The sequence below is a fragment of the Pelodiscus sinensis genome, chromosome 26 (genome assembly GCF_049634645.1).
Source record: "Pelodiscus sinensis isolate JC-2024 chromosome 26, ASM4963464v1, whole genome shotgun sequence".
Lineage (NCBI taxonomy): Eukaryota > Metazoa > Chordata > Testudines > Trionychidae > Pelodiscus > Pelodiscus sinensis.
The window spans coordinates 10,823,160-11,111,517 of NC_134736.1; the positions used below are offsets into that span (position 1 = coordinate 10,823,160).

The 288,358-nt window shown below is 47.1% G+C and overlaps 3 protein-coding genes across 7 annotated transcripts; 2 read left to right on the forward strand and 1 right to left on the reverse strand.

The window, feature by feature from the left end:
- The first annotated feature begins 1,190 nt into the window (after window positions 1–1,190).
- On the forward strand, window positions 1,191–129,320 carry FLI1 (Fli-1 proto-oncogene, ETS transcription factor). 4 transcript variants are annotated; one of them, XM_014572257.3, is made up of 10 exons: window positions 1,191–1,459; window positions 3,372–3,481; window positions 67,082–67,293; window positions 81,174–81,328; window positions 86,734–86,937; window positions 95,080–95,148; window positions 121,094–121,159; window positions 122,283–122,345; window positions 124,111–124,158; window positions 126,707–129,320. In XM_014572257.3, exons 2-10 carry the CDS (start codon window positions 3,416–3,418, stop codon window positions 127,234–127,236), a joined length of 1,413 nt encoding a protein of 470 aa, XP_014427743.1. In that variant the 5' UTR covers window positions 1,191–1,459; window positions 3,372–3,415; the 3' UTR covers window positions 127,237–129,320. The 4 variants fall into 4 exon arrangements, with proteins under 4 accessions (XP_014427743.1, XP_014427744.1, XP_014427752.1 ...); XM_014572258.3 differs by having other exon boundaries at window positions 3,372–3,454; XM_014572266.3 differs by lacking the exons at window positions 1,191–1,459; window positions 3,372–3,481 and adding an exon at window positions 13,296–13,473.
- A 15,459-nt stretch (window positions 129,321–144,779) lies between these two features.
- KCNJ1 (potassium inwardly rectifying channel subfamily J member 1) lies at window positions 144,780–180,481 on the reverse strand. Of its 2 annotated transcripts, none has more exons than XM_075909644.1 (2): window positions 180,228–180,481; window positions 144,780–148,589 (listed from the first exon to the last, which is right to left on the reverse strand). In XM_075909644.1, the coding sequence occupies exon 2, from the start codon at window positions 148,566–148,568 to the stop codon at window positions 147,450–147,452; it is 1,119 nt and encodes a 372-aa protein (XP_075765759.1). In that variant the 5' UTR covers window positions 148,569–148,589; window positions 180,228–180,481; the 3' UTR covers window positions 144,780–147,449. The 2 variants fall into 2 exon arrangements, with proteins under 2 accessions (XP_075765759.1, XP_006111228.1); XM_006111166.4 differs by lacking the exon at window positions 180,228–180,481 and adding an exon at window positions 167,910–168,106.
- Window positions 180,482–215,718: 35,237 nt separating this feature from the next.
- Window positions 215,719–256,832, forward strand: KCNJ5 (potassium inwardly rectifying channel subfamily J member 5). Its single transcript, XM_006111167.4, has 3 exons — window positions 215,719–216,355; window positions 228,169–229,115; window positions 256,130–256,832. The coding sequence occupies exons 2-3, from the start codon at window positions 228,176–228,178 to the stop codon at window positions 256,474–256,476; spliced, it is 1,287 nt and encodes a 428-aa protein (XP_006111229.1). The 5' UTR covers window positions 215,719–216,355; window positions 228,169–228,175; the 3' UTR covers window positions 256,477–256,832.
- Window positions 256,833–288,358: the final 31,526 nt, after the last annotated feature.

The following is a 288,358-nucleotide window of genomic DNA, read 5'->3' on the forward strand; positions in this document are numbered from 1 at the left end:
ACAATTAAAACGTGGACACCTTCCCTTTGAAATCAGAGCATCGGCTCTCAGATTGCTCAGGGACAGTTATTCTTCCCCATGTCTGAGGACCGGCTCCTGCGCCTCTCTCCTTTCCCTCCCAGCCTCGTTATCTTTTGTTCTTGCAAGCCGGGACGTTTACCTCGCCTGGGAAACTGGCTCTGAATAATAAACCCGAAGAATTTCTATATTAAAACGTGACTCCTGCTCTGTGCCCCGTCCCCGATACAAGGCTGCGGGGCTGTTTTCCTTCGGAATTGCCAGGAATGCTAAACGCCCCGGCTGCCAGAGTAAATTGTACTCGGAGCTACGGGCGCAGCTCCTTGGGCTGCCCTTTCACCCCTTCGCTTTGTATGGTCTCTTATTAAGGAGAAAAATGTTTCAATATGTTGGAGTTTGGGGTAAAGCTGGGAAAGGGAGAAACGGAGCCGAGTAGGGAAGGGTCCCCCCAATGCCTTTGATCACCCTTAGAAGGGATGCCTAAAAATGCGGGTCTGCTCGCAGATCTTCCTCCCTCCCACCAGAGAAAATCGACTGGCGCGACTCGCCCGAGTTGATGCATAGAGAGCAGAGAAGGTGCCTTGTTCCTGGTTTGGTTTGGTTTGCGAGACAATAAGACCGTGTGGATTGGCAGAGAGAATCAAAGTGTCCCAAGTTTTGTGTGTGTGTGTCTGCATGTTGGGAGAGGTGTACGGGTGTGTGTGTGTGTTGGGAAAGGTGTTGGGGTGTAGGGGTGTGTGTGTGTCTGCATGTTGGGAGAGGTGTAGGGGGGTGTCTTTGGTTTGCCATATTTTCGGACCCGTTTCAGTGGGAAATAGGCGTCCTGTTGGCAAGGTAGGAGCCAGGCGTGTATTTATATCAGCCACGGCACGACTATTTAAAAACGGATATTTGAAACTTCCTCGCTTAAAAGGGGGGCATAAAGTAGTCCTTGAGCTCCACTCAGCGTTCCGTTTTGGCTTGACTCCTCGACAGCCTTTTCTTTTTAAAATATGTGGATTTAAAAAAAAAAGTTCCTTAAAGTTGCTGGCAGGACAGGGGAGGGCTCGGGGAAGGGAGGCTGTGACAGAGGCGAGGATGTCACATTAGGCTGATTAATCAGAGGCAGCAGCTGAAATATTGATAAGGGGAAAACGGAAATCAAATTAAAAGTTGCGGCGGGGAGGGAGGGGGGACAGGAGCGAGAGGAAGAAAAGCTCTGGCTGGAGCGGAGCGCATTTCAGAAACCCCCTGAGGATATGCCTGGGCTGATGCAGACTGGCTGGATGGGCTGGAACACTTTAACTTTAGGGCTCCTCCGGATCCTGCACGTTTAAACTCTCCCCGCAGCACCGCCGCAGCGGGGTTCCAGGACAGCGCTGGTGGGGATTTTATTTCTTGGTCTCACCCTGGATATTTACAAACTGCTCTTCCACGGGTTGAGGGGAAAAGGGTCCAAAAGGTGAGTCCTTGGGGAAGACACGAGCGCAGTTGTGGACACCACCAGACCCTTTTGGACGTGCCTGGGAGAAGCTACGGGGCAACATCCCGAGTTGCCGTCTGAGAGTGACTCCGAATATGTAGCTGTGTTTATTTATGTGAACATGCCTAATTATGCACGGGGAGCAAATGAGGAGGCTGATGCACAGAGAGAGATAAAAGGGGGTGGGGGAAATTGAGTGCGAGATATCCCTGACCCCAGCAAACGTAATGCCCAAGGAATACTAACCTTGTCCTTCAACTCCTAGGAGGGTCGGAGGAGGGGTAGTTCTCCTCCTTGTTGCAAGTCCACAGGCAAACGAAACTGGAATGTGTTCGGGAGAAAGGACAGGGAAATAAATGGTGCTTCTCAGAAACACCTTGTCCACCCGATTCTAGACTCGGTTGCCCTTTTCTGCCAGCTGGACGCGGAACAAATGACTGAAAATCAATAAAAGGGGGGTCACGTGGAGACACAGGACAATTTATTTGCTAGAGTGGGGGTTCTTTTTAAATCAACAGATGTTTTCCAGCAGTCCTACCGCGAAGGCTGTGTGGGCACAAAGGGGGTCGGTGGACCGTGGCTGGAGGGACAATTAGAGGGGCATGCATTGGCATCTAAAATTGCAACTTGACCATATCAGGGAGCAAACCCAGCGGAGTATCATAAGCTCTAGTGCGCGTCTATCTATAGTTGCGCGTGTAAAACACCTACTACAGTAAACTACAGAGCGTTATAACTCTGATCTTTCCTTAACAACCTCACAAAGGGATTTACTGGCCATTTGTAGCAAAACCTACTCGTACACAGGTTGGATATTGCCATGTAACCTTGATCTACATGTTTTTCATCCAAATTCTGAGCAAAAAAATCTGCCTCAGATACATTTTCCTCGGGAAAACGCGAGCCTCATAATAGCAACAAACACAATGTAAGTGGAAGGTAAAAGGGGACATTTGCTTCTTTTAAATGTAGGCTTATCATAGTGGGCATTTTTAGCACTGCTTCCAGGGATCTAAAAGTTTCCTACAATCTAGGAAAAGTGTGTGTGTGTGGATAGATATTTTACTTTGATTACAGATTTCAGTTTATCGCTGAAGTTTGTTGTTCTCCTGAGTGGAAACTCGACTTTTTTCAGCCATCACATTTCACGATTTTTCCATTGTTAATCCCTGAATTGTGCAGTCCTGGCTTTAGAAAAACTGTTCGTGATAATATCATTATGTCACCAACCTGAAACTTCAGAGAAAGACAGATAGTAGAAGCTCTAAAGTACAGCTAAATTTGACAATATTACAGCACCATCACAAAAAGGAAAATTGCAATTAACAACCTTGTGCTTTTCGTTGCCATGTATGACGTTTCCCCTGTTCACTGCTTTTTAAAATTATCATTATTGTTTTGCACTAAAACTTTTTTGCAAACTATTATTTGTGGGGAAGGTTTCTATACATTGGGAGCATTAATGGCCCGCAGTGGTTCTAATGAGTAATGAAATACAACTGCATTTCATTCATTTAACCAAGGGAAACGCTTAAGTTCAAGTCAAAAGGGTTAACTAGTCTCAACATGAAAACATGGGTATGTCTGCTAGCTTTTAATTGCTGATTAAGAAATTCACTTAATCAAATGTCAAACTCCCCCTCTTCCCAGTCAAAACTGGAGAGGGTTCTTTTTTGTAAAGCTTGTAGTTAAAAGGTAGATAGTCAATCTTGGTTATTATTTTAAACTTCATCGTTTGGGGAGAAGTTTTCCTCTTTACCTTCTTTAAAAAGGGGAAAGATTCAAATACGCGATTAAAAATTGTATTTGCTTATTACTGGTTTTAATTTTTCAAAACAAAGCTCTTGTTTGTTTTCTATTTTTCATCTTTATTTTTTCCCCTTAATTTCAGGTCAATTTTAGGACCTTTTAAAAATATCTATTAATCAAATAAGGATGTTTCAGACAGTACCAGACACTTCGTCTTACGTCAAGGTAAGACATGACAGCATCTTTAAACAGGTAATGTCAAAAATTACAATCTTCAAAAATTCAAGAGCATTTATGTCTGTTTTAGAGCCTGATTCAATGCTCATTGAAGTTAATAGGAAAACTCACATTGAGAACTGAGAATTGATTTAAATCCTAAATGATCATGCTTATCCATAGATTCATCTTTTGAGCTCTGTATATTATACAACAACCAATAATATATTATGGTGATCTCTTCTTTTATATCGTAAACAGTATTATGCTGGGATGTCCTGAATTACAGTATAGTAATGGATAGCTTGATGTTAACCAGCGTGATAGTGGTGATCTTCTAGCAGTATCATACCATTAAAGCTTCTTGGATTGGTTTCCAATTTTCTGCTTTCCTGGCTCCATGTAATCTTGAAACAAAACTAAAGTTCATTTTAAAATGCCTTTTCCTCTCTGCTGTGCAAACCACTGAATTCCAATGTACAAACAGTGTCTAGCTGTGGAAAGTGCTAGTTCTCATCAAAATGAGTTTAAAGACAAAACAGAATTAACTAAATAATAAGCATTTATTTAAATGGATTGCTGGACCAGAGAGTGGTGTATAATATTGGAGCTTGCTTCACATTGTTGATGATGGGTTTTACTGTACCGACCTGCCCATATCATTTAGCAGGCACATAGACCTGCCTGTTAACACCAGACAATGGCTAATGCCACATATTACCAAGTCTTGCCTTCCAAATATTTGACTCTGTGTCTGATTATTAAATTAGAGAAAGCAAAGTGTGACTCTTAGCTTGTATTCTGATGGGTCATTGTTGCCTTTTTCTTTTTCCATCAACCTCAAAGTAAATCCCAAGGAAAGGGTGGCAAATTCTTGTCCTTTTATAATGCCACTGAGCACTATATTATATTTGACATCATACAGGTTTTTTTTTTCCACAACAGTTCCCAAGAATGTAAATAAACCAAGCCCGAGACATCTGGGTTACACGTTTAAGGCAAACCCCACATGCCACAGCACTTAAGGAAAATCTAAAACACAAGACTCTTCTCTTCCAGACTTAAGGAACAAAACTTGTTAACTTGAGTTGGGTGAATGATTTGTAATGAAAAATGTATTCTATTAATTTTGCCTCTTTTTCTCTTTGAGACTGGTCCATCAGCATTGTGATTTTTCATGTAAATAACTCTTTATTTTTAATGATTGGCTGGATAATTTCTACAAGTAATCCCTAGCGTGTAGCTTATTTTGCAATACTTTGTTGGGAGTACTCTAAATGCACGTTTTGGGGTGTGACATATGGCATTGTTTCTCTCTCCTAGTGGGTTGAGTGTAAATTCAGGGTCAGGTTTTTAAGCAAAAACTTGCATTGGAAATATTCAGCATTCTATGTTCAATGAATTTTCTACAAAGCACTTAAAACTCAATGTTTCCCAAATGCTCATGATATTCAGTGGGGTCTAGATCAGACCCTAGAACTCTAGAAACATTCCTGAAAGAGACCTTAAAAAAGTAGCAGTTATCAACAGAGCAAAACCGCATATGATTATTACTCCTGGAAATGCATGTGCAGTCTATGCCCAGCATTAGAGTCAACTAACCTAGTCTTTTAGAAGCTTCAGAGGGCAGCCGAGTTAGTCTGTTACAGAAAATACCAACAAATGGTCTGGTAACACTTTATAGACTAACAAAATATGTAGATGGTATCATGAGCTATCGTGGGTACAGTCCACTTCTTCAGATGACCGTTAGTCTATAAAGCGCTGCCAGACCATTTGTTGTTTTCTTAGTCTTTTAGAGCATGGATAGGCAGGAAATAAATCGGGCGCATGTTCTGGTCCCAATGAAAAAGCAAACCCACTTTGTTATCCTATATCAATATATCCTGGCAGGTTTGCCTTTTGTGGTAAGACATGATCAAATAGCTGAAGCCTGCTCAATGAGGATGAAGGCCTAAATTGTTAACATTCATATGGCACGGAACTGGTCAACACAGAACTGCATCAAATTAGCTGTGATGTTAGGTGGGCTGTACTCAGGCCAAGCTCCCATTGTGCTCAGTGGGTGTTTTTCCTGGGGGAGAACTTTCCAACTGGTCCTATGTGCCTCGTCTCAGTTGTACGGAGATAAACAGTTCACGGGGTGTTGAACTCATGCTGCAACACTCCATCATCTGCCATTTATTTTGGGGCAGGGACTCTGTCTCCTGGGATTTGTCTGTAAAGCATCATACACACTGATGTCATTGGGAGAATAGTTTGTTTCCATCCTTAAAACATCCACAGGGTTTTGAGTGAAGTTTCTTAAGAGCCTGATCCAGGGCCAATTGGAGTCAATGAGACAGGGGTGTTGTAATTATGTACGCCCATGTTTAATTGTATTCAGGAGTAGTTCCACTGAGGTCAATGGGGCTGCTCACATGATTAAAGTTAAGAACATGCTGAAGTGTTTGTGAAATCAGGGCCTTAATCATTAAATATAAAACAGATAGGGTGAAATTCTGGCCTTGCTGAAGCCTATGACAAAACTCCCGTTTACTTCTATGATATAGAATAGGTGCCTTGTAGAAAACATTCACCTGCAGGGGAGACAGCTTGGCCTAGTTGCTAGAGCACTGTGTTGGCTTCAGGGGACCGTGTTCTTTTTCTGGCTCGGTCACTGCTCTCCTAGGCTGGCTCAAGCAAGTCACTTTAGCTGTCCGTGGTTTGGTTTTCCCAGCTTGAAAATGGAGACGATGGTATGGGGCACTTTGAGATCTACTGATGACAAGCGCCGGGAGCTGGGTGTTGCTATTGGACAGTGAGCTATTGTTTGCTGCTCTCCCAAAGAGCCTTTTGAGGGCTGGGCTGGGGCTATGAAGAGGTTCTGAGTTCTGATGCCACTGGACATTTTGTGCAATGGTTGGGAGACTCATTTTAATAAATGGGCTGAATCCCAGTTGATCACTGGGGCTACTTGTCTGGAGAAGAAAAGCAGGACTGGATTTTTTATAAAGCTCCTTGACTAACAGCGGGTCCAGCATTAAGTCAAGACTGTATCCCTTAGCTGATGATGTTAAATGTCAAAGCTGGAGCACCTCTGGCATGAATGAGAAGGGGCTGCTGGCAGTGTGGTCTCAGAAAGGACCCTACGGCTCTGGAGTTTGTTCTCCCCACCCCCTTTGGTCCAAATTACCCTAAACCTCACCTTGTCCCTTGAGCATTTGAAATGTGGTTGGGGGGAAGCATGGTAAGGCTGGGGAATTGTTGGATGAGGAAAGACAGCTGAGTTTTTAAGTTGCCTGGCTCACTAAGGAAGGGTTATATTGAATCAAACGGCTGCTTTTCAGATATGTCTATTATGATCCATTTCAAATAGCATCAACAACACCTAGTGCACCTGGCTGGATTTTCCCCCCTAATTCGCATATATCGAGTACATAAACGTAACAATTGCAGATATTTGTGTAATCTGAATTTATGGCTATTTGTATCTGAGCATGTGAATAAACCGTCCTGGTGTGCCTCCACATGACCAAGTGATAAACAAGCACAGTGATTATAAACTAATGATAGGTCCCCGTTGTTTTCTTGGACATAATTCTATGAATGTGCATATACATATCTATCCCTTATGCCATTACTGGTCTTGCTGAACTACAAATCCTGAATAATCGACAGCGTACAGCAGAGCGTGCTAATCTCATCGGAACATAAGCACTCGACTTTAGAGAATGAAACGTGTAACGTCAATTGGAAAATTAAATTTAAAGAGAGAGCACTGGAATGAGAACTGAGGCTTAACTGTTTGGGCATGGAAAGTATTAAGGCTATAAGCAAAGCAATATGACCTCTGAATACTGATCCCCCCCCCCCATTCTTACCACTGCTGTCTGGTTTTGCTGAACGATGGTGGCATTTACTCCCCTTTGGCTCTGTCTGTGCTCATCTTATGGGTTTGCAGAAGCAGTGCACGAATAGCTTTTGATTGCCATATTCTGTAGCCCCTCTCCCCCGCCCTCACTAAAGGATCCAAGCCACCATGTCTCCTCTCCCTCAAAAGCAAAGCCTAAAGTTGATTGGGTCACGCAGAATCACACAGGTGGTCAACACGCCCTGCAAAACTGGAGATAACTGCAGTTGGGAGGCACAGAGACGGGGCCTCGTCCGCAGCTCCCACTCACCAGTGCTGCCTATATAGGCTGGATGCTGGAATCATGGGGCAACGTACTATGTCAGACCAGATGAGCACTATGTTCCCTTTTGGGGACCATTGACGAGAGTTGGGGTGATAGGAACCGTTTCCCCCTTCTCATCTCCCTTCAAATTCTGATGTTTCAAAATTGCTGCAGAAATGTTGCGTCTTCACTCTAGGCCCCCTTTCAACATTTTATAGGGCTTGTGTTTCCACATTTAAATGGTGAGTGCCACATTGTGGAGTATTTTCCTGCTCTTTTCAAGACATAGAGGAAATAGCCACATGCCCAGGATTAATATTAATGCTTATTTCACATCTAGCACTTTTTCTCAGTCGATCTCAAAGCACATAGCAATCTTTTAATATATTTATCCTCACAATATGCATGGGAAGAAGGAAGTACAGTTATCCTCATTTTACTGATAGGAAACGGAGGCACAGGGGAACTAAATGACTTGCCCAAGGTCACACAGGAAATATGTGGCAAAGCAAGGAATTGACCCTCCCCCGTCAGCCTAAGCCAGTGCTCTAACCACATGCACTTTAGATTGTTGTCAGCAAAACTCTTTGGTCTTCTGATATTTGGTAATACTCTTGTGTTTCAACTGGTCACAGCAAACTGCTCTCTGACCTATCACTAATGGCACCTGATGCAGACCCCTAACACTGTCACATTTCTGACCAGTCCATACCTTGCTGTCCAAGAAGTAGCTTCTATAATATCTTTTTGAGCCTTTTGTTACAAAATAGTCAAGTTCCATTTGCAAGCAATAAGCTCTGGTGTTACCTTGGAAAGCATTTTAAGCTCTCCCCAGCTCTGTTCAGGGCACAGTGATGAAATTTGAACAAAGCCACAGTGCATATTCCACTGTGGACATTTGCACACAAAAAGGGGCTCTGATTTTTAAGCAACCCAGAAAAGGGAATTCACTCCAGTCTGCATAAGCTGGGGAGGAAAGAGCCATAGTTTAAGTGCAGGAGTTCCAGCTTTTAAAAAAAGATTTTCATACAGCCATAATGTTTGTGGTGTCATACAAAGAAGCATATTCATAGAAGCAAAATAGTCTGGATGGATGGAAACAATATTTGGTTTGTTCTAGGTTTCACTCTGCCTGGAGGGTTTACAAGAAACCCAAAGAGAGAATTTTTGATGGCCAAAACACTGACATTTTAATTGGAGAGGAAAATATTAAAGCTATTGACAAACACTGACATTGACATGTTATCATTTCCTGCTCCACCATAGTAGCCAAATACTATTGCTGGGGCAGCCTGCAGACAAGTAATCATTTACAAACTTTTGCAAAAGGAAACTTTCTGGGGAAATCATGCCAACCTAACCTAGTAAGGGAAAATATTGTAGTGAGCGAATGCGTTGTTAAAAAAATCTAGGTGTCGTAACTGACAATGGAATGTTTCCTACAGGTGTTCAGTGAGAAGAATGCTGGAAATACAATGACTTAGTTCTAAAGAGTATGCTGAAATTTCTCTAATAGAGACCTTTAGTTGCAGGGAGAGGAAAAATGCAAAGATTTCGGAGACTGAAGTATTTCCATCCATGCAGCACTGTTCCCACTCATCCCGCTTTATTCTTTGTTGCGTGGCTTTTTAAAACGACTGGTTTCCAGCAGAAGTTGTGGGTTTGCCACAACAGCAGAAGTTGTGGGTTTGCGACATCCAGAAGGATCGGAGCAGGTATCCTCTAGAAAAGCTGGACATTGCAAAAGATTTGTAGGCACATGGGTATGTTGGAGCTGCGATTAAATCGTCCCAGTCGAGCGCATGACCATGGGAGCTGGAAAGGAACTTCTGGGTCCTCCACATACTATTCATTAACACAAGTGCCTACCAAATCTTTTTTTTTTAATGCTCCTATCTTGAGACTGCACCGTGGCTAGGTGCTTTACACTTTAACGGGGGCTTGATGCATGTGCTGAAGGATTTAATTCCTGCTTGCGCCTAATTTTTATTTGCGGGCATTACAAAAATACTTCCCTTTGCCCTCTGCGCCATTCCCGCGAATCTTGCCTTGTCCTTCGACCCTGCAAAATGTGAAAGTTGGCGACAAAGAATGTCCATTGTTTCTTCCGCGCTTTCGCTTAAAGCCTTAAAGGTATGAGCTGAATTTAAACAAGGGGAGAATTTGAAACATTGTTTATCCTGGAAGCGTAGTGTATTGAGCCTCCTTTAAAATAAAACAGGCTGTCGGGCTCAGGGGACAAGCTTTTATATTCAAAGACTCCTGCTTTTCCAGACACCGGGATCCAAAGAACCAGCCCCCTTCCCTGTAAGTCACTACCTCGTCTAACCTTTTAAAGGGGGGGGGACCCCTCTTTCTCAATATATATTTTGCTTTCCAGCCCCTTCTGTATCTTTCCACTACTGTGTTTAAAAAAGTGGATGCCAAGAGGGGGAAAATGCTTTAAATCTTGTCTCCAAATCTCCAAATATCTGAAGTCTGAGGAACAAATTCAAAGCAGGCACGGACGCCCGAAGAGAAGTTAGAGAGAAATATTCTGTTCCATTCAAGCGCATCAAGGGTCTCGCTGAAGTCTTGTTTGGCTAAGGTCAGACGAGACTGGGTTCTCCAATAAAAATAAATCTCAAATTAATTATGGCCTCAAGCGAGGGGCCAGGCTTTTGGAGCTGGTGCGCTGCAGTCTGTGTTTTTGGCCTTCGGTATTTGCTTTTGTCGTGCTTAACTTTTCAATAATTGTGGAGAGGTTGGGTTGGCGGGGCTTCCTGGGACAGGGATCTTACATAAAACCATCCAGGACAGTGTAACCTACCTTGCTGCACACTTGTGTTGTAGCTTCAAAGCTACCTGTGTCTTCTCCGCGCAAAACACTGGATGCGAGGGAAGGGTGTATTAGCATCACACACCTTTTGGGGGGGACTTGTGTTTCCAAAACAAAAAAAAGCCTTTCGTACTGAGCAAGAGAGCTGGGTCTTGGGACCCGATCCTGCACCCCAGGCCTCTGTTGCATGGGTGGAAATCTGAAGGAATTCCAAAGTATCGGTTTTGACCCTCCTGGCAGAAAGAGGAATTTTGGCCCGTGGGTTCGATTGGGGCTCGGGCTATAGGCTTGGCTTTCCTTCCTTGCTTTCTAAGAGAGCGTGGATCTTAACAACACCGTCTTTTAATTCTGCAGTGAAGTTTGTGCCACACCGCAACACAGCCCTGAAACTCCCAATGAAGTCGTGGGACTTTTCCCGCTAGCTAGAACTGCATAAGGACAATCTCCCCACCCCCTTTTTTTCCTACACCCCCCCCCCCCCTCCCTCCGCTAATGCAAATCTAGAAATTATTTTCATGAAGGGGAACTTTTGAAAGCAATTTGTGGGAAACGGGACACTTTCTAGTTGCAGGGTCACAGGGGGGCTGGCTGACCTTTCAAAGTCACTCTCTCAAAATTTTGCCTCCTTAACCAGAACACAAGGTGATGCTGTCTGGTCCCAACAAGCAGCAAGGAGATTCATGCACGTTAATGCCCTACATACACACATTCAACTCCCACCGCTCTCCGGCCCCACTATGTCGCGATAGCTGTTCCGCCTTTGAAGAAAAAGTAGATTGAAAAGAAATGTACAAAAGTTTGAAGTGGTGGCCAAAATATTTCTGCTTGAACCAAAGAGAAAAACACGCATTTGCGTGGTTTTCCCCATGAGAAAGACTAACACTGGACTCCAGCGAATAATTAACTCCTTTGTTGCTGGATGTTTTAGGCTAAATATCATGGGCCAAAATTCCCCTCTGGAATACCCCCATTGGTTTCAGAAAGGTTACACCCACCTCCTGAGGCTGAACTCTGTGTGATTCAATTAAAGGATAAAGGGGGAGGGGGAAAATGCCAATGGTTTAACCTGCCTCAATGCCAACATTTGAAATTGATGAACGTAAAAATTATTGTAGGTTCCAAGATCAAATAATGTCCCATTTGTCAATAACTGAATTAAATGGATCATAATTATTTTCTTTCTCTAATGAGGCAGCAAAAAGTCGAGCATCAGACTAAAAGTTGCATAGACCTGCCAGAATTGCTCGCAAGCATTTCATTTTGACATAACTTTTACATTTATCTGAGCCATGTTTGTTAGTCTAGAAAGAGCTACTAGACTATTTGTTGTTTTTTAAGTTTATCCTGTACAGACTAACTCGGCTAACCCCTGAAGCATTAATATATTAAACGTTAAGGATATCGTATCCTTTATTATTTTATGTCTTGTCTGGGATTTCTTGCTCCCTGCACCGCTTCTATGAAACTGTTAAATCTTAGTCAGTGCACACCAAGTAGGGATGATTCAGAGTTTGGCAAACCACATATATGAATGTCCCAGCCTTTTTCAAACGTTAGAGTTAACTGGGGGGAGTAAGAGAAAGACAGGAAGCAAAACTTCTTTTGTTACATTATTTTGGGAAAATAATGGTGTTTTCAACTTGTCTGTTTTAATGTTTTACAAGTTCACTTATTTTGTCTCTTGGGATTTTCACACAACTTTTTTTAGCCCAAACAGAAGGAGGAGAAGGAGTGAATGACAAAACAGTGTCTATAAATTATAGATCCGATCTATCAGGCAGCTTAAATATGCTTCAATTCGACTCATTTTCTTAGTGACAAAGAAAATAGCTATGGTATCATATTTCATTTATTTAGCAGTTAAATACAGAGGTATTGAGAACCGAAAACATCTCTGAAGTGTGTGTGTTACAGAGAGAGAGGTTACTTTTTATAGTCTTATAATTATGGAAAAATTGGGATCCAACGTGATTTTGCGAGCGTCTGCGTTTATTTTCTCTATCTTGCCCTTTTGGAGAGGGTGCTATGATCAGGAACCACTGCTTGTAAATTTCAAGGTAGTTTTGAATACAATTTGTAGATTTCAGATTCTTTTTTAATGCAGTTGTTCAGAATCATTCTGCCTCTCCAGTCGTTAGCCTATCAAAGAGAAGAGTCCATATTCCAATTTAAAGACCCAAACGCCTTTTGCTTGGTCTTTGGGTGACATTGGCTCTTTCTATCGCCCTTCTCTCTCTCTCTTTGGGGTATACATTCTCTGTCTGACCTTACCTCCACCGTTCCTGGTTGGAGGGTGGTATTAATGTTGCCCAGAGAGGAAATAATTTGGGCTTTGGAAGGATGCGTTTCATTCCTCTCTTTAACCTCTTGCTTTTTCTGGAGCTAGCGCCTCCCATGTGGTGGTGCTGAAGGGGAAGTGGGGGGAAAAGAGGTTTTGGTGTTTTACTTGAGGAGGGAGGAGAGAAGAGAATGAAAAGGGGGCTGAGGGAAGCAAGGGGTTAACCGTGATTTCTTTTAATTGAACTCCAGTTCTTGTGGCCCTAGGCACAGGGGGACCTGACCTCGCTAGCAGTATCCAGATGTGCTGCTCTCAGGGGACACTCCTGCAGACCCCTGGATTGTAAAGCAGACGGGGGGGGGGTAGGACGGGAGAGGGAAGGCGGCCGGTCGCTCCCCTCTCTAACCCCCCTCCCCCTCCCGGCTGGAGACTGCCACAGTCGCTGCAAACAGCAAACCAAAAATCTCCAGTCCACAGTCACTGCCTCTGCACTGAAAATTGCAGCTGAATTGATGAGGCTAATGTATGTGTGTGTGAGGGGGGGGGGCGGGGATGGAGGGAGGGGCAAGAGGGGTCTGCAGCTTTCTCCGCTGCCTGCTGTTGCTCTTGGAGAAATAAAAGGGCTAATAAGGAGCCTCTGCTGCTAGGAACACTGGGGTCATTTGATTCTTTCGGGGGGCGCAAATTAATGTGGACAGAGCTGTGATTCTCCCCACCCCCCCGCGATTGGATTATAAATCCGGGGGGAAGAAAAGCCTGGACCCAACTGGATAAGGTAACCGGCTCCAGAAAGGGACTGCGGGGTCGCAGGGGCTCACACGAGTGGCCTCCCTTGAAATGTCTTTCTTGGCTTCCAGCTCCCAGCCCGGCTCCCTTGGCCTTTGGGAGTTTCCGCAGCGATGCAGAAGCGGGGGCTAAAAAGATGCCCCAGATGTTGGCTGATGTGTCGTGTTGCTAACACGGGTCGGGGCGTTTGTTTGGGGAGGAGGTTGGCGGGCGCGTTTCGCCCCCTTCGCTTGGCGAGTTTTGAGCGCTCTTCGGACGCGTTTGGTCTCGTGGGGTTGGCTTGTCTTTTCCGGCGTCTCTTTGGGTGCTCTCCTGCAGAAGAGGAACTCGGTGGCCTTTCCTTTAGGAGCCGTGCTCACTCTCTCTGGCTGGGATGAGAGGCTGGATCTCTTGTCATCGACTTTGCAGTTCGAGGAAGGTCTCCCCCGTCCTCCCTTCCACGAAAGTAGCAGCAAAGTTGTCACCGCCGGGAGGCAGAGGGGGACTTTGATTTCCAATCCAGTCAGTAAACTACTGATCAGTGGCCGGAGATAGCTGTGCAAGCAGATGAAAGCCTTTAGCAATGGCACTGATAGTGGCCCCGGGATTATACGAGGGATCAGACCCCGAGGTTCAATCAGCATGTCGAATATTGATACTGATGGGGAGAAAAGGAGATTAGACAGACAGTCGAATAATCGAATCTCCCTTCTTCTCATGCATCATTTTAAATGTTTGCTTTTCCTTTTTACAAAAAATAAAGCACTGGACGTACTACAATCTTTTATAGGACTTTTTTTATTGAGTGAGAAAGCAACAGGGGAAAAAGTTTTCTAAAAATAATGTTCCTTTGAAAACGACACGGAACTCCTAGTTCTCTCGCTTGGAAAGTCAGCAAAAAATGTAAGAAAGCACTTGACATGCTTACATGTCATGGAGTTGCCTGCCCTGAATTATACGCCCCCCTCTCTTGTGGTAGTAGCTAGCCCCAAATGTAGTATTCCTCCCTTCTCCCAAACTCACTGGGGTGCTTGCCGGAGGAAGGACTGGAGGACGGGGGCAGGAGCCGGTGCTAAATAGACCATTACATCGTTAATCTTTTCCTGTGTGCCCCAGACAGCATTATATTTACGGTCTCCTCCCCCCCCCCCCCTTTAATTTTGCCTGTGACTGGAAAAAGCATTAATAAAAAAATCTGTGGGAAGAGATGGAAATTCAGTGACTCAGGCTGCTTGGCTTCAGCCAAAAACAAAAAAAAAAAACAAAAAAAAACCCACTCTACCAAGTCCATGTTCACATCGACTTTCTGATGACACAGTGCGTGGTAGCGCAGCCTATTGCTGCGACGCGGCTCTCCGCTGGGCTCGCCAAGCGGAGCGAGCCCGAAGAAACCGCTATTGTTCTGCCCCGCTCTTATCTGCGCGGCGCAAATATCCTGGATGTACACGCACCGCTCTGTTTGAACCCAGAAGGCAGGACCCAGCGGAGAGACAGAAGGTTTCCTCCTCAAGTGACTTCACTTCCCAAAATTAGCAGAAAAAAAGTTTCATCCGGTTAACTGTCTCTTTAGCGCTCCGCTGCACCCAGCAAAAGTTAAAAGAGCGAGCGAGAGAGCGCGAAGGAAAAGTAAAATCTTGGGGGGTGGGGTCAGAAAGCGCGAGGATCAGCACTTCAGGGGGCTGCGGGGCCAGGCTAAACCGGGTCAATGTGTGGAATATCGCTGGACTCGGCTGGAGATTATTCTAGATGGACGGAACTATTAAAGTAAGAGGGATCTGGCGGGATCTGGCGGGGGCGGCCGTGGGGAGGAGACAGCCCCCACTCCAGGTGGGGGAGGGCCGCGCTTTGGAGCGGGGTGTGTTTGGGGGAGGGAGGGGGGAAGCTGGATCTTGTCCAAACTCCGATCCCAAGGAGAGTGGCCCGATTCGCCTCCTCCCGCCACCCTCCCCCTGTCACGCTTCCCTTTTCTTCCCCTTCCTGGGGCTGCGGGAGGTGGCGTTCGCCAGGGCTCTGGCCGGCCAGTGCGCAGCGTGCGCGCCGGGGCCAGGCGCGGAGGCAGAGCGGGGTGTGTGTAGGTGGCTGAGGGTGTCTCTGGCGTGCGAGCTGTTCATTTCAAGGCGGGGATATGCGGGCTCCTGGCTGGGGCGGCGGGGGCGGAAGATCCCTCTTCAGGGAAAGCCCGGGGTGCGTGGCTGGCTGGCGATGTGGCTCAGGCCGGCTGTCTCGGGAAGGGGTCCCGATCCCTGCTGGACCTGCCCGGCGTGAAAGGCGAGCGCTCCCGCCCTCCAGAAGCAATGCCAGCTTCTCCTCGCGCGCCTCGCCCGGGTTTTCGCCCCCCTTGCGCTGAACTTTGGATGCAGAGGAGCGCAGCGGGGGCTCATCTTATTTTCAGCGCAAACTAAAAGCGCCTGGGGCTGACGCAGGGGAGCTGCCTCCAGGCTCGCCCCAGAGGTGTGCCCCTCGCAGGGTCAGGGACTCCGATGCCTTCCCCCTTGCCATGTCTGCTTGGAAGGCAGCGCTGCTAAGGTGGCCGGTTGCCCGTTTTCCAGGCGTTATTTCCGAGTGGAGGAGTATAACAGGAGTTGCGCCCCAGCTCCTCCCGCTCGCGGCCATAAGACCACCCCAAAACTCGCCATGTGGTTTCCTATATTCACCCTCCCCAGCGCCCAGGCCTCCTCCCTTGTGAGACAGGGTCGGGCCCGAAAGGATCGGGCCCTCCCAGAGCCGCCGCCATGCGCACAGAGTTTCATCCTCGCCCGCTGCCCAGCTGTGCTGCAAAGGGACTGGGGCAGGTTTGTGACCCGCTCGGGGCGGGTTGATTTAGTTCTTTGGTTCGCTCTGTCGCCTCCGCGCAGCTGCCGCAGCCCCGTCCTGGAGCGAGAGCCGCTGGGGGGGTGTGTGTGGGGCGGGGGGGAGGTTGGAGGATTTCGAAAGATGCCTGTCGCCTGGGTGGGGTGTTGCGCTCTGAGGCCTGAGTTTTTCTTTTTGCTGATCTGGGGGAAAAAGAAGTTGCAAACGGGCAGGAAGTGAAACTTCTCCATGAGGCTGCAGATTGGAGCAAGTGCAAAGTTTGGTGTGGGGGGAGGCGATTTCTTTCTGAGCTTCGCAGCCCCCAATATACTCCAAAACCTCCCCCAGCCACCTGTGCCCCAACTACTGTTTCTCTGCATATGAATGCCAGGGCCAGCCTACAGGGCAGCAACCTGTGCCCCACACCACAAGGGGGCCTTAATGGCTCAGGCTCCTGCCTCAGCCCCAGGTAGCAGGGCTCAGGGCCACTCAGCCCTATAAAGTGGGGCTTCATCTTTCTGCCTTGGGCCCCAGCCAGTCTAATGGCGGCTCTGCTCGGTGGGCCCTCTGAAACTGCCTGGTGGCCTTCCAGTGGGCCCCGGAACCCCTAGCTGAGAACTACTGCCCTAAAAGAAGGAAAGGCTGGAGGTGGCAAAGCAAGGGACAGGGATGAAAGGGAGTAGGGAGGGAAGGAGGAATGCTGGGGGGCAGAGGGAGAGGACAGAGGGGCAGGAGCAGTCCAATTCTTTTCTCCTCACTCTCACAGAGACAACAGCCCCAAGCAATTGCCCCCACCCCCTGGTTACCTGGGCATCTCATCACATCCCCGGTGAGGCGGAAAGGTGTTGTTTTTATTCCCAGTCTGCAGCAGTGATACACACCGCGACTTGCTCAAGTCACACTGGCAACCCACATGTGTTTGTAGGTCTTGGGCTCTGCTCTTACCACTGGTCCATCCTATTCCCTAGTTCAGGGCCTGCTATTATAACCAATGACTTAGTTCCTTCCAGTCTGATACCCTGATTACAGAAGCCCCAGTGTTAGAACTAAGAGACTAGGATTCAAGAGTTCTGCTGTACTCCAGCATCTGGTCCAATGACTTTAATAATGTGTGTAAGGTGTCTGTGTGTGTGGGTAGGGGGGGTGTTTTCTTAAATTTTTGTCTCTTCAAAACCCCAATCCATTATTGGGGGGACAAGCCTAATGTATCCCACATTCTCCTGGGAATCATATTCGTGTCTAACTCTGGAAAGGATTTTGAAGAGGCTGATAGGAAAGATGATATCCAGAATATCACGATGTCTTGTACTGAGCAGGCAGTCAAACATGCCAGGGGATGAAGTCGTGTAAATCTTTTATCTTAATTGACTTCAGTTGTGTTTGCGGTCTGTAAATGGCCATGGTAGAAGATGGCTGGGAGAAAATGAATTGTGTGTACTCTCTCAAACTCATTCCAAACAATTAAACCGATTTTAATTCACACCTTTCGTTATTTCGACACTCATTTAGGTGTGCACAGGCTTATTCTGGATTAAGAGAACCCTAATTAGATTTATCTGAAGGCGATTTTTTTCTCCCCTTACATTAAATAAAAATATGAACATGCCTCTTCTGATATGAGTCCCATACAAACTTCCCCCAAAAGAACTAAAGGTATGGATTAAAACCAAATTCACTTCTAGTTAGTGTGTAGACACGACATAAATGTGTTCTTCTGTCATGCACAGAGGTGTATGTGCAGCTGGCAAAGGCCTGTTGTTACGAAAAAGCACAGTTGGATGACTATCACTCCCTTGTTGCAAAAAGTCAATTTGCCCCAGTGAGGCAGACATAGGAAAGGCACACCATTGAATAGGCGTCCAGGGAAAAGCCCACATCACTCAAACAGGCAACAGCAACTGCTCACCCCTCTCTCTTCCTACAGGCATGTGTGCAGCTCGTGTTGGTGCCTCTGCAGCCACGGGTGTGGTGGGGTTTCTATTGCAATCACTGTTTCTTGCCACTTGTAAACTGGAGGCGTCTGTTCTTACCCTGAAACCTGGCCCACAGGGCTTCAGATCAAGAATGTGTTTCTTTTTGAGCAACTTGGTATAAAAATCTGCCTGGACATTTTGAGACGCTCTGGCATGAACCTTTTCTGGCAAGACGACTTTGACTCCAAAAGAGTCAAGGCGTTAATTTGAAGGGGGGAGGTGGGAAATAGCCGACACACACACCCACCTTCATCACTCAGAGTGTCTTTCTTTGTTATCATTAAAAAACAGCTTGGACTTCAAACACATGACATTTGCAACACATATGTTCTTAGACCCCTGATCCTGCAGCCCTTATTCAGGTGAAACATCTGCTTGAACTGCACTGTAGACTCTCAATGGACAATCAAAAAAAATCTCTGTTCAAAGTTATTACAGAATACTCCCAGTAGCCACTTTCTATCCCGGGATAGCCTAACACTGAGCTTGATTTTACTGGGTCACTTCCCCAAGAGACCTGAACCTGCGTGCATAGCTTGATCAATGGGTTTTTTTGCCTAAGAACTGCAGAATCATGTTTCAAACTGGTGCACTCTCCACTCCAGGGCTGTGTCTAGACTGGCCAGTTTTTCCAGAAAATCAGCCACTTTTCCGGAAAAACTTGCCAGCTGTCTACACTGGCCGCTTGAATTTCCGCAAAAGCACTGACAATCTCATGTAAGATTGTCAGTGTTCTTGCGGAAATACTATGCTGCTCTCGTTGGGGCAAAAGTCCTTTTGCGCAAAACTTTTGCGCAAAAGGGCCAGTGTAGACAGCTCAGATTTGTTTTCCGCAAAAAAGCCCCGATCGCGAAAATGGCGATCGGGTCTTTTTTGCAGAAAAGCGCGTCTAGATTGGCATGGATGCTTTTCCGCAAAAAGTACTTTTGCGGAAAAGCGTCCGTGCCAATCTAGACGCTCTGTTCCGAAAATGCTTTTTTGGAAACTTTTCTGTTAAAAGCATTTCCGGAAAATCATGCCAGTCTAGACGTAACCCAGGTATTTAAACAAGGCTTTTGCTTCTGCTATCATGGAAGCCAAAGGACATTTTTCTCAGTGACTTTAAGTGGAACGGGCCTGGGCCCCAGATAATTTGCACCTAACATGTTCAGATTAGAAAAGTGGCCACTGAGTATGTCCATTAATAAACTTTTGGGAAGGCTGGTGGTGGCCATTGTAGTACGGGTGAGATTCCCATTGTAGTACGGGTGTGTTGGCCTCTCCACCCACCCTGTGCAGTAGGGAGGTGAGACGCTATGACAGTCACGCTACATGGAGGAGGAGGCAGCAAAGAGGCTGACGGGGAGGAGTAGAATCAGCCTTGACAGGAAGCCAATGGTTCCATCCCCTTGCACGAGCAGCTGTAGTAACGGGCCCCTTGCGGCAGCCTGGTTTGCCTGGAATAGCAGGCTGTGCTGCAGGCTTCCTGCTTCCAAGTCCAAAGTGTGCAACCCAACTGCTTTGGCTCGGGGCAGCGGGGTTTCACCCCGAGGTGCTGCACCGCAGTGGAGTACACTCCAAGAGGAAGTGATAACAGGCACATCCTGAGGGTTTCATATTTTATTGATTTCTTTGAAATTTTCTGATACTCTTGGTATGGTGGGGGGGGGGGGGGAGGAAGAGAGAAATGTGCTTCTCACCCTCCTGTGCAACACGTGTGTGTAAGGCACAACCCAGAGGCAAGTCAGCTTAGAAGTGATTTATTATAATGTTAAGGGGACAGAACTCGAAAGGAGCAAGAGGGCGGGTTATGTTTCCTGGGGAGATTTAACATAGCAATGACAAGCTGATGAGATACTGATGTTTGTGGCAATTTGGCAGAAGCCATAATTTAATGCGCTATTATCTCCTCTTGCGAGGCTCAGGAAGGGCCTCCCCTGGATTTAAACTTGATGACCTTCTGAGGTCTCTTCCAGCTCTATGGTTCTATGACATGACTTCTCTGCAGGATCGGTCCCTGAGTGTGTAGAGTTTAATGTGATGCCCAGGAGCATCATGATACAACTTGCCACCGACAATGCGATTGGATACAGTAAAGCGGTTCTATCATTCCGAAAGGGTGACTCGTAGTGTCAAATAAAAGTCTGCCATTTGGCTCCAGCTTACGTGACCACGTAATGAAAGAGCCAATGGTCCCATCTCACACGTGCATGAGCTGGAACGTTAAAGGACTCAAGGGAGACTTAACCTTAGTTTTCCAGACATTTGTGGTGGTGTTAGACACCTAACGTTCCCATGGCATCGTGTTTGTGTGTGAGAGTGTGTGAATGTGAGTCTGTGTATGCCTTTATGAGAAGGGCTTGATTTATACATTTGGATCCACAGCTAGGTCTAAATCCAAAAATGTAGAGGGCTGTTGTGATCCTTTGTTCTGAATCATGGCTGTACATTGTGTCTCTGTGTATATATATATATGGAAAGTGGGAATATGTATGTATAACATTATCACGGATATAGACCTGATTCTGGGTGCACCCACCATGTCCTTCGAAGCCCTGATGTGTGTGCATGGATGCCGTGTGGAGGAGTTTGGTGGTTTCCTCGTGTGCAAATATTGGCTTACCCAAAACTATCAGTGCAAATGTACAAGCTGTTTTATTTTTTATTTTTTATTTTTTTGAGACTATGGCTTAAAATAGCAACATGCAAATGAACCATTTCCAGAACCAACAGAAAGTGTCATTAGATTGTGGGCCTGATTCTCTGTTCCCCTCAGCCTTGTGGCATCGTTGACTTCTGAGCCATGAAAGTGCAAAGCCCATGTACATTTTGGCAAGTGTTTCACAATCATTTGGCACACTAGTACAAACAGCCAGAGAGAGCAATGCAGCGTTTAGCATGCAGTGTTCACAATATCAGTGCTTTTAAAATGATGGTGCAATGACAGCCTATTTTTTCTCTTCCCCTCTTCCCCCATGGCCACATAATTACCGATGTGCATCTGCACAGCTGGTAACAACAGTCAAAAACCTGCCTCTTGCGTGGAAGCAGCAAGGACTTCAAGTTTCAGTGGGGGAGGTCTAGGTTAGATATTAGGAAAAACTATTTCCCTAGGCGGGTGGGGAAGCACTGGAATGGGTTACCTAGGGAGGTGGTGGAATCTCTATCCCTAGAGGTTTTTAAGTCCCAGCTTGACAAAACCCTGGCTGGGATGATTGGTCCTGCTTTCATCCTGCTTTGGTCCTGCTTTGGGCAGGGGGCTGGACTCGATGACCTCCTGAGGTCTCTTCCAGCTCTAGGATTCTATGATTCTAGCCCTACAAGAATTTCCCTTCACCTCAGGCACAAGGACTTCGATTATCCCCATTATTGATTTTTGGAGGAGCATCCCCATTCTCTTCTCATTCTTTAAGTGGCCGATAGCATTGAAATCAGTGGGGATGTTGATGCCGTCATGGGATTAGGCCCATACAATATCCAATTACCTGAGACACTGTACTTGAATATACATAGGTCAACTGGGCCAAAATATTTAAATGCAAAGGTCTAAAATTAGACACCTCAGTGAATTTAATGCATTTAAATAAGCAGCTTAGTTGGTGTTGACTGACTGTCTACAGCTCCCGCTGATCTCAGCAAATGTCCAGCTCTTCTGAAAATCAGGACCTTCCTACGGCGCCTGAATGCAAGTTTACATACCTAACTTCAGGCACACAGCATAGGCATGGTCTGGCTGGGATTTGGAAAGTCAGGGAGGAAAGGGACTTTTCTGCACAACTCCCAGTGATATGAATAGGAGCGACAAGGCTCAATCCACCCTTTTTAAAATCGCTGCCTTTATCTCAGTAACGGTGTAGAACACATTGCAAATCACGTCGCAGAGAAAGGGGGAAGGAGTTTTATTTACAATGCAGTAAGGAAATAGGCCTTTGCCTTCCACATATACCAAGTGTTCTGTCTTTTCCTGCTCCATTTTTCCTGAAATTCAGTTCAGCAATCCAGCAGAACACCCCACGCTGTAGAAAACATCATGCACAACGTTAGGCTGACTGGTTTGCATACACAGGTCTTGATTCTGCAGGGAGATCTACCATCATAGACACATGTAGAGAAGTGGTACCAATCAGAGGGGAGCCCTGGAGGGGGTGGGGGTGGTTTTCGACCTTTCACACTTGCTCAAAGTTCAGTAGACCATGGAGTGGGGGGGAGGGAGTGGAAGAGGGAAAGGGGAGAGGAAGGGGAAGACGGGATATGGCCAAAGCATTTTAAGTAGTATCGTTCTAGCTGCGTGGTCAGAGCATCACTGAAATTTGACTTGGCTGTTCCCCCATCCAGATGGAGGAGTAACTGGGCCAAATGCTGTTGTGCCCTCGCACATGGGATGTTTGCTCCTGAAGAACAGAGCACAGGGGAGAGCATCAAAAAAAATCAACTCTTGAAGGCACCAGGTCTGAGTGGATAAGAGAGAGGGGAGATCCCATGGCAAAGGGAGACCTGTGTCCCTGCAGTGGAGGGGGAGCCAAGACAAGCAGGGCTGGAATGGGGTTCTCTGCCACAGGAGAGGGAATGGAATAAGAGCCCCAAGAAATATCCCGTTTAGTGCTGAGTACGTGGAGTCCAACTCACATCACTATCAGGGCTGGAAAGGAGGGTTAGATCCCCAGTCAAATCTGAAGCTGCATCTCCAGGAATCCGATCTAAATACAGTGCCCCTCGCCCCCAACCTGTCAAACATGCAGATGCAGCAAGAGTAGCGTTAGTCATTTGCTGGTTTCTCACCCAGCAAAAACTGGCCTTCTTTGCCAACACTGGTTTTGATTTGCAATGGGAAGGAGGGGAATTAGCAAAAGTACAGTATTCGAAGCTAACTGATGAGCAAAAATAAGATGCCAAGTGGAGAATGTGGGTCTGGGTGTAAGGTGTGGTGAGAGGTGGAAACGGAATTCATTTGCATTGAAAAGAGGATTGAGTCTTGTTGAAGCCAGCTTGTAGTGAATTGCTTAATATGGGTCTAAAAAGCAAGGCAAGGGTTAACAAAATGTGAACTGGTCAGTTTTTACAGCAAGTAACACAGTCGGGCTCTCTGGTCTCTTCTGAATAGCTCTTCTTGTTGTTCCATACTTGATTGACTTATAACTGCATCTGAACCCACTTCACATCAGTTCCTTTTATCAGCCCAAGTGAGACTTCCTGTGCTCCACAGTCTGGTTTCCTGATGTGTTTCCTTTTTCCTTTTAACAGAACAAAGGAAACTATAACTCCTCAGCTGCTCCTGTTCCAAATCTCCTCGGGATTTCACATAACGCTAACACTGAACATTCATTTTTTTCTCTGCCTGCACTCTGAGCAATCTTGCCGGGCATGCTAGAGCCGTCTTCATATTTAATAGTGTTTTGCAACACAGACAAGAATCACTTTGCTATCGAAATGCAGCCACCTTTGAGGTGGTGGGCAGCAGCGAGGCAGACACACCTCTATGACAACAGGGTGGGAAAGGGATATTTTGACTAAGGGGATTCTGTCCAGGAAAACCTGGTAGGCAATCAACTGTGAAGGTGTCATTTTAAAAAACACACACACAAAGTATGGCATGTAAGTCAGTTTACCAACCTTTGAAGCATGAAGTTTTCTGTTGGTATTTGAACCTGTAGCTAGATATTTTAGCCATAGCACTAATTCCTAGCTGCTGGCAGAAATGCCCCCTGAATGGCCATACGCATGCTATGTAAAACAGCATTATGGTGTGCACATGCTTTGACCGACAATGCCTCTATCCCAGGGGCTGGCAATAATTTTCACAGGGCGATTACTTAATGAATTTTGGTACATGGTCCCAGGCTGGCTCCACCCCAAAAGAGGAGGGGCCTGGAGCAGGAGCAGGGCTGGGGGCTCGTCTCCCCACAGAGTTGTGTGGTTCCTGGTTGTACTGCTACCGTGCTGCCTGGGAGCCAGCCGGGTTGCTGCGGCTATTTAAAAGGCTCGTGGCTCCAGTCCCTGCTGGGGTAGAGCTGCCATTTAAATTTGATCCTGTTGCCTGAGCCACCACCTGGAAATTCGGTGGCATGGGCAGCAGGATATAAATAGAAAGTGGACAGAAGCAGTCTGTGGGCATTCGGAGGGGGTTGAATCTGGTCCCCTGGCTGCATCTTGCCCAGTCCTGCTCTGTCCCTACTTTTCAAACTTGCATTTTTCTCCCTCGCCTCTTATTGTTCAGTCTCCTAAATTGCTGCTATTTGTCTCTTTGGGACTATTCCAATCCTCAAAAGTGTTTAAAGATATAGTGTGTGTGACAGGTCCTTTGCAAAGTCATTTTGTACTAACGGTGATCTGCCCCTCTGTCATCTCTGGGTGAGAATTCCCTTTCTTGTGATGGCACGTCCCCTCTCTGCAGTGTATATTGCTCTACTGGTCTGCACGGGGTATTTTGTGTTTGCCAACCTCGCACATGGGATCTGGCGTGAGAGTCCTTATAATAATTCTCTGCGCATGGCGATTTGAGTCTGATGTGTGGCTATAAAGACACCCCAAATGACAGACTGCTCCTCCGCGGTTCTTACACTGAGATCAATGTGATTTTATGGATGCGCAGAGTCTATCAGGATCAGGCCCTTCACTGTGGAGAGCTGTGAGAGGAAACAGCGCAGGGATGGCAGCTTTCTGTTGCAGTATCAGCCAGCTGTGTGTGCAAGAGAGAAATAGACCCATTCAAGCAGAGAGAGGCCTTTTCAGAAGCAAGCATGGTTGTAGTCCAGGCTGCATTTAATCCAAAACACTAAAGTTCAGCAGGGCTCAGAAAAGGTCCTGGTTTCACCCTCTCTCTCATAGGGTGAACTTGGGGGCAGGAGGGTTGCTTTGGGTCCTTGCAAAAGTAACCAATCCTTTAAAAAGGGGCAGTTCAGATCCGGGGTCCTGTTAGCCAAACCACTATAACATTCAGCGGCCAGGAGAATGTGGAGCTGGATAAAAAGATTCTTGGTCTTGCCTTGTTTCTAATGTGTGGGTTTGTACTGTACGTGGTGCGTGTTTCTACATAGGAGGGTGGGGAGGAGCAATGGTAAAAATAGACTGAAACTAGAGGGAGTCATCTTGCCACACCAGCTAAGAAAGAGAGCAGTGCGGTGATCAGACCAATATAGAGGCAATGTTTTCCCCTCCTCCAAAAAAGTGTCCCAATTTTTAACACTTGTTACCTGGTGACTCAAATGAGGGACCATTGCTCCCTCAGTCAGGGTATGTCTACACTACCCCCCTAGTTCGAACTAGGGGGGTAGTGTAGACATACCCTCAGAGAGGGAGGGGTGAATAGGATTACCAGCTTCCCCACACCCCAGATCAAATCTACTCAGTGCCTGCCCATTGCAAGAACCATATGTGAACCAAACCTTTTACCAGTCTCAGAGTGTTTGGTTGAGTTTATCTCCTATTATGTTTTATTTCACAGAAAATGATAATTTTCTGTCTTTTTTAATATATTTTGGACCTCCCCAAATAATTTCACAGAGGCAGGCTAGCATTTCTATTACATTCTGTGTATTTTTAATATATTCTCTGCAGCGCCGTATTCACTTCTGTGGAACCTATTGGTTGCATTGATCCTTCTACCCACACCAGTAGACTATCACAGGGAAATATCATCTAGTAGGTTTTAAGACAATCCTCCACTGTAGGATTAATGGTAGAAGCCCATGGAGGTTTCCCCAATCCTTCATCACCCTGTAGCACAACAGTGAAAGGACAATTTCCCATTAGGTCAATGAAAAATCACGTGGCCAGAAATGAGCGCAAGACAAGCACAGTGCTGGAAAGCCCCTTGATTTCTGTCTGTAACAGGGTCCTGACAGACTGAGACTCCTCTGGAGTAGTGAAATGGTACAAGTCTCGCATGTGCCTGGCAGGGATGCTAGGAATCTAGCAGGAGCTCCGTGTATTATTGTGCATCAGAGTGCTACAGACTTAGACCGCCGCCGGGAGAAGGGCTAGCATAGGTCAGGCCAGTCGAGGGACCCTGACCTGCTCCCACTGAAGTCACTGAGAAAGTTCATGCATGTCATCCTGTGCTCACTGGTCTCTCTGGGAATGTCTACGCTGCGGGCTGAAGTCGAGTTAAGATACGCAACTGTAGCCATGTTCATCGCGTAGCTGAAGTCAAAGTCCCTTAACTCGGCTTTTGGCGCTGTCCACGCAGCAGGAAGTCGAAGGAGGAGCACTCTTCCTTCCACTTCCCTTACTCCTCGTGAAATGAGGGCTACAGAAGTCGGAGTCAGAATCCCATTATTTTGAAATTATTTCGAAAAAACAGGCTTGCTGTGTAGATGCGTGCTGTTATTTCGAACTAAGTGTGCAGTGTAGACCTAGCCACAAAGTTAAGCAGGTGGTTAAGGGCTTTGCTGGATCAGGGCCAGAGTGCTCGGCTTTTCATAGGAACGTGGCTCAACTACCACCAGACAGGATCCACGAAGGTGCTTACGTCCTGTTTTAGAAACCATCGGGAGTCACAAAATAACCACTTGGCTGCTGCCGAACCTTCTAGGGCCCTAAACTCCCGTGGCACCTATGTTTTTTTATTTTCCTCTGCATATAGTCACTGCAGTCCAAACGCTTGTCTCCTATGTGAGCATGTGCACTGCTGCCTCATGATCAGTGTCTGGCCATCTATCTCCTGCCTACACACCCGAATGATTCACAAACGGAAATGCAGGTGTTTGGCTGCCCAGGTCATGGACAGGGGCCCAGGCCAGCAGGTGTCCTCTGAGCATTAGGCCCCTTAGGCCAGTTCACACAAAGCAGCAAGGGAGAAGCTTCCTTATATGCTTTAGGCTTGTCTACACTTACCCCAAGATTGACGCTCTGGAGAACAATCTGTTCTGTATGTTTTAGCACAGGGATTGTTAAAACCTTGTGGTAACAAGATCATAACTAAGCTCTGAGACATCTATTACAAATGACCTGTGATGGCTTCAGCTCCCAAAAGTCTAACAGGAGATCAAGTCTTTGTGTGTGTGTTCTGATTTTCTATACACTATTTCTCCTGTGCCTTTGTGCTTCCCTCATCATTACACAGAGAGAAACGAGCATAGGAGAAATGGACAGAAATAAACCACATGCTATGAAGATCTGACTGTTAGAAAGGTTGCATCATAATCCAAACATTTTCCGCTGAGTGCTCTCTGTGCAGATTCCTAGAAATGCTGCGTGGCTAATTACCCACATTTGTTCTTTTCATTCCTCTGATATTTTTATTTCTGCTAAACAACATGGTGTAATAAAAAAAAACGCCGCACTGTAGCACATTGAAATCACAAGAGCGCGTGGCTTGTCTTATGTATCAAATATGGGAGGAATGGGAGTCTTTCGGTTGACTTCAGTTGGCTTTGAAACAGGCCATAAATGTGGCAGTTGGAACGGAGGTCTGCATGCAGTGATGCTGCATGTTCATTGCACAATAAGAATCAAATACCACGGGCTACTTTTATTGGAAACAGCTGGCTGCATTACAGGAGTTCCTTCAGAAACAATGTAATTTCTGGGTCATAAAATGGCCAAAATGAAAATGGTGTCATAATGAAAATGAAGTCTTGAAAATGGGTTTTTTGAAACCTGATTTTGTTTGTGTGTGTGTGAAAGAGAGAGCGCATGGTTCATCTCGTTCTATTAGTGACTCAAAGTTGGGGCTGTCTAAGGCCTCGTGGGTGTCTGCTATATTTTATTTATTCTGTTGTTCTTAATAAATAAATAACCACAAACAAAAATAATTTATATATTACTGGATCAGAACCCCATTGTGCTAGATCCTCAGCAAAAGCGCAATAAAGAATTGGTGATCTTGGTTCCCAGGAGCCAGGTGTCTATCTCGTAAAACTACCACCTCAATTGTTACTAGATGCTGTCTCAGCCAAGGAACGTCTATCTCGTCTGTAGGATGGTTTGGGAAAGCTGCCCCATGTCCCAAGCTTGGCGGGGGGGGGGGGGACCCTGCAGCAGCCATCTCAACCATCCAATGGGCCAGCCTGGAGGATTACCTGGGGGTGGGGGGAAAGCCTGGTATGGGGCAACAGTAGGAGTAGGGCTTGTGGGAAAGGGTGAAGCAGAGGCAGGGTGGGGGTGGAGCCTGTGCGGTGTGGGGGAGTTTGCCCTGGGCCTCAAGCACACTGTGAGGGGTTGTCCCAGGCCCCCGTAGGGTCACCAAATGAAATTAATAGGTGGCAGATTTAAAAGAAACAAAAGGAAGGGTTTTTTTTCACACAGTGCACAGTCAACCTGTGGAACTCCTGGCCAGAGGATGTTGTGAAGACCAGGACTTGAACAGGGTTCAAAAAAGAACTAGATAAATTCATGGAGGTTAGGTCCATCAATTGCTATTAGCCAGGATGGGTAGGAATGGTGTCCCTAGCCTGTTTGACAGAGGCTGGAAATGGATGGCAGGAGAGAGATCATTTGATGATTACTGTTCTGTTCACTACCTCTGGGGCACCTGGTATTGGCCACTGTTGGAAGGCCAGATACCAGGCTAGATGGACCTTTAGTCTGACCCAGTATGGCCGTTCCTATGCTCTGATTCTGAAAGTATCACAGGAACTGGACTCTCCTCCACAGAGATGAACTCCTCAAGGCTGCACAGAGTTTCTTTGTATAGCGTTTCTCTCTTGGGACATAAAACATTAACACCAACATAAAAATGGCACCTATCCTCCTCTGCCTGCAATTGCCCTCTGGATTTGATTGGGGGTGAGAGAAAGTTTCTCTAAGCTGTGCATGACTATTAAAGATGAGGCTAGACTCAGCCTACACTGCAGAGCTCTGCAGGATGCACTCAGCCCACATCTGTGCAGAAATGATCTACAGAGATCCACATCCACAGATGCCATATCCACGGATAAAAGGGGATCTCTGCAAATTTGCCGTGCTGTAGTCATGGGAAATCTGTGTGCACATTCCTAGCATTTCTCTAGGAATGGGCCAACCTTGTTCTATTCTCTTACAGATACAGAGTAAACACAGTGAAGTCCATCAGCCTAATCTTGCTCCCACTGAAGCCAATGGAGTTGCTCGGGATTTACACCAGTGTTTCTGAGGGAAGAATGTAGCGCTCATTAATTGAGGTGATGAGAGATTGCAAAGGGTAGTCGACATTTTAAAATCCAGATTGTATATTTTTCCTAAAAAGATATGTGTTGGTATGATTTCAGGGAAATGTTGTTACCTAGGGGTGTATTTCCCTGCTCTTCTGTGTGCTTGTGTGTGTACTTCCAGATGGTGTTTTTGGGATCATTTCTCTGACTCGTCTTACCATCAGTTTGTTAAAATAGACTGGACTGTTTACATCTGCTGCATGTTCCCATTCAGCTAGAAACACATTCTGCTTCCTCCTAGAGCCGGTTTAAATAATTATTGTTGAGAAAACCCAATAGCAAAATATTCTGGAGAGAATCTAATACAATTTAATTAGTTTGGGGCCTACCTGTGCTAGGCACTGTACATGCACAGAGTAAGAAAGCTCCAGCCCTAAATTGCTTACAGTCTAAATAGACAAATGAAGGCCCTATACTGGGACTAGGGAGACCAGTCTCAGTTTGTTGCTCTGTCCCATGTGTTAAGTCATTTATTTCTCTGTGCCGCAGCTCTTGTCTGCAAAGATAACAATGTTCCCTTTGTTCATCTTTTGTCTTCTCTATTGCAACTGGATTCTTAGTGGGACAGGAATTGTCCCTCGTTCTGTGTATGTACAGCATCCAGCACAATGGGTACATGATCTCAGGGAGTACAGCTAGATTTTTCAGAGTCATTTGTGTCCCTCACCTTATGTTGCTTTGTGCATGAGAACTGTTGAGGGAGTGTGTGTGTGCCTGTGGTGCTACTACAATTGCTGTAAGTGCTTCAAATACCAGATGTGTTTTTTACACATTTTTCAGTAGCTGCTCTTCGTTTAAAAAAGTCTCTCTTCTAATCCTTGCACCAATCACCTTCCCTCTCTTCCATTGATTTCTTTCCCTCTCCTCTCTCTTGCTAGTTTAGAGCTTTTCTTTCTTTCTCTCTTCTGAGCTGCACCAGGGCGGGTACTTTCAGAACTAGCAGCTGCAGTCATACAAAAAAAAAAAAAAAAAGAATAAACCCAAACCACAGAAACCCTGTGTTGTGCAACACACTTTGCTCATCAAGCCTTGCTCAGTGCCAGTCTAAGAGTAACTGGCGGGAAGAAGGAGGTTGGCTGACATGCCAAGCAACCATGCCCAGAGATTTGCGACTGGGGTGGGCCGTCCATGGCGGCAAAGCATTGGAACGCATGTGTCGCAGGGATCAGCCCAGTGAGACCCCGAGAGCGTGGGAGGAGACCTGACGGGTGCCCCTCCACCTCTGTCACAGGATGGGTCCTGGGGGGAGCAGTGCATGGTGCCAGCTGAGGTCTTTCCCAGCACCTACTTGCTCTCCAGACCCTTCTCCACCAGTGTGCTACCATCTGCCCAGGAAATGGTTCGATTTATCTTCTGGTTTCACTCGCTGAAGTTAGCCCCCACCTGGCCTCCAGCTCTCCCACCACCTCATTTGCATTTCCACCCTTCTCCCCCATTCACACTCAGGCTAAGGTGTGAATATGACTCCTCTCACCAGAGCAGCTGAGCGCCTTCCAGTCTTCAGAGTATTTGTCCTCCCACCTCCTCTGTGAGGCTGGACAGGATTGTTATCCCCATTTCATAGATGGGGCACTGAGGCCCAGGGAGGCTAAGCGACATGCTCAGTGTCACATGAGAAATCTGTGGCACAGCAGGAAATTCAATCAGGGTCTCCTAAGTCTACACCAGTGTCCTAAGCACTGCACCAGCCTCATTCTATCCTTGGTCCCGCTCCATCCATCTTCCCCTTAACACCCTTCTTTATCCTAGGGATGTTAAATATCGGTTAATTGAATAGTCGATTAACCTCGTGAATTCTTATTGGTTAGTCGACTATTCTATAGTGTCCCGTCCTGGAGGGAAGGGTGAGCACGAGCAGGAACTGAGCTCCCGGACTGGGCACAAGCAGGAACTGAGCCAGGCAGCCTGCTGGCCTGGCTCCTAATACACTTCAGATGCAGAGCCACAGCGGGGGTAGGTCCAGGACCCAGCGCAAACCGGGACTGAGCTGGGCTGCTGGCCAGCCTGCTAAAAAAATTACTGGTGGGAGAGGGGCGATGTGTGTAGTCTATAGCATTCACCTATAAGCTTTTGCTTATCGGTTAAACAGTTAAACGACTATACTATCACTACCCTACTTTACACCATGTGCCAGAAATCCAGCAGATGTCAATCCGCACAGCTGCTCCAAAGGGCCACCTCCTCACTTTACACCAGGGGAGCATCTGGCCCTATCAGCTAATCCAAAAGGCACACACGCTGTAATGAAAGGCCCACTCGGACTCACACCCTGCTCCTTTTGCCCCCAACGGGGCCCCACCAGCCATTCCAACGCCCACCTGGCACCCCCCACGAACACACACATCTCTGCTTCTAAACACGGACGCCTCCAAACCCGGTGCCGCCAGCACCTGACAGCGGCTAGCACAGCCAGCTGCATGCCTCTTCTGTGCCTCTCCCAGAGCCAGCACAGCGCAGACGCACCTAGCTGGGTCAGGCTGACGCCCAGGGCTGTGAATGCAGACACTCAGGTGGCTAGTTTACCCTCATTCCCTCCTCCTGCCAACCATTCCTGAATAGAACCAGCCAGTAGGGAGAGACAGCTGACTGGAACTGACACACCCTTTCTGACAGCAGAACTCTTGTTTGAGGTGTCCTCCACATTGCTGCACTGAGACAATGCAGCACATCACACGGGTGCAAGCCCCATTGACTTGTGATGTGACTTACACACACGCATTTACTCCCTGCAGAACTGGGATGGACTTAACCCAGTGGTTAAATTTCCATACCTGCTTAAGGACATCCTGCATGGTGAACTGGAGACAACATAGCCCTGGCGCCTGAAGGTATATAAAGTACCCAAGGATTTATGCTCTAGTGCATGGCTCCACGCAGCAGTGGAGTGTTTGGAAATAGCTGGGAATGTGCGGAGTACTTGAGACAATACCAGATATAATACCTGGGAGTACATACAGCACTTACCTACATGAAGATCAATGGGTATCCAACTTGTGAATAGATACAAAGCATTTGTGGGTGGACAAAGCTACCATGGATTCAAGAAGCATGGTTCTTCTCTTGCTTATTCAGGGTTAAATCAAAGTTCTCTCTAATTTTTTCCATCCATGTGCAGAATACATTTTGTTATGTGCACCGAGACATGCAGAGCTGGGCACCATCAATAGAAACACATGCTGCCGGCTGTGGGCGCTCTGCTAATCAGCTGGGCGGCACTTGAATATCTCTTGGGTGGCTGCTGAAGTGCACAGCTTATGGGGAACACTGGGTTAAATCGATGGGGCTACCCCAATGCAGGTGACAGGCAGATCAGGCCCATGCAGTACTTTTCATCAAAATGCCTTGTCTGCCTTACACTGTTACTGCACATCTGTCACTCCACTGACTTCACCGGAGCGACTCCTGAGTCACTCAAGTGTCAGAGCAGAATCAGGCTCCTATGATGGCTAGATGGACAATTTCTGTTGATTTCTATAGGGCCACAAGGGCAGGTAGGGATGCAAAAGCCATTTTAGAAGCTGGGTCTTTGTTCCTAGACACTAACGTCTGAGCCCACCTCCCTTAAGAATATCACTGCTATGCCTGGTTATGGTGCTACTTTAGAGAAGATCTCTGGCCTTAGGGTGAAGAGGTCAGACTGGGATGCAGTAGTTAAAGGTCATCTGACTAATCTGATTTTCCTGTATAACACAAACCTCTCAATTTCATCCAGTTACTTCTGTACTGAGCCCAGGAATTTGTGTTTGACTAAAGTGTTTTGGTTTAGAATAAGATTGAGAGATCTGGCTTCAATTCTTGACTCGCTTCCTGAGTGACCTGGGTCAACACCCTTAATTTCCCTATATCTCCATTCCCCACCAAATGGGCTGATAATTCTTCCTTTGACTTGTCTATTTAGACTATAACTTCTCTGCGAGCAGAGTCTGTCCTTCAAAGTGTGTGTGTGTGTAGAGCACCTAGTACAACGGAGACTCTAGGCATGAGTGTAATATGAAAAAGTAAACTAGCTTTTGTCGATGGAAGTTTTGCCTTTGACTTCAATGGGTCCAGGTTTTGGCCCTGAATTCGGAGCTCTATTTTTGGCTGCTATTTTTGTGGCTTGGCCAGTTGCTTGGGCTATCAGACTCAGAGCTGGTAAATATATCCGTATTTCAGAATTTTGGCAGGAAATGGGACAAAATGTTCTGCCACATTTTCAGCAGAAAATATTTTCCATTTGTCTGAGCAGCTCACACCATCAAATGGCATCATTTAAACACAGCGAAGCTATAAAAGGGTGGACGTTTGGAAGCTATCACACCATATATTGATATTGAATCAAGCTCATGTGTCCCTGTATTTTGATTGGTGGAACTCGCTGAAGTTTGGAAGGGAAGGGAATGTGGTCTTGTGGCCAGAAAAGGGAGTCACAGCTCTGTTCCTAGCTCTGTCATTGACTTCCTGCATGACCTGGGGCAAATCAACTCATCACTCTCCTCCTGTCTCACAGGGGGTGTTGTGGGAACTGACAAACATTTGCAAAGAGAGTGGATAAAAACGCTAGCCATGTTTAAGGTGTTCATGTCAGACATCCCTCACAATCACAGAAATCATTAGCTAGATGTAAGAGGAAGAGAATATGAGAGGAAGTGTGCTAAGGAAGGAAATACAGTTGAACCTCTCTAGTCCGGCACAGTCTGGTCCAGCAACATCCATGGTCTGGCATGATTTTAGTTAGGCTGATGTCCACTTATCATGGGTGTGGTCAAGTTTCCCGCGGTCATGAAGTTTGTTTACAGCCACCAGTCCTGGCTTTCACTGTTCCGTGCTAGAAATGTAGCCGTGTTAGTCTGGGGCAGCTGAAACAAAATACAGGACTATGTAGCACTTTAAAGACTAACAAGACGGTTTATTAGGTGATGAGCTTTCGTGGGCCAGACTGTTCCGTGCTGTTTCGTGTTCCGTGCTGTTATTTAGCTCTAACTTTTCCCGGAATGTCTCTAAGAGCGCCTTAAGCAGTGGAAGTGTCGGTAATACTGTCAGAAAATATCGACCTCTTGTGGTGGAACAAATTCTCTGTTTTGGCATCGGTCCGGTCCCGAGGGTGCCAGACAAGAGAGGTTCAACCTGTAGATTTATTCTAACACCCAACATTTGCCCGGCACTTTCAAATGACAGATGATAGAAAAAGATACATTCCCGGCTCTCAGGATATATCATCTAAAACTATTGAATGAACAAAAAATCCCATTGTCTTGAATTAGCGTCATTATTATTTGTTTAGTGCTAACAATGTGCTCCGTGGTGTGAGTTTGGAAGTCGCCATTGTGTGTTCAGTGCTGAAGCCGTGCGTTACAGAGGAGACAGGCCCTGCGTGCTCTGTCCTTGAGATTTGATCTTTCTCTCTTTCTTTTTCTCTCTTTCTTCCCACTCTTGAGAGGTCAGGCCAGCCCAGGAAGAGGGCTGTCGGGAAGAGAACAGCGTTGCAGAACAGTTTGGTTTGGAAGACACCGCCAAACCCCTGCTCTGATGATCTCATGAAAGGAACCTGATGCGTTTTAAATGCAGGAGACGTGCTGTGCTTTGGAGGAGAAGTACCTAGGGCACGCACATCCATTCGGCCTGACTTTCACTGCTTGCTAACTGACTTGCCCTCTGAACACTGTCATTGTGTTGGTGCAGGCTGCCGAGACAGATGCAGCTCTGCTCCTGATCACTTTTGTATATGTGGCAAGTGAATTTTCATTATAGGCTGGAACAACAGGGACAGGCTCTTGTATCTCACTCCTCTATGCAACAGGGAGCCTCTTTGGCATGCACCTGACTGGCTCTGTAAGCGGGGCAGAGAGCCCATTTTGCCAACGACAAGTGGTTTCCAGGGAGGGGGGTTGCGTCACCAGTTTGCCTTGTTGGACTGTCATCGAGCCAGTGCCATTTGCTGCATGCTCATTGTCAGAAAACAAGGAGCGGGAGAAAACACCGTCAAAATGTGGTTTCCTGAGCAACCAGGCCTTGCCTTGATTCACTGAACTCCAAGGGGGTTGTGTCACTCACTGCAGTGTGGATGGTGGAGGGTCTGATCTGACTGGGGAAGACTCACTAAATCGACCGCTGATCTCGCTCCCATCTACTCCGGTACTACACCGGATCAAGAGGAGTTCGACGGGAGAGATTCTCCCATTGACCCCCCGCCCCTGCAATGGAGATGCCGCTGTAACTTCATCTAAGGTATGTTGACTCCAGCTATGCTATTCATGTAGCTGGAGTTGTGTACCTTAGTTTGACATTGCCCCCAAGTGCAGACCTGAGCTAAGATGTTCAGAACACCTAGGAGTAGGTAGGATGGGTAAACTGAGGCACTGAGAGGGGAAGGCCTGCTCTCCAGAAATGTTGAATACCCACAGTTCTTAGCAAAGTCCAGGGCACATGGGTGTTCCTCACTTCTCCAGAATGGGCCCTTAAGAGAGTTGGCCAAGGTCACACAGTAAGTTAGTGCTAGAGCTGATACATGAACCCAGGAATCTTGAACCCCATTCTCCTGCTCTAGCCACCTATACTGGCAGGAAAGAGAGAGGTTCCAGCAGTCGTGGGAGCGATTTGAGATGGGTTTTCAAAAGCAACAAAAAAATCCAAGGATTTCCATAGAGAGTGACTGAACATAAGGGCTAGAGCCTGAGATGGTGTAAACTAACCCGTGCAGCTATGCCTGTGGATCAATCTGGATTTACACCAACAAAGGATCTGGCCCAAGGATTCTTCCTTAGCTAAATAATTCTGTATGAAGGCTGGTTGAACAGCTGAGAGCAATGACCCAGTGTCTGTAACGGGGTATTGGAACAAGCAGAAGTGTATACAGATCTCTGATTTGGGGATGACTGAGCAGCAAACTGGATATTTCCAAGGAAAATATAAGAGTTCAAAGTTCAGAAAACAGCAACAAAAATGATGAGGGGTTTGGAATGGCTGCCATATGAGGAAAGATTAATAAAATTGGGTCTTTTTAGCTTAGAAAAGAGGGACTATGATAGAGGGACTATGATAGACTATGAGGGACTATGATAGAGACTTTTACAGAGGTCTATACAATCATGGCCGGTGTGGAGAAAGTAGGGAAGGAAACATTATTTACTTGCTCCCATAACACAAGGACCATTGAAAGTTGAAGACGTGCTGAAAGGGAAGGCAGCCGTGCTGCCAATTTTTACAATATCTGGTGTTTTTCTGAACCCCTGGATTTAATTCTAACCACTGAAGAACCTCAGAATTCTTTGTAAAAGAGGAAATTCCTAGTCCTCTTGTTTGCTGAGGGAATCTTGAAAATAGGACCCCTCACGGCTAAAAGCCAGAAGTTAAATAAAATGAAATTTTAAATTAAAAGCATGTTAAGTAAAAAGACCTTGAGATTATTATTTGTAAAATACCATGATTATTAAGCTGTTCTCTTGCCATCTGGGGATCGGATTAGTCATCTTTCAGAGCTTTGGGCAGTCAGTCCTGAATTAGTGACTAAAGGGGCATATAAACATGGAAGAAGAGCATATAACTAGGTCTGAGAGGCTAAAAGGAAATGAAGGGTCTCCTGATATTTAGATAGTAGAATAGCCCCCCAAAAGTAGTGGTGCATGCAGCATCAATTTAAAACTAAATCTGACAAAAGCCAAGAAAGATACTTGTAGAAGACAATCCTGCATTGCCTGGGGAGATGTAGTCAAATAGGTCTTTCTTCTATCTCTATGTTTCTATTATTCCTTCCCGCACACAAATGATAATCAGTGGAGGTTGGACTGTGTTATTAATTCATGCTTCAGAACGACAATAGGACACCTGGACTAGCACCTGTCAGAATACGATGCAAATAAGCCCTGCAAATCTAGGCTTGATCAATGCTACCATAATGAAGCCCTAATAGAACAGCTAAGGATTTGAATGGCATTCATACAAATGGGCCATGCTCAGATATTGACTCAATTGCATTAATTAATGCAGCGCATGCACACACAAAAAGAAACATTGCTCCCGTTCACAAACCTTCTAAGGCTTTGTTGTTGCTGTTTTGTTTTTTAAATGGACAAAAAGGGAGCTTATTATATTTGCAAACAAAGAAATGATGAGATGCTCTGATTTATACATAGGAGGGGAATTCAGAGACCATTGCTGAAAGCTTAAGTTACAGCAGGATTTCCTTCTGTGTGCTCCAAGAAAAGGTTAAAATTTGTTAATAACAGTCACAAGCTGTTAGCAACTCTAGTGTCATATGATTGATTTTCTGATTGATAGAAAGTGTGTAGGGTATAAACTGAAATGAAAAACAGTTGAATGGAGAGATATGACTAAAGATAACATACATTGGTCAGATGTAATACCTGGTTCTTTGCTTCCTGACTCACAATAGATTTCTTTTTTAAAAGCTATGTTTATCTTCTCTTCTGTATTGCTGGCTGAATTTGAACTGACCTGCGTAGATGAGGTTTGTCTGCTAAAAATTTGGATTTTTTATGCTACCTGAATATTAACACATTATATTATGTAGCTCATCTCACCTGTGTTTTTTCTATAGAGCTTTTATACCAAGTTGGGAAACATCTGTGTGGATTAGCAAAAGTCTGTTTCACTTTCCCATTCAATGCAGAGATGGCAACCGTAAGCCAGCATTAGGGAGACAGAGTTTTGATTAAACATCTCACCTTGTTAACAGGTTCTGGTGAGGGAGGCTGTGTCTAGACTGGCCAGTTTTCCCAGAAAAACTTGCCAGCTGTCTACACTGGCTGCTTGAATTTCCACAAAAGCACTGACTTCCAACTGTAAGAAATCAGTGCTTTTTGCAGAAATACTATGCTGCTCCCATTTGGGCAAAAGTCCCTTTTGCGCAAAACTTTTGTGCAAAAGGGCCAGTGTAGACAGCTGAGATTTGTTTTGTGCAAAAAAGCCCTGATCGCAAAAATGGCGATCGAGGCTTTTTTGCGCAAAAGCGCGTCTAGATTGGCCACGGATGCTTTTCCGCAAAAAGTGCTTTTGCGGAAAAGCGTCCGTGCCAATCTAGACGCTCTTTTCCGCAAATGCTTTTAAAAACTTTTCCATTAAAAGCATTTCCGGAAAATCATGCCAGTGTAGATGTAGCCAAAGGGTGTTAGTGTCCTGCTGAGTCATTATCTTATGCAGCTACAAGAAAGATGGCACTAGCTCCCTGAGCAGAGAGGATCCAGAAGGTGGGCTGAGTAGGCCAGAGGGAGGCACTCCAGAAGTGGCTATACCTAGACCGGTGTCTGGATTTTTTTGTTGGCAGTGCTAAAATCCAGGAAGGGGGTGAGGCTTGGACTCTGTGTAGCTTGTGGAGTCTGGAGTAGGCAGAGAATGATTTACAGAGACAAATTTGATTTTTTTTTTTAGTAGCTATTTGTAACAGATTTGGTGCAGCCAATGGAGTAACTTCAGACATACAGCGGTAGGGCACAAGGGAAAAAAGACCCATCCCATCTGTCTTGCGGAAGCATAAAATAAGCCCTTTAAAAGAGGGAGGGGAAAGATGCACAGGAATATACAAATCAGAGGGGAGTACCAAGGGTAAAACACATACAGATCTCCAGCTGACACAAGCTGTGTCCTCTCCCATGAAAAAATTCATAATAATCTGTGCAGAACATCACTTCAGGATAAACACAATAATGCTATAAATACTCTTAGCCATTTCCTGTTGTTTTTACTGCAGCTTGCGCAGGGCTTTGAGTCTGGGTAAGGGTGTGACCGTGAGCCACATAATGATACATGGACTAACCATCCACTCTGCTTCTCTTGCTATTTGCAGCATGGGCTGGAATAATAATGGCATTTAAAAAAAAGTGGATTCTCTTCTATTTGAATAGAGGTTTGTTCAACAAAACAGGAAAAAAATCTTTAATGAATGGAGAGATAATTTACTTATTTTTAATGTAAATGTTTAGGGCAGCAATCTTGCGGGGGCTCACACAGGTGAGCAGTTCAACCGATTTCAACGGGATGACTCATGTGAGTGAAGAGATAGCCCTTTTAGTCTGAATCTGCAAAACCAAGGAGTCCTGTGGCACCTCATGTGATTAAAGTAACTCATCACAGATTATTTAGCCTCCACATTTAGTTTGACTTTTGATTTTAATATATAATGAAGATTGAACCAAACTTAATAATAGGAGCTTGTGGGTTTTGCCATTTTTCAAAATACCGTTCCCAGAGAAAAAAGACAGCCCTTTTCCTGAGCTGTCTGCAACTGAAATTCATCAGCCTGGGACATTTTTATTGCAATGATTTCCTTTTAACTAATGCATTTGAGCCAGAAGAAAAAATGACCAGAAACAATAGTGATATTGAGCAATCTAATTTTTGTCATCCAAGTTCGGCTGGAATGCAAAGAAAGCAGATAACTCCGTTGCCAGAAGCACAAGACTATTTTGATAATCCCGTGATCTGTAAGACAATCAGTTGGGAGTTCTTTTTGTTTGCCTTCTGGTTTTTGAAACTTTGTGTGTACTTAGATCGTGTCTCTAAGCTTTTTTCCACACCTATGAGGTCTAGAGATGTCTTTTATTCTAATTTTAAAATGAAAGTTAAACTCCCATTATCATAGTGATTCCAGGAACTGAGGCTTCAAGAGAAACACCAAATGCCACGAGACTCATGATAAAATCGTGAGAGTTAGCAACACTCAGGTTAATCTCAAACTCTTTGATGTTAAAGATATAAGAGGCTGTTAGTAACAAAGGTTACTTCACATACATCTAGGAGAAGAGGTCACTGTTTGCAATTTAAGACTTGATCCTGCAAAGACTTATGCCTGGATTTCAGTATGTTCCTGAAGTTCAACACGTGTTAAATGTTTGCAGGATTGGACCCAAGAAAATGATTGATGATGTGTTTTGTACTCAACAGGAAAGAATAATGACTATTTGCTTACTTGAAGAATGGCATCAGACCTGTATGTGGGTGGGTGCAAAGGGTTTGAAAGCACCCCTCCACGGTCCCCCAATTTAGCATGCTCCAACCAGCCAGGGGAAGGCAGGAGCAGCACGTTGCCTGAGCCTCCCTCCCCCATGCTCTGGCCGTCCAGGGAAAGGCTGGGGCTGATTGCCCCACTTGCTTGGGGGACTATGGGAAGTGCATTCACACACACATGCACACCCTGAAATTCCTGCGAACAGGCCTTGGCATAGACTTGTAGATCCCAGTTCAGCAAAGCCACTGAGTTTTAAAAGCGGAACCAATCCCATCTCTGTTCAGCAAAGCAGTTAAGCGCAATGTTTTCAAGTTCTGCTGAATCAGGGCTATGAAGAACAATTTCTTCAATCTACAATAAAAACTCATCTGTAACAGAACATTGCCAAGATGGCATGAAGTGGCTGTTTTCTGTCCTCTAATTCCTGCCTTATCACTAATCATTATAGCTTCCAAATTGTGTGTGTATAGAAACTGCCCCTCCAATGAAATTAGCCAGCTCCTTTCAGCTGATCCAGTCACTGATGTAATCTGAATATGCATAATGGGAGTATGGCAGTTTCATGTAGGAGATGAAAATAACAGGCACAAGAAGAAAAACTCTGATGATTGAATCAGAAAAGCTCCAGCTAGGAATCTGTGTTCCTGTTCAGTGTTCAAAGGCTTGCAATATTGAAACTAACCAAGTTAATTCAGAAAAGGATTTTCAAAGGCACAAAAGGAAGTTAAGGCAGGAGTTAAGAACATAACATAAGAACGGCCGTACTGGGTCAGACCAAAGGTCCATATAGCTCAGTAGCCTGTCTGCCGACAGTGGTCAGCACCAGTTTCACCAGAGAGGGTGGACCGAAGACAATGATCAAGCAATTTGGCCTCTGTTTGTCAGAGGCTGGAGAAGGATGGCAGGAAACAGAGACACCATTTCTATCCCCTGGCTAATAGCCTTTTATGGACCTAACCTCCATGAAATTATCTAGCTTCTCTTTAAACTCTGTTATAGTGCTAGCCTTCACAGCCTCCTTTGGCAAGGAGTTCCACAGGTTGACTACACGCTGTGTGAAGAAGAACTTTCTTTTATTAGTTTTAAACCTGCTACCTATTAACTTCATTTGGTGTCCTCTAGTTCTTCTATTATGGGAACGAATAAATAACTTTTCTTTATTCACCCTCTCCACACCACTCATGATTTTATAGACCTCTATCATACCTCCCTCCCCCATTCTCCTCTTTTCTAAACTGAAAAGTCCCAGTCGTTTTAACCTCTCTTCACATGGGACCCATTCCAAACCCCTAATCATTTTAGTTGCCCTTTTCTGAACCCTTTCCAAGGCCAAAATATCAAGGAGTTGAGTGCCTAATTCTTATTTATGCCTCTTCCAAATGCAATGCATTTATTGCAATATGGTCCAGTGGTTAAGACTCTCAACTTGGATTCAAGAGACATGGGCTGTAAGCACTGCCTTGCGTAATGATATTAAGTAAGCCATGTGCATATTGTGTACTTCACTTTCCCTATCTATAAGAAGTGAGGTAATGCTCCTGACTGTCTGTGCAAAGGGCTTTGAGAGGTGTAGGTAAATGCTAAGCATAAATATCTGAAATAAAGGAAATGACACGCCTACCTTCAGCAGCATTCACAATTCCTTTTGTTGCATCAGAATCACCTTCTTGGCTATGTATTCAGATGTCCCTGATATAATATGGAGATTTACTTATCTCATAGAGCTGGAAGAGACCTTGAGTCCAGTCCCCTGCCCTCATTGCAGGGCTGAAAACCATCCCTGACAGATTTTCCCCAGATCCCTCAATGTCTCCCTTGAGGATTGAACTCCCAACCCTGATTTAGCAAGCCAATGCTCAAGCCACGCCTCACCTTGGGTTTAGCAGGCTAATGCGCAAACCACTCAGCAAGACCTCCTCCGATACTACACTGTACAGCCCCATTAATGATTTGCATGACAGGAAGGGCTGGGTACCGAGGCTGAAGGTACCCAGCCCACGAGGGGCATGCCTATGGCACAAATGCATAGAGGCTGATTGTGCTCCCATGGAAGTTAATAGGAAATCTGCCCATCTGAGAGGCACAGAGAGGCTGTGTCCAGACTCAGGGTTTTTTTCGGGAAAAGTAGCCTTTTTCCGAAAAAACTTCCCCTGCGTCCAGACTCAAGCCGCGTTCTTTCGAAATTAAATCGAAAGAACGCGGCTTTTCTTTCGATGGCGGTAAACCTCATTTCACGAGGAAGAACGCCTTCTTTCGAAAGTTCCTCTTTCGAAAGAAGGCGTTCTTCAATGTAAATAGGGCTTCTTCAAAAGAGAGCATCCAGACTCACTGGATGCTTTCTTTCGAAAAAGCGGCTTGCTCTTTCGAAAGTTCCGCGTGCAGTCTAGACGCTCTCTTTTGAAAGAGGCTCTTTTGAAAGTATCTTTCGAAAGAGCCTCTTTCGAAAGAGGCTTGCAGTCTAGACATAGCCAGAGAGAGAGAGGCTTCTGGCATGTGGCAGGGGGCAAAGGGCTTGAGGACATATTTATGGGCTTATCCATTAGGATTGCAAGAACCCATGGAACGTGTAGATCAGACTTGGGTTTACTACTGTTTATTTGTGCTCCAGACTGTAGAGTGATTGGTGGGCTCCCCCAGTGGTCAGGTACTTACCACCAGAAGTCAAGGCTTCAAACCCCCACCGCCCAGGGTTGCCCAAAACAAGCATGGTGATGGATAGACCTGGTACCCTTGGGACAAAGGGAGGGACCAGATATAGGGAGGTTGGGGGGCTGGCACAGTGGATAAGGTTCCCACCACAGGACTTGTGCTAGGTGCTGTACAAAAAGAGAGCACTTGGCCCAAAGAGCTGACAATCGAAGCCTGAGGGCAGAGACAAGAGGTCAACACACACAGGGAGGGTGGTGTACAAGGAAACAGCATGATGACTATCTGAGGTATCTCAGAGGGCTAGCCATGTTAGTCTGAATCTGCAAAAATGAGCTCTCTTGTGAGACCTTACTGATTTATTAGGGTTATAAACTTTGGGGTAAAACCGTGTCATCAGATGTATTGGACTGACAGTAACAGAGGCAGGAGTGTGTGCGTATATACTGATGTGGAGAAATTGGAGAAGGTCCAGAGAAGAGCAACAAAAATGATTAAAGGTCTAGAAAACATGATCTGTGAGGGAAGACTGAAAGAACTAGGCTTTTTAATTTGGAAAAGAGAAAACTTGATAGTGGTTTTCAAGTATCTAAAAGGGTGTTACAAGGAGGAGGGTGAAAAATTGTTCTCCTTGGCTTCTGAGGATGGGACAAGAAGCAATGGGCTTAAATTGCAGCAAAGGATGTTTAGGTTGGACATTGGGAAAAACTTCCTAACTATCAGGGTGGTTAAGCACTGGAATAAATTCCCTACAGGGGTTGTGGAATCACCATCACTGGAGATATTTAAAAGCAGGTTAGATGGACGCCTATCAGGGAAGATCCGGATGATGCTTGGTCCTGCTGTGAGGGCAGGGGACTGCACTTGATGATCTCTTGAGGTCCCTTCCAGTTCTAGTGTTCTGTGATTCTCTGTGTATGTGTGTGTGTGTTTAATACATATATACAACAAAAAAAGTTACTTATCAAGTGTAGAACCAGTGTTAATGAGGCTGATCAAGTCAAGGTGGATGTGACTCATTCACAGCAGCTGATGGGGAGATGTGACTATCAAGAGAGGGGAAATGCCCTTTGTAGTATGTTAACCAGTTTAAAACTTTATTCAGGCCTAATTGGATTGTATTGAATTTGCAAAGGAATTGGAGTTCAGTCATTTCCCTTAGTAATCAGGTTTTGAAGGGTTTTTTTAAAAGAAGGGTAGCTCCTTTTAAATCTAAGGAGTGTGGTGCACACATTTTAAACAGCTCTCAAGTTTGGGCCTAGATTATGAGTATTTCATAACATTTATGTAAAGAAGAAAACAGAGGGATCAGCTCCTTTGCATAGTGAGCATTGGAGCAGAAAAGGAGTGATGGTAAAACTGCATGTCTAGACTGGCGGGTTTTCCCGGGATACCGGAGCTATCCCAGAAAAACTCCACCATGTCCAGGGAACGCATTTGCTCTCCCCCTTTTTTTTGTGGAAGAGCAAACATGCTCTTTTGGGGAGCTCTATGTACCTCGTTCTATGAGGAATAAGAGATCTGCTGAAAGAGGAGGCTTTCCCACCTAGACCTGGCCAAATGATGGAAAAGCCTCTTCCGGAAAAGCAATTGGAAAAAGCTATTGAAAATTTGCGTCGCTTTTTCTGATAAAAGAGTGTAGTTTAGACCTTGACTAAATGATGCCCAATAACCTGTGACCATCCAATAGCGATGCCTTCATTTTAGCTTCAAGGAATAAAACCTTGGTATCTTTTCATGAGGAAGATCCATTGGGTTCTGGGATCATTTTTTATCCTGGATTTTGGAGATTTTGAAAACTCCCAGAGCTTTAGGATAGGTAATTTAACACTCCCTGCATCTATGCTTTGAGGCTATCTCTACACAGAAGCATTATTGAGGAGTAACTGACGTTATTCTGAAATAACATAGTCCGCATCTACACACAAGCAGTTCTTTTGACATAATGTTGAAATAATGTTGAGCTGGAGGACTGCTTAATCCAACTCCTGTAACCCTCATTGTACGAGCAGTAAGGGAAGTTGGGAGAAGGGTGCTCTATCTTGAAATAACTGCTGTGGAGACAGCGCCAAAAGTCAAAATAAACTATTTTGACTTAAAATACACAATTGGCATAGCTCAAGTTGCATAGCTTATTTCGAGTTTAACCCTGCTTTGTAGACATGCCCTGACTGTGTTGTTTATGTAGGTTGGGGGCAGGGACTGTCTCGTAGGCCGTATTTTATTCTACAGAATTAAGTCAACCTAGCTTATATCAGCATTCATCCATCACAGAAATGACTTCGCTTGTGTGTGTTAGCACTTTGCTCCTTGTATCAATTTTACTGCCGGGGGAGGACATTGTGAGAAGGCTCCTGAAAGCTAGTAACAGTTGACATAAGGAACACAGTGTCTACGTTGACCGTGCATTGAACTAAAAATGACACCAACCTTGACTCCACATTGCTTATGGAAGTGAAATGATTAAGTCAGCAGAGTGGGGCAATTACGTCAGCAGGAGTGAAATTTTAAGTGCAGGCACTTCCACAGGTAGTTCAGTGTATGCTGCCCTGTGTGGACCTAGCTCCGTATACAGACAGGTCTGACTGTGTTTGTGCAGCACCTGATACAATAAGGCACTGAACTCACTAGAACATCTGGGTGCTGCAGTAATACAGAATCCGCCTTCCCTCTCTTCTTGGACTGGATCTGGCCACAGGGGGAGCTTTTTCCCACTATTTCCTTTGACTCATGGCGACATTCTGGGAACTACCAGGGCTGCTGCTAGAGCACTTGCTGGGAATTCTTTGCTTCCTGTGCTGCCTAGAATGATAGTATTTCCTAGCTCTTATCTAGCCCTTTTCATTCATAGATCTGAAAGCACTTTACAAAGGAGCTCATTATGATTACCCCCATTTTACAGATCGGGAAACCGAGGCACTGAGCGATAAACATAACTCCATCTATCCATATCAAATGATGGGCTCTAAATTAGCTGTTACTACTCAAGAGAAAGAATGAGATCATAGAATCATAAGGCTGAAAGAGACCCTCAGGAGGTCATCAAGTCCAGCCCCCTGCCCAAAGCAGGACCAACCCCAGCTAAATCATCCCAGCCAGGTCTTTGTCAAGCCGAGACTTAAAAACCTCCAAGGATGGAGATTCCACCACCTCCCTAGGTAGCCCATTCTAGTGCTTCTCCACCCTCTTAGGGAAATAGTTTTTCCTAATATCCAACCTAGACCTCCCCCACTGTAACTTGAGACCATTGCTCCTTGTTTTACCATCTGTCACAGCCTCTCTCCATCCTCTTTGGAACCTCCCCTTCAGGAAGTTGAACGCTGCTATCAAATCCCCCCTCACTCTTCTCTTCTGTAGACTAAATAAGCCCAAATCCTTCAGCCTCTCCTCCTCAGTCATGCGCCCCCTAATCATTTTGGTTGCCCTCCGCTGGACCCTCTCTAATGTGTCCACAACCTTTCTGTAGTGGATGGCCCAGAATTGGATGCAATACTCCAGATGTGGCCTCATCAATACTGAAAAAGGAGAATAATCACTTCCCTTGATCTGCTGGCAATGTTCCTCCTAATGCACCCCAGTATGCCATTAACCTTCTTGGCTACAAGGGCCCACTGTTGACTCATATTCAGCTTCTCATCCACTGTTATATCCAGATACTTTTCTGCTGAACTGCTAGTTGGTCCCCAGCCTGTAACAATGCTTGGGATTCTTCTGTGCCAAGTGCAGGACTCTGCACTTGTCCTTCTTGAATCTCAGATTTTGCAGTCATTGTGTATAATTCTCTGAAAAGAACTACTCAATAAGAAGCAGAAATTTAAAAAGCTAACAGGATGTGAGGGCCTAGTAGGAAAGGGATAGATTATAAAACAGAAGTGATTATAACACCACTATATAAATCCATGGCACGCCATGGATTTATATAGTGGTGTTATAATCACTTCTGTTTTATAATCACCTCTTCAATAATATATCAATTTCTGGTCAAAGAGATATATCAGAAATGGAGAAGATACAGAGAAGAGCAACAGAAATAATTAAGGGTACAAAACAGCTTCTATACGAGTCTACATGGATCTTGGAAAAGAGATGACTAAGGGATGGCAGAGATCTATAAAATCATGGCTGGTGCAAGGAAGAGAATGAAGACGTGTTATTTACTTCTTCACATTACAAAAGAACCAAGATCATCCAATGAAATTCATTGGCAGCAGGTTTAAACCAACCAAACAATAGGAAGTATTTCTTCACACAACACACAGGCAACCTGTGGAACTCTTTGCCAAAGGATGTTGTGAAGGCCAAAACTATCATGGGATTAAAAAAAAAACCCTAGATGAATTCATGGAGGATAGGTCCATCAATAGCTATTAGCCAGGATGAACAGGGATGTATCCCCATTCTCTGGGTGGGCCTATAATCTAACGGCCAGAAGCTAACACTGGATTATTTTGCATTCCCTCTGAAGCACGTGGCACTGGCCAAAGGCAGGATATCGGCCTAGCTGGACCATTTCGGTGTGAACAAGTGGGGCCATTCCAATGCGTTTTATGAAGTGACTGACTCAAAGTTACCCAACAGCAGGCTGGGATTAGAACCCCGGTTTCCTGAGCCTCAATCCAGTGCTCTAGCCAGCTCAACATTATCCATAATTATTATTATAACACTCACATCCCTTACTCAGCATCAACAGCATTCTTGGTGCCTTGCAAACCCACAAGGAATTTACAGGTGCAGACAAACCCCTAGAGATACCCTGAGGCTGTTTTGAGCTGATTCCAAAACACTGGGGGGCTGTCTGTGGAAAGGTCCATTTCAGGGGGATTTGGAGGGTGAGGATAGAGTGTAGGGGCTGTTGTTACTCCAGTTGGCAGGTGTACTGGTGGCTAGATGTTCATCACTGGAATCATTCTCCTCTAATTCAGGCCAGTCTGTGGCTGGTGCCCAGTGTGCAGATTGCAGCCAGCTTTCCCCTCTAAAATTTTCTCTTTGCCCTCTTGTGGCACTTGGCCAAATGCCATGAGCAGCCACCGACCTGCTGCTGGATGGAACAGCCAGTCTGCTGACTCTGCCTACTAATGGGGTGGTGTAGCCACTGAGGCAGCCTACCATGGACCAGCTGCCCTCGCTCTGTCGCCTGGAGACTGGCTCTGCTATAATGAGCAGAGCCAACAGCCACCGTGGGCCCTGGGGCAAGGTGTGTGTGGGTGGTGGTTCCATGGGGCATTGAGTGGAAGGGGCAGGGCCCAAGCTGCCAGCCTCAGCAGTGCCCAGAGTATGGCTCACCCCAGCCCTCAGAGCTGCATGGAGCAGTGGAGCGGTGCTCTGGCAGCGTTTCTAAGGGTCCCAAGATGCCCGGCCGCCGCTGCTGCAGTAGGTTCCCTTAGTATTGCTGGGCCCCAGGGGAATTGTCCCCTTTCCTCCCTAGTCCTCCTCTGGCAGGACTGTCTGTAAGCCTTGATTCCTGGCACTGTTATCGGTCTGAGGTAACGCCATTCTCCCGCCCTGGGAAGTGGGCAGGATAAATCCATGAAAACTGCTGAGGCATTGGGACACTATGGTAACAGGACCCTATGGGTACATAAGACAGGTGGATATTCACTAAGGCCTAGTGCAGAGCATGTGGCAGCCAAAAGAAAGACTCCCCTTGACTTTGATGAGGCTGGAATCAGCCATAACTGCAAACTGGTACAAACCCACACTTGGCTGCCATTTTCGTGTTCACACGCAAAACCCGCTATTTCGGCAAAGAATCGGGACATGAGTAAAATGCCGCCGTTTCCACCAGCCACAGGAATCATTATGCTGTGAAATTCCATCATGCAGGGTGGGAATTCAGCCTTTTTTAAAAATGTGTATAGTCCAGAGAGGAATCCAACATTTTCACAGAGCAACACTTCCCGTTGACACAATTCTGTTTTCTATTGATGGCAAAGCCACCTTTTGTTATCCCTCGAAACGCTAGACAAGACACTGTGGTTGGGTTGTGACCTTGAAAATGGTGACTCTTCAGCACTGTGTTTGCTAGAGGTGAAAGACACTCTTATTCTCCCTGGTGTTTTATCGTCTTTGCATGGGTGACGCGTCCCCTTTCTTCAAGGTCCAGCTGTAACAGAAGTTATGGGCTTAATGCAGAAATTATTTGGTGTTATTCGCTGGCCTGTGCTACGGAGATCAGACCAGATCATCACAGTGGTCCCTTTTGGCCTTGGAACCAATTAATGCAAATTGGGCAGGCACTGGGGCTGTGTCTAGACTACATGCCTCTGTCGTCAGAGGCATGTAGATTAGACACATAGGCAAAGTCAAATGAAGCCGCGATTTAAATGATCGCGGCTTCATTTAAATTTACATGGCTGCCGCACTGAGCCGACAAACAGCTGATCAGCTGTTTGTCTGCTCAGCGCGCTAGTCTGGACGCTCCCCTGTCGACATCAAAGCCCTTTGTCGGCAGCCCCGTTATTCCTCGTGGGACGAGGTTTACCGGGGCTGCCGACAAAGGGCTTTGATGTCGACAGGGGAGCGTCCAGACTAGCGCGCTGAGCGAACAAACAGCTGATCAGCTGTTTGTCGGCTCAGCACGGCAGCCATGTAAATTTAAATGAAGCCGCGATCATTTAAATCGCGCTTCATTTGCCTTTGCCAAAACAACAAATCTACATGGCTCCGTCAACGGAGCCATGTAGTTTAGACGTACCCTTACAGTCAACCTGCTGTTGAGTCAGCTGCTGTTGAAGCCAATAGCAAAGTCTGTAGATATTGCCTGCATAGAGAGTGGCTGAGATTTTCTACTGGTGCCTAAGGGATTTAGACACCAAAGTTCAATGGATTTAGGTACTTGATTCTCTTCTGTTGCTTTTAAATCTCAGACAAACCAAAGCACATTCTCTCCAGCATCATAGGTGACTTAATAGTTTGTTTCCAGGGATTGTGACTTAACAGAGGGATGGTGAATATAGCTGCCTCATTTAAAGTGGTGGCCCAGCTGAACCAGAAATAGGAGGGGGCCCATTTTATTGGCCGGTAAAGCTGATTGATTTATTAGAGCAGAAATCTCTTGCTAGCTCCCAACACAGGTTATTCTCCACGTGCAAACTCTATTTCACTTCACACACGCACAAACCTAGCCCAAGTGCCCGTGTTATGAATAGGCCCCTTTGTTAGGCTGCGAATCGACAAGACAGACTGTTTAGTTCATGTCTATGCATTAGCGAAGGAGGACGGGGGTCTGTGAGACAGATGTGGCCTTTAATTGCATGGAAATATTAGAAGATCGTTAAGCTGTTTTTGACAGGTTTCCCTCTTGCTGAGGGAGTGAGGCGCTGTTCCAGCAGAGGTGTGGGGGAACGGTCCCATCCTGCCTGCTCTGCCCATGCTAGACCATCACCCCACGATGAAATAATAAAGGGTTTAGCCAAGAGCTTCCCTTTTCTACCAGAGCCACAGAGCTGATGCTGCATTTGAGAAAGAAACCTCCTCAAAATACATCTGATAAAGAACTTTTCAGCACTGCCTGGGAGGCTAGCCGTGTGCCAGACAAGATGGGGGCATATAAGCTCTGCCCAGAACATGGCCTGTTGCTTTTTCATATTAGCGTGATCTGAGTCTATGAATCTCATCAGCAAATACTTGAGGAGAGGAAAACTTTGAACGGTAACCACCCTCAGAAAATGTCACAAGCTGCTGCCATTGGAGACAGCCCTCCTTTCTATTGGGAGGCCCTCTGAGCAGGACTCCTGGGTTCCGTTTTCAGTTCTTCCACAAACCTATACAGTGATCTTTGACAAGACACGTTGCTAATGTGCTGCAGTGACTCAGGGATAACGGTGCTTAGCAACGTTTGTAAAGTGCTTTGAGAGCCTCATAGAATCCTAGAATCCTAGAACACGAGAACTGGAAGGGACCTCGAGAGGTCATCGAGTCCAGTCCCCTGCCCTCATGGCAGGACCAAGTACCATCTAGATCATCCCTGAAAGATGTCTATCTAACCTGCTCTTAAATATCTTGAGAGATGGAGATTCCACAACCGCCTTAGGCAACTTATTCCAGTGTTTAACCACATTGACAGTTAGGAAGTTTTTCCTAATGTCCAGCCTAAACCTCCCTTGCTGCAGTTTAAGCCCATTGCTTCTTGTCCTGTCCTTAGTGGCCAAGGAGAACAATTTTTCTCTCTCCTCCTTGTGACACCCTTTTAGATACTTGAAAACTGCTATCATGTCCCCTCTTAGTCTTCTCAGATGAAAAACACTATAAAAGAGCGAAGTTTTGTTGACATCTTTCCTTTATTCTCCTGCATCTAAGGGTATGTCTAAACTACATGGCTCCGTCAACGGAGCCATGTAGATTTGTTTGTTTGGCAAAGGGAAATGAAGCCACGATTTAAATAATCGCGGCTTCATTTAAATTTACATGGCTGCCGTGCTGAGCCGACAAACAGCTGATCAGCTGTTTGTCGGCTCAGCGCGCTAGTCTGGACGCTCCCCTGTCGAAATGAAAGCCTTTTATCGACATCCCTGGTAAACCTCATCCTACGAGGCATAATGGGGATGTCGATAAAAGGCTTTCAGGTCGGCGCGGAGTGTCCAGACTAGTGCGCTGAGCCGACAAACAGCTAATCAGCTGTTTGTCGGCTTAGCGCGGCAGCCATGTAAATTTAAATGAAGCCGTGATTATTTAAATCGCGGCTTCATTTCCCTTTGCCGATCTGTCTAATCTACATGCCTCCATCGACGGAGGCATGTAGTCTAGACACACCCTTAGAGACAATCATGAAAACAAGGACCCTTGCTGCTTATCAGGCAACAGCTACTGCTCCTCACCATGCCCCTGGAGTTAAGTTACACATGGGGTCTTCAGCAGTTCGCCGCCTGTATCAATAGGAGCTTTACTACTGACTTCACTGCATGAGCCCACAAGCATCATCATCATTTCGTTGTTTTGTAGCGTTGAAGGGCACAAGGACCCATCTAGCGTGGCCTCCTCTAAATCACAGTCCATCAAACATTACCCAGATACTAATGTATGGACCACAAAGATTTATTTAGACCCAAACATTTCACTCCCCCTTCTCTTCTTCTCCTAATACCAGCCCAGAGACATGGAGGTTAAGAGCCTTACCATAGGCCTTGTGTGCAAAATGCAGATGAAATTGTAACAAGCTATCTCCACTAGCTCACATCTAGCTCACATGGGTAACGACAGCCAAAAAGACATAGCAGCACAGGATAGCAACCCACATATGTACCCAGGGTCCCTGGCAGGCTTATCCTCTGGTTGCTAGCCCAAGCATAAATCTTTACTACTGGGCTCTCACTAGTGCCTTTAATTAGATTCAGCTTGGCAGAGGGATGCCCATCTACATTCACACCTTTGCCTCACTGTCAAGACATACCTCAAGGCCATACATGTGAAACAGAGTCAGCATGGGGAGGCCATTAGAGCTCAGATGCTTTTAGCTCCGAGCCCTTGGTTGTGCTCAACTTTCCTGTGCCTGGCCCATAGTGAAAGGTCTGGAATTTCTTGCCATGAGTTCATTTAAGATCTCTGGTAATCAGACTTGCATTGCTGCGGATGCAGGAGCAAGATAGGGCAGGAGAACCCATTGGCTATTGCTTGTATGGAAAGCTATACATGAGAGCGTTTTGTTTTGTTTTGTTTTGTTTTGTTTCCTTGAGATGTGCAACACAGCAATGAGTTGCCATCTATCTGAGACTCGAATCAGGGCTTTTCTTGGTACAGGGCTGATAAAGCCAACAGCTTCACAGATACCACTGTCAACGGTAGTTGATAAGAGGGTTTCTTGGAAGTCTGTTGTCCAGCACCCAGAGAGAACAGAATTTGGTTTTATGAAGCAGCCTTGCTTGAGGATAATGCTTTGCATTTCTGGAACCTCCGCCTGCCAAAGACTTCACAATTGTTAAGGATCGGAGCACCCTTGGGATGACTGCATAGCACGTACAGGGAAACTGACTCATGGAGACATTTAAATGACTTAGCTGGGGTGACACAGTCAGAAATAGAATGCAGGTCTGCTAGTTCCCAAATCCCCCCTTCTCTGTGCATTGTAACAATTCAACAGTGGGTAATAGAGGATAGCGGGGAAGAAGCAGACATGCATGATATGTCTTGATTTTAGTGAGGCATTTAGTTCAGTCCCACAGAACATTCTGATAACCAAACTAGGGAAATGTGAAGTAGTTGTAATTACTAGGAGGCAGGTGCAAAACTGGTTGAACGATCATACTCGGACAGTAGTTATCAATGGTTCGTTGTCAGACTAGGAGAACATATCTAGTGATGTCCCATAAGGGCAAGGTTTTGGCCTGGTACTACTCAATATTTTACTTTATGACTTAACTAATGGAGTGGAGAGTATACTTAGAAAATTTGCGATAAAGCTAAAATAGGAGGTGCTTACAAACCGTTTAGGGACCAGGATTAGAATTTAAAACCATCTTTGAAATTTGTAGATGTGGTCTGAAATCAAGAAGATGAAATTCAAATAAAGAGAAGTGCAAAGTGCCTGACTTAGGCAGGAAAGATCAAACACACAGCTACAAAATGGGGAGTAACTGACTTGGTAGTCAGACTGCTGAAAAGGATCTGGGAGTTAGTATGAATCACCAGTTGAATATGAGTCAACAATGTGATGCAGTTGAGCTAAACGCTGATGTTATTCTGGGGCGTATGAACAGCACTGTGGCATGTAAGACATAACAGGTAATTGTCCTGTTCCACTTGGCACAGGTAAGGCCTCAGATAGTGTACAGCATCCAGTTCTGGGTGCCTCACTTTACGGAACATGTGGACAAATTGGAGAATGTGCAGAGGAGATGATGAACAGTTTAGCAAACCTGACCTATGAGGAAAGGTTAAAAAACTGGGCGTGTTTAGTCTTGTGAAAATGAGATTGAGGAGGAACTTGATAACAGTCTTTAAATATGTTAAGTGGTGTTAGAAAGAGGATGGTCATCAGTTGTCCTTCCATGTCCACTGAAGGTAGAATAAGAAGTGATGGGCTTTATCTGCATTGAGGGAGATTTAGGTATTAGGAAAATCTTTCTAACTGCAAAGGTAGCTAGGCTCTGGAACAGGCTTTCAGAGGGAGGTTGTGGAATCCCTGTTGCTGAAGGTTTCTAAGAACAGTCTAGGTAGACACTTGTCTGGGATGGTCTAGGTGTTCTTGGTCTAACTTTGGTGCAGGAGGCTGGACTAGGTGACCACAAGCTAAATATGAGTCAACAGTGTGACACTGTTGCAGAAAAAGCAAACATGATTCTGGGATGCACTAACAGGAGTCTTGTGAGCAAGACACGAAAAGTCATTCTTCTGCTGTACTCTGCATTGATTAGGCCTCTGTTGGAGTATTGTGTCCAGTTCTGGGCACCATGTTTCAAGAAAGACGTGGAGAAATTGGAGAAGGTCCAGAGAAGAGCAACAAAAATGATTAAAGATCTAGAAAACATGACCTATGAAGCAAGGCTGAAGGAATTGGGCTTGTTTAGTTCAGAAAAGAGAAGACCGAGAAGGGACATGGTAGCGGTTTTCAAGTATCTAAAAGGATGTCACAGGGAAGAAGGAGAAAAATTGTTCTCCTTGGCCTCTTAGGATAGGACAAGAAGCAATGGGCTTAAATTGCAGCAAAGGGAGATTTAGGTTGGACATTAGGAAAAATTTCTTAACTGTCAGGATGGTTAAATACTGGAATAAGTTACCTAGGGAGGTTATAGAATCTCCATCACTGGAGATATTTAAGCGCAGGTTAGACAGACGTTTATCAGGAATGATCTAGACTGTGCTTGGTCCTGCCATGTCCCTTCCAGTCCTAGTATTCTAGAATTTCAAAATTTCTATGATTTCTATGATTCCTTGTTCCATCCAACCCTAGCACATTCTTCAACTGACATCAGTAGATTTAGATCAGGGGAGGATTTGGCCATCAATTCCCAGTTAGTGAGGACTTGCCTGTTCTATGGCCAGGTCCACACTACACCCAGGAGGTCAGCTTAAAGTACACAACTCCAACTACATAAATAACATAGCTGGAGTCGACATATCTTAAGCTGAGCTTGGTACTATCTTCACAGTGGGGGACCAATGGGAGTAAATGCCCCCATCAGCTTCCCTTACTCCTCATTTGATTTAGTGGGTCTTTACTAGACCTGCTAAATCAAACACCAGAAGATCAATCTCCAGCATAGCAAGTGGAAATACGACCTATGTTTTTGCCAGTATAACCTCTGCTAAAGATGGTGCTTATACTGACAAACGCAGTTTTTCTATCATCCTACTAACACCACTTCTGTGCATGACACTAAGGGCTTGTACACACGGGCACTTACTTGGGTATAACTTAAGTCACTCGGGGTAGGGTGGAAAGGCCAGACGCACTCCTGCCAAGATGGCTACTGTTGCTAGGGGAGGAGGGAGAGCTCTCTCCCATTGGCACAGAGCATCCGCACTAAAAGCACTACATCTGTCACAGACTAGCCCTAAGTCTTCCAACAGGAGCACTCTTCTGTCAGCACAGCTGCAGGGGGAGTTCTGACAACATAGTTTTAGTGGCTAGCACGTGTGGGTTTTTTCACACCGCTTCACGGGGGTAGACCTGGCCACAGCCGAGGGCTCTAACAGCACTTATGCAATGAGCAGACGTTCCTAGACAGCACTGGATGTTAGAAGCTGTTTTATTGACATCGTGTTTGTCAAGATAAGAGGTTCTGTCCTTCTTAGAGGTGCCATGTTACTCTTTAAATTATCACTTCTATCACTACCCTTTCATATTGCAGTGCGAGCTTTGGGTCCTAGCCCAAGTCCTAGTATGGGATTTGAACCTGCAACCTTCTGTCCTGCTGAAACCCTGCAGCCCACTTAGTCATGCTGGTACCTCCCGATTGCTTGCAGATTTGAACAGTAATGGCTCTTTGTAGAAAAATTAGATCCATCAAAAAATCCCTGGGACCTTGCAATGGTTTAAGCCCAGTCTTCCTGTTTGAATCTCTCTATTGTGATTGACAAAGAAAATACCTCGGTATAATCGTGTGGGGCTGTTTAGCTTGGAATGCCCTGAGGAGGCATGTTCCCAAAGTTGCTGCTTTTCCTATAGGCATCTGTGGAGACCAGCGCATCAGTGGAGCTATGTGGGTTGAGGCTGGCTTGAAGGAAAACATAGATGAATGCCATCCCGGTAGGGCAGCCACTTTCAATTGCAGGGGAGACCAGTTGAGAATGAGACCAGGAGCCAGCAGAGACTGGGCATGAAACAAGGAACATCAATGCATGGCTTTCATATACTCCGCTGAGGGGCAGCGGTGACATTAGCCCTGGCATTCCCTGCTGGACAAAGGAGCAGCCAGGAATAATAGGAGAGGACTTTAAAGATGGCGAAAAGCCAGAGGATCCCAAAGTGTGGAAAGCAGACCGTCTTCATTCATAGGCTTATATTTGTATCACAGTCACCCCTAGAAAATGTTCCATTGTCTGCTGCACTGCTGGGGGAAGTGGCCGTTTTGGACACTCTCTTGACTCCATGAACGGAGAGCACGGATTCGAGGAAGGAAGGGTCATTATTCCCATTTTACAGATGGGCAAGTGTGCCACAAATAACTCATCGAAGGTCACACAGGCAGTCTGTGCCAGCACGGGAAAGGGACATTCTTCTGTCAGTACAGCTGCAGGGGGAGTTCTGACGACAACATTTTAGTGGCTAGCATGTGTGGGTTTTTTCACACCGCTTCATGGGGTAGACCTAGCCACAGTTGAGGGTTCTAACAGCACTTGTACAGTGAGCATGCATTCCTAGACAGCACTGGATGTTAGAAACTGTTTTATTGACACGGTGTTTGTCAGGATATGAGGTTCTGTCCTTCTTAGAGGTGCCATGGTCCTTATCTGACCTCACCACCATGGTATCAGAGTACCTCACATAACAGATTTATCCACACAACAGCTTTGGGAGGCAAAATAATGTGATTGATCCATTTTATAGACAGGGAACTGAGGCACAGATAGGCTAAGTACGCAAAATGAAAATGAACAAGAGATGAAGCATGAAAGAGAAGTGAGAGAAAAGAATGAAAGCATGAATAAGAGGCAAAGAATGAGGGAGAGTGAAGGGGAGCAGATTTTAATGAAAGCAGGGAAAGCAGAATTAAGGAGAAATTGAGGAAGAGCAAGTGAGAATCAGAGAAAGCAGGAGCAAAATATTACACTACACAGGAAACAGTTTCCATCTAGATCAATGTGACAGACCGTGGGAGTCAGGTGATATTATCTGGGCCATGTATCTCTCCAGTCACATGCTAGCATATGCATTTTATATTTTTTGCTTGTGGGAGCAGTATCTTAGGTATTTTCTGTGTGTACTTGCATCTAGTGTCATTAAACTGGATTTATTACCCGGTGTAAACTCTGATGTTGACCTCCCTGAATTGGGGATGTAGGTCAAATTTAAGGCTGGAACTAAAGTGTTCAAAGCACCCAATTCCCAACAAACATGAATGGTCACCTAACTCCCATAAGCACTGTTAAAAAATCCCAGCCATAGGGGGTTTTCTATCCCACTGAGGAAGGGATCCTGGCTAGAATGTGGGTGAATATCTGTGAATATCCATTTGCACGTGTACAAGCATTCATTATCTATGAATATCCATTTGCACATGCACAAGCATTTCAGCGTACTACACCAAGCTGAGTGAGGTGCAGCAAGGAGCCAGGGGACAGCTGATACTTTCAACCCATGAACCAGCCCCACTTTCCCATTTCTATGCTTTGCATTATGTAGCTTGACAATAAGCACCAGCAGCCATCCTGCCAGCTTCTTGTGGCTCTTCTGTTGCTGTCTCACACTAACAAATTATCCCTTCTGGCTTAAACCACGGCTCTGCATGCATGGAGTCAACAGATGATCCAAAAAGGCTGTGACAGATGATGGAACACTGGCAGGTGTAGCCTTTGCTTCATGCCATCCGAAGAGAGGTGCTGGCTAGGGATGAGTCTGGACTGAAAGGCAGAGCCAAACACATGCCGTATGTGACAGGCACTCAGCATCTGAATGTTGATCTACCTCCACATGTCACACATGAGCCACACCATAACTTTCAAGGCAAACAACCCCAACCCCTTGGATGTGTGCAGTGCCAAACCAGGTCTGAGCCTGAAGCCATCTGGTGACCTTACCTTGACCTGAACAGGTCCAGTGGCCAAGAGCAGACCTCTCTAACGCAAGCTCTGCTTGCCATAATGGGATAGGATCTGAAAATATGACTTGTAACCTATGCTGTAGATGGCTGATTGTCGGGCCTTTTGGTCCCTTTGGGCTGCACAAAGCACTCTCCATGGAGACAAAGTCCAGCAATTCTCAGAGTCGCTGCCACCTGTTTCCCGAGGAGACACACACACTGTGCTCTCTCTTGAAGGCTTCACTTTGATTCTTTCATGCTGTTGTTTTGCCTTAGCCTGGAATAAGTCATCAGGGCCTGAACGTGCACATTTTGTTTTTTTGGGGCTGGAAACATAACAGCAGCTAGCAAATATTTCCTGATGGGCTTCCTGCGATTGTGATGGGAATGGTGTCAGAGAACAAAACAGGATACAATCAGTGTGTTTGTGAATGTAACTGGGACAATGGTAGCACGGCGAAATAATGAATGGATGTTATGGGTCAAAGCTGCAGTTTGGAAAAGTCCCCAACATTTTAATGCTTCTGTGACCTACACAAACCTCTTGGGATTCAAAAACTGCACTTGAAATCATATGAGAACAGGCATATTTGCCAGATTTCTGAAACTTTGACTCTTAATAACCAAGTTGAGAGTTGTGATGCTCAGAGCTATCCGATGGCTATGACTTTGGTTTTTTTAACTATTGTGCCTTAAATTTTCTCCTAAAGTTGTCTGCTACAACCAGGTCTTTTACATCTTTTTCCAATGCAGCATGTTATAGAGGGTGCTCACAAACCCATACACTACCACTGGGCTCTTAGCAACAACTTTCCTCCCCCCGCCTCATCTAAAATAAGCAATGTAGACTGGAATTATCATGGAAAACCAAACAAGAGCATGCTTAGAAATGCTAGCCTCATTCTTAGATAGATTGATAGCTTCAGTGTCTGGCTCAAATATCACCAGAGATGTTTTTTACTTCCAGTCCGCATAAAATGTGGAAGCTGCCACAAAAGAATGAAAGTTAACTAATTTATCTGAACCAAAGTTTCAGTTTGTATTCAGAGGGATAGTTTGAAGTGTTACTTAGCATCTCCAGTGGGAGTTTTCCTTTCCTAGTCACCGGACAAACAGAAATCTTAGGACTGGAAACTGATTGTTCTGTGCTGAGCATTGGTTCATGCTGCAGGCCACTGGTCTGAATTTTGGAATGGAAAGCACCCTCTGCTTCTAAAGAAGGCATAAGGGTAGGTAAGGGGTGTGGCAGGACAAAGCAGAGGTCACTTCAAGGTTTGTGTGCAGGAACACTTATTTCAGGAGCAACCTTTGAGTTTTCTAGTAAACCCTCTATGAATCTTCAGCAGAACAGACCGTAGAAATGCTAAAATAAGATTTACAGAAGTGTGTGCATAGTTATACCTATGGGGCTCTGTTGACTAATACAGAGGCTTACAGGAAATCATGCAGTTATTTCACAGCAGTAAGGAAAAAAATAACCAAATAGGAAGGTGAATATACACCTCAAGGGTAGCAAGTGGGTGAGTTCCCAGGGACAAGTGAGAGGTGTTGTAAATAAAGTGAACTGGTCCAAGAAATCTGAGCATCGGTAGAGTAACTCGTATGAATTTGACAGCTCCCAACAGTTCCATTTGGATTAGCCTTCCAGGGTGAATCCTGGCCCTGTCGCAGTCGATTGTAGAGGGCAGAGGGTGGGGGGGAGGGATTCAAGCCCGGGGGGGGGGGGAAGTACGGGAGTGAGGGCAGGGAGTGGGAGGTGCAGGACTCAGGGCAGGAGACTGGGAGGCTGAAGTGGGGGAGCTTACAGGGGCTGCCTTGGGCTGTGAGGGTGACGCTGCTGAGGTGGCAGCATATTGTGGGGTCAGCAGCTTCTTCTGCAGGGCCGGGGCTACGATCTCTGGTTAGTGGCCCCTTCCTGGGGGCCAGAGCTGCATGGGCTGGCCTTGGCTTTCAGCTTCTAGAGCCCTAGCCTCGAGAAGGCCTTGCCTCCTAGTTTCCTGAAGTCTGTGCAAGGGGGTGAGGCTCTGAGGGCTGGCCCTGGCCTCCAGCATCCTTCCCCCATGGCCTGCAGGCTTTCTGTGAGGGATGGGAGGGGGAGGCTGTCTGAGGTAGTCACTTTTTAGCCTTGCATCTGATGCAATGTGAGTGTAAAAGAGGGCCGGATGATGGCCTAGTACTACAGAGGTCCTGAAGTCATGTGATGCTATCACAGTGTCCGTTTTCATTTTAAAACACCGCGCCTAGCCCCTGTGCATGCAAAGACAAGCTTGGAAGCCTAAACCGAGCTGCCTGAGTCTGCAGCAGGCCTGGAATGGTCCCTCCAAAAGCTGTCCCCTTCATCTCCCTTCTGAAACCACTGTCCCCCAGGAGAGGCAGGCCCAGAAAATGAAGGGACAGCACTATGGCTTGGGGTGTGGACGTGGAAGCACCAAGTGATACACCTAGGGCTGTGGGTTGTCTTAATTCTGCACTGGTGTAAAGAGCTACCAAGTCAGCCTGGCTTCACACCCACTTTACACACATGGGGGCAGAACAATGGAGAATCAAACCTTCAGTGACTCCCGGCTCCGAGCTCTCATAACTGCACCACGATGCTGCTTTCCTCTAGCTGCAGGCCACCAAAGTGTCTGCCAAATGGACATGCCTTAACTTGGGCTCTGGAGGCCAAAAAGTTAGGCCTGAGGTTATACCAACAAACCATCCGTGACTGCCATTTTCCAGGGGGGTTCTGCCCTGCGCAGCCCACATGCATCCTGTACTAGAGGTAGTGTGGGCAAAGCTAAAGAGAGAACCATATTACACGGTGGTTCCAATAAGGGTTGGATGATGCCCTGAGGGAATCATCCAACCCTCCTGCTTCCGTGCACCTGGACAGGAAAGAATAGGTGCGGCTCTGGTTTTAAGTACGGGTACGGCTCTTCTGGAGCAGGGCCAGGAGGAGGCTGGGATGATTTGGGGCCACATCACAGCTTAGAATTATTTGAATCTTTGGCTCTGCTTGGTGCATTATAAAGATCGAGGCGTTTGGGATCCGATTTGAGACGGAGGTGTCCAGACACCAGAGATCGCTGTTTGTATTGACGGAATCTCAATGTGCGAGGCACATACACACATTGTAAGTGACTGGCTTTGCCCCAAAGATTTTGCCATCTGAATAGACCAGAAAAAAGATGGGAGGGAAGACAGAGCAAGAGGGAGAAGTGACTCACCAAAGGTCATACAGCAGATCAGTGGCAGAGCTGAGGATAGCATCCAGCTTTCCTGACTCCCAGTTCAGTGCCCTGTCCACTAAACCCCATTTCCTTGGGTTTGGCTAATGGCATCTCTATGGCATTTTAAACTGACCTTGGTCTCCACCCCTCATAAGCCTCACTTTCACTGGCCTAAGTTATTGGCAGCAGAAATGCTGAGCCATTAACCAGCAACGTCCAGAAACCGTTATTTATGTTTAAGGAAGAGATCCACTGTACTAATTACAAGCCACATTCAAGGTCATTTGCTGTGGGCACCTCATTTTGGGCTCCTTTGCATCCCACATTTAGGCCTTGGCAGTTGGAGGGGGGTGGCTCTGTAATATGCTCTTTGCAAAGATGTACCCCTCCCCCCCACCTCCCCAGTACCACAGAGGAAGAGAAAGCAAAACATTGTATTGCAATTCCTCTGGCCTGGAGAGCAAATAAATCTTTCTGTGCAGTGTACGGTGGTTTGTGTTCAGCCTTTTTTCGCTGATGAAGTCAGGCTTTGTGGCAGGAGGATGAACCTTTGATCGTTAGCAACGCCCTTTACATGTGGTTATGGTCAGAAAAATGACTCTACAGAGCACAGAGTCAATATTCTGTGCAGGTGCATTGCTGAGACCTGGAGGGAGCCATCACTGCAGACACACACCGTCTATAGGGCGGGAGACCACTGATTACTGTCACGTGACAAGCTCTGGTTCTTCTGGCAGCCTGAGCTCAGCCAAACCCAGGAAACCCTGACCACACTGTGAACTTTCCTTGCTATCGGGCTTTGGCTCACGTTGGGAGAGGAAGCGTCTGAATTTGGGGAGGCTTTGTCCAAGCTGAACCTTTCGTTTGAGCTGGTCCTGTCCGCAGTCTGCCCCAAGGTGAGCTCTTTCCGGGCTAGCCAGGCACAACCCTGTTTGGGAGGCCTCGGGTGCAAGGATGTGTAGGTGGGAGGGGTCCATCTCAGAACTTTCAGAGGAGTGACCCAGCTGAGCCTAGCAAGATGGGGTCTGTTTCGACTGTAGACTTAACTCATGGCCTGCCCTTATCCTCACTATTGTCCACCCCCCCACCCCCCCCACCCCGCCCTCTCTCTGCATCTGGTGATGCTGCAAACCAGGCTAGTCCTCTGGTGTCTCTTTCTGCTTTCACCCAGGCTGGAACCTGGCCATGCTGCAAGGAAGACAGGCTAAAATGCATTTGAGTGCTGAAAGCCCACTAACACCTTCCAGCTATCTCTCTGCGTACCCCAAAGGACAAACAAGTTGTCCCACAATTCACCGTGAAAGAATAATATTAATTCCTGTAGCAAGAAGAACTCTGGGTTATGCCCACCTAACAAAGCATGTCTCCCTTTCAATGGGAGAAGTTCTCCTTTGCTTCCTCTCTTAATTAGTGCCGTGGGTACAGAATGACTGTCGTGCTTCACCCCAGAAACAACTGCATTTCAGCAGCTGAGGAATGGTTACTGTTCACAGCAATACTCTATTTTAATCAGCCATTCAAAACACCGATATACATTTCTTGTCAAGGAGAGGTGGGTTGTCCAAGGAGAGGTAAATTCAGGGTTGATAATATAGCGTGGGTGAATTTGGGGGTATTTGAAAGAGATGACTTAAATCAGGTTTGGCCTTTGTCCATAGCGTGCTGTTGGATCCCCATGACCAAAGCCACAGTGGGGTCAAATCTGGACATTTTCACTCAAAACTCAGGTGAAACTCTCATTTAAAATCACTAGACATTTTGTCTGAGAGAGGACTATTGATTTGGCTGCTCAGGAACATAAGGGGTTACTAGTAATAACCATCTGACATTTCTGCACCTCCGTTCCTTCTTCAGAATCCAAGGGCGATTTGCCAACTCCATGAATGTCAGTAGGAGCAGCAGCAATAGACTTTCCTCTGGGGCAGGAAGCGGTATGGCTCATGGAATGCCTTGAGAAGGCAGCGACTGGTTTTGTAGGGAACTGAGCGTGTCGGAGCGACAGCAGACGGGAATGGCTGCGTGCTGCCGGGAATGGGATTAAAAACCTGGAAAAGCTGAAGCCAGCGTGTTCCCAGAGGCACTCTAAAGCAAGGGATATGCCCGAGCAAGAAACACAAGACCCCTGACTCAGACTGTCTGGCCAGCTTGAGGACAAAGCTCAAGAAAAGACGGTGTGGGGTAGAATTCTGATCAGCTGAGGCTTGTTTAGAAAGGTTGTTTTAGCAACCCTGACACCCCTGGATGGGGGTAAGGGTCCCAATAGCCCAGCTGTTCCAGACTCCAGGTAACGCTAGACTCCAATGGGATGCAACCTTCACCTGCTGGCATCTATCTGAGATGTTGATCTCTTCATTAACCAGAGCTGAAGCCAGACACTTCTCAGTCAGGGTAGGCCTGTAAGAATTGAATGTAGACACATGCCCATAGTTAGGGGAGCTATGAAGAGACTGTCCTAGAGGGAATGAGCTAAACATCAACCTTCCCTGACTTTGGACTCTACGTTTAGAACCAGGAGCAGCTATATTCTTCCTAGGGAGTTGAACTGAGTTCCAGGTTCTCTGTCAGCTGAATCCTTTAAAAGAGAAGTTACTGCAGCCTGTCCATGGAAGCTAATGTACCCCTGGCACCAGCTACCCTGCTATATTTATGCTGAGTGTTAGATGCATGGAAATGCCACAGAGAGGCCTGGGAGGGGACACATACCCCTTAGCTCCTCTCCTACGCATCTAGCCATATTTGTTGGGTGCTTGTGTAGCTCACCCACCTAGTGGGTGTGGCTTACTGTCCCATGTAGTGGCACTTAGACCACTTACAGCGAGAGATGAGAATGAGCGGGCTCTACAGCCTAAGCTAAGCAGCATCTGGCTTTACAGCTCAAACTGTAGCAGCTCCTCCACTAAGCTCCAGATGTCCCAAGTTCAGGTCTGCCTGCAGGCGGTCACACTTGCCTGTATAACCCAGTTGAGAGCTTGTGTTACAAGTTTCCAGCTGTGTCTGAGCTACAGAGGATGGGTTTTACAGCTGCATCTATGGAGGTGCTTGGTTTAGTGCCCAATATGGCAGCTACCACATGAGCATTTGTTCTCCTCTGTGCCATGCAACTGAGGGAAAAGTGGGATCCTTAGGCTACAAGCGTCCAATTGGTAGAGCGTGTAACATGAGGAGGAAGCCATTGTGTGAGTGTAGAGCATTGTTGTCACTATCCGAGGTAGCAAATACTGCTAGGTCCTGTGCACAGCCTCCGTTACAAGAGAGTCGTTTCTTCATTCACAGAATGTGCTGCACTTAGGAAACAAATCTCTCCAGCTGGCATTACCGACAAGAGAGGTAAATGGGTACTTGGCCTGTCACTTAGTCCCAGCCAAGCCCATATATCAGTCCAGGCCGGAGCTGGGCTCAAACGGACCTTTTCTTAGCCTGGGCACATTTTCCATCAAAATGTTTCTTTGCATTGAAGAATGAGGTTTCCAACTAAATATTTTCATGGAAACTGTCTGCTTCCCTCAAATTTTCAATTGAACCCTTCCTCCCAAAATTAACATCCAAAGGGGTGTGGATTGGCCAAAAAAATAGAGTCCGTTTTTTGGATTAAAAAAATAAAAATTTCTGTTGAAAGTTACCAAAGAAAATCCCCATTTGTGTCAGAATTGTCCATAAAAGGGGGAAAAAGTCCATTTTCCAGCAGCTCCAGTGCCAGGTGTGGTTGGCCCGGGGGGCAGAGTCCCACCAAACAAGATCCCTTTTGGCTGGAGCTGCTCGCATTGTGGGGACAAGCTGCTACAACTAGCTTTGACATTGGGGCTTAGCATGCATGCCTCTTGCCTGCAACTCAGCACTGGGTGCTCACCGTGGGCCTCCTGCTATGAAGGGAAACCCCCCGGGTTTTGTGTTGAGATGAGTTTAGGAGGCCAATGAAAGCTACTTCCTGCCTCTGTCATTTTAGAATCCCTGTCTGACACACCCTGGCTTCAGCAAAGCAGATACTAGACCAGTAACCACATCCTTGCTACCGAGGTAAAGGCTCACTCTTTGGTTGAAGAAAGAGACACAGGCAATGTCACAAAAGGCCTGGTTTTTATTAAGTCTTTGCAAGGTCTTGAGGGGATGGGAATGGGGATTTCCAACATACACAATGTCCATGGACTAGCAACATCCAACCAGGGTGTGGGGAGAGAGCTGAATTCCCAAATCTGGTTGCGAAGATTTTTGGCAAAAATCTGACCAGTCTTGGTGACATTGTTTTCCAGGGGTATCTTCAACCCACTTGCCCCCACCCCCCAGCATTCTGGAATTAGTACAATCAGTGAGCACTTTGTGAAGAGACAAAACAACCTGGTAAAAGCAGCTAGAAAGTTAAATGTGTTCCAGGTTCCTTTCCGTTGCGGCTTTGGCGTGGCGTGAAAGATCTGGTCTTTGTAGCGGAGGCACAATCGCATACTGTAGCTCAGAGAAAGCTGCCCAGGCAGCGACGATTGATTATGCTGGCCAGTATTGTTTCATTGTTTATTTGTGCTCCCCTATGTATGTATATACTCCCTCTGTTGTCCTGTTGTCCTGCTACCCCTCTGATACTATACTCCCTCTGTTGTCCTGTGCCTTGTAATTTGATGGTAAGCTACTTGGAGCAGGCACTATTGCTTAGTTCTGTGTGCGTACAAGTGTCTGGCACAAGGGGGTCCTTATCCAGGTTGGGGTTCTCAGCTGCTACAGAAATACAAATAATAAATAGTAATAATAACAGTAGAATCTACTTGCAAAATTATTAGGGCAAATACTTCTTGATTTCAAAGGGACTTAAGCAAATGTTTTAAGTAAACCACGTCCTTAAGGACTGAAAAGGCTTATTCGCCTTTGCTAAGTGCTTTGAGATCTGTAGCTGGAAAAGCACTGGCTCTTTAGTTTGTACTAGAACAACTCATGCTTTTAGCTCTGAAGGTGCCTGTTCGGCTGTCAGCCAAGATGACAGCCATTGCACATGCTCAGCTAATGGAGCTACACGAAGAGCATGCAGAAGTGCTTTGTATGAGGCAGGAATCAGCCACAGTCTCTCTTTGACGGGTATACAGCATTTGCAAGGCATAGAAATGCAAGGAAATTGATGGTCAGCATCTCTGGGTCAAAATTTTGAATTTCAGGGGGTGGGGGGAAGGAAAATAATATCCTGGTTTTCAAGTGATTTAGGAATAGCATAAGCCCTACCTCTCCCACATAATAGACACATCATCCTAGATAAATGGGAAGTAACTCCTGTTTCATCCCACCATAGTCACCTCAATGAAGGCTACTACTTCACCAGTGATCTCAAAATAGAAACACTGCACAGAACGGTTGCCTGAAAATTATCCAGACTTTTAAATGCCACATTGAAGACAATCTGCCGTGTAGGTGCTGGGTGGTTATTTTGGGAGGGAATCAGCTGGAGGCAGGTAACCGGGGATCTGCTTGAAAGCAGGGAGGTAAAAGATTTTCAGAGACAATTTGCAGCCAGCAGCGAAGATACTACTGTACCAGCGCCCTCAATTAACTGTACCTAGCTAACCTCAGCTCCTGCCCTGCTCAGACGCAGAGTAACCAGAAAAAGAACCCACCAGTTTTGCATAAGAGGTGATGGACTCCAAAGAATTGGATTCAATCTTCGATGCTGGCAGATGTCATTTTCAGCCTGGGCTTGGCAGCTGTAGGCTCTTGCAGCTGCCGGCCAACTCAAAGAGAGAATGTAAGCAGAGTCGCTGATTTAGTCATGACGTGGGGCTCTTGTTTCTTCTCTTCAGGAGGCCCTTTCGGTGGTGAGTGACGATCAGTCCCTCTTCGATTCCACGTACGGCGCTGCCGCTCACCTCCCCAAGGCGGACATGACAGCCTCAGGGAACCCTGACTATGGGCAGCCGCACAAAATCAACCCTTTACCTCCCCAGCAGGAGTGGATCAATCAGCCCGTCCGGGTCAATGTCAAGAGGGAATATGATCACATGAACGGATCCAGGTAAGGAAGGGCGTGTGTCTCCCACTGGTATGTTCCTATGTCAAGGACACTGTGCTCACAAAACTGAGCCACTGTATGTCATGCATATACCTGTGTACATACAAACCTGTCCCTTCCCTTAGGGGCAGATGCGGCTCCCACTGGAATGAAGGGGACTTTTGTCATGGCCTTGAATGGGGTCAGGACTTGGATCTTGCAGTTTTGCAACTTGCCTCTCCATGCCATTGTCAGGTGTGGGATTTGAGGTCTGCAAGGACAGACCTGATGCTGCGGACACTGATGTAGACAGCACACTTCCCCACCAAATCCAGAGCCCCACCAAGGGGCTACAGGGCACCCAACACTTGTTTGTTCAATAGGAGGTTGGTAGAGGATCCAGCCCAGCTAGCGGATGCTGTGGTGCTGGAGATAGTGTTGGCAATACAGTAGGTAGTGCTTTCCACTCTGTCTTATTCAATGTCTCAAAGGGTCATGTTGTGATTGTAGGTACCATCCTTCAGATCAAATGTAAAACTGAGGCTCTGGTCACGTGCGACTTTCCCCCAGGCTACAATAGAGTAAAAGCCATCAGTCCCCTGTCCCAGGGAGTATCCCAACATTTAGATCCACCCATGAAAAAAGAGCAATCCTTGTGCCTCATGACGTTACTGATCAAGAAGTCACAGGAACAAAGTGTAGACAATGGAACCCCTTCTAAAGCCGGGGGTGGCTATTGAGCTGTGTGACTAGCAGCTACATGTGCCCTTCCACCATGAGCATTCACCAGCCAGTCCAGTTCGTGCTTTTCCCATCCCAGGAGAATTTTAGAGAGATTTTGCTTTTTTCCCCTGCCTGCCCGAAATTGGGACCAAATGCTGAAATCTTCACAAAGTTTGCAAACTGAAAATCTGAGGGGGAACAATTAAATTGCATCAACCAATGGTTTCCATTTCAGTTTAAAATCTGCATCCAACTCCTGCTCCCTCTCCCTCCCCCCCGCAGAGTGGGGCTATCTTCATCCGCTCCTATCAGTTTCTTGGAGTGCTTCTCATTGATCCAGTGGCCTCCAGCGGGGACCTGAATCCTTGTCAAATGCACTTTTATAACAACCTTGGTTTCTAAGAAGAGCTTACAATTAACTGCATTTGAAACAGGAAGCCCTGCAGCCTGCCTCTTTCAAATCTCTGGGGAGAGGCAAGGTAGCTAAAGATCTGGTCCTGCAGTAGAAATGGAGTTTGCCCTGGATGTGTAGAGTAGATATATTTGCAGTGTTGTAGCCGTGTTGGACCCAGGAGATGAGATAGACAAGGAAGGGGAAATAGTATCTTTAATTGGGCCAACGTCTGATGGTGGAAGGGACAAGGTTTTGAGCGTCAGAGAGTTCTTCTCCAGAACTGAGGACCTTTCTCCCATCCAAGATGTTATTTCACCTGCCTTGTCTTTAGAGCAGATGTGAAGCTGATATATACCAACAACAGCTTTTGGCCATGATCTATTGAGGCCTGAGTTTGATCCAGGCATGTTTGAACCCTGACGTAATTCCGTTGATCCTGATGGAGGCAGGAAGAGGTGTCACACCAGTTTAGCACCAATGCTTGTGAATACAGAGCTGGTGCTCAAGTACAGAATAAGAATAGCATAACAGGTATGTTCTGAGGAATCTCATCCTCCCAGGGGAATGGAAGCAATAGAATGGATCCTGAAAATGCAAACAGCACACAATAGTCTAAAAATAAAATATTCCTTTTGATCCGAGTGGCTGGCCAAAAACATGTGGGGTCCAGAAGGTTGTTCCAGTTAGGAGGAGAAATTGATAGTAGTCAGGTGTTTCTTTGATGCGGTTTTGTTTATTTACAAAAATTGTGACTTCTGTGTCTCTGACTGCAGAAGGAATCAAACAGCAGGAAAGAGCTTCTTTACATAAGAAGAACATAAGAACATAAGAATGGCCACACTGGGTCAGACCAAAGGTCCATCTAGCCCAGTATCCTGTCTGCCGACAGTGGCCAATACCAGATGTACCAGAGGGAGGGATCACAACAGGTAATCGTCACATGATCCCTCCCCTGTCGTCCACCTCCAGAGAAACTGAGGCTAGGGACACCATTCCTACCCATCCTGGCTAATAGCCATTGATGGACCTAACCTCCATGAATCTATCCAGCTCTTTTTTGAACCCTATTAAAGTTCTAGCCTTTACCACATCTTCTGGCAAGGAGTTCCACAGGTTGACTGTGTGCAGAGTGAAGAAAAACTTTAGCTCACAGCACCAAAAACATTCTCTTCAGCTTGCACCCACCCCAAAAACCTCCATCCCTTCTTCTTATTTGTCTATTCTACCTTTCTAAACAAACATATCCAAACCATTGCTAAACAAAAGCTCCTGGGTGGCTTCGCATGGTCCTTTTGTCTTAGGTAGGGGGCCATTCTTACAATTATGTTAACTGAAGCGTGAGTGCACACCTATCCAGTTCAATGAGGATTTGTCTCAACCCATAACAAGGGTTTCACCCAGCTCATGACAATGCAGTGGCAGCATAGACCATACAGCTGGCATGAAAACATGTCTTCACATGGCAGGAAGATTTGTGCACTATGCTGGATGGAAGGTTGGACTCCGTGGAGAACAGTGTGCCTCTTTACTACTGTATTTATCTATGTGATGCTTAGCAAAATTTTGGAAGCCTCCTGAATACAAAAAAAATACTGCTACATGCTTGGAGTCATTTTGGATAGTTCTCTGAAAGCATCCACTCAATGTGTAGCAGCAGCCAAAAAAACAAACAGAATGTTGGGAATCATTAAGAAAGGGATAAAAAATGAGACAGAGAATATCACACTGCCTCTGTATAAATCTGTGGTGCGCCCACATCTTGGATACTGTGTGCAGATGTGGTTGCCTCATGGCAAAAAAAGTTATCTTGGCATTGGAAAAAGTTCAGAAAAGGGCAACAAAAAGTATTAGGGGTTTGGAATGGCTGTCGTGAGGAGAGATTAATAACACTGGGACTTTTCAGCTTGCAAAAGAAACGACTAAGAGGGGATATGATAGAGGTCTATAAAATCTTGTCTGGTGTAAAGATACATTCTTGCCAGAGGATGTTGTGAAGACCAGGACTTCAACAGGGTTCAAAAAAGAACTAGATAAATTCATGGAGGCTATGTCCATCAATGGCCATTAGCCAGGATGGGCAGGAATGATGTCACTAGCCTTCTCAGAGGCTGGGAATGGATAACAAGGGATGGATCACTTGATGATACCTGTTCTGTTCATTGGGGCATCTGGAATTGACCACTGCTGGCAGACAGGATACTGGGCTAGATGGGTCTTTGGTCTGACCCAATATGGCCATTCTTATACTCTTGTGTTCTATGTAATACCTGCACACCACACATATATGTCTTACGTGAGCTGGAACTATATGTGCTGTGTGGATATTGTAGGTACGTCTGTACTCAGACAACATGTTCTCTGCATTTATATTGCATTTATCTGGGAATCCAACATTCTGAGTTTACTCCTGGCTCCTCCTTTGCTTTGGGATCTCTCGATATGCTCCAATTTCCTCACCTGTAAAGCAGGGGCGATACTACAGATATATTACGCCGTCGTGATTCATTAGTGAATGTAAAGCATTTTGATGCACAGAAAAAGGTACCCACAGGTGACAAGGGTGGCTATTCTTAGCCACAAGGGAAACTCTGTTGCGTACACTGTTTTATACACTCCATTCAGCCTGTTTCCCGTAAGTTCCTTTGGGATGCAGCTGGCCCCTTTTTAAGAACCCCATCTGAAGAAACAGACTAGATTGTTTGGGGCGTCCCTAATTGAACCTGGGTAAGAAGCACTGAGGACAGCCCTGAAATGGCCCTTAGATTCGCCCTAGTGGTAACCTAGTAGCCTGAGAGCTTACATCCACACAGCAGTTTGGAGGCCCAGGGAAGACCTATCTACCTCCTACTCATGCCTGAGAGATTTGCCCTGTCCCCCAGTCTCCATCACAGCTCATTGTCATGGCTTGGGCCATGCCAGTCTCTCAGTTCCTATGACCATCAGCTGCCTGCCAAAACCAGACACACCGTCTGAGCAGCGAATGCCAGCCTCAGTACAGATGAACTCGAACGGTGCTGACTGAATAACAAAACCTTCCTCCCGCCCCTCTCTCGCTGTCTTTTTCTCTCTCTTGTTTTTCAAGTGTGCCCTCTTACCAGCCTCCAGCTGCCTTGTTAGAGAGAGCAGCCTTTATTCTGTGCTTCACCTGTGCTTGACACAATACAATTTGCTGCTTGATGGAGAATGGCTTGTATTGTCTAGGGAGTTACAAAGCTATATGAATCCTGACAGTGCAGGGAGCTAGATGGGGGTAAGTGATCATAGCCAGCTTTTCCTTTTTTCTCTCTTTCTTTTTTTTTTTAAAGAACTTGAGCAGTTAGAGCCAGGCCCAACTAGTGAGGGGATGAGTCGCGTGTAGGATGGGGAGCAGAGATCTCTGAAGATCAGGGATCTATGGAAAGAATTTCTCCATGCCTATCTTCCAGATCTGTCCCCCCTTCAGATATAATACATCCACGGCTGTCGTTGCAGGCTTTTCAATACAAGTCATAGCTTCCTGGTTCATTCCCAAACAGCGGCTGAGATACTTCCCATGCGTTTGGCGTCTATTTAATCCCACATATTGCACATCCATTCAGTGGCAGCTCAGGACCTTAATTCTTAGTGAGACAGTGGGATCAAAATACCACTGCAGGATTTGGGAGCTGGATCCTTTGGGAACGTTTCCAGCTAAATTTTCAAATATGGGTACAATTTACACAACCACAAAATATGTGCTTTCCATCACACATAGCTGGCCAAGTCCCCACTGGAATAGTCATATGCAGCAGTGTTTAAATAGGTCTGAAAATGGAGCAGATCAAGGCCAACATGGAAAATGTAACATGCTTCTGTCTTGTAGGCCACCTTACGCATCAGGGAGGGAGGATGAATTTGTAGTTCTTCCACAGATTTATGGTGTAAATCATTGAATTACAGCTGGTCAGATTTATTTTTAATGAAACTAAAATTCCAGGACAGAATCTCAGGTGTGGGAGGGGAGAAGAAAGAAAAAAGCCCAGCACAAATCATCATTAACTCAGTGTTTAGAGTATCGGCATGGAGATTCCTGTGTGGATGCTTTCTCTGCCTGCTTCACAGCTAGGATTCCAACCTGGTTCTCCCACATCACATGGGACTGGGTCTCTGGGGTGCTTTTTTGTGGGGAAAAAATATCTAACGGTCTCAGTGGCATTCTGCTGCAGAATGGAAACAAATTTGAATTCTGGACTTTTTTTTTCTTCAAACCAGAATTATTGTTTTCTAGGCAGCCCTCCACTAAAACTCTGTATCAGTTTCCCCCATCTGGAACTAGGAATGACAGTCTTTCTTTTCTCCTCCTCTTTGTCTCTTTAGTCTGTTTTGCTTGTAAGCAAGTTGGGAAAGCAGTGATCTCTTCCTATGTATTTGTACAGCACAAAGCGATTATTCCCCTTTCTTCGGCTCTGGTGAGGCCATGTCTGGAGTATTGTGTCCAGTTCTGGGGCCCCCACTATAGAAAGGATTTGGATGCATTTAAGAGGGTCCAGTGAAGGGAGACTGAAATGATTAGGGGGCTGGAGCACATGACCTACGAGGAGAGGCTGAGGGAGTTGGGTTTGTTTAGTTTGCAGAAGCGAAGAGTGAGGGGGGCTTTGAGAGCAGCCTTCAACTTCCAACGAGGTTCCAAAGAGGATGGAGAGAGGCTGTTCTCAGTACTGACGGATGGCAGAACAAGGAGCAATGGTCTCAGGTTACAGTGGGGAAGGTCTAGGTTGAATATTAGGAAAAATTATTTCCCTGGTGGGGAGGGGAGTACGGGAATGGGTTACCTAGAGAGGTGGTGGAATCTCCATCCCTAGAGGTTTTTAAGTCCCGTCTTGACAAATCCCTGGCTGGGATGATTTAGTTGAGATTGGTCCTGCTTTGGGCTGGGGGCTGAACTTGATGACCGCCTGATGTCTCTTCAAGTTCTATGATTCTATGACTCCAATTCCAATTGGGTGTTATAGAGGCTGCTGGAATGGAAATACAGCTGGTTAGTATTTTCCCAAATTTGGGAGTTTTTTGACAAAAGTATTTACTGAAATGCTGGATTTCACTGAAGGGAAAACAGGACGGGTGTCTTTCAGGAAATATGGCTGAAACATGCATCCTGCTTTTCATGAAGCTGCTCCAAATTTAATCAGAAAAATCTGAATTTCAATGAGAAAAAAATAAGAGGATTTGTTCACAAAAATTATCATAAATGTTCCACATTTTTAACCAACTCTAAATACAAATAATAAACCATAGCACACAAATCCCAAATCTGTGCTGCCTGTATCATGGATTACGTCACTGTAACTGAGATCTAAATTTGGCCTCTCAGACTAAGTTAGTTCTGAATTTCATGACAATAGTATCAATTTAACCACATAAACAAAGTTGGGTAATATGTCCAAGTACTTGATATGAGTATGAAGGAATTTAGCTGTGTAATTCCCACTGACGTTAATGAGTTTTGCCTGGCTAACGATCAAATCAATGTTTTAAAAACATTCCCTGAAATATTAAAATATCATTAAGATTCAGTCAGCTTATTTTATGGCATAATAAATGTTGCCACAAAATAGTCTCTAAGTAAAACAAAAGGACTCCCTGAATGTATAACACATTTCCTGTTCTCTCTTTGCTGAAGCACATAGGAATAGTGTAGTTTCCCTTTAACGAGTATGTGAACCCTCTAGGGGCATGTCTACACCAGGAAATTATTTCGAAATAACTACATTCGAAATAATAACTCCTGAAATAACTATTTCAAAATAAGTTTATTCCCCAAGGAAAGCAAGAGTACAGATTTCAAAATAACAGGCTTGGTAGTGTGGACACTCCACTTATTATTTCGAAAGAAGGGGAGTTATTTTGAAATAACTCCCTAGTGTAAACCAGGGCTAGGATTGCTCACTGTATTCTGTTTTAGACACCTAGCAGACTAGTCCTTGCTTGTTGCATATCATCAGTAAACGCTGCTGTCCAGACCTCACTGTGCCCATGTGGTTTCTTCATACTACTTTATAGGGGTATGTCTACACTGCATCCCTAGTTCGAACTAGGGATGCAAATGGAGACAATCGAAGTAGTTAATGAAGCGGGGATTTAAATATCCCGCGCTCCATTAACATGATCTCGCCGGCGCGCTAGATCGAATCACAGCTGATTCGAACCAGGAAGTGCGCGCCGGGACGCGTTAGTTCGGACTAAAGCCCTTAGTCCGAACTAATGTTACTCCTCAAAAAATGAGGAGTAACATTAGTTCGGACTAAGGGCTTTAGTCCGAACTAACGCGTCCCGGCGCGCACTTCCTGGTTCGAAAGTGATTCGAACTAGCGCGCCGACGAGATCATGTTAATGGAGCGCGGGATATTTAAATCCTCGCTTCATTAACTACTTCGATTGTCTCCATTTGCATCCCTAGTTCGAACTAGGGATGCAGTGTAGACATACCCTAGTTGTGTAAAAGAGCCAAAGACACAACACAGCACCATTTCTTTTCTATCATCCATTTTCCTTCTATCCTGATGCACCTTTCATGCCGTCTCTCACACAAAGTAGGCCATTCTCCAAAAGTGAGTCTCAGTGTTTCAGTCTGTCATATAAACCCAAGGTTGGCCTGAGTTGTACCACGGGGTTCAAATCACAAGGAACTTTGGGTCTGAACTGGATAAGTTTGACCAATCACTATAAGATGAATCAGAACCAGAACATGCTGTATCTGTTCTCCCTTCCTTTCTTCAACTATAGGGAAATTCAGATCTCATTCTAGCTCATTCTAGTTCAAATGAGAACTTAAACATATAAGCTGCCTATTTACATAGTGCGTTTAGGGCTCTGGGCTTTAGAGATATGGAGTTGATTCCCAGACAAATTGTGTGACTTTTTCCCCATGTCATTTACCTGCTCTGTGTCTCAGTTTCTGATCCTCGAATGGGGATAATTCTTCTGCCCTTCACAGGGGTGTTATGAGAATAAATATTTTTGAAGCACTTGGATTTGGGGATTATATAATGAGATGTGTACATTTGTCTCTTTATATTCAGTATTAGAATGATCTAAGTGAGGGGCCCATGCTTGAGAATTGGTTTATGCTTTTCCTGTTATTCCCTTTCTCTAAGAATGGGGGGTTTGTAAACATTCATGTACTTAATGTCTAACAATATTCTTCTTTCTTCTCTACACTCTTCTCTTTTCACTGGTGCCTTCTGATTCATCCTTTGACCCCCACACTACACCCATTCATATTGTGGTTATACCCTACTTTATTGTAGTGGCCAGACACACCAATTTGGATCCAGGTGTCTGGGTGCTGTATAAACATAAAGGTGATGTGTATGTCTAAGAGACAATGAAAAGGGAGCAAGGAGAGTGTAATGTAATGCAAGGATCACCTGCAGACTCCACACAGAACTTTGGAACAAGTGGGGTAGCAACCATAAACCCAAAGACCTCATCCTGGGTTTTATATGATACCAAATGCACATCAGGGCAACAGTTGGGGACCACTGGTCAGTGATTTTTAAGAACATAGGAATGGATATACTGGGTTAGATCAAAGATCCATCTAGCCTGGTATGTTGTCTGCTGATAGTGGCCAATGCCAGATGCTTTGGAAGGAATGTACACCACAAATTCCAAGTGATCCAAAGTGATGTTTAGATGCCCATTCAGTGTGAAGGCATTCATCACATTGATACCAAGTCAGCACATTAATGTAAGGCACTCCCAGTAATCTGGGCCTCCACACCAGGGGAAGGAGAAGGAAAGATGAAAAGCAAAGAGGAGAGAGAAGAAATAAAAGGAGCTAATGTGGGGAAAGGAATAGAGGTGGGAACAGAAGGGAAGGGAGGAAAAGAGATAAAGGAGGAGAGGAAAGGAGGAGGGAAAAGGTAGTGATCTCCTGCCAGCCATGGCTGAATGAGTTTCTGAAATCACTGGAATCTCTTATGTTGCTAATTCAAACTCAAGCTAAGGGGGATTCCTAGACCGAGGCCCTGATACAGTAGTTGCTTTGTTTCCACATGTCTGGAGCTCTGGATGAGGTTGCACGGAGCCAATACCAGGCTAGCTGCTTGTCTGCTTCGGCCAGCCCGGCCCACCCCTTCCCAATACACTGAGCTCTGGGTGTGCTCTTGGGAGGAGCAGGAATAGTAAGTTGCTGTTGGAATGAAGGGTGTTGGGATCCGCACAGCTCTGTGCTCTTTGGGTTCCCGCCTTCCATAATGGGCGCCCCTAAATGAACCACTGCAAATAGACTGAGCTCCACTGAACTCCATAGATCTATGATGACCTGCACCCACTCCGGCTGCGGCCGAGAAAGTTCATACCGGATTGTGCAGCTTCTTGTAAACCTGAAGCCTTGGAGAAGCAATCCAGTGGCTGAAATAGAATCACACGAACAGTTTTGAACAGTTGATAAAAATCTAAGTTTGCTCACGGAGAACTGGGGCTGTGTTCAGAGAATAAACTATTCGCTGTGAATGGCTCTCCTGCTTCTTTTCTGAACTGTCGTTATTTTACTATATTCCTCGTCATCTAGCCCACATGCACCACCTTCTCCTGGGATCCCATCAAATTTCCTGTCACAGAAAAGGCCAGGCTGGGACAATACTGGGAGGGAAGCTTCCATGGGGAATCTAGGGGCATGTCTAGACTGCATCCCTCTGTTGGCATTTAAATATCCCGCACTTCATTAGCATAAAGACGACCGCCGCTTTTTTTCGGCACGGAGCTTTGTCGGAGAAAAGCGGCAGTCTAGAGGCTGATCTTTCGCTAAAGAAAGCCTTTTCCGATAGACCCCGTATACCTTGTTTTACGAAGCATCAGGGATCCATTGGAAAAGGCTTTCTTTAGCGAAAGGTCAGCCTCTAGATTGCTGCTTTTCTCCGACAAAGCTCCATGCCGGAAAAAAGCGGCGACCATTTTTCTGCTAATAAAGCGCGGGATATTTAAATCCCCACTTCATTAGCAATTTCGACCTACCTAATCTGCATCCCTCTACCGGCAGAGGGGTGCAGTCTAGACATACCCTAGGTGTTGCAAATGTGATTTGGTTGGGGAACGCTGCGTCAGTCACTGAGCTAATGTCCAGTTTGGTGGTAGGGGCCGCCATGCAATAAGTGGTGATGAAAGTAAAGATCCTGCCCAGTTGTGATCTTTAAAGAGTTCATGGCATTCTTCTCAACCATCAGGTAGTTTAAGTTTTCCTGCCAAATACCAACTTGAGTAATTACATAACTTGGCATCCTAGGATTGGAAGAGACCTCAGGAGTCATCAAGTCCAACCCCCCTGCCCTAAGCAGGACAAACCCCAACTAAATCATCCCAGCCAGGGCTTTGTCAAGCCGGGACTTAAAAACCTCTAGGGATGGAGATTCCACCACCTCCCTAGGGAACCCATTCTAGTGCTTCCCCACCCTCCTAGGGAAATAGCTTTTTTTAATATCCAACCTAGATCTTCCCCACTGCAACTTGAGGCCATTGCTCCTCATTCTGCCACCTGTCACCGCTGAGAACAGCCTGTCTCCATCCTCTTTGAAACCCCCCTTCAGGAAGTTGCAGGCTGCTCTCAAATCCTCCCTCTTCTCTTCCATAGACTAAATAAGCCCAAATCCCTCAGCCTCTACTCCTCAGGCCTGTGCCCCCTAATCATTTTTGCTGTCCTCCAACCAGCACTGCCCCCTCTATGCTAGACTTTTGGCTAGGGGGAGAGGTCTATTCTTGCTAGGTACAAAATCATAATGAAAATGCATCTTACAACATTATTAATATTACATGGGTATACAGCACCACAGGCATGCAGGGTACGTTGAGATAGAATAAAGAAACTCTCTCTTCTCTAAGGAGCTTTTAGCATACATAACAATGTTGGATTACTCTATTAAAAAGCACTGTGGTGTGTTTCTATCTAATGCAGATTGGGTTGTTAGAGAGAGATTCACAGGAGAGATACATATGACCACACATATTTATATGTTATTGCTCTATTGTAGAGCAGAGAAAAGCTTGAATAGGAGGAATGTTTTCCAAGGGAAATAAAGTGGAGAACAGAGGGGTTAGGGTCAGTCCATTACAGCAGGCTGGTTGGTCAGATAGCAGGGTGACAGATGCTGTGTGAGAAGTAAAGTAGATTCCTGAGGTGAAATCCCGACTCTGCTGAAGTGAGGGAGAGTTTTGCCGTGGATGTCAATGGAGCCAGGATTTCACCTTAAATTGAAATGTCCTCAAATCTAGGAGTGCTAGGGTCTGGGATTGGGATCAGGCCCATCAAATGATCCACAAAAATCCACACTGAAAGGCCCAATTGCTGAACAGTGTAGAAGCCCTCAATACCTACTGCAGCAAGTGGGGGCCTGGGGGTGCCAAGCACCTCTCGAGACCACTAGCGCCACACAGGATTGGGTGCTAGGGCTCTAGCGCAGATGCTGTTGCTATTTCAAGCAGGCTGTGCCTCCGAGGAGAACACAGGGCTCCCTGCTGCAAGAGACCACTCTGGCATTTAACACCTGACACCGTGTATTCCTGCTGCAAGTGGGAAATGTTCAGACTCTCTGAAGAGCCTGACACCCCAGCAGTTGCTCAGACCTTGCTCCGGCTGCCATGGGACATTAAACCTTCAGCAGTTTGCCTCTCCGAAGGTGGATTTTGGTCCTCTGCCTGGAAAAACAGTAGGCGAAATAGTAAAACCTTAAATTCAAACATGTGTAAGTTATACATCTTATTTCCATTTTCAAGCCACATTCCCCCAGCAAGACATGAGGAAAAAATTACCATCTGCCTCGGAATCTCTCAGTGGAGTATTTATCTCCCAGTCGTGATCACTAAACTTCAGTAATTCTTCCACTTGCCTTTAGATTCAGAAACAAACTCATTTACTGTTCTACATTAGAAAACCCTGCAGACTTGGTCACATGGTCTTTACCCTGCCATGAGCAGCTTCCTCCCAACGCACTCCTTTGCTTGCTTCCCTGTAAAGAGGAAGGATGGTCATGTGGCTAAGCAGCGGAGCCTCCCAGACCCAGGGCAAAGTGGGGCAGGGCCTGGCTCCGTGTTCCTGAAAGGGGCAGGGCTGAGGGCAGAAGGGGACTGGCCAAGGGCAGCCAACCTTCAGCGCTGGCTCCTCCCCACCACCCCACCCCCCAGCCCTTAGTGCTGCCAGGAGTGCTCTGCGTGGCACTTTGGTGGTGATTTAAAGGGCTCCGGGCTGCAGCTGCCACTGCTGTGACTGAGGCATTGGTGGCAGTCGGCGTTCGGGGCCCCTTTGAATCACTGGAGCAATTGTCCCCTTTGCCCCCCTCCATCAGCGAGCCTGGATGGGGATCTGGGTTCAGTCCTTGCTTTGGCTATGCTCTTTGGCCCAGATTTCTAAAGGCATGTAAAGATTGCTGTGCTCAGTATTTCACTGCCGCTCTGACTGAGGAGCCTCAGTCTCATTTTCAGCAGTGATTTAGGCACTTCCAACCTTAAAGTCATTGGCCGTAAATGGGACTTTGGCTAAATTCCTTTGGGAAATGAGACCTAGGTTGATACGTTAATTAGGTGCTGCAACACTGAGCACCAGCATGCCTAAATACCTTTAAAAGTCAGGGCCTGAAAAAGAAATCCACCCGTGCCTCAGTTTGCTATGTGTAAAATGATGGCAACTCCCTCTTCGCTATTTACATTATGAGTTCTTCAGCCAGGGCCCACCTCTTTCTGTGGATATGGGTTGGCTGCCATCCCTGACAAACCAAGAATTAAACCAGGGAATCTCTACAGCATGAGCTACTGGAGCGCAGGAGTCTCAGCTAGCAGCTGTAATGGGCAGCTGTCCTCTGCACATCAGCACAGAAGGGGCCGTCCAGCACACGTTCGCAAATGGCTTACATGGACGATGAGCATCCAGCTCGACGAGGCCTGAATCTCTAGGCACTGTCACCTTTTTATTATCTTTTTGGGAGCATCTTGTAGCTCTGTGTTTCCGGGGTGGATGTTCGGTGCCCTTTAATAAAGAAATGGAGAGGGAGTGTTGTCGTTTTCATTATTTATTCAAAGGTATTATTCAAAGTTCAAGGCTTGGTGTGAGGTACCGGGGTGATACACCGTAAAAAAACAACCAACCAACCCAATACAATGAACCAAACCAGTGACAGACCATCCTTGTCCCCACACGTTCACCATCCAGGTTCTGATGCCACCCAACAAGTGAGTGAAACAAACCAATGGGGGCTCCTAAGACAAGGCCGCATGTGCTGTATTGAAGACACAGACATGACGTCAGGCAATGCGGGACGTCTCCAGTAAAGGTGATGCCCTGAGGTGTAGGCTGGAACTCACTGCTTCACATGAAGGGAGGAGAGGAGGTTGCATGGTCCATGGCTGAAGGACGGGGAGTCTGGGTTGCTGGGATCCCAACTTTGCTACTGACTTATTCATTCTCGCGCCAGGCACGTGGAGCTGATTTTTCAGAGGTGCTGACCCTCTACAGCTGTTATTGACTTAGGCTGGAATTTGGGGAGCTTAGCATCCCTGAACAGGATGCTGTTTGATTGAGTTTATCCTTCTGTTTAAAAAAAAAATCAATAATTAGTACCCTCCTGCTGAGGTTTATGGTGTGTAGATTACCTGGGATTGTCCCAGGACAGGTGATATAGATGTGCAAGACAACCAGATGCTCCCCGTTTCTAACCTCCAACTTGCTCCCCCTTCATGGCCATTTCTGCAGCACCTTCTTCCCCCATCATTTAGCTTCAGCAGGGAGGAAGGGTCAACCAGGGCCATGTTGACCAGATGTCTGCTTCCTTTCCTGTTCCAGGGAGTCCCCGGTCGATTGCAGCGTCAACAAATGCGGCAAACTGGTGGGCGCTGGGACGGAGTCCAACCCGATGAATTACAACACCTATATGGATGAAAAGAATGGCCCTCCCCCAAACATGACCACAAATGAGAGGAGAGTCATTGTCCCAGCAGGTACGACTGGCATCACAATATTCATGTTTTAATCTTTTCCCACCACCATCCATCTTTGATTTTAACAGGGGAGTGAAAGAGATTAACCTGTTCTCTGCTGAGCTCTTGGTATTAACAGCCATAGAAAGCAAAGCAAAAATCAGGCTTTCCATCCTGTGAGTTATCCCAGTATTTAGTTTCAGTGTTTTGAACCAAATGTGATTCCCATGATGCACCACACAGCTTGGTCAGAGAGGAAACTGCCATGCATCCTGGATGATGTCGTCTGGGCACCAGAAAAATCTGATGTAGGTCTCCCATGAAACTCCATAGCACCAGGCTGATGCACTTTCTTGAAGAACTGACTTAAAATGAAATTAGGTTTGTTTTGATTTTTTTTATTTTTCGAATGGAAAATCAGAAAATTCCAGTATTTTCCATCAAAAACCATTTTGTGGTAAAATTCCTAAGTAGCTGGGTGGCCGTATACCAGGGATGGGTGATAATTTTTCAAGGGGGGGGGCACTCAAAGAATTTGGTGAGTGGTCAAGGGCCACACTTTCCTATGATATTAATGGAGGAGGTGTGGGGTCTTGGGAGGAGATCGTGACCAATGTTCCCTGACAGCTGGGCCCTTGTGTGGCTGCTTAGGAGAAATTCAAATGCCACCCTGCTGATTAGCAGAGCACCCACAGCTAGGTTTGTGTTTCTCCTGGGGGTGCACATTCGCACATGCCTCAGTGCACATAAAAAATTGATTCCGCACTTGGACAAAAAAGATTAGCGGGAACATTGGTTGTGACCTGGGGCAGGGTGCTGGGGGGAAGAAGGATGTAAGGGGCCAGGTGCAGGCTCTGGCTGGGAGATGCATCCCTTAGGCAGCTCCCTGCCAGAAGCCCAATGGTCCCCTCGGGCAGGCTTCCTGTCTGCCGCACCCCCACAAGTCACTCAAAGCGAATGGCTGCAGGAGGGCCACATGTGCCTGCACACTGCATAGCACTTGGTTTCCAGCCAATGGGAGCTGCAAGATTGTGCTGGGCACAGGGGCAGAGCACGAAGCTCTCCCCCTAGGTGGGGGGTGTTACACAGAGAAGCACATGGGCCCCACAGCTAGCTGCTTTGAGCTGTGTGCGGGGGCGCTGCAGGATGCTGGGGGGCCAGATCAGAAGATATTCAGCCTAACCTAAACAAATGTAATGGAGCACATGAAATCCATTCAGATGATCACAAATTTGAGAATCACAGCTGTGGGGAACTGGCAGAATCTACGCTTGGAAGGCGAGGGCATCTTTCCCCTGCAAAGTTTGTAAATTTCATGTGTCTAAGCACTCCAGCATGGGAACTTCCCTATGAAGGAAACTGTGGCTGGATCTAGACTGCTTTCCTCTTCCGAAAGAGGAAATGAGAATAAGGGAAAAGGAAATGCAAATGAAGCACTGATTAGCATGTTCACGTGCTTCATTTGCATATCCTCTTCCGATACTTTTTTCGGAAGAGGTTTTTTTGAAGAAAAAAAAAAGCAGTCTAGACGCGGTTCTTTCAAGCTCCCCCCCCACCTTTTTCAAAAGAACCCTGTAAATCTCGTGTTTTGAGGAAGAAGGGATCTAGCCTGCTTTTTTTTTTTTTTGAAAAAAATTCTTCCAAAAAAAAGGATCAGAAGAGGCTATGCAAATGAAGCGTGCAAACATGCTAATCAGTGCTTCATTTGCATTTCCTTTTTCCTCATTTTCATTTCCTCTTTCGGAAGAGGAAAGCAGTCTAGACACAGGCTGTGTCTAGACTGGCAAGTTTTTCCGCAAAATCCTCTGATTTTGTGGAAAAACTTGCCAGCTGTCTACACTGGCCGCTTGAATTTCCGCAAGAACACTAACGATCTCATGTAAGATTGTCAGTGTTCTTGCGGAAATACTGTGCTGCTCCCGTTCGGGCAAAAGCCCTCTTGCACAAATCATTTGCGCAAGAGGGCCAGTGTAAACAGCACAGTACTGTTTTCCGCAAAAAAGCCCCGATCGCGAAAAAAGCAATCGGGGCTTTTTTGCGGAAAACCGCGTCTAGATTGGCCACGGACGCTTTTCCACAAAAAGTGCTTGTGCAGAAAAGCATCCTGCCAATCTAGACGTGCTTTTCCGAAAATGCTTTTAACGGAAAACTTTTCTGTTAAAAGCATTTTCGGAAAATCATGCCAGTGTAGACGTAGCCACAGTGTATGAGAGAAATTCTCCCCCACACTGAAGTCTCTGGCAATATTTTCATTGATTTTAGTGGGGCCAGGATTCCCCTGTATTCTGAAGGATGCAGTCGATGGACTATTTATAAATTCATAGATTCCAAGGTCAGAAATGACCACTGTTCTCCTCCAGTCTGACCTCCTGACTAAGCCAGGCCACAGGACTTCCCTAGATCAGTTCCTGCTTGAACTAGAGCAAATCCAATCTTCTTTTCAAACTGGCCCGTGATGGAGAATCCATCCCCATCTTTAGTCAGTTGTAGCAATGGTTAATTCGCCTCACTGTTAAAAAAATCACATCTTGTTTCTAATCTGAATTTGTCTAGCTTCAGTTTCCAATCTCTAGTTCTTGTTATACCTCTGCTGGCTAGATGGAGGAGCTCATTATCAAACCTTTGCTCCCCATGCAGGTACAGAAAACCTGTGACAAGACACTGCTTAGACTTCTCTTTGTTAAGCTGAACAGAGGGGGCTTCTGGAGCCTGTTCTCCAATCCTTTACACGTTCTTGTGGCTCTTCTCTGAATCCTCTCCAATTTATCAGCAGAAAGCTACCTACCTGAAGGGGGGTTTCAAAGGGGAAGGAGCGAGGCTGTCCTCAGTACTGACGGATGGCAGAACAAGGAGCAATGATCTCAAGTTACAGTGGGGGAGGTCTAGGTTGGATATTGGGAAAAACTATTTCCCTAGGAGGGTGGTGAAGCACTGGAATGGGCTACCTAAGGAGGTGGTGGAATCTCTATTCCCTAGAGGTTTTTAAGTCTCAGCTTGACAAAGCCCTTGCTGGGTTGATTTAGTTGGGATTGGTCCTGCTTTGGGCAGGGGTCTGGACTTGATGACTCCTGAGGTCTCTTCTAGCCCTGTGATTCCATGACTCTATGGTTCTAAGTGCTGTTGCCTAATTTAGCTCTGTTTTCAATTCATGAACTGACCAACGCACTTGGAATAAGGCCAAGTTGCTTGAACTGAATTGAGCAAGGGAGGGGAAGCCAATAAGAGATTGACCCCTGTGTTCAAGGTCTCATTCAAGCCAAATTAGTCCTCTGTAGGGGTAAATTTCACCCTCAGAAAGGCAAATGAGCTGATTAGGATGACAAGATAGGACAGCATAGATTGGAGATCCAAGGAGGCTGCGGGAGGTGAGAAGAGAGAATTAGAGAGTGCTCATCACCCTGCTATCTGTGTATTGCATAACAAAGTCATTAGCACTGGGGATGACATGGAAAGGAGGGATTTTAGAGGCATTAGAGGAAGAGGTCATTTGATGTCTCCTCTTTCTTTGAGGGGAAAGTGAAAGTGAGGATTTCCCACTTTCAGGCATCCACAAATCAAAACCAAGAGACCTCAGGCCCTTGGCAAACAGGCATAAACTAGATGGCTAGTTAATCATTGGCCCACATCTCCATTTGGAAAAGACTCGGCCTAATTCTTCCAAGAAATGCATTTGGAAGTGCTTAATCCAATACAGAATAAAGATTGATAGCACATTGTAGTGGAGAGAGGCAAAAATACCATTATATATGGCCTGGCACAGCAATGACAGTAAACTCTGGATAATGTGCTACAAAGGCAGTTTTTCAGGGACTGTTTGGACTGACGCTTGATATCTGTAATAGGGACAGAAAGGGTGGGAGGGGTGAGATACACCCCAAAGGAACTCCCCAGAGTAGTCTCCCATCATTATTAATGAACACGCATGAGATTTGGAAAACTAGTTCAGGGATTCTCTCGGATCTCTCTGGGCCTGGAATGCAGGGATCTTTCCAAACTAACGAAATAAACATTCCCCTTCAATATTTGCAACCGGAAGGCCAACTTTCTCCAGAACGGGAAAGTGAAATGATTAGAAACTGGATGGAAACAATGCAGTTGCTCAGGGTATTTTCATTGCCTAAACTCAGAACAATGCAAAAAGCCAATGAAACAGTGAAGGATAAATTGTGTGGTTAAAATTCTGTTTTGAAGAGCTCAGATTCTCTTAGAAAGAAGGTAGGAAATGCTCACTCTGTGTTTTTGGGAGTGATTTTCCATTGCCGTCTCACTCTGGTGTGAAGCAGCCTTGAAACCCAGCAGATGCAGCCCTTGGGATAAGGGGATGCTGTCGCCCAGTCTCACCTTTCCCCCACCCAAGCTGTGCTAACCACCCAGCCATGATTTGTGCTGCACAGCTCTGGACATTGGAGGGACCAGGAGATGAAGAGGCAGAAAACTGATGCTGGATATTTCTTGTTCTGTCACAAGCGGAAATTGCCGGCTAAGATGTGATCATGTGGTCAAGTTCTAGTCTATAGTGCAGCTCCTCTAAAGGCATTTGAATAGGATCTCTCATGAACAGAGGTGCCAGATGTACAGACAGGCCCAGTGCTGAGAAGCTCTGAAAATGAGTCTGTAAAAATGGAATCAAGGGCCAGCAAATTTAACTCTCTCTGGGACCTTCTGACCCAACCCACACACCTTAACTCACAGGACAATTTCCTTTTGTAACTGCTGGTCCTGTGAACTCTCCACATGAGTGTGGATACGTCCAGCTGGATTCCCTCTGCCTTTTACATCATTGCCGCTAATAACAATTCTGCAACTGGACTTCAGCTGGCAATTGACAGGGATGCATGAGACGGTACAGAATCCAGCTCACCCTTCAATTACCATGTTGGTTTTGCAAGGCTAATGGGGTTAAAAACTTGTGTTTGTCAGCTGAGTCAGCAAACACATCTCAGAGGTACATGGGGAACAGAGCTGTCTAGGCAAGAATTTTTCAGATTCCTTTTGCTGACCATAATAACCACCCTTCTCAGCATTTAAAAGGCCATCTGTTTGGAGTGTGTAATGTACTCAGGACAGGCTGGGCGACTTCCATATCCCTGACAAAGCTAGCTGTGCAGCATGTAGGACCCTGACAGTGTGACAAGTACATCTCTTCAACGGCTTTTTATTCACAGATGAAAATAATAAATCAGCCACTGCAAAGGTGGCTCATTGTGCAAACCAAGTGAATTTGCTCTTGATTCACTATTTCCCTAGGGGTGAGTCCCTTGCTGCTCTGTGCCTCAGTTTCCCCGTGTGTAAACCAGGGCTGATTATGCTTCCCTCCTTTGAGATGTGTAGAGGAAATGTGCTCTATCGCTCATCTAGACTGACACACCTGTGACAGGTTGCCCCCTTTGGGCATAATATTTACCAACGGTCTCTTCTTCTACCAGATCCCACCTTGTGGACCCAGGAACATGTGCGCCAGTGGCTGGAGTGGGCTATAAAGGAATACGGATTAATGGAGATTGACACGTCCCTCTTCCAGAACATGGACGGCAAGGAACTGTGCAAAATGAACAAAGAAGATTTCCTGCGAGCCACCTCCCTCTACAACACAGAAGTTCTGTTGTCTCACCTCAGTTACCTCAGGGAAAGTAAGTATCCCGCCCATGCTGATGCCATGTTTTCTTGCTGTGGGGGGAACAGGCTGGCGTGAGTTTGGAACATCTCACTCTGGACTTGGGTGATAAATGTGGGGGGGAGGGAAGGAAGAGAGAGGAAAGGGAAAGAGTGGAGAAAAGGGAGAGAAAGGAAGAGGAGGGAAAAAAGTGAATGAAAGGTAAATCTAAATTAATTTCATGATACGTTGTTTGACACTGAACACAATTGGCCAGCATTTTCTTCTGCCCCTGACTTTCTCCCTCCTGTGTTCGGAGGGTTAGCGACGTTTTCATGGAGTGGTAAAAACTGAGAAGGAAAGGTAGAAAACCAATCGGGAGCGCTGTGTTGCACAGCAAGGTGTGGGAGAGAGACAAGTGGATATTTTCTTACAAACTGACAGCATATAACTCATCATCTACAGCGTGCTGGAGATGTCTCTTGTCTAGCCAGTGCAGTCGGATACTTAGGATGGAATTTTCAAAAGCATTCAGCAGCATTAGTCTAACTTCACTTCCATTGAAAACCATGGGAGTGGGAAAGGGTGCACAATGAGACCAGTACAAACCCCACCAATATTTTCTAAGATGAGTGAAAATGAGCTTACTTAATAACTTACAACAAATAAGTGAATGAATGGATCTGAGCTCCCCATCTCCAGTAGCTGGATAATCACAAAATAACCAGATTTATACAAAGTCATTTGCACATTTCTTCAGCAAATGGTTGTTGGGCCACATAACATCCCGAGGGTGGATGTCACAAACGAATACCAAACCCCTTGACAGTTACATAACAAATTTGCAGCCATTTAACCAAAGGAAGTGACTTTTCCATGTGCTTCCCCATCTGTCTATATCCATCTGTTGTCTCATGTCTTATACTTATATTGTAATCTCTGGGGGACAGGGACTATCCGTTTGTACAGTGCCTAGCACTGGCAATGGGGGATGGAGATGGGCAATGAAAAGCATCAGGAATTTTGCCATTTTTTTTGCTGCTTACAAGCTATGGTGGACCAAGTTAATCCATGTATCAATAGGTGCAACTCTCTATTATTTTAACAGGAGCTGCAGTCTTTTTATACCAATGCTATATTGTAAAACAGTAGTTGCGTGTACAGATCTGCGGTACCAGAACTGGGTGACTCTCATATCCATCCAGGTAGACCTTGCTCAGTTTGGGGATTAATCCCCAAAATTTGGGCCAGATTCTAAGAAGTTTCCAAGTTTTCTGGGGAGAGTGACTAAATCAGGGCTTGCGGGCTGAAGCCCAAATTTCATTACTGATTCCCATGACGGGGGAAGTTCATCCTCCAGCCACCTGTTCTGGAGGTTAATAGAAGATTCAGTTCCCTGGAGATGGCAGCTCAGTGCCTTGCAAGGGCATGACATTAACTTTATAATAAATATACTTGTCTCATCCTTGCTGCATGGTGGCTCATAAGTCTAAGAACGTTTCAGGAGAAAGAAAGAGGGAAAGAGAAAGAAAGAAGGTTCACACATACCTAACCTTGTGTGTGTGTATGCCCTTTACATATACACACGAGGGGGTTATTCTGATAAAGGTCTATAAAATCCTGTGTGGTGGGGAAAGAGTGAATAAAGAAGAGTTATTTACTCCTTCCCATAACACAAAAACTGTCAAATGAAATTAATAGGTAGCAGGTTTCAAAGAAACAAACAAAAAAGGAAGTGTTTTTTCATGCAACGCACTCTCAACCTGTGGAACTCCTTGCCAGAGGATGTTATGATGCCCAAGACTATAACAGGTCTCAAAAAGAGCTAGATAAATTCATGGAGGATAGGTCCATTGATGGCTATTAGCCAGGATGGGCAGGAATGGTGTCCCCAGCCTCTGTCTGTCATGTCAGAAGCTGGGAATGGGCAAAGGGGATGGATCATTTGATGATAACCTGTTCCGTTCATTCCCTCTGAAGCATCTGGCATTGGTCACTGTCAGAAGACAGGATAATATAAACTTGGGAAGAAAAAAAACTATGTAACCTAAAATTCCAAACAACATTTTGAAATTCCAAAACAAACCTTTTCAGAGACTGACAATTTTAGGAAATCCCATGTCAAAGGAAATTTCAAAAATATTTGTTTTCATTCCATTTGGGCCAAAACTAAATGTTGCAATATCAGAATTTCCTATGAAATGGAAAGTGTGAGGTTTGATCAGCTGTACTGTGGAATAGCCCCCCCAAAGGAAGCAGCGGAAACCTCCCCACACTAGAGTAACTAAGGTGGCGCTTTACATGTGGTAAGGTAATAGGGGCTGCTTTCCATTTAGCACTGGCTACTCTTCTCCCTGACAGAGTACCAGTGTCAATGGGAGAGTACTCGGAGATTGATTTATCGCATCTAAGCAGCTGCGATAAATCAACCAATAGCAGCGGTTCCCAGTGTGATGGAGATAAGCCCAAAGGATACGTTGGTCATTGCAGCACTGGACTAGAGAGCTGGATTCAATTCCTACCTATACCACAGAATTTCCCAGTTAGCATTGGGCAAATATCTCCATTGCTTCAGTTTCCCCCAGCAGTAAAATGTAGAATAGACCTTCCTGCCTCCTTTGGTCTGTCTTGACTATTTAAATTGCAGTCACTTTGGGGCAGTGACTGTCTCTCATTATGTGCTTTTATAGGATCTACTGTCTTTAAGGTGCTTCCATAATACAAATGAGTAACAATCATAGAAATACAATGGCCCAGCAGAATAGACAAGATGAGTTCATCCCAATTAAGCCAGTGCTAACGGGAGTGACTGTTGGCTCCAGAGTGGTAGTTACTCCAGATTTACACTGGCGTATGTGAGAGCAGGCTCTAGCCCCAAAACTCCAGTTCATCTCCGGCTTTAACAATCATACATTTTACTCAGGTCAGATCCGTTGGTTTCTTTAGCCTTAGTTAGGCTGCTCTGACAAAGTCGTGCAAGCATTGACTTTTAAAGCAAGCGCCTGTCGGAGTGTAGGCCAGGCAGCCTTCTGAAGAGAATTCCTTTCCGCGCAGCTGTTCCTATGTCCGCCTAATGACAGTCTGGTTTCTGGATTGCTGGGTAGCTCCCTGGTGGAGCAACGCCTTCGAAGGGAGTTTATTGTTTTTCCAGACTGATTTCCAGCGGATGTTTAGTGCCGAACCTCTGAGCTCAGTACCATGGGGAGAAGGTCTTTTATTTTCCTTTTGTGGCCTTGTTTGTTTCTGAGACGTCTGGCTGTATTACTGGAAGGGGACAGAGGCGAGGGCGCGGGGACATATGATGGCAACAAACTACAGGAGACTCACAAGGAGTTGGAAGTCTTTAGGCTAAAATATATCCCCACTTTGTGGGTGAAGGGAGTTATTGATCGATTGCATTCACACGGTTCCCATCACTGTAGTATCTGACCCCAGACAATCTTTGCCGTATTTATCTTCAGAGCACTCTTGTGAGGCAGGACAATTTTATTATCCCCATTTTACAGAGAAGACAATGAGACACAAGAAAGACTAAGTGACTTGCCCATGGTCACACAGGAAGTATAGGGTGAAACGGGAAATTTAAGCCAGGCCTAGGTTGTGCCCTAACCACTGGGCTAGCCTGCCTCTCTAGTTATCTCTCCACTTTCATAGTGATCCCAGCAGAAGCAAGCCACTGCTAAGCCAAGTCCAACAGGAAATTTCTGTCCACTCTCTCATCTATGTTGTCCATCCTCAAAGGATACTGAAGTTGCTTTGTAGTGAGGGGGGACCCCAAGATGTAGGTTTTCTGGACAAACAGGCAGTCAAACCTCATCTGAAATCGCTGAACCAGTTTGGAAGAAATGGGTTGGGCCCTTTGTCAGAAGCTTCTTGGTAAGATTTCTATTGGTTCCTGTTCCTGGCTGGCTTGATGAAGAGCAGTCCATGAAGAGCAGTATGCTGGCACTGCTGCTCCCAGTCCTGGACCAAACTAGGACTGCACCAAGGTGTGTGAGACAGGGTCAGGCCAGGGAGCTGCTGCAGAGAAGGGAAAAAGCAGCCCCAAAGGGAAAAACCCTGTGGCTACGTCTAGACTGGCATGATTTTCCGCAAATGCTTTTAACAGAAAAGTTTTCCCGTTAGAAGCATTTGTGGAAAAGAGCGTCTAGATTAGCACGGACGCTTTTTCGCAAAAGCACTTTTTGTGGAAAAGCGTCCATGCCAAATCTAGACGCGGTTTTGCGCAAGAAAGCCCCGATCACCATTTTTGCCATCGGGGCTTTTTTGCACAAAACAGTTTTCAGCTGTCTACCCTGGCCCTTTTGCGCAAAAGCATTTCCAGAAAATGGCTTTTGCCCGAACGGGAACGTCAAAGCATTTGTGCAAGAAGCACTGATTTCAGACAGTAGAATATCAGTGCTTTTGCGCAAAATCAAGCGGCCAGTGTAGACAGCTGGCAAGTTTTTCCGCAAAAGCAGCTGCTTTTGCAGAAAAACTTGCCAATCTAGACGCAGCCTGTGAGAAGAAGCAGAGAACGGCAGCCCAATTAGAGGCAGCTGGGAGGGAGCTGGCTCAGGCAAATTGGGGCCAGCTGACTTCTCTGCTGTCTGTCTGAGGGCCTTTAAAAGCCTCAGCAGTTGGAGGCTGGAGGGGAGAGTGAGAGGATGAAAGGAAGGTGGTTGAGAGACAGAGAGGGAGAAATTGGAGAGAGTAATTTTGACCAGCATTAGGTAAAGGCAGCTAGGGAGGGAGCTGGTGGGCCCCTGGCTGGGCTCCCTACCATTGAGACCTGCTGCAAAAACCCCAAATTTGGGGGCTAAGGGGAGGAGGCCTACCCAGTAGTGGCTTGGGGAAGAGGGGCCCTTGCCACAGGAGCAAAAAAATAGAAAGGAAAATAAATAGGTAACATTAATCAGACTTCAATTAAGACTCCGTTTGGGCCTGGGGTAAAGGTTCCAACCAAGCCTTAAGACAAGTTGGCCTGACCTAAGCCCAGATCCAAACACCCCAAAACTTGAGGATCCTATAAAGAACTGAGCCATTGGATTCAAATGCCCCCAGACCTCTAGGAACTAGCAGATCCAGATCTGAGCTTTGCAGCATAGAGCCATCTCCAGTGTTTGTATTAGAACTGGCTCGTCTAACCCTATTGTGTGAACTTACCCCCCAGACCTTCACTGCTTCTCCCAGAACATAGACCATCCATTCCCAACTTGAAATACTCTTCCCTTAAGCTTCCCTTGCAGCCTCTTGTCTGGAAAGATAAAGATTAGACCAAACCTATCACCAGCCCCAACCCTTTCTCACTCCCCAATCATCCTCCTCCCTTCAGTCTATGGCCTGGACTGACCGCTGCGCTGGTATCTTTCTCAAACACTGTCTGCCTGGTGGAGCCTCAATACTCAGCCAGCCAGCTGTGGGAAGCAAGATTTGGATGCTGTTGTGCTATGTTTGGGATGAACTTCAAAAGAAGCCCGAACAGTCGCCTCCCAGCTTTCCTTCTGCAGTCACCGGGGGCAGGTCATGTGTGGTGTCTGTAAAGGGAGAGGCTGGAAAAAAAATCAGACTGTCTTTAGGGCTAGTGGGGGAGGAGAAGTTTGTGGGTTTGAGCCCAATAGTGAGGCCAAACAAAACTCCGGCTCCAAATACAGTAGAACCCTGATCCTTCCAAGCAATTTGGAGACACCCAGAGCCTTCATAAAATCAGGGAGTTGCGTCATTGGAGGAGTGACTATAACCCACTCTTGGGTGGAGGGAAGCAAAAGTATTTCAGGTTCAGCGGTGTCTGAGTCAGGCGGCTCCCACAGCAGCGGCTCAGCAGAATTGTCTGCCCTGGAAGCAGGGATGGATTTGTGGATAAAAATCTCTGTGTGTCACACTCTCGCCGTCTTCTCTTGTTAAAAGAATACAGCTGTAAACCCAGCCCCTGAATGCCTCACGGTTCCTCCTACATGCTGGAGCATTTGAGGACAACCACTGTGATACCCTGTGCTTCAGTTCTAAGGCTCTGCCGCAGGGCAAACTCTGATGTCTTTACACAACAGCGGTTTGCCCAACTCCTGTTGATGTGGGTAGGCGTTGACAAGGGTGAAAATGGAGCTCTCGGTCATGGAGCGAGTTTTGCTCAAGTACAAATGAAGTCAGGGCGGTGGGGGCTGGCCCTTCCTCTCTGTCTCTCTCTGTCCAGGTCTCTGTGTCTCTGGCTCGCTCTCTCTTTCTTCCGCCTTCATTTAAACCCCTAATAGGAACCACATTTCCTTTTCTGTGGCGTTCCCACCAGAAACCTCAGACCATTAGGCAAAGGTGAGAACTTTTAGCAATTCAACTAGGGAGAGTCCTTCTCTTCCAGCAGTTGGGCTTGCGTTTTTGAGTATCAAGTATCTGTAGGTTACTTTTATAAGCTCCCTCACTGCTATTCCACCCACCCCCCTTTGCTCTCCCACTCTGCTGCACCAGGCATGGGCAGCATGTTTAGTCAGAGGGAGCTGTGTTTCTGAGACAGCCAGCACTCCCCTGTCTGGCTGAGGCAAGCCGCACTGTGCTTTGCAGTCAGGCTCCAGGTCCAAAGAAGGCTGTGAAGGAAAGAGGGGCAGAGATGTGGGGACCGTCCCTCCAGAGCTTTGAGAACCAACTACTTGAACCACAAACCCACCCCAGTGAATAGAAACCAAGTGGCCAAAGCAGTCGCATACTTTCCACAGCAGCCAAAGGTCATCGATCTAACCTCTCTCGGCATATATGTTACACTACACCCTTCATTGTGGCGTCTGGGCACATAGGAGGTGCCTTGTACCAAACTGCTTCTTTCCCTCATCTGACTCAACTTGCCAAATTGTCTGTTCACTACCCTTTAGAAACTGAGTGGGGAACCCAAGGCCTGGGACTGGGAGCTGGACGCAGCCCCCGACTTGCCTTGATCTGCTTCCCAAGGCTCGGGGCTCCTCCCCAGCATTGGGGAGCCCAAGCCAGCATCCCAGCCTCTCCGCCATCCCCCCACATGGCTGAGCACACAAAAAAGTGGAATTTCTCACTCGTGTGTGACCCTCGACTGATTTTTCTATGGGTCAGAGGCCCCCGACCCAAAAAAGGTTCCCCACCCCGGCTTTAGAAGTTCCCTGCTGTGCTATGCTTCATCCAGCAGCACCAGGTGTTTCCCAGCTCTCCCAAGGCTGCCTTTCCACACCCCAAACTGGTTTCCGACACTGGCTTGTACAAGGCGATAGTTTGGTTTGTGTTTGGGGAGGGGGGACTATTGGGCTCATCTGGGCCAGCGCCCTCCTGCTGCTGGTGTTGGGACTCTACAGCCTGCCTCACAGGGAGGCCTGACACCCATGACAAAGGCCAGGGGGTGGTGCTGTTAAGGGCAGGTGAGAGCTGCATGGCATGGCTTGGAGGGGGGTAAACTGCACGCGTCAGGGCTCAGTATCTAGCCTCTACTCAGCCAGAGCTGCAAAGTACACATACAGCCCAGCCCCTGGCTTGTGTGTTTGCTGGCCTCCAGGTACAGCCACTTTCTAACAATATAGACCTGGGTCTCCCACTGTAAGGGGGGAGATGAGAAGGTCACTGGGGGCATAGCTGGCCCATCCACAGGGCAGGGTTGTTCCCTACACTGGGTTATGGGGTCCCGATCCCATTAAGAAATCGCCCCCCCCAAACACATACATATGCCCTCAAGAGCGTAGGTTCCTCCTTCACACTGAAGAGCATTAACTGTAATGAGACAACTGTGAAATGCATATTACCCACCTGCGTGCAAGTGCTCTCATGGCACCCACAGGACTTCGCAGAGGATGGGGTCAGTGCTTAAGTTGTCCTACGGCACCGCAGGGCTCGGCAGTTCATAGCCTCAACATCTCTAGGCAGAGTCATCCCTCAGCGGGTGTGGGGTCTGGGGCAACACTGAAGTCATATCACTATAGCCCTGCGTGGATATAAAATTTGCATCCGCATCCCATATCTGTAGCCACAAAAAGGAGTGGCGGAGATGTGCGTTGAATCTGTGGATGCAGATACGTGTGGCTAGAAAGCAGATATCCACCAACCGGCAGGGTTTTAGATCCAAAATTTGTACCCACATCTGTCTCCCGTATCCACAAACATGAGCCGTGGATATCCACATCCACAGATTCAGATACCTGGGGATATAGAGCGGATAGGCAAGTCTCTAACTGTAACCCCTTTGTTTTCCTTCCAGGTAGCTCACTGCTGGTCTACAACACTCCAACCCACACAGAGCCCTCCTCGCGGCTCCCGGCCAAAGAAGGTCAGTCTGTTTTTCTTCTCTTTCCCCTCCTCTTTCTCCATCACATCATCTCTCCCCTCTTCTCCCCCTTTCAAGTCCTAAAACCGATTCCGCTCAGCACAGAGGGGAGCTAACCAAACTGGTTGCTCACGTGTATTTACCTGCATATGGACTGAGAGGCTCCTGGCCTAGGCTCCCCTGTGAATCTTTCCAGAGCACCAGGGTTTGCCTCCCTGCAGTTAGACAGTTCAGGCAGTTTCATGACCCACAGATATCCCCGGATGCAGCATGTCCTTCTGTCCCGGCAGCCGCATGTTACACCTTTCTGGGGGCATGGCAGCCACTCACCGGAGGCTGCTGCTGGTTCTGTGACTGGCTAGACCCACAGAAAGCCTGCAGCAGGGGGCAGCTGCATTTGCGGTTCTGATCCCAAATCCTGTGTTGGGATTGCTATACCTGGAGGGAAAATTACCAGCTGCCCTTCCCCCAGGACTGCTTAGTGGGACTGTGCGTGATTCCGCTCTGTTCTGCAGTGGTTCAGAGTAAGAGTCACATTTTGCTGTAAATCCATTCCAGAGAGGTGTGACACCCACCCCAACTCCCATTCTCAGATATACACCACTCTATTTCCCCTAGAAAACACTTGCGCTAAACCCCAGCTTCACCTAGCATTATAGGGCCTAACTCTCTCCTCTTTCACAAAAGTAAGCACAACACGTTTCAAAACCCTGGACTGTGCACCAGGAATGGCGAGCTGGCTTCCGAAAACTGCTGTGGTTTGAGCTAATAAATAATCTGTCTCCCTCTGTTCCCGCAATATTTCCGATCTGTATTAAAAACAGTGTCCACTTTTTTACGCCCCTTGCATGAAAAGATGAGTTTCCGTGTGTACGGATTGCTGGTAGCATCCCAGGGTGCAGATACACCCAGGCTGAAATACAGACCGCTTGGCCAGCCTGCTCTATTTCATTTTCACATGTGTTTGCCAGGGAATCAGGGAATTGATTACACAGTTGCTGTTTGTATGTGAACAGGGTTTAAGCCTTGGGTTTTGCATGTTGCAGGCACTAGGTCAGTAGCTCTCATTCTGCCCCCTACTGTGTTTCAATAAGTCCTAGAACCAATAACCCCAACTATACATACAATATGATGGGGGGTAATTTTAGATAGTTCTCTGAAGACATCTGCTCAGTGTGCAGTGGCAGTCTAAAAAGCAAACAGGATGTTAGGAATCATTAAAAAAGGGATAGAGAATAAGATGGAGAATACCTTATTGCCCTTATATAAATCGTGATACGCCCATATCTTGAATACTGTGTACAGATGTGGTCTCCTCATCTCAAAAAAGATATTCTGGCATTAGAAAAGGTTCAGAGAAAGACAACTAAAATGATTAGGGGTGTGGAATGGGTCCCATCTGAGGAGAGATTAAAGAGATTTCAGTTTGGAAAAGAAGAGACTAAGGGGGGATAGGATAGAGATCTATAAAATCATGAGTGGTGTGGAGAAAGTGAATATGGAAAAGTTATTTACTTGGTCTCATAATATAAGAACTAGGGGCCACCAAATGAAATTAATGGGCAGCAGGTTTAAAACAAATAAAAGGAAAATGCAGGACAATGTAGCACTTTAAAGACTAACAAGATGGTTTATTAGATGATGAGCTTTCGTGGGCCAGACCCACTTCCTCAGATCAAATAGTGGAAGAAAGTAGTCACAACCATATATACCAAAGGATACAATTTAAAAAAATGAACAAATATGAAAAGGACAAATCACATATAAAAGGAAGTTCTTCTTCACACAGCACAGAGTCAATCTGTGGAACTCCTTGCCTGAGGAGGTTGTGAAGGCTAGGACTATAACAGGGTTTAAAAGAGAACTATATAAATTCATGGAGGTTAAGTCCTTTAATGGCTAATAGCCAGTATGGGTAAGGAATGGTGTCCCTAGCCTCTGTTTTTCAGAGGGTGGAGATGGATGGCAGGAGAGAAATCGCTTGTGCATTACTTGTTCGGTTCACTCCCTCTGGGATACCTGGCATTGGCCACTGTTGGCAGACAGGATACTGGGCTGGATGGACCTTTGGTCTGACCCAGTGTGGCCGTTCTTGTGTTCTTGACCCTATCCGCCTATGATCACAGCGTTTTTTCACATGAAGTTCTGAGGTCAGAGAGAAACTTGTCTGCACCTTGCTCTGAAGCAGGCTGTCTTGGCTTCTGGCAGGATACTGGGCTAGATAGGCCTCCAGTCTGATGCATAAATTCCTTCTGCAATATTTAAATTGCGTACTACAGCTGGAACTTACCCTGACTAGCATCCCACCCATCCTGTGCCTCAGTTTCTCCCTTGTAGGTCCCCAAGTAACTTCACATAGATTTTCATATGTCAAGTGATGCCTTCTTAGGGCCTGGTTTATTAGCCTAAACTTGGACAGGATACACAAAATCCTTCACCCAGCCTTTCTAGCTACCTCGCAACCTTGACATGCAGTTATCCAGGCTCAGGCTTTTCTCCACCCACCTGAAGTTGATCCCCACATACCCTTCCTCACTGCCCACTTGTACAACTCTGCCTGAGGTAAGGAAAACTTCAGGCAGTCCTTGTATTCCCCAGTCAGCCTGGGTCTCAGTCGCATGCACCCATCACATGACGCTGGAACTCTTTCCCTTCCTGTGAAGAGACCAAGGATGTGGACACATTGGAGAAACTCCAGTGGGGGCTGGAGCACACGACTGAGGAGGAGAGGCTGAGGGATTTGGGCTTATTTAGTCTGTAGAAGAGAAGAGTGAAGGGGGACTTGGTAGGAGCCTTCATCTACCCAAAGAGGTTCCAAAGAGGATGAAGAGAGGTTGTTCTCAGTTGACAGATGACGGAACAAGGAACAATGGTCTCAAGTTACAATGGGGTAGGTCTATGTTGGATATTAGAAAATACTGTTTCACTAGGAGGGTGGTGAAGCCCTGGGATAATTTAGTTGGGACTGGTCCTGCATTTAGCAGGGGTTTGGACTCAATGACTTCCTGAGGTCTCTTCCAGTCCTACGATTCTATGCCCAGCTACTCCTAGCACATTAAAGCTTGAGACCAACCCCTCTTTTGGCTCTCATGTAAATGTCCGTTTGGAAGTTGAGCTTTTCTGGGAGCTGAGACCTTAAAATTCAGGTCTGACTGTTTATCTCCCATGCACACAGGGCCAGGTAGTAATTAATTCTTTGTGTTTAACCAGAGGGTTGGAATCTGCATCGCATTTCTGTCCTTAACAGTCTTCAGAGGGGTGGTCGAGTTAGTCTGTACCAGGAAAATTTTAAAAAACAACTAATAGTCTAGTGGCACCTTAAAGACTAACCAAACATGAAAACTTTAAACATTAAAGACTAACCATCTACATGTTTTGTAAGTATTTAAAGTGCTACTAGACTGTTTGTTGTTTTTTAAGTTTTTCCCGAGCAGTCTCGTTTCTCTACAGAGTGTGTAGGTCCCTCTTTGAAACATACAAGTTTGTCCTTTAAATTTGGACTGTTCTCAAACACACAGAGACTCGGTTTTCAGCAAAGCCCAAGGAATGGGGCTTCTTTTTGGTTTTACAAAAATGGGATCTGCTTCCCAACCTGTGAGAAGCCATTTGTGTTAGAAGACATCAGCCTGACGTGCAGGTTAGCCACTGAGCCAGAAGGGGGTGCTCACAGCATGATACTCTTAATTACAAGCGCTCCTGAGCTGATGAATTTATGTAGAAAAAGTATAAGAAGGGGAAAAAAATCCACCTCATCAGCTAGAGACTGGAGAAGCCAGGTGGTAAGAGTATGGAGAGAATTTACCTTTCAGGCATGATTGGACAGAAGAATATCCTGGGGGAGACTCAGGGTGATAGTGTTTGCGCTGTGGTTGCTCATAGAGGCCCTAATGAGGTTTGGAGCCTCATTCTGCTAAGTGCTGTATAGGCACATTATCAGGCCTTGCCTTCAGAATCGTACAATCAAAATACAGAAGAGAAAGGGAATCGGGGTAAAGTCCAGGTTCACACAGGAGGGCCAGGATTAGAACCCAGGGCTGCTAGGGCTATCAGTTCCCTATTACTGGGATGCCCATGCACCTCTCCATCTTCAATGTCCTTATAGCCTCCTGCCCCCTGTGAGCTAAGGCAGTGCTGTTCTTTCCATTGCACAGAGAGGAAGCTAAACCAAATTGAACTGCTCCTGGTCAAGGAAAAGGGACCAAGCACAGAGTTTCCTCTATAGCCCAATCAAATGACCTGACTACAGGCCCATCCCTCTTCTCTAGCTAATTCCCCTGCCACTAGCTCAGGGGTGGGCAATAAGTGGCCGTGGGCTGGATGCAGTTAGTCCCTGACAGGCCACTGGGGCTTTATTTACCTCCACGTCCATAGGTACAGTCGCTTGCAGCTCCCATTGGCCACAGACAATCATTCCCGGCCAATGAGAGCTGCGGGAAGCATTGTCCCAGACTGCACTGCTTCCTGCAGCTCCCATTGACTAGGAATGACGATCTGCACAAACAGGTGTTGCAAGTGGCTGTAGCTGTGGGTGTGCAGATAAATGAAGCAGCCGGCCATGGCTGTTCATGGCTCCTCTAATCCTGATGAACTGCCTCTGGCTTATTGCCCACCCCTGCCACTGAGCCAAGCTGCAGGCTGCTGTAGTATTGCCAAGCCTGAGCATTCAAAAATCGTGAGATGGTGCTTAAAAGCCATGAGAGTGGACAGTAATAATACACTTCTCTTTATTTGCGCTCTGGCTTTTGAGCCATTAGGGCAGGGCTCAACACAGCCCACGGCCCGTTTGATTGCGGCCCATGGGGCAGTTTGGGTTTACACAGGGCTTAACACGTGGCCCGTGGGTGGGATCCTTTGAACACGGCCTTCACTGGGAATGTACTCCACAACGGCGAGGCATCTCCCAGGCAGGGTGAGCTGGAAAGATGCAGGCGGATGGGCGTTTCTAGCCCTCCATGGGGAGGTGTCATAAGTGACAGAACAATTTGCATATATTTACATATATATTTGTATGTATATGCAACCACATTTAAGTTGCAGCCCTCAACATGTGCTGTGAGTATCATTGCGACCCCTGGGGCTTCCCAAGTTGAGTAGCCCTGCTTTAGGGTACAGCTCAGTCATGTTTTCAAGCTGTTCTGTTAGGGTATGTCTACACTGCCACCCTAGTTCGAACTAGGGTGGCTAATGTAGGCATTCGAACTTGCAAATGCAGCCCAGGATTTAAATATCCCGGGCTTCATTTGCATGTTGCTATGCGCCACCATCTTTAAATGCCCCTTAATTCAAACTACCTGCCCACGGCTACACGTGGCACGGACTAGGTAGTTTGAATTAAAGCTTCTAATTCGAACTACCGTTAAACCTCCTTGCAGGTAGTTCGAACTACGGCATTTAAAAATGGTGGCGCCCGGGAACATGCAAATGAAGCCCGGGATATTTAAATCCCAGATTTCATTTGCAAGTTCGAATGCCTACATTAGCCACCCTAGTTCGAACTAGAGTGGCAGTGTAGACATACCCTCAGGGGTAGAAACAGAGCTTTTAAAAATCAAAGCAGAAATTCTTGTTGTATCCCTTGACTCCAAGAACTGGGGCTGGAATAACACCACCACATCTTGTACAACACACAAGAGCTGACAACCCTGGTACTGGCAGCCCATATTTCATCATGGTTACCCCCGCGTCTCAGTGCGGGAACTCAGCCATGGAGGGATCAAGTGATTTTCTCGGGGTCTCACAGTGGGTTACTGGAAGCAGAACTCAGGAATCCTAGCGCCTGCCCCCATACTTGGTGACATTCCTCCCAGGGCTCAGAAATAGAACCGGGGAGTCCTGCCTCCTTTTCTCCAACTGTAAGCACAAGTAAGGGTGTCCTGACTCCCCGGCCCCTGCACAGACAGCACTCTCCTTGCTGGCTGCATAAACATTTGTGTTACTTACAGGATGGCATGACTTCACGGCATCGTTTGCTGCTCAGAAGTCAGTATGGGGAGGGCCTATGTATTTCGTGTAAGCCATGGATCAGAGAACCACTTCACTGAGAGGTCAGAGCACAGCACAGCTCTGTCTCGTACGGGGTAGAGCTGTGATTACCCTGTTTGTGTGCACATCACTCTCACTTTGAGTGAGGTCACGGTAGCGGACACACCGCTGAGTCATGTCACATACATATCAACCAGTTTCAGGTGGGTTTGTGCTTGGCGCGGTGCAGCCAGGCTGTTGCGCATGCTATCACAGTTCTATTTAAGCTCACACGAACGTGCAGAGAGCCAGCCCACATGTACGCAAGCAGGGAGATCCCACCCCTGGCTCGTCAGGCAAACCCAGATCACACATTTAACGAGCATCTGCAGATGCTCCGTGTGAGTGGATCCACAGAACCAACACTGCAGCCCAGGCCTCTTTCCCATTGCACCACCAGGTGTTTAACCTCAAACATCTGCCCTGGTCCCTAGCTTCAGACAGAGATGGATTGCTGCTGCTGGTTACAGGTGCTGCTTTTGTCCCAAATGGAGCCATCCACTTGAGCGGCCAATTCCCTGGCGGCCCCTCCTCTTTGCTGTCTCTGCACGAGCCAGTCGCCCGTTGAAAAAACACGGCACATTACAGAGACAAAGCCAACCCAGCCTTTCTCCCACTGTCTTTCTACTCTAATAGCCATCTATTTAAAAATAATAAAAGCTTGGCTAGGTCCTGTTTGAATTGGAAAGCACATAAGCACCTATTCGCCCACTATCCCCCCATAGACACACACGTGCCCATGGCTGTGCTCTTTCTGTCTGAGGCCAGGTGGTCCTGATAAAAATAAAAGCAAGAGAGTGGGGATTTGGTCCTGTTTTATCCATGTAAACATCACACTTTTCTCGGACTTCTTTTTTTACCTGCTTTCATTGCAAGTCACACAGAAGATGACTGAAAAGGAAGGAGATTAGAAGGGAAGAAATGAGGGGTGGAATTTTTCAGTTTTTTCCCTTCCCCAATTTGTTCCTTGAGTGCATTTGATGGGGCTTCTAGTATTGTTCGTTTCACCTTAGTCAGTTTCTCTGTTTTTTGTGGGGGTCTTTCAGAGAGTACCAAGGAAGATAGAACATTCTTCTTTCAGTGGGAAAGTGTGGCAACCCAGTAAGAGATTTTGGCGGCTATTGTACCCGAATACCATTTTCATAGGATGGAGGGGCCTCAGCTGAGCTTTGAGCCTGCTAGCACTAGTGCTGTGATGTCTCATAATATGAAACAGTCCCTGACCCAAAGCGTCTGCAATCTAAACAGAGAAGGCAAGAGCCTGGGAATTATTACATCTGCATTTTACAGATGGGGACCTGAGGCACCAAGAGGTTAAGTGTATATCTAGGCTGCAGGGGGAGGAGGGGTTTCGGGACACCGGAGCTATCCCAAAAAAACTCTGGCACGTACAGGGAACATGTTTGCTCTTCCGCTTTTTTTTTTTTTTGCAGAAGAGCAGACACACTCTTTCGGAAGCCCTGTCTTCCTCATTCCATGAGGAAGAAAGGATCTTCTGAAAGAAGGTTTTTTTCCGCAATTTGGCCCAGTGGAGATGGGCCAAATTTTGGAAAAGCCTCTTCCCAAAAAAAAGCAGAAAAAGATACACAAAATGCAGAGCGCAATTTGTGTACCTTTTTCCACAAAGACGTTGTAGGCTAGACATGGCCTAAGCAACTGGCCCAAGGTCATACAAGAAATCTGTGGCGGAGAGAAGTATTGCACTGAAGTTGCCTAAGCCTCAGCTGATTCTTAACCACAAGGCTTCTCTTGCTTCCCTTTAATTCACCTTTTAAAATGAACTAGGTTTCAACTTGACCCTTCCTTTGGGGGAGAAATGCTCAGGTTAAAAATCATCCATTTGTTTTCTTTCTCTGATTTACATCTCAAATGATTAAAGACGAAGGAATTTTTTTAAATTAATTTATGCTGTACTATTTAAATTTGTTTTCTGCCTTTCTCTTCTTTTTGAAAATGGAAAAGACTTAATTCGTTTCTTCCAGTCACTTTTACTTTGCAGCATGAGGTGGCAATGATTTGGGTAGAGACCTTGCAGGGGAATGATTATTTGGCTTTCTTCCGACTGAATTTAAGTAATAAATAATCATCCCAGAAGAATTTTGATTGGCCGCAGTTCTTTGTAAAAGCTTTGTTTTTACAAAACCTGAACCGGGGGCCAGTTGTGGCTTTAATGTTGTTTCTTTGTGATTATTAAATTAAAAATGTATTTATTTGTTCAAGAGCGAGGCAGGAATGGTAATCCTGAAGTCTGCATTGGTTTTCATTGGGTAACATCCTCATGTTGTCAAATGAGCCATCAAAGAACATTTTTTTTGTCTCTCTGTCCTTACTTCCTTTCTTTCAATCATTATGAGAACTCTATTCCAGTACTGCCTAAAGACGCTAATTAATATCAGGGCCCCATTGTACTAAATGCTGAACTGATACGTAATAAGAGATCCCAATCAACAAGACGGACAAATGGTGGGAGCTAGAAGGGGGAAAAGAAATACTAAGACACATGAAGCAAAACACGCACAACAGGGTGGTGCAGAGCCTGGAACAGATCCAAGATTACCTGCAGCCCAGTCTAATGCTCACTTTATTGGACCACCTGCTTCTGTGTCTGTAATAGGATCATAGAAATCAGAAGCAGAAAAGACCCTGTTCTAGCTAACTCTACCGTGTAGTTTCTTGTGTCCACTCTAGGAATCCTGATGGAATCTCTAAGGGTACGTCTAGACTACTGGGTTTTGTCGACAGAAGTTTTGTCGACAGTATCTGTCGACAAAACTTCTGTCGACAAAGAGCGTCCAGACACATTGAGTTCTGTCGACAAAGCAAACTGCTTTGTCGACAGAACCCTGTAGTCTAGATGCAACCCTACAGGCAATAACACCTTCTGTCGACAGAACTCTGTCGACAGAAGGTGTTATGCCTCGTAAAATGAGGTTTACCAGCGTCGACAAAACTGCTGAGTTCTGTCGACGTTATGTCTGTCGACAAAACTCAGTAGTCTAGACACAACACTGCTACCCCTCTGAGACAAAACTAGGTGACTGGACAACAAAATGGCAGATGAAATTCAGTGTTGATAAATGCAAAGTAATGCACATTGGAAAACATAATCCCACCTATACATATAAAATGATGGGGATGACATTAGCTGTTACTACTTGGTGTCGTTGTGGATAGTTCTCTGAAAATATCCACTAAGGGTACGTCTAAACTATAGAGCTTTTCCAGGATACCAGAGGAATGCATCTGCTTTTCTGAAATATTTTTTTGGAAAAGCAGACACTTTTTTCGGCATCCCTGTAAACCTCATTGTTCAAGGAAGAAGGGATGTTCCAAAAGAGGGTTGTTTTCCAACATTTGGCCCTATGTAGATGGGCCAAATGTCGGAAAAGCCTCTTTTGGAAGAAAAGTGGAAAAAGATACGCAAATTTCAAACCGCAATTTGCATATCTTTCTCCGACTTTTCTTTGCAGTGTAGACACAGCCTCAATGTGCAGCAGCAGTCAAAAAAGCAAACAGGAAGTTAAGAATAATTAAGAAAGGGATAGAAAAGGAGACAGAATATTTTATTACCTCTATATAAATCCGTGGTGCACCCACATCTTGAATACTGCATGCAGACGTGGTTGCCCCATCTCCAAAAAGATACCTTGGCATTGGAAAATGTTCAGAAAGGGGCAAGAAAAGTGATTAGGAGTATGGAACAGCTGCCATGTGAGGAGAGATTAATAACACTGGGACTTTTCATCTTAGAAAAGAGATGACTAAAGGTGGATATGCTAGAGATCTAGATAATCATGACTGTTGTGGAGAAAGTGAATAAAGAAGAGTTATTTACGCCTTTCACATAACAAGAACTAGGGGTCACTAAATGAAATTAATACAAAACAGGTTTGAAACAAACAAAAGGAAGTGCTTCTTCATACAATGCACAATCAACCTGTGATACTCCTTGCCAAAGGATGTTGTGAAGGCCAAGGCTAGGGCTATGTCTACACTACAGGGGTTTTCTGGGATACCCCTGGGAACACGTCTGCACTTCCACTTTTTTTTGTGGAAGAGCAGACACGCTCTTTCGGAAGCCCTGTCTTCTTCATTCCATAAGCAAGAAGGGCTCTTCCATGGTCAACGGGTCAAATTTCAGAAAAGCCTCTTCAGAAAAAAACTATTGGAAAAAGGTATGCAAATTGCAGAGTGCAATTTGCATACCTTTTTCCGATAAATCACTGTAGTCTAAACATAGCCTATAACAGCATTAAAAAAAGAGCTAGATAAATTCATGGTCCATCAATGGCTATAAGCAGGGATGGTGTACCTAGCCTCTGTTTGTCAGACGCTGGAAATGGGTGACAGAGGATGAATCACTTGGTGACGCCCTGTTCTGTTCATTCCCTCTGGGACATCTGGCATTGGCCACTGCCAAAAGACAGGATAGTGAGCTAGATTATTTGACTCTGTGTGGCTATTCTTATGTTATGGATAATGCAAAGGATTTATTTATAAAAAGTCAAGTTCAAAACACATATCTGATGCATATTCTTACACAATATTATTCAAAATATATTCAATATTTGTATCATGTGTTTCTGACCATTGCCCTATAGATTATCTGGGCGTCCTTTTTAAGAGTTTTCTACTACTTTGAAAAGAGGCTTTAGCCATTGATTAGCAAACAGAAACAGTCAGTTTTCCATCAGGATAAATAGACGAGGTGCAGGTGTCCTGTTTCTTAGATCCCTCTCCTAGAAAACACTTAAGCATCTGCTTAAAGTTCAGACATGCATAAGTGCCTTTCAGAACTGGAGGTTCATGTAGTTCAAGTTTATACCATAGTGTACTGTAAACAGAGCATATTCATTTTCTACTCTGATCATTTTTTAGGCTAAGGGTTTTCAAACTCTCGGTGGCAAGCTGCTAGGGGACCACGACAAATGCTTTGTTCACCTGCGCCTCTGCAGGGACGTGCGATCGCAGCTCCCGATGGCCGAGGATTGCCATTCCCAGCCAAAGGTGGTTGCAGGATGTAATGTCCCAGTCCACACGACTTCCCGCAGCCCCCATTGACCAGGAACAGCGATCCACTGCCAGTGGGAGCTGCAATCACTCGTACCTATGGAGACGTAAGTAAACAAAGCGTCTCATGGCGAGCTACAAGCCGTGACCCAGATGAAACTCCCTGATTTAGGCTATGCCTGCACACAGCTGCAAGTGTACTTCCCAGTAAGAGTACACAGCAGCCCAGGGTAGCCACCTGAGTACAAACCTGACTAACCCTGCCGGTGCACATTCTGTGGATATCCACAGCCAGTGTTATTTTTAGCTCCCCAATTCTAGCAGAGCTAGCACGTGTCTGCCTTTGTGTGCTGGGCCGCTCCCAACTGCAGCGTAGTCATACCCTTAGGGTTGAAAGGACTCTGAACATCGAGTTTCGTTGCTGTGGAACCTTGTAAACTCTCCAATGTGCAGTATTTAGCATCATTGGTACAAATTGTCTTCAGCTGCCGTTGAGAAAGAAATTGCTGTAATGAGAATCATCAGGCTTTTTTGGCTGCAGAACAATTTTCTAGTAAATTAAAGGAGGTTATTCGCCTTGCTCAATGGAATGATTTGGGCCCATCTAGTGTTTTTTAGTGGAGGAAAAGTCTGCTTCTTTTTCCATGACTTGACTGTCTGGAGTGCTGGGTAGGACAGCATAGATAGCAGACACAGGGGAAGACTCTGGGAGCGCATTAACTGTACACATCCATGGAGATGCTAAACAGCTTGGTAACTCCGTAGCTAACTCTTTACAATACTATACCATGCAAATAGGGTTTTGCTGGGAAATGCAAAGTTTTTGATTTAATCCCTAAAAGTTCAGCCCAGCAAAGTGCCCGGCGCTCTGGCCCCAATCCAGCAAAGCACTTTAAATGTGTGCTTAATTTTAAGCACGTACATATTCCTCCGGAGGCTAATGGGATTGTGCCTAAATATACACATACGTCTAAGAGCGATACTGGAATTGCAGCGGAGTACTCAGCACCTGGCAGGATTGAGCCCTTTTTACAAAACATGCAGAAGCACTTCATGTCGACGTGCGAGATTCCATGTGTGATTCTGGGCACACGTGAGTAGTTTGTGTTCCGCTGCAATTCTGTGTTACATTCTACTTGTAGGAGGTAGGATGGTTGTTTGTGGAGTACAGGGGTGATGAGGGCACATGGGGCCACATGTCCCCCACCCCCATTTCTGCCAGGGTTTATATGCCTTACCTGGAACCCTGCTGCATATCACCAGAACCTTTAAATTGTGCTCCTCCTCCATCAAGAATTAGAGTGGTGGATGTGAAGGTTTGGGTGGGAGGGGCCTGTTTGTGTGTTAGCAAGTGAATTGTGATGTGTATTGTGTGTGTGTTTTAAAAATTTGGAAGTCTCTCCTCTTCTCCTTCACTGTCCCATACCAATTTCATTCTTCCTCCCTTCCATGCTTATGTTCAATCTACTGCGATATAATCAAGTCACCATCAGAGCCAACATTTGCACACCAGGTGCCAAAAGTAAGGCTCCTAAACCCAACTATCCAAGAAACCATTACACTCCCTTTTCTCCCAGCAAAGAGAGGTATTATTTTTTGCACTGTGTGCAATCTTATCATCCAGCCGCCTGCCACTGTGGAAGGTTAGAAGGAAAGTAAATACAACATTAACTGGAATTATAAAGGAGCCCTAAATAGTTTCAACTTAGATGCCTGAATATGGAATCAGGAGCGCAGCTTTAGGCCCCAGGCTTTGAAAATTAGGACCAATGGGTCTGCTTGAGCTGTGTACATCTTGGTGTTTGTATGCAGAGTAGGCTTGAGTGTTTGTATGAGCATGTGTTTGCTTGCACAGCCTGTGTGGTTGAAAGGACAGTGGTATGACTAGGTGAGATTGGTGTGGCTGCATATGGGCAGCAAAAGGCCATTTCATGCCATTGGGTAACAGTAAGGGCTGGACAGAAATCAGGACACTGAAAACATTTTGAAGGCATTCTCATTTTTAATCTTTTAAAATAATTTGATTTTGAAAAATGTAGAGACTTTATTAATTGAAGATTCACATTTTTTCAAAATTTCAATTTTTTTTAAAAATTTTGCAGCCAGAAAGAAGGATGCACAGGAATAAAAGAAAAAAAAAAGATACTTCTGTGTTTAAAAATAGCTAAATTTTAAAAAACCCTGAACCTTCCCTGCAAGATTTTTGTGTTCATAAGCAACCATTTTTTGACTAAGGAAAGATTTTCATGTGAAAAATATTGGCCAGCTCAAGTGACCAAAAGTTCTTTATTTGGGGACATGATAGTCCCACTCTTTGTTTGTATGGAGCATTTTTGTACCATGTTGACTTTTATCCATGTCAGAGAATGTGCAGCAATAGCTCTGTGCACTTTTTATTGTCTCTGAGTGCAGGGCCAGTCCACAACATTTTGGCACCTGAGGTGGGGAGCTCAAATGACGCCCCCATGCCTCTTTGCTGCATCAGCAGCAGACACAGTTTTTTACTCTCTGGGTCCTAGTGGCACCTCCCCCCCCCCCAGTCTGGCACCGGAGGCGGCCCCCTCAGTTCGCCTCATGGTAAGGCCAGCCCTGTCTGAGTGTGATGATTTTGTTGGTGCCGTTTGTTCTCTTGAGGATGACATCCAGTTTTAGTTCCATTTCTGGAAATGGGGAGATCTGATGGTTGGGTTTTGGTTTTGGTTTTTGTGTGTGGGGTGTGGTGTGGTGTGCATGTGCGTGTGCGTGCGCATGTGTGTCTGCCTGTGCACATGTGCTTGTGCTTATTAGGATGCTGATTTTGTGGCCAAAAGGGGGTTTAGGATTCCAAGACAGACGGTAGCTAGCTCTCTTGGTTTCTTTTCTTTTTCTTTTTTTTTAAATTGTTTTCCTTTGAAATTCCAGAGTTAGTGTTTTGTCTCCTTTCTCCCTGACCCTCTTCTTAGGCAGCCGTGTGTTTTTTCACCAAAAATACTTGAAACAAAGAATCGTTGTCTGTAAACCGTAGCAGGCAGGAAACCCAACTCACAGGGGATTGCTCTGAGCCAGCGCTGTCCCAGAGCTAGACTCCAGTTCTGTGAATTCAACCTGACAGCTTGTCTGGAGCACTTTCTAAGTAACCATTATCCTTCCTTTTCTCCCAGCAAAAAGAGCTTTTTTTTTTCTTGCCTTGGGTGCACTGTTTGTAATGGTATCGCACATGTGTGTGGGTTACACATTCACAGGCATGTGGTCACTCCCTGCAAAAGCTCTTGGAATTACACAGGCTGTCTTCTAAGACAAGGGTAAATTTGTTTATTGATAATGAGGAGGCAAATGGAGAAATGCTGTGGAGTGTGTGAGTGTGTTGGTTTGGGTCAAGTGTGTCCCTTTTCTCTTACGTGGGTGTCTGGGTGCCTGCCTGCTTTCTCTGTGGAGGTGTTTATGCATGTCTCTGCTGAATAAATATTTGTGGGTGTCTCTCTTTTTCAATGTGTTTCTTTGTGTTTGTTTGGGGGAATGCATCTGTTTTCTACTGTGTATATCTGTGCATGCACCTGTACAAATGTATGAATGTGAATGCAGGCCTGTGTTTTGGCCAGACGTGTATATAGGTGTGTGTGTGCTTGTGTGTATGTGTCTTGGGTATGCACTTACACTTACTTTGTAAACTTACAAAGGCAGTTTTTCAATTTCTTTCAAACCTGAGTTTGGGAGAGATTTTCTTGATAGATATTTTGGCTCCCACTCTGCTCTGTGCACTGGGGCTCCTTGGCCGATATCCAAGCAACAAGCAAAACATTTCTCAGGGCTTGCGCCTTTTCTTTGTAATGTGTCATCATAAGCTCTGTGCCGAGGGGTGGCCAAATCCAGACAGGCATCAAGAAGTTCCTTTGCTGCGAGACTCTGGGATGTTTTCCTAGGCAAGCTCGCACCATGGGGGGCTGTCGCCTATGGCCCCAGAAAAACATGGAGTAATTCCGATTCCTGCAGACAGGCCATTGCTCTGAGCAAGGGAGCAAACCCCAGGCTTGAGGTTTGCTAGCTGAGAGAGGTTTTAGTTACACGTCACCCAGCGGAATCAGCTCCTGGGAGGAGATCAGACAGGAATACAAAGGAGCGACCCACTTCGCAGGAAATGAGCACTGCCCCAAACATTTGCCCACGGCTAGAACCTGAACAGGACTTTGTTAAAGGTGCTGAACTGCTGAGTTTTCATCCCAGGCACTTCCTGCTTCCTGGTTCTGGCTGGTTCCAGAAACTGGAAATGAGCTTCAGCAACAGTGTTCGACTCCAGAGTTAGATCTGGACTCGGATCCAGATGGTGAACACCCAACGTTTGGGTCTGGGTCACCACCAACAAAATGGCCGCTCTTACCTGCAGATTCATATCTACTGCCTTGCTAGCCTCACCCACTCTCCAAGTTGTACTGAGATGCTAAGCAGAAAGGCAGGATGGCCCAGTGGTTAGGGTGGTACCTTGGGACTCAGCAGACCTGTCATTGTCAAGTTTCGCTGTGCCTCAGTTTCCCATCTGTACTATGGGGATGTTAGTACTTATGACTGTGGTGAGCAATCAGCGGCCCATCGGGGTTCTCTGCGTGGCCCATGAGACATTTTGTTTACTGCTGCCCTCACGCAGTGTGGCTGGATTACACGGCGTTGCGTCTGCATTAGGTTTCTTCCTTACGGTTCTGCTAAAGTGATAGACACCTAAAGCAGAGCATGTGAAGAGAGGGGCATGCTGATTGCACACAACATTGACCTGAGAGCTGTGTGCTCGCTCTGCATCCAATCACAGTCCTGCTACGTTCAATCGACACGCCCTGCAAATTCTAGGTACGCAAGCACAGTGAGCGAAATTGCCCTATCTCGGGAGACATCTTAGCTGTGACAATCTTGCTGCCCACTGAGATGGAAGGCCATCTTGCAGCCTGCTTGCTAGCTTATATTGCTCCTCACTCACTTATGGGCTGCTGAGGGGATACATATTTTAAAAGCCGGTCAGTTGTTCAGAAATTATGTTAATAGGGCCATGCAAATACCTAAAATAGACAGGTAGAATTATTTTGTGGTGAACTAGCTGCTGCCCCTCATAGAATAATAGGACTGGAAGGGACCTCGAGAGGTCATCGAGTCCAGCCCCCCGCCCTCAAGGCAGGACCAAGCTCCGTCTACACCATCCCTGACAGATGTCTATCTAACCTGTTCTTAAATATCTCCAGAGAGGGAGATTCCACCACCTCCCTTGGCAATTTATTCCAATATTTGACCACCCTGACAGTTAGGAATTTTTTCCTAATGTCCAATCTAAACCTCCCCTGCTGCACTTTAAGCCCATTACTCCTTGTCCTGTCCTCAGAAACCAAGAGGAACAAATTTTCTCCTTCCTCCTTGTGACACCCTTTTAGATATTTGAAAACCGCTATCATGTCCCCCCTTCATCTTCTTTTTTCCAAACTAAACAAGCCCAGTTCATGAAGCCTGGCTTCATAGGCTTCATAGGTCATGTTCTCTAAACCTCCTGCTGGAAGGAATCAGAAAACTCAACTGTGTGCCTGAGCCCCTATGTTGCTCAGTGAGTCTCCTTTAGAACAAATAGTAAGAGGCTGTGCTTTCGAAGCAGGGAACTTCCCACAGGGAAGTTCTGTCCCTGTTGCCAGGATGAAGGTCTGAGAGGCCCGAGAGGTTAGTGATAGAGGATGTGGGTTCGGTACAGCATGAGAATTTGATATTTATTATTGCTGTTGTTGGTGATGGTGATAAAGCCACTATGAGGTGCTGTTTGTATAATGTTTAAATGTAAAGCATCCAGGTGCTTAGGGACAGAAACTCATAGTGCGGTGATTAGTTATTGGTAAATATAACACCTTTATGTAATACATAAGAACACAGCTAGAAAATTGTAAGCGGTATAGACACAAAGGGCCAGATTTCCAAGAGTTAAACATCCACAGCTAGGACACCCAAGTGGCTCCCATCTAGCCACCTAAATAAAAGCGAGATTTTCAAATGATCCTCTCAGTCCATGTGCAATTGGCATGCTGGACTCTTCTGAATTCCTGGCTCCTCATTCAGCTGCAGAGTAGCAAAGGGAGAGGAATAAAGGGGAGTATGCGGGGACCTATGGCATGTTTTCAGCAGAGATCGTAAACGACCTGGAGTGACACTAGGAGGCTGGTTGAGATATTGGCTGTTGCAGAGGAGAAAACTCTTGTACGGGGCTGGCGAGCAAGTGCGGGGGCAGGAATGTGTACATCTCTGCGAAGAGCTGCAGTGCTCTCAAGTACTGGTAGGCTGGATCGGAGGGAATGTTGGGAATCCATGGGGAAAACCTCAGCCGCAGATTAGTAGCTCTCCATGCCCTCCCCACACAAGTGCGGTCGAAGCATGTGAGTCTAAAGGGAGCTCCGCATGGCGCTGTTTTAACCCCTGGCGGTTTTGGGCGGCATGGGTTCAGCATGTGGCACAAGCCTGAGGGCATGCAGTGCTTGGCAGAGTCCACAGCCAGTTACATTTACATTTAAAATGGTGTCTGAGGGGGAGAGGAGATTTGTAAGGCTGGGCATGACCAGGCCTGGGTTCTCCAAGACCCCACTGGAAGGATAACGCGCAGGGTGGGTGTTCAGGTACCTTTGTTTTCCCCACCCTTCTAGAGAACCTCTAGAGGATTCCCATAGCCAAAAATGTTACAAAACCACATTTACCCCGGGCGTAATCCCATGGAGTGTCGGGACTGGGAGCTCCAGGGCTTGGCCTGCACTTCTCTGCAACTTTAATTTTTCCTTGCTCCCATGTACATGCTCCCTTCTCCAAGGTGCCGGAATCATGCCTGCCCCAGCTGGGGGGAAGCAGTGAGGTTTTGCCCTCTCTGCTCTCTTGCTGCCTCTTACAGCTTCTTTTCAGTGGCCATGAATCACAAGCCTGCAATTTCCCCACCCCCATCCAGGAAGTCTGGCCCTACTTTTCCATTTAGAGCCAATAGTCTAAATTCCACCCAGGACCTGTCTTCCTACGTAGGCTGAAGGACCTGCTGCTAAAGCCAGTGTGTGTGGCACATGAGGAATCCAATGGGCTTTTCCATGTTCTCAGCCCTCATCTCCTTCCATCAATTTGCATCAGCGGGATTTGTAAGGCTGGGTATGAGCCAAATCCAGGACCCTTTTGGAAGTTAGATAAGCAAGGTCCACTCCATTCGGGCCTGCTCTGAGGGCAGGTTGCATGTGAGTTTAGGGAGACTGCAGGATTTCTAGTGCCTTAGGTCCCTCAGTTTCCTCATCTGTAAAATAGGGATAATTTCATGGACCTGCTTTATAGTTCCACAAATGAAAAGTGCTGTGTAAGAGGGAGCTGTTAGTCCCTTATCGCTGAATAAATGGGATAGACTAAACCTGTGATGTCCAACATGCTAGCCACTGGCCACATGTGGCTATTTGGCTGGTTGAGTGTGGCTAGCTCACTGCTTCAGAACTGGTTGGACACCACGAGACTAAGCCAAAGGCAGGGCTGGTAATGGAGGCAATAGGGGCTAGTGGCTAGGCCAATGGGCCTAGGACTCAGGAGACTTGTGCTCTAGTCTGGTTCTGACCCTGGTCAAATGGCTTTAGCTCTGTTTCTGCTCCCATCTTTGTCTGCCTGGTCCTTGTGGAGCATGAGTGCTTTGGGGCCAGGATTGCCTGTTTCTAGGTGTTTGTAGAGCACTGGGTACATGTTGGATGCTGCAGTGTTTACAGGCTGAGTGGGAGGGAGACCTGTCTCAGAAGCTACGCGCTGCCAGTGATAAATGGGGTGCGGTTCTGCTGTTCAGTTGGGCTCATGCACGTGATTCCAGGGGCTCAGCCTGGCTGTGCTAACCCGCCAAGAAGGAGACTGCAAAGTGGTGGAAAGGATCCTGATCCTGCAAGGTGCTGAGCTCCTGCCACCCTCACAGAAAGGCCCACAGACCCACAAGTGCAGGGCGGTGGGAAACACTGGGGCTGTTCCGTGAATTTCCTCCAGAGGCTTCTTACCTGGCATTGCTGTGAACAGCTGAGCCTGGCTTGGGTGGGAGACCTCCAGTCCTGCTGCAGGTGGGCTCATGGGCTGCGTTCTCTGCTGAGTCAGGACTGCCCGGGGGTGCTGTGCTGTTGCATGCCTCAAAAAACACAGGCCTGTTTTCTACACCACCTCCCTCAGCTGGTTTCACTGGGAGTTAGGCACCCTTGGAACTCCTTGCTCTCAGGATTCCCTTTGTCATGCCTGACCCTGGGGCGGGGCGGGGCAGGGCAGAACCCAGGACTCCAACCTGCCATCCCCAGGTGAACGCCCCATCTCCGAGGCCGTGCCAGAACCCACCCATTGTCTTGCTCTCAGGACGCCTTTTATCCCGCATGACACTGGGGTGGGAGTCGTTAGGTCGTTAGGTGCCTAAATCCCTTTAAAAAGCATGACTTCGATCCCTCTGGGATCCAGCTGCAGGGGCGGTGCCTTGTAAAGATGAGATCGTTATCACAAGCCGCCACACGTGTGACCCAAAGGCCCTGTTCAAAGAGGCCCGCTGCCCGGGCTTCCTGCAGTGTGTTTTGGGAGGGCGACTCACACGTCTGAGCGCCCTGACTCGGGATGGTTGGAATACGCTGCTAAGGAGGCCGCGGGATAGAGGAGCTGTCAGCACTCATTGAGCGGCTGGGGAAGCCAAGGGACTGTGAGCCCCATTGTTCAGTGGGAACGCCAGCTCCTCACCGCACTCTCAACCTTTCAGATTTGAAAAACTCCAGCTTTTCCTCCTGACAGCTTTCTCGTTTTTTGCTGGGGGATTTATTCTCCACTCTGCAATATCCCAAATGACCTTTTCTGATGCCACGTTCTCTCAGCTAGCTGGCGGGTTTCAGGGCCCAGTGAGAGTCCAGGAGATGTTCCTGGGCTGCGGAAATGTGATTTTTGTGTTTCCCTTCAGTGCCTGGGGAAGGAAAGGTGCTTCTGTGAGCACGAGGGGCATGACCTTGCACCAGTGAAGCCAGTTGGGAGTCTGTTGTTGACATCGGCATACGCGGGATCTGAAGCTGTGAGGTCGGAGGCAGTGTTCCCTGTGAGCTGAGGGCTTGGGTGGCCTCCCAGAAGAGATTCAAATGCTCCCAGAGCATCCACACCCGGAATATGTTTCTGTTGGTGGTGCACAGCTTCACATGCCCTGGTGCACAGAACAACATTTATTCTGCACACGGATAGAAAAAATTAGAGGGAACCCTGATCAGAGCAGGTGGGCACAAGGTTCTGCTTCCACTATGCCATCTCTCTAGAAAGCAAGACCAGATCTCCTCTGCCAGGCAACTAAGAGAAGCAGATTTAGGGCCTTATTCTGCCCCTCCCCTTGATTTCAACAGGAGGATAAGTCCAGCCTTCCCACTGCTCATTGCAGGCCTTAGGAGCTTTATTCAACAGTGCATTGTTTCAGTTGTACATCAGCATGGCTCCATGGAAATCATTGGCCTTCACACCTTGAGTACCGTAACCTAGCAGGGAATCAGGAATTGCATCAAGGACACTAACCTACAAACTTTGGCATGGTCTCAGCTTCCACTGGCATCAGGAAGAGATCTATGAGTCTGGGTGAAAGGTTGGAGCAGGGGGCTGTGAACCAACTTCAGGATTCTGTTTCTAGCACTGGGTGACTTTGGGTGAGTCACATCACCTGGTGCCTCACTTTACCCCACTCATGGAATGGCACCTGGCGAGGTGCACTTGTAAATGTGAATAAATAAAGTGACACTAATGATATCTCACTTCCTTCCAAGGCATGTTGCAAGCATGAAAAGTTGTTAGATCCTCAGTTGAAAGTTGCTATGAAAGTGCAAAGTGTTATTAATATCCCATACCTTGTCCCTAAGAGAGTTTGCATTCATTCTGGGGAATTTCTGGACATAAACCAGACATCTGCAAAATGACATTTCTTGAAAACATCTATGATTTATTTCGTGCTCTTTAATTCCATTTTGTACTGAATACACGTTTGTCACAGGGCCGTTGTTCAAATGGGCCTTTTAAGTCTAAAACAGACATCAGGCTGGCGTAATTTACTTCAGCTGGCATAAACTGGCCTAGTTAGCTGAAGTCAGCTGCTGATTTACACCAGGAGAGGACCTGGCCTCATATTTTCAAATGAAACTCCATACCTTGGAGCATTTGAGTGTCCAAATCGCTTTATGACAGATAACAACTCTGCATAACTAACCGTCTGGCCAGAGTTCTGTAGAATCTCTTCGAGCCACTGGGCGTCAGGTCCTGGGAACACTGTTGTTTTTGCAGAAACTCGAGTCTCTGGATGAGTTCCCTGGCTTTGCCTTTTCCATTTTGTTCTAAACACGTTCAGCTTTAGAGTCTGAAGCTAGAAGCTGTCAGGATGCTGTGGTTTCTTCACGTCGCACAACTTTTTGTGAAAAAAAATGGGGCAGATTTGATTGTTTTGGTTTTTAGAGAGGTGGAAACTCGCACGGCTTGAGCAAGAACACAAGTGAGCAGTTTTTCACAGCAAAACCAGCATGACTGGCTGTTGTGCTTAACTCCTCTCATGGCTGTGCTGTACAATTGGGGAAGTACCTATTAAACTTAAATGGCCCCCTTTCCCATTAGTATTGAAGGGGCCTATGAGGTATTAATCCTCACAACCCACCCCCAAAAAAGTAAAGAACTATCATTATCCCCATTTTGTAGAGACTTAGGCCAGGTCTGCACTTAACCTGAGATTGACACTCTGGAAATCAATCTTCCAGGGTTCAATTTAGCAAGTCTAGTAAGGACCCACTAAATCAACTCCTGATGGCCCCTCCATTGACCCTGGTACTCCACAAGATTGCAATGAGTAAGGGAAGTCAATGGGAGAGTTTCTTCCATCGACCTTCCAGAGAGGGGCCACCGCAGAAATTTGAATTCACGTATATTGATTCCAGCTACATTATTCTCATGGCTGGAGTTGGGTATCTTATGTTGACTTTCTCATGTACTATAGATCTGGCCTAAGTAACTTGCCCATGGTCATACATGAGGAGAAGGGAGAACATGAATTGAGTTTTCTGACCCTTGCTTTACTCACAACCCCATCCTTGCGCTCCCAAGTCAGCTGCCTCAGGGTACAAAAACACCAGCTCAGAGAGCCTTTAAATAATTAATGATGTAAAAGTCATTTTGGAGAATCTCAGACCAAGACTGGATCCTCTGCAGATGTAAATCAGCCTCATTCGGTTGAGTCTCTCCTTGTCTTGATCCAGTGTTTTTTATCACAACACTGAACATCCGTTTGCCGTTCATGTGCAGGAGTGGCAAGGAGGAGATGTGAGTTACCCTTGGATGCTAAGTGACTATGGGCAAGTCACAGCACTTCGCCATGCCTCAGTTTCCCCACTGTAAAATGTGGCTAATCATCCTGGCCACTGCTATGGAGTACCTGGGATATTTAGATGCAAAATTTTCTGCCATTATCTTTTTGTTGTTATTGTTGTGTTGGATCACTGACCCAGTCATCTGTGGGTCAGCCAGTCATGTTATGTGCATTGGCTCCTAACCCAGCCTATAGATGATGCTGTTGTTCTCAGAGTCTGAAGGTGGCAAGTGGCAAGTTGAACCAGAAAAGTTGAAAGAAACTTAAAACCACACTGGACACATCTCTGAAATGGCCCCCTGCCTTCTTTAACTGGTGCTAGGCCTACCCACTGCAGTGCCCAGCCTTACCATCTGCTCTGCTGTGTTCCTGTTGCAATTGTAGTTAGTCTCCCAGGCCTACCTTGTGGGCAAATGATGCCAAAACATAAAGTTAAAAAAGATGAATTAATACAATTTTATGTGCCTCCGCTGCCCAAGGAATGGGCTTGATTGGAGTCTTTGGAGGTTCCCTACCATTTTCCAGACGAGGAAAATGTGGTGGTGTGATATGTGGTAGAGTGGGGAGGGCTCCAGATTTAAAAACAGCCTGTATTCTGTTCCATCTCTGGCAGTGTATAAACATGAGCAAGTCATAGTGCAGCTCTGCCTCGGTTTCCCCATTTGGAGAATGAAAAATAATCCTATCCAACTTGACAAAGGGGATTTAATAGTCAGTTTTATGTACCTTCCAAGTATTATCAAAAGTGAGGAATGAAAATTAGTTGCTGACAACTGAGAATGGGGGAAGGAAGCCACCTGGTTAGTTATAAAGAAAATAGGCTACAATGTAAGCCTTGTCTAATGTGCTCTGATTTCTACTACTACCACAGTGACACTGGTGCAAGCCCCTAGTGTCGACAGCACAAGGTGCAATTTCCGCCAGTGGTTTCAGGCAGGGGGAAAGCTAGACTGGTGCGTACATAGCAGCTTTGCTTGTTTATATAGATGGCTGTTAGCCTGGCAGAATGGTTCGCTTGGCAAAATGAGGCTGGGAATGAGTCTTCAGCACTGCAGCTCGAAGAACAAGAAACCCAGACTGGCCTCCATCCTTGAGAGATGTCGTGTCGGATTCTTGATGCACAGTGGATTGTTTTTAAATCTGGCCTATTTGCATCAGGGACTGTGATTTCTATTACAAACAACAGTAAAATAAAAAGTTAAATGAGCTCCTTTCCCCCCTTTCTTCCCTCTCCAGTCCCCCACGCTCCCTCTTTCTGTTTTTCTTTTCATGCTAATAACTCATTTAAAAAACTGAAGAGGTTTTCGCAGAACTAGACGGGCTGGGTTAGTGCACATGGATTTTTCCCCCAAGGAAATTCGCTCAGGTCTCATTGCTCTTCTCCAGCCCCAAATGATGAGACTGGGTCAGGGCAGGAGCAGTGCTTGGTTCTGGCTTGCATTCACTCAGGGATTGAGGAAGGAGTTTGGGGTCTGAAGTTCAGGTGCTGAGATGCACTGTGATGAGGATGATGGTCATTTTAATGTCGTTTTAGCCTGGCTTTTATGGTTTCTTTGCAGTCCGTGATGAGCCTTTGGAATCCTTTTTGGTTTAAAGCCCTGGCTTGGTTCACGTGCAATAACCTATGAATAACTCTCTTCTTTCACTACCTCTAGATAGTGAATCTGGTCATGGTGTAGTTTTTCTGCCCAGCCGCTCAGGAGAGAATGGGCTGGGGGAAACATAGATTGTGAACGGGTCCGCCTGGATTCTGATGACACATCTTTACCACAAGCCAATCCTTACCCCCAATGCTGCTTGTTGGGAACTCAGAGCCCATTGGTTTGCCCTTTCTCTAGCATAGTGCTTGGCATCACCCTTCCAGTGCCTCTTCAACATCCATGAAAGGTTTCCTGCAGCTTCCAAATTATTCACAGGCCAGATCCTCACTTGATGTCAATTAGCATGGAGCTACACTAATTGACACCCGCTGTGGAGTGGGGCCCATAACTAAACTGCCCATGATGCATAGAAGCAAGAGACAGAGAAGACTTCCCGTGGCCACCACAAAGTGTTGAGCAAGGTTCTTTCTTCTCAGAGTAAGGAAATAACTATGGCATCTCAGATACTCCAGGCAGCAATAGGATCTTGGAAATGTTGACTTTTTAAATGGCTGCTACTCTACCATGTCATCTAGTTCGTTGCCCTGCAGAGACCTAGATTTTCTGGGACATTACTCAGTCCAGCTGTTAAGGCAAATGGGTTTCCACCATTCCCCTTAGAAGCCTAGTGCATCTCCCCATTAGGATGGTTTTCCTCATCTTCATTGTGACCTTACCTTTCCATCCAACCTCTCCCAGACCATGAACAGTTCCTCTGTTTCCGGATATTTACCAGCTCTTAAGGCTGACTCCTTGGGATCCTCACCCCACAATCCCGGGGGGGCAGAAGAAGCAGTGGGAGAGAGGAGGAAGCGGCTTTGCAAGACACACCTTGTGGTTGCCTCAGGAAGGACCAGGAGGATGAGCAAGGCTCTGGAGTGGAAAAAAGGCACAAATATTTGGGAGGGTGGCGGGCAGCTAAAAGGCAAATTCTGACTAGATAGGAACTCAAATTTTAGGGTTTACATTTAGCCTTAGTCCACCCTGTTTGTTCCCAGGGGAGCAGGTGATGCCTGACACTGGCATGGGTTTACAGAGCAGGGTAAGGGCACTCAATGCTTTTGTTTTCCTCCCTGCCCTCCGTCGCCAACTTGTGTAGGAGTCAAGAACAGGCCTGGTGCATGCTACTACCATCTGGGTGGAGAGGGGATGGCAGCCAAGGCTCACCCCAGCCAGTTCCCACCCTCTGCCAGCCAACCCCTGCATGATGTCTCCCAAAAGTGCCCATGCCAGGCCTTATTACTTAATACTCATATTGTGGCTGTGCCCACAGCTCAGACAGGTCAGGCTCCCATTGTGCCAGGCCTATCAAAAATGACAGGCCGCCATCCCAAGGTTGTCATGAACAATACCTAACAGGTGGATGAAACACATGGGCTACATCTAAACTGGCACCCTTTTCCGGAAATGCTTAAAACGGAACAGTTTTCCGTTATAAGTACTTCCGGAAAAAGTGCATCTACATTGGCAGGATGCTTTTCCGGAAAAGCACTTTTTCCGGAAAAGCGTCCGTGGCCAATCTAGATGAGCTTTTCCGGAAAAAAGCCCCGATCGTCATTTTCGCGATCGGGGCTTTTTTGCGGAAAAGACTACTGTGCTGTCTACACTGGCCCTTTTCCGGAACAGTTTTTCCGGAAAAGGACTTTTGCCCGAACGGGAGCAGCATAGTTTTTGCAGAAAAACACTGACAATTTTACAGTAGATCATCATTGCTTTTCCGAAAAAGCAAGCGGCCAGTGTAGACAGCTGGCAAGTTATTCCAGAAAAGCAGCTGCTTTTCCGGAATAAGTGTCCCAGTATAGACACAGCCATGAAGTCCTGGGCATGAAAACAAGGTAACAATAGTATGTGTGTAATTTCTGAAGCAATAATCACCACTAACCACCTGTCTAGCCATCCTGGAATAGTCTGAACTCTCCCCTTCTTTTCTCTTGTCATTTGTCATTAGATCCCTCCTACGACACAGTCCGGAGAGCAGGATGGGGCAATAACATGAACTCCAGCATCACCAAAAGTAAGTAGCTGTGGTGGAAGTGTTAAATTCTGATGTAGAGGCTCAGAAGATGATCATGAATTGGGATAAGTTTGTTTTGCTGTTTGTCCTGGCATCCAAACTTTTGTGAGACCTAATGCATTACAGCCAGATGTGGCCATCCTGACGTTGGGCCAAATTCAGATACAATTATCTAATGCATCACTCTAATACCTTACTTCTGCACAAAGGAGAAAGATGCCACTCAACATGCAAAAGAGTAGCAGACTGTGATCCTTAAAGTACGAAGTCATCAGTGCAAATTATTTTGGTTGTTAATTATTTTCATAATGCATATATTTATGCAATTCTCTGAGGTGGGGGCCAGATTTCCCGCTGCCCACAAATGGTAGGTTTGTGCCCTGAAAGAAGTGGATTGCTAGCTCTTGTAATTTTTATCTTCTTTCACTGGAGTCATGTGTCCTCTGGTTACAAGTTGTCCCTGAGCAAGATACTATTCAACTGGGGTTCGTTATCTCTGAAATCATCGGGGATCTGAAATCAGTGCTAAGGTCGAACTGATGTATGGTACTGGTTGGGATTTTTTTTTTTTTACCAAACTATTTTTTCAAATCAGAAAACCAAAATTGTGGTCAAGGTTGAGTTTGGTAAATTTCCCATTTAAAAAACAAGTTTAGAAATTGTTGAAATATTTTACCATTTTTTAAACAAAAAAAATCCATTTTTCAGTTCACAGCCACTGTTGGTTTTAAAATGTAGGTTAATAGAGAGTAAAAAAGAATTTCAGTGGGTCAGGATGAAGCATTTATCTTGACCTTATTCAAAATTCTTTACAAGCTTTCCATTGATGAAAATTTTGATTATATTTCCACAATAGGAAATATTTATGAAAATTCAGTAATTTCCGTGTGACACAAAACTGTTTACTCTCCATCTCTACTGGTTTGGTCATGTTCATCTATACTCCTCATGTTACCCAACCAGTTCTGAAACTATAGTTCGCTATAGCAAACTAGCCACACTCAACTGGCCAAATAGCCACAAGTGGCTAGTGTGTTGGACCCCACGGATCTATGCATTGTATCCTCCTTGTTCCATCTTCTCTGTTTGCAGTACAGCTAAGATCTAAATCTCCCTATTACAGGTCCCCCGGTGGCAGGGACTCAAACTGTGAATAAGAATACAGAACAGCAAAGGCCCCAACCAGGTAAATGTGTGCCCAGTTGTATCCCATCAACAACTGCATGTTGTAATGTCTCAAGCAGGGATAGTCTTAGGCTGAAGTTAAGTGGGCACAAGCACTTATAAGGAGGAGTAATTCTCAGTCAGTTGTGCTCATCCACCAACAATGCTTATCCAAAGCCACTTTCTTCTGTCTGCTTATGGGCACTCCCCCCACCCCATTTAAGAGATATCCCTGTATCAGCTTTGACACATGTGCAGGGTTCAAAATCCTTAGTGTCACACATTGGGGAAGGGTTCAAGGGCTGAATTCTAACCCTCCCCCTCCCTGCACATATACATTGGGAGAATCTCCAACAAAGTCAACATCACATCTTCTTCAAAGGGTGATACTTCTTGCTTGGGTTTCCCAGCAAAACAACAGCTTCTCGGTGCTCTGCACAGCTGCTCTGTAGCTGCCTTTCTTAAGGTGTAAATTCAGCCATGAGCCAACACCATAATCTGAAGGACAATGAAGGGGAGTGGATGAGATTACAGCAGTGGGACTCCAGGAAAAGAGGGAAGATTCATTCCTAAGAAATGCATGATGGGATTTCGAAAAAGCACTCAGCATGAGCCTCATTCTACTCCTGTTAGCATCAGAAGCAAGACACCAATTGACTTTAATCAGAGCTGAGTTGGACCAATGCTCCACTGACATTACTGGGACCAGAGCTGAGCTCACATTGGAGTGTTTTTGAAAATCCCATCTACACACAAGGGCTACGTCTACACTGGCCCCTTTTCCGGAAGGGGCATGTAAATTTCACTAGTCGTCGTAGGGAAATCCGCGGGGGATTTAAATATCCCCCGCGGCATTTAAATAAAAATGTCCGCCGCTTTTTTCCGGCTTTTTTAAAAGCCGGAAAAGAGCGTCTACACTGGCCCCGATCCTCCGGAAAAAGTGCCCTTTTCTGGAGGGTCTTATTCCTACTTTTTTAAAAGCCGGAAAAAAGCGGCGGACATTTTTATTTAAATGCCGCGGGGGATATTTAAATCCCCCGCGGATTTCCCTACGACGACTAGTGAAATTTACATGCCCCTTCCGGAAAAGGGGCCAGTGTAGACGTAGCCAAGGGGTGTGTCTAAACTACACCCCTCTGCCGACAGGGCTTACAGGATCGGTCGGAAACGAGGTTTACAACGAGCAACGAGGTTTACAGGATCAGTTGGAAAAAGCTTTCTTTGTCGACCAATCTCCATCTAGACTGCCGCTTTTTGCCGGCAAAGTGCCACGTCGGCAAAAAGCGGCGGCCATTTCTATTCAAATGAAGAGCAGGATATTTAAATCCCCGCTTCATTTGCAGTCGCTATGTGCCTAATCTACATCCCTCTGTCGGCAGAGGGGTGTCGTTTAGACACACCCAAGAAGAGGAAATAATCGTCCCAACTAGAAAATGAGGCATACTTACACAAGTCACCCAACTGCTCACAGGAAAGCAAATGTATTAGATCTGGCCCAGCAGTGTTATGCCGGCCTGATGTTATGTTTTCATGCAGCCAACTGCTGGAGCCATGGCATGTGCCCAGTGGGGTTTTTAAACTTAAAAAGTGGGACGTTCTACATTCTTAAACTCTCCTTAAAGAATGTGGCTGTTCATTAAACAACAGAAGAGACTGATTTGTGGGAGGGAGTGGCAGTGTAAAAAAGGAAAGAAAAATGGGGTTATCCTGGTTAATGAAAATAGAGAAGCGCTTTGTTTCTTTTTGTGCAGTAAATGAAAGAAAATAATTATTGTCCCTTCATTTAGATCCCTATCAAATCCTGGGACCCACCAGCAGCCGCCTCGCCAATCCTGGTGAGTTCAGTTTGGAATTCCAGCCCACCATCCCGAAGACAAACTCCATCTCCTGTTTAAAGGGGCAATTTTCACATGAGCCACTGCTCCGGTCGGTGCTTTAGCCCCTCTGCCTCTTGTGTAGAATATATGGGCCACTGGGTTGAATAGCAGTGGATCCCACATCTGCCCTTCCCTCTGTGCTCAGCATGGCAGCTGGTGTGGAGGGTTTCTTCATCATCTGTGGGTGTGGAGGGTTTCTTCATCATCATCCTTATGCAGCCCCACCATGGTTCTTAGGGTATGTTTACACTACCCTCCTAGTTCGAACTAGGACAGTAATGTATGCATACCGCACTTGCAAATGAAGCCTGGGATTTGAATTTCCCGGGCTTCATTTGCATAAGCGGGGAGCCGCCATTTTTAAAACCCCGCTGGTTTGAACCCCGTGCAGCGCGGCTACACAGGGCTTGAACTAGGTAGTTCGGAATAGGAATCCTAGTTCGAACTACCTAGTTCGAGCCCCGTGTAGCCGCGCTGCACGGGGTTCGAACCAGTGGGGTTTTAAAAATGGCGGCTCCCCGCTTATGCAAATGAAGCCCGGGAAATTCAAATCCCGGGCTTCATTTGCAAGTGCGGTATGCATACATTACCCTCCTAGTTCGAACTAGGAGGGTAGTGTAGACATACCCTAAGATAGTAAGAAGGGCCTTGACCTGTCTTCCCCAGGAGTGACATTTCACTTTTATAAGGCCAAGGCAGGCAAATGATACAAGGAGTATGAATGATTAAAGCTGTGTGGATAGTGCCAAATAGTCTCAGTCTGGACGCAAGTAATGAAGGACCCCACATAAAGTTGCCCATCACAAGCATCTACCCCTCTTCCTCAATGCAGCTAACCAGATTTGAACTCAGAATCTTTCATACTATGCCACAGAGCTCAATCACTTGAGCAGGAGACCAACATTGCTTAAGTTCTTAGATGGTCTATGTGGAAACACTTTGCAGACTTGTGCTGTGCTTACATAATGACCCCCAATCCAGTCGTTGACAGGAAATCAACGTACCAGACTTCTGGTAATCACAGCAAAAGCATAAGAATCTCTTGCCTCAGCTAATGAATGAGGTCCATTACCACTGAAAATGTTGCAATCCCATGGCCCTCTTCACATAGGCCAGTCATGAGAGGGGGACAAAGTCCCACCTTGGAATTAATGTGAGTTACATTTGCACACGCTCATGTCCTGTTTGCAGAGGGAGAAGGTGTTGAATGCTTACGTGAAAATGGATTTTCATGCATCTCGTTACAGGATGTCTCAGAGATGTAGCCGTGGTAGTCTGTAACTTTAAAAAATTAGTAGTCCTATGGCTATTTATGGGACACATCCAGCCCACTTAATTAGCCTCATTAACACGGGTGCTACAATTGACAGGTACTTTTTCTGCTGTTATATATATCTTCTTTTCTGTTATTTCCACTCCAATTCATCTGATGAAGTGGGTTTTGCCCATGAAAGCTCATGATTCTGTATATTTTGGTTAGTCTCTAGGGGTACATCTACACTAGCCTCCTAGTTCGAACTAGGGAGGCTAATGAGGGCAACCCAAACTGCTAATGAAGCGTGGGATTTAAATATCCCTCGCTTGATTAGCATATTCCCAGCTGGTCGCCATTTTGGAAACTGACTAGCCCGAAGTAACTGCCTGCATCTACACGCGACAGAGAAGTGCGATTCCGAGATAAACCCCTTAGTTCGAATTAACAGTTAAACCTCATGGAATGGAATGAGGTTTAACTGTTAATTATGACATGTAACTGTTAATGATGAGGTTTAACATGAAATGAGGTTTAACTGTTAATTCGAACTAAGAGGTTTATCTCGGATTCGTGCTTCTCTGTCGCATGTAGACGCGGGTAGTTACTTCGGGTTAGTCAGTTTCCAAAATGGCGACCAGACGGTAATATGCTAATCAAGTGCGGGATATTTAAATCCCGCGCTTCATTAGCAATTTCGGTCACTCTCATTAGCCTCTCTAGTTCGAACTAGGGGGCTAGTGTAGACGTACCCTAAGATGCCACAGGACTACTCGTTGCTTTTAAAGTGTTAGTAAAGTCATATTGAAAGTGTGTAGGAATCATTTGGTCTGAGAGAAGAAATAATACTGTGATTTAGGTGACCAGTCACAAGGCAGCACATAGCAAATTATGAACTGCAGTGTTCATAGCAATAGTTATGAAAACAGTGAGTAACCTGGGGCTGAAATATGCTTTTGTCAGCTATTCCATCAATAACTCTGAATAATGACCATCTTAGTAAAAAGCATGTTTACAAATGATTCATAGATTTTAAGGCCAGAGGGGACCTTTCTGGTCAGCGATCCTGACCTCAAACAGAAGCAGAGGCTGAGTGACTTGTTTGCTGGGCCAGCCCTCCACAAGAGTTTATAAGGCTTGAAGGAAATGATCCCACCAAAGATTGAGATAGTCCCTCTGTTTCCTGGCTTTGTCTTTTTGCATAAGCAGGAAATGAAATGTCATTTCCTTTTCTCTTTGGCTCACTCCATGCAGGGAGTGGACAGATCCAGCTGTGGCAGTTCCTCCTTGAGTTGCTGTCGGACAGTTCCAATGCCAGCTGCATCACGTGGGAGGGAACCAACGGGGAGTTCAAGATGACGGATCCCGATGAGGTGGCCAGGCGCTGGGGAGAGCGCAAGAGCAAGCCCAACATGAATTACGACAAGCTGAGCCGAGCCCTCCGATACTACTACGATAAGAACATTATGACCAAAGTGCACGGCAAAAGGTATGCCTACAAATTTGACTTTCATGGCATTGCCCAGGCTCTCCAGCCTCATCCAACTGAGTCTTCGATGTACAAGTATCAAGCAGATCTTTCCTATATGCCTTCTTACCACACCCACCAACAGAAGGTGAACTTTGTGCCCCCCCATGCTTCCCCTATGCCTGTCACATCATCCAGTTTCTTCGGAGCAGCAGCATCCTATTGGACCTCTCCTACAGGCAGTATCTACCCAAATCACAACGTCCCGCGCCATCCCAGCACTCACGTACCATCACACTTGGGCAGCTACTACTAGATGTTTTTATCAACTTGTTTGGATGCTCACTTTACTTCTGGGATTTTTGGACCTTTTGGGATATTTTGTGGCCGTTGTTGGGGGTGGGGAATAAAAACTGGATATTAGTTATTCTTGGATCAAACCTCTTTTTTTTTTTTTTTTTTTTTTTTTTTGTAATTTTGCCTCTTCTGCCTTGAACTAGGAGATGGGATACCTCTGCAGGCCAGTACTCTGTGTTTTTGTTTTGGTTCTAAGTCTTATGTCCTCTATAGGATTTGTCCATGAAGATGACTCACCACAACCTGGAATGAGTACCAGTATTTGAATTTTTATGAGAAAGGCAAAAAATTAGCAGTCTGAAGTCTCCTGGCAAGACATAGATCCAACCGTAGGCTATAGAAGAATACTATGTTTGTTTAACAGGGACTTAGGATGAACATGTGTTTTGGTGGTTTTTTCTGGGATCAAGGAAGGGATGGAAGATTCAGATATTATGTTGTGAGGACCTGAGGCTACAGGGAATGGCAACTGGAATCTTAGTTTTAATTAAGGCCAATGAGGTTTTTCACCCAACTGGAAATTTATATATAAAGAAGTAAAGGGCATTGAAGGAATCTTTCTAAAGTGTGCAACTTGTGTTGGACTATGTATTAACTCCAGAAACATCTGAGACCAGAACAATAGAAAGTAACCTAACATCAAGCACAGACATTCCTTGAAAGCAAAACTGAAATAAAATAAACGACAGCAGGTCCTAGAGCTCTGCCAAAGCTTTCGGGATCGCTAAGCGCTACCGATTCGCGAACGCTGCGCGTTTGTCAGACCGTCATTCTAAGGGTCAGCTAATCAGAAGGCAACTTACTGTATAAGTTATGCAGAGTTATTTTTCCCTATATCTCACAATATTAAAAGAAAGAGTAAATAAACGAGTTGACCTCAGTCACAAAATGCAGGTTATTTTTACTAACAAATCAGTTGTTTGTGGGTTTTTTATGTTGTTGTCTGTCTGGATTTTTGTTTGGTTTTTTAAATGTAATTTGTACATCTTTTCAATCTGTACATTTGGGCTGTATCTTTGTACTTTTTTGCTAAAAAATAAAATAAGATACATGCAATGTATCTGTTGGGAATAGAGCCCTGATCCCAAAACCGGATTCTGGCAGATTTCTTTCATGTACTCGCGTAGAATACCTCTGAGCTCACTGGACGTGTCTAGAGCACAGTTGTTGTGCTCCTGTTTTAGCTTGAGTTCATTGATTGCTAATTAACACAAGTTAGCCAACATGCTTGCATTCAAGGTGGTTGAAAAAAACACCATAATTTTCCAAATTTTTTACCACAATTTTCCATCACAATTTTGAGTTTTTCAAACATTTTGCTAGTCTATAAAGCTGGATAAAAATCAGCAACATTCCTCTTCTTTCTGCTCCCTACCCCAAATGAACAACTTTTGCAGAACATTTTCCTCGACATTTCAAACATTTGAAAATTTTCCACTATCTCTAATTTGTGAAACTCGCCTTCATAATCCAGGAAAGGTCATTTTAGGACAGAAAAATGAAGGTCTTGGAACAAATGTTTATAGGGATTTTAGACTGAGATTTACAAGTCTAGTAGCTAATTTGAAATGAACTGCAATCTTTTAACATGAGCAGAAACACCTCGTCTAGACATAACCTCTGAATGCTATGTCAGTGCAAGATTTAGCCCACGTGAATCTGCTTGCAGAATTGGGACCTTAAAACAGAACATTATTGTTTGGTCAGAACTTTAAACAGAAGCACTGATGCCATTATTTAACAAAAAGCAAAAATGAGATCAAGCTAATCAGTTTAAGTCTTAGTGCTTTTGGAATGTTTATAGGTAACCTTACTGCAATAATCACAATTTTTAAAAAAATATATTAAAAATTTCCCCCATGGCAATGGGCTTTTGCTATTATATATATGCAATGTATTTTTGGATATTAAAATATATATAATTTTGCAAGTAATCTTTATGGGTTTTTTTAAAAAAATTGTATTAAATGTTACACAGACAACTGTTGTATGATTATTCTGTAAAAAATGTGAGAAAATAAATGGTGGTTTTCTTCTCTAAGACGTCACATTGTTACATTTTTTTTTCACCCAAACTCTCAGTCAAACCATGCACCTTTTCAGTCTAAGGCTATGTCTACACTGCCGAGGGGGTTGGAAAAAGATACGCAAATTGCAGTTTTTCCACTTGTTTTTTCAGAAGAGGTTTTTCTGACATTTGGCCCGTCTACATGGGGCCAAATGTTGGAAAAACCTCCTCTATCAGAACATCCCTATTCCTCATACAATGAGGAATACAGGGATGCCAAAAGAATGCACCCACTTTTTCAGAAACTGTTCCAAAAAAGCGGACGTGTTCCCTGGATACCTCCAGTATCCTGAAAAACTCTGCAGTCTAGAAATAGCCTAAGGGTGTGTCTACACAGCACCCTTAGCTTGAAATAAGCTACGCAATTTGCACTATGCAAATTGCATGGCTTATTTTGATGCTATTTCGAGCTAGCTTATTTTGTAATTTGCCACTGTCTACACAGTGCCAAATTTTGAAATAACTCGTGATTCTAAAATGCCCCTTAACCCTTTTGGAACAAGGGTTACCTGGACATTGGAATAAGCCACCCGTTATTTTAAAATCTATAGACACAGAATAGCTATTTCAGGATACTTCTGGTACCCCGAAATAGCTCTGCCATATAGACATACCCCAAATGATGTTTATTTTAGCTGCGGAGAAAGAAAACAAAAGCAAACTAGCCTTGGGATCACACTATTCATCAATACATTTCAAAGGACTTAGCAAAGGAAGCAAATATAACTCATTATATCTCCATATCACAAATAGGGAAACTGAGGTATGGGATGTGCGGTGGCTTGCCCCAGATTGCCCAGTGGCAGAACCCAGGTGTTCTGAGTTACAGTCCTGTACTCCTATCACTAGAACATAGTTCTCTAATGGCTACTGTATTGGTTTAGACCACAGGTGGGTAACCTGTGGCCTGCACACACCCCTCTGCCCTCTTACCCCACACCCCTTGTGTATTGGTGCACTGGAGCACTGCACTTATCTACTCCTCCCTCACCCTCCCAGCACTTCTGGAGTACTGGTTGTCTGATTCATGGCATTCAAGCTCTGTGAGGGCAGGGGAGAATCGGGGATGGAGCACAAATCAGCTGAATCATGGAGCTCCAAAAATGCTGGAAGGGAGCGGGAGGTGTAGGTAAGTCTGAGTGCATGACAGGCCTGGGGAAAGGGAGCTGAGAGGGGGTGCGTCGGCTGCAGGTGGAACCCCAATGGCCTGCTGGCTGCCCACCACTGGATTTCAATCTTGCAGCCCACTGAGATGAAGCAGGGCCTCTCATGCGGCCCACTCACTAGTCCTGCCCATTGCGGGTTTAGACAATGCTGGCTCCCTACCTTAGTCGTAACTGTGGGTGCATCTACACTGCACCGTTATTTTGGAATAAATAGCATTGTTCCGAAATAACCATGCAAGCATCTACACGGCAATTCGGTTATTTTGAAATAATATCGAAATAACGAGAGGCTTAGTCTGACTTCTATAAACTTCATTCCATGAGGAATACTCCTCCTCCAAAATAGCTAGTTTGAAATAGCTGCAGTGTGGATGCTCCAGTGCTGCATTTCAAAATAGCTCCTTCTCAGGGCCATTCTAGGTCATTTCTCTCCAGTGGTTCCTGGGGCTCTAAATCGAGATAGCGCATCCACATTACGGGAACCTGCCTTGGACTAATTTTGAGGCTTCCCTGTAGTGTAGAGGTTCTATTTCGAAATAAGCTATTTTGGAATATATCTTCCGGAATAGCTTATTCCGAAATAAGCATACACTGTGGACGTACACTGAGAGTCAGACTTACCTCTGATTATCCAAGCTGGGGAGGGAGAGTGTTAATAACTTATTAATAGAGAATCTCAGTGTGTTCTCTTGCCCCAATTTTTGAAATTTACTAGCCCGGAATAATTGCCTGCATCTATATGCGGCAGTGAAATAAAGCCCTATTTCGAACTACCTGTTAAACCTCATTGCAGGAGGAATAACAGGTAGTTAGAAATAGGGGTTTATTTCAAACGCCCATTTCACTGGCGCCCGGCTGGGAAGATGCAAATCAAGCGCAAGATATTTAAATCCCGGGCTTGATTTGCAATTCCAAATGCCTACATTTGCAGCCCTATTCCGAAATAGGCTGCAAGTGTAGACATACCCATAGAGAGTATGCTTATTAAGTTTGTAGATGATACCAAGCTGGGAGAGGTTGCAAGTGCTTTGGAGGACAAGGTCAAAATTCAAAATGATCCGGACAAACTAGAGAAATGGTCTGAGATAAACAGGATGAAGTTTAATAAGGAAAAATGCAAAGTGCTCCACTTAGGAAGGAACAATCAGTTTCATACACACAGAATGGGAAGTGATTGTCTAGGAAGGAGTACTGCTGAAAGGGATTTACAGGTCATAGTGGACCACAGGCTAAATATGAGTCAACAGTGTGATACTGTTACAAAAAAAAGCAAATGTGATTCTGGGATACATTAACAGGAGTGTTGAAAGCAAGACACGAGAGGTGATTCTTCCACATTATTCTGCGCTGATTAGACCCCAAATGGGCTGTGTCTACACTGCACCCCTTTTCCGGAAAAGGGATGCAGATTAGACACTTTGGAATAGGCAAATCCTACTTGAAAGTAGGAATAAGAGATCCTCCGGAAAAGGGTTTATTTTCCGGAGAATCACGTCTAGACTGGCGCTTTTCTCCGGCTTATCCCCAAGCTGGAAAAAAGCAGCAGCCATGTTAATGCAAATGCCGCGGGGGATATTTAAATCCCCTGTGGATTTGCCTATTCCAAAATGTCTAATCTGCATCCCTTTTCCGGAAAAGGGGTGCAGTGTAAACACAGCCATGGAGTATTGTGACTAGTTTTGAGTATCACATTTCAAGAAAAATGTGGAGAAATTGGAGAAGGTCCAGAGAAGAGCAACAAAAATGATTAAAGGTCTAGAAAACATGATCTGTGAGGGAAGACTGAAGGAATTGGGCTTGTTTAGTTTGGAAAAGAGAAGACTGAAAGAGGACATACTAGCCATTTTCAAGTATCTAAATGGGTGTAACAAGGAGGGGGGAGAAAAATTGTTCTCCTTGGCCTCTGAGGATTGGACAAGAACCAATGGGCTTAAATTGCAGCAAGGGAGGTGTAGGTTGGACATTAGGATAAAACTTCCTAACTGTCAGGGTGATTAAACACTGGAATAAATTGCCCAGGGAGGTTGTGGAATCTCCATCGCTGGAGATATTTAAAAGCAAGTTAGATAGACACCTATCAGGGATGATCTAGATGGTGCCTGGTCCTGCCGTGAGGGCAGGCAATTGGACTCAATGACCTTTCATGGTCCTTTCCAGTTCTAGGATTTTACAATTCTATTATTCTAGAGGCATGCACATGCTTTCATGGGTAACAGTGATGGCAAAATGCGAAGACAGTGAGTTTTGCACAGATGTCATTTAGGGCAGAATTGGAACGCTGGTGTCACTGACAGCAAAATTTGCCCTGCAGAATCCTTGACCAAGATGTTTAAAAGTGAATCATGATTTGGGAAATAGCAGCTTTCATCTTAAACTTTCTGAAATGTTGGCTGCTGCAAAATGTAACCACCTCAGATCCTTGGTCAGATTCAAAAATCTTGAAATTGATAACTAAATAACCATGCAAGCCACTAGTAACTCACCTTGACTCTCAGGATTGAATTTCTGAGGGGAAACACATTTTTAAAACATGTAAAAAGAGTGTATTTGCACTAGGAGGGTATGTCTAAACTACATGGCTCCATCAATGGAGCCATGTAGATTTGTTTGTTCGGCAAAGGGAAATGGAGCCACGATTTAAATAGTCGCGGCTTCATTTAAATTTAAATGGCTGCCGCGCTGAGCCGACAAACAGCTGATCAGCTGTTTGTTGGCTCAGCGTGGCGGCCATTTAAATTTAAATGAAGCCGCGATTATTTAAATCGCGGCTTCATTTCCCTTTGCCAATCAGCCTAATCTACATGGCTCCATTGATGGAGCCATGTAGTTTAGACACACCCGGAGTGACTTGGGCTATGTCTACACTGCCGGCCTTTGCCAACAGAGAGTACGCAAATGCAGCGCTGGTTAGCATTTTGTCATGCTTCATTTGCATAATCTATTCAAGCCATTTTTGCACAAGGGATTTTTGTGCAAAAACGAGTTGGCTATGTCTACACTCGCGGCTTCTTCCGCAAGAACATCTTGCGCAAGGGTTCTTGTGCAAGAAGTCTTGCGCAAGAAAACGTCCACACTGCCATGTGCGAGCTGTGCTTTTGTGCAAGAGCTCCCATGGCAGTGTGGACGCTCTCTTGTGCAAGAAAGCTCCAATGGCCATTTTAGCCATAGGACTTTCTTGCGCAAGAAATCCCTGCCGAGCATCCACCCTGCCCTCTTGCGCAAGCGTTCCTGAGCAAGAGGGCTTACACCTGTTGAAAAAGAGCATAGCTCTTGCGCAAGAAGCCCTCTCTTACCACGCCGTACTGTAAATTTCCTTGCGTAAGAGCGGGCGGGCAGTGTAGATGCTCTGCAGATTCTTGCGCTAGAATGGCCATAGTTGTGCAAGAAGCCGCGAGTAGACATAGCCCTACTGTGGACGTTTCCTTTTTACGCAAAATACCCTTTTTGTACAAGATCTTTAGGACGCTCCCGGAGAGGGAGAGGAAGTCGCAGGGTGAAAGGAGGCTAAGGTTGGGATTATGTTTAAGAATCCCTTGGGGAGAGGGAGTTTTATCTCATAGAATTGGCTCATTTATTAATTGCTGGCTTTCCCACGTCATCCTTTGTAATAAAATTCTCTGTGTGGCAAACCCCAGGAGTCAGCGCTTACAAGTGGGGAAGTGTTACCTATCAAAAATGCCCAGGGTGGTATACATAGTTACCCAAGTTTATGAGCAGCGGATCAAGTTGGTATTATTTACCAGGCCTCTTTTGCTTCTGATAGCCACGGTATTAAGACATCTACTATATATATTTTTGAAAGCTTGTGCATTTGTCTGTGAGTCCATCCGCCCATCCATCTGTGAATCCGTTTGTTCAAGAACTCCTCCTAAACAGTAAGAGCTAGGACCACCAAATATGGTAAGCAGCTCCCTCTCATCCTAACTTAAAGCAAGGTCAGGATTTGGTTGTGCCAGGAAAATGGGATGTGCCTGGAATGTGATTGTTTTCCATAACATGAAAAGGGAGGGGGTCTGAGAGCAGGGACAGTTATGCTTCAATGACCACTGGGGGCAGCAAGTGCAGGGGACATCTATACTGCAGAGTGACCTCAGGGGGGCAGCTGCAACAGGAAGAGAGTGTCCAGCTGGGGCCAGAGCCACTGGTCACATTTGGGGTCGGGAAGGAATTTTCCTCCAGGGTAGATTAGCAGAGGCTCTGGAGGTTTTTCGCCTTCCTCTGTAGCATGGGGTACAGATCACAGCTGGAGGATTCTCTGCATCTTGGGGTCTTCAAACTATTTGAAGGCTTCAATATCTGAGCTATAGGTGAGAGGATTATTCTAGGAGGGGTGGGTGAGATTCTGTGGCCTGCACTGTGCAGGGGGTCAGACTAGATGATCATAATGGTCCCTTCTGACCTTAAAGTCTATGAGGTAAGTAACTCCCCTGCCCCAAACTTGCAGTGCCAGGAGGAGAGAAGCGGATCCCCTCCTAGGAGCTGCCAGAACTGGGGCCAGCCCACACAGCCCTCTCCCCCTTCCTCCTGGAGCTGCTGGATCCAGGTTTGGGCTGCACAGCCCTGCCCCCCAAGGAGCTGCTCACCCCAGGAGCTCCTGACCAGGGCTGGGCACCACAGCCCTGTCCCCTTCCCCCTCCACCAGGAGGAACCAGGGGGCAGCAGCTGCAGCACCATCCTCACCACCATATACATCCCAGGTGGAACACTCCTCCCCCCCCACGCCCAGCCTGGAGCCTAGTGAGTTGGCCGCATTTAAATACCCTTGACAAAGTGCAAGGCCCACAGAGCAGGAGATTATTTGTGGTGTTGATGCGGACCAGGTGTGCCTGTGTGAAAGCAATGCAAATATTTGCAGGCACAAAGGATGTGTCGAGTCTCTTATTGGAGGGGGTTGATGGGGAGGGGGAGTTTCTCAAACCTGCTTTATGCCTCTGCACATTATCTACATGGTGTCTGTTAAATTACAATGCAGGTGCTGGGAGGGGAGGAGCCCAGACTCTGGCAGTTGGGTGCAAAGCCATAGCATCCAGGGGCTGCTGCTTCTCCGGGAGCTGCTGCACAGTGGTTATTTTCTTTGGCTTTTCATTCACTTTCTCCCCCCACCGCCTCCAAGCTGCAATGTCCTGCATTGAATCCCTTCCAGTCTCCCTGCTGTATGCAGGGCAGTGGAGTCTCCTCTGCTGTGGGCTTGTATTGCCTGGCCACAAACAAAGCATACGGAGCAGGGGAAGAATATCCAATCTTGAGGGAGGGGAGCATGCTGGCGTGCAGGGAGATGGCACCTGGGAACCAGCTGTTTCCTAAAGATCATAGAATGACCACTGGAGGGCGCTGTGCTGAGGGTGCCAGCAGCTTGGAGCTTGTTCCATTCCAGGAGCTGGAATTCACCCCAGCTTTCTCCTGATTTTATGCACCCCTACCCTCTAGTTGTTGTCCACTGGGGTAGTGGTTTTCAAGGTACAGGTTGCGACCCCACACTGGGTCATGGAAAGTCAGATGGAAAGTCAGGTGACCAGGTGATCAGAATGGGTGCTAAAGCACGCTTCCTCCCAGATCCCCTACTGCACTCCACACCCCTCATTCCCTGCCCCACCCCAGGGCCCACACTCTAGTGAAAAGATATAATGTATGTTAGGTGGTGAGGAAAAAAGTCTGAAAACCCTGCACTAGGAAGCGTGCTGGAGAGGATTTGGGAGCTGAAGGGGTTCCTAGGCTGGAGCCTGCAGCAGGACAAGGGGGAGGCCAATGCAAGAGGAGCTGGGTGGGAAGCAGGAGTGAATTGGCCCCTGTGAGGGGTGAATTAGGATGAAATTATTTACGAGTGTTTCAGAGAGAGGTGGGAAGGCCCTTATTGGGGTTAGGGCAGAACAGCTTGTGCGGCTGTCAGCTCCTTCCTCAATAGGGATATGTCTACACAGCAAAGCTATTTCGGAATAACTGCCATTATTCCGAAATAACTATGCGAGTGTCTAAACAGCAATAGCGGTATTTCGAATTATATTGAAACAATGGGCAGCTTATTTTGGCATTGGTAAACCTTATTCTACTTGGAATAATGCCTCTTCTGAAATAGTTATTTGGAAATAGGGGCTGTGTAGACAGGGCAGCCTAAATTCGGCTTCCAGAACCTCTCTCCTACTCTTCCCTGTGTCACTGGTACCTAATATACCATGACCGCTGGCTCCTCCCCAGCACTACACGTAAGTCTATCTAGATGTCTCAAGAGATCCGCAACCTTCGCACCTGGCAGATAATCACCATAGGTCATCACAAACCTAGCTATCTATGTTTCTAATGATCAAATCCCCCATTACTAACACCTGCCTTTTCCTAATGACACCTCCCCCGGAGATGTATCCTCGGTGCAAGAGGAGACCATAACATCCTCCGGAAGGAGGGTCCCAACTATGGAATCATTTCCCTCTGCTCCAGTTGACTGTTCTCCTTTCGTCCTCCTTAACAGCACAGGGGCTGTCTGACCAGAGATAGGACAGCTCTACAGTGTCCCAGAAAGCCTCATCTATGTACCTCTCGGCCTCTCCATTGTTCTGCTGCAGGCTCTTTGGAATGGTCAAGGTGGCCAGTGTAGGGCTTCATGAGCCAGAACAAGAGATGATAGGCCGCATCCCCCCACCATGAATACGGGAATGTCTACACCCCTGACCCTGATGGCACGGTCAGGGAAAAAAGTGTCAGCGTGCAGCTTCTGGAACCCACTGGAGCAGGGCCGACTTATCCATTAGGCACAATAGGTGCAGTGCCTAGGGCCCACGATACTTTTAGGGGCCCACGAAAATGTTTTAATTTTTTTCTCACATCAGAAAAAAATGAAACTTTTAGGGCCCACAAAAATCTATTAAATTTTGCCTAAAACAGAAATTAAAATAAAATGTTGAAGTATTTAAAGTTATATCAAAAATAATTTTTAAAATTGATATTATTAGTGTGGGAGGGGCCCACGAAGGCAAAAGTCCCTAGGGCCCATGAAAGTCGTAATGCGGCCCTGCACTGGAGTTGCAGAAGACACAGGCGTTGTGTGCCTTTCCCAACCACCCAGCAAAGATGTCCGTAAACTGGCCCCAGAGGTCCGTGATGGCCTGCAGGACCACTGAGAAGTATCCCTTCCAATTGATGTACACAGATGCCCGGTGGTCAGGGGCAAAGATGGGGATATGGGTGCTGTCAATATCCCCCCCACAGTTGGGGAAGCCCATGTCAGCAAAGCTGGCGATGATGGTGCCCAGGTTGCCGAGGGGGATGACCCTGCATAGCAAGATGGTGATGTTGGTCCGCACCACCTGTAGAAGGAGACAAGCAAACAGAATCAGAGGGTGGCCAGAGCCTTCAGGAGCCCCCCAACCCAAGCCCCCCTCGCCCCCTACAGCAGGAGCAACCCCCCACTTACCCTATCCCCCAACAGGGATTTGTGAGGGTGGGACTGAAAAAACCTCCCAGGGAGGGGGCTTGCACCCCCATCCCCACCGCTGCCCCCAACTGCCCTTTCTTAGGGAGCCCCATTGCAGCCATCTCCCCCCCCCCCCCCGGAACTATAGCCCGAGAGTGCCATAACTGCATGAGCATGGCCCCAATGGCCAATCTCCCCACACCGGCCTGGTTCCTGATGGATCAGTAGCTGTTCGGTGTGGCAAGCTTCCATGGGGCGATGGCGACCCGCTTCTGGAGGGGGATGGGGAGTCTCATGTGAGTGTCCTGTTGCCTGAGGGCAGGAGCGAGCCACTCACACAGCTCCAGAAAGGTGTCCTTCCTCATCCAGAAATTCTGGAGCCACTTCTGGTCTCCCCGCCACTCCATGATGAACCAGTCCCATCAGCTGGCACTGGTGTCCAGATGCCAGAAGCAGTGATGCAAGGTGTGCAGAGGAGGGCGGGAGGGATCCAGCAGCATGAGCTGTGCCTGCAGAGAGATGAGGAGGGTCTCCAAGTGGAGCAGGGGGTTGGGTTCCTGCAGGGTCCGGGAGGCAGGGTCCGGGAGGTGCAGCACAAGCTGCAATAGCGATCGACTGCCCAGAAGCAACTCCGGCTTCATGTTTAGAGTGCTGAGGTGTCGTCAAGGGAACCACAGCAGGCAAAAGAAGACGCTTTGCTGTCCCTTGAGGAGGTAGGCAAAGGCGAGAAGCTTGAGACATGATTGTACGGGGGGGGGGGTCCCTTTAAGCACGAGCCTCAGGCAGCAGCCACGGAAAATAACTGCTAACCTGATGCCCTGCCTGAAGTGGTTCCAGGTGGCCTTAACTGCGAGTTAGTGTCCCATCAGTGTGGAATTTCTATTTCAAAATAGCTCGGCGCTATTTCGATGAGCATTTGCTGTGTAGACGCGCTGTTTCGAAACAAGCTATTTTGGAGTATTTCTTCCAAATGCTTATTCCGAAATAAAAGTGTGCAGTGTAGACGTAGTCTCGCTGTGCTGGCTCTGCAGGGGACTCAGAGGTAGCTCACGCATCGCAGTGCAGCCAGCTCTGGCCATTTTGTCACAAGGTGCTTGATGTTTGGTGTTGGTGTTTTCCTTGAAGCCCCAGATCCTGGAGTCAGGTGATGATGGGAGACTCTCAGGTTTTGTTTAAAAATGAGAATGCAGTAAGTGTCTAGTCCTTCTGGTTCAGGAGAAACACTAGCAAAGACAACACTTAAAGGGTCAAACCCCAACAGGCAAATAGAGAGACCCACCCTTCACACACACACACCCACACACACACCCACACACACACACACCCACACACACACACACACGTGGTGTTTTGTGGAATACCGTGGTTTGGGTGGGCCCTGAACGTGCTGTTTAAATGTTTGGGGTTGGCAGTACTACGGTGCTGGCTGCGCACGCAGGCTCAGATTCCGATCTGCAGTGTTGATGTAAAGCGGGAATAAAGCCCTCGATGCCAGCAGCACGAGAAAATGGCACCGCCTTTGGCCCTATGAACCTGCCACGAATGGACTTACAGCTACCTCTCAACACATCCAGTCCCCATCACGCTGGTACCTGGAACGGCCACAGCAGAGATTGCCCCAACCACCTCGGGTGAACTTTAAATGCCATCTCTGGGTTACCGTCTTCTATGGGGCAGGGCGCCATTCTCCACAGGGCAGGGGAGGAGAACCGGAAGCAGCCTCCTCCAGTTAGCAAGCCAGGTAAATGCAGGACTTTGCTTTCTCTTGCGCTGTTTGCTCTCACTTTGCTCTCTTGCACTGGTGTAATTCAGGAGTAAACCCAGGGAGGGTGAAGAGATTACAATGGTACGCAAATGTTGTGTCTTTTTGTGTACACTTTTGCAGCATCTCAACATGCCAGATTCAAGCTAGACCATGCATCTATGAGGGCCTCAGTTTGGCTGGGGCTTCTGGGCACAATACATGGTAATAATACCATCTAGTGGCTGTTTGTCGACAGAAGTTTTGTCGACAGTATCTGTCAACAGAAGCCTGTAGTCTAGACGTACCCTGAGAGGCAGACTGAAGAAAAGCACCAAAGAGCGTCTACACTACATTCAGTTCTGTCGACAAAGCAAGCTGCTTTGTCGACATGGTAGTGTGGACGCAAAGGACAGTTTACATGCAATAACGCCTTCTGTCGACAGAACTCTGTCGACAGAAGGCGTTATGCCTCGTAAAATGAGGTTTACCAGCGTCGACAAAACTGCTGAGTTCTGTCGATGTTATGTCGACAGAACTCAGCGGTAGAGTGGACGCAGGTATAGTTTTGTCGACAAAAGTCCACTTTTGTCGACCAAACCCTGTAGTCTAGACACACCCTCAGTGCCTTACAAAGGCGGTCAGTATCAGCTGGAGAAACTGAGGCACTGAGTGTTTATATTGTGCTTTTCATCTATAGATATCGGTGCTCTTTACAAGGTGAGTAAACAGCTTTATTGCTCCTCTACAACTTGAGAAACTGAGGCATGGATGATATCAGATAATATCAGCTGGAGAAACTGAGGCACAGCACAGTACCCAATGCTCACAATGGCCACAAAACAATTTCTCAGCAGAGCCGGGACCAGATCAGAGGTTTCCCCACACCCAGTGCAGCGCTTTAGCCACTAAACTCCCCTGCCAATTCAAAACTCCCTGAAGGCTGCTTAGAGCCTTGGTGTCCAACATGCTAGCCGCTAGCCACATGTGGCTAGTTCAGTGTGACTAGTTCGCTATAGCAGTAGCCACTACAGTGACTAGTGCTTCAGAACTGGTTGGACACCGCAGAGGCAGAGGTAGATATGTGCTTAGGGGCATCCCACTTACAAGTTACCTCTGGATTCATCTCAAGATGTACCTCCTCTGTAAAGGAACTAAATATATTCAGCTTGCCTGGCTTGTCATGTCATAAAATAAGGAGCAGTCCGAATAAATTATTGCTGTGCACTTTACGCACAGCTATGTCCATGCTGCTAGATTTCTTGAGTTTAGGGTTACTGTCCACTCAGATAGGAACTGGCTTTGTCATGTGGAGGTGACGGGTGCCACCTCCTGGCTGCTGCAGGAATAAAACACCCTTCATTCTGCTTGCATTGCTGTGCAGCCTCGCAGGTCCCCGGCCTGTCTCAGAATAATGCAATCCATTTGCCTGTGAAATGCAGAGCCCGCCTGGGACACATGGACCCAGAAAAGCAGGGACTTGATGGGGCAATTTAAGTTGTTGACCTTTGCAAGGGGAGGTTTGAGAGAGGAAGTAAAGATATTTCATTTCCAGCCGCTACTGATTTATTCTGCTTGGCTCCGCTGGGCCAAGAGGGTTTGCTGCTCTCTCTCATGCAGCATAGAACTTATTCCAAATGTGAACTTCCCTGAGGTGGAGGCCTCTATCTGAGCAGCAATAGCTTGGCCCCTGGGAATGTGTCACAGGATCTTGCTGCCACTTTCTTCCTCTTACCAGTGAAATCCCCTCATTGTTGGGAGCAGCTCGGTGCCAGCAGCTGTCCTGGCATTAAGGGTCCCTAGACTGGAGTAGCAGGGTCCACCACATATCACTGAGGCACACTGGGAGAGGTGGTCAGGGCTGTATTGAGCAGGGAAACTGTCAGGACACCTGGTCAGAAGTAGCCAGCACTGGCATTGCCACATGCCGACATCTGAAAGCACAAATCGCCTTAGGCCTGTGCAGAGGTGAAAGGAAGCGGGTTCGCCCGGGTGCACAGCTCCAGCAAGAACCGGCTGAGCTGCAGCAAAAGCCAGCAGGGAGCTTTTTAAAGAGCTGGCAGGGACCTGGGTTGTGATAGGACAGGACCTGTAAGAAACGTACGTTTCTTTCACCCCTGGGCCTGCAAGTGTGGGGGAGGAAGAGAGGAGGGGATCGCCAGTCACAACCAGCCAGTGGAGCTGAACCAGTGCTAGCAACAGTGAGAAAAAGTTGGCAAAGTAGTAAGTCCAACAGCATTGCTGCACCACCGTTTTCTCCTCTAAGGATTGGGGATATTGCTTTGCCACTGCCTCACTGGGGGTGAAGGGTCATTGTGAAGATCCATGTATGTCCGTGAAGGGCTTTGAACCAAAGGCTTTAGAGAAATGTATGGACCACAGTACCCAGTGAAAATAGACTGAGCTTTGTTTTCCAAGACAGGGTCAGGGGGCTACATCTGCTCAGTGAGATTACATTTATTTTCGTCCTCTTAACTGAACTTTCTTTTAATGGCAAGGGAATGACAGGCCCTGAAATAGATTTCCTATGGACTCCCTCCCGAGTGGCATTGTACCCAGCATGTCTCCCGATAACCTTTCTTCCCTGCCTGGGAACTTTATCTGCCGCGTGACATACACCCTCCCTGGACAGAAAGAGGAAATTCCACTCATTGTTCTGTCGCTGCTGGGGTCTGACTAACACACTCTATCTTCTGCCTGCTGCACCACTGTCAGGCCGGGATTGGCAGGCATTTCCTGCGGTGGCAATCAGCAGCGACGTGGTGGGAGGAGTGCGTTTCATTCCGTGACTCCCAATCAGGTCCCAGCGTGAGCCAGTTCAATGGAACAAATACAGGCTTGATGTTCCATTGTGTACAGGGCGCAGTTAACCTGAGAATTATCCCTCGCTTGATCCTTTTCTCTGCTGGCCCCTTCTCTGCTGTCCCAGCTCATGGGTTCTAGAGTCCACCAGGAGCGGGGGGGTTTATGATCTCTTCCCACATTGTCAATGGGAGAGGAATCCTCACTCGATGGAAGTGTTCCCAGTGATAGAAACGGTTGAGAACTACTGTACTATCTAATGACTGTCCACTGACATCATTCCTTCCATGGCACAGCCAGGCCATCTTGGAGCCCAGATAGCGAGGGGTAGGGAATCAGGCACCAGACTAAGCATCAGAGACTTGTGTTTTCTTCCTGGATCAGCCCATGATCTTGGGAGAGTGGCTTTGCCCTAGTTTGCTCATCTGTAAAATGGGGATGGAACTTTTATTTGTGAAGGGCTTTGAGACCTGCAGCTGCAAGGCTGGGTAGTGCTGCTTCTGCTGGAGCCTCGCAAAGCTCTGTGCAGTCTTGCGTGCCATGCGAGTCAGGGGATGGGAGCCTCCTTGTTCAGAGGTGAAAAGTGAGGCATAGAAAGGTAAACTCATGTGCACCATGTCGAAGCCAGGAACGAGCCCAGATCTCTTGCCTGTCAATCCAGTGTTCTAACCATTGCACAAGCCCATCAAAGCCACGGGACTGGGGGTAAGGTGTGGGGGGACATGACTCCGACCCCCAGAATGGGTGGAGCCTTGGGCAGAAGAGGCAGGGCCGAGGACCCTGCGGAGCAGCGGTCTGGTCCTCCCAAGGTGTTTCAAAGGGGCCCAGAGCTCCAGTGCCACAGTAACAGTGGCAGTGGCCAAGAGCTCCAGGCCCCTTCAAAAGTCTGGACCCCTGTGCAATTGCCCTCTTCACCCTACCCCCACCCCTCCTTCGTCGGCAGGCCTGCTCATGCATCGCCAAGCAAACGGGGGTCAGGTGAAACGCCAGCTGGGGAAGGCAAGCCCCAGCCTCTCCCACTTCCACTCGAGGCCACGCCCCTTCCACTCGAGGCCACACCCCTTCCACCCAAGGCCACGCCCGCTCCCAGCCTAGTCCTTCCAGGCCATGTGCAGAGCTGCAGCTGCTGAGCTGTGGCCCCATCCCTCCCTGGTGGCAGGGGAAACTGGGCTACTGAGCAGTGGTGGTCGTGGAAAGCCAGGTTGCCTTCCCCGGTGGCTGGGACCAGGTTGCTACACTGCAGCCCCTGCCTTTCCTGCTGCCGGCCCCAGCCTCAGGCAGTGATCATGTAGGCAGTTTTGGGAAGGGTCATTACTGACTGCCCATGCCCAAGCACGTAAGGAAGGGTTAGTAGCTAAAAACTGGTTCATCCTTCATGAGTGCTCTGACACCTTGGGAGAGGCAGGGACATTTTCTCACACCCAGCACGTCCGGAAAAACTCCATGAGCCCTAGAGGAGGTGCCTAACGGGCTCCACTTGGCCACATCATTTCCTTTTTCCTTCCGTTTCCATTCTCTCTACTCAGCTTTTTCCAAGCCAAGTTTTATTTCATTCCTTTGGCTGATCAGCGCCATTAGGGAGACATCATAAACACTGACAGATGCCTGAAGGATGCCAAGGCCAAGGGAGGTTCTTTGTCCTGGTATGGAAAGGGCACTACTGCAGGGAGGAAACTGGTAGAAAAGAAAATATAGGCTAAAAACCATCCTGACCCTGAGATCTGTGACCTTTTACTGACATCATGATTCAAAGGAGCTCCCAGTCATGAACAAGGACTCCCAATGTGCTTGGTGCTGTACAGAGGATGGAGAGAGGCTGTTCTTAGTAGTGACAAACGACAGAACGAGGAGCAATGGTCTCAAGTGGCAGCGGGGGAGGTCTAGCTTGGATACTAGGAAAAACTATTTCCCTAGGAGGGGGGGAAGCACTGGAATGGGTTCCCTGGGGAGGTGATGGAGTCTCCATCCCTGGAGATTTTTAAGTCCCAGCTTGACATCCCTGGCTGGGATGATTTAGTTGGGGTTGGTCCTGATTTAGGCAGGGGGTTGGACTCGATGACCTCCCTAGGTACCTTCCAGCCCTGGGATTCTATGAACCGCAGAAGAAAAATCAGTTCCTGCCAAAAATAGCTCCTGGAATGCCATGTGTCTTGTGGGATAGACTTCTAAGTGCAGTGAAGGGAGCCCCATCCCTCTGAGATCTTTCAAAGGGGTCTGGAGAACACGTAGTAGGGAACTAGCCAGCACCGGAGCTGGAGTGCAACTAGATAGAGCCTAAGGAATCATATCCAGTCCTCCCGACCCAAACCAGCAATGGGATTCTTTCCATTTACTTTACTGAGAGTTGGCTCAGGTCTTAGTTCCAGGGGTTCTATAGAATTCTTCCCTTTGTTCCAAGGGAAATAGAATCTTCTTCGTTTTAATTCAGAAGGGATCTTTGAGGTTGTCTCCTGCTGGGGACAGAGCAGTGCAGCTCCTCACTCCTCGGGCCTGGGATGCTTTCCCTTCAGGGGATGCCACACAAGTAGTAGCAGTATGGGAAGCTTGTAGATGCTAAACTAAGCTACAGTGACTAAGGAAAGTGACAAGAAGGCCCAGAGTTTAGGGGGCTGAAGGATCTGGGTGCAAGTCCTTGCTCTACCAAAGATTTCCTGTGTGATGTTGAGCATTTCTCTTTGCCTCTCTGGGCCTCAGTTCCCCCTGTGTAAAATGGGGATAATAAAACCTTTCCTAGCTCCCAGCAGGGTGAAGAGGATGCAGGCGGTGAGGTATCAGATACTATGGTGGCGAGTGCCAAATAATTCCCTAAATGATGATAAAGATGAAGCTTTTCCATCGCAATGCAGACATGAAGCTAGACCATCTCAACTGTGACACTTAATAGGTAGCAAAACTGAACCACCATCAATTAGTACCATGCAAGTGCCAAAGGAGGGGAGAAAGAGACCCAGACAGCAGACAAACTCTTTTATGACATTTTATTTTACTAACTTACACTGAGCTCTGCACTCCTGCATCTGGAGGCACAATATTAAAAACAAACATCTCTTTCTATTCACGCGCAATGGGTGAGTGGAGGACAGGAGACAATGTACAATGAAAAGCTGGTCAGTCTTCAGACTTAGGAGAACTGACTAATCTTCAAACGTTGTACTGACATCAGCGAATTGTTCCTCACAATACCCCTGTAAGGTAGATGAGACCTAATATTCCATATTATGGGTGGAGCCCCCAAGGCATGCTTTAAAGTGATTTGTCCAACTCCAAAGAAAGAGTTGCTAGGAGAGGTAGGATTGGGACATGAGAATTCCTGGCTCCCTCCTTATGCCCAGATCCTTACACTAAACTCTGTCCCGCTCATTTGCAAAATAACTCTCACTATGATTATTGTAATTTTGTCGGCCTAATTTTCCTTTCAAACGGTTCAGATCCTTCAGCATGTAGAAAGGAGGGGGCAATATATTTAATAGAACAACTTCTGTGGGTGAAAGAGACAAGAAGTTGGTCCAGTGAAATATACCACCTCACCCACCTTGTCTCTCTAATATCCTTACACCAATGGCGCTACAACACTGCAAACAGCATGTAGAAGTATTATTCATATCATCACTGTGCTCAACATAGGCTTGTATGATTAAACTGATGGGGAAAAGCCCCAGGATCACCCCTTCCTTTTTTGTCCAACAGTTGAACACTCCACAACAGAGGTCAGTTAAAAAAACAGGGAGAGCATGGTAAAAATCTCACAAAATGTTGGCTGAAACTTCCCATTGGTGTTTCAAACGTCACTGAAAAATCAAAATTAGAAAAATGTTTACCAGCTATGGTCAATCAGCTTTGCATGCCTGATTGTTATTGCCTGAAAGCTCAGTTTCTCATGCATGTGAATGTTTTTCTTGCATAAATGAGGCGTACAACTTTATCCAAAGCCCACTGAAGTCACTAGAGGAGTCTTTCAGTTGACTAATTTATTTCTTTATTATCCAATTGGTTTCAACCTTATTAATTTTAAATGTCTCTGCATTCTTATTGCTATTGTTGTAGGCGAAAACCTATCACAGTTCAGAAATAATTTTTTTTGTTTTGTATTTTAAAGCATCTTTTTTCTTTAAAAGATACATCTACAATTCATTGAAAATGTACTGGAACACTTTTCCATCAGATAATGCTGATTCTAAGGACTCAATACATTCTCCGTGAACATGTTAATTCCATCAAACCATTTTTCCAGCCCACCCAATCTCCTCCTCCCACAATCCCTGAGCAGCTGCCTCATGGGGCCACCTGAACAGGAAGGAAGGAAGGAAGATTAAATTTGCAAACAGACTATGTCCAATTTTCAAAAGTGACAGTGCAAGTGTCTTTGAAAAATCAGAGGGAGATACACTCTAGAGCCCAGTATTTAAGCACCTTCTATTGATTTCAATTATGTAAGTGGGGTTTAGGTTCCTAAGTCACTTAGGATATGACTACACTGCAGCTGGGAGGTGTATTTCCCAGCTCGGGTCTATGTACATGTATTGGTTCTGTTTGAATAATCCCACCAACCTAACTATGTACATAGGATATCAGGTGGGATTATAGGAGTTTTTGATTATTTTTTACCGGTGATCTCTTCTTTTCACATTCATCCCAAAAATTTCTCCTCTTCAGCACTAGTGAAGCACTCTGTGTCTCTTCTTTTAAGACATGTTGTCAGACTTCCTTATGTCTTAAATGTCTTTGGGAACTTAATTAGATGAGTTGGACCTTCCATTTTAGCAGCTTAAATGAACATCTCAGTACAAAAAATATACATTCTATGAAAAAAATATACATAGTGCAGTTCAATAGCATCCTGAAGATCACTGGTGTGGTTGTCTGCTTTGATTTAATTATTTTGAGAAATCAGGAACCATTTTTGTGTCAAAACAGCCCTGTTCCTTATAGGGCTTCTCAGTATTGAGTTTGTGTTACATTAAAAATACCCCAATGTCATGAGCATACAGAACTACATTTTGGTGTCACTGGTTTCATTGACTTCTGATAGAATGAAGCCAGGATTGTCGTAACCTCTTTTTGCCTTGGCTTTAGCATCTTTCTCATTGTATAGGCAAAATGCACAGTGAGGGGTCTCTACTTCCACTGTCTTGCTGAAGTTGTGGAAATCCACTCTATACTTCCTTTCCTTGGTCTTGGACACAATGGGAGCAAAGCGGTAACCCCAGAGCACCTCTTCTGGGATATAGGATGTCCTGACTTGACAGGTAGCACTTGTGGCTTCCACTGTGCCATCTAAAAATACCACCAGTTCAAAGTCCTGCTGGTGGATGGTTTCTACTGACATGTGGAAGAATGGGCTGCTCTTATCGATTATGTGGTAAATAGTCAAGGGGGAGATGAAGAAGAGGTTCTCATTGCCAGCATCCACCACAAATTCTATGTTGACCTGGTCCAAGATAATTGTCTCTCCTTCTGGAGTGATTGTGGTCTTCAGAAGCTTCCCATAGATGTGGCTTCCAATCAGTAGACTCTTCCTGAGGTTGGCCACTCGGATGAGGAGACACAGTTTCCCACCTCGTTTGCTAATGACAGCATTGTTGCTGAAGGTGATGGTCTTGGCCCGTTTCTTGGACCGAGAAATCTTGGCCAAGATAGCACCACACATGAAAGAGTTGATGATGACCCCAAGGATAGACTGGAAGATCAGTAGGAAAATGGCAGTTGCACACTGTTCTGTGACACACCTGAAGCCATAGCCAATGGTAACCTGAGTTTCCAGGGAGAACAGGAAAGCAGAGGTCAAGCCGTTTATGTTCTCCACACAAGGGGTATGATTTATGGAAGGACTGAATTCAGGAAGGTCATTATGTACATATGCCACAACGTACCAAAGGAGACCAAATAGAAACCAACTTCCTAAGAATGCTGAGATGAAGATGGTCATTTTGTATCTCCACTTGAGGTCCAGGACAGTAGTCCATATATCAACCAAGAAGACAAATCGTGACTGTTCTTCCACATTCCCAAACTCTATGTTACACCTTCCATCTTTAGATACCAGCCTTGCTCTTCGGCGACTGCATTCCGTCAGATGGCTGGTAAAGCGCTTCTGGAAGTATTTGAACATTCCCTCTATCAAGAAAGTAGTCTGGACAAAGAACAAAATTTAATAAACATTATGGTAGGTAACTGTTTTATTCACAGTTGGAGAGAGAGGAATGATTCCAGTACAAGTCTTAAGATGTTGACTTGCTTAGGAAAAGTTATGACGTTAGCACATTGAACCTTGGCTATTTGGGAAGGATTCCAATTCATATAAAAGGAAATAAAAATGTTCCTGCCCCAAGGAGTATTCCAGTGAAAAATAATAATAGTTGTTTGCTCAATGAGTTTTGCAAATAGGAATGAATTAAACCTCATAACCCCCTCATCTGTAGTAGCTCTCAGATGAAAAAGCTTACGGTTCAGCAAAATTAGATGGTTTTCCAAGGTTACACAATGACCATGATTTTCAAAAATAACTAGTGAGTTTAGGTGCCCAACTCAAGACATCTTAAAGTGGCCTGGTGTTCAGAAACTGAAAAGTTTGAGCATGTGGATTTTCATTTAGCTGCTGAAAAGATAGAGGGGCCAGTTTTAGCAATTTTGTGTCTTTTACGTATCAGCATTAGAAGAGGAGGAAATGTGAAAGTGATAATGAACAGTGGGAGGGTAGGGGGAAAGATGGAGAAGGCAATGTGAGATCTGAATTTTCATATAGTTATTGTTAATATGCCCATCGCTCTGCTACCTGAGAGCAAATCTCAGATCCAGCTTCAGGTTTCAAATTCTCCCACTGTCCAAGGGTGGCTGGAATTTGGGTTTTGGTTCAGGCCCGTCATTAAGAAGAAATGACAAGACTGGAAGGGAAGGGGGGATTTTTGCCTTCCCAAGAGGTATTGCTAAAAATAAAAAGCCAGATTCTGGCCTCCTTCCTCTGTCTCTGTGCTCACTTGGTGCCCTGTGATTGGCAGCACAAATAAGAGGGACAGTCCAGGGTTGCCACCTCTCCCAGACCGAATGGACCGGACGCCATTGCTGCAAATGGCTTCCAGTCGGGACAGTTGGCAGCCCTAGAGAGACATGAAATATGCAAGTCATTGATGGGAAAACAGCAAAGATGGGTTCAAACTGCAAAACTGGGGTCTGTGTTTGGAATGTCTCCAGGACTAATATCAGAGGGGTAGCCGTGTTAGTCTATAAGGTGCCACAGGACTCCTCGTCGCTTTTGCAGATTCAGACTAACTGAAGTGTTGGAGCATAAGCTTTCGTGGGCAAAGACCCACTTCGTCAGATGCATGTAGTGGAAACTTCCAGAGGCATGTATAAATATGCAGGCCAGAATCAGGCTGGACACAGAAAGATGATATCCGTTTGTACTTGTGCAAGTTTCTTCATGAGGTTGATAGATTTCCAAGGCACTGCATTTAGCCGTATGGAGTGGAAATCTATCAACCTCATGAAGAAACTTGCACAAGTACAAACAGATATCATCTTTCTCTCTCCAGCCTGATTCTGGCCTGCATATTTATACCTGCCTCTGGAAGTTTCCACTACATGCATCTGACGAAGTGGGTCTTTGCCCACGAAAGCTTATGCTCCAACACTTCAGTTAGTCTATAAGGTGCCACAGGACTCCTCGTCGCTTTTCTAGGACTAATGTGGGTTATGGTTCAGCCCCATTACTTGTCGCAAAATCCATATGCTGCTCTGAGTTCAGATTTTGAACCGCTCCAAAATTCAAGGGTGGTCTGATTCAGGACTTGGATTTGGCTTGATACCAAAAGACTTATTTGATCTGGAAATCAAGCAGTTCCCTGGACAAAGGACTTATTAGACTTACAGGTAAGCCTAACCCACTATGGGAGGGCACAGTATGTACATTTACTCGGTCATATATAAAGATTGTGTTCCAAGAAAGGCTAAGTTTTATTTCATGCTCTACTCGTGTTTCCTGGAGTCAAAGACTTTCAGCTTAACAAAAAACTAAAATAAATTAACATCAAAAAGTGAAGCCCTGAGGGAAATACTCTCACTGGTGATTCATTGGCTGTTCCAAGTTTAACTTCACTGCGTCTCTTGAGAACAGTGGGCCCCCCGCTGTGTGGTTTTTTGAGGGCTGAACCTGAATGGCTGACCATCTGTTCCACAATAGGAGGAATGGGGCAGACTGAGGACTGAGGGGCATTGACAGAGCCTATGGCTGGAACAACTGCACAGTGAAGCAAGCCAGGAGGGGTGTGCTTAGGTAAAACTTTATGTTCTACATTGTTCTACCTCCCTTGCCATCATTGGCATCAAATCACAGACCCCCAACAGAAGATGACACTAACCCCTCTCCGGAAAACCAATTGGGCTGTGTCTAGACTGGCCAGTTTTTCCAGAAAATCAGCCGCTTTTCCGGAAAAACTTGCCAGCGGTCTACACTGGCCACTTGAATTTCCGCAAAAGCACTGACTTCCTACTGTAAGAAATCAGTGCTTTTGTGGAAATACGATGCTGCTCCTGTTCGGGCAAAAGTCTTTTGCACAAAAGGGCCAGTGTAGACAGCTGAGATTTGTTTTCTGGAAAAAAGCCCCGATTGCGAAAATGGCGATCAGGGCTTTTTTGTGGAAAAGTGCGTCTAGATTGGCCATGGACGCTTTTCCGCAAAAAGCGCTTTTGCGTAAAAATGTCCATGCCAATCTAGACGCTCTGTTCCGAAAATGCTTTTAACGGAAAACTTTTCCGTTAAAAGCATTTCCGGAAAATCATGCCAGTCTAGACGTAGCCCAATTGGTGTCTGAGCTGTTGTGATGGGGTGAGAGTCCCACACTAGTTCTGCAAAAGCGGGGTAGGGCCAGATGGGCCCAATCAGCTATTTAGTCTGCAAACAAGGGAGTTTTGGGCTGGAGGCAGCTAATTAGAGAACAGGCTCACCGGTGCAGAAAGTGACAGAGCCTATAAAGTGGATGACAGATTAAGTAGCTACTGATGGGAGACAGTGCTTTGCTCTCTGGGGGTATGTCTACACTGCAGAAAATGGCCATTTTTCCAGAAAAACTACACTTACATCCACACTGCAATTGCATTCTTTCAACAGAAAGTCGAAAGAATGGAGGGGTTTTTCCAACAGCGGTAAACCTCTTTCTACGAGGAAAAAGCCTTTTTCCGAAAGAGCTGTTTCGGAAAAAGTTGTGTGTGGATGGGGAAGAGGGAGGTTTTTTTCAAAAGAAGAAGGCTCCAGGGAAAAGCACAAGTGCCAGAGTGGCCACTCCGTCCACAGTAATCACAATTTAAATGCGAGATAGGGTACAATCAATGTGGAAGCTATCTTTCAAAAAAGCACATCACTTTTTCAATGAGCTGTTGCTGTGTGGAAGCTGTCTTCCAGAAAAGCTTCTTCCAAAATTACCCTGCAGTCTAGATGTAGCCAGGGAAGAGGGAGACGTGTTTGGGTGGGATTGATGGGGGAATGTTCCAGGCAGAGAAAAGAAAGAAGCATTCGGGGGGGTTGCTGGGGAAGGTTCCAGGTAGGGAAAAGGGAGAAACATTTTCGGTGAGTGTTTCTGAGGAAGGTTCCAGGTAAGGAAGAGGGAGAAGCCTGGGGAATGTTCCACGCTGGAAAGAGGGAGAAGCCTTTGTAGGGAGGATTGCTGGGGAAGGTTCCAGGTTGGGAAGAGGGAGAAGCATTTGCAGGGGTTGCTGGGGATGGTTCCAGGCAGGGAAGAGGGAGAAGTGCTTGGTGGGTGTGTTGGTGGGGCATGTCCCAGGTAGGGAAGAGGGAGAAGAGTTTGGGGGGGGGGGGGGTTGCTGGGGAAGGTTCCAGGCAGGCAGCTGTCACTCCCTGGGAAGAGGGTTCTTGGAGCCGGGGCACCCCGAGGCTGCAGGGGAGCCAGGTGTGGTAGGCAGCAGCCCAGGGAGAGAGGGCTGGCAGAGGAAAACCCAGAGCTGCTGAGCTGAGGGGCCTGGACTGGAATCTGGAGCAGAAGGCAGGCCTGGCTTCCTCTCCCAGCCTCTGAGGGAGCGTCTCTGGGGCAGTGAAGGGCAGAATGCCTAGGACACACCCCTGGATACCGAGTGACAAGCCGGGGGGCTCAGCCACAACAGACCCACTGAAGGTGCTGGAGCGAGAGGAGCTGCAGCCCTGGGTCAGACTGGCAACATGCAAACTGCCCATGAGGGTATTGGCCTCAAGAACTAATTCCCACCGTGAGCACGAGGAGGCACCGGATGGCAGTTGAGCAGAGCACTCTGGGACAGCTGTCTGCACCTCCCATCTCTGTTGGGGGACAAAATGGCTGAAGGTCTCATTTCAGCTCCAAACACCCAGTCTTGTTGTCTCTGAACCATCGGCTATCAGAGGAGCAGGAGCAGCTCTTTAATTAAATGGTTGAGGAGGGAGAGACACCTCAGACTGTTGTACTAGGCCTCTCTCTTCCGGTGTGGTGGTTTGGAGAGGACTGGGTCTCAGAATGATCCTTATGTATGACATTATTTCAGTGCCTACTCTGTGCTTCTTCTCTCTGCCCCCCAACTAGCCATGTTATCTGCTGAAGCGAGCAACTGCTCCCAAGCTCTCAGCTCAACAAGTCACACAGGGTATTGGCGAGCATGACACAGAGGACGGATGGTGCTCTGCAAGCCAGGCTGGATAATGTTGTCTACGTGTTCCTTAAACCACATGCTTTCTGGGTGTGGTACGGTCCCATGTAGGGGCACTGAGCTCATACAGTAGAGACTCATACACTAAGCACCAGGGGTCGTAAGTTTTGATTCCATGCACGGACATCCAAGATCCATCCATGTTACATACACACACCTACACCCATGTGCTTTGTGCTCCAAGTAGGAGGAAAAGGGTGGAACTAGAGCTGTTCCAGCGCCCCGATCATGGATGGCTTTTCCTGAGCATCCTGCCAGCTAGAAGACAGGTGCACTTAACGCTGCTTTGGTAGCATATTTTGAGGTATTTCCTCTAGGAGCCATAACTTGGCCATTTTATACATACCTGGATTTGCACTAAGGTCTGTCTGCAGTGCAATGGTGGGGTGGGATTGGCGCTCCAGCACTGGAGCTGTGGGCCCATCAGCATGGGCTAGATGAGCCCTGAGTAATTACTCAAATTAAAGCTAGCTGAGAAATGTCTTCATGAGAGACAATAACCAGCCCTGGTTGTCCCATCCCTCCCCAACCGGCACTGTAGACGGAGCCTTACTTCAGGGGCACGGAACCTTTTTTGAGTTGGGAGCCACTGACCCACAGAAAAATCAGGCAGGGGCTGCACACAAATGAGAAGCAAAACAAAACAAACACTCCCTGATGTGACCCCTGACTGAGGAGAAAGACACCAGAGGCTAGGGGGATCCAGTCTAGTGGATTTTGTGTGCTCCAATGGTGGGGGTGCCAGGGGGCCAGCGTAGGCTCCCCAGTGCTGGGGGGGGCCCTGAGTCTCAGGGGCTGGATCCAGGTAAACTGGGGGCTGCCTCCAGCTCCTAGGCCTTAAGTTCCCTGCCGCTGCCTTAGTTGTTTTGTGCCTCAGTTCCCCATCTGTGAAACTGTGGTGCCCTACCTCAGAGAAGGGTGCGGGAAGTTAAATGTATCAGAGCATGAGGTGCTCAGGTAACAGTGAGGGCTGCCTTACATAGACTAAACAACAAGAAAGGGGAGAACACGTTAAAGAAAACCAAAGATGAAAAAATACGAATCAGTGCAAAGCTGGCTGCAAAAGGCATCCTCTGCAGCCTTTGTTCCTATCCCCGCCCCCTGAGGTCAGACGTGCTGCTGTGTCTCACGTGGCTGCAGTCTTTCTATGGATGCCTCTCTGTTCCTGTTAAAACAGGAACCGAACTAAGGTCACTTAGGTCCTAAAGTTGCTTTTCACTGTTTGAAATGTCTGCTGCTGAATTAATTGGATGGGGAAGGTACCAAAGCAGGTTAAATTTTAAGCAGACTTCAGCTGGGGAAGAGAAAACAAGGTCACTTTCCAAGTTCTCCAGTTTTATTTTCCTTTGATGTTTTGAATGTGTTCATGTGAAAATACAGTGTAACCCAGTGGCACTGAGACGGGCGAGTGACGTCTGCTCTATAGCCTTTTCTAAGAGTCAGCTTCTACAGTAGAGGCTTGTGGCTTAGCCACTGAGCTCCCAAGTTCAATCTCAGCTGGCAATGACGTGGGTCCATTGTAGTAACAACAGCTTGAGCAAAAAAAAACATTCCTGTGCAACAGACCAGGCCTGGGACTTTCCCAGTATTTAAGTCTGTTTTTGCTGCTCTTCCTCTATTGTCTTCTGCCCAGTAACCTGTGCCTTGAAATCTCATTACAATCCCCCATCTCTGGATCTTGTTTGCATTAACACTGTGCTATGGCATTGTGCTTGCAGGTGTCCATTAATCAACACACAGTGGGTTTGCATTGGCTTTACACACTCACAGGCTATGTCTAAACTCGCGGCTTCTTGCGTGAGTAATATGCAAATGAGGCTGTGTGGAATATTGCCGAGCCTCATTTGCATACCTAATGAGCCACCATTTTTTTCAGAAGAGGCTCTTGCGCAAGAAGGAGAGTCTACACTGCCCCTTCTTGCGCAAGAAAAACCCTCTTGCGCAAACACCTATTACTTTTTGGGAAGAACAGCATTGTGCAAGAGGGTTTCTCTTGCGCAAGAAGGGGCCATGTAGACGCTCCTTCTTGCGCAAGAGCCTCTTCTGAAAAAAATGGTGGCTCATTAGGTATGCAAATGAGGCTCGGCGATATTCCAAGCATAGCCTTATTTGCATATTACTCGTGCAAGAAGCCGCGAGTGTAGACATAGCCACATTGTATGGCTGAGCCATACCACACTTAGCTAAAAGATGTGGTTCTTTAATTCCAGTGGTATAAGTCTGTAACGAAGCTCCTGGGTTTAGATCCTTTGCCTGAGTCCTAAATTCATACACATTCCCATAAGATTGTTTTGCAAGTCTAACTCAAGCAATTCCAAGTAGATCAAACAGCTGGAAGAATTACACCTTCTCTAGTGAAGGTTATAAAGGAATTCACCCTTCAACAAACCTTTTCACTCCCACACACAACTTATGAGCACTGATTGGTTTCATCAAGAGCTAATGTTCCCTTCTCTATAAGCACATTACAAGTATATGTCATAGTTCATGTAGAGAAGGTTATGTAAATCATGTTGTATAATATACAGTGTTTTCAAAATCCCTTTGGTTTCAATCAGCACAGGAACCCAAGTCTGTCTTAGCTAATATTGGCCAGGGCATATTTACTGCTTGGGCAGATGGGGTAGAAATATTGCTTTCTTATACATTGCACGTGAAGTCCTTCTGTTGCTCTAATTGGTGAAGTTTCTGTCTGTTCCCAGGGCATAAAAAGCTCATGGAAGATGCACTGCATCACCTGGCTTCTTAAAAAGTGGAGCATTTAAAAATACAAACACCATCACCCTATACCATAGACACACACACATATATATATAGACAACTCGGTTAGTTGCCTGTGTAACCCACACACCTAGGCTATGTCTACACTACAGGCTTCTTGTGCAAGAAGAGATCTTACATAGACTAAACAACAAGAAAGGGGAAAACACATTAAAGAAAACCAAATATGAAAGAATAAAAATCAGTGCAAAGCTGGCCACAAAAGGCATTATCTTCCACAAAAGCTTCTTGTGCAAGAGAGCGTCCACACTGCAAAAGTGCACTGAAAAAGCAATACACTTTTGTGAAAGAGAGCGTCCAGACTGCATAGATGCTCTCTCAAAAGGAAAATCTGATTTCTATTTACAGAATGGCCGCCAGGGCACCTGGACATTTTTTCAATTGCCTCTTTTTGCACAAAACCCCCTTATTCCTCATCCACACACACCTTTTTAAAAAGGAGTTATTCCTCATAGAATGTGTAATACCTACACCGGAAAAACCCCTCTGTTCTTTCGTTTTACTTGCACAAATCATACTTGAGGTGTGTATGCTCCGTGAGTTTTTGCGCAAAACCCAGCTGCTTTTGCGCAAAAACTCTGTAGTGTAGACCTAACCCTAGTGTCTGCAAGGAACCAGAAAAAACCTCAGCTGGGCTCCAGTTTCATGTTTCACTTCACTGGTGTCATAAGTAGAAATCTTTATATTTCTGTGAATTATGGCTCCTGATCTCTAGATTAACTGCCCACTTCTCCTCCCTCCCACAGTCCAGGATCTCTGACTAATACCCAGAATGGTATGGCTTTCTTCTAACCCCTTGTTACTTGTACACATATTCCCTCCCTCTCTTCCCCTGAAGCAAGCAGGTAAAAATGGTCTGATGTTGCATCCTAGCTGGAGTTCTTCAATGTGCCCAGAAAGAACTGAATGTTCCTTCCCTTATTTGCTTTTTAATTGTTGTTTTTGATTTGGGGTTGGGCTGGCACTTCAGTTGTTTCCTGAGTAAATCCTCTGTATAGCATTGTATGCAGAGCATGCTAATCCAAGGAAATCTGCCCCCCGTGCAGCAATTTAGTGGAGTCACACCTGAAAAAGGGGGAAAGATTTTGGTGCTAGTAAGTTTAGTTCAGCTCTTAGAAGGGAAACATGTAGCCCTTTGAATGGGTCCTGCCATTCTGTCTCACATTGAGTGGTACCATATCCATCCCCCAGGGTTTCAACTTCATCCAGGCTACATCTAGACTGCAGGCTTCTTTCGGAAGAAGCTTTTTTCGGAAGAGATGTTCCAAAAAAACTTCTTCCGAAAGAGAGCATCCACACTGCAAAAGTGCATTGAAAATGGATCTGCTTTTTCAAAAGAGAGCATCCAGACTGATTGGACACTCTCTCGCATGTAAGCTGTGATTGCTATGGATGGAGTGGCCACCAGGGCACTCATGTTTTTTCCTCTTTCTTCTTCTTCTGAAAGAACTCCCTCTTCCCCATCCACACACGTCTTTTTGCAAAAGAGCTCTTTCGCAAAAAGGCTTCTTCCTCATAGAATGAAGATTACCAATGCTGGAAAACCCCTCTGTTCTTTCGATTTTCTTGAGGAAGAATGCAATTGCAGTATAGATGATCCTCAAGTTTTGTCAGGAAAATGGCTGTTTTTCTGACAAAACTCTGTAGAAATATCCTCAAGAGAAGTGTATTATTTCATCTGAGCAAGGATAATAAAATCTAGCCCTTAGGGAAGAGATCCAAAATGGACAACAAAACTGTACCTGAGGTTCTTGGCAAAACACCCCTTTGAGAGAGGCTGCAAGGATGTTCTAGGAAGTTTAGGGAGAAGGGGGGATAGAGTTCAGAGATTGTTCTGTACAACTTTGGTCTTATCTTTCAAAAAAGATGAGTTTTTTGCTCCTCTGTCTATTGTTTTCCTTTGCTGAATATGCTCTGAACAAACTATGCCAAATACCCATGTCCTAATTCCTCCCAAAAACCTTTTTATTAAAAAATGCTCATGAGATTCAGAAGCAGAACCAGTTGTGCATTGGCTACCAGCTGCTGTTGCCAGGCAGTAAATGCTAGATGGCTGTGAGACTCTTGCAAGGTTTGGCACATTTCCCTTGGCTTACTATTCAGGGGAGCCTCAGAATTTGCCTGTTACATCTCCCCAGCTCCACCTGCTGCTTAGATCACAGGTTTTACAAGTGTGTCAGGGCCAGAGCCTGTCCAAGCTACGGGCTGACTGGGCTACCGCCCAGGGCACCCCATTATAGGGGGTGCCGCGCGGAGCTGCTGGACCAGGTGGGGGCGGAGCCGCGCATGTGCCAGGCACTTGGGGCCCAGTGGCGCCGCGGGGCCGCACATGCGCTGCACTCCCGGGGGCGGCGCTGCGCTCCTGGGGCCCGAGGCGCACGAATAGCTTGGGCCGGCCCTGGTTAGGGTTACCACAAAAAGGTGGCCCTGTCCTAAAACAAATACAAGTATAGTAAGAATATAAATAATGAGTAATATATCTTGTCCGAAGTTACCATTACAGATGTGTCCTAATAGAAACCTGCAAGCTGGACCTTCCACACTCCCTATTTCACTAGGAGGGTAGGAAAGCACTGAAATGGGTTACCTAGAGAGCGGGTGGAATCTCCATCCCTAGAGGTTTTTAAGTCCTGGCTTGACAAAGCCCTGGCTGGGTTGATTTAGTTGGGGTTGGTCCTGCTGTGGGCAAGGGGCTGGGCTCAATGACCTCCTGAGGTCTCTTCAGCCCTAGGCGTCTATGATGTGGGGCCCCATTGAGTACTGTGTGGACATATGTCTTGAAAACTTGTGAATTTTGGAAGAGCTACTGTCTCCTGTTCCAGTCTTGCTCCCTGCCATGCCCAAGGGACCCAACAGAAAGCTTGCTGGAGTGCCAGCTCAGCAGCAGCAGCAGCACTGGGCATTTGTTCATGCCCCTCTACCCCCCCCCCCCGCCCCCTCCCCCCCCCCACACACACACACACAGCATTGGAGCAAAGGCATTACCTCCTTAGTACTGGCTAGTTCTGCTTGGGCCATGTGAGCTTCCGTTCAGATCAGTGTGCTACTCCAGGAGAATTCTAGCCTGGGCAATTACAGTCTGCCAACCTAAATCCCCCCTGAAGTGTCAGATGAATCCACTGCTGCTCTTTATTCCCCACCCCCACCCCGTGCTCTCCCCGTGCTAAGTCGTGTTGCAGTGAGGTATTGAGGAGCTGCCCCTTTCCATTCCAGAGATGGGTGGGTGAAGTGATCCGTATAAGAAGCTTTCATATTGATTTGTGAAGCACCCTCCCGGATGAAACAGCTGCTAAAAATATACAGCAGGTATCTCTAACCATCAGAAACCTGTGATCTGGTCACCTGTGGGAGTTCAATGGTAAGGACAGAGGCCTCGAAGCCAGGGCAGTTCTGCCACTAACTTACTGCATGTCCTGAGGCAGGTCACTTAAACTATTCTGTGCCTCAGTTTCTTCAGTAGAAACAGGGATTAAAATACTTTCCTACCTCACTTGGAAGGTTGGGAGGCTGGGCTGACTAAGGCTTGTGAAGTATTCTTCACAATGCAATCCAGGGATGAAAGTGTATATTAAAGTTCAAAATGCCTTTAGCCTCAATCAAGCAGAAATTACCATAAATTCATGCATGTGCCTTTTGTGAGAGGGTTTTAAAAAGAAGCACAGCTGTGAGATTCCAACTTTCTTCTTACACTATTTAAAACTGGTACAGTACCTAGATGCCTCATTGTAAGAGGCCTAAAACATATATATGGTAAGAGTCAGTCAGTACTCCATGAAGCGCACAATCTAAATAGGTCACACACACACATACACACACACACAAAAGATGGAAGAAATATATTTTCATTTTGCAGATGGGGAACTGAAGCTCGCAGAGGTTAAATGATTTTCCCAACATCCTACAGGAAGTGTGTGGCAAAGCTTGGAACCCAGATGTCCTACATCCCAGCCTAGTACTTATTAGATCATCATTCCTTGCTATTTGCCTGTACAGGCAGTCCCCGGGTTACGTACAAGATAGGGACTGTAGGTTTGTTCTTAAGTTGAATCTGTATGTAAGTTGGAACTGACGTCAGCCGCTGCTGAAACTGACCGCCAGTTCTGACTTACATACAGATTCAACTTAAGAACCCCAGGCGTCCCCAAGTCAGCTGCTGCTGAAACTGATCAGCGGCTGATTCCAGGAAGCCCGGGGCAGAGCAACTGTGCCTCGGGCTTCCTGTAGTCAGCGCTGGTCAGTTTCAGCAGCGGCTGACTTGGGGACACCTGGGGCAGAGCAGCTGGGGTGCTGCTGGGTTGGTCCAGTAGTGCCCAGAGCGGTGCTGCGGGACCAACCGGCAGTGCCCCAGCTGCTCTGCCCCAGGGTCCACAACAAAAGCCTGGTCTGCTGAGGGGGGGGGGGCACACTAGCTGCGCTCCCCCCCCCCCCCAGCAGACTAGGGACACGGGGAGCAAAGCCACAGCGGCGGGGTGCCGCGCCTCTGAGGCTTTGCTCTGGCGCGGGACCCGCCGCCGCTGTGGCTTTGCTCCCAGTGTCCCTGGTCTGCTGGAGACGGTCCCCAGCAGACCAGGGGCACCGGGAGCAAAGCCGCAGCCGCGGCGGGGTCCCGTGCTTCTGAGGCTTTGCCAGGCTCTGTCAAAGCCTCAGAAGCGCGGGAACCCGCCACGGCTGCGGCTTTGCTCCCGGTGCCCCTGGTCTGCTGGGGACCGTCTCCAGCAGACCAGGGACACCGCGAGCAAACCCGCCGCCGCTGCGGCTTTGCTCCCGGTGCCCCTGGTCTGCTGGAGACGGTCCCTAGCAGACCAGGGGCACCGGGAGCAGCTTTTCTCGCCCTGGAGCTCCGGGGCGAGAAAGCCCCGTTCGTAAGTGCGGATCCGACGTAAATCGGGGACTGCCTGTATATCAACTTTAAAAAACCATGCTGTTTTGCTTCCCTAATTTCTCTGCTGCTGAGCAACATGCCCAGAGCAATGTTCCTCTAATCTTTCCCATTCACGTGTGGATTTTTTTCATTCCTGTGTGGAATAATTTTATGTACGTGCAAATGTGCACCAACAGTAGAAACAAAACCTAGCTGTGGATCTCTCCTGAGCAGCCACACAAGCAGACAGCTTACAAGGAACAGTGGTCCAGAGCGTATTGGCTAAGGACACAGGCTTTAGCAGGAGAAATAATCCTTTAGGAAGGCTGCTAATTCATTCACAAAAAAGCAGCCAAATGGATACATGCAAAAATAAATGTCTTAGAAATGGGGATTCCAGAGAATAATGCTTTCTGAAAGGCTAGGAATGCTTACTCAGAGCCTCGGATATTAAAATGCATAGATGCAGATGTATAAATAAATGTTGTATAGCAGCAAGACTGTTACAGTGATTAGTAATGAATATTACTGCTCTTAATACTGCAGATTCCATTTCTGCATTCATTTGGAGTGTCAGCTTAATGTCTGAAGCCAAATGGGCAGAATTTAACACTTTTCATAGCTGCAGACAACTCCAGAGCTAGAGGCAATTTATAGATGGTGGTGTTCCTTTCTCCTCTACATCCCTCAGGGGGAAGAGAGATGTATGTGGACTCTGAGAGATGGCTGTTCCTTCATCCACTTTCTGCCATTTAATGGCTCTGTCAGGACAAAAACATTTGCTAGTATTCTTTAGTAATGATGGTGTCCTTACCAATAAAGGGGTTTCATTATTGTGATTACGCATGAGGCTAAATTAATGCCCTGGCTACACTGGAGTCCATATGAGTTGCCTTTTGCTGCATCCTTTATCAGTTCAGAAACACAAAAGAACTGGCAAAAGTGGATACATTAAAACAAATGTTCTCAAAGTGTGAGATACAGTGACCAGAGTGCTTCCATTTAATTGACTAGATATTTTTTCTGGAAGTGCTGCAGCCTGAGGTGATGCATCATACCCTCACCTGCTGAACTGAACTGCCTCTCCTGAGGCTGGCTGAACATTTTCCATCTAAACTTTTTTAGCAGAAATTTGTGGGGGCAGGGGGAGTTAACTAAATACCTTTTTCACCAACTGCTGGCTGTCTGTGGCAAATGTCAAAATTACATTGAAAAACCAAATGCCTGAAAACAAAATATTTTAGCCAGAATGTTTGATTCTGATAGCCTACCTACCATGATGCCTCCTGGGAGCAGATTTTTCATGCCCCTATTCTCCTCCATGATCTGGGCTCTCCAATCGGGGTACACCTCCCATGATGCATCTGGCCCAAGACTCCCATGATGGAAAGCTGTGGTGCATCATGACAGATGGGTCCACTAGGGAGCCTGGCTTATAGAGAATGAGAATACGAGACACCTGAACTGTAACTCCCAGGAAGCACCACGTCAGTATCTACAGATACAAATATTTTTTTCTGAAAAGTCACTTTTCCATTCTTTTCACTGAACTTTTCTGTGGGTGGGGGTGGGAGGGAAGCACCTTTTTTAACAATCTCTAGTCTCCTCATCTCCCTGTTGCCAGGAAAAGGCACCGAAGCCAAGCTGAAGAGGTGAGGGAAAGACTTTGAAATTGGAGAACTCTCCCCCGTGTGACTGAGAACAGAAGTCACAAATAACCCAAGAACACCCTGAGAAGTTGGGAGAGGGGGATGGGTCATCACAACCCACACAAAATGCTAATGATTAAAGTCAGGAGAGAAATGTACAAAGTGCGGGTCACATGCGTCTCCCTTTTTAAAACCTTCTCTGAAGTATTAAGAGTGAATCATTAATCCAAAAGTCACAGGACTTGCGCTACATGGCTATAAAATGACAGACATGCAGGACCCTACAAAGGAGGTGGGTTCCAGAGCTCAAATGCCTTGCAGTACAATTTTACAGACCCACAGCCTGAGCCTGACAAGTCTGAATCAGCTGACATGGGCCAGTTTAATTGCTGTGTACACATACCTAAGTATGTCTCCAGAGCCAGTCTACGCCACTGAGCTAGGCTTAAATGGCTGCCTGTCTCTGACTCTTTGGATCTGTCTTCGTTTCTGGGTGTGTATAACCCCTTGCACAAAGGAGTCTTGACCCATGACTGGGGCTCTTAGTGACTATTATTATTATTTAATTGTTTTACTATTGTGTCTATTTTCCCCCCTTCCTTTTCCCCCACATCCCATCCCCTACTTATTTTGAAACTGGACTTTTAATACTCCATTCATCTGAAGAAGTGGGTTGTATGAACAAAAGCTCATGACACAATTTCCATCAAGTCTCTCTTGTTGACATTTCCATACAGTTCCTCTCTCTCAAACACAGAGCTGTGATTTTTGTATTGACCTTTTTCTTGCCCCACCACTCTACTCCCCAAAACATCCCACAACCACCAAAGTTGTTTTCATTTTTAACTTAATTCTATCCGTTCAACTCCTTGGTCAACATAATTGGTAGGTCACTGACCATGACCAAGGCAGAAGAGGTTAAAACTGGTACCCAAATGAGTGTGAGTATCTGGGGAAAGAGCTTATGGCCTCTAATTATTACTTCCTATTGTACAATGGTGATTATACAAACTTATACATGATGGTTATACAAAGACAAAGACAAAGGTTCTCACCTCTCTCTATATATAAAAACATTTTTCCTGTGGGATGACAGAGTGATGTCATCATGTCACTCTGTGTACCGCCCTGTACCCTCCCTTTTCCCCAGTCCTCAGCTGTGTCTCTCTCCTCCCCATTCCCTGGTGCCCGGGGCCTGGCAGGTGCTGGGGGGGCGGGGAATGTGAAAGCCGTGTGACCACCCCCTCCCCGTCCCCGGTGTGGGGGGGGAAGCCACAAGTCTCACGGCTCCTCTCCTCCTCCCTCCCCAGTACTGGGTGGGGAGGGAAGCTGTCATGACTGGGGAGGAGAGGGCTGGGCCTGGCCACAGCTGCGGACTGACCCAACCCCTGTCAACCAGGAGGGAGAAAGCCAAGTCTGGCCACATCACAGTTTCAGCCTAGCCTAACTCCCTGGAGGCTGGTGGGGAGAGGGCTGGGCCTGGCATGGCCTCAGCTAAAAGGGGGGTTGGGGTTAGGGTTAGGCCATAGTGGGAGGGTGGAGGGAGGGGAAGAAAGGGCCCAGGAGGTGTGGGGAAGAAGAGGCCTGGGCTGGCCTCCCTAGTGGGATTAACTCCACAAGAAGGGGGTGGTGAGCATAGCAAGCAGGGGGCACCACCCCCTAGTGTGTGGAGAGAGAGAGAGAGAGAGAGAGACTTGTTTAATTTGTAGGTACTCTACATCCTTTCTCTTCCATACAAATTGTTTTAGTGTGTGTCTGGGGCTTGAGCGATTATGTACTTTATCATACCCTCTGTGGAATGTTCCCTGGTTTTGCTAAGGTCCCAAAGACAGTCTCTTTTGGCAAGAGATGCTCATACTGTGACAGAGCAAAGCTTATTTCACCTTTACGTTCAGTAATTTTCCATCCCTCAAACATGCACATACATAAGCTCAGAATATGCCATGTCAAGATAAATCCTGACAGCCTACTGTCAACAAATCTCTGGGCTTCTTTCCACCGCTAAATTGGCCTGCAGCCTCGCCTCCACACGACCTGCAGCTTAAGCTTGTATTTGTATGATTCCAACTTGACTACTTAGTGGATTGAGATGCAACAATAAGACCATAGTCGGCCAGTAGTTTGGAAGATTTCTTGTCACACTCCAGCACCCCAAGTGCAAATATATGTGGAGTGTCTCAGAGCAACCCATTTAACTGCTGGAGTTGCAATCCAAAGCACAGCAGTCTTTATCCTTGTCCTGCTTCTGGGATTCTGTTGTACTCAGGTATTGCCTCTACTCTCTATACTGGTCTTCCCTTATTCTTTGTCTTCTGAATTCTGCTTCACAATCAGTACCTTTCCTGATGGATGAAAGAAGGACAGAACGAGGAGCAATGGTCTTAAGTTACAGTGGAGGAGGTCTAGGTTGGATATTAGGAAAAACTATTTTCCTAGGAGGGTGGTGAAGCACTGGAATGGGTTCCCTCAGGAGGTGGTGGAATTTCCATCCCTAGAGGTTTTTAAGTCCCGGCTTGACAAAGCCCTGGCTGGGATGATTGAGTTGGGGTTTGTCCTACTTTAGGCAGGGGGTTGGATGTGACCTCCTGAGGTCTCTTCCAACCCTAGGATTCTATGATTCTGTGATTCCTAAGGAGAATGTGTTTTGTAGGATTGCTAAGTCCAAGGCAGGACATGTGGAGACCCTGTGTTGCGGCAGTAGAGCCTGATTTTTCAGAAGTGTGGACTTCTGACTTCAACTGAGGGTGATAAGTACTTGGCACTTCTGCAGACTCCACCCCCTTATGCAGCCCAGGCTGGTATAGTCAGACTGTGAGCCAAAGGGGGTCAGTTTGTGTCCTGCAGCCTCATTAAAGAATCCCCTTGCTATTTAATGCACCCAAATCCTGTTTCTTCTTTACCATAAAGAACAGGATGGGACACTAATGTATACATGAATTAAGCCTCACAATAGACCTGTTTCTGTCTAATCTGTCATCCTAGCCTTTTAAAATTTCACTCCTCCTCCAGAAAGCAAATGTCTTTTTATTATAGGAATTCAATATTATTCCCCTCAGGGAATCAAGGTGTCCATGCTTATGTCTGGTCTCTGCTTTTTAAGGGTTTTCAGGCACATCTACCTACTTCTCTTGGAAGATCAGTGGAGAATTATGTGCAGCTCCAAAAGCAGAACTTGGCCCTGCTGTTCCTGAAATGTATATTAAATTTTCATGGGCAGAGCCACTTCCACTCCAGGCCTTGAGATACCTTTGTATTCTTAATTTTGTCTAAGTGTAATTGACTTGAAAGACATTCCTGGCTTTCAATTTGCTTTGAATGAATTATTGACCCATCACCTGGGTCACTGATGTGACGAGGCGAATGAACAAGCTGAATGCAAACAAGGTACTTTGCATTCCCCATAGCAGAAGTAGCTATTAATAATGTTGCTGCACAATGTACTAAGTGCCTGCACAATTTTAAACATATATGGCCAAATTGATCCTTGATGTAACCTTGCTGAGTTTTACCAGGTATGGATTTGCCCCCATAGGTTGCTTTAAAATCTCTCCCATACTAAGACCTAATGTGATCATTTCCAGAATTTTTACAGCTGACTTCAAATAAAATCCATTAAAAAATCAAACGCAAATAACAGGAACTATGATCAAGGTCAGCAAGCAATATCCCACATGGCTTTATTCTTTGCTATTCTATAACAAACTTACTGAGCATGCTCATTCTCAACTCATATTCAAAAATAACTGCCTTTAAGAAGGCATCTTCCTGTAGGGCTTGAGGAACATAGGCTAACAATAAAGCAATGCCTTGGGAGTCACATGATCTGAGATCAGTTGCTGGCTCTGCCACAGACTCTCTGTGACCATGAGCACATCACTTTACTTTACTATGCCTCAGTTTTCCCATCTGAAATATGGCAGTAATGACATGAGAGGAGTTAGGAGGATATGTTTGTTAATGTTTATAAAACCCTCAGAGAGCCTCACATGGAAGATTGCTATGGACAGGAAAAATAGGATTATTCTGGGACCTGTCATATTAACAGGGATGCTCAGATACTATGAAAATACCTAGACAGAAAGACCCCTGAATGCAAACTTGTACAATTCCCACAGAGAAGAAAACCTGTTGTGCCCCTAACTAATTAAGCTTAACACCCAGCAAAACAAATATAGCCACAAATAAACCATGGCTTTGTAGAAAGTGGGTTGTAGTGCTGCACTAATAGTGAGTGGAGTTGTAGATATTTTTACAAACAAAAGGGATGATTTCGAGTAAGTAGGATCACCAGGATCATATTATATTTATTATTCATATCACTGAGATCAGGGTGCTGTGCATAGCAAGAGACAGATCCTGCTAGAAATGCTTACATTCCAAAAGAGACAAGACAAGACAAGGTGAGGGAAGGAAGTATGCTTATGAACATGTCTCAGAGGGGGAATTGAGGCACACCAAATCAAATGGAAGTCGGGTGCCTTACCTTCACAGGTGCTCATGAAAATCCCACCAGGTGCTTACCTTCATATTTAAGCACCCAAATCCCTTTCAAAAAGTGGCCTGTCTGAGTTTCAAAAGTAACTGCGGCATTTAAGAGTCTACATCAGTGGGACTTAGGTGTCTAAGTCTCTTACGGACTTTTAAACATACTATCCTGAAAGACTTGTCCACTTAAACATACAAGTCAAGCCTATGATAGGGCCAGAAAATGAATCCAGATTTCTTGGGTTCTTGTCATATATTTTAAGTACAAGATACTCTATCTCCAACATTTGTTCTTTATAAGCATTTCAGTGACCACCCAGTAGCTGTGAACATTGCCATGAATCTCAAAAGCTGAACAAATGATTTGTCCAAAATTCATATTTATTGTTCTTCTGCTTGTGGGGAGAGGGGGTCTTTTCAGTCATCCGGTCATCAGGTAGTGGAAACAATAGCACATGAGCAATTAGTTAACACACGAACAAATAAGGGTCTGAACATTTGCTGTCCAAACTGTTTGTTCTGACTGACAAATCCCATTTGAAGACCAAAATAGACTCATTGGCAACTTGGCTAACCAGAAAAGGGGCTCTATTTTGAAATGAATAATATGTATACTGATGAGCACAGACTGTTTTGTGGACAGCATGGACCCACAATACAAAGAACATTAGGGATGTGTTTGCACCACATCGTCCCTGCCTCAAAGAGGAGGCACAGACACTGCTCTCTTTACTTTCTTGTTCCTTTATTTCTCATCATGTAAAAAACCCCTAAAACTAAGCACATTCTACAAGCTACTGAGCTCCTGCCACTCCAGTTGGAGTCAAGAGTCCTGAAGCTGCACTCAGAGCCCTGCAGGGGGCACTCAGCAGCTTGCAGGATCAAGTGTGAGATGCATGGTGCTGTACGGTTAGACAGTTCTTTCATGGCTTCAAAAGGCGATCAGCCATTGGCCTGATCACATTCAGTCTTATGTGCTGCCCTGTGGCCGCAGAATATCAGGACTTACCAGGGTATTTGTGGGAGCGACTGCCTGGTTCACATAGAAGGCAGCTCCATCAGGTGTCTTGGCTGCAAGAAATAAGAACTTGAACTCTTGGGGGTATGGTAAGTTGCATCTTTCCCCTCACGGTCAAGGACAAACAGCAAATCTGGATGGAGCTGGAAACTGGCAAATAACTTAATCAGGGAAATGAAGCATAAGAGCCTCTTTCCTCCTCCCCACCTCATTCTCCCCACCCCACCCCCTCCGCCCGCGGGGTCCAAAGGCCAGGGACAGTCACCTAGTTACTCTCTGCAAGTCAAAGCTCAATAAGTACCTTGGAAGTTATGGAAAACAAGGTTAGCCTGTTGCAGGTAGGAATGCAGGGTTTGCACTTAAAAATTAGAGCCTGGGCTGAGTGAAATGATGCCAAGATAAATACCGCGGAGAGTTAAAACACCAGGGAGTGAGGGGCAGGGGGAGGCAGGAGTCCAGGGGAATTGTAATATCTTGGGATGATTCCCTTGCTAGTTAGTGCCCAGAGCTTTACAGACAGCCCTCAAGGTGCTCATTGTCTATCAATACTAATTCTAATGGGGCAGCAGCTGCATTTTTCTACAAGTGCAGAAGGCTCCATTAGCAGCATAAAAAGCATGGAAAGAGGCAGGATCTGGGCACTCGTGAACAAGGTTTCAGTCTGTGCGGAGATTTCAAACTCCGTACACCCCTGCACCACAAGGGGAGGCTGCTTTGGGAGGCAGAAGCAGAACATCTGATCAACCTCCTGCTTGGAGGACAAACCCCAGAGCAGCAGAGCAGCCTGTCTTTCTCACTATCACAGGACTGCTCGTGAGTGTTGTGCACGAAGGAGCTGCAGACTTGGCCATAGAGGTAAAAACCAGTAGCTATTCATCTGATCTGAAACCCCCAGAACTGAGGCTGCTTAAACATTTGTCATTCAGGTCCTGTCTAGGCTAGAAGACTTTATGGTGAATGCAGAAGCATTGAACTGCATTTAAAAAGCCCAAGTGGGTGAAAATGTGAGCCATGGAGAAGGGAAGTGAATTTAGGCACACGATGGGGCTGATTCACAGCTGTTCCCCTAAGCCAGTGGTTCTCAATCTTTTTGGCCCACAACCCACCTCACTCAACACTGACCTTCCTGCAGACCATCACCCTTGATGACAAAATGGGTGCAAGAGGAGATTGGGTGCAGGAGCACACTGAGGGTGGGAGGGACTGAATGAGTGGGAGGGAGGGTGCAGGAGCAGGCTGAGCCAATGGAAGCAGCGGGGAAAGCCTCCAGATGAGCAGATTCCTGCACTGCTATCCCCCTCAATTACTTCCTACCCCCACAAGGCTCATCCCCCCTCCGTCCTGAGTGGAAAGCCAGTGCTGGCTCACCAACCTTGCCCGGAGGAGACTGGGGTGCAGGCTCCCCGCTGAGTCCCAAGCGCATAGCCCACCTGCAAGACAGTGGTCCATGGACCACACTTTGAGAGCCAGTGCCCTAAGCGTAGCTAGTAAAATGGTTGAAACTAGCAGGATGACACCTGTATTAAACTGCAATAATGATGCAGTGAACCAGCTCTTTGCTGACACCTCATTGACGTCAATGACTAAAAAAAGGCTTGCTCTCTCCAAAAATATGAATTAAAGGACCCCGGTGGCAGCCTAGTCAATCAACATGTGAGAGTTCACAATACACTTGTGGAGAGACCGATGTTGTTCTGCCTGATCATTCAAAGGTACAAAGCAAGCCGGGAAAAGAACCAGCTAGATAAATGAAAACAGTTCCAGCTAGAAAAGGGCACACACTCAGTGAAAATAAAACACCCTCTTTGTGGCTCACTGTACAAACAATCAAGCCTGGCCCTGACCCAATACATGTTGTTTGCCATGTTTGTTCCTTGACGTGCAGGATAATGATATTTGATAAACAGCCAGGGACTCCAAGGTTATTAGTCAATCAAGGCTTGTGGATAGCATCAACCGCAGAACACAAAAGCTTTGCTCTTGGGTTCCTATTATTTTATTGTTTACATTTTGTAAGCACATGGGATGCTTCTGTCAAGGGGGATTTGTCTCCTCCCTGCCAGCCCTTTGCTCTCTTACCACAGGCAGACCTCAGAGATTCAGAAACCACTTTAGTGATCATCATCATCAACAACCATGGGTTCAATGCCCGTTGGTGTTCAATGCCTCCCTCACTATTTCCTTCCTTCTTACTCTGTCCAGTGCAGAGTGACTTCGTTTCTGTAGACTAGCTCCATGCCAATCTACTAGATCATCTACCCATTCGCTGTGGGGTCTGCCTCTCCTATTCGGACCATGAGCGATATTGCCCAAAAGAGCCAGAGTCATGTGAATTCTTTGTTTCACTTACAATTCAATACGTGTGCATCGCTTTCCCTCGTTAAAGCCATCGCGGCTATCTAGATCCTTCAAGAGGAAGTGTTCTGTCTCGTCTGGTGTTGGACTCATCGAAGTAGTGAAAGAACGGAAATACATTAGAGCTGTACAGTGAGGTCCATCATGGACTTCATCGAATTTCCAGCCTCCCTGGCTGCAAGAGATCCTCCTTTGAGCTATTTATTACATTTTATGTGGAAGGCCCTTCAGCTGCAGTGAAAAATGTTTCCATTTTAGGTTCATGTGGCTCAATGGTTCTCAGCCTTTTCCAGTGTGAGCCTCTTTCCCCTACCAAGACCCCTTCCCACCTAGCCCAGATGTAGTTCCTCCCAAAATACATCCAGTCAAAGCAGGGTAGGCATGATGCTGATGCCTGTTTATGTCCATGATCCATCTAGACTTCTAGTCTGAAAGCCCCTCATGTGGTCTCCTCAATAACACGTTCAAAATCCTCTTAACTGGGATGCTTTGTCTTCTGCCCCGGGTCTTTTGTCTTGGGTTTAGTTCATTGCATAGTCTAGGAGGAGAAATGCAGCCATCTTTATGGGTCGTAGGTGGAAATTTAGCTAGTTCCTGACCCTTATGAACAGGACTGGGGCTTTGAACCGGCAAAGGAAGCAGAGTAGACTCCATTAGAGTAGGGGTTCTCAAACTGGGAGTAGTGACCCCACAGGGGTTGCAAAGTTATTACGAGGTGGGTCATAAGCTGTAAGCTTCCACCACAAACACTGCTTTCCTCCCGCATTTATACTCATGGGCTGTGTCTAGACTGGCAAGTTTTTCCGCAAAATCATCTGATTTTGTGGAAAAACTTGCCAGCTGTCTACACTGGCCGCTTGAATTTCTGGAAAAGCACTGATGCTCTCATGTAAAATCATCAGTGCTTTTCCAGAAATACTATGCTGCTCCCGTTTGGGCAAAAGTCTTTTTCTGAAAGACTTTTGCGCAAAAAGGCCAGTGTAGACAGCATAGTTCTGTTTTCTGAAAAAAAGCCCCGATTGCAAAAATGGCAATTGGGGCTTTTTTGCGGAAAACCGTGTCTAGATTGGCCACGGACGCTTTTCCGCAAAAAGTGCTTTTGCGGAAAAGCATCTTGCCAATCTGGACGTGCTTTTCCGAAAATGCTTTTAACGGAAAACTTTTCCGTTAAAAGCATTTTCGGAAAATCATGCCAGTGTAGACGTAGCCATGCTGAATATTAACACATTGATAAGGGGGGCCGCACTCAGAGGCCTGTGGTATGGAAGGGGTCACCAGTACAAAAGTTTGAGAAGCACTGCTTTAGAGGATGCAGGGCATGGGTACATACTTTTCAGCAAGACCATCTGGAAGTGACAAATACATGGACTGATGTAGCTAAGTCTTTGTCCAGGAGGAAAAGGCAAAACCTTGTAGGCAGCTGTAGGCTTTGCTCACCACTGTCGTGTTCTGATCGACTAGGGTTAATTACGGCTCTGGAAGGGCCCTGACAGTCTGCCCTTCATTTTCTAAAGTCTCAGCTGCTCCTAGAAAACATTGCCAGAGTGAGGAATCTAACCATGACCTCATTAGTGTCAAGCCAATGCTTCATCCCAACGTTCGACTTCTTCATTTTATTCTATTGCCAAGCCGCATTTCTGGGAATTCTTTCAAGCTTCTCCTTACGCTTGGAACAGACTCCCATCAAGTGTGCTCCATCTCCTCCAGACTTACCTAAAGAACATGCGCTCCAACACCCAACCTGCACTCTGGGACTGATCCTGTCACCGCTGAAGTCAGCTGGTCTGCATTAATGTTGTTATGGGTGCACCAATCAAACTTCAGCCATTTGCATTTGCTGGGGACAGGCTGTGGAGGCACTATGCCATGCTGTGGAGGTGGATGATGGATCCAATGGGATATGGAAGGCTCTCGCTCAAAATTCTTGGCAATCCAGAGAAGGAAGAGAATTTTGGAAGGAGATTGGAGTCCAACACAAGTAAATCCTGGGAATGGGACTTCTGCCTGCTGGTATCTCTGGCACGAGTGTGGACTTCATTCGGTGTAGGGAATGGAAACTGGAAAAGTGGGATCACCCCACCAGCAACAATATAGATGGTGTTGGGAGAAGTGTTGCAATGGACAGATTTTCAGTGGATGTAAGTCAGCATGGGTGCATTTAGACTGCAGGGGGGGGGTGGAAAAAAGGGGCCGTTTTTCTGAAAAAACTTCACCTACGTCCATACTGCAATCATGTTCTTTTGAAAGAAAATTGAAAGAATGCAGGAGTTTTTCCAATGTTGGTAATCCTCATTCTATGAGGAAGAATGCCTTTTCCAAGAGAGCTCTTTGGCACAGCCATGGCACAGCCATGGCACAGCCACAAGCCCCCCGAAACCCTCCTCGCTCTTCCAGGGAGCAGACCCAGGGATCCCAGACCCACCCAGGGGCAAAACACCGGGTGCCTTCCTGGACCGGGCCAGAGATCCTGTCCCTCCTCAAGCTGGGCAGGGAGGACGAGGCCCTGAAGGATCTGAGCTCCAAGAGCAGCAATGTGGACATTTATGGGTGCATGGCCGAAGGTCTGGCCCAGAGAGGGCACCACCCCCGCACGCTCGACCAAGTTCGGAGCAAGGTGAAGGAGCTCCAGCCAGGGGCAGATGACCATTTTGCGGGGCCCAGGGCAGCACAATTTCACAGGGCCCCCCCTTTGCCACGGCGCATGTGTGGGGCTTGTTATGCAGCCACACGTGGCCTTGCTCATGGGACATCACTGTCCCCTGTTCCAAGGACAGTTGCTCGCTGCTCACAGAGGAGGGCACGCCCTCAGGGACAGTGCCTGCATGGATGACTGATCACCTCTCCCCCTTGTCCTCCACAGCTGGATCCACACCAGCCCAGGCAGCCAACCGAAGCCAGGAGAGCCGCAAGTGCTGGAGGGTCCACCAGGACCTCACAAGAGAGCACATTGCAGTCCTGCAGGACATGCAGCAGACGCTGGCCCAATCACGCAATCGCATGTGGCGAGTGGCGCAATCGCATGTGGGACCAGCTTGTAAAGCAGGGCGAAAGCATGCATGCCACCATCCAGGAGGTGATGGCACACCCGGGTCCTGTCCCCGCTCCCTCTCCCTCTCCCCCCGCTCCTGCTCCCTGCTCCCCCTGCCATCCCTGACCCCCACTGCAGCCTCCCATCCTGCCCACCCATCTGGTGTCCCAGGCCCCACCCAAGCCCGAGTTCATCGAGGTCCCGGGACCTGAGGTGGCACTTGCAGATGCTCCACGTGCCACTCCCAGCCCTGAGTCCCCCTCTTTCCACCCCTATCCAGGTTCTCAGCCCCCTCCAACCTAGTTACTTTTATTATAAAAAACAAAATACAAAGTTTTTGCTGAAACCAAAACAGTTGTATTTATTATTTGCACAGGGAAGGGGGGAAAGGAGGGGTTGTGGTGGGAAAAGTATAAGGGGGAAAAGACTCAAGCTCCCATTGGGGAGGCTCTGGGGAGAGTTACTGGGCTCCTTCAGAGAACCTCTCGCTCAGGGCCTCCCAGATGCACACCCCAGCCTGATGGGCCTGGCGGATGGCAGCTGTCCACAGCTATTCAAAGGCCCTTCCCTTGCAGCTGGCCTCTGCCCCCATCCCGGCAGGAAGGCCTCTCCTTTGCTCTCCATGATGGTGAGAACACAACATGCTGCGACCACTCCAGGGATGTTGTGCTCCCCCACGTTGAGACAAGTCAGGAGGCACCTGAACCTGGCCTCCTGGCCTTGAGGCGCCCAAAAGCACATTCGATCTGCATGTGGGCCTGATTCAGGTGCACGCTGAATTGTTCCCTGGTGGGGTCCAGGTGGCCAGTGTACGGCTTCATGAGCTGTGGCATGAGTGGGTAGGCCACATCCCCAATGATGCATGGTGGCATCTGGATGTCCCCCATGCAAAAGTCCCACTGGGGGAAGAATGTGTCAGCCTCCAGCTTGCGGTAGAGGCTAGAGTTCCTGGATCTGCGGGCATCATGTGCCCAGCCCAACCACCCGACACAAATGTCTGAAAACCGTCCCCGGTGGTCGACCAAGGCCCCATGGAAAAATAGCCCTTCCTGTCAATGTACAGGGTGGCTTGATGCTGTGGCGCGCGGATCGGAATGTGTGTCCCATCGATCTCTCCTCCGCAATTCAGGAAGCCAAGGGCAGCAAATCTGGCCACGATGGGGTCCAAGTCTCCCGGGCGGATGACTCTGCGCAGCAGGACGGTGTCGATGTCCCTCACCACCTGCAGAAGGAGACAACAAAACCACAAAACCTAGAATGAGATGGAGTGCCTGAGCCCTTGGGAGGTGCCTGTGCCTTCCTCCCCCACCTCAAACACCCAGGAGCCACCTTCCCCACACTGAGGCCACCCCCCCCCCCCACCTCCAGCAGCAGGGCTTTGTGAGGGCAGGATGGTGCAACCCCCCAGGGACAGCCCTTCCCCCCACCCTCCCTCCACCCCCCACACACCTCACAGGCCTTTCCCAAGGGTCCCCCTTTTCCAGGACTCTTCCCCCCCACAGAGAGTGCACCCTGAGAGTGCCTTACCATCATAAAGAGGACCCCAATGGTGGACTTCCCCATGCTGAACTGATGGCCCACCAACTGGTAGCTGTCGGGGGTGGCGAGCTTCCATACAGCAATATTGACCTGCTTCTCAAAGGGGATGGCGGGCCACAGGTGGGTATCACGTCTCCGGAGGGCAGGGGCGAGCCAGGCACACAGCTCCAAGAAGGTGGCCTTGTGTATGTGGAAGTTGTTGAGCCACTTCTGGTCTTCCCACTGCTCCATCACCAGCCGGTCCCCTGTCGGAACTGGCGTCCAGCCTCCAGACTCGCCTTTCAACCGTGCGGTACAGGGGCAAGGGCATTGCTCCCGCATCCAGGCAGAAGGACTCACAGATGAGCTGGGAGTCGAGCTGGGGCAGGACTGTCAAGATGGTCTGCTGAAACTGCTGCATAACCTGCAGCATGCCAGAGTGGGGCCATCGCATGCCCAGGGGCAGCTCCAGATTCATCGCCAAAAACAAAATAATGCTGTGGCGTCCAACCAAGCTGGGCAAACAGGGCAAGCACTGAAAAAGCTTTGCTGTCCCTCGGAGAGGTAGGCAAGCCCACAGCAGAACCTCAGAAATGGCTATCCAGGGGGGTCCCTTTAAGCACACGTCTCAGAGGGTATGTCTACACTAGGAGGTGGGAGACTGGGAAAAGGAGGTGGGAGAGGGGAGGGGGAAACCTGGGATGAGGGATTCGAACTAAGATAATTCAGATTAGTGCATCTAGACCTAAAAACTAATTCGAATTAGCATTTTGCTAATTCGAAATAGCATGTCCACATTGAGTGGACCCTGCACCGAGGTTAAGGCTGGCCGGAAGCAGTGCCGGCAGGGCATCAGGTTAGGACTTAGAGCGTGGAGCTGCTGCCTCAGGCTAGCCGAGGGCTGTGCTTAAAGGGACCCGACCCCCACCCTGGACAGACAGTTCTCAGGGTTGCTTGTCTCCCTTGATGAGGGACAGCAAAGCAGTCCTGACTTGGAGTGCCCACACTCAGAACATCACAGCACTCGGCCATCAGCCCGGCTGCATTTGCCACAGGCTGCCACCTGGGGGGGGAGTCAATTGGGGGGCTGTCAGAATCCAGGAGGCCCTGCAGGAGAGCTTCCACCACGAGGAGCCCGCAGAGCCACCCCAGTCCTCCCCATCAGGGGCTCGTGCCCCATTCCTCCCTCACTTCCTTCCACTTACCCTTCCCTAGCCCCCCTTCCTGATGTAAAAAATAAAGGACACGTGTTCAAAAATAGAAACTCTCTTTATTTAACAAAACTGGGGGGGGGGGGATTAACCTCTGGGGAGACTGGAAAAAGGAGGTGGGAGAGAGCAGGGGGAAACCTGGGACGAGGGATCTGGATGTGGGAAGCCAGGGGAAGGAGGAGGGGAAGTATAAAACTATGGTACGTCATATCTTCAGTACTGTGTACAGATGTGGTCTCCTCACCTCAGAAAAGATATTTTGGCCTTGGAAAGGGTTCAGAAAAGGGCAACTACAATGATCAGGGGTTTGGAACAGATCCCATATGAAGAGAGGCTAAAGAGACTCGGACTTTTCAGCTTAGAAAAGAGGAAACTGAGGTGGGATATGATATAGGTCTATAAAATCATGAGTGGTGTGGAGACGGTGAATAAAGAAAAGTTCTTCATTAGTTCCCATAATAGAAGGACTAGAGGACACCAGATGAAATGAATGGACAGCAGGTTTAAAACTAATAAACAAAAGTTCTTCTTCACACAGCACATAGTCAACCTGTGGAACTCCTTGCCACAGGAGGCTGTGAAGGCTAGAACTATAACAGAGTTTAAAGAAAAGTTAGATAAATTCATAGAGGTTGGGTCCATGGAGTGGTATTAGCCAGGGGGTAGGAATGGTGTCCCTGGCCTCTGTTTGTGGAAGGCTGGAGATGGATGGCACGAGACAAATGGCTTGGTCATTGTCTTCGGTCCATCCCCTCCGGGGTACCTGGTGCTGGCCGCTGTCGGCAGACAGGCTACTGGGCTAGATGGCCCTTTGGTCTGACCCAGTACGGCCGTTCTTATGTTCTTATGTTCTAAGCTCAGGGCTCAGGGTCTGGGGTCTCACTGGACTAACTTGATTTTCATGCAAACCTGCTCCTGGGTTTGCATGTGGCCTTTGGTGGCCAGGCTGGCAGCTATCCTGCCCTAGATGGCCGCATTCCTGTGCCTAGTGCGGAGGTCGTGGATGTTGGAGGCCTCCCCCCAAACAGCGATGATGTCCACGATCTCCGCACTAGACCAGGCGGGCACCCGCTTCTTTCAGCCCCGGGCAGGCTCCTGGGAGCTGCCAGCCTGGTCCTGGGAAGAGGCGGAGGGCTGGGTAGCAGCGGGTGGCTGGCTCATGCCGTGCCAGGTGCAGGGTCTGCTGGCTGGGTGCTGGTAGGCTCTCAACTGGCATGGGCACTGTAGCCAGGCCATGCCCCTTTAAGGGCTCCGGGGCTGGGAGGGGAGCAGAAAAGTTTCCCTGTTTGGCCCAGAGTGGCCACCAGGGCAAGCTGGGAAGTGCTAGCCTCCAACTAGTTTGAATTAAGTGGCTACACAGCCCTTAATTCAAACTACTTAATTCGAACTAGGCGTTACTCCTCGTAGAATGAGGTTTATCTAGTTCAAATTAAGCGCTCCGCTAGCTCAAATTTAGTTTGAACTAGCGGTTTGCATGTATAGACGCTATGAAAGTTAATTTGAACTAACGACTGTTAGTTCAAATTAACTTTGTAGTGTAGACATACCCAGGTAGAATTAGGCAACAGCACCCGGAAGTAACTGCTGACCTAATGCAATGGCTGAAGTGATTCCGGGTGGCCTTTTATGCGGGAGAGCGTCTAATGAATGTGGACGCTCTCTTTCAAAAAAACAAGGCGCCTTTTCAATGCGCTTCTGCAGTGTGGATGCTTTCTTTTGAAAGAGCAATGAGAAGTCCTGTGGCACCCTATAGACTAACAGATTTATTGGAGCATAAAGTTTCATGGGCAAAGACCCACTTTGTCAGATGCCAGATGCAGATCTCTTCCGTAAAAACTTCTTCTTGCAGTCTAGACATACCCCATAGTTTTATTGTCTACACAGACACACGCACAAGCTGGGAACCTGGATGAAGATATTTAGAAATCACTCGGCCAGCCTGAAGCTGTGATCTGTCTGCTCGTACACAAGAGCAGGAAAAACATGTTGTTGGGATGAACAAGAAAGGGGCACACACAGTCCAAAGCAAACCCCAGCTGGCAGTTCTGAGCTTCTTATGAGAAATAAAAGTCCCCCACATGAGCAATGACCATGACATCCATTTGAAGAGAATGCATTAGCCCCCATCCCCTCTCTTTTCTCATTCAAATGTTAAGCCATGCTTAGGTTAAAAAAGTATATTTGTTTTTACCAGGCAAAGTTCCAAGATTCTTTTAAAGCAAATTTTTTATCTATTATTGCTTTCTGGCTTCCTTTAATCAAAATTGGTTTTAGATACAATATTACCGTACTCAAAAGTAAGAATAATTGGCTCTTGTACAGAGCATTGCATGGTATTCATCTGTCTCAGTGCAATGCACAAAGCAAAATCAAAGTCATCAGCCCGTTTTAGAGTTGGGGAAACTGATGCATGGAACAGCAAAAGGCTTAGCCAAAGTCACACAGCAGGCCAGTGTCAGATGAAACCCAATGCTATCTGAAAACTTCATTCTCATTTGAAACAAGGTTCCTTTACATCATTCTAGTCTAAATATAATTTATCTTCACTTCAAATCTCTTTTATACTGCCAGCATGGTATAAAGGCACCTCGTGGAAATGAAAATCAAGTCCTAGGTGAGGTGTTTTTAAAGAATAAACTGAACTTTGTCTCTCGCTGTTTCATGGTTTTGTGATGTTTATGTGCAACCAACACTATGTGTGATGACCGCAAACTATATGTCACTTGGATTTCACAGGTCATTTTGCATTTGTTCAGGATTAAAACTAAAAAGATAACAGTTGTGTTCATTAGCCAGTAAGTGCCTTGAGAGAAGGTTTGGTCACTGGCAACAGAAGAGGTTTTATAAGAGAGAGAGATAATACAAAGGGTAAAGCAACATGATATAAGCAAACAAATGTTTTCTGAACTGTGTTTTTCTGCAAGTCCATATAAAAATATTATACAAGATTTTTAACATAGCTAGAAATTATAGCTTGACAATTTGTGTCTCTTGGGATTCTGGTGATATTGCAAATTAGGATTGAGTGAGGCATTTCAAATAAAGCCTTTTACCTTTGCTGGAAGTTCAAGTTATCATGTAGTTATTTTCTAACACAGAATACAGAACTTTCAATAGAAGGGATATTTTTCCCTTTCTATGGTGGAGTGGTATGTTTCCATGCAAAGAAAGAAATAAGAAATCCTTCCAATAAGAAATCAGGTAACATAAAAGTGCAAAATCATCCAAGGATCTCAGAGAATGTTACAAATATTTCAATAAAGGGTCCTCTTAACTGAGACTTTTAAAACATATTATTTTTTTTAAATGACCAGCTTCTGAAAAAACACTCTCTGAACAGGATGTCCTGCTTTCTAATGTCATTTTGAACATGTATGCATATTTTTCTGATTTCCTATTGATATTTATAAGGATCCTTTCAGCTGCGGAAAAGTAACTGACTCTATCCAGAGAACGAAAAAACGAACTGTGCATAAATTGCCGTCATAGACACCATATAAGAAAAAGTAGAAAATGAAGGGGGGATTGAAATTTATTTTAGTTTTACTAATTTATCAGTCTTAAATAACTCCATCATTTTAGCATCTGAGCACCATCTGTCTGTAATGCACTGATCCTCACAGCACCCTATGAGGTTAGGCAGTTTTATTCTCCCCGTACAGATGGATAACTGAGGCATGGAGGGCCTAAGTGACTTGTCCAAAATCAAACTGCAGAGCAGGAAATGATACTCAGTTGTCCCACATCTCAGTCTAGTTCCCTGACCAGTAGATTATCCTGCCTCTCTCTTCGTTGTAATTTTACATGTTTACATGTAACTAAAAGAGGTGCAAAATGTTTGTGTTGACAACATCTTAAGCCCTTTAGCACCCCTGTGTTGTGTTCATATTTCACAGATCTGTAAAGTGAGGCAGGGGGAGCTTTACTGACTTGCAAAAGCCCAAAGCAAGACAGTGGCCAAACCAAGCCTAGAACCAGGATGTCCTGACTGCACTTTGGGCCTCAAGAGGTGGGAGGTCATAAGGCACAAAGGGTGCAGTCCACAAGCTGCACTTAGGTACAGCTGGATGGCACAGTATGGCTAATCACACCCGCATATGTGCCTGGGAATATCTGGGCAACCCCCTCTGGGACTGAGGTGAGTGAAGATTCATCTCCATCGGCTTGCAAGAGGGCAGCCTGCAATGAGCCCCTTACCTTGTTTGTGCAGCTGTAAGAATGGCCACAGAAAGGAGAAAAAGCAGCCCTGCTTCCTGCGCAGTCAGTAACTCGCAGTATCCTGGGAGCTGCAGGTTTCCTCAGTGCTTTGGTCCTACGGATCCTGTATCAGATGAAAGAGCCCCAGGTCTCCTTTGGTATTTATGTGTCACTGTGTTAGCTCAAACTGGTTGCCAGCTCATCTGTATGCAGTGACACATGAAGGCACGCTCTGCTTTACAGACGCTGGTAAAAAGGCCCGGCAGTGATGGCTAAAGGGATTCGATATAGCAGAGGAGTTGAGCTAGCAAAGGGAACCTGTGCCTCTGACAGCCCCCCTCCCCCACTCCCCTTCCCCTGCAAGCCTCCCTCCCCAGCACCCTCAGGGCAGTCACAATGGAAATGGCTCAGTGCTTGTTACTTGTGGGCTCAGTGGGATAAGGAATAGCCGGGACCTCCTGACACTGACACTTGTCAGGGCTGCACTGCTTGCACCCTGCCTGGTTCAGATCATCTGATCTAAGGGGGAGCGGGGACATCCCTGCCCTCCCTCTCCTGACCCCCAACTAGCACTTGGGGGCAAACAAAGGAGATGCCATCCCCAGCACATCCTTCCCAGATTTTACACAGAGCTCAGTGCATGCTGGGCGAGGACTCCAAGAGCTTGATTATTGCTGGCCAGTTGGTATCATCACTGGAGCTCTAGACTTTCTCATTGCTTTGAGTTACAGAGCTCCCATCAGCTTGGTCCTAGTGCAGATGAAGGGAGCTGGAACACTCAAGAGTCCACGCAGAGGGCTGAACAGCTGACCAAGCTTTGTAGAGGCACTTGGGATTCCTGATGACACAGCAATCTGATCACCAAGAAGATGTTCCCTATCTGAACACCCTGCTCCCATCACGCATGGAACTCAGTGCTGCAAGCAAACCGGCAGAGGTGGGTACATCACCATCTGCACCGTCTTGGTGGAGAAGATATTTCTCCTCTGTCCTGACCCTGGGATGGAATGAGAGTGAGGTATTCATGGACCATGGCTGTTTCCCAGCAGCTGATGTACAAACACCATAACGGGGCAAGGGCCAGATCCTACTCCTGTGGAAGCCAATAGGAGTTTTACCTCTTGCGTCAGGGAAAAAAGGATCTGCCCTAAACTGTTTTGAAGAGGGAAACGTGCCAATATAAAGGCTTAACTATTCTTATTACTCAACCCATTGCCTTACTAATGTCTCATTAATTATCAGTCTAATAACACCTACCCAGCACTTTTTTCATCTTAAAAAAACACCAATCCATCCACCACTCCACCCAACACTCCTCTGAGGTAGATATGCATTCGCATCACTTGAAGAATCCAAGGGTATGTCTACACTAGCTCGTTAATTCGAGCTAGGTAGGCAAATCAGGCAACCGGAGTTGCAAATGAAGCCCGGGATTTAAATATCCCAGGCTTTATTTGCATGTTCCCTCCGGCTGCCATTTTTAAATCCCCCTTAGTTCGAACGAACTGCTCACAGCTACACGCAGCAGTTTAACTTTAAACTGCTGCGTGTACTGCCATTAACTTTAAAGTAAGTACTTAGTTCGGAATAACTGTTACTCCTCATGGAATGAGGTGTAACAGTTATTCCGAACTAACAGTTAATCCGAACTAAGGATTTAGTTCGGATTAACTTTAAACTGCCGCGTGTAGCCACGGGCAGTTCGCTCGAACTAAGAGGGATTTAAAAATGGCGGCTGGACGGGAACATGCAAATAAAGCTCAGGGTATTTAAATCCCGGGCTTCATTTGCAACTCCGGTTGCCTGATTTGCCTACCTAGCTTGAATTAACGAGCTAGTGTAGACATACCCCAAGTTTTGTTGCACCAGGTACTAGGGTACCTTGGTACTGAGTGTCTCCCTGGGTAAAAAGAAAGAGAGTGACATTAGGAAAAGGGAGGATAAAGGAGCAGAAAGGGGATCGTTTAATGTAGCACCCCATTTTTTCCAGGCAGTGTGTGCTTCCCCAGTATTTCATAGGGCAGAGCCCCCCTCCTATCACCAAATCACTCATCCCTCCTTTATTTTCCATTCATGACTTTGGTCAGACGTAGCTTCTTCCCTTACCCTCATCACCTTCCCTCGCCGACCCCCAACCCACAATTAGATTCTGAATCAGCAGCAGGGCCTATTCCTGCCTATCATTCTTTGGCTGGGCTCCAAATAGCCCCCCTCTCCCTGCTCTCCCGTTTCTTTCACGAGGCAGGTCCCCTGGAATGCTAAAGCTCCCTGCAGGAGGCCTCTGCCCTGCAGTGATGAAAGGGAATGGATTCCTTGAAGAAAGCACAGTCTGCCCAAAGAAAAGCCAAATACACTGGGGATGTTATTCACTGTCATTGCTGAGGAAGCTGCCATTACCCCAGTGTGAAAGGCTTCCAGGAATCAGATGGCTGTGTAAGATAAAGCTGCACCATACCTCACATGCCCAATCTCCCATGGTGTTGGAGGTCACTCTGGGAACAGGCCACAGTCAGCACTGTTCCTTCAGTCAGACAACACCCCCCACCCGCTCGGTTCCCTGCTACAAGCTTTGCAACTGAGCTCCACAATAAGATCTGCTCCTCACAAATACAGAAACGTAACAAAGGAGCAAAAGAGGCATTCTGATGGGTCTTTTCAGCAACTCTGTGTTGCCTCCTGGTCCCATCTAGCTCCCAGGAGCTGTAGAGAAAGTTCCCTTCTCATGGGCCCACACGCTTAGTACCCTTTTGTCATTAATCAGTTCATTGTTCCATCTGCCCCATGGACTGGCATTCTGCCATCACTAGGCAAAGTAATGGAGTCCTCTTCAGCAGTCTGGAGACCCACCAACAGTTGTCACACGGGCCTCCAGCAGAGGCTAGAAGGAGAATTGATGGGGGTGGCTCAGAATCGGGGACAACTCCATAAAGGGGAATTTGGAAGTCCCGAAATGAGAAGAACATGGTCATGCATAGACAACCCTTCTCTGGCATCTGGGTGACTTTAGGATGCGCCTTCATGTAGCGTTCTGCATATTCTTCCTGCTGCCACTCAGGCAAGAGACTTGCAGAGGAGAAATACTTTGCTGTGTGGGAGGTTTCCTGTAATTGGAGAGCCCAATACTTCCCCCAGGGCAATGAGTTACAGCCCAGTGACGATGCATATTAATTTGGTACAAGTACAAAGCATCTGTTCCTTACCGTGCACACCATCCTGTAACATGCCTGCTGAGCTGAGATAGATTAAAATGATACCAAACCTCAGAATAGGGACATGTTTCATATCGGACAATTCATGTTTCTCTTTCCCCTCTCCTGCCTTCCCATCTACTCAAACACACAAACAGATGCTGACAGCTGGCAGAAGCTTTAGCTATAGTGGATGGTAGGAGAAGTGTCTAATGATCTAAACTCAATAGGAGTCAGGAAGCTCTCTGGCCTGTTTTACTCAGGAAGTCAGACCAGATGATCACAATGGACTTTATAAACCTAAGGATGAAACTAGTCCTGGCTCTGCCACTGAGCATGGTCAAGTTATGGCACTGCTCCGTGCCTCAGTTTCCCCCTCAGTAAACTTGAGATCATAACCCACCTTTCCAAAATGCCTGCCGAGCTGGGAATGGGAAGAGCTATGTAAGTTAGGTGCAAAGCATTATGTGTCTCAAGGCAGACATCTGACGTTTTACAATTCTTTCAAGGAGCAGTCAATCAGCTGGATTCTCCTGGCTGTCCCTCTGGATGTTCTGAATGGATCAAATTCAGGGTGAGGTCTTTTGAATCAGGGATTCACCTCCCTGCAGATGCTCCCAAGTGTGTCTGTTTTTTTTGTCTTCAAGGCCTCTAATTTCAGCCCATTGTTCACCATTTTGACCTTCCCCGTTCACCGGTTCCTACTTCGAGGATTTGTTCCATTCTCTGCCATTGTCCTGCCAGCTGTTGTAGAGTTTTGTGATGCTAGACTCAAGGTACATTCCAGTGGCCTGGGAAAGGCACTAATGAAACAGAATCCTCCCCCAGGATAGATTGGTCCTTTCATCAGAGAATCTCAAAACACTTTAGTCTCTAGTGTGGGGATGGGGGAGTTTCCTTTATGAACGCTGATAGAGGAAGATCATCGTCCTTGTTTTGCAGGTAGGCACTGTGACGGCGCGTTGGGGGTTCCCCGTCTCCTGCACCCCGAAATGGCACAAACAGACTGCACCAGCCAGTGGAATTGAGGGTGGTTTATTGCTCCTCCAGCACAGCGCAGCACAGATGTAGTCTGGTCACAGGAACTGGGCTAGGATGCCTCAGGCCCCCTTGAGATGGGGGAGACTGGGCCCCTAAACTCCAGCCCCTTCCCCTAGGCTCTCCTCCATGCCCTCCGACAGCCAGCAACCAACTCACTAACTTCCAGCCCTGCCCCCCAGCCAAGGCAGCATTCCACCTTCCTTTGTTCCTCTCCATGGGGGGTGTCTGGCCACTGGTTTGCATAGTGACTCATCCTGTTTTGCTGGGTCGTGGTCCCCACGACAGCCAGTGGGGGTTACCCCAGAGCCAGCAGCATAGAAACCAGCCAGGTACCCCCACTACGTCACAGTTCTCCCCCCTCCGAGAGCGAACTGAGCAGGGTCACTCTGCTCGTGACCTAGGGAAGTTCGGGTCCTCTGCGTGGGAACCCGCCCTGGGGACATGGGTGCTCCCCTTGACTCGGGCCGGCCGCGGCAAGGCCCCACATGAGCTGGCTTCCCTCTGTCCACTCGCCGCCCCGCTCCAGGGCGACTGGCACAGGCCTGTCCTCGGGGGTCACACCCACCCTTCCACTGGCCTTGATCTCTGGCCAGGGTCTCTCGGGCCGGGGCCATGAGCCCAGCGAGCCTTCTCTGGACAGCCAGGGCGGCTTCCACCCCCGATGCTCCATCCAGGGAGGACTTCCCCTCCCATAACTCTCTCAGCAAGCCCAGAGGGTCTATCTGGGGTAGAGACCCCCAAGCCGCTTTCCTACTGTCTTGGGCCTTCCCGCCCCTCTGGCAGGAGTCACAGGACCGGCAGTACCGCTGCACGGCTGTAAAGATTCCCGGCCAATAGAAGTGCTGGAGCAGCCTCAGCCGGGTGCTCCGGATCCCCCGGTGGCCCCCAACGGGGGAATCGTGGGCCAAATACAGCAGCTTGAGGCGATACTTTCGGGGGACGACCAGCTGCCGCTCTACCCTCCATGCCCTCGCCTTCCTGGGGGGGAGCCACTCACGGAACAGGAGCCCACGCTCCCGCAGGAATCTCTCCTGGCCACCTCTCCCCCGGGGCTGAGCTGCACGGAGGCCAGCCTGGTCCCTCAGCCTCTGCAAGGAGGGGTCTGCCTGCACCTCAGCCTGGAATTCAGCTGCTGAGGCAGGGATCGGGGCCTGTCCCCCACCTCTGCCTAGGTCCGGAGTCCCAGCCTGGCTGGACCCCGTGTCCACTGGGATGGGACCCTGAGGACGCTGCCAGGAGTCCTTCCCTGGACCCACGTTGTCAGCCCCCCGCTGGCTCTGGCTCCAGGTAGTGACTAGAGCCCGCTGGGATTCATGGGGCCACTCCTCTAGGTCATTCCCCATCAGCACCTCGGTGGGCAAGTGCGGGTGCACCCCCACTTCCTTGAGGCCTTCCTTCGCCCCCCATTTCAGATGCACCCGGGCTACAGGCACCTTAAACGGGGACCCGTCTATGCCCTTCAGGGTCAGCTGCGCGTGGGGTAGTATCCGCTCCGGGGCCACTATGTCGGATCGGGCCAGAGTCACCTCCGCCCCCGTGTCCCAGAAGCCCGTCACCTTCCTACCATCCACCTCCAGGGGTATGAGGCACTCGCTCCGCAGGGGCCGCCCTGCCCCCACCCGGTACACGGAGAAATCCGCCTCCTGAGAATCAGACCTCCCAGGGGAGGTGCACAGAGCATCCTTCCCCTCTCTCTGAGCTGAGGTTTGCCTGCCAGCCCCTGCCTCTGGGGCAGCCTGCCCTTCCTCCCGCCCCAGCCAGTTAACCCTGGAAAGTCCCCGGTCCTGGGACCTGGTGCACTGAGCCCTCTTGTGGCCTTTTTGCCCACAGCGATGGCAAGTTAGGCTTTGGGCTGTCTCTGTCCCGGCCCTGGCTGGTTCTCTGGGGCACAGATGACCTGTTCCTTGGTCTCGCCCCGTAGTTGACTCCCTCCGTCGCTCAGCCGAGATCCGGTCTCTGCGCGGTTCCCTCTCTCTCCGGGACTCCCGTTCACACCCGGACCGGCTCTCCGTGAACTCATCCGCCAGTCTCCCGGCCTCCTGGGGGTTCTCTGGTCTCCGGTCCTTGAGCCACAGCCTCAGTTTGGGTGGGCACGCTTCATAGAACTGCTCCATCATGACCAGCTTGAGCAGCTCCTCTGCGGTCTGGGCTCCGACTCCAGACACCCACTTGCGGCAGTATTGCGCCAGGCGGGAGGCCAGGTCCACATAGGTCTCCCGTGGCCCTTTCTGTACCCCCCGGAACTTCTTCCTGTACATCTCGGGGGTCAGCCCGAACTTGTGCAGCAGGGCCTCCTTGACTCGGTTGTAATCCCCTGGCTGTAGGTCCTCCAGCTGACTGAGCACTCCGGCCGCCTCCTGGCTCAGTGCGGGGATGAGCTCCTGCAGCCAGTCAGCTGGGGGAACCCGTTGCAGTCCACAGGCCCTCTCAAAGGTACTGAGGAACCCGTCTATGTCACCCATGTCCTTCAATTGGGCCACCACGGGCCTCTCCAAGCGTCTGGCAGTCCTGGGACCCTGGGGCCCATCCGCACTTGGCGCAGCCGGTGCCCCGCCGGTTCTCCGCTCTGCCATGGCCAGCTCATGCTGCCGCTGCCTCTCTCGATCTTGGCGCTCCCTCTCTCGATCTTGGCGCTCCTTCTCTCGGTCCTGGCGGTCCTTCTCTCGGTCCTCTACTTCCAATTCCCTGATCCGCAGCTGGATCTCCAGGCGCCGCAGCTCCGCTGGGCTGTCCCCTGCCCTAGATGGGCTACGGCTTGCAGGCCTCCCGGGAGACGCTGTCTCATCTCTCCGTTGGGTTCCAGCGCTCCTCCCCCTCTCTGAGCCTGACACACTCTCAGGGGGGGTCTGGCTGCTTCCCCTGGGGACAAGATCCTGGCCCTGTGGCTGGTCATTATCTTCCAGCTGGGCAATCAGCTGGGCCTTGGTTGCTTTCTGCACAGGCAAGCCCCTCTCTCTGCACAGCCCCACCAGCTCTGCCTTCAAGAGTCAGGCGTAGGCCATCTGCCCGCTGGGCCCCTCGGTGCAGACTCACCAGTCTAGTGCTGCAGCGCCCCACGATTCCCAGGAACCGCTTCGCTCTGTCTCCAGCACGCCTGGCTTCAGGGCTCTTGCTTCTACTGCGCCTTGTCGCTTGCCGCTGGAAGCTCCATCCACGGGGTGCAGTGCATCCCACTTCTGACACCAGTGTGACGGCGCGTTGGGGGTTCCCCGTCTCCTGCACCCCGAAATGGCACAAACAGACTGCACCAGCCAGTGGAATTGAGGGTGGTTTATTGCTCCTCCAGCACAGCGCAGCACAGATGTAGTCTGGTCACAGGAACTGGGCTAGGATGCCTCAGGCCCCCTTGAGATGGGGGAGACTGGGCCCCTAAACTCCAGCCCCTTCCCCTAGGCTCTCCTCCATGCCCTCCGACAGCCAGCAACCAACTCACTAACTTCCAGCCCTGCCCCCCAGCCAAGGCAGCATTCCACCTTCCTTTGTTCCTCTCCATGGGGGGTGTCTGGCCACTGGTTTGCATAGTGACTCATCCTGTTTTGCTGGGTCGTGGTCCCCACGACAGCCAGTGGGGGTTACCCCAGAGCCAGCAGCATAGAAACCAGCCAGGTACCCCCACTACGTCACAGGCACATCAGGCCAAAGAAAGGTGAGAGGCTCTTTTTGAAATCCTGGATCCATGGAAGTGAATGGGAGTTTTGCCCCTGATATCAGTGTGCCCCGCTTTTCCATGCAATCTGTGGGAGCGGAAAAGAACCTCATCAGTGTCTTGCCCAGTATCACTTGGGGCTCTATCCAGCTCCCAATGAAGCCAATGGAATGCCTCCCACTGGCTTGCCAAGGCTGGATTGAGCCCAGGGCAGCAAGTTGAGCATAGAATGGCACAGCGTGGAAAGAGCAATGTAGATAGATCTGGGTGGTGGACAGTGCTAAGTGCTTGGACAGCCACCTAGGAAAGATTCACAGCACCCACAGCTGGCAGCATGTGTTTCTATTGGTGGTGCACATCTGTAGATGCCTTAGACTCATAGACTCATCGACTTTAAGGTCAGAAGGGACCATTATGATCATCTAGTCTGACCCCCTGCACAGTGCAGGCCACAGAATCTCACCCACCCCTCCTAGAATAATCCTCTCACCTATATCTCAGATATTGAAGCCTTCAAACACTTTGAAGACCCCAAGATGCAGAGAATCCTCCAGCTGTGATCTGTGCCCCATGCTACAGAGGAAGGCGAAAAACCTCCAGGGCCTCTGCCAATCTACCCTGGAGGAAAATTCCTTCCCGACCCCAAATATGGCGATCAGCTAAACCCTGAGCATGTGGGCAAGACTCACCAGCCAGACACCCAGAGAGTTCTCTATAGTTCTCTATAGTTCTCTTGGTACACATTACAAAATTTATTCCATGTTCGGTGGAAAAATTAGAGGGAACATTAGTGGTGGGAATGTGGTATTAGAGGTAGCACAGTCAGCCTGCAAACAGGGGTGTTACTGAATAGCTAGGAATCCCACCATCCTATTTTGTTACTTCTCTCCCCTCCTCCTCAGTCCACCGATGCGCCCATCCAGCTATTCTGCTTTGCCTCCTCATTTGTAAATTCTCTTGGGAAGTGGCGCTCATTGATTATATGTTGCTCCAACACACAGCACAGTGGGGTCTGACCTGCGTGTGGCATTTTGGCTGTACTTTAATATAAATGTTAAATCGGTACTGCTACTAAGTCATTTATTTAATAATAGACTTTGAGTGGCTTTGCCCTACATTCCTAGGGGAGTGGGCTTTGTTGAAAATTAGTCTTGTTAATTAGCAAATGTAATTATTTACACTTCAGAAAGACATCATGTTCTCGTGTGATGTTATTGCCATCGAATAAAGCCTTGATTTGAAATAGCCCATTATTTTCCTAGCTGAGAGTTGCAGATATTTCTGATACATGCTATAGAGCAACTTGCAAAAATCACGGGAAAGGGCCAGCATGGTATCTTTTGTATCAGCCTGATTTTTGAAGGTCACAGACGTTAGAAATGACCACACTTAACAATTAGTGTGTTACAGCTGAGTGACCATGGGAAAAGGAGCCAGTCAGGAAGGCGGCAAGAACAGGTTGAATGGCAGGTATGACCACCTTTGGGGGAAAACATCAGGCAGAGGGAAAAACCAGCTGTGGTAAGACACCGGTTCCTCAGCGCTGGAGAAAAGATAGAAGACTTGAGGTGTCTTCATGGGCATTAGACTCATAAGAGCAGGAAGTAGGAGTGGGGGGGGGGGTTGCTGCAGCACCCCCAGGCTTTGCACCCAGACTCTCTGTGCCCAGGTCCTGCCAACCACCCCCTCTGGGTCCTGTCACCCACAGGCCGAAGCAAGGACATCATTGGGGGGGAGCCTGTAGCGATTGTACTGTGACACTGCTTATTCTCCTTCCTGTTCTCCTATCAGGGAGCAAAGGGAAAGTACACAGCTTGCACCCAGCCCCCTCCCTTGTGGCTGGGGAGTGGAGGGGATAGAGGAGTAATTCACACAAGCTGTGTCCTTTCTCCTCTCCCCCTTATCGTGCGGGGAATGAGAAGAAGAGCAATCAACATCTCAGTGCCCGCAGCTGTAGATCCCCCTTCACCTCCTTGTCCCTAAAGGCTCTGCACCCTGCCATCCCCAGGGGTCAGGAGGCTGCGCGGCAGCTCAGGATCCTGCCACGGCCTGGGGCTCCACAGACATCTCCGGCTATGGCTAGGGCTTTCAGCTCTCCTGGACCTGGTGCCATTTGCAGCAATAGCATCCAGGTCTTCTGGTCCAGGAGAGTTGGCAACTCTGTGTGTGACCCCAGCCTGGCACTGTGGGGCACGCGGGGGGAGGGGCACAGCTCAGCACCTGCACCTTAGAAATAGTTCCAGCACCACTGATCAGACTCAGTAAACGTGTTGTAAAAAGAGAGCGGTTAATGAATAGAACAGGATAGAAAAGGGAAATCCCTTCCTGCACAACAAAACTCATGTTTTCACCCAAATAAATTCTTCCCAAACTGGGATGAAAAGTTCCCAAGTGTAAACTTTTAGCGGGAAGGGGAATCAAGGAAAACTCCCTCTTGGGAGAACTGAAATGGACTTTGTTAGTGTCTCAGCTGCATGAAGGCAGAAAGGAAACTTGACAAGAGCCTCCAAGCCCAGCAGCCAAAGAACCACTCAGCCTCCCTAGCTCACTTCCACCTCCCAAAACCAGAGAGGCAGAGTAGCTCCATGCTTGGGAGCTGGAGAAACAGAAAGGCAAGGTCCCCGGCTTTCTGGCTCCATATGTGGGGAGGCCGACCATCAGGTCTGTTCAGCCTGGAAATGTAGGGGAGTCTGAAAGCCAAGACTGGAGAGAGTCTGTCTGCTCATGCTCAGCCTCAGAAGCCTTCCTGGCAGGTTTTTGTCAATTTCCCTTCTTGCCGGAAGGACAAGTGCTTTCCAATCCAGCAGCCAGGGAGCCATCATTTCAATTGGCCTGATGGAATGTCAACGTTTTAAAAGCAAAATGACCATTTTCCCACTGAAAACAACTTTGCAAAAGGGCATTTTCCACCAGAAAATCATTCTGGCAGAAAATTCCTGACGGGTTCTATTGTTGGAGTCAGTGTGGTCCAATAGGTAGGCAGTTAGAAAAGCTGAGTTCTATTGCTCACCAGCTGTGTGACCTGGGATAAGTCTACATGGCTCTGATATCCATCTCACCCCTGGTCTTCTTAGACTGTAATCTTTGGACCAGAAGCTGTCCCTTACTGTACATTTGGAGTATGCCTAGTACAAAGGGACCCCAGCTTCATGGGGATTTCAATGTGCCTCAGTATCTTGCTGAACTGGGGCCTGTTCACTAACAATCTTGAGACAGGTGGCCATTCCTCTCTCTTGTGGCAAGGAGTTCCACAGTCTGCATCAGACTCCTGTGAAAGTTCTGTTTCACATACTAGGAGGCAATGTTCCCTCTAATTTTCTCCATCCATGGGCCAAATAAATGTTGTTATGGGAGCTGAGACAAATGAGCCCCACCAATAGACACACGTGCTGCTGGCTGTGGACAGCTCTGAGAGCATTGCTATTCAGCCTGGCAGCACTTGACTCTCTCCTGGGTGGCTATCTAAGCACACAGTTTACAGGGAACATGCTCGTAGGTGTCTTTCCATCATGCCAGTGGAATGGCACTGCCACAGTGGGGAAGGAGTGATCACCCACAAGAAGAGATGGGCTCTCCGATAGGTAGAAGCAATCTCATGGATAGTATATGGCAGAATATATGTTCCTAGCGCAGCAGTCCATGCTATTGTAGAGTGAGGTATATTGGATGCAGGATCTGATACTGTGAATTTGGTTCTACTTACATCCAAAGTCTGCCCATGCACAGAACTAAAATATCCATATGTGATATATGGGAAAATAACCTTGTTCAATAAGGCTTCTAGCCAGTATTTTGCCCTTTTTTAAGTCTTTCCTCTACGATGCTGAAATAAATTGTGTCTCTTTGTTTCAGGAAGCGTTCAGATTAGCATGAAAGCAGCATGGCACCCAAGCCCCCTCTGCTGGTTAAAGCAGGGCCCACTAGAGGTAATTCTGTCCACTGTGGGGTGGGGAGAACTCAAACAAATCCTCAGAACTACTTCCACAGATTGTCCAACATGAGGGCCAAAAAACACCCCAACACTTTACAGTGTTGGTTTGCAACTAAGAAGAGTTTTTCAAGTTAAAAATGTGAAATTCAAAATGTACTTTTGTGCCCAAACTCATTCCCCCTGCAAACATGCAAAATTGGCTGGGTGCTTTTTAATGGGAAAACAGCCATTTTGCAGAAATGTTAGGGGATGGGAGAAGACATTTCTAGACCATTAAATGACCCAAAACACGTTCTTTTTGCAAAAGACTGCTACATATGTTCGTTATTAACACCTGAAGTAGGAGGTGATCAAAAGATAGTAAGATATTGCCGCAAATTGAAGTTCAGATAATGAAACAATGGCTGCCATCTTTAGCTGACATTAAACCAGGGATCTCCTCATCTGAAACTGTGAACTCCTACCATTTGATCTAAAGCAGTGGTGGGCAACCTGTAGCCACAAGACATTTTGTTTACTCTTAACCAAGAGCAGGGTTGCCAGATTCTGCAGTGACATGCATGTAAAGTCAGGGCAGGTGAAGTGAAGTGCATGCTGATTGCACATATCGATCGTGAAAGGAACACACCCCTTCTGCATCCAATCATGTGCTGCTATGGGTTCCATCAGCACACCCTGCAAATTCTAGGTATCCAGGTGCAGCTAGAAAAATTACCCTATCCCAGGAAACCATATTGCTTGTGACAATCTGCGTCGGGTTCGCTCCCAGAGGTCCTCTTCAGGCTGTCATCTGGTGTGCTGATCATGCCACTGGGCCCACCTGCCTGCCTTCTGGAGTGCCCCACCACCCTGTCCTTCTGGGCCAGAAGCTCTGGTCTCCCCCAGCCAAGGCACAGAATTGGGGTAACGGCCCCCCAGGAGAGCAACACAAACACTGAACCAGCTCAGCCCTAGGGCTGTGTCCAGACTGAATCCCTTTTCCGTAAAAGGGATGCAAATTAGACATATCGCAATTGCAAATGAAGCAGGGATTTAAATCCCCCCTGCTTCATTAGCATAAAAATGGCTGACGCTTTTTTCCGTCTCGGAGCTTTGCCGGAAAAAAGTGCCAGTCTAGATGCAGATCTTTCAGAAAATAAAGCCTTTTCTGAAAGATCCCTTATCCCTTATCCCTCTTAAAATGAGGGATAAGGGATCTTTCGGAAAAGGCTTTATTTTCCGAAAGATCCGTGTCTAGACTGGCACTTTTTTCCGGCAAAGCTCCGAGCCGGAAAAAAGCGGCAACCATTTTTATGCTAATGAAGCGGGGGGGATTTAAATCCCTGCTTCATTTGCAATTCCGATATGTCTAATTTGCATCCCTTTTATGGAAAAGGGATGCAGTCTAGACATAGCCTAGGAGGACTCAACTATAGGGACATTGGCAGCACGTAGGAACACAACCCTCAAAAGGGACCAAAACCCCAAATAAATCCAACTTACTCTGTGTAAAAGTTTTACATGGAGAAATCTCATAAGTTTGCCCCCTTTCCCCCTTTATCAATGAAAGAGAGAGCTGAATAGTGGTTGCTCTTCCCCCCTTCCCTCTTCCAGCCCCATAACAGTTATTTACCCTGGGCTTGATAATAAACAGAAGTGGTTTTACTAAGTATAAAACATAGGATTTAAGTGATAATAAGTGAACACAGACAGACCGAAGTAAGTTACTAAGACTTAATTGGCACATTGTGTTTATTTTGGCTAATACACTAGTTTTGCAAGCTAGTGAAACATTTAGGGAAAAAAAAGGTTTGAATCAAATTGGATTTTTTTCCAGATTTTTTTATTCAACTGCCGAATGCAAAGTCAGTTATTCACTCAGCTCTAGCCCTATAAATCAGTTAGATAAACTGAAAGAATATGAGATTTCCCATCCCAAACCACAGAACTCTACCATTTGAGCAAAAAGGAATTACTCCTTTAGCAGGCAGCAACAGTAGGAGGCTGTTATCCTCTCTCTGTGTGCCATTAAAGGTACAAGCATGTTATGCAAAGCAAGACACTATTGGCCACTCAACCCCATAGCAAATGCATGACTAATTCCATCCTGTGCAGATAGGCAAAGAAAATAAGCAGTGGGGGGAAGCCCATTTTCCTTCCGAGAACTGGGTATGTGGAGGAGGTAGAAACAGGAAGGCTGGAACCCATAAGACATTTTGTCCTTATTGTCTGATCCAGTCAATGACTGTAATTCTAAATTTATGAATTCATATTGGGGGATTGCTGGATAGTTCTGTAATTGCCTTCAGGACTCCGCCGTACGAGGGATAGAGAGGACATTTCCCGTGTTATTGAATGCCATCTCACTGCAGACTGCACAGAGGGAAAACATTCCAAGTGCAGCTATGACATATCGGTGTGTGGGAGGAGAGGCTTTCAAGCTGCTGTCTTCCTCCGCCGAGACTGATACAAGGTCAGCTGGCGCTGCAGATGCAAATATGCCGAGAACAAGATGTACAGATGTGCTGGGAGGCAGGGGCCAGGCATGTTGGCATCATCAACAGACCTGGATCCTGGCCAAGGTAAACAGCAATGAAGGCACAGGGAGGTTCATAAAAATGTGCTTTGCTGCACAGCTCAATCAAAATTCACCTCATTTCCACATTGCGTCCTTTGACACTTTGTAGCCCGGGCTTCAGCAGAATCTCTGAATTTTATTTATTGAAGTGCTACATAATCCCACAGCAATGATCAGAGGCTATTAGAGGCCTGAGAGTCAGGAAAGCTAAGCTATATGCCCAACTCTGCCACTGATTTGATCTGTGACCCTGGGCAATTTTTTTCATGCTTCTGTGCCTATTTGCCATACACCCCCTTTATATGCCCACAGAAATATTAATATGCTACTAATAATAAATACAGAATACATCACATTTTTCTCCTTTTAATAAAGGCTGAATTCTCTTGGGAGCCCTGGAAAATCCAGATATTTCCCTCCATCATGTCTATATCAGCCATCTTATCCTTACAAGGGATTAAGATTTGGATGCAGTTCTTTCTATACAGGTGGTGTCTGTATTAATTTTATCTTTAGAATGGAATTCCCTCTCCAAGTGCCAGATCAAGGTATTCCTAGTGACTTGGCCCCAGCTCTTGGAGTCATGTGATGAAGCAGGATAGCAGCAGGATGAGCCTCTTCACCCATACGGGGCAAAGAAAAACTTGCAGGGATATTTGCCAGAGTGTGAAGACAGCATGAGCCAGTAGCTCATAGACGTTTGAACTACCCCATGCAGCTCAATGGGGTGTTAACTCCAAGTCTCATTGTTCTGGGGGGCCCTAGCAATTACCACCCCAGCAAGGGACTCTGTGGGGCAAGAGAAGAGCATGCAAGGTCTGGCCTATCCATCTAAGCAGATACATTCCAGCTGCTGAGGTTGACTCTGGGATTGTCTTTGATGTCATGCCTGTGTCTCCAGCAGGGAGAAGAGACACCTGCAGCTGGTCCTGGGGAGAAAGAAGAGATTACCACGCTTCATTGGAAGAGGAATGGGGATCAAGGCCATGTCAGGTGGAGGGACAGGGGTACAGCACATGGGTGGAGCCATGGAGGTCCAAGCTAGGTTGTGTCAGGCTTCTCAGCCATGAGCAGCTTCTTCCTGGCCAACATGGCAGGGGCAGTTCCAAATATGTGTCAGCTGAACATTCCTGGCCTGTCTACCTCAGCTGAACACCACTCGAATGTCTTAGGCTGACACAATCAAATGAAACCTCTGCCCAGACTGGACTCGATACGGCGAGCAGAACCTGCACCAGCTTGCACCTCTCACCTTTTCCCACACCCAAACTCCTCATTCCCACCCCAGAGCCCACACATCCTGTCTCAACCCAATGAGGGTACAGCTAGACTGCAGGAGTTTTTCTGGGATTCCAGAGGTATCCCAGAAAAACTCTTCTGCATCCAGGGTGGCGTTTGTTCTTCCACTTTTTTTAGCTGAAGAGCAAACATGCTCTTTCGGTAACCCCTATATTTCTCTTTCCACGAGGAATAAGGGGGCTTCCAAAAGAAAGGGTTTTTCTGACAATTGGTCCAGTCTAGACAGGCCAAATGTTGGAAAAACCTCTTTCTACAGAAGAACTGGGAAAAAAGCAGCAGTATAAGGGCTGGGGATAGCAAGAGATGGAGAGGAGGAGAATAGAGAGGGCAGGGTGGGGCTTCAAGGAAAGGGTGGGGTGGTAGATCTTGGCTTGTTCATTTAAAAAGTGATCTTGGGTGTAAAAAGGTTGGAGCCCACTGTGAATGTAGTATAAAAGAGCAGGAAGCTCTAGGGGCCAGAAGAAGCCCATTGTTGTTGGTAGATGGTGCAGGGAACAAGAAGGTGCTAGAATCAGCAGATGAGACGTGCCAGAAGCAGGCGAGAGTGAGGAATGCTCTCCAGGCCTCCACAGACTCTGTGGAGAAACAGCAACTCCCGCGATGAAGGAAGTGCTCGGAAGCAAAGAGACAGTCCCAGTAGAAACGGGTTTGAAGGCTGTGTGAGTTTATACGCTATTTTGAAAGGCTTTGTGTTATTTTGGATTACTGGGCGAGAGAGACTGAGCTGTGCTTGGAATCTGGAGGTCCAAGAAGGACCTGAGATGTAAATAAATGGGTTCCCCTTGTGGGGGGAGGGGTGGTTTGAGGGGTGGTTACCTTGTGACTCTTAAATGAGCCCTGAAAGGGAGAGGGGGGGGAACAGAGGCAGAGTTTAGTAACCTCTGGCCATGAGGTGGCTGCCCACATGACAGGGTCCTATGGTCTGTAATTCAGCTCCTCCATAGTGGCAGTTCTCAACCAGGCGTGCAAAGGACTTCCAGGGTATACTTCCCTCATCTAGATAGCTGCCTAGTTGAACAACAGGCTACATAAAAAGCACTATTGAAGTCAGTACAGACTAGCATTTCATACAGACAATGACTTTTTTATACTGCTCTATATACTATTTGCTGAAATGTAAGTGCAGTATTTATATTCCAATTGATTTTATAATTAGATGATAAAAATGAGAAAGTAAGCAATTGTCCAGTAATAGTGTGCCGTGACACTATTGTATTTCTATGTCTGGTTATTTTAGAGCCCTAAACTGATACAAATTTCCATCCGCCAATGCAGCTCTCCGTGGACAGAAATCAGTATCTGCTGATCTGCAGGGCTCTATTCTCTGAAGATGCAGAGGCCAAAGGAGAAGAACGTGGTGCTGCGAGTGCCATGTGCCGGCAGCTCCTCTCTGCAGTGCGGCTGTACTGCCCCCAGCCACGTGTTCTGTCTGGGGTTGTACAGCCCTGCTGGGAGCGAGGCTTGGAGCGGTTTACCTGCACGGCTGGGGGAGCTGACAGCTTGGGGCTCCTGCCTGCAGCACCCTGTTCCTCTCCTTTGGCTGTTGCATCTCTGGGGAGTTGAACCCTGTGGCTACAGATCCCTATTCATAGATAGCAATTTGTATCTGCACAGGGGTCTATTGATTTTGTAAGCAAGTACTTGAAGTGAGGTGAAATTTGAGGTATGCAAAACAAATGAGATTTCCAAAAGGGGTACGGTATTTTGGAAAGGTTGAGCACCACTGTTCTGGTAGAGATGGACAGTCTCCATGGTACATCGTGTACACTGCTGAGGATGATTTCATTGATGGGAAAGTAACTGTCCTACTCCGGGCATGAATGCTCATTTCTAAGGTGAACTTTTTCTATGATTCTAAGCAGTTTGCTTTCTTTTCATTGTTACTTATAGTTTCAGCAGTATCTGCCTCCATCCAGGAGCAGAAATGACTGCGGGGGGGGGGGAGGCTATTCTCAAATAATCACCAAGGGTACGTCTACACTACAGCGCTAGTTCGAACTAACTTAGTTCGAATTAGTTAATTCGAACTAAGCTAGTTCGAACTAGCGCATCTAGAACTAAAAACTAGTTCGAACTAGCGTTTTGCTAGTTCGAACTAGCGCGTCCACACTGATTGGACGCAGGGGGGCATTTAAGGGCAGCTGAAACCGGTTCTGGCAGGGCATCAGGTCAGCAGTTGCTTTGTGTGGCTGCTGTCTGAGGCTATCTGAGGCTCGTGCTTAAAGGGACCCCCCCTGGACAGCCGGTTCTCAGCTTTTCCTGCTTGCTTGCCAACCTCGCCGAGGGACAGCAAAGCGTCGGTCTCTGTGCCCGTCTGTGTCGGTGCTTCCCTTCGGGGGGTACTGCCGCAGGTGGCAACATGGAGCCACGGCTCGCCCTGCACCTTCTGGTGCACGTTCTGGACTTGCTGCTGCAAGCCTGCCAGCAATGGCTCGAGGCTGCCTGGCACCACCTGGGGAACGTCAGCCCCCTGCCTCTCCGCCTGGCCGCCCTGGGGGCCGTGGAGGAGCCGCGGCAGCGCCCCGGCACCGGCGTGCCCCGCCGCATCTGGCGTCTGGACACCAGCAGCGACTGGTGGGACCGCATCGTCCTGGAGCACTGGGACGACCGACAGTGGACCCAGAACTTTAGGATGAGGAGGGACACCTTCCTGGAGCTCTGCGAGTGGCTCGCCCCTGCCCTGCAAAGAAGGGACACTCGCATGAGGCCCGCCATCCCCCTCCAGAAGCGGGTGGCCATCGCCCTCTGGAAGCTCTCCACGCCGGACAGCTACCGATCCGTCGGGAACCAGTTCGGCGTGGGGAGATCCACTGTCGGAGCAGTGCTCATGCAGGTACGGCGCTCGTCGGCCACCGAGCCGGGGGGGAGGGGGGCTGCGAGGAGGGGATGGGCCGCCCCAGGGACAAAGGGGGGGGCGGGAGGAGGCGAAGGCGCCCCGCACCGGAGGGGTCGGGCTGTCCCGGCCGTACTACACGCCGCCAGGGGGGTTGCTTCCGGGAGTGGGGCGCGGGGCACTGCCAGGGCACGCACGCTCCCAGCCACCCGGGCGCCCCACTGATTGACGCTTTGCTGTGTCTCTCTCCGCAGGTGGTCAAGGCCATCAACCGGGTGCTGCTCCGCAGGGTGGTCCGCCTCGCCGACCCGGATGCCGTCATCCGGGGATTCGGCGCCCTCGGCTTCCCCAACTGCGGGGGGGCCATCGACGGGACGCACATCCCCATCCGTGCCCCGGAACACCAGGCGTCCCGGTACGTGAACCGCAAGGGGTACTTCTCCGTCATCCTGCAGGCCGTATGTGACCACCGGGGACAGTTGACGGACATAAATGTGGGCTGGTCCGGCAAAGCACACGACGCCCGGGTGTACCGGAACTCCTCCGTGTGCCAGCGGCTGCAGGACGGGACCTTCTTCCCCGACCGCCACATCAGGGTCGGGGACGTGGACATGCCCGTCTGCCTGGTGGGGGATGCCGCCTACCCACTGCAGCCCTGGCTCATGAAGCCCTACACGGGACACCTCAATCCCTCCCGCCAGGCCTTCAATAACAGGCTGAGCAGGGCCCGCATCGTGGTGGAGGGGGCCTTCGGGCGACTGAAAGCCCGCTTTCGATGCCTCCTCACCCGTCTGGACCTGGCCGAGCACAACATCCCTCCCGTGGTGGCGGCATGTTGTGTGCTCCACAATTTGTGTGAGCGGAAGGGGGAGGCTTTCTTGCCAGCCTGGATGGCTGAGGCTGACCGCATGGCTGGACACTACGGTCAGCCCCGCACCGCCGCCGTCCGGGAAGCCCAGCGGGGGGCCATCCGGATCCGGGAAGCCCTGCGGGAGAGCTTCCAGGTGGAGGAGGAGGAGGACTGACCTCTCCCTGCATGCCCCACTGGGGCCTTCTTCCACCCTACCCCCCCCTTCCCCTTTCCCCTCCCTACCTACTGTCAAATAAAGACACCTGTTTTTCCAACAAAAACGTCTGTTTATTTCACAGAACTGGGGTGGGGGAGGGAGGAATGAAGGTGGGAGAAGGGAGGGGGAAACCTGGGATGAGGGAGCTGGAAGGGGAGGGGAGGGAAGGGAGGAAGGGAAAGGAAAGCTCAGGGGTGGGAGTCTGGGTGCCTCTCCCGTCTCGCCACACTGCGGGTCCGGGGGCGTCGGTGGGGAATGGTTGTGGAGGGGGGGGCAGAGAGGACAGGGGGTGTGGAGGAAGCAGGAGCGGAAGCAGGAGGAGCAGGAGGAGCAGGAGGAGCAGGGGGAGCAAGAGGGGGAGCAAGAGGGGGAGCAGGGGGAGCAAGAGGGGGAGCAAGAGGGGGAGCAGGGGGAGGAGGAAATGGGAAGCGGTCTAGCAGGCTCTGGAGGTGGCCTCGCAGGGCACGGCCCTGCTCCTCCAGGGCCTCCAGACTCCTCTGGCGCAGCCTGAGGTCCTCCTGGACCCAGTGGTCCTGGAGACGGAGCTGTCGGTCCAGGAACCGGAGATGCCGCCTCTGGTAGTCCTCCTGGTTCCTGGCTGTCCTGCTTGCCCGGGCGCGGGCGGCTGCTGCAGGCGGGGTGGTGCGCCCTGCAGTCCCCGGTGCTGCAGCTGTGGTGCAAGAAGACCAGCGGTCAATTACCCCAGGGGCCCAGGTGTGTGAAACCCAGCTCCCCTCTGCAAGGCCAGGGCCCCTGCAGGATCCCCAGCTGCTGCTCCGTAGTGGGCAAGGCCCAGGCGCACGGTCCCGGGGCTCCCTCTCGCCCCAGCCCCCCGTACACATAAGGGGAACACGAGGGTACTCACAGGTGGATGCCTCCCCGGCCTCTGATGATGCAGGCGAGCGGCTCTGTGGGGTGCCTCGGGGGTCCCGGGTCCTGGGAAGGCTGGCAGCAGGCTCCTGGCTCTCAGAGCCCTCTTCCTCCTCCTCGGTGTCCAGGAGCGGTCCCTCTGCCCCGGGGTCAATCACGTCCCGGGGGGCAGGGACGGCATGAGGCCCCAGGATGCGGTCCAGGGCATGGAAGTGGGGGCAGGCCTCCGGGTCAGCCCCTGGCAGGCAGGCCCGGGAGTAGGACTGCCGCAAGTCTTTAATCTTGCAGCGCACCTGCTCCCGGCTGCGCTGGTGGCCCCTGGCGGCCAGGCTGGCAGCCATGCGTCCATAGACGGCCGCGTTCCGGTGGCTAGTGCGGAGATCGTGGACATTTGAGGCTTCCCCCCAAACCTCGATGAGGTCCACGATCTCCGCACTTGACCAGGCGGGCGCCCGCCTTTTGCGCCCCCGGGCAGGCTCCCGGGAGCCGCCAGGCTGGTCGTGGGGAGCAGTGGAGGGCTGGGAGCCCTCGGATGGCTGGCTCATAGTGTGGCAGGTGCAGGCTGTGCAGGCACGGGTGCTTGCAGCCTTGCAACTGGCACAAAGTGAGTAGCCAGCCCGTGGCCCTTTAAGGGCTCCGGGGCCGGGAGGGGGGCAATAGAGTTTCCCTGGTGTTGGCCAGAGTGGCCACCAGGGAAACCTGGGAAGCCTTAGCCTCCCACTAGTTCGAACTAAAGGGCTACACAGCCCTTAGTTCGAACTAGCTAGTTCGAACTAGGCGTTAGTCCTCGTAAAATGAGGTTTACCTAGTTCGAACTAAGCGCTCCGTTAGTTCGAATTAAGTTCGAACTAACGGAGCGCTAGTGTAGCGCATAGGAAAGTTAGTTCGAACTAACGTCCGTTAGTTCGAACTAACTTTCTAGTGTAGACATACCCCAACTTCCCCTCCCCCCCCCACACACAGTAACATAATTACAATCTCAGACTAGAATCTGCTAACTCAAGAGGTTTGGAGAGAAGAGAGTTGTGCTCCCTTCGAAGATGCTGTGGTACTCGATCTTACTGAGGTGAGAATGTGCAGTCATAGACACCTTAGAAATTATTTCAGCCATCCTAACCTCTTGGGAACTTAGTAAACCCCAGCTCAACATGTTTTGAGGTTCTCGTGCTAGTGGTTTTAGTGGCTTATCCATTGCAGACCCATGCACTGCAGTTAGGATAATTTAAGCAGAGCCGTTCTGACCCATAGGCAGAACATGCAGCTATATAGGGCACCCCAAAATCTGGGGCACTACTGGGTCTTTCTGTCCACCCACCCATCTCTTCCTATCCCTGTTCTGTAGCTCTGCTTTCTCTAGAGAGGAGAGTAAAAAGACCTGCCAGAGCTCACATTGAACCTGTGAAAGAGCCATTTGCTAAAGCCAGGTATGTCTGATTCATTTCTGAATTTACTGTGTTTGTCAACAGGAACTTCATTCAATATTTGCTTTAAAATATTTCATTAGTGTGTTGGTGAAGATGATAAAATCACATTTTTAAAAACTGTCATCTCTCCCCCCCCCCCCCAATCTGCCATTGGGCACAGGGACACCAGTTTAATAGTACTGCGTAGGGCCCCATCAATCCTAAAGACGTCCCTGAATTTGAGTATCTCAATCAGTTCCCAGATTTCTTTCTGCGGCCTGAGAAGAACCCCAATTCCACAAGATGGGAGCCCCTGTTAGAAGTCAGCTGGTGCTTCTCAAGCACATATGTTTATGCAATTAGGTACTTCTCACCCCACATGCAGGTGACTTGATCCTTCAGATGCACTGTAGGATGGTTGTAGGGATTTGGTGTGATCAATCGTGGGAGGAATCTGAAACACACTGCTGCTGGTTAATAGAGGAAGACTGAATCATGGTCGCAAACTTATCCTTTAGCTCTTGACAGCCAGCATCATCTTCCCCAGTGATTCCAGGATCCAAGATAATATTTGAATGCTCTGCTGTCATGAGCTCCAGCAATGCATTAAGAGATGGATAAATTTTGCCCGCAAACAAGTTTGCTGTGAGAGCAGAGGCCAGCGTGTGGCAAAAGCCTAGTTTGGCTACGTCTAGACCACAGGCTTCTTTCAGAAGAAGCTTTTTTCGGAAGAGATCGTACACACTACAAAAGTGCATCGAAAAAGCGATCTACTTTTTTGACAGATAGCATCCAGACTAAATGGGCACTCTCTTGCATGTAAGCTCTGATTGCTATGGCCGGAAGGGCCACCAGGCCACCTGTGCTTTTTCCTCTTTCCTCTCCTTCCGAAAGAACTCCCTCTTCCCCGTCCAAATACACCTTTTTCAGAAAGAGTTCTTTCGCAAAAAGGCTTCTTCCTCGCAGAATGAGGATTACCAATGCTGAAAAACACCTTCTGTTCTTTTGATTTTCTTGCGGAAGAACACAATTGCAGTGTGGACGTTCCTCAAGTTTTGTTGGAAAAACAGTCATTTTTCCGAAAAAACTCTGTAGTGCAGACATACCCATATGTGGCACTGTTAATATCTGTGGCATCTGCTAACCTCCCACCCATAAAGAACTCTGTCTTAGGGACAAATCTTCTCCTGAGGTGCATTCACACCTGAGCTACTGTTAACTTTGGGACTTGAGGCTTCTGAAGAATCAGGGATGATTTTTTGCTCTTAAGTGTGTGAGAGAGAGAGAGAAAAAGAGACCCACAAACAGAAATCATCCCTGACTCTTCAGAAACCTTGAATGCCCTAGGGGATCACTGGTACCTATATCAAGACAGAACTTCACTACGGGAATGCATTCCATTTTGGTCTCTGGTCGCATTCCTCTTTTCCAGTTGTACCAGCAGGGCTGTCCTTGAGGCAGAAATTCACCCAGTGTGCTGGCCAGTGCAGGGTGTATGCACCATATACATCCCATGTAAACCCTAAAAAAAGGGGATTGTTGCAGAGACTTAGGGTGACAGTCATACAGACACCAATTTAGCATCCACCTCTTTGATTCACACTCTCTGGGACTTGAGAGGCAAGATGTAGCATTCAATACGCACACCTATGAGCCAGCACTTCCTACATCCAAATCCTAACCCTGCAACAGACTTTCCTCTTTAGCAATGGTCCCATCACTTAGCCTGTCTGATGCTATTTCCCCATCTGCAGAAATGGAAGGCTGAATGTAGAACACCTGGCATAAATGCTCCAGTATTTTTTATTAACAAAAATTAAGTGGTTTATAGTTACAGCTTTTGAAGTAGTGGTGTAAAGAATTAATGCTTGTAGGCTGTTTAGTATTGCTATTCTTCTAGGAAGAAATTCACCTGTGTGCAGAGGACCATCACAAGATCTATATGCCACTTGAACCCTCTCATCAGGGACCTGGTGCCCTTCTGGAAAATAAGCATCAATCAAACAGAAGTTATAGGGCTATTAGGAATAACTCAGTGAATTTCTCTGGCCTGTATTACATAGAATGTAACACTAGATCTATTGGTCTGGCATTAAAACCAGTCACTTCAGTGGTGCTTAATCTTTGTGCTGGGTGAACTTCACCCCCCCAATCAACATATATTCTGGGGCTCTACTGTCTCATTGGTGGGGAAACAATATTCCTGGAGGGGGACATATTTCCTTTTGCCAGTTATTTTTTTGAACGATGTATGAATGAGTTAGCTGGAAACATTCATCAGTCTATGGTAGATTTGAAATATTCATGGACTTTTATTGTCAATTTTATATCTTCTTTACAGTCACTTGTGTGCGGCTGCTGGGGCCGTGGATTCTTTCATGCATTTATAAATGTTCCATTTTCCTGCATGGCCTGGAAGTAAATTCTTGAAATGATTTCCTTAAGTCCCAGGTTGGTTGAAATACTGCTAGGAATGTTGCCAACGGCTGTGGATGCAGTGGAAGTCCAGAAGCTCGCGTGCCACCTGGTGTAACTGAATTTTTCCAAGGAACTTTGCACCCAAAATAGCATTGATACAGTGGAGCATAGCTGCTTAACTGGCACATTTCTGTTCCTAAAAACGTTTACACCCATTAAACAATTGTCCTGCTTCTTAGAGGCTCCCAGGAACACACTTGTGTTAGGAAACTCAGCTGAGAAATTGCACTGGAATTCAACTGTGTGCAAGAGAAGCCAGAATCTCGCCACAGTGGCTCAGAATTCTCTGGGCAGAGCTAGTTCCTGTCCCTGTGCAGGGGAGGAAGAGAGATGGGGCAGAGGGGTCTTCTGCTGCTGCAATTCACAGCAGGCAGACGGTGTGGTGCACATAGACTGATCTAACTGATGGTGAGGTGGGAGGACATAAGTGGCTCCCCCTCCCCCTCAATAAAACAAATGGAGCTTGGCATGAGAGACAGGAAACTGGAGGTCTTGTGGCTTAGCAATGAGGCATGAAGCCTTCCACTCCTTCCCCTCCAGCTTTCTAGTTCAAATCAAGCCCAAATTAATTGTAACGGACTCTCTTTCCCCATCTCTGGTCAATATCTAGTAACCTCAGTGCAGATCCAAAACCCACCACCAGCAGCTGGCGCTTGTGTCAATAGAGAAGTCCAGGATTTATTGGTCGGTACTATCAGTTCATCCATCTACGTATGTGTGACGGCACGTTGGGGTTTTCCCGTCTCCTGCACCCCCGTAATGGCATGGACAGACTCCACCAGCCAGTAGAATAGAGGGAGTTTATTGCTTCTCCAGGATACAGCACAGCACAGATGGAATCTGGTTACAAGGCAGGCCTAGGATGCCTCAGCCCCCCTTGAGATGGGGGAGCCTGGGCCCCAAAATTCCAGCCCGTTGCCTAGGCTGCTTCCTCCATGATACCAGCCAGAAACCTAACTAACTCACTTCCAGCCCTGCCCCCAGCCAGAGCTCCACTCCCCTTCTTCCCATTGTTTCGCTCCCTGGGAGATAACTGGTCAGATTCATCCCCTGCTCTGCTGGGCCGTGCTGCAGCCAGCAGCCAGTGGAGGTCACTCACAACCCAAGCCTAGCAACCAGCAAGGTACCCACACTACGTCACAGTATGTATGCCACACCCATCATCGTAGTGTCTTGGCTCCTTATAGCTCTCCTGGATCTAGATTGGGTCCTCTCTGGTCTCTAGGGTAAGGCTGAGACCTACTGACAGTGCAGTGTAGGGGAAGTTTTGTCCTTGTACTTGTGGCCTTCAGCTCCTGGTCTGCCAGCCTGGAACACTGGGCTTTTCCGACACATCTTGAGTCATCCTGAATTGCCATGAGTAGACTGCAGACAGCACGAGGGTGGACCAATTGAATGCACCAGTTGCACCATGTTTAAGGCTAAAACGTATTTCCTCTAGGGTGTCCTCTTGAAATCATCTCGGTGACAATTAAGCTGTTGAATCTGTTAGTCGCTTTTATTTTCCCCCTAAATTTGTGACATTCAATGCTAATGAGCCATTGTATCAGGCACATAAAAATCCAGTTCTGCCTGGGAGCAAGCAGAGCTGTCTTCTGTTGACCTCATTTGGAGCCACACAGGTGCCTATGATGATGTGTATAAGCTCCATATTCATGTCCAAGGGGCTAATAGGAGCTTGGGAGTTGAATTAACCCACTCTATTACACCCAGAGGGGTGTCATTCAATTCTTTATCAGAGCCAGTTGGGGAAAAACCTGGGCAGCTGCTAGTCTAAAGAATGAAGAGGATGAAGAGGAGGTGAAGGGGGAGGGGCAGAAGACATGGAACTGATGACTTGTATTGGACACTACTTGTTTGGGACACTGATACCCCTTGAAGGGCAAGGCTATGTATGACCAGATTGCAGGGCTGAATCACACCACCTCAGGGTTGGAATGAGTGTAAAGAGGGGGAAGGTCCTGCAACACCAAGCCCAGCCATGAGGGGGTGTGCAACTGGTGAGTCACTTTTCTCCAGGGTCCAAGAGCAGGTATTAGCCTTACATACCTTGGCCATTTGCAAAGTCTCTTGGGGTAGAATGGTGAGCTGAAGTCAACTCCATGCCTCCTGGTTCGGTGTCAGTAAAGTGAAAGAGCAACTGAATATTAGAACAGCCAGACTGGGTCAGACCAAACACCCATCTAGCTAGCCCAATAGCCTGTCTTCCAACAGTGGCCAATACCAGGGACTTTAGAAATAATGAACAAAGCAAACATTGCTGCCCATCCTACTTAATAGTCATTGATGGACCTATCCTCCATACATTTATCTAGCTGTCTTTTTTGAACCTTGTTAGTGCCTTCACACATCCTCTGGCAAAGAGTTCCACAGATTAACAGTGCATTATATGAAGAAATATGTCCTTTGTTTGTTTCTGCTTCCTATTAATTTCATTTGGTGAGCTCTAGCTCCTGTTTTTTGAGAGTGAGTAAAAAACACTGCCTTTATCTATTTTTTCACGACACCAGTCATGATGTGATAGACCTATATTAGCTCACCCTTCCATCTGCTATGGGAGAAGAATGTCTGAGAAATGTCAGTGAGAAAGAGGCAAGGTCTAATCCTGTCCCATCCCAGCCTTAAGGGAACCCAAAGCCCTGGATCCTGATATCCCCAGATACAGCTGTGGTTAGATTTACCACCCCAGTAAGCTTAGCATCTTTATAATATGTTGGTCTGCAACCTCCGAGCTCAAGCTCCCAGCTGAAGCTTTGCTTTTGACTTCACTGGTACTAAGAGTGCACCCCTGGACTCCAGGCTGTGCATATTCCCTTTTCTGGATCAGAATTTTGTGTCATTCTTGAGAGAACATAGCAGGGGGGGGGGATAAAATGCAAAACCCAAAGCCAATAGAGGGACTTCAGGGCTCCTGCCTCCCACTCACTTTTTCTTGGTCCTGATTTGTGCCTTGAGAGCAGACATTTTCCACCTGCATCTCTTTAGGAGTGGCTTTTGCAGCTGAGCTGATAAACCTTACAGGGCATCCATTTTAACAGTGTAAAACGGAGCTTATACGTTTAACCACCATACATTGTATGTAGCTTCTGGTGGTCTAAAGGAAAGAGGTAGGGTGGTGTCCTGGTTAGGGCACTAGCTGGGCATAAGGACATCTGGGTTCATCTTCCTGATCCACTACAAACTGTGAGACCCTGGATAGTCCCAGAGCTTCAAAAGTATTTAGGTGTCCAACTCCCTGTGAAAGCATCTAAATCCCTTTGAATACTTTGGATCCATTAGCCTCTCAGTGCCAGAATTTTCCACCTGAAAAATGGCAAGAACAGCACAGCCAATTTCATGCAATTGTTGTGAGTATTAGCTGCATTACCTACTACAAGGATCGGGGCTATATAAATACCTTCATCTAGACAAGATGCAGAAATGGGTCTCCTCCTCTAGCCCCTAGCTAAAGAGTTGGAATTGGCTAGCTCTGGGTTGCAAATCAAGGAGACCCACTCTTTTCAGCTTAGAAAAGAGACGGATATGATAGAGGTCTATAAAATAATGACTGGTGTGGGGAAAGTGAATAAGGACAAATTGTTTACTTGTTCCCATAACATAAGAACTAGGGGTCACCAAATGAAATTAACAGGTTTAAAACAAACAAAAGGAAGTTTTTCTTCACACCGTGCACAATCAACCTGTGGAACTCCTTGCCAGAGGATGTTGTGAAGACCAGGACTTTAACTGGGTTAAAAAAAGAACTAGATACATTTGTGGAGGTTAGGTCCATCAATGGCTATTAGCGAGGATGGGTAGGAATAGTGTCCCTAGCCTCTGTTTGCCAGAAGCTGGAAATAGGTGACAGGAGAAGGATCACGTGATGATTACCTGTTCTGTTCACTCCTTCTGGGGCATCTGTCATTGGCTGCTATTGGAAGACAAGATACTGGGCTAGATGCACCTTTGGTCTGACCCAGTATGGCCGTTCTTATGTTCTTATGACTTATGTTCACAAGGGGAAATCCTGGATGAGTTGGAAGATGAAAGTTTATGCAAATAAGGTACCCAGATGAAAGCCAATGCATTTGCACATGTTAGTGATTGCATTGAAAGCTGGCAACTTAGTGAGGAAATACGATCATTTTTTAGAAAATTGCTCATATCATTGCACTGCTACTAACGCATTTTTGTCTCTGTCCTCTTAACCATTGACAGCTAGACAGCCCAAGAGACTGAAGTCATGGGTTAGGCTGTGTCCAGACTCAGGGGTTTTTTCGAAAAAAGTAGCCTTTTTTCGAAAAAACTTCACCTGCGTCCAGACTCAAGCCGCGTTCTTTCGAAATTAAATCGAAAGAACGCGGCTTTTCTTTCGATGGCGGTAAACCTCATTTCACGAGGAAGAACGCCTTCTTTCGAAAGTTCCTCTTTCGAAAGAAGGTGTTCTTCAGTGTAAATAGGGCTTCTTCGAAAGAGAGCATCCAGACTCACTGGATGCTTTCTTTCGAAAAAGCAAGCTGCTTTTTCGAAAGTTCAATGTGCAGTCTAGACGCTCTCTTTCGAAAGAGGCTCTTTCGAAAGTATCTTTCGAAAGAGCCTCTTTCGAAAGAGGCTTGCAGTCTAGACATAGCCTTAGCCACAGAAAAGTTTTTTCACAAACAGTGCAAGCTAACATGCCCACACAATGTGCCTCCACCCTGGGCCATAAGGACACCACTACCGCTGCCAGGGACGCTCCTGGCCAATCACCCATTTGCATCTTGGCTTCTCTGCTGAGTCAGCCAAACAAGGAACCAATTAGTGTAAAGCAGGAAGGAGGGTTGTGTTAGAAATTTAACTGAAGTTAACAAACCAGTGACAAAATCTCAATACGTTCAGATCGCTGTTGTCTGGCCTGGATTCAAACCAGGTTCTATATATCTTTTAAAAAAACTGTCTGTTTCCCTAGGTTAACATTAGCTCCTCATTACCATATCAAAGGAAACACAGGCAGACTCCTCCACTTGTTCCTTAGCAGGAGTGGGTGGAACACCAGGAGTTCTGATTCACAGGGATTGTTTGGAAACTTTTTTTTTTCCTGTCCCCCGGCTGCTCATGTTCCTGCCTTCTGAGTTTCATGTGGAGTTTCAGGTTGGAAGGAGTCCCAATGGACAGAGCAAACTTGCGCCAAAGCAGATGTCTGTCTCTTAGTGTTCAGTCACTTAGTTCAGATTTTTCTGTGTTTCACTTGAACCCTCAATCTTGTTCAAGTGCCGTGGGGAGAGAGGGACAAGATGATCTATGAATCCTTCCCCAATGCTGATTCTTCTGGGTCTTTTATTTCAATAGGCTGCCCGGTTAATGGCTGACAAATAGGCAGTGACATCTGTAGTCCTGCAGACCAAATTGCATAACAATTAAAATGCTGCCTGAAGGCACCAGTACTCTCCTATCCCTGTGCTAGATGTGAAGCCACAGACAGTCACGGTTGACTCAGAGAAAGCTATAGCTTCTGTTCTTGGTACCCATAAAAGAGACAGATTTGAACCATACCCCTTATGGATAATAAAGCAGTCCATGCTCACCAAGGAGGAGGGCTAGCATATGTGTGATCGAGCCTGGGGAGAAGGGATGCATTGCCCTTCTCTGGGAAGGCTCATAAAAATTTGTCCACACCATTAGAATTCTACAGGCACCAGGACAAACAAAAACTGGTGTTTGTGATTGATTTTTTGAGACTTTTCTTTTTTATTTTTCTTTTCTCTGAGCTATTTATTTTTGCCAAAACAATGCTAAGGCTCATTCTATTATGCTATTTTCACCCTGCAGCAACTAAAAGTTCCTCAGTCTTCCACAATTTCAGCCCTAGAAATGGTTCCCTGTGGCCTTTGCAAAACGAAACACACACACATTGGCATGTGGGCACACAGCTAATAAAGATGAGGAATGAAACCAGGGACGGATTAAAGGGGGGGCTAGCTGGGCAGCTGCCCAGGATGCCAACCTATGGGGGGCGCCTGATGGCAGCTGTAAGGGGCACCCCTTAGAACTGCCATCAGGTGCCGCGAGCCCAATTGCAGCTGTAAGGTGCGCAGTGCGCCGGGGGTGGAGCCGTGCATGCGTTGCGCACCCGCTGCCCAGAGTGCAGGAATGGCTCGAGCTGGCCCTGAATGAACCTGAACCAATATTTGACACAAACTCATTGATATCACTTATTTAATAGCATGTAGTCTTCGGCAGCCAAAAAACCTAGAAAAGGGGTCAGATCCAGGTCTCTCACTGGTGTAAATTGGGAGTGATTTCACTGACATCAGAGGGAAAACCCTCAGAGGTGTAAATGTAAGGGTACGTCTAAACTACGTGGCTCCGTCGACGGAGCCATGTAGATTTGTTTTTTTGGCAAAGGCAAATGAAGCCGCGATTTAAATGATCACGGCTTCATTTAAATTTACATGGCTGCCGCGCTGAGCCGACAAACAGCTGATCAGCTGTTTGTCCACTCAGCGCGCTAGTCTGGACAATCCCCTGCCGACATCAAAGCCCTTTGTTGGCAGCCCCGGTAAACCTCATCCCACGAGGAATACCAGGGCTGCCGACAAAGGGCTTTGATGTCGGCAGGGGAGCGTCCAGACTAGCACGCTGAGCGGACAAACAGCTGATCAGCTGTTTATCGGCTCAGCGCGGCAGCCATGTAAATTTAAATGAAGCCGCGATCATTTAAATCGCGGCTTCATTTGCCTTTGCCTATCTGTCTAATCTACATGGCTCCATCGATGGAGCCATGTAGTCTAGACACAGCCTAAGTGAGCAGATAACTAATCCCAAAGAATCCAAATTTTATGCTCATGCACATGCTCCCACCTCCAGTGTGAAATGGATTTTGAAAGGCCGTTACTGTCAATTGGAACAGGACACATGGCTCTAACTATTAAAAAATAATGGGGTGGATGGGATGTGGGGGAAACTTCCTCGAGCCAGAGATAAGAGTGGGAATTGTGCTAGCCCATGCTTTCATTTAATTTCACCCCTACTTTTGTTTCTTCTGCCTTCTCCCCTCCCACCATCCCTATTGGTGGGCAAAGATGAGTGTCAACACATATCACACCACCAGGTGGCGCTGCTTGTTAATCACTAAAGCTTCAGTCTCTGGACAGGGAAAGGATGGGAAGTTACTCAAAAGATGGAAGGTTTTATTTGAACTGTCTGAAAAGCGGTCACATGTCTCTCAGCGTGAATTAGGCTGGCTGGTTGGAGTCCAGTTGTAGGCAGGCAGTGGCCCAAGTCCCAGGAACTGCTTTGTCATTGGTCAGCTTGTTGGCATTTTCAGCAGTAAGCCGAGGGAGGCTGCAGTCCTGGTCAGCCCAAAAGATGGTCCCTTTGATTCAGAGTTGAGGTGTGTTGTGTGATGGGGCACGTAGGTGTGTCTGGATGGTGCCCATGCTCAGGTGGCTCTGTGGATATGCGGAGCATCCTCGGCAGTCGGTCTGGCAGCTTTCCCCAGCATGAGAAAAGTCATTTCAGATTGTTTTGAAAGGTTTTTTTAGACTGAAGAGGAGCGGATGCCGGTGTGAAAGTGACACCCTCCTCAGCGGCTGTTCTGGAAACAACACCCAGAGCCCATGTCCTGGTCTCAAGAGGCAGAGCCAACACTCTGTCCCTACTGGGAACGGGCTTGCCAAGAGCATAAATCACTCCTGCTACAGAACAAAAGGACGCACTGCGAAGGTAACTGATTTTATTTTATATACAGTGTCATAGGGTTAGGAGGATGGGGACCTGCATCTCCTGGCTGCGAGATTTCTGGTGTGAGAAGAAGCCTTCAAGGAGGTCCTGCTCCTTTGATACGCTATCTGACATTCCTCCCTCCTGCAGGTGATTTCCCTCTTGCTGTAGCATGCCGAACCAGGGGGGTTGGCCGGCATCATCCAAAGCATCATCCATGCACAATACAAACTATTCAGTGTCAATGCCAGGAAGGTGCAGATCATGTGAGTCTGTCCTTAACAAGCATTAATCCCTGCATTTGCAACACTGGCATTCTTGCTGGTAAGTGGTGAGTGGTCTGGTGGTGAGAAAGCTTTGTCCTCCACATACGGCTCTCTTACTACACCCAGGGCTGATCGTTCCTATGCTGTGTAGCATGGGGTGGATGGGGAGTTATGATCATGCTGGGAAATGCTCCAGCACTGGAACCTGGGCCAGTCTCACGGAGGGGTTTTTGAAGTTAAAGGTTGACCCTACTGAATGGTGAGTCAGTGCAGAGAGTGGAGTGTGGGGCAGATGAGCTCAGCAAAGCCCAGGTTGCTATATGGATGGGTTGCTGTGTTCCACACTAAGGCTGCGTCTAGACTGGCATGATTTTCCGCAAATGCTTTTAAAAGTTTTTCCGTTAAAAGCATTTGCGGAAAAGAGCGTCTAGATTGGCAAGGACACTTTTGCGCAAAAGCACTTTAGGTGGAAAAGCGTCCGTGCCAATCTAGACGCGGTTTTGCGCAAGAAAGCCCTGATCGATATTTTCGCCATCGGGGCTTTTTTTGCGCAAAACAGTTTTTACCTGTCTACACTGGCCCTCTTGCGTAAAAGCATTTGCGCAAGAGGGCTTATCCCCGAGCGGGAGCATCATAGTATTTGCGGAAGAACACTGACAATCTTACATTAGATCGTCAGTGTTCTTGTGCAAATTCAAGCGGCCAGTGTAGACAGCTGGCAAGTTTTTCTGCAAAAGCAGCCACTTTTGCAGAAAAACTTGCCAGTCTAGACGCAGCCTAACTGTAATAAAAGTGGGCAATGTCTACAGAGCAATTTGGTGAAGAGTCAGGGCAATGCACACACTTGCACCTCCAGACATTAGTCTGAATCAGACAGGAGGGGTAGTGTCCTCATGCCAGCAGTGGATGAGAAAGACATTTCACAGCAGCTGCACTTTATATATTCAGAAGCTGTGGACCATATTACTAGTATGAGGACAGATGCCCTCAAAAGAGGGTGATGTTCCCACCAATCCAGCTCATCCAATTCCCATTTGCTTTACCAGATCTCCTAAACTGAGCTGTGTGGTTAGGTCACCCTGGAATCATTTTCCCCACTGCTTCCCCCTCAAATACCCAAATCCATTCCTTTTTATCCAGTTTTTGGTTCCCCAAAAATCCCACGTCAAATTAATAGAGCTCCCAGCATCATTGCTCAATATGTCTTCCAACAGGCTAAGTTTGGTTCTAAAAGAGGTACCGTAATCAGATAATTTAATCCCAAAATCAAGGTTGTTGTAACCTAGTAATAATACTTCATGCATCACATTATTGTTAGCATTATAAGGAAAGACATGGACCTAGATGGCAAATTGAGGTCTTGCTGTGAAGAATGTACCCAGCAGATGTTATGTCTCAGAAGGGACAGATGATCTCTTGTTGTCTAGCAGGTGGGCGTTCTAACCTAATAATAACAGGAGGCTTTTCATTAAAAGCTTTAAATCTCTCTGGAGTATTATGTCCAATTCTCCCCCCACCCTGCATAGAAAGGATGTGGACACACTGGAGAAAGTCCAGCAGAGGGCCACAAAAATGATTAGGGGTCTGGAGCACACGATTTATGAGGAGAGACTGAGGGATTTGAGCTTATTTAGTCTACAGAAGAGAAGCATGAGGGGGGATTTGATAGCAGTCTTCATCTACCTGAAGGGGGGTTCCAAAGAGGATGCTGGTCTCAGTGGTGACAGATGACAGAACAAGGAGCAATGGTCTCAAGTCGCAATGCGGGAGGTCTAGGTTGGATATTAGGAAAAACTGTTTCTCTAAGAGGGTGGTGAAGCACTGGGATGGGTTCCCTAGGGAGGGGATGGAATCTCCATCCCTAGAGGTGTTTAAGTCTCGGCTTGACAAAGCCCTGGCTGGGATGATTTTGTTGGGATTGGTCCTGCTTTGGGCAGGGGGCTGGACTCGATGACTCCTGAGGTCTCTTCCTGCCCTAGGATTCTATGATTCTAAGACTGTCTAGGCCCACATCTTTTCTTATTATGCCATTGAACCCAGGATTAATGCACACAACATTTTCACTTTGCAAGAGGGAGAGATTTTTTTTTTTTTTTTTTGGTGCAAACTGAGGTTTGGCAGCAACAAAGAGGAGTAACAGCACAGGGGCAATCTGTCTATGTGGACTGGGAGATGGAGAGCCAGTTGCTCCACAGCTGAGCTGTTGCAAGCAGAGCAGTAGCACACACCCACACACAATTCTCACTGCTGGCAAAACCCACAAACAGAGCCAGGGTTTGAGAGGTTTGCAAACAGAGCAAAATGCTTTTCCATTCTACCTCAACAATTTTGCACAAAAGAGAGGAAGCTGAGCATGGGACAGAAGAAGGGAGCACAACTTGTATTTCTTGCTACTTCTGTGGTGAAATTGTCTGAGTTTCCACTGGAGAAACCTGGTTTTGCCCATTGGCATTTGCAAGTTTGGTGGGAACACAGCACGAGGGGGGCTGCAGCGCCTGGCGAAGGTGTGCCAGCAGGGCTCTCCGGGGATAGAACGACTGGCATGATGGGGAATGCGGAAGCTCAGATGGGAGATGCATTGAGAGAGAAGCAGGTGCACCCATGACTAAAACATGGATGTGGGACTGTGTTGTAAGGATTGCAGAGCACAATGGGGAAGCCTGAGCTGGCGTGTCTAGTTCCATGACTACCCTTCGGTCTCCAGGCTTAGCAGTCGGAGACTGCAACCAATCTGACATTTGCTTATAAAATCTCCTCTTATTAAACCTAGGAGGACTGCTTGTCATATTCTCCAATGAAGGCTAAGAAAGCAAGCAGGGGAATGTGGTGAACATGCCCCTAGATGCCCCCAGGAAATCTCCCCCTTTGCAGGGTGAGTCCTTGTGCAACATTCTGCTAGTTGTCGTGCAAAGGAGAAGCTCTAGAAAATCGCTTTCTCCCCCTGCCTCCTCCCATTTCAGCACCTTGATCCACCCCAGAAGAGAAACCCGCTCTGCTTTTCACAGCTCTGCTGAGCAAGGAGAGTTCCCTGCTCGATGTGCAGCATTCTCCAGCTCCTGCATTTCCTCTGCCCTTCACTTTTAAGAGCTGCCTCTGTCTGCATGATTAAAAAAAATATCAGCACAACTCTACAGAGGGGGACACCGGGAAGGGGGAGCTGAGAAGCTTGCAGGCAGAGAGAGGTGGTGCTTGTGCACTGGGTCACAGACACACACAGAATTAGCAGGGAGAGCAAAGACCATGCAGCGGACAGGGGAGCACAATATCCTCTGCATTTAGCCAAGGAAATGAAGGAGTCTCTTACTTCCTCCAACCCCCCCGCAGACTGGCCTATTCTATGCATATCCCTGGCCCAAACTCCTCCCTCCCCTCCCTGCTTTCACTCCCAGCCACCTTTCCCTTTCCTGTTCATTCAGAACAGATGATGCTCCTGATCACATGTGTACAGCTCCTCTCCCTCCTCCCTTCCCCAGCCCTTTAAGTAGCTTTATTACACGGAGAAATCATTTGTACTACACACAGCGAGAGAGGGGGAGCAGGCAAAGGGAGGGAGATTTAACAGGCAACAGCACGGTGGTGTGGAAGGACCGGGGATCTGAGAAGCATGGCAGCTCTGTCAAAGCCAGCAAAAGCCAAGGGACAGCTAGGGGCAGAGGGGGTGTGCACTTAAATCCAGAGCACAGCATAAATGTGCAGCAATACCTGGGAGGAGGCAGTAGGGAGAGCCTGGGAGAAGACCCCAATTCTGTGGTGATGGCATGGACCAGACGCCCTTCCAGCGACTGTTTTTACCTTCCTCCCAGTCCTGTCTCCACTGGGACCCCACAAATCACAAGGGAAGAGGACTGATGCAGAGCCATTATTAGCAAGTAAGTTATCCTATTGTCTGTTTGCTTCCCATCTCTCTCTCTCTCTCTCTCTCTCTCTCTCTCTTCTCTGACTGCTGCCCAAAAGGCCGGTTCCTAGGTCAACCTAGGCGCGTGAGGGAGACAAGAAAACAGGTGCTGTCTAACTACCAGGGGATGTTAAGGGCAGTATCCCACTCTTAGACATGCCATTGTCAGGTCTGACAAAGGTGCCGTGAGGGTACATCGTCAGGCGTCTGCATGCTGTGCTAATGAGTGTTGTATAAGGACCAAAGAGAGTGGAGCGACTCTTGGTTTGCAGCTGGGGTGAAGGGTTGAACTGTAAATTGATGGCATTTACTCTTTCATTTGGGGTTCAAAGAGTAGCTGGGGTTGTTGCTGCTATTGTTCAAGTGAACCTTTGGTGTGCCCGGGGCTGCTTCGTGTAGGGGGATCCCAGTTGGCTAGGGGGTGTATGTGACTGTGCCACAGTCAGGGTGATTACCCAGGGCATGTTGACTTCCCCAGCTTGGCTGTTTCCCATCATGCTGGACTGACCTAACAGCCTAACTTTTATTGAGATGTGTTTCTCACCCCTTGTGAGCTGTCTGAGAGTCACAAACCAGCTGGGAACTGGCAAAGTGTTAACAATTCTGAGCCAGTTCCCAGCAGAATTGTGCTTAGGGGGTAATCCTGGGATCAGCCGTCAGAGCCAGCTTGATTTTTGGGGGAGTCAGTCTAGGGTGGGATGTCAGCAGCCTGGCTCTGAGCTGGCCTTTACTGGGATGGCTAATTCATAGTATTGTTCAGTATTTGATTACTGGAGCTCCTGGGGGCCCTGGTCATAAACCAGGACCGCATTGGACTAGGTATGCTGCACATACACAGAATAACAAGATGCTTTTACCCCTAAACATCTAACAATCTGCCTTCATGCTGCTAGCAAACATCCTACACCCCAGGTAGGGAAATAATGTTGGGCTAGGAATGTGATGAAACAAGCTTGGGAGAGGAGGGGAAGTGAAACTGGACCTTCCTTCTAGCTCTCGGCCATGAGCTGGCCAGTCCAAAGGCTAGGGAGGGTCAAGGAAGTTCCATATAGCTTGGATAAGCATGTCGATTACCATCGACTACTTGATTAGTCAATAGTCACTTCCACATTCCTCCTTTGAAATGTACAAAAGCCCCTGCTGGGGCTCTTGTACATTTCAAAGGAGGAATGAGGAACTCCGCATGCAGCCTGGGGCCGGCGGGAAGTCCCGCTGACTCTGGACTGCAGGCAGGCCAGCTTTGAAATGTCCAAGAGTCCCCAGCGGGGGCTCATGTGCATTTCAAAGTAGAAGTGCCCTCATGGAGCCCGGGATCAGCGGGGGACTCAACGTTAGATAGAAGCAACAAGGTGGGGGAGGGGAATCAACTAGTCATCTGACTAGCCGATAAGCATTTGCTTATCAGATAGTCGACTAGTCCTTGACATCTTTAGTCTAGATGTGGGGCAAGCTGCTGCATTTCGGGGGGCCCATTCTCTTCCCTCTCACCCTGAATTCCATGAGGGATCCTGTACTCAGAACTCTTCCCATCTAGATACTCAGTCCCAGGAGCTTGGAAGAGTCCAGAGAAGCGGGCAGGATTCTAAGTGCTGATCCAAGCTGAATCTCAGAACCTTTTAACATTACAGATGCCCCCTTCCTGTTGCCTGGATGTTTGCAGGGAAGCCTGGGTTCCAGTCTGCACCTTGACACTTAGCCAGCTGGGTAACCTGTGTCACATCACCCATGTGTGCCTCAGTTTCCCCCTCTGTGAAATGAAGATCACAGTGCTGTCCTACCTCACAGGAGGGTTTGCTAACAATCTGCAAAGAAGTCAGTTCTTTACTTCTGAGGATTTCAAAGTGCTATAGACTTTCTAAGCGGTGGTTGTGTTATTGTCCATTTTCCCAGCAGGTGCAGGATTAGATAGTGACTCTTAATTGCTATTGGGGATGGGAGAATTGATTAATATATGTGCTCAAAGGCAGGAATATTTGCACCCTTTTGCCTGGGTTTCCCCATAGGCTGGGTAGGGGAACTTCTTAACCAGATCTCTATTGGGGCTTCCAGATGATGGACAGTATCTCATGATCACCAGGGAGATGGGGTATTGGCACTGCCAAAGCAGCCCCACAAATCACCAGAAGGGCAACAGGCATCCCCAGAAGTTAACAGTGGAACAAGTGTATGGAAAGCGAAGTTGCTGCAGGGAGCACCCAGAGCTGGGAAAAGCCAATTCCTTGGAAAAGGGCTGGATCAAATAGGCTTATTTTCGGATTTGGTTTGTTGGGGAACCAACTGCCAGCTGAATATTAGAGACTCAGTTAAGGATCTCTGAACATCAGCTTATTCATGCATCCCTCATCACACTGTGTTTTAGCCTCTCCCCACTTAGAATTCTGTGACATGCAGCTCCCTGGTTATTTTATATTAATTACATTCTGCCATCCACGCCTTCCAGTATTTACACTCCAACTGAGCCGGTCCTTATACCAAGCAATGTATATTCCCTGGCCTTTATGTTATAGTGACTACATGCTCCCTTGTCATTATTTTATATAAAACAACATTCTCGCTCTGTTAATTCCCAGGCTGCTTTACGGTCATTAGAACAGCTCATAAAGCATTTCCCGGTCTCCAACTTTTGTGAAAAATAAAATAGCTTTGTTTTTCATTAAATTGTTAGGTCCCCCACTGCATTTTTAATAGATTAATCTCAGTATATCTGTAGTACACCCACAAGTTTGTATTTTATAAATGATTTTTCTTGCTTTAATTCCTGTTGGAAAATGCATTCAAAGCCCCCACCTACTCTCTGCAAAGCTGGCATAAATAGAAACAAAATAACAGATTTTGTTATTTTAGCTTATTCCACTTTTCAAAAAGCTAGCAGCAAAACCAGAATTTTTAACCCATAGCAATCAAAATTAGATGTCAATGTGTTCTGTCCCGTAGAAGGACAAAGGCCAGATTCTCTGTTGGTGTAAATGGGCTTGACTCCGTTAAAGCTGATGGAGCTGCAGCTGTTTACACCAGCTATGGATATGGCCCCAAGTCTAATTAGGCAAAGGTGTAAAATTGATGTAAAATTTTCTAAAGCAACTCTGGTGAAAAAGCCCTATCTTATGTAGTGGGTATGAGATGCCGAGGAAACCTCTCAAGAAATTACTCTAAAAACCTATAGCAGTCAGAGAGAATGATTACAAATTTTGCTCAGCAACTAACATTGGCTGTAGTAGACGTATATGTCTCCATTAAATTCTATATAGGATAGTTCCAAAAACGTCTGTGCCTTTGAATCACATTTGATCTTGGGTCAGGGATTCTGTGCCTTTGTTGTAGCCATCTGGGGCTATGTTTAGACTGCAGGCTTCTTTCGGAAGAAGCTTTTCCGGAAGAGATCTTCTGGAGAAACTTTTTCTAAAGAGAGTGTCGACACAGCAAAAGCACAACACTGATTGGACACTATCTCGCATTTCAGTTGTGATTACTGTGGACAGAGTAGCCACCAGGGTACCTGTGCTTTTTCCTGAAGGCCTCTTATTTAAAAAAAAACACTCTCTGTTCTGCGTCCACACGCTGTTTTCCAAAAAAGCTTTTTAGGAAAAAGGCTTCTTCCTCCTAGAAAGAGGCTTACTGCTGTCGGAAAACCCCCTCCGTTTTTGACTGAAAGGCGAAAGAATGCAATAGCAATGTGGACATAAGTGTAGTTTTTCCAGAAAAACAAACATTTTTCTGGAAAAACTCTGCAGCATAGACATACCCTGGGACAGTTGTAAGTGTGACTTAAGGGTAAGTGTCACCTACTCAGCAATCAACATTACTTCCCGCAGCAACTTGGATAACTTCCACTACCATCTGAAGAAGTGGGTTGTGCCCACGAAAGCTAATGATACTATCTACATTTTTTGTTAGTATCTACAGTGCTGCAGGACCATTTGTTGTTTTTTAAGTTTTTTTCAGTTACAGACTAACATGGCTACCTCTCTGAGACTTTCACTACCAAGTACACTTGGAATTTCTTGGAATTTCTCTACTATTTAATTGTCCCCTGGACTCCTTGACTCCATTCATCTGAAGAAGTGGATTGTGCCCACGCAAGCTCATGATGCCATCTACATTTTTTGTTAGTCTCTAAGGTGCTGCAAGACTCTTTGTTGTTGTTTTTTTTAGTATATTCTGTTTCAGACTAATACGCTATCCCTCTGAAACTTTTGGAATTTCTTTGCGGTCTTATACCAGTACCGATTAATACCGACTCTGATTAACATGTGAGAGCTGCAGAGGGACTCTTTGCAGAAAATGGTGTGAATACAGATCGTTAGTGAGGCCAGTATTTGTACAACACTTTGAAATTGTGGAATGCCCGTCTTAGGTGTTTGGCCAACTGGTTCTGAAAAAACCTCCAATCAGGGATGGTCTAGATTTACATGGTCCTGCTTCAATGCCGGAGGATGGTCCCTTCCAGACAACATTTCTATGACTTTATGACATCATCACTCTTCACAGGGTACAGAGGTTGCCCTGGGTTTTCAAAACAGTTTTCAGCCATGCTAGAAATTGTAGGGCTTATATTCCATGGAAGGAAAGGAGGGAGAGCCACTGTTCAAGGCTCTACCTTCAAATTTTGGAGTCCTGGGTTCAAGTCCTTACTCCTGCGTGACCTGGAGCGTGTCATTTAGCTTCTCTGTGCCTCAGTTCTCCATCCATCAAATGGGATTTATAGCATTTCCCAGCTTCTTCAGGGTGTTGGGAGGATAAATGCATTAAAATGGAGAGATGGTTAAATACTATGGCATGGGGGAGGGGGGATATTCAAACCTGACTGAGGGTAAAAGAGTCCTGGAATATTAGAATGCTGATTATTCAGTGCTGTTGGGTGGATGGTTAGATAGACAGAAAACTTAACAACAACAAAGGAATGTAACTATCCACAAACCTCATGTCTCCCCATATCTGCCAACTTTCTGCCCAGCGAAATTTTCTTACCACCCATTTTCTGAAAGACTGAACAGCCTGGTGACAATATTTCTAAGCATAACCAACTCTGAGCAGACAAGCAGTCATCAAGCAGGTTCTGTAACAAGCAGCAAAGCCATCTCACTTCCTTTGGTAGCTGCCTAACTAATCATCAATCAGCCGCTTTTTTGTGTTTCCGTGGGTAGGTATCTCCTGCAGCCCCGAAGGAATTTCTTTTTAGTCGGCACTCAGGTTTGTCAGCGTGCTAGAAAAGTGATCCTGCCAAGCTAATGAAAACTCAGAGCAAATGAAAAGAATCTTGATACTTTGGTGCTGAGTGAGATTACACTTTGAAAAGGAATTATTTGGGCAGGGGGAGGGGAGACAAGGTAATTCAGCTTCTGTGCTTTGAACTGTGCCTTTATCGTTGAAGTACTGTCAGTTTCCCTCTTATGCAGTTTTTCTTAAATGTTTTGCCTTGTCTATTAATAACAACAAAGTAGCTCTTCCAGTGGTTTTCATCCATGGATCTCGAAGCACTTTACAAAAGGAGCAGATCTCATTAGCCCCATTTTAGAGGTGAGAAAACCTAAGCACAGAGAAGATTTGTCCAAGAGTTGGTTGGGTCTCTCTGTTTCTCCCATGTGCTTTTACTTAGCTGCCACAGACAGATTCACCCGAATGACGCAGAGGCAATAAATGAAATAGGTGAATGGAAAGCTGCCTTCTTTCAGGAAAAGAAAGATCCATTTGGTAATAATCATCTCTCTGGCATCCAGTACCAAAATAATTTGCAAGGGCCAGTCCTCTGTAATGGCGTTCCTCCATTCTACCCTGACTTCTGCTCAGTTTGCCTTCTTTGAACTCTTCTGTTTCAATCCATTAGCCCGCAAATCTGTCTGTTATTTGTCCCTGGTGATAAGGATCCACCCCTCTGGGCAACTTTCAGTCAGATACTTTAATTTTATTGCTGTGATGTAACAAGAAGGGACTCTGCAGCTCAGTGTATTGAGGGCTGGGGCTGCATTCAACATGGCACTGAGGGACAGCAAAAGAACAGCTCTCTCAGTCAGAATCATTCTATCTTTAGTGTTTATCTCGCCATCTACTACTGTACTTGACTGACTGCTGGTCCTTCTGCCATGGCCTCTCTCTCTGACCCCATTCCCGTTTTGGCATCATGCCGCCTGACTTCCATCGCTTTGAAGTGATAGAGTTTAGATGCAGAGCCGGGGAATCTTTTTGGGGTCGGGGCCATTGACACACAGAAAAATCAGTCAGGGGCCACACACATGCGAGAAGCAAAACGATAAACCAAAAAAAAAAAAACCCTCCCTGAGGTGGCCCTGACTGAGTAGGAGAAAGACACTCCCCACATTCTCCTCACATAGCTGAGCCTTGGGGGGCCCAAGCTGGTAGATTTTGTGTGCTCCAGCCCCACTGGAGCACCATCACGAGCGCCCCAGTGCAGCTCTGCTGCTGCACCACAATCCTGACAAGCAGTGCCCCTTGATATTCCAGGCCTACTGCCCCCACCCCCCTCAAGTTCTGCTAATGCACTTCAATCCAAACTTGCACAACCAGCCCTCGGCTCCCACACAACTACCAGTGCATCTCAATTCTGATCTACGTTGCAGTTTCCCTGGCCTGCTATTCCAAATCCCTCTAGACCAGAGATGGGCATGTCTGCTCCCTGAATATAAAAGTCGTATTGTTAGCAGACAGATGTTTCACAGGGCTGTGGAAAGTTCTGAATCACATATGTCTGCTATGGAATAGGGATATGAAAGGTTAACCCTTAAAGGGCAACCCCCTGGGACATGACACGGAGCAGCCCCTATCCATGGTGGGACTGGGGGCCACAGGCCAGGGCTGAAGCAACCCCTTTCTGCAAGAGTGCCCCCCCCTTTTATTGATTAACCTAGGGGTTCTCAAACTGTGTGATACTGCGATCCCCCTCTAAGTTGCTTGTGACCTCCCCCCCAGGGGGTCGGGACCCACAGTTTGAGAAACGCGGGGTTAACCAGTTAAACTTCACATTTAACCAGTTAACCAATGAAATGGGATTTTACATTCCTGATACGGGGAGGGGAGTGTCAATTTGGTATACCATTATAAAAAAGTGAGAAAAGGGACCTGTTTAGATTTTGCCTTCTATTTTTGTGGTTCTCTGGATTCTCACCAACACATTGCCAGATGATGATGATGATGTTTTATTTTATTATACAAATAATTCCCAGTGCCTAGAGGCATTAGCCATGATTAAGATCCCACTGTGCTAGATGCTGTAGAAACACCTGGTAAGACACAGTCCCAAAGGGTTATGATTACGATTGCCAAGTCAGAAGAAAGCGTGGAAGAAAGGAAAAGGTATAATCCCCTTTTTGCAAAAAGGGAACTGAGGCACTGAGAGATTACGCAATTTAACCAAGGTCATGTAGGAAATCTAAATTGAGCCTAGTGCTCCTGAACTTATGTCTTTCTGCCTTAACCATAAGACCTCCAAGAAAAATGTCAAAACTTGTCAATGAAATCTGGATTTGAACTAAAATCTTCACAAGGAAAAAAAATTCACCCTGCAAAGAAAAAAAGACATCTGTTTCTGACTTCTTGTGGTGTTTGGGGTTGCAGGAGGTACGTTGACTCTCTCTGGAAGCAGCCATGGCAAAATGATGCACTTTGAAGTTTAGCTAAAATTCATCTCGTTCTATTTCAGCAAATCTAAAATCCTTTCCCTTAGTGCCCCTTCCTCTCCCCAAGTCTGGCATCTGGGCGAAAGCTGAGCGATACCAAGAAACCTGATAAAAGGCCTCTTTGCAGAAGTAATAATGCTCCAACTCTCATCTCCTTTTGCAGCAGCTCCAGCAGCCTGTCTAAAAGGAATATGTGGCTTTGCACAAAAGTGACATTTTCATTACCCTGGCCTTGTTTAACCAAGGATTGCAAATGCCAGTGGAACATAATGGTACCTGTGAGTCTGTGACTGACCCTTAGAGGCAGTTCCAACCTTTGTGAAGCACTGCTCTCTCAGGCAATAGATTCAAACTGAGAGCTAATTCTCCCTTGTCTGCTTGCACACAAATACCATCAACCATGAAGGATGTGTGTGCATGGTGGGGATGGCTTTGTACAAGGACTAAAGGAGGAATTCAAACTTATATCTGTGCTGTTCTCTCATTTCGTTGTATGTTATGTCACCAACTGGGCGCTTTCGAAACTCGAAGGTCTCGTTTTATAAATGTAATAGCATTAACTGCCCGTTTTACAGATGAGGGAAACTGAGGCCCTAAGAAGGGAAGCAATTTGCTCAAGGTGACAAGTTGGTTATTGACAGAGCCAGAAATAGAACCCAGGTTGGCCTCTTGCCTCCCAATCCAGTACTCTAATTCCTCTAACTTCCAGATCAAACTTCCTCTTCCAAGGCAGAGGAATTAATCTCCTACATGAAGAGGGCTGTGATCAATTACCTGTATCACTCAGCTGGAAGAGACTTAAAGTGCAACAGGGGAAATGAAGATTAAATATTAGGACAAATTCTAATTACAATGAAACAGGCAGAACAATTCACCTGCAAGAGACAACCCTTCTGTTTTGAGAGATTTCTTTCCAGGATCCCCCAGGTTTCCCAAGCAATTTCACTTGGCCTGTAGTTGAAGACATGCTGTCCTAGGCAGCCAGTTTTTGCTAGTCTCCTCTGTGCTTTCACTCATGGCACGTTTCATTGTCCTTTCATTAATAACCAATCTCTCCAGGCTGTTCCATCGTAAGTCAAGGGTGCAGAGATTGTGATTTCTTACCAGATTTTGATCTTTTCCTGTCGTGCAGCTCATATCTGCATGTCAGGGGCTATGCAGTGCTCACTTTCACACTGTTGTTGATGGCAGAATTTCACTTCACAGACTCTTTAACTAACACTATTGTCTTTCTTACTGGAATCATGCAAAAATGTGCCTGCAAAATGGCTTTTTTTTTTCTTTCCACATCCCTCAAGCAACCAGAACTTTTGAATTTCAATCATTCAGGTTTGAGGTTAATAAAAAAGGGCAAGCAAAGAAAGAAAGGGGCAGTCTCTACCCAGTGTGTTCCCTTAGCACTTAGCTCCACTGCTCTGAGCCTCTGTTTCTATGCAGATTCTCCACCGGCTTGCACCTGGCACCGGCATTTACATCTCTGCAAAGGGAGGGTGAACGAGCTCTCTGCCTTTCTGACACTCGCACTGGGTACAGATGTCAGTGGACCTGCATGATGCAAGGAGGTGGAGAATTAGGCCTGACAGTCCAAGAGAGTTAAAGGTGCAGTACACAGAAAAAATTAAGCTAACGATGGCAACATAGCTCCACTGCCACCCTGTCTCTCTTCTTCTAACACAGGAAGCCATGATGGGGATGGAGAAAAATATTCCGCCCTTCTTGCTGTCAGCTGCCAACCTCCCCCATACCCAGCTTCCATTATGCTCAGACCCTACTATCCCCCACCAAAGATCATATCAACCTCCCATGCACTCTGGGGCTATCACTAGGCAGGCTCAGGAATGCTAAATAATCTGGGATTTTGGGGCCTGGAGGGCTAGAGACTTTGGTAAACGATAGCAGAGGAGATGTTGAGTCCAGCTGCAGGTACAGAATTTCTCCTCTCGCCCTTTACAGTGGCAGTGCTCCTGGTGACAGTAACATCTCCTGTAAAGAAAGAAAGGCACGCTTCCCTCTTGACTCTGGTGACTTGACTCCGGTGGTTTTCAAAGTTTTTTTTTCTCATGACCCAGCTAAAGAAAACTGTTGATGCCTGCAACCCAACATAATTCGACTAGAGTGTGGACTCCGGGGTGGGGCTGAGGATGAGAGCTTTGGGCAGTAGGAGGGGGCTCTGGCTTGGGGGGGTTTAGGGTTGGGGTAGGAGCAGCTTATCTTGGGCAGCTGCCAGTCAGCAGTGCAGCGGGGGGAGGGGGACCTAAGGCCTCTCCTGGCACCACAGACCATGCTGCGCCCCAGAAGCAGGTTCCCAGCCAATGGGAGTGCAAAGGTAGTGCTCGGGGCACAGCAGTGCACAGAGCCTTGTGCACTCCCCACCACCACTACCACCACCAAGGAGTTGGGCATTTGGCTGGTGGCTGCTTTTGGGATGCAGCACAGTCTGTGGTGCCAGGACAGGCAGGAAGCAACCTTAGCCCCCCCACTGGTCACCTGATCCCCCAGCAGCAAGGAGACCCAGCGACTGACATTCCATGACCCACTACTGGGTTGCAACCCATAGTTTGAAAACCCCTGCTGTAGTGAACCAGAAGGCATGGCTGCATCAATAAACCCACCCGCTCCTTTGGAAATACTGAGTTTTGGTTGATTTATGTGGCTTTAATACAAAGGGTAAGAGAAATCTCCTGCTGGAAATTGCAGAACTGGCTGCAACACTTTGGAAGCAGAAATTCACTGCTCGGTTTATTTCTTTCTGCTTTCTTCCTACCCACCCCTAATACTGTTTTATATTGAAAAAACTGAAGTCACTTTGCTCAGCTTTAAGCTAAGTCTTTCCCAAGACACTCTTAATTGTATCTCTGCACCTCTTCCCATTCACAGATGCGTAAGATTAAAGACAGTACTGTAATAGACTTGGTTAGGTTTTAATAAGATTTGCTAAGACCGCTGCAGAGAGCACATATCCTGGAGAATGCTGCTGCTCTTTGATATCCTGAAGGCTTCTTAGGCAGCTCTCCACAGGAGACGCTTTCTCTGCTCTGAGTTTGAAAACGGAATTCTTGGTTCTCAATAGAAGAAATGGTTTCCATTAAAGAAAGCAATATCTCCGTGATAATATTAACGTTCAGTGAAGATGATGTTACGTTGTAACCTGACAAAAGTGACAGGTGCGCATGTCATCCCGTTCTGTTTGTTCCCAATTAGTCAAGAAAAGATTTGGACAATGACCTTTTAGAAGAGATCTAAGGAAGTAGGTTTTCAAAAGTGACTGGAGATTTGGGGGTACGCAATTGCCTTCAAGGGCATGTGATTTGCAGAGGGTTGGTGTTTGGCACTTTTTGTAATCCAGCCCCTTCAAGGTCTCTCAGGTTGATGCACCGAAAATCATTAGTCCCTTTTGAAAACGTATTGCCAAATTGTCCTCACTTCTCATCCCTCTCTGCCTGGTACAAAAGGAGCCCAAAGAGCTTTTGTTTAAAAAGAAATGTCCCAGATCAGTAACAAGAGATGTGCACTTACTACATTCTGAGCCTCTATTAACCAGGACTCTCTGGTCTGGCAACATCTGTGGCCTGGGTAAAGGGCTGGTGGCCAGGAATCCAGTGGGGCTGGGAAGCCCGGTGCACCTGGGGAGGCCAGGAAGCTCAGCGCACAGCAGTAGGGTGGCAGCAATGGGAGGAGAGAGTCAGGCTCTGACCAGTAGCAAAGCAAGGGCTGGGGGACAGAAAGACCTCCCCTCGTCCAGCAAAATCCCTAATCCAAGACCAGTCAGGTCCCAAGGGTGCTGGACCAGGGAGGTCCAACCTGTACCAAGAGAAAGGGGCCTTTCAAAGCAAGTAGTTCATTGCTCCTGCTTCACTCAGGTAGCACTCTACAAATGAGGCAATGATAAAGGTATTCTACAATTACTTCTCATGATTTAATCTTCAAAGAAACTTCAAAAACAAACCCAGAAGAGAGGAATGGCCCCATGAAAAAGCTTTTCTAATGCAGGATGCCCTTGAGTTTAGCACTCTATGATTAGGAGACAAAGCTTTTCAAGGTGGTGTTGATGTTGCCCAGTGTGTTCTGAACCCTTTATTAACTCTGAAAGCAGCACTGGTTTGACAAAGCTGTTTTCCTGAGATCTTAAATGTTGTTTCCTTTTACCCTGCCCTAGCCCAATCATGGCTGGAGATTCTAGGATCTTCATGGACCAGGACATGGAAATTGGAGTCACACCCAGGGACCCCAAAAAGATTCCCAAACAGGCGCGGGACTACGTTCCTATCGCCACTGACCGAACCCGTCTGCTGGCAGCAGAAATCAAGAAGCCGCGCCAGCGTTACATGGAGAAGAGCGGCAAGTGCAATGTGCACCATGGAAATGTTCACGAAACCTACCGCTACCTGAGCGACCTCTTCACTACTCTGGTGGACCTCAAGTGGCGCTTTAACCTCCTCGTCTTTACCATGGTCTATACTGTCACGTGGTTGTTTTTTGGATTCATCTGGTGGCTTATCGCCTACATCCGGGGAGATCTGGACCATCTTGAAGATGAGAACTGGATCCCTTGTGTTGAAAATCTCAGTGGATTTGTCTCTGCATTTCTGTTTTCCATTGAGACCGAGACCACAATTGGGTACGGCTACAGGGTTATCACTGAAAAGTGCCCCGAGGGCATTATACTGCTCCTGGTTCAGGCTATTCTAGGCTCCATTGTCAATGCATTCATGGTAGGGTGTATGTTTGTCAAAATCAGCCAACCAAAGAAGAGGGCCGAGACCCTCATGTTTTCCAACAATGCTGTGATTTCCATGAGGGATGAGAAGCTCTGTCTAATGTTCCGGGTTGGGGATCTCCGGAATTCCCACATCGTTGAGGCTTCCATTAGAGCCAAGCTGATCAAGTCCAAACAGACCAAAGAAGGGGAGTTCATCCCCTTGAACCAAACGGACATCAACGTGGGCTTTGATACCGGGGACGACAGGCTATTCCTGGTGTCACCGCTCATCATCTCGCATGAAATTAACGAGAAGAGCCCCTTCTGGGAGATGTCCCGAGCCCAGCTGGAGAAGGAGGAGTTTGAAATTGTGGTCATCTTGGAAGGAATGGTTGAAGCAACAGGTAAGATTTTGCCAATGGCCAGAGCAAAAAGTGACACCTAGACTAAGAATATGGGTCTTTCTCTGTGCTCCTCCCGGGGGTTGGTCCATATAAGAGAGATGAGCCTAACACTGCTTCTAAATACAAGAGGGGATTCTGTGTGGCATTGCACCAAGTAGGAGAGGGGGACCCAGTTTGGGAAGAAGTAAGCATGTCCATATCCTTTGTCCACAACTCAAAGTAAATCTGGACTTCTAATGCTCTGATGTGTTTGGTTAAAGGGCCATCTCTGTCTCTCACCCAGAGGGAGTTGAAGGAGTGCTTCTGCAGCTCTCTACCCAGCACTCTCTTAACTGTGTGGTCTAGTAGTTAGGGGGATAGATTGGGTTTTAAGAGACTTGGGTTTGATTCCTGACATTCTGCTGCTGGAGGATGGCATAGCAGAACAAGGAGCAATGGTCTCAAGTTACAGTGGGGGAGGTCTAGGTTGGAGATTAGGAAAAACTATTTCACTAGGAAGGTGGTGAAGTACTGGAATGAGTTACCTGGGGGGGGGCGGGGAATCTCCATCCCTGGAGGTTTTTAAGTCTCGGCTTGACAGCACCCTGGCTGGGTTGATTTAGTTGGGATTGGTCCTGCCTAGAGCAGGGGGCTGGACTTGATGACTGCCTGAGGTCTCTTCCAGCTCTATGATTCTATGATTCTATTAGCCAGAAGCTGAGAAAGGGCAACAGGGCATAGATCACTTGATGATTGTCTGTTCTTCATTCCCTCTGAAGCGCCTGTTACTGGCCATTGTCAGAAGACAGGTTACAGGGCTAGATGGCTATCATTATGGCCGTTCTTCTGCTTTAGCTCAAGTATTTGTGACTGAGGCATTTAGTTCAATAAGTTCTGGGTTCAACCCCAGCTGTTGGCATAGTTCTATCCTGCATTTAAAATAGGCTATGGCTGAGCTATTTGAAATATCTATTGTTACTGCTCAGTGATGATCCTCACACACCTTGAATCACCCCTCTGGCAGAGGATGAGGAAGATAGATATTTGTTATACTTTACATTTTCATCAGCTGGGCTAAACTAAGTGTCTCAAAGCATAGCAGCTTTCTTGCGTGTGCAGAGCATAATCATCAGGTATGTTGGAACAACAGGTGCAGAGCTGGAGTGAAGTGGGGATTATTACATTCTAGTCTGGAATACTCTCACAAGGGAATTGATGGAAGGTTTATGGCCTATGTCATTTTAGACCAGAACAAAGCACAAGAAGAGACCCTGTAGAAAACAATCAGCTCAGCACTAGCTGGGATTAACCTCATTAGAGAGGTCAGAAAGTCGTGATCTTTGAACACTCCCACGTTCAGTCAGTTTTGGATGTTGGAGTTTAGTTGGGAGGCCTCATCTTTCGACTTTATGGGTTATTTGCCATCTCTCTTGTTTTTAATTGATTTTAAACCAAGAATTCTGGTAGAATTTCTCTAGACCAAGGACTGTTTGTGATATGGGACACAACAGTCCAAAAACAGGATTGAGGGTCAGTAGTCTAAAATGGCACCCGTATTCAATATTTATTTGTAATTACTTTATTTGCATGTATGTAGTATGTCTCAGGATACAGTATAAGTATGTGATAAAAGATACTTGATTTCTTCACAAACTTCTTTACAATTAGGGGATCAGAGAGAGAGAATATGCACAGACCATTTCCTCCCTACTAAAGTGCTACCACCTCTAGGTGGAATGTAGCAGCCGTTAATCAGCGCAGAACAGCACTCTGTAACAGATAGGAAGGGAGAGATAAGCGGTCTGAGCTTTCTTTCCATGCCAAAGCCTCACTGCACATGTATGTGTGGTGTCAAACCTGCAGCTAAAAGCAGTGCTGACTTTCTCAAGGGGAGTTTAAAGAGGGTGCAAGGAGACAGAGAACAGACGGGTGTTATGCAGTGTCATCGGAGTGACCCCGTTTCAATCCTGTTCCAGTGTCCTCCCGTGGAAAGGTGTTCCTGGCCAGTACTTCCCACAACTGGAATGCAGAGGTATTTGTAACATGATGTGAAATAATTCTGTGTCTTGAAATCCCTTTCCGGCAAGTAGGAGACAGCAGATGCATAAGGGATTCCTTTTAGATCAGAAGGGCTGAAACCATTGTGAACTCCCTGGCACACAGGAGGTGTCCACTCGTTGGATTCTGTAGTATCTGTACCTGACGAATCCCTATGCAACACTAAATATACAGGCACCCATTTTCTAGGGCACGTTGTTTGTGGAGTGCTCTGTGTCAGCTCGAAAGCTTGTCTCTCTCACCAGCAGAAGTCGGTCCCATCAAAGATGTCACCTCCCCCACCTTGTCTCTCAAGCATCCTGGGGCTGGCACATCTACAGCATGGCATCCAAGTTGTCATTTTCTCCCTACCTCACCTTAATAGCTAGCATCACACTAGGCACGAAAGGGGGACCTAGTGTGGGGAGAAGGAAGAGCTCCCATGTTCTTTTTCCACAACTTAAAGCCAATGTGGGCTTTCAATGTTTTGAAGAGCTCCTGGGGCCCTTTCCCCAACACTCTCTTTTTAACTGGTATGCACAAGGGCCTTGAAATTAGGGTGGTGAATGGAGTTTTAAAAGACCCGGGTTTGATTCTCGGTATTCTTCTGCTGGAGGCCATTAGAAACCACTTGCCTCCATTTCTGGCTCTTCTGCTGACTCTTGGGATACGTCTAGACTACAGGGTTTTGTCGACGGACGTTTTGTCGACAGATACTGTCGACAAAACTTCTGTCGACATAGAGAAGACTAGACTAGACACATTCAGTTCTGTCGACAAAGCAAGCTGCTTTGTCGACAAAACCCTGTAGTCTAGACGCAACCCTACAGGCAATAACACCTTCTGTCGACAGAACTCTGTCGACAGAAGGTGTTATTCCTCGTAAAATGAGGTTTACCAGAGTCGACAAAACTGCTGAGTTCTGTCGACGTTATGTCGACAGAACTCAGCGGTAGTGTAGACGCAGGTATAGTTTTGTCGACAAAAGTCCACTTTTGTTGACAAAACTCAGTAGTCTAGACACACCCTTGATGTAACCTTTGGTCCATGTATGACGGAAATGCCTGCTACTCCACTCCGGGGGTGCTATTCACATTAAAGTGCTGGGTTTGTACTTGTGAAGGGCAAGGCGGGTCTTTCACTGCTCCCTTGAATAGAGTAGAGGTGTCTGCAACCATGTCTGTCCCAAGCATGGCCTGCGGAAGGCACTATCCAGCCACTAGTATGGGGCTGTAGGAATTAAGTCCCAGCTGGGGAATTCAGAGTTGGCTCAAAGAGGCCCCTCCATCTGGGAAGCAGTGAGATGCACCTGAGCCTTGGTAAAATCAGAGTGTGGTTGGGCTAATATCAGGAGAGAGAAAGGCATTGTTAACTCAAAGGGTACGTCTAGACTACATGCCTCTGGCGACAGAGGCATGTAGATTAGACTACCCGGCATAGGAAAATGAAGTGGCGATTTAAATAATCGCCGCTTCATTTAAATTTACATGGCTGCCACGCTGAGCCGATCAGCTGTTTGTCGGCTCAGCACGGTAGTCTGGACATTCCGCAGTCGACATCAAAGGCACTTGTCAACCTCCAAGGTATGCCGCCTCATTTTCCTATGCTGGGTAGTCTAATCTACATGCGTCTGTCGCCAGAGGCATGTAGTCTAGACGTACCCAAAGTCAGGACCAAGAATTCTGGAGGTGGAAGAGCTGCCATTAGTATTATATGTTTGTAGGATGATCAGCCTTTTGGTGTTTAAGGGGTTAAGCTACGGGAAAGGATAGAGGATAGTAACTGGGATGAGTGGGTGGGGTGGGTGTCGCCCTGTACAGATGGACTCTGAAATGCCAGAGAAGGCTTTTTAACCTAACTTGAGGTTCCTGAAAAGTTTTTTTCCCTGCCCCAAAGTTATTTCATGTCTTAGGGTACGTCTACACTACTGGGTTTTGTCGACAGAAGTTTTGTCGACAGTATCTGTCGACAAAACTTCTGTCGACAAAGAGTGTCCAGACACATTGAGTTCTGTCGACAAAGCAAGCTGTTTTGTCGACAGAACCCTGTAGTCTAGACGCAACCCTACAGGCAATAACACCTTCTGTCGACAGAACTCTGTCAACAGAAGGTGTTATGCCTCGTAAAATGAGGTATACCAGCATCGACAAAACTGCTGAGTTCTGTCGACGTTATGTCGACAGAACTCAGCGGTAGTGTAGACGCTGGTATAATTTTGTCGACAAAAGTCTACTTTTGTCGACAAAACTCAGTAGTCTAGACACACCCTCTGTCATGGTGCATGAATGGAGTACAGTTTTACTGATCCTTAAAACAGCCATCACCCTACCACTTGGTGCTTTAGAGTCCAAGTTTAAGGGCCCTAATGGTGGAAAACCTAAACCTGCCTTCTATGAAATTCACTCCCCACCAGTGGCATTCACGAGCCACTTCTGCTGCCTCCAGAGATGCCTGTTTCCATAACTGTGTCAGGAATAATAAAATGGACAAATGAGGAGGTTTTTAACCAATCAAATGCTAATTAAATGTGACTGCATTGTGCCCTCACCCTGACATATTTCTGAGCACAGACAGTTCCAGAGACGGGAGAGCCCTGGCTGCCTGTTTAAGGATGTGCTTTAGCACAGATGTAAGCAATCTGCTTGTGAAAATTGGCAGAGCTACATGGGCTTCGCTGGAGATGGTCCAACACTCTGGCTCAATCGCTGCAAACATGTTTGATAAGCTCCCGATTATGGCTATTATGCTCTTCACCACCAGGGGGCTCCATAATTCCCATAATTCCCTTAGAACTGGGTTTCTCGATCCATGGATCAAGAACCACGACTGGGTCTCCAGACTGTTCAAAAGGTCACGTGGCAGCTCCTGTCCCATGGGACTAGCTGGACTCTCCTCCCTGGTCCAGATACTGCCACTTTGGGGGTCCCAGCAGCACTCAGGCTTGGCTCAGCCATCATAACAGGAGCCACATTTTAGTGCGTGGCTCTGCAACCTCATGAGCTAGGTCACAACTCCACTCACACAAATTTGGTCCAATCAGCAGGCAGTGCCAAACCTGAGCAGCATTGGACCTCCAGGGTACGTCTACACTGCAACACTATTTCAAAACAACTAGCACTATTCTGAAATAACTTAGTCCACGTCTACACAGCAAGCAATTATTTTGAAATAGCATCAAAATACGGTCAAGCGGGAGAACTTCTTGCTCCGACTCCTGTAACCCTCATTGTAGGAGGAGTAAGGGAAGTCGGAGGAAGCGTGCTCTATTTCAAAATAAGAGCTGTGCAGACTCTCCCCATTTCGAAGTAAGCCATTTTGAAATACGCAATTGACGTAGCTCCATTTGTGTAGCTTATTTTGAGTTAAGCCCTGCAATGTAGACACCCCTCCCCCCCACCGAGATTGTATCGCTCGGAGCAGAGAGCCAAGCTCTGTCATCCCCACTGGCCGAGGGCCCCTGCCCCACCAGGGAACAGGACCTGACCAAAACCCCTCCAGGGTTCCACCCCCAACCTATTTGCTGGGTTGCACAGGCCATAAACATTTACAGATGGGTCCTGGGCCCCAAAAAGGTTGAGAACCACTGGCCTGAAAGGTTTTATCTCAAGAAATCACAGCAAGAATCACTGCCAGGACAGACTTTGCTGCAACAGGGCTCAAAGGGAGATGATCCCTTAAAGTGCTGGGTCCTACACTATCCCCAGCTAAAATGGTCAGCCACACCTCAGAAGCAAACAGGACCCCACGACAAAGACAAGCAAGGTTGGTGCTCTCAGCTTCAGGTGGGTCTTCAGGTGGGTAGCAGCCCTTAAAATCTGCTTGGAAGCTGCAGCCATTGCTGAGGGTAGTCCTGAATAGATTGCGCTGCAGCAGTGAAACCTGTTTGCAATCCGGGCAAGGGCGAATGCAGCATGACTAAGGAGTATTCTTTTACCAGAGGTGTATTGTAGAAATGCTTCAGATGGGTAGTCGAGTTAGTCTGTAACAGGAAAAGCTTAAAAAACAATGAATAATCTAGTACAGCGTTTCCCAAACCATGGGCCGCGGCCCAGTACCGGGCCGTGGGAAAAAAATACCGGGCGTCAGCATGGCTGCTGGGAGGGAAGCAGAGTGGGGCGGGCTGGGAGGAGCGGGGGAGGAACCAGCTGCTGGGAAGCAGTGCTGGGGGCAGTGGGGCTGTCCTGGTGGAGAGCCGGGCAGGCGGGTGGGCGGATAAAGCAGAGCTGGGAGTGGCGGGGCTGTCCCGCGGAGATCTGGGCGTACGGTGAAAGCAGGGCTGGGAGCAGCGGGGCTGTCCAGTGGTGGAGATCGGAGAGGGCAGGCGGTGGAACCAGGGCTGCATTGGGGTGAGGGGGGGCTGGCCAGGGGAGATCAAGAGGAGGAGGACGGGAGAATCAGCTGCCAGAAGCAGGGCTGGATGGAGGCAGCGGGGCTGGTGGGGGGGGGTCGTCGGGGGAGCGGGGTGACCGGGGGAGATTTGTGGGTGGCGGGGGGAACCAGCTGCTGGAAGCAGGGCTGGCCGGGGGCAGCAGGGCTGGACTGGGGAGATCGGGAAGAGAAAAGGGGGGGAGCAGGACTGACCTGGGCACATGCAGACCCTGGCAGACAAGTGAGTCTGGCCGGGGATTCAATGTCCCCCACCCCCCCCCCACATATCCTCCCTGGAGTAGTTGTGAACTGCCTGGCAGGTAGACACACTCAGACAGCGTGAGCACATCTACCAGCCAGGCAGCTAAGGACTAATACACCAATTATAATAAAACGTACCTCATTAGAAAATACCAGGCATTTTATATGTCTGGTAATGTCTCAATTTCTTTCTCAGACAAAACCTTCAAATACCAGACTGTCCAGTACAAAACCAGACACCTGGCAACCCTACCCTTCCTTGCACCCTCCCTCTTAGCCAGACACCCTACCCCCAGTCTGCTCCTGCTCCCGCCTCCTGAAGTGCTCATGCGGCGCCAGGTCCCCCAAGCCCTGGCCCAGGCTGGGTGGAGGATGCAACCAGGTTAAACACTGAAAATTTATTCATTTTTAATTCTTTTTTTAATATGCATTCATATTTTTGGGCTGCAAAAGACTGTACTGAAAAAAAACCGGGTTCCAACTAAAGTAAAAAGTTTGGGAAACCCTGATCTAGCCAGTTTTCTATCCATCTTACAGTCCATTTATCCAATCCATATTCCCTTAACTTGCTGGCAAGAATATTGTGGGTGACTGTATCAAAAGCTTTGCTAACGCTGGCACTGGGGGCTTTGGGAGGACCAGAAACAACTTATTTGAATATTCATCATTTGCTTATTGAATATGCAAATATGCAAATGAATGTTACCGGTCCTCCAAAAGCTCGTGAATGGATTTACTGGTCCCCGTGTCAAAAAGTTTGGGGACCCCTGGTCTAATAGCACCTTAAAGACTAACAAAACATGTAGATTAGGACTACTCAACTTTGGAAGCCCCGCAGGGCATAATGATACTCACAGTACATGCCAAGGGCCACAACTTAAGTGTGGCTGCATATACATGCAAATATATATGCAAATATATGCAAATAGCTTCTTTCACACTGACAGGTATGATACAAAGCACTTCCCACAATTCCCCAGCGCTCCCGGCTCCTTCTCCCTGGGAGCTAAAAATGCCAACACATCTGTTCCAGCCAACCTGTCCGCTTGCATCTTTCAGTGCTCACCTCTCCTGGGACACACCTCGCTGTTGTGGAGCATGTTCCCAGTGGAGGCCATATTCAAAGGATCCCACCTGCGGGACACGTGTTGAGCCCCACGTAAACCCAACCTGCACCATGGGCTGAAAACAAACAGGCGCGCCCATGGGCTGCATGTTGAGTAGCCCTGATTTAGACGGTATTATGAGCTTTCGGGGCACAGCCCACTTCTTCAGATGACTGCAGTATTAGAAGTCCAGATCCAAGAATAAATAAGGAAAGGGGGGGGGGGAAATATAGAAACGAACCAATATGAAGCTCTGCATCCAAAAACATTTCTAAGCTCATGGGAATTGGAATGGCGGTTCTGTTTAGGGATTGTATCTAGTGTATTGGGCTGTCGTGTAGTGTATCGCTTGTGTGTCTCATTGGTGTAAGAGTGCTATAGAATAATTAGCCAATTAGCCCGTCCCAAGACGGGATTTTCAGGTCTCTCCTCCACGTCGGTCTTCTCTCCTGAGCCTCCGGTCTCTCGCTCCATCTCTCTCTCGCTCTCGCTCTCTCCTCCTCCTCCTGCCTCCCCCCCCTTCAGCTCTCCTCTGCCTCCTGCCTCTCTCTGTCTCTCTCTTTCTCTTCCCTCCCCCCCCCCGCCTCTCACTTGGGAGACCGCAGAGTCCAAACAGCTGTTTGGGCGCCATACACCCCGTGCTGCATGGGGAGCGTGGAGCCCAAACGGCTGCTTGCGCCATTTGCTCCCACATGGTGGCCTGGCTGAGCGGCGCAGAAGTCAGCCGAGCACCATGGCAGGAGGCGAAGGGGGGTGGGGTGATGATGTTCACAGCCAGGGGGCGGGGCCTGGAGCCACTGTAACGCCGCACGTCACCACCCCGCCCCCCTTCTCCTCCTGCCGTGGCACTCAGCTGACTTCCACAGCTGTTTGGGCCCCACACTCCCCATGCAGCACTGGCCGCCTAGAGGGAACAGCCAGCATTTCAGCAACAGCGCCCCCCAGAGGGAACAGCCAGCATATCAGGAAACAGCGCCTCCCAGAGGGAACAGCCAGCATTTCAGCAACAGCGCCTCCCAGAGGGAACAGCCAGCATTTCAGGCAACAGCGCCCCCCAGAGGGAACAGCCAGCATTTCGGCATTACAGACTCTCAGACACTGGGCTACTATATATATGGTGCTATGTTATAGCTATTAGCAATCTGGGCCCAGTTTTCCACTCATTTACACCAGTGTAAATCTGGAATCACTCCACTGATGTCAACATGGTTACAGCAGCATAAAACAAAAGGCAATTTCGATCCTTGCCTAGACTATAAGGCTCTTAGTACATTCTTGGGCATTAAAAATAATAGCATTTCAGGGCATTATAGAGGGGAGAAATTGATAATGGAATTTTATTTGGCAGTCCTTCAGTTTGAGGATATCACAGAGACCCCTGCAATGAGATAAGAGCTTAATTCCTAGCAGTGGCTCAAGCCCCAGTTCACCATTACAAACTAGGCATTTAATAATATAGTCGATTAACTGATTAACCGATAAGCAAAAGCTTATACGTTAATGCTATAGACTACACGCATTTCCCTCTCCCCCTCTCCCTGCCAGTAAATTTTTTAGCAGTCTGGCCAGCAGCCTGGCTCAGTCCTGGCTCACACCGGGTCTGGAACCTACCCCTTATGTGGATCTGCATTTAAAGTGTATTAAGAGCGAGGTGGCAGGCAGCCTGGCTCAGTTGCAGCTTGCGCCAGGTCCAGGAGCTCAGACCCTCCCTAGACAGGGACTGTTGTCACTGAACATGGCTGCCTCTCAGACGCAGCAGCACAAGGTGACAGGCAGCTGGTTCATGAGGGGAGCTGCTTTTTAAACTGGCTCCCCTCGTGGACCAGCTTCCGCCTGGCACCCCGCGCTGCCGGCCCTGCCCCTGGGGACTATAGAATAGTCGACTAATCGATAAACTTTCATGAGGCTACTCGACTATTCAATTAACCGATATTTAACATCCCTATTACAAACTAGCACCTTAAAGTCCTGGTTGAACGGATACACCACAGCTTTAGGCTGTACTTCTCTTACAAAAAGCTCAGCCATTGCTAAGGATGTGCAAAAGGAAATCATTAGAATAACAACCTCAAAATTAAAAGCATGGCAGAGGAATTTAATTGCTTTACAAATGGACTTTTCTCCCGGTGGGACTGCACAAACCAGGGTGTAATGACATTAAGGAGCCTGGATCTATGGAAATGAATGATTCCAGTCTCATGAGCCAGAGTCTTTTTTGACAGATCCTGTTAAACCTCCTTGCAGGAGACCTAAGGGATCTGTCGAAAAAGGCTTTCTTTCTCGACAGATCCCCCTCTAGACTGCCGCTTTTTGCTGACAAAGCGCTGAGCTGGCAAAACACGGCGGCCATTTTATGCAAATTAGGCACGAGATATTTAAATCCCTGCCTCGTTTGCAATGTTGAGCTTCCTAATCTGCATCCCTCTGCCAACAGGGGGATGCAGTCTAGACAGACCCATATAGACAAATGAACAGTAGTTGGTCCCTGTTGAGGTCATTGGATCCCTTTTTTTGCTGGATATGTGAATTATTTCCTGGTGCGCTGCTTCTGCTTGAAAGTGGCGGCATTCTGAGCTAAAGCAGCGACAGTGCTGTTCTAGATACAGTATTTCCACACATGGCCTGATACTTGAGTTGAGGCTAGAACTTGTTGATGGGATGATGTTGGAGAGACCAGAGTCAGGCATATCAATTATCCATTTGCTTTTGGTTTACCCAGAAGCTTACTGAATAAAAAAATGTTCCCATTAAGCTAGATGGCAAGAGCGGCTAGTCCTCATTTCTACAGTCACATTTCAGAGAGCTCTAAAAATGGTACCATAGGCCTCGACGATTCTTGTATCTCCACCAGTGCAGAGCAGTTCACTCAGTTTACAAAGGGGGGGGGGAAAGCTGGTTGGGTTTTGGAAACAGCGCTGAGGAATTTTGAGACTTCCTACTGAAAGTCAATGGGAGCAGAGGATTTTAAAATTATGTAAGGGCCTTATGACAGAGCATCTGCCCCTCACTGGCCCTTTAAGGGTTAAGACCCAGTCCTGAGAGAGTGGAGCCCACAGCTGAGGCAGAGCCGGCCAATTAGGACCCAGCTGGGGCTGCATAAATAAGGGCTCCTGCAGGGAAGGAGGTCTCACTCACTCCTGCTGTCGTTGGGGTCCAGGCTGTCAGAGAAGCTAGAGGCTTCCTGAGACAGGGCAGAGCTGGGGAGCCATGGCCTGACCTCACTCCCAGACTGCAGGGTCTGAGGCAAGGCCTGCGTGTACTAAGGCTGCAGGGAAGCAGCCAGTGATCGGAAAAGGGTCACACCCCCTTGCCAATAATGAGAGGCCATTTCAGACTGCAATTTGCCCCTGAGGCGGGGGCTAGAGAAAGACTGGCAGTGGTGAGTATATGGGGACTGGGGATTCCCTGGGAGGGGAAAACCTGAGAGTTCAGGGGCACTAACCTACGATGGTACCAGAACTCCTAAAATGACCAGCAGGCGGTGCCTTGTGGGTGAGTGCTCACCCCATGACAGGCCTGAAGAAACAGTTGAAGACCTAGTAGGATTTTCAAAGGCACTTAATTCTCACTGGTTTTAGTGGGAGATAGGTGCCAGTTAGTTTTTCAAAAGTGTCTATCAGCATCTTAAGCACCTTATGCCTCATAAAACGAGGTATACAGGATCTATCGGAAAAGGCTTTCTTTAGCAAAAGATCAGCCTCTAGACTACCGCTTTTCTCCGACAAAGCTCCGTGCCGAAAAAAAAAGTGGTGGCCATTTTTATGCTAATGAAGCACGGTAGAGGGGTGCAGTCTAGACATACCCTAAAAGAAGGAGTAGACTGCCACTCACTCTCGCAGAGCTGGTTTGGCTCTGCTATGGCAGGCATTGATACAAATTAGTAGAAACTGACTGCAATCCCTGCAAGAGAAACATAGTGTGTCAGGTAATATCTTTTATTAAACCAATGTTTCTTGGTGACTATAGTAGCCCGAAAAAGAGCTTGGTGCAGCCAGAAAGCTTTGTCTCTTTCACCAACAGATCTGAACACACACCCACTCAGCGAGGAAGAAGGTAATGTTTGTACAGGCTCTTTTTCCAAGCAATTCAGGACAGATTTGCAAAGATATTTCTGTAGCAAAAGATTGGTGCCTAGTGCAGTTTTCAAAACGCCAAAACAGATTAGTTGCCTCCTTGCCATGGAAAGTCAATGAGACTTAGGTGTCTATTTTTATTAGATGATTTTGAAAATCCGAGTAGATACTTATATGTGTTTTTAAGACCCTAAATACCCTGGACAGTCTGGCACCTGACCACTATACTGTATAAATGGCTAGAGGTATACTCACGTTACAAGAACTGGTCAATAATTGTGAAGATTTTTTCCATTAACATTTTTTGGGAAAAATATTTACTGCAATTTCCAAAAGTTTCAACCAATTGCAGGCAAAAAAAATCACTAATTCCTGCTGACCTTCCAATTTTCATCACTGCTCCATTTCCATCAGAAACACTCCTTGCAGTAGTATTTGTCCTATCTAAAGCAACACCCTGTAAAAGCAATAGATCAGTAAGTGTCTCTTGGCTACTGGCCCCAAAACATTAAAACCACCAAAGGAAGACTCTGTTCATGGACAAACCAGTGTTGATTAGTCACTGAGGTTATGTCTGCACTTTGCCAGACGAGGCAATGCAAATGAAGCACTGATTAGCATTTTCTCATGCTTCATTTTCATAATCTCTTCCTATGTGTTTTTGCACAAGAGGTTTTTGCGCAAAAATATGCAGTGTGGACGTTTCCTTTTTGCACAAAATTCTTATGCGTAAAAAGGAAACGTCCACACTGCATATTTTTGCACAAAAACCTCTTGCGCAAAAACGGATCGGAAGAGATTATGTAAATGAAGCATGAGAAAATGCTAATCAGCGTTTCATTTGCATTGCCTCTTCCGGCAAAACCCATAGTGTAGACATAGCCTGAGTGAAATGACTACAGCAGGGGCAAAATCAACACAGGAGACAAGCATTCCAGCAATCAGTGTTGCTTTTATGGGCACTTCGGAAGCTACAGAATCACTAACCGTGCCAGCTTAATGAATTGGGCACAGCAATGACTTTAGGGAATTAATTCTCTCTTGTTTTATCTTAAGGGGACATTTCTCAAGATTCATTGGTCCAAATTTGACTTTGCAAGAGAAGAAACTGGGAAGTAATCTGTTTGCAAAGTCCATGCAATTTTGCTTTCAATGTTCTTTCTGTCTGTCTTTCTCGCTCCTCCACCCCATGACAACAAAAATCCAAAGCTGGTGGTCCCAGTCCACTGACAGAATTGAGCTGGCCTGTTGTGGGCCATAAACATGGATGTGCCTCTGACTTCTTCACTGCTTCATAGAGGAGAGTATGAAGCAATGCTGCCAGCGTCTGGAAAGCAATCGAAAGCCCGTCCCCCATGTGCGCGCAGATTCGCCTGAGTTGTGAGATGAACGACTTGGCTGATTCGATTAGAGAGCCCCGGTTTTCCCCCTTAAGCCATCATTCCCTATGATGAAGCAGTCTGTGAACCTTATAAGTCTTTCTAGCTAAGTCTTGCTTCCCTCCCATCTTGTACCTTCCTCTCCTCCTTTGCCGACAATTAACCAAAGATTGATTTATCAATACAGCTGCCTTGCAGGACTCATTCTGTACTTACCGGTCTTGTTGTAAGGGTAGGATGCTGTCGGTTGGTACATGGCCAGAATTCATCTCCAAATTTAATCTGCTGGTTGGAATTAAGGATATAAAATCCCCATTAAAAAGTTAACCAATTAAATGTAATGTTTAACTGGTCAACCATAATCCTGCAGGGGGAGCTGAGTAAGCATACCAGTAAGGGGAATGTTTACCGGGTAACCAGTTAACAGGTTACCTTTACATCCATAGTTGGAACATTAGCTTCCCTGGGCCAGGTACTGACAGAGTGCAATATGATCACTGGTCCATGGTCCTTTCCTACCAGTGCTACTGTCTGCGTGAGATGCTAGGTGACCCTGGGCATTCAAGTCGTTTTATTTCACCACTGGTGTTTGCTAGTTTTCTTTGACTTTTTTCCTCCCTTTACCTTAAATAGAGTTGGAGATAATAGAGCTGATTTACTAATCCAGTGTTAGCCCCCATTTCAGAGGGACAGAACTATACTTAGGGGTACTTCTAGACTACATGCCTCTGTCACCAGAGGCATGTAGATTAGGCTACCAGACATAGGAAAATGAAGCGGCGATTTAAATAATCGCCGCTTCATTTAAATTTACATGGCTGCCACGCTGAGCCGACAAACAGCTGATCAGCTGTAGTCTAGACGTAGCCTTAGACATTGTTGAGAGCATGGTGGCCTAATGGTGAGAACTTTCTGCACACCCTTTCTGCACCTCAGTTCATCCAACTTTGAAACAGATAGGATTCCCCTGCTGCAATGTAGAACCATGTGAGATAATCACAGCGAAGCTCTAAATCTGAGGAATTTGCATGTCAGTCCAATATCCTGAAATGAATCAAACTTTGCATGCAGAACATGACAAAATTAGTGCTAGCTTGGAGGGTTGATGGGTTGTTTTTGCTTATCCATTGGATCATTTTCATTCTTAAAAATTGGCATCAGTAAAAAGGGCATGATAGTACCTTCCTTTCACAGAGGAGGCATTGTAAATGGATTCATAGTTGTAAATGTCTTTGATAGCCCTGGCTTCCAGGGGTAGGAATGAAGTCATGAACCACACTGTTATTGACTTGCCCTGAAAAGAGTGTTTTTATTGAACTATTTAAGGTGCTCCCTTTGCCATATTATCTGTGTACAACTCTCCCCTCTCCCCCCCCCCCATCTTTATACTACCACTGGGAGACAGGATAGTGTCATGAACCTCCTTTTGCAGCTGGAGACCTGAAAGACTAAGGCCCAGATCTTCAAAGGTATTTAGGCATCTAACTTTAATTGATTTCAGCAGGAATAAGGTACAGGTTGAACCTCTCTAGTCTGGCATCCTTGAGACTTGACCGGTGCCACATCAGAGAATTTGCCAGACTGTGGGAGGTTGATATTGTCTAGCACTTCCACTTCTTACTGGGCTCTTAGAAGACGTTTAGGGGTAAATTAGAGCTAAATAACAGCACAGAACACTGACAGCTGGAACTGGCAGCTATAAACAAACTTTATGGGACCGTAAGAAATTTGGCCACATCCACAGTAAGTGAACACCCGCCTAACTAAAATCATCGTGGACCACAGATGTTGCCAGACCAAAGAGTGTTGGACCAGAGAGGTTCGACCTGTACCTAAATAAATGCTGGCAATTTGGGCCTAACTGGTTTACAAGGACACGTAAATCTGTGATAGAACAAGGGATTAAATCCAGACTCTCACCCAACCCCTGACCCATCCTTGCTCTTTCACACAGCAACGCATTTCAATGCAATTGAAATTTCAGTTCCTTTGACAAATACAAGGATCTTATCTTAGAGAAGGATGGTCAACCTTGTGCCACAGCTCCCTAAAAGGCAAGAGATGATATATTAGAGCATCATTAATTCAATTAAGTGGAGTCCTAATATAAAGAAGTGAATGTGGTATCTCTCTCTTTTTAACTTTTTTAGTTTTCCAAGTTTGCTATCTCTGCAAACTTTTTTGCAAGTTCCTACATTAGACCCTTACTACTTTTGATTTCCCAACACCCAGGAGCATTCCCATGCCTGGAGAGCAGTACAAAAATTAAAATTTCAGTCTTCCCCTTTGGCATGAAAATCAAAGTGAACCATGTTCAAATGTATCTTCCTCCCAAGTATATGCACAAAAATAATTGGGGGACCATGCTCCCACCTTCTCATATTCCTTTTGAAGTCAGAGGAACAATACTGGCTTTGTTAGAGCCTTGGACTAATTAGTGCAAATGGCCTGGCGCTTTCTACAACCATTCAAATGATGCTAATTTAAGGACATGTAATCCTTTAAAAGAATAATAGGATTTAAAACATTGATAACAATTATCTGGAACTATAGCTAGTCATCCATGTCCATTCCTGCGCCATCTTCTCTCTCCATGCTTTGTCCATCCCACAGTGGGTGAAATTCTCCTCTGAGGACTTAAGTAGCACATTGGCCTCACTCTGTATAGGGTCGATTTCATCTTGCATAGGTGGGAGAAGATCCTGTCTCGTTAGTTCGCTGCACAGGAAAAGGAGAGGAAGAGCCAGAGCCAGGAAATACATTCAGTTTGTCTGGTGGCATGAGGGGGACGGGGAAGAGCTCACCAGTAATGCCTTCATTGTAAAAGGAGCCCACCAAGTTAAAATTATGCTGGTGAAAAATAGGCATGACAGGCCCAGAGGCATGATTTTTCTATCCACAGAGCAGGTCTAGCCCAGGTGGTTGTAGTTAAAGTTTTCCCTACTGCCATCCTGTAGAGGTGCTTCAAATTAAGCTTCATAGCCTAGGGTGCAAGTTCATTCTCCATGATTCATTCAGTTCAGTCCATTCAGATCCAACAAGGCTGATCACTGGGATGGTATGTTTGATACAGGTGTCTGTATCCTCCAACAGCTGGACTAAGGCCATCAACAGATCTGTAGCTGACCTAATACCCATGAGATGGCAACACTTTGGCTGTTACTGAATGGGACTGGATTTGAACTGTGACCTAATAATTATAACAAAGCCTGTAAATTATGAGCAATCTCCTGCAGAATTTTTCTTATTTTGGCAATGTAACAGAGCTAGTGGCTTCGACTTTAGCTGCATAATCACTGATACTGCAATCAGAGAAAGGTGCTGAAGTGTGCAGCTCCTTTTGAGTACATGGGGAGGACATCAGGCTCCTTACTGAGGGGGCATCAATATTCCTTTTCTTCTCTGCATATTACCATTCTCCCACCTTTGAAATACTGTAAACAGCTTGATTGTGACTGATTTAGATGACAAGAAAGTGTCATGTTGGTACAGTTCTTCAGCACCTATTTTACACACTGATTGCTTCTCTGTGACTTTCTTCACTTTTGAAGGTAATGAAAGAAACCTGTCTTCATTCATTTATTAGAAACCAGAGATCCAACAGTTTATAGAACAAAGCAGCTATGCCGCAAGCCAGGAACATTCTGGACCTCTGACATTAATACTCTGGAACTGGACTCCAGCACAATAGACTAAAACTTAGGATTGCAGCACAGAGCTTTAACCTCTGTTAAAGTTTTATTACAAAACATGAAACTGCAGAATACTCTTTCTGGTTTCTAGCTTTGCTACATGCCTAAGACAGAGAGTATAGCCTCTTTGCATAAAATGGGGCCCAGATGCATTGCCTTTACAAACTTTATTCAGGTTTCTGATTAGTTTCAATTTTATTTGCGCTGAAACTCAAGCTGTTGACAGCAAAGAGGTGAAAGATCCAAAACTAACACCTGAAAAGCATGAAAGTTGGAGTTTTCCCATTTATTTTCAAATTTTTTTAAAATCAACTGATTTTTGCAGTTAAAATTAAGTATGCGTTCTTGTTCGTTTTAAAACGGGACTGTTGGTGAATAATTTCTGTGGAAAATACAGTCACATGTTCCAGAAAAATAAATGAAATTAGAAAGTATTTTTTTCTGAAACTTATTCCAGAAGAAAATGGATTTCCCACATTTTGAATATTTCATGAATTTGATAAATGCTTGTGGGTTTTTTTCCATTAAAGTTTTCTTATTGAAATGAAATTTCTGGATCACAAAATGCCAAAAAACAAAATAAAAAAGGGACAAAAATATTTTCCCAAAGCTTTACTAGGAAAAGCTTTCCTTCTTAACTCCAAAAGTTCATAATGACCCTCTATTTTGAGAAAAAAGGCTAGGAAATTATATCAATGCCTTCTGAGATTTTTTTCCCAAGGAATTCTGGATGTTTAACACCTCTCAGTGTTCCCATGTATGCTCAAAAGCCTTTTGAAATCTCTCAAAAGCCAGTGCTTCAAGCAACTATGTAGGGGGCAGTGGTGTATCTACTTCGAAGACAGTGCTTCTTTAGGGGGGGACATTCAGCTGTAGCAAAACAGCTTGTCTAAGGTTTGCATTGCATTGTGGACAATAATACATGTGCAACTGCAGGTCTTTATTACAGAAATGGCCCATGAAGTGGAACTGCTGATTCCTACTAATAACTCACTGCAGAACCAGAAATACACTGGTCCAGTGAGCTACACCGCCCAGTGCACCGTTGGATTGTCAATGTTCAGCACACGCAGGGCCAAGGGCACGTTGTGTGACAGCAGAAAGCTGTTGAACCCTGTTCTCTTAATGAAAATAAGGCTTTTTGTTTTCCATGCCTCCACTGTCATCTTCTTTCAGCCACAGGCAATAATTAGCGAAGCCCATTTCAGACACATTAATTAAGCCAGGCTAGAGAGTAGCATTTAAGGGAACATGCAACCAGGACAATGCTGTTGTTTGCTCTGCAATGTAGAGGGTGCCAAGCAGTCAATTCCTGGGCAATTAAATTCCGATGCACGTGTGCAAAAAAAGGGGGGGGATATCTGAATGAGATTATGGAGTGATTGCAAGTTTCTTTATTGTGCATCCCCGGGGTTACAAAAAGCAGCTATGCAGGCAGGCAGCATTATGCAGTGCTCGCTTGATGAGAGCTTTCTGTCTTAACTGAATACTTACGGCAGGAGATAAATGTGATTAGGTCTAGGGAGCTCAGGATTGGGGTAAGGTGTCCCCCCAGCTAAAGGAGTGAGTCCAAGACCTTGATTGCAAGGTCCTTTTACATATCTGAAACTAAGGGTACGTCTACACTACATGCCTCTGTCGGCAGAGGCATGTAGATTTGTTTATTCAGCAAAGGTAAATGAAGCTGCGATTTAAATGATCGCGGCTTCATTTACATTTACATGGCTGCTGCGCTGAGCCGACAAACAGCTGATCAGCTGTTTGTCGGCTCGCCGCTAGTCTGGACGTTCCCCCTGTCGACATCAAAGCCCTTTGTCGGCAGCCCCGGTAAACCTCATTCCACGAGTGTCGGGGGGCTCGCCCCTGTCTTGGGGTTGCCACCCCCATCCGGGGCCTAACTCGGCCCGTCTGGGCCTAGCCCTCAAAGTACACTGCCCCTTTCGTAGGGGAAATACGGCCCACCGGCCTAGTCCCAAAGTACAATGCCCCTGTGCTAGGGGAAATACGGCCTCCCGGCCTAGCCCCCAGTTTGCAGGCCCGGAGGCCTAGTCCACAGTTTGCAGTTTGTTACCCTGCTCCCACGTGTCAGGGTCTCAGGCAGCAGGGGTAGGGGGGTCCGGGCCCTCCCTCTCCACCGGACCCCGACCCAGGGCCCTAGTAGTTTCGGGTGGTTCCCACCACCGGCTCGGCGGGGGCTCCTCCCTGCAACGCCCCAAGCCCTCAGGGGCTTCTCCAGCTCCCTGCCCTGGGCCGCTTCCTACCCCTTGCTCGCAGCCTGCCGCGGTCCCACCTGTCGGCGCCGGTCGATGGGCTGTAGTGGTCCTCCCCCTGGCAGCTGCAGAGTTGGCGGGGTCCGTTCCAGCACTAGGGTCGCGGGTGGTCGGTCGGCGGCTCCGGCGTTGGGGCCGAGCCCGGCAGAGGCCCGGCAGCAGCACGCTCAGCTCCCCTGGCGACTCCCTCTCTGGCCAGTGGTCGCTAGCTCCTGCTCGGGTCGCAGTCTGCCCTTTCTGAGCAGGCCAGCAGCCTTTTATACCTTGGCTCCCTTTGGAGCATGGCCAGTAGGGCTGTGTGGGTGGGGCCCTCTCCGCCCCAGGCCCCAGGTGGTTTCCCTGGGCTTGAGTGCGGGGCGGGGCCGCCCCGTCACAACGAGGAATAACGGGGCTGCCGACAAAGGGCTTTGATGTCGACAGGGGGAACGTCCAGACTAGCGGCGAGCCGACAAACAGCTGATCAGCTGTTTGTCGGCTCAGCGCGGCAGCCATGTAAATGAAGCTGCGATCATTTAAATTGCGGCTTCATTTACCTTTGCCTACAACCCTAATCTACATGCCTCTGCCGACAGAGGCATGTAGTGTAGACACAGCCTAACTCTGGTGTGGGAGGGGCCCTCCCTTCTGCTCTGATCATAAATAGACTAGGAATATGTGGTCTAGATGAAATTACCAGAAAGTGAGTGTCCGCAGGCTGAAAGACTGTGCTCAAAGAGTAGCTATCAGTAGTCAAACTGGAAAGATGTATCAAGTGGTGTCCCACAGAGGTCAGTCCTGCATCTCATACTATTCAATATTTTCATTAATGTCTTGGATAATGTAGTGACGAGGGCGCTTATAAAATCTGGGAGGGGGTGATAAAATGGAAAAACTGGCCTGATTTCAACAAGATGAAATTCAGTAAAGACAGGTGCATTTGGTTGTTTTCCGTCCTAGGTGAAGTTCTTTGCACAACTACAATATGGGGAATAACTGGCTAGATGGTCATATTGCTGAAAAGGTTCAGTGAATGATAGGGGCTCACACACTGAATATGAGTCCACGATGTCATTCGGTTGCAGAAATGGCTAACATCATCCCAGGATCTATTAACGGAGTGTCGTATGTAAGATACAGGAGATAGTTGTCCCCTCACTAGGCATGGGGGAGGCCTCAGCTGGAGGACTGTGCCCATTTCTAGGCACCACACATTAGGAAAGCTATGGACAAAGTGTAGGGCGTACAGACGAGAGCAACAAAAATGATCGAAGATTTAGAAGGAAAGATTTGAAAAATCTGGGTGAATCTAGTCCCGAAGTAAGAATATTGTAGGGGGACCTGGAAAAGGTCCTTAAATAGGCTGAGGGTGGCTCTGGAGAATAGTTAATCGCATGTCCGGTGAAGGTAAAACAGACACCATGGATTTAATCTGCAGCATATGAGAGATTAGCAAAATCTTTCTAACTATAAGAGCAGCTAAGATCTGGTGTAGGCCTCCTAGGGAGGCAGTGACATCTTCATCTTTGGAAGGTTTTAAAAACAGGTTGGACAAACACTTTTAAGGATGGAGTTGGCTTACTTGGGCCAAGTTCTGCGCTAGGACTAGATGTCCACTTGAGGGCCCTCAGATTTTATTATAGGGTGCAGCGCATCTACTTAGCAGGGAGAACGCCATGCTGGTAGATGGCTCATCAAATCCTGTGAGGGACAAAATGCCCTTTTCTTCCACTATCATTGCTGGACATCTGGAGCACTAAGCAACTCGGCGGAAGCATTTAGGACTTTAATGAATCTAGTTATGTCTGAGGGGGAAGAGCATTGCTCACTGTAGGTCCAATTTCAGTCATCTGAAGCCCAGATCCTCAAGGGTATTTAGGTACTTACCTCCTATTCAAATCTAGCAGGAGACGCTATATGTGTAAAAGGCATCTTAGAGCCAGCTTTGGCCTCTCAAATATGTACCACTAGGTTTTAAAATGTCTCTCAGCTAAGCCTTTCACCAAGGACTAAGGAGAGTGGCAGAAGCTAGTGTTATCTGTGGATGGCGGAGCTGGGGGGGAGGGGCAACTGTCTTGGTACCCAGCAGCAAGACAGGTCCTAAGAGCTACATAAGTCTTCGGCTGTGCACGCCAAACTGGCATAAGGGAATGAATGTCAAGCTCTGTCTATCCCCGATGTCCCACAAAGCTTGTTACTAGAGCTCGCCAGACTGTTTTGCATAAATCAAGGACAGCCCCTGAATGGTTGCCCAGATCTCAAATAGCCCCTCTCTTCAAAGCTCAGAACAGTTGGGAGAACGTCCTCCCTCCCTTATTTTATTTTTCACGGCAGCCTCTGCACTTCCTGGTTCCTGACAGTCCAGGAAGCAGAAGTGCCAGAACTCTGTGACTAACACGGTACTTGTTGTTCCTGCCTGGAAGCAAGTAATTCCGGAAAGCTCATTGAAAAGCCTGTGTGAGAACTTTTCCAGCCCTGTTTTCCAGTCCAAAGTGTTACATTTCTTCCTCTAAGCACAGATAGCAGCCATATAGAATCATAGAACACTAGGACTGGAAGGACCTCGAGAGGTCATTGAGTCCAGTCCCCTGCCCCCATGGCAGGACCAAATACTGATAGACATTTGTCTAACCTACTCTTAAATATCTCCAGAGATGGGGATTCCACAACCTCCCTGGGCAACTTATTCCAGTGTTTGACCACCCTGACAGTTAGGAACTTTTTCCTAATGTCCAACCTAAACCTCCCTTGCTGCAGTTTAAGCCCATTGCCTCTTGTTCTATCCTCCGAGGCCAAGATGAACAAGTTTTCTCCCTCCTCCTTATAACACCCTTTTAGATATCTGAAAACTGCTATCATGTCCTCCCATCAATCTTCTCTTTTCTAAACTAAACAAACCCAATTCCTTCAGCCTTCCCTCATAGGTCATGTTCTCTAGACCTTTAATCATTCTCGTTGCTCTTCTCTGGACCCTCTCCAATTTCTCTACATCTTTCTTGTAATGTGGTGCCCTCCTTTCAACCCCTCCTCTTCTGGCATCCACTCCTCCCCTCTCCTCTTACTTCCTCTTGTCCCCATTGTCCATCCCCTCTCCCAGCATCACCCTGTCCCGTCCCTTCTTCCACCCCCACTGATACCATCTCTCTCCTCCCCCCTCCTGCCCTTTTCCTCATTGTCTCCTCTTGGCCTCCTGGCACAGTACTCCAATTGAGGCCTAACCAGTGCAGAATAGAGCGGAAGAATGACTTCTCGTGGCTTGCTCACAACATACCTGTTATACTCCTGGCCTGATGGCCTTTGGTTTTAGGTTAATTAAAAAAAGAAAGAACAAAGGTAAAGTTTCCAGGAGAGATCTGTGTGTGAAACTCCAGGAAAGGGGATGGAGGTGCACACATGCTCTCTGAGGGTATGTTTACGCTACCACCCTAGTTCAAACTAGGGTGGTTAATGTAGTCAATCGAAGTTGCAAATGAAGCCCGGGATTTAAATATCCCGGGCTTCATTTGCATCTTGCCAGGTGCCGCCATTTTTAAATCCCCGTTAGTTCAGACTCTGTGCCCGCGGCTACACGCGGCATGGAGTAGGTAGTTCGAATTAGGTTTTCTAATTTGAACTACCGTTACTCCTCGTTCCACGAGAGGAAAGCAAATGGAGTGTCCCGCTACCTGTGTTATCTTCCAGGAGCTACAAATCTTTCTCCCTCACTGCTGACCCCTGTGTCTTGGTGGGATGACTCTCATGACTGGAGCGCTGTCATGGAAGGGGATGAACTGTTCAGGAAGAACAGGTGGGGGAGAAAAGGAGGAGGAGTTCCATTGTATGTAAGAGAGCAGTATGATTACTCGGAGCTCCAGTATTTAGAGGGAGAAAAGATTGTTGAGAGTCTATGGGTTAAGTTTAGAGTGGAAACAACAGGGGTGATGTTGTGGTTGGTGTCTGCTATAGACCGGATCAGGTGGATGAGGTAGACGAGGCTTTCTTTGGACAACTGAGAGATGCTTCCAGATCGCAGGCCCTGGTTCTCGTGGGCAACTTTAATCACCCTGACATCTGTTGGGAGACCAATACAGCAGTACACGGACAATCCAGGAAGTTTTTGGAGAATGTTGGGAATAACTTCTTGGTACAAGTGCTGAAGGAACTGACGAGGGGCCATGCGCAGCTTGACCTGCTGCTCACAAACAGGGAGGAACAAGAAGGGAAGCAGAGGTGGGTGGCAACCTGGGAAGCCGTGATTAAGAGATGGTCTATTTCAGGAACCTGACCAAAGGAAAAAAGGAGAGTAGCAAAATACACACCCTGGACTTCAGAGGAGAAGACTTTGACTCCCTCAGAGAACTGATGGGCAGGATTCCCTGGGATACTTACATGAAGGGGAAAGGAGTTCAGGAGAGCTGGCAGTATTTTAAAGAAGCCTTACTAAAGACACAAGAAGTGGAAACTTGGACAGATGACTAGGAAGGAGTATAAATATATTGCTTGAGAATGCAGGGGAGTTATCAGAAAGGCGAAAGCGCAACTGGAATTGCAGCTAGCAAGGGATGTGAAGGATAACAAGAGAGGTTTCTACAGGCATGTAAGCAATAAGAGGGTGATCAGAAACGGTGTGGGGTCATTACTGGATGAGGGAGGTTACCCAGTGCCAGATGATGTGGGGAAAAGCTGAAGTACTCAATGATTTCTTTGCCTCTGTCTTCACAGACAAGGTCAACTCCCAGACAAATGCACTAGGAAATGCAGTATGGGAATCAGGTGAACAGCCCTTGGTTGAGAAAGAACAAGTTAGGAATTATTTAGAAAAGCTAAACATACACAAATCCATGGGCCTGGATGCGAGGGTACTGAGGGAGTTGGAAAATGTCATTGCAGAGCCTTTTGCCATTATCTTTGAAAAGTCGTGGAGATCGGGAGAGATCCCGGATGATTGGAAAAAGGCAAACGTAGTGCCCATCTTCAAAAAAGGGAAGAAGGACGATCTAGGGAACTACTGACCAGTCAAACTTAGTCAACCAGTTACCTCAGTCCCCAGAAAAATGATGAATGGGATCCTCAAGGAATCCATTTTGAAGCACTTGGAAGAGGGGAAGGTGATCAGGAATAGTCAACATGGATTCACAAAGGGCAAGTCATGCCTGACCAATCTGCTAAAGTCAAGCTATATCACATCCACTGACTTTCCCATGTCCACAGAGCCGGTTACCTCATCATAGAAGCTAATCAAAGTGTTTGATAACTTCCTGGCAAGAATATTGTGGGAGATGGTAAGGGAATATGGAGTGACTGTAAGATGGATAGAAAGCTGGCTAGACTGTCGGGCCCAACGGGTAGCGATCAATGGCTCGATGTCAGGTTGGCGGTCAGGTATCTAGCAGAGTGCCCCCAGGATCTGTTCTTGGACGGGTTTTGTTCAACATCTTTATTAATGACCTGGATGAGGGGATGAATTGCACCCTCAGCAAGATGACACTAAGCTAGGGGGAGAGGTAGATAGGGTCCAGAGTGACTTGGACAGATTAGAGGATTGGGCTAAAAGAAATCTGATGAGGTCAACAAGGACAACTGTGGAGTTCTGCACTTAGGACAGAAGAATCCCAAGAATTGTTACAGGCTGGGGATCAAATAGCTAAGTAGCAGTTCTGTAGAAAAGGACCTGGGGATTACAGTGGATGATAAGATGGATATGAGTCAACAGGGTGCCCTTGTAGCCAAGAAGGCTAATGGAATATTAGGGTGCATTAGGAGGAGCATTGCCAGCAGATCCAGAGAAGTGATTATTCCTTTATTCGACTCTGGTGAGGCCACATCTGGAATATTGTGTCCGGTTCTGAGCCCCCCACTATAGAAAGGATGTGGACACATTGGAGAGGGTTCAGCGGAGGGCGACCAAAATGATTAGGGGGCTGGAGCACAGGACCTACTAGGAGAGACTGAGGGTATGGCTACACTAGCCACCCTAGTTCGAACTAGGGTGGTTAATGTAGTCATTCGAACTTGCAAATGAAGCCCGGGATTTAAATATCCTGGGCTTCATTTGCATGTTCCCGAGCGCCACCATTTTTAAATGCCCAGTAGCTCGAACTACCTGCCCGCGGCTTGAGAAAGTCTCAACTTGAGAAAGCCCTGGCTGAGACGATTGATTTGGGGTTCGTCCTGCTTTGGGGAGGGGGCTGGACATGATGGCCTCCTGAGGTCTCTTCCAGCCCTAGGATTCTATTATTCTATGACTGTGGATACGTCTCCAACTCCCTCATTTGCACTCAGTTGCATCTTTCAGCCGGGGGACTCAGCCTACATTCTGCCCAGTGAGCATGCTCGTGTCTGGCTGCATTCCCACCCAGAGGCCGACACCAATCCCGGGATGAAGGAAAAGCCAGCGGGGAATAGCCACAAATAGAACAGCATGGATGGTGTCCTAATAGGCAGGCTCAACTCTGCCTTTGAAGGCCTTTGTAATTCCTATTACCATGACAAAGGGCCCTGGAGGCTGTGAGGGGAGAAAATGAGAGCCAAGGCTGTTCTCAGCACTGAGAGACGAGGCGCCATATGTCTCCCTACACCTGAGCTCGACAGGATGGGGACATTTCCTAACCTAACTTATTTGTCCGCTGTCGTGCTCAGGTGTTGGAGGACATATGGCATGCTTCTCCCTGAACCATAAATGCCCTGGCACTAATACCTCCCCCCGTCATAGCCTTCATCTTCTGGTAATGTAGTTTGGGTTGTGAGTATTAGACCAGGGAGCATTGGCTTGGAATTGACTTGAATGCGTGTTCTGCTCTCATTCCAAGCGGGCCTTTCTCTCTCGTGCCAGTGAGAGTGTGGGGTGGTGGGCGAATGTAGGGCTGAGGGAGGCAAGCCCCCAGCCCTGCCCTTTCTCCCCACAGGAGCCACGCTCATCCCCCCAATCCAGGGGCAAGCTTCCAACCCCCCACAGGAGCACAGGGAAAGCACCCTGCCCCAACCTCCCTAACCCCCACAGGGAGGGCGCACTGCCCCAGCCTCAGCACGGTTGAAGCCCAGGAGCTGTGCTGAGGCTGGGGCAGTGTGTCCGGGTCATGCCCCCCAGTTTGGGAAGGCTTGCCATAGGCAGGTGATTTCACGGAAGCTGTTCCCTTATTTCAAGGCTGACATTTTGCCCTTGAAAGGTTTTTCTTCAGGCGTCCCCCAAGTCAATGAGTACATTAAAAGCATTGTCCTAGGCCTGAGAACAAGCGTGACAAATTCCAGGCTTAGGCACTGGCCTGCACCAAAGGCAATGGGAGGATTTCCTTTGACTAACACAGGTCAGTGCCATAGAGCAATGGCAGAGCAAGTGTTGCTGTAGATGGGCAGCGTTTGTTCAGGGAGGACTGGAATTGCAGGGGGCTGTCAGTCTGAACTGAGGGGCTTTGACAGAGCTGTCAGGGGAACCAACGTCCCATTAGCAGGGTGCTATACCGCCCAGATCTGATGTGCTCTGACAGAGCGTGGGACAGAGGTTTCGGGCTGAAATAGCTGGGGGACTGCAGATCTGGAATGAGGTGTATTGGCTGGGGTAGTGTGATCCCAGCACTGACAGATGGTGAAGACTGACCTACAGCAGTGAGGGCAGGTGGGTCTAGCACAGAGCTATGCATGGCTCCTCTGGCCTTCTGCACAGCGCCGTCAAACCTCATCCCCCGTCAGCACCGGGATCGGGAGGGCAAACATCCCAGCTGTCTGCAGAACCTGCGATGCTGGCTGTTCCCTGTGTGCTAAGGCTCGTTAAGAGAAGACCTTTTCAAGGTCCCTGAGCCGGCAGGTATGGAACTCCACCGAAGCACTTTCAAATATTAGCCGGATAGCATGGGCACGCACCAAAGCTAACATGCTTTTGTTTCCTCTCCTGACCTAGGGATGACCTGCCAGGCCCGGAGCTCATACATGGACACAGAGGTGCTTTGGGGACATCGCTTCACTCCTGTCCTCACCCTCGAGAAAGACTTTTACGAAGTCGACTACAACAGCTTCCACAGCACCTACGAAACCAACACTCCCGCCTGCTCTGCCAAGGAGCTGTCCGCATCGCTCCAGGAGGGCCGGCTGCTCAGACACCTCTCCAGTGCCACACTACTGAGTGGGGGCGGGGAAGTAGAGCCGGCAAAAGAGGAAGAAGAGCAGGAAGAGGAAGGAAGGGAGGTGGCTGGGCTGAATGGAGCCAATGGAACAGCAGGAGAGGTGAAGGCAGACATGTCTGTATAACACAGGGATCTGTGGTGGACAATACACAATTCGTATGCCCCCAAGAGGAGAAACAAGGGGGTCCAATGGTTAGGGTTACCACCCTAGTAACTCAGAGCTGGGTTCTATTCGCGCTCTGCAGTCCACCTTTGGGTGACCTTGGACAACACACCCCATAGCCCTGTGCCTCAGTTTCTCCCATCTGTTTACACCGGGGAATGGTACTTTGTGCACATTCACAAAGCATTTTAAGGTCTATGGACAAGACATGCTAGATAAGAGCTGTTGTTACTGTTGAAGTTCCCCCACAGATGTTTCTGGAAGAGACTCCTGGGTTGGTCAAATTTATTTCCCTTTTAAGGGGTATTTAAAAAGAGAAAACAAGAAATGTTAATGTCATTTTATATCTCAGTAAGAAGAATGTAGGGTTACCCTGACCCTAACCCTCACTTATTGTACAAGTCATTGCATTGTTGACAGTGTTACTGCAAAATTAAAAAAGGAGAGAAAAATCCCCTCCTGTATCCCGCTTCCTAGTGATTGCACATGGCGTGTCAGAGTTTTCCTTCTGAGCTGTATCCATGATTCATTTCCAAAAGGTTGAAACATCCATTTGAGGGATGATGGGTCTTTCTTCTGACTTTGGTAGGATGCATGTGATGGAAATGTCACAACACAGTCAGGCTTGCTTCCCAAACTGGTTCAGTGTCATCTCTGGTGTAATTGTTTTGAACCTGCCATATTCTAGGTTCATTTAGAGGACTGTGTCTGGTCGATTTAGAAGATAAAAACATACAACTGTTACCAGTGAAAATGAATTTCCTTTTGTGTATTGATTTCAGTGGAGATATTCCAGATATGCACAACTGTAAGGCTGTGTCCAGACTCAGGGTTTTTTTCGGGAAAAGCAGCCTTTTTCCGAAAAAACTTCACCTGCGTCTAGACTGCAGCCGCGTTCTTTTGAAATTAAATCGAAAGAACGCGGCTTTTCTTTCGACGGCGGTAAACCTCATTTCACGAGGAAGAACGCCTTCTTTCGAAAGTGCTTCTTTCGAAAGAAGGCGTTCTTGAATGTAAATAGGGCTTCTTCGAAAGAGAGCATCCAGACTCACTGGGGCTATGTCTAGACTGCAGGCTTCTTTCGAAAGAGGCTCTTTCGAAAGCATCTTTCGAAAGAGCCTCTTTCAAAAGATCGCGTCTAGACTGCAGGCGGATCTTTCGAAAGAGAAATCCGCTTTTTCGAAAGAGAGCACCCAGCGAGTCTGGATGCTCTCTTTCGAAGACGGCCTCTTTACATTGAAGAACGCCTTCTTTCGAAAGAGGAACTTTCGAAAGAAGGCGTTCTTCCTCGTAAATTGAGGTTTACCGCCATCGAAAGAAAAGCCGCGTTCTTTCAAAATAATTTCGAAAGAACGCGGCTTGAGTCTGGACGCAGGGGAAGTTTTTTCGGAAAAAGGCTACTTTTCCCGAAAAAACCCCTGAGTCTGGACACGGCCTGGGTGCTTTCTTTCGAAAAAGCGGCTTGCTCTTTCAAAAGTTCCGCGTGCAGTCTATACGCTCTCTTTCGTAAGAGGCTCTTTTGAAAGAGGCTTGCAGTCTAGACATAGCCTAAGGCTGTGTCTACATTGGCACCCTTTTCTGGAAAAGGGATGCTAACGAGACCAGTCGGAATTGCTAATTCCGTGGAGATTTAAATATCCCCCGAGGCATTTGCATGAACATGGCTGCTACTTTTTTCCGGCTCGGGGCTTTGCCGGAGAAAAGCGCCAGTCTAGACGGGATCTTTCGGAAAATAAAGCCTTTTCCAGAAGATCCCTTATTCCTGATTTTAAGAGGAATAAGTTTGTTTGTCTGTGCAAATTGTTTTCCGGGAGCCTTCAGTCCATGGCTCAAGTGCACTCCTGATGTCAGGGAGAATAATGGAAAGTGAAACCAGGGCTGATCTGTGCAAGGCAGAGATAATTCCAGACCTTGAGAGAGGAACAGACAAACTCTGCATGAGGAACTGACTTTGCCAGGACAGGAATGCTGAATGAAACTGGACGTCTGGGTTTCTGGTGTGATTATAGGATGGGGAGCTGCAAAGTTTGCACTGGAGTTTGAACCTGAGGCCTACACTCCAGATGATTGCCGTTCTGTACCCTTCTCAAATAAACTGGCCAGTTCATAAAGGATCTCTCAACATGGAGCTTATTCTTCTACACTAGGATGAGGCCCATCACCGGGTCCCCTGTGTCACAGGAGTGGGCGCACTCTGTGTGGTCCTCCCAGACCTATTTACCTTGGGCATTGGCTTGGTTCTCCCTGGTCAAACTCATGAGCTCAATGAGCTTTTCCCAGATAGTATGTGGTCAACCCCTGATTCTCCAGCGGGAGAGGCCCTCCCTTGTCAAGTCCAGGGCTCTCCTCCCTCTCTTCCCATACAGCAGAAAACTCTGTGGGTTCCTGGGCTCAGTGCCCTAGAAAATGGCTTTTGAAAATAGTGGTCGAGGGTGTAGAGGCACAATTTGCAGGTTCAACACTAAGGCCTGGTCTGCTCTTAAAATCTCTATTAACAAAGCTATGGCTCTGCCAGCCGAACCCCTAGTGCAGAATAAGCTAGGTCGACAGAAGAATGCTTCCGTCAACCTAGTTCCTGTCACCTGGAGAGGTGGATGCCTAAGTGATGGGAAAAATCCCTTGAGACAGTGTAAGAAGGATCTACCCTATTGCTCTGCAGCTGCGTAGCTGTCTGTGGCACCATTGCCTTGTCCTTGCAGGGTCCATCATGTAGACAAGCCCTGGTTAAATATTTCATAGTGACCAAGGGTAGCTTAACTCTACCTCAGAATGCATTGGCCTTTCAGCAGGTACAATGACACAAGCACCTTCATACACATGCACACACACACACACATGAGTAGCCCTGCTCAGGGGTTTCGAATTAAGCAGATTCTTAAGTACCTTACTGAACTGGTGCCCAAAGTCTCATCGGTGTGAGCTCTGCTATTAGAGAACTTCATTGATTCCTACTATACCATTCTATGGTTTTCTGGGCACTTTTAATATGGTCCGTTAAGCAGATGAGATATACAGGAACTACTTGGACAACAGATCTGACTTATCTAAAACAGGCCAGACTTTCACACTTGAACACAATGGAAATAATTCAATCTATCAATCTATCACAATCCCATAGTATCTATCTATCTCCATTCAACCCATCTATCAATGTATCACAATCCCATGCTATCTATCTATCTATCTGTCTGTCATGGTGTGTAGACAGACAGACAGACTGTTGCAGACCTCCAACCTGACTTTGTCTAAGTGGGAAAAAGACAGCCCTGGGGGGGGTGGAAATCCAACTTGTTAACGAGGAGTGGGCCAATTAGGAGCATCTGAGGAGGAGCTATCTCAGGTAGATTAGTGATCAGATGACACAGGGCTACCTTGAACCAATTAAGGCCAGCTGACTCCACTTTTGGCCTGCTGGAGTCTTTTTAAAAGCCTCCCCTTTGGGGAGGGGGAACTAGCCACACTTGCAAGAGATAGAAGGGGGAGAAAGGAACTCCAGGGCTGTGTCTACATTGGCGCGATCTTGCGTCAAAGCAGCCGCTTTTGCGCAAAAACATGCTGCCTGTCTACATTGGCGGGGAGTTCTTGTGCAACAACATTGATGTTCTAATGTGTGAAATCAGTGCTTCTTGCACAAGAACTATGATGCTCCTGCTCAGGAATAAGCCCTCTTGCGCAACTGTTCTTGCACAAGAGGCCAGTGTAGAGAGGCAATATGAATTTATTGTGCAAGAAAGCCTGATGGCTAAAATGGCCATCGGAGCTTTCTTGCGCAAGAGAGCGTCTACACTGGCACAGATGCTTTTGCGCAAAAGCACATCTCTTGTGCAAAGGTACATGCCAGTGTAGACGCTCTCTTGCACAAATACTTTACACAAAAACTCTTGCATTAAAAGTATTTGCGCAAAATCATACCAATATAGACATAGCCCAGGAGGTGAAGCTAGCTCCTCTCCCCCCAGGGACAGACTGCCAAGCTAACCCACTTCTGAGGGGAAATCTTTTTGTCCCTATGTACCAGGTGAGGGGTGCTTTGCTGAGGTCCTTCTTGCAAAGGAGAGAAGTGCAGCATTCAGCAAGGGGGGCTCTTAGCGCAGTACGTACAGCCCATCTACCAATCCATCCATCTGTCTGTCTATATATCTAACCCCATCTAGCTACCTGTCTAGGAATGTAACCTAGCCTTTGTCAGTGCAGTGTCTGAGCACTGCTCTCTGAGGGTATGTCTACACTACCACCCTAGTTCGAACTAGGGTGGTAATGTAGTCAACCGGAGTTGCAAATGAAGTCCGGGATTTGAATTTCCCAGGCTTCATTTGCAAGTCGCTGGGCGCTGCCATTTTTAAATGTCCACTAGTTCGGACTCTGTGCCGCGCGGCTACACGTGGCACGAACTAGGTAGTTCGGACTAGGCTTCCTATTCCGAACTACCATTACTCCCCTTCGAACTAGGGTGGTAGTGTAGACATACCCTTATTTCACTGAGGCTTTAGAGTTTAGACTGAGCTCTTTGGGACAAGGACTGTCTCTCAGTATGTGCTTGTTCACCACAGGAGCTGGTCTCATTTGAGCCCTCTAGAGCTGCTGTAATTTAAGCAATGAGTGGTACTATGATAATACTAATTTGAGCAAGAATTGTAGAATCAGGCCTTCACTACAGTAAAAGAAATATTATCATCACCCTCTGGTTGGTTTCATACCAGTTTCTCTCTCTTTCTCTTTTTTTTTTATACATGTACTATAAGGTGTGCAAATTAAACCATCCTCTTCCAAATGCTAACCCATCTTCTGATATTTAAGGCTCAAGTTCTTCTCTCTTACACTGGTGCAAATCTGGAGTGACTCACTATGCTTCATTGGAGCCACTCCAGATGTACCCTAGCATAACCTAGAGCAGAACTCGGCCTGGATTTTATATAACAAAATACCAGTGGCCAATTCTTTTCTAGTTCCTCTTAGTGTACTGGAGTTATTTTTTATTTTTTTTTTATTTATTTTTTTTGCCATCATGCATGAGGTCAGACTTTTTCCATCCTTTCACTGGCCTTGAAATGGGAACTGTCGCTGCTTTTATAAATGGACTGAAAGCTCGTCTGGTTTCTCTGTAACTTAATTAAGTGTCCTCTCCATCATCTGCCAACTTGCTGCTTAATACATTCTGGCAACAATCCTCCCTCCCCTGAATTGTGGTAGATATGGCTGGCAATGCAGGCGGATTATCATGGGATATTAATTACTTGAAAGCAAAAATAACATTCTCCCTTATCTCAGCTGCATGATTCAGTGTTTCTGATGGAAATAAATCCATAATAATAAATGAGAGGTAACAGCAAAGGGGCAGATCTGGGTCTAAAAATGAATGACAGTTCTCGCAATGGCTGGCAAGCTGAAGCTAGACAAATTCAAGTTAGAAATTAGAAGATTTACAAAGGAATCTCTCAAAGCTGGGTGACTGGGCAACAAAAAATGGCAGACAAAATTCAGTGTTGAAACATGCCACGTTATGCACATTGGAAAACATAATTCCAACTAGATAAATAAAATGTAAATTAGCTGTTAACACTCAAGAAAGACATTGGTGTCATTGCAGATAGTTTTCTAAAAACATCCAATTCATGTGCCAGTGGCAGTCAAAGATGTAGTAGGATGTTGGAAATCATTAGGAAAGGGATAGCTAATAGGAAAGAAAATATCATATTGCCTCTTTAGAAATCCATGATACACCCACATCTTGAATACTGCATCCACATGTGGTCTTCCCATCTCAAACAAAGATATTGAAATTGGAGGTGGAACAAAAAAGGGCAACAGAAATTATTAGGGGTATGGAACAACTCCCATATGAGGAAAGGTGAATAGACTGAGACATTTCAGCTGGGAAAAGAGACAGCTAACAGGGAATATGACGGAGATCTATAAAATCATGACGTGGAGAAAGTAAATAAGAAAATGGTGGGGAAAAAAAAAAACAATTAATGGTCCTGCAGCAACTTAGAGACTAACAAAAAATGTAGATGGTATCATGAGCTTTCGTGGGCATAACCCACTTCTTCAGATGACGTGTGTTGTGCCCACAAAAGTTCATGATATTGATATACTATCTAAATTTTTTGTACGTCTCTAAGGTGCTACTGGACCATTCATTGTTTTTTAATGTTTTTCAGGTAGGCTACGTCTATACTGCTTTCTTCTTGCACAAAAGCCTATCAAATGAAGCACAGATTAGCATATTGCTGCACTTCATATGCATAATTAATTAGGGGCCATTTTTGTGCAAGAAGCTTTTGCTTTTTCCTGAAAAAATGAGGAAGAATGGTTCTTGTGCAAGAGGGGGTTTTTGCACAAAAAGCAGCTGGCTAAACAGCTCCTAAATGGCCCCCAATTAATTATGCAAATGAAGTGTGGCAATATGCTAATCTGTACTTCATTTGCATTGGCTTTTGCACAAGAAGGAATCAGTATAGACGTAATCTTACAGACTAACACAGCTACCCCTCTAAGAAAATGGTGTTTACTCCATCTCAAAACATAACTAGTGGTCATCAACTGCAATTAATAGGGAGCAGGCTTAAAAAAAAGAAGTACTTCTTCACATAACGTGCACTCAACCTGTGGAACTCTTTGCTAAAGGATGGTGTGAAGTCCAAGACCATAACAAGATTCAGAACAGAACTAGATATGATCATGGAGGTTAATACGTCCATCAATAGCTATTACATAGAATGGGCAGGTTCACAAAACCATGTTCTGAAGTGATCACTTGATAATTACCTTTTATGTTCTTTCCTTCTGAAGCACCTGGCACTGGCTACTGTCAGAAAACAGGATACTAGGCAAGATGGACCATTTGTTAGACCCCATATGGCTATTCTTATGTTAAATAATGTGCACATTTTATCAGTGAGGACAAAACTACCAAGTGGTGAATACTCCAACTCTTGAAGTCTTCAGATCAAGATTGGATGCTTTCTAGGTGATATGCTTTAGTCGCAATAACTAGGTTCAATAGGGGGATAACTGAGGGTATGTCTAGACTACAGGCTTTTGTCGAGAGAGGCTTTGTCGACAGATACTGTCGACAAAACCTCTGTCGAAAAAGAGCGTCTAGACTGCATTATGCGGATCGAAAAAGTGATCCGCTTTGTCGACAAAGAGCGTCCAGACTGCCAGACACTGTCAACAAAAGAAGGCACATGGAAGTGCTTCTGGCAGGTCACAGGGGCAGCCTTAAAGTCCAGGCACTGCTGCATGCTCTTTGCAGAGACGCATGTTTAAAGGGATCCTCCTGGACAGCCGTTGCTCTGCTCCTGCTTTTGGCTTGCCTACCTCCTAGAGGGACAGCAAAGCTGCTGCAGTTTTTGCTCTGGTTGCCCTGCTTCCTCGGACACCACAGCAGTTTATTTCCAGGTTTGGTTTTTTGCTTTGCACTGTGTTTTTGGCCATGGAGCCTGAGCTCCCCCTAGGCAGGCGATGGCCCCACACTATGATGATGGAAGTTCTGCTGCATCTTCATGAGACCATCATGACGTTTGCAGCAGAGCTGGAATCAGAGCCCAGCTTTGAGCCCCACACTCAGGCTGCAGCCCCACTGCCCTTGCCCCCGAACTTATTCCTGGAGAGGCGAGTTTGGAGTCTGGACACCAGTTCTGACTGGTGGGACCGGCTTTTTATGCAGCAGTGGGATGGCGACCAGTGTTTCCGAAACTTCTGGATGCGGAAGTCCACCTTCCAGGAGCTCTGTGCCTGGCTTGTCCCTGCCCTGCAACACCAGGACCCCCGCTTGTGGGCCACCATCCCCCTGGAGAAGCGCATCGCTATTTCTCTGTGGAAGCTGGCCACCCCTGACAGCTACCGTTCCATGGGACATCAGTTTGGCATGGGGAGGTCTGTCAGGGCCGTCTTGATGGAGGTAAGTCACTCTTGGGAGATAGTCTATGGGACAGAGGTGGGTGGATAAGGGGGATGCTCAGGACCAGGCACAGGGAATGGGGGATGGGGTGGGAGTGGTAGAAGCCTGCCTGGCCTCACCCTGCGATGGTGTGGGGGGTATGGGAGGGTTGCCTGAGGGGGGCTCTCGGGGTCTGGGAGGGGAGAGGTGGGGGAGCACCCCTCATCAGCTCATACAACTCCTCTAATGTCCTGTTATGTGTGTTTGTATGTGTCCCTTTCTTCAGGTGGTGATGGCCATCAATTCAGAGCTGCTTCACAAGACTGTCCGCCTCAGAGACCTGCATACCATCTTGGCCGGATTTGCAGGGCTGGGTTTTCCAAACTGTGAAGCACTCGATGGGACTCACATCCTGATCCGCGCACCACCCCATCGAGCAGCACAGTATATTAATAGAAAGGGCTACTTTTCCATGGTGCTGCAGGCCTTGGTCAATCACCGGGGACAATTCACAGACATTTGTGTCGGGTGGTCAGGCCGGGCACACGATGCCCACATATTCCAAAACTCCTACCTGTACCGCAGGCTGCAGTCTGGGGCATTCTTTCTAGAGAGGAACTATGCAGTCGGGGATGTGCAGATGCCTATATGCATCATGGCCGACGTGGCTACCCCCTTAGTTCCCTGCTCGCATCCAGGTGGCCGGTGTAGGCTTCATGAGCCAGGGCATATTTAACTCCCGCCTGAATCGGGCTCGCTTGCAGGTGGAGTGCGCCTTTGGCCATCTGAAGGGCAGATTTAGATGCCTGCTCATTCAGCTGGACATGGGGTAACACAACATCCCCGATGTGGCTGCAGCATGCTGCGTGCTGCACAACATTGTGGAGAGGAAAGGGGAGGCTTCCTCCCTGCGTGGGGGACACAGGCTGATGTGGAGGGGAGGCACTTTGAGCAGCCCCTGACAGCTGCCATCCCGCAAGCCCACCAGCTGGCCTTGCACATTCAAGAAGCCCTGAGGGAGCAATTCTCCCAAGGAGGCCGATGATTTTCCCCAGGGCCTTCCACATGTGGGATTGCCTCATGCCCCGGTGCCTTCCTCCCCAAAACCGCTCCCAGCCCCACATTCACACATTGTACTCATTCATCACACACTGAACAGAGACAGGTGTTGGTGAAAAAATGTTTAGTTTATTTTTCTGAACAAAAGAGTATTTTAGTTTTTCAAAAAACCAACAGTGAAATAAAGTGTTTGTAAACAAAGTAAAGTGCTTCCCTCAGTGACTCTCACAGGTGGGAAGGGGGAATGTCAACCTGGAAGGGAGGAGGGAGGCTCAGGGCTGAGGGTGCTGCCTTGATGAAGAACCCCTGGCACTTTGGCTGCAGAGGCCTTGTCGCACACAGCCACGCATGCGGGCTGGGACAGTAGGGGGCTGGGCAGGAGGTGGGGTTACACCTGGGTCTGGGATGGCAGGGGGGAGGGCAGGCTGAGCAGGAGGAGCAGGACCAGGCACAGGACCGGGGAAGGCCATGGCCTCCCAGATAGTAGTGCAAATCTCAGTGCACTGCTGGACAAACTTGTCCTGGCGTTTGGTGCCCCTGGCTTCCTGCAGGGATGTGTCTCAGGAAGGGCCAGAGAGGGTTTTGGGGGGCTTGTCCTTGGGACATGGTTCTGAGTTGCCTGACTGGAAAGAGCAGCTCAGTCTCGGGGTCCTGGCTGAAGCTGGCTTGCTGCCAGAATGCTAATCCTGGGTGCCTGTGCCTTTTAAAGATGGCTACAGGCAGGAACAATAGAGTTGAAAGCTGTGGCAGGCGTGTCCACTAGGGCTTCTTCCTGGAGGCCTTTACTGTCGACATAAATTCTTCCCCGCGTCCACACTTCCCTTTTGTCGACAGAACTCTGTCGACAAAGGCTTTATTCCTCGTAGAATGAGGTTTACCGCCGTTGACAAAACTGCCATGTTCTGTCGACTCACTTTTGTCGACAAAACCCTGTAGTCAAGACACCCTGGATGAAGTTTCCTGGCCAGTATTATACAGGTGGACCAGCTAATTGAAGCTACTAACTACTCATAGATTGTATGAGCCCTGCGCAAATGTTGCATCCACATCCATAGCTGTCTCTGCAAAAATGAACCTCGAATACCTGCATCCACATCTGCAGAAGCAGATGCCCGTGGATGTGACGCAGATATCCACAGATTTGTAGGGCTCTATCTTGGAGTCTAAGAAAGGAGAATGGCGAAGGGAAGGGCACTAGCCAAGTTTACCACTTTCTAAGCATATTTTAGCTGCCAAAGCATTAGATGAAAATAGATGGGTTAAAAAAATCCTGCACTGGGGATAAACCAATGGTAACAGGATTTCAAAGTAACTTTTTTTTTTTTAGAAAAACAAGAGCCCTCCCCCCAACCAAACCAAGCCAAACGTGAAAGACTTCACAGTAAGCAATTCTCGCCTCGTATCATTTCTCACAGCTCATTAATTCCCCAGCATTACCAAGGTGTTTCCTGAATATCCTGTCACAATGAGAAAAATGAAGGCGGACTGAAAAACGAAGCAAAAACGCACACTAAAAATGCCTTTGTTTGATCCAAAGCTATGGTAATGATTGCACAGTGGAAACAAACAACTGAAGCTGAATTTGTTTAGCATAGTGAGTGTGGGCTGTGTGTAAATGGTGCTTGGGCTGTTGGTGTGAATGGGTGTTGATTGTAGAGCCTTGTGTATTGGGTGGGAATTGACATGTATCATATTTAGGTGCATAGTTTCCATGCTGGTATAGATCTGGTAGTATATACCTTGCGTTTTGTGTTTGGCCACTAGTGAGTTGGTGTGTACAGAAGGTTCATGTATGTAGTATATGTGACTATTTTTGAGCAACAGCTGTTTTCAAAGAATTCAGGATAGGTGTGTTACTGAGTGCATTCAGTTGTGTAATTTTGTTTGTGTGTAGGTATGTTTCCGGGGTAGCAATATTGTGGTGTCTGTTGTGTATCTTTTGAGTGTGATTGCAGGGTGTGTAGGGTATGTGCATATGGAAGTGCTGTAATTGTAGTAGTATGTTATGTGATATTTTGAGTGTGTGGGGGAAGTAGATTGGTGTGGGTGGTACATGTTGCATGTCTGTGTATTGATGGATATGGCTTAGATCCATACTTGAAAGCTCATTACAATAAAGCTTGGGTCCATTATTCTTTATTTCCATGCTTTATTAACAAGTCTTTTTTTTTAAGAGGCAGGGAAATTGGTGACATGTGCAGAAATCGTGCTTCTGGAGAGGAGGGACTCACTTATAGTCTTTGGTAAATGCTCAGTAAACCAATCGCTGGATGGGGTGAAATACAGGGAAAGAAGAGAACAGAAGTAGCCAGCAGTAAGGGCCCTTCCCAAGCCTTTTGGACGGGACACGCTTTACCCTACATTCTGAAAGAATTTAGTTCAGTGTATGCCTGTCTTCACTGGGTGAAATCCAAGTTCATCCACAGTTTGGATCCAGCCCTGCAACCTTCTCTTGTGTGAGCTAAGGAACTTCCCAAGTAAGGGGTGTGAGATCAGCCCTCTTAGCTATCTATGGGTATGTCTACACTGCCACCCTAGCTCGAACTAGGGTGGCTAATGTAGGCATTCGAAGTTGCAAATGAAGCCTGGGATTTAAATATCCCGGGCTTCATTTGCATCTTGCCGGGCGCCACCATTTTTAAATCCCCGTTAGTGTGGACTCCGTGCCCGTGGCTACACGCAGCACGGAGTAGGTAGGTCGAATTAGGCTCTACCGTTACTCCTTGTGCGTGTAGCCGCGGGCACGGAGTCCGCACTAACGGGGATTTAAAAATGGTGGCGCCCGGCAAGATGCAAATGAAGCCCGGGATATTTAAATCCCAGGCTTCATTTGCAACTTTGAATGCCTACATTAGCCACCCTAGTTCAAACTAGGGTGGCAGTGTAGACATACCCTATTATATTTGAGAAAGTGTGTGCATCCGTCTGCCTGTGCGTCCATCTGTCCATCAGTCCATTTGACCCAGGAGAAAATGCAGCAGGTGGGCCCTGGGGAGAAGCAGGTGGGCCCTGCTGCCCCTGTAGAGAAGCCAGTGGCCACTGGCTACCCCCGGGAGCAGCTGCCGGCAGCGCCCAACCCCTGTACTGAACTTACCCATAATCTCCCAACCCCCTGCCCTGACTCCTGCACCTCCACGCCCACTACAGACCCCTTCTCACCCCACAACCCTGACTCCTGCACCAGCCTCATGTCCCGAGCCTCCCCCTTCCCCAAGTCCCTCCCCTGACTATTGCACTCCTCACAGCCCCAGCCCCCTGCCCTGAAGGACCCAAGCAACACCACAAGTCTTCTAGTACTTGATAAGAGACTGTCACTTATCACATGGGCCACTGTATATGGGAAGGGGGCCTGGCTGAAAATCATAGGAGCCAGTTGTAGCAGAAATGCTGGGGCTCCCTCACTCCCCACCCAGTGATGGGAACACAGGGTACAATTCAGGGCTGCCCGCCTAGAACTGGGGGCAAAGGATGAAGGCGGAAGTAATTTTCACAGAACACCTCCACAACTCAGTGCGGGGGATTCTTCCCCCCCCCAGTAAGAGGAGATCCATGGCGCACACCAAGAAAGAGATTTTCCCCCTTAATTCCTGCATTTTAAATGATGCGGAAGGTAACACATGAAATGTTCACCTCTGAAACCTGGATTCCAAAGTGGATTAAAGTCAAAAATCAAATCAGCTCATGAGCCGAGCCCCACGACACCAAACCCATGTGACATTATCACTAGAGCCATGTGGAAGAGTCTTCTTTGCCGACGGGCAGGTTTGGATCAGCAAGAGGGGGCTAAAGAGTGGGATGAGAGAGCCTGGCAGAGCTGGGTGGGGTGGAAGGGTCCAGGACTGGAATAGTAGAATCCTACAGATCAGGACTGAAGAGCACAAGAGTGAAGCTGCAGGAGATGCTGCAGAGCTGGAGAAAGGAGTGTGGACAAGCTCTGCGAGTGTATATTCTATGGGCAGAGGACATGATGGGCATGAATCCCGGGGGAGATCAATATTAAATATCTTGGATCAAATTTTAATACACATGGATGTTGAAAACAGGCACATGCATGTTCAATCCTGCCCCAGACGGGAGCTACACCCAGAAATGCTTGCACACCCCAAAGCTCTCCACTGGCATTTACTGAGGAGCTAATTATCTATGGACATACAGAGCTATGCCTATTGCAAGCAGCACTCCCCAGTTTTTGCACTCAAATTAGGAAGTGTATTTATGTATGTATTTATGGTGCTGTAGCCCGGTGAGTCCCCAAAGAGCTCAGTGTAAGCCTGACAGCTTGTTTCACTAGCAAAACTTGGTCTTCCCTCTCAAGTTGGTTTAGTTATTTCCATTAGGCACAAGTGCGAAAGTTTGACCTGCTTTAGATAGGCCTTTTATAACAAAAAAATCATATATATCTCATCAGTGGTAACAGAACATATTAAAAGTGGGTAGGAAAATGCAGAATAGTATTGTTATACCATTAGCTAGCTGGCGTGGGGGGGATGGATTAGAGTAGAGTAGAGTAGAGTAGAGTAGAGTAGAGTATGCTGAAAACTGGGGCCACTGAATTTCTTCCAAATGAATATATACTGATGTAAAAGAGTGCATAATTTGGCTCAGTGTCTGCCCCATGACAGCTCATCACCTAATAAACCATCTTATTAGTCTTTAAAGTGCTACATGGCTGCTTTTTTTGTTTAACTATTAACCAAAACTCTGATCTCCTTTACACCAGTATAAATTTGGAGTCACTCCAGTGAAGTTACTTCATTTACACTGGTATACCTGAGATAAGAACGAGGCCCTCATGATGAGCAGAACGGATTGCAGAATTATGCAGATTTAGTCACATGCTCTTTGAACGTTGGCCTACCTTTGGGCACTGGCAAAAGGGATACATGTGAGATTGTCGTTTGCTAATGCCCAGGTTACTCCTCAGCCCGACTACCCCCTGAAATGCCAGGGCTAGCTCAGCAGACACAGCTGATGGATAGCCACATTAGCGCTTCTGACAGCGACTGGGGGCAGGTGCAGCATTCAGCAGAAAGCTGAGCCTTTAAATTAAAGCTACGCAAATGCACAGAAAAGTAGCGGGGAGGAAACAGCCTTGCTGGAGCCACTGGTAAAGGACCACAGACCTAATAAACAAGTTTCCGTTTGCCAAGAGAGATGGCAAGTGCTCAGAGGCTCCTGGAAGGAGCTGTACAGAAAGCATTTAAAGCAATGGCAGGAGGAGCAAGGATGGGGTCATGAGCAAGAGGCAAATTAGTTGCCAGCTGTGTATTGAATATCTAGTGAATTGAATCTCCCTGAACATTGAAAAGGAAGAAATGTAATGCAGGGCAAATCTAGTCCTAGACTGCTCCATTCTTTGGCTCCCAGCTTTTTGACTGAAATACTCATAAAGCTCCTACCACCTAGGAAACATTATTTATTATTTATTTATTTATTATTCAGTCACTCTGGTCCCAGGGCAATTCCTTTGATTTCAGTTATACTAGTCCTGATACACCTGCAGACTCATACCCAATGGGAGAAGTCCTGACCTCTTTGAACTCAATGGGAGTTTTACCATGCATGTCAGTTATGGCCAAGATCCCGCCCTACGTGGGCCAAGGAGCTCCTCCCTGTATTCAGAACATATTGTGGTCCTTTCAGATATTTGTCAGGTTTGTTTTTATGTCGTCTCTCAGGTTACTCAGCTCTGTTGATTCACATCAGTCCTGAGCACGCGCTGTTCTTCCAATCTTGGATCCACACACAGATCGGCCAGTGTTCTTCAGTCCTGACCTATCCTCAATCGCTGCTCTTCTTGCCCTGCTCCCCTTCCACCTGGAAATGCTCCTCATTTCTCACTTGCCACACCTTCTGGCATTCCAGTCCTGGGGTCCCCAAATGGCTCTTCCAATGTGCCTTGCTTGGATCCGTTACATCACCAGCAGTTTCTCCTCAGGAGAATATTAACCAGCTCCAATTAGGTGCTGTTTCAGTAACACGTGCAAATAGGCTCAGCTCCTCAAAGGATTCCGACTCCTAACGCCCAGTGATTTCAACGAGACAAGCTGGGTGAGGTGAGATCTTGCATTGGACTAACTTCTGTTGGTGAGCGAGACGCTTTCCAGCTTACACAGTGTTGTTTGGAAGTTCGGAGTCTAAATATCTTTGAGGATCTGGGCCTTAGGCATTCGGGAGAGGGCTAAGGAACCACAAGACTCATTGTACTCACGGACTAAGGCATGTTGAGGTTCTGATCACAATTGAGAGGCACTAAGAACTTAATTCAAAAATTGGCTCATATACTCTATTGCCTGAGTCCACATGGGCATTGCCACGTTGATGTAGATTTTGCACATGTAGTCCCCTTACTAAAGGGGCCTCTGTTTTATTCTGCAAAGACCCTGTGTGCTACAATCCAGACTACAATTCCCATGAGCCCTTGGAAAAAAACAGGAAGGAAGGACTCTGGGGGGAGAGAGGACTGCTCTCTCCATGTGCTTAAAGAAAGAGGCCTCGCAGTCTGGGACTCTGCCTTGGAGTTTGGAACCGAAGGGGGAGCCAGGCTGCTGCCGAGGACACTGACCCAGTGCAGGGGCTGTTGGATGCAGCTACTAGATGCCTGTTGGAACTGGGTTTTAGCAGGCTGCTTCCTATAGGCACAGCATGAGGCAGTAAGTTTTGGGCCTTGTTGGAAAAGTGCTGCCTGGGACAGAGCTGCTGTTTAGCCTGGACCAAATCTTCACTACAGCTGCAACATCAGCGCGCCAACGCAAGCAAGCGTCTGGGACGGTGAGTCTAGGGGTGTGCACACTCTGGGGTGGGGTCACTGTTGTCTAGCTATATAAGCTTCAGTTATTGTGATGTGTTTTGTTAATGCTATTCCTTGCTAATCGGTTACTCCCTGTTTAGTTAAGTTAAGTAAAGCTTGTTTATTTTAAAGTGTTCCATTAGATGTATGTGATTTGTAGTTGTTCTGGAATTAGATCCAGATTTATGAGTATATTCCTGGAGGCTCTCAAGGCACCAGTGTGTGTACAGGGCTAGCCAGGTGGAGGCACCGCCAGTTTACATTCATTGCCAGCAAGGGACTGCAGCAAGGGGGTGGATAGGGCTTTCCCCAACTAAACACCATCCCCACTGGGGTGCTCAGGATCTCTTTTGGGTTGAAACACATCTCTAAGGCGAGCCCGAAAGGTGTCAGTTGGGATGAAGGCGATGTGTTCGGAGCAAGGCCATGTGTAGTCTAGCAAGTAGGCCATTTCCTGCAGGAGCCCAGATGTCCCAGGGAGGAGCCACACTACGCCTATGTCCTGGGGACAAGCAGGTATGTGAAGGTGCCGGCCAGACCGGGATCCTGTGAGTGAGACTGGGGCTATGGGGCGGCTGGGCTTCCCTCTGAGCCATGCACACGCCGGGTCCGGCAGTGGCGACATTCCTCAGGGAGAGAACTTGTATCCCTGCCACTGGGGGGAGAAAGGGACAGGGTGTTGGGAGAGCGGGGGTGTGAGCAGCAGACACTCCTGCACCTCGCTGCGCTGTCCCTGGAAGTGCAGGCATGACCGTGTGCCGTGTGCGGCACTGCTGAGTGTGTGTGTGTTTGTCCATGTCCCCAGCCTCCTTCTAGTGGTGGCTTGTGGAGGGAGGTGTCCCACCCTGATGTCAAGGGCATGGCAGGCCTCTCCAGACACACTGTGGCCAGTAGCACAAGGGTCCTCTGGTGCAGCCTGCTGGGGCTGTGTGCCCCTGGGTGGCACTCCATGTGCTCCCATGTGCACAGGCTGCTGAACGATCCTCAGACCGCAAAGGCCGGGCGAGGAGCACGCCCCAGCTCCTTGCCTCCTGTCCCCTGCCCTCTCTCTGCGTGTGTAGGGAAAATGATGGCACTCAATTGATGTGCCTTTCCCCTCCTCAGACAATGCCTGGGACACATCCAGAGTGTGGGGTACCGGCTCCAGGGTCAGGAGGGGGGTTGTACAGGCCTCGTCCAGCTCCTCCTCTACTTCCTCCTCTTCACTGGCTCTGTCCCCTGGGAGGGAAACAAGCCCTGAGATCCTGGAGGTTGGTCTCATCACTCCAGACCTCCATAAGGTCCAGGACCTCTGAACTCGACTAGGGAGGCATGCATCTTTTCCTCCCCGGGCAGGCTCCTGGGCGCTGCAAGACTGCTCCCTGGGAGCAGTGAAAGGTTGGGTGGGAGCAGCAGAGTCACGCATTGTGGCCCAAATGCGGAGCTGTAGCAGCTGCTGGGTGGCTCAGGGCTGTCAGGCCCTTTCCCCCAAGGCTGCAGCTTTAAGGGCTCCAGGCAGGGCTGCATTATGACTTTTGTGGGCCCTAGGCACTTTTGACTTCGTGGGCCCCTTCCTCCATAACAAAAATATATTAAAAATTATTTTTGATATAACCTTAAATATGGCAACATTTTATTTTTTTCTGTCTTAGGCAAAATTTAATAGATTTTCGTGGGCCCTAAACGTTTCATTTTTTTCTAACGTGAGAAAAAAATTAAAACATTTTCTTCGACCCTAAAAGTTCTTTTTTTTTCTTCTGATTTTAAAAGAAATTAAAACATTTTCGTGGGCCCCTAAAAGTATCGTGGGCCCTAGGCACTGCGCCTACTGTGCCTACTGGATAAGTCAGCCCTGGCTCCAGGAAAAGGGTCACACTGCAGAGTTTTAATGAGTGTTGGCAGAGCGGCCAGCAGGGCCCCATCGGAAGGGCTGGAGGCCACTTATTTCGAAATCATTCCAGCCGCCCTGTCTACGCAGGCACCATTTCAAAATAGCTATGTCGGAAGAGGCATTATTCCTCGTGGAATGAGGTTTACAAACGCTGAAATAATCTGCCCATTATTTCAAAAATATTTCGAAATAACAGGCGTTCTGTGTAACATCCATTATTAATCCCATCCCAACCGACACCTTAATAACATCCATTATTCTGAAATAATGTTGCTGTGTAGACGCACCCTTACAGAACCCCATGGTAAAGAAACACTCCACAAATTTATGTTCTCACTCCAGTAGAGATCATTCAAAACCAAATATTTTAATCCTGATGAGTTCACCACCCAAACATCACAGCCCAGGGCTAATGCACGAGAACTTAGGCGTGGAAATGACCGAAGACTGAAACTTTTGGGTTGTCTTCATTGTCCCAAGCCAAGAGAAATGAGCAATGAGAATTGCATGTTGAGTAAGGCAATTTAACACGTGTCAGGGTGGCTAAATGAGACTCAAATATTGTGGTAATTGCAGTTGAACAATTGTACAAACCACGAGAATAGAAACAAATATGATAAACATTAAAGGGAGAAATATTAAATAACAAGAGCCCCTCCCTGCCTGTGTTCATCTCTCACTGTTCATCATTTGTCCATCATTTTTGTGCCAAACAAGTGAGCAGAGTGATCACTGCTGGATTCATGCCCCATCTGCCTCCCTCACGCAGAGCATCAGAGCTCAGCTGTTTCTGTTGCTCCCAGAATAGAAAGAGGAGAGACCGGTGCCAGGAGCACACTGCGAGATTCTGATCCAGCTGGAAAGAAGCAAATAGAAGCCCATTTGGGTTCTGCTCTCCCCAGAATGTGACATCTTTGCTACATGGTTCAAGCAGTGATTAGCATGAGAAGGAAGTGGAAACTCAGAGATTCAGGCAGGGGCATCATAGAATCATAGAGCTGGAAGAGACCTCAGGAGTCATCAAGTCCAGCCCCCTGCCCAAGGCAGGACCAATCCCAACTAAACCAACCCAGCCAGGGCTTTGTCAAGCTGAGACATAAAAACCTCTAGGGATGGAGATTCCACCACTCCCTAGGGAACCCATTCCAGTGTTTCCCCACCCTCCTAGTGAAATGCCATGTGAAGCGGTAGGAGAGAAGTGCATTTTATTGTGTTGTGGTATGTTTAATTTCACAATATGTAATTTAATTGATTCATAATTGTCTCTTTGTTACCCGGTGCCCCCTGTCTGTCTGCTTTACCAACCTGTCGTCTGCCATCTTATGCTTAGGTTGTGGAAGCTCTTTGGGGCAGGGACAGTCTCTTTGGTATGTCTTGGTGGGGCTCAAGCATCCAATATGAATACAAAATTTCATAAGAATGATGAATAGGATGTTCTGGTATCGCTGACCCGCTAGCTCAGCCCAAGTGGGATAGCTGATTGCATGGAGTAGCAAGGGTGTGTGACTTAGTGGCTAGGCCAGCAGCTGGAGAGCTGTGTTCTCTTCCTGGCCCAGCCACTGACTTTGGGCACGTCACTTCCTCTCTATTTCACTTCATTTCTGTTCACTGTCATGGCTACTTAGGCTCTGAGTTGAGAGAATACATGAGCAGGATTGGTCCCTTATTGTGTGTTTGTAAAACACCTAACATAATGGGGCATTGTCACAAGCTGCAAGCTGGCCCTTTAAGAGCATCTATACTGAGCCTTTCTTGTGACAAGATTACCTAGTTTAACAGGTAGCAGGTTTTAAACAAACAAAAAGATCTGTTTCCTCATGCAATGCACAGTCCATCTGTGGAACTCCTTGCCAAAGGACTTTTAACAGGGTTTAAAAAAGAACTAGATCAATTAGGAGGTTAGGTCCATCAATGGCTATTAGCTAGGATGGATAGAAATGGTGTCCTTAGCCTCTGTTTGTCAGATACTGGAAATGGATGACAGGAGAGGGATCACTCGATGATTACCTGTTCTGTTCATTCCCTCTGGGGCACCTGGCATTGGCCACTGTCGGAGGACAGGATACTGGGCTAGATGGACCTCTGGTCTGATCCAGTGTGGCCGTTCTTATGCTCTTACCTCTCTGGCGATGTCTACACTTCAGGCTTTTGCCGGCTGAGACAAAAGCAAGCAGTGTAGACAGGTCTGTTTTGCACACAAAAAAAACTTTTTGTGCGAGATCCTTATGCCTCAAAAAAGGATCTTGTGCAAAAGGGTTTTTTTTGTGCAAAACGGACCCATCTACACTGCTTGGCTTTGCACAAAAACCTCTTGTGCAAAAAGCATCAGCAGAGAATATGCAAATGACAACACGACAAATGCTAATGAGTGCTTCATTAGCATACTCTCTGCCAGCAAAAGCCTGCAGTGTAGACATAGCCTCTGAGCAGGAGTGTCGTGATAAGGAAGCATGTAGTTAAGAACCAGGCCTGCTAGGAGATATAAGGGTAGCCAGTAGGCAGTCAGGAGAGAGAGATGCGAAGACCTGGATATGAGTGTTTTAGTAAAGAGCAGGCGCACAGCCAGAAAAGTGCCAGGAAGAGGCCCCTGGAAGGAAAGGCTATAAGATGCAGAGCCTGACTGTTTAGAGCTGTAGTGCAGGATAGATGCAGATTCCCCTATGCTAGCACTGTAGGGGACAGGGGAGCCATGGCTGGGAACAAAGAAAAGACGGGGTTAAGTCAGTGCTAGTAAAACACTGATGCTCCTGCATCAGAGCACTGCAGCAGTCCACAAATGACTGCTGAAAGGAGAAACTAAGGCTGGGAACGACCTGATGCTGGACCGGGTAAATCTCTGCTACAGACCCTGATTTCAAGTGAGGCTTCTAGAAGCCACCAGAATGCATATACGTAATCAGGAAGGTTCAAAGCCACCAGGGTATGATATGAATGCAGGACCCAGAAAATATTCGGCTAGCATCCAAGCTGTGTGCCCCATCCACACTTTGAGTATTGCTGTACGCCTCAGCTCCAGCACTTCAGCTTCAGGTTCAACAGAGAGCTGTTGGCAGACTAGTGAAATGAGACAATACCGACGGCCCACCTGCTCTGATTCTGCTACCCACAGCTACTTGAACAGGAGAACAGAAATAGATGCATTAAAAAAAAGGTAGGCAAACCTTGGTGCAGAATTTAGGGATGAAAACAGACGGGGGCCGTAACTCATTAACATCTATCAAGTTCATAGTGTGGTAATATTTCTTGTAATTTGCAGTGTTACTGGGAGCATGGAAAACTACTTGAGAACTCTCCCCATAGAAACAGATGAATGTATGGCTCCCCTGGGTCTTGGGGAAAAATGAGTTCAATTCCCAGTCCTTCCACAATTCTGTGTGACTTGAGGCAAGTCATTTAATCATTGGACCTCAGTTCTGTCATCTCTAAACAAGTACAGGCTTGTTACACAATGTGCTAGTCTACTCCAATGTGGGTACAAGTTGTAGTCTGCACTAAACAGTCCACATGGACCTTGCTGGTATATACTAAATGCTCCCTAGTGTGTATTACACTGATTACAGTATTACGTTAGTATGCACGCAAGGAAGATTGTCCTGGCCCAGTTAGTGAGCACCATGTCAGTACAGACTAAAACTTAAACCCCTTAAGCTGTTGCGAACTAGTGCACTATGCAGTGTTCAAGCTACTCCACTTTGTCTTGTATGTTTGACTCTAAATTCTTTGTGACAGGGACTGTTTCTTAGAATGACTTTGTCCAAGGCCTATTGCAGTGGTCCCCAGGTCTCAGCTGTAGATGCTACAGTAATTTTAATAATATTCAGATTACTGGAAAAACAAGCAAGTGCTTCTAGCTAAATACCTAGGAGATGAACCAAAACTCTTATTCAAACATTCCTGTACTGGGGAAATGCAGATCTAAATCAGAATTTAGTGGTATAAACCCACCTCTCTTTAATTAGTCTGCCTGTGTCCTGGTCCCTCAGTTTATTTGCTCCAGAGAGTCCTCCTACTAGCATGACTTAACAGCAATTTTGCATCTTCATGCAGCATTCAAGCCCATAACAAGCTGACTCAGAAGAACCTTATGTGGGATCTTCGAATTTGCCAATATTGTTTTTATTGTTGACGTAGAGGGATTTTGTAACTATGGGTAATTATAACTCTCCTATCTCTATTTTCCTTGTGAGAGGGTAACAGAGGGTCAACATGAAATAGGTTACATTACTCTCCTGACTTCATGTAATATGCTGCCAAGGAGAAGCAAATCTTTGAGAACGATGGAAAACCTGCAAAGGGAAAGGGTGAGGCTACGTCTAGACAACAGGCTTCTTTCGGAAGAAGCTTTTCTGGAAGAGATCTCCTATAAAAACTTCTGAAAGAGAGTGTCCACACTGCAAAAGTGCATCAAAAAATTGATCTGCTTTTTTGAAAGATAGTGTCCACATTGATTGGATGCTATCTCGCATTTAAGTTGTGATTACTATGGATGGAGTGGCCACCAGAGTACCTGTACTTTTTCCTGGAGGCCTCTTCTTTCGAAAAAAACCCCTCTTCCTCGTCCACACACGCCTTTTTCCCGAAAGAGCTCTTTCAGAAAAAGGCTTCTTCCTCGTAGAAAGAGGTTTACCATTGTCAGAAAAATCCCTGCATTCTTTTGACTGTCCATTGAAAGAATGCAATTGCAGTGTGGATGGAAGTGTAGTTTTTCCAGAAAAATGGCCATTTTCCCCCAAAAACGGCTGTTTTTCCGGAAAAACTCTGTAGTGAAGACATACCCTGAGGGCATGGTTACCCATTTCAATTCTCTACTTCATTCTGGAGGTAGGAGCTACCCCTGTAAATCATAAACAGAACTCTATCTGAAAATATATTATCATCCCTTAGTATCGCTGATCCCCAATACACATGCACAAAGCAAACAATGATTACTTAAATCATTAGCTAGGGACTATCACAAGTATCAGAATTATTCAGTTCCTCTTTGGTTTCCTATTATGCACAAGAAACAAATACACCTAAAAAGCTAATTATGTCATGGAACAAAATGTCTCTAGGCTGTTTGTGGTCACTGAAGGGACCACTATTGCATCCATGGTAACTTTGGCAATATTAGCATAATTTGCATTCCTTATTAAATCAAAACAGAAGATTCCATCTTTTTCCAGGAACGTCTTGAAAATAGGAATTCAAGTCAGTGTCTTCTTTGTAGCCTTGGGAGCCTTGAGAAGACAGATGACAATGTCGACATGTTCTCTCCAGTGCAGATTGTTCAACAGGCCTGTAGATAAATATGGTGGTCAGCTAGGACAGCTAGGACAAAGCAGTGAACAGGGCAGCAGCCAACAGGGGAGTTTGCCTGGGAAATGTTGGAGAGGAGGTGAGGTCAGTGTGACTTTTGGGGGGCTGTGTTGTGAGCTGGTGGGGTGAGTATCCAAGAGTCTGTCTGTGAGCATTTGTTTGACTGTGTTCAATGTTTTGAAAAGAGTAGCAATTTGAAGAGGTTGAAGAGTGTGAATTTGTCCCAGGTAGGGCTTTGGGACAGATTGGATTAGAGGCAAGGTTTTGAGCCGGGCCTAGCCAGCACCCTTATAAAAGAATCAACCCTACGTTCTATCCAAGAAGATGAAGACTTCCTCAATAGAAGGCAGCATTTAATACTGCAGGCACAGCAGGCTGAAGAATCAGGGAGGGCAGTACAGAACAAGGAAGAAAACTGGCAGCATGTACCCTCCAGGAGAAGAAAGCCAACTCAGGTATCCCCAATTCCAGTAGAGGTAAGTAACCACTTTCAGGCTCTCTGCACAGCCACTACAGTGAAGAATATTTTGGTAGAAACCTCTCAAGGAAGGGATCAGAAGGAGACCCCCTCGACTGGAAGGCATGGGATGCATAGTCCTAGGGATGGTGGTTCCACGACCATGACCCCCAAAAGAAGAAGATCCCCTAAGAGGGACAGAGTCATCCATCTGCTGTCCAGACCTGGAATCTCGAGAAGTGTGCTGCTTACCAGGGGCTAGAATTGAGGATGTGACCAAGAGTCATCCAAAACTGATCAAAACTTCAGATCGCTACCCCTTCCTCCTTTTCCATGTAAGAGCTAATGATACAGTCAAGACCTTGAGCAGGTCACTGCAGATTATGTAGCACTGGGAAGAAAGATCAAGATCAAAGAACCTGAAGTGCAAGTGGTGTTTTCATCCATCCTCCCTGTTGAAGGAAGAGATCCAGATAGGGATTGTCAAATCATGGAAGTAAATGCGTGATTGCGCAGGTGGTGTCGGAGAAGGCTTTGGTTTCTTTCCCAATGGCACTCTGTTCTGGGCACAAGGATTGCTAGGAAGAGATGGGATCCACCTAACCGAGAGAGGGTAGAGCATCTTCATGGGAAGGCTTGCAAACCTAGTGAGGGGGGCTTTAAACTAGGTTCATCAGGGAATGGTGATCTAAGCCCCGAGATAAATGAGAAAGTGGGATACTGAGAAGAAACACAAGGAGGAGGGAGCAACAAAGGAGGAACAATGATCTGAACGGTGAAGGTAGACCAATCAACTAGTTATCTAAGGTGTTTGTGCATGAATGCAAGAAGCCTGGGAAACAAACCCAAAGAATTAAAGCCCTGGCACAAAGAACTATGAGGTGATAACAGAGACTTGGAATAACAGAGAGTTGGAGGGATGACTCATATGACTGAAGCACTATCACGAAAGGGTCTAAACTGTTCAGGAAGGACAAGCAGAGGCGAAAAGGAGAAGGAGTTGCACTATATGTAAGAGAGCAGTATGATTGCTCAGCGCTCTAGTGTGTTGAGAGTCTTTGGGTTAAACTTAGAGGCAGGAACAACAGAGGTGATGTTGTGACTGGTGTCTACTATAGACAACCAGATCAGATGAGGTAGATGAGGTTTTCTTCAGACAACTAAGAGAAATTTCTAGATCATAGGCCCTGGTTCTCATGGGTGACTTGAATCACCCTGACATCTGTTGAGAGACCAATACAGCAGTACACAGACAATCTAGGACACTTCTGGAGAATGTTGGGGATAGCTACCTGGAACAAGTGCAGAAGGAACTGACCGGGGCCATGCACAGCTTGACCTGCTGCTCACAAACAGGGAGGAATGAGTAGGGGAAGTAGAGGTGGGTGGCAACCTAGGAAGCAGTGATCATGAGATGGTAGATTTCAGGATCCTGACCAAAGGAAGAAAGGAGAGTAGCAAAACACACATCCTGGACTTCAGAAGAGCAGACTTTGACTCCCTCGTGGAACTGATGGGCAGGATCCCCTGGGATGCTTACATGAAGGGGAAAGGAGTCCAGGAGAGCTGGCAGTATTTGAAGAGAAGCCTTATTGAAAGCACAGGAAGAAACTATCCCTATGTGCAGTAAGAAAAGCAAATATGGTAGGTGATCAGATTGGCTTACTGGGGAAATCCTAGGTGAGCTTAAACATAAAAAGTGGAACATACAAGAAATGAAAACATGGACAGATGACTAGGGAGGAGTATAAATATATTGCTTGAGAATGTAGGGTGTAATCAGGAAGGTCAAAGCACAATTGGAATTGCAGCTAGCAAGAGATGTGAAGGGGAACAAGAAAGGTTTCTACAGGCATGTTAACAATAAGAGGGTGATCAGCGAGGGTGTGGGACCCTTACAGGATGAGGGAGGTAACCTAGTGACAGATGATGTGGGAAAAGCGGAAGTACTCAATGCTTTTTTTCCCTGTCTTCACAGACAAGGTCAGCTCCCAGGCTACTGGACTAGGCAACACAGTATAAGAAGGAGATGGGCCCCCAACTATAGAAAGGATGTGAATGCATTGAAGAGGGTCCTAAATCAGCCATACCTTTCAGCTTGTGCGCCCTTTGTAGGATTTGGGTGAGCCAACAGTAGTGTCAACTCAAGATTCTGAAATAGGCTGAGATACTAGACACCAGGTCTGGGCAAGATTAATCAGTTTTAGATCTTTCAGTACCATGGACAGTAATTTTCAGCTCAACCCACCCGTCTGCCCCCCTTGCTTTACAGAACTAGGAAACCAAGTGAGGAGCACAAAGAAGATAGAAATCATCTGCAAGTGATTCTCTCTTGGTAAAGACATCCCCACTAGATATATAACTGGCTCCTGTACCTTATACCTTGTGGTGTTCGCTCCTTCCATAAGGCTTGCAGTCTGTTCCCCACCTTCTTGATGGATGATCCCTGGCCCTATGGCAATTTCCTTCAGCAGCATAAGAACATAAGAACGGCTGTACTGGGTCAGACCTAAGGTTCATCTAGCCCAGTATCCAGTCTGCCGACAGTGGCCAGCACCAGGTGCCCCAGAGAGGGTGGACCAAAGACAATGATCAAGCGATGTGTCTCCTGCCATCCCTCTCCAGCCTCTGACAAACAGAGGCCAAGGACACCATTTCTATCCCCTGGCTAATAGCCTTTTATGGACCTAACCTCCTTAAAATTATCTAACTTCTCTTTAAACTCTGTTATAGTCCGAGCCTTCACAGCCTCCTATGACAAGGAGTTCCACAGGTTGACTACATGCTGTGTGAAGAAGAACTCTCTTTTATTAGTTTTAAACCTGCTACCCATTAACTTAATTTGGTGTCCTCTAGTTCTTCTATTATGGGAACTAATAAATAACTTTTCTTTATTTGCCCTCTCCACACCACTCATAATTTTATATACTTCTATCATATCCCCCCTCAGTCTCCTCTTTTCTAAACTGAAAAGTGCCAGTCGTTTTAACCTCTGGAACCCGTTCCAAACTCCTAATAATTTTAGTTGCCCTTTTCTGAATCCTTTCCAAGGCCAAAATATCTTTTTTTGAGGTGAGGAGACCACATCTGTACATAGTATTCAAGATGTGGGTGTACCATTGTTTTATACAGGGGCAGTAAGATATTCTGTGTCTTATTTTCTATCCCTTTCTTAATAATTCCTAGCATCCTATTTGCCTTTTTGACCGCCGCTGCACACTGTGTGGAAGTTTTCAGGGAACTATCCGCGATAACTCCAAGATCTCTTTTCTGATTTGTTGTAGCCAAATTAGCCCCCATCATAGGGTACGTCTACACTACATGCCTCTGTCGGCAGAGGCATGTAGATTTGTTTATTCAGCAAAGGTAAATGAAGCCGCGATTTAAATGATCGCGGCTTCATTTACATTTACATGGCTGCCGCGCTGAGCCGACAAAGAGCTGATCAGCTGTTTGTCGGCTCGCCGCTAGTCTGGACGTTCCCCCTGTTGACATCAAAGCCCTTTGTCAGCAGCCCCGGTAAACCTCATTCCACGAGGAATAACAGGGCTGCCATCATTTAAATCGCGGCTTCATTTACCTTTGCCTACAACCCTAATCTACATGCCTCTGCCGACAGAGGCATGTAGTGTAGACACAGCCATACTGTACAGGATAGCCCAAGGGCCTACCACCTGCCTCCCTTGACACAGAGGAGGAAACTGTATCTCCTCTCACTTAGAACAATCAACATAAAAACACAGCTCCATGAACGTCAACAGTCACTCCTGGCTTACACCACTATGTGCGAGAGAAGTATTGAGTTTTGGCCATGTAATTTACATGGCCATCTGTCACTGACTAATTTGCAAAGAGACTTCAGTGAGCGTCCCATTTGGTTAAGCCAGGCTGAATTTGGCCCTAACTCTGCTCAAACCAATCTGTATCTTCTAAGATGTGTGTAAACCCAGGTTACATGAAGTGACTCACACTCTTGGGTACTCAATGTGAGACCGCTTGCAGCAGGGCCTGTTGTTTCAGATGCTAGTTGCTAAGCTCCTTGTGAGAATCAAGCCTTTTCTGGATGTCTTGGGGTAGGCACATGAGATAATTAATCACTCTTGAAAATCTCAGGTGTAGAAAGCTAATCAGTGGTGTGCATCCTAATAAGGAATCCTCATAGGAGATGAGCATTTCAATTCCTAGTGACTTTACTGGGAGTAATTAGCCATACCACAGAAGTACCCAAAATGTGCTAGGCACAGTGCAGTCCTATAGCAAAGCATTGTATCTGGCCCTGGAGAGCTTATGGTCTAAAAAGGGGAACTTCATACATCTCTGCATTTGGCTGTTGAATATAAATCATGAACCTCAGCTAGAGAAACTGGCATATAATGGAGCTATACTGAAATAACTACGGGTATGTCTAGACTGCGGAGGTATCCGAAAATAGCTATTCCGCACCTTTTGAACCAGCCCGTTATTTTGAAATAGAGTTCGAAATAACGGGCTTGCTATTCTGACATCCTTCTAACTCTCATTCCATGAAGATTAAGGGACATTTCAGAATAGTGGTTTATTTCTAAATTTGGCACTGTGTAGACAGCGCCAAATTTCAAAATAAGCTATTTCAAAATCAGATAAAAAATAAGATATGCAATTTGTGTAGCTCAAATTGTGTAGCTTATTTCGACGTACTGGTGCAGAGTAGATGCACCCTAACAGAAGAGCTAGACATCGGTTATATCTGCTTTTTCCAAATACCCCCAACTAAAATGTCCCTGTCACCAATAAGAAGGTGAATATTTGAAACACTCAAATTTTCCAGAGACAGAAATTCCAATTTTCTACCCACTCCAGTCACTGCTACCTTACATTGAATGGAACATCAGACCTGCTTCATATCCGAGAGCATGACAAGGTGTTTGAGAAATACGACCAAACAAATGATGATTTGGGGCTGACAGCTACTCTTGGCCATGCAAATCTAAAGGCATTAGCTCGGGGTGGGCAATAATTTTTGGTGGGGAGGGCCACTTCAAGATTTTGGAAAGTGGCCAAGGGCCGCACTTTTCTGTGGAGGAGGTGCAGGGTCTAGGATGGAGGTTGGGCACAGAAGGGCGCATGGGGTAAGGGACTGGGGTGCAGGAGATGGTGTGAGGTCCGAGAGAAAGTTTGGGCATAGGAGGGGGCTGTGACCTGGGTCAGGGGATGGGGGTGTAGGGTCTGGGAGGGAGCTGTGACCTGGCAGAAGGGAAAAGGGGATGCAGATTGCAGAGGGTGTAGGTAGTGATGTGGGGCAGGGGAATGGGGTGCAGGGTCTGGGAGGGTGTTTGGTGCAGGAGAAGATTCTGGCCTGGGGGAGAGGTGTAGAAGGGGGTACAGGGTCTGGGAGAGCGTTGTGACCCAGGGCAAGGAGGTGCAGAGGGTTTGGATGGTGACCTGGGGAGGGAGTTGGGGCATAGGAGGGAATGGGGAGGCACTTACCTAAGCCAGCAGCCCTGCAACACCCCCAAAGGAGGCTGGGCTCCCTGCCTGCTGCAGCCCCAAATCACTTAAAACTGCAAGCTGCAGACCCCGTGTGGCTCTCAGCTCCGGGATGGGGAAGAGACTGCTCCCATCCTCTAGGCCAATTTCTCAGTCTTATTGGCTGGTTATTCCAGCCAATAGGAGCTGAAAGATTGGCTGGGGGTCAGTTCCTATTGGCCAGTTGTTTCTAGCCATTAGGAGCTGAGGATTGGGCCGGGAGCAGAGAGATCTCATAAAGTTTCCCCATCCCTGCAAAACAGACGTGCGGACTGTGCTTTAAACCACACAGCTACATGCCTGAGGATCCCAGCAAGGTGGTCCATGGGCCAGATTTGGTGGCTTGCCAGGCCAGATCCAGCCCCCAACCCATATTTTGCCCAGCCCTGCATTAGCTAAACATTTTTCATAACTTAAGAAAATTAGGCAGTCAAGCTTTGCTTTTATTAAGTGGTTTGGAAAATAAATGGAAAATTTTATGTGATGTACTTTCAGCCTTATTTTTGTTGGGCCATAGTGAGTAGACAGTAGTTCTGTATATGCTTAACTTGCAGGTTACAGAGAGAGCATTTATTCTTATCTGTTTATATCTTTGTTGTGTTTGTGGCTTTCTAATATAGCTACCAAATTAATTCTTCCAGACAGCTGCTCCAATATATTTTGTAATATAATAGCTTATACATATCCTGGGTAGAGAAGGAGTTAATTGCCTTTCCCTTTCGCCAGCTGCAAAATGCCACATGCAATGTGTGGAACACACTCCCCAGGAAAGAGGAACAAAATGGAAATGTTTCACCCTGTGGGTTTCCCTTTTTAGACTTGACGTGACTGTGAAATTCACAGGACAGAGCTCATTAAAACAAAGCTGTCAATCTATGACCTCTTGACTAGGAAAATAAGACCAATGCAAAAAACAGACATTTTGATTGGTAGGTAGTTCAGATGCATATGAGAAGTATTTGCAGATCAGACTGTTAGCCCAATAGAAACCCAGCATATTGTGCTCTATAGAATGGATCCTGAGGCAAAAAGACAGCAAACTGCCGATACAAGTGAGTAGCGCTACTTCCTCTTGGTGGGGAACCCAGCCAATGGTTAGTAAAGACGCATAACAAAAGTCAAAGACATGCTTCTCCTGAGGTATGTCTACACTGCCGACAGAGTACACTGCTGATCAGGTGGGAAAATGAAAGCAACTGGCCCTGAGCTTTGGATCTTGCAAGACACCTGAGTGGAAAGGACACTCAACAGGGCTGCAATTCACCTACAAGGAGAGCGCAGGCCTGGACATCACTCGAATTCCTCAGCAACTCTAAAATTAGGATTTCAGATAGATTGAAGTAGAGTACAGGCCTTGTGCTAGCTGCTGTAGCCAGGAGGCAAATGTCACCCTACAATTACATAGCTTGGGCCAGATTCTCACCTGATGTAAATCAGTTTAACACTTTGTTAACACTTTAACAAGCCATAGCTCTGGTTTCTATAGAAAACAATGCTATATCGATACAGAATATGGACATACTGTACTTTTTCCTTAATGAACTTTCATTGAAAGCCACTGGAGACTCCACCAGAGAAAAGTTTGCCCTTTGGATTTTAATATAAGAATATTTAGAATCTGTTTCAATGAAAAACTGGGGAGGAGGGGGCAGGGGTAGCTGCACAGAGCCACTTCCTCCCTCTGCCAGGCAGATCCCGTGAGCCCAATCAGGCCTACAGCTTGCTTTATTGGGCCACTTGAGGCTTAGAGCTTCTCCCTCTTCTCCCCACAGTGGCCCAAGCTGGCTGGCACGGGCACTCCAGGCACAGTATTCCCCTCATGGCTGGAGTGCCCGCTGCTTCTGGGGGAGACATTGAGCCCCGAGCCTCATGGGCTGCCTCCAGTTCATGGGCCATGGGTTCCCCACCCCTGACATGGTTTCACTTTTGTACAGTGGAGCTACTCAGAGCCATTGAACCAAAGAGTAAAGCCTGGAATGGAAACCACTTCACACCAGAGATGTAGCAAGACGCCTTATATTCTCAATTCCAGCACCTATGAACAGGCGGGGGGGGGAGCTCCCTGTGCATCCAATCAAAGCGCTGCTACAGTTCAATCAGCACCCCTTGCAAAGTCTAGGGATGCAAGCACCGTGAGCAAACCTATCCCAGGGGACCATCTTGGTTCTGACAATCTTGTGGTCCACTGAGAAGGAGGGACACTCATGTGGCCTACTCACTAGCCTAGGTTGCCCCTCACTGTGTTAGGGGGTGATTGGCCCATAATTCAAACTGTCTGAATTCAGTGCAGTGGCTGCCCTCCCCCATGTAACTCTACAGACTTCAGCTGTTACACCAAAGATTCATGTCTGTTCTCCTTATGCTGTCTGCCCCTGTTTATCTTGAATTATGGGGTGTTTGAGGGGTGGGGTGGCTTCCTTAGGGGGGCACCACTTCTGATTATTACGGAACGTTGTCTAGATTGTTGTTCCCTCATGTCACTTCATTTACTACCTGCTGTTCTCTGTAAAATGGTTAAAGAAGAGATAACTAGTTTTGTATACATTTTGTAGTCTTTTAAGCAGTAATTTGGGTAAATGACGTTCATTCTCTTATAAGTAATGCTGTCTGACAGGAGACCTCCAGTCTCACTGCCTCGGAGGAAAGAACTTCTTTGACTAGATGGTCCAAGCGAAGTGCAAAATTCCAGAAGGAATCCAGACTGGGGCGGGAGAGCTGGAAAAGGGGATGTTTATTCTCAGGAAGTGCTAAATCCCATCCCAAATGGCCCTGGCAAAGCATTTGGACATGTTGTTCCAGTGTGCAACCATCCAAATGCCTTTCAAGATCATCATTTCTCGGCTATAAGTTGACCAACCTCTTCTTGGCATGTTTCATCACTGGAACAGTGGCTGGAGTTTATTTTCCATGTGAGACTATTAATAACCGGTGTGAAGAGAGGGAGAGTTGACATTCACTGTAACTGTCCGTAAACACTAG

Bases quoted from the DNA above. Each gene is read 5' to 3' on its own strand.
- FLI1 (XM_014572257.3), top strand. From the start codon at position 3,416: ATGTTTCAGACAGTACCAGACACTTCGTCTTACGTCAAGGTAAGACAT. The intron at 67,294-81,173 runs GTAAGGAAGGGC...TTCCTGTTCCAG, and splicing joins GATCACATGAACGGATCCAG to GGAGTCCCCGGTCGATTGCA. The intron at 95,149-121,093 runs GTCAGTCTGTTT...ATTTGTCATTAG, and splicing joins GCGGCTCCCGGCCAAAGAAG to ATCCCTCCTACGACACAGTC.
- KCNJ1 (XM_075909644.1), bottom strand. From the start codon at position 148,568: ATGTTCAAATACTTCCAGAAGCGCTTTACCAGCCATCTGACGGAATGC.
- KCNJ5 (XM_006111167.4), top strand. From the start codon at position 228,176: ATGGCTGGAGATTCTAGGATCTTCATGGACCAGGACATGGAAATTGGA. The intron at 229,116-256,129 runs GTAAGATTTTGC...CTCCTGACCTAG, and splicing joins AGGAATGGTTGAAGCAACAG to GGATGACCTGCCAGGCCCGG.